Source organism: Thrips palmi, unplaced genomic scaffold (genome assembly GCF_012932325.1).
Source record: "Thrips palmi isolate BJ-2018 unplaced genomic scaffold, TpBJ-2018v1 HiC_scaffold_18, whole genome shotgun sequence".
Lineage (NCBI taxonomy): Eukaryota > Metazoa > Arthropoda > Insecta > Thysanoptera > Thripidae > Thrips > Thrips palmi.
In genome coordinates this window covers 9,253,990-9,521,438 of record NW_023144627.1, presented here as the reverse complement: position 1 = coordinate 9,521,438, position 267,449 = coordinate 9,253,990, and the positions used below count along the sequence as shown (strand labels likewise).

The 267,449-nt window shown below is 54.3% G+C and overlaps 26 protein-coding genes across 39 annotated transcripts in view; 15 read left to right on the top strand and 11 right to left on the bottom strand.

Moving 5' to 3' along the window:
* The window catches only part of LOC117644689 (fork head domain-containing protein FD4-like), a 66,111-nt gene extending 55,082 nt beyond the window's left edge, over nt 1-11,029 (top strand). Inside the window, exon 6 of the mRNA XM_034384301.1 lies at nt 10,907-11,029. Coding sequence (XP_034240192.1) covers nt 10,907-11,029 — 123 coding nt within the window. The remainder of the gene's footprint in view (nt 1-10,906) is intronic.
* Nucleotides 11,030-13,636: 2,607 nt separating this feature from the next.
* Nucleotides 13,637-18,625, bottom strand: LOC117644688 (fork head domain-containing protein FD4-like; the record flags this gene model as incomplete). Its single annotated transcript, XM_034384300.1, has 2 exons — nt 18,505-18,625; nt 13,637-14,117 (listed from the first exon to the last, which is right to left on the bottom strand). A coding segment is annotated over exon 2 (387 nt), but the record flags the coding sequence as incomplete, so codon positions are not given.
* An 18,577-nt stretch (nt 18,626-37,202) lies between these two features.
* On the top strand, nt 37,203-49,300 carry LOC117644525 (organic cation transporter protein-like). Its single transcript, XM_034384067.1, has 8 exons — nt 37,203-37,426; nt 42,747-42,951; nt 43,618-43,729; nt 44,808-45,066; nt 46,193-46,512; nt 48,003-48,297; nt 48,502-48,823; nt 48,920-49,300. Coding segments are annotated over exons 1-8 (1,596 nt in total). The 5' UTR covers nt 37,203-37,425; the 3' UTR covers nt 49,002-49,300.
* A 61-nt stretch (nt 49,301-49,361) lies between these two features.
* Nucleotides 49,362-52,019, bottom strand: LOC117644527 (legumain-like). Its single transcript, XM_034384070.1, has 12 exons — nt 51,863-52,019; nt 51,554-51,773; nt 51,392-51,489; nt 51,221-51,302; nt 51,056-51,141; nt 50,832-50,970; nt 50,682-50,751; nt 50,476-50,594; nt 50,176-50,358; nt 49,985-50,098; nt 49,728-49,901; nt 49,362-49,649 (listed from the first exon to the last, which is right to left on the bottom strand). Exons 2-12 carry the CDS (start codon nt 51,725-51,727, stop codon nt 49,518-49,520), a joined length of 1,371 nt encoding a protein of 456 aa, XP_034239961.1. The 5' UTR covers nt 51,728-51,773; nt 51,863-52,019; the 3' UTR covers nt 49,362-49,517.
* A 3-nt stretch (nt 52,020-52,022) lies between these two features.
* LOC117644529 (elongator complex protein 4) lies at nt 52,023-53,960 on the top strand. Its single transcript, XM_034384071.1, has 7 exons — nt 52,023-52,270; nt 52,404-52,439; nt 52,539-52,654; nt 52,729-52,981; nt 53,085-53,362; nt 53,454-53,669; nt 53,756-53,960. The coding sequence occupies exons 1-7, from the start codon at nt 52,123-52,125 to the stop codon at nt 53,870-53,872; spliced, it is 1,164 nt and encodes a 387-aa protein (XP_034239962.1). The 5' UTR covers nt 52,023-52,122; the 3' UTR covers nt 53,873-53,960.
* A 112-nt stretch (nt 53,961-54,072) lies between these two features.
* On the bottom strand, nt 54,073-56,810 carry LOC117644526. Its single transcript, XM_034384068.1, has 7 exons — nt 56,667-56,810; nt 55,961-56,244; nt 55,200-55,875; nt 55,012-55,123; nt 54,842-54,933; nt 54,416-54,754; nt 54,073-54,335 (listed from the first exon to the last, which is right to left on the bottom strand). Exons 2-7 carry the CDS (start codon nt 56,236-56,238, stop codon nt 54,252-54,254), a joined length of 1,581 nt encoding a protein of 526 aa, XP_034239959.1. The 5' UTR covers nt 56,239-56,244; nt 56,667-56,810; the 3' UTR covers nt 54,073-54,251.
* Nucleotides 56,811-59,439: 2,629 nt separating this feature from the next.
* LOC117644588 lies at nt 59,440-67,279 on the top strand. The gene is made up of 10 exons (XM_034384165.1): nt 59,440-60,124; nt 62,744-62,983; nt 63,218-63,400; nt 63,854-64,066; nt 64,672-64,931; nt 65,701-65,926; nt 66,217-66,352; nt 66,489-66,720; nt 66,917-67,156; nt 67,230-67,279. Exons 1-9 carry the CDS (start codon nt 60,068-60,070, stop codon nt 67,128-67,130), a joined length of 1,761 nt encoding a protein of 586 aa, XP_034240056.1. The 5' UTR covers nt 59,440-60,067; the 3' UTR covers nt 67,131-67,156; nt 67,230-67,279.
* A 3,000-nt stretch (nt 67,280-70,279) lies between these two features.
* LOC117645032 lies at nt 70,280-71,532 on the top strand. Its single transcript, XM_034384914.1, has one exon. It carries the CDS (start codon nt 70,280-70,282, stop codon nt 70,607-70,609), a length of 330 nt encoding a protein of 109 aa, XP_034240805.1. The 3' UTR covers nt 70,610-71,532.
* LOC117645031 (1-acyl-sn-glycerol-3-phosphate acyltransferase alpha-like) lies at nt 71,387-77,259 on the bottom strand. The gene is made up of 5 exons (XM_034384913.1): nt 76,742-77,259; nt 73,987-74,120; nt 73,527-73,708; nt 72,176-72,341; nt 71,387-71,954 (listed from the first exon to the last, which is right to left on the bottom strand). The coding sequence occupies exons 1-5, from the start codon at nt 76,918-76,920 to the stop codon at nt 71,803-71,805; spliced, it is 813 nt and encodes a 270-aa protein (XP_034240804.1). The 5' UTR covers nt 76,921-77,259; the 3' UTR covers nt 71,387-71,802.
* Nucleotides 77,260-78,171: 912 nt separating this feature from the next.
* Nucleotides 78,172-84,656, top strand: LOC117645304 (ubiquitin-protein ligase E3A). Of its 2 annotated transcripts, none has more exons than XM_034385375.1 (15): nt 78,172-78,404; nt 78,888-79,071; nt 79,156-79,399; nt 79,475-79,639; nt 79,735-79,970; nt 80,070-80,255; nt 80,336-80,539; nt 80,631-80,795; nt 80,881-81,228; nt 81,310-81,454; nt 81,542-81,747; nt 81,842-82,009; nt 82,100-82,255; nt 82,335-82,552; nt 82,634-84,656. In XM_034385375.1, the coding sequence occupies exons 1-15, from the start codon at nt 78,355-78,357 to the stop codon at nt 82,752-82,754; spliced, it is 2,796 nt and encodes a 931-aa protein (XP_034241266.1). In that variant the 5' UTR covers nt 78,172-78,354; the 3' UTR covers nt 82,755-84,656. The 2 variants fall into 2 exon arrangements, with proteins under 2 accessions (XP_034241266.1, XP_034241267.1); XM_034385376.1 differs by lacking the exon at nt 78,172-78,404 and adding an exon at nt 78,499-78,520.
* On the bottom strand, nt 84,435-86,179 carry LOC117645306 (coiled-coil domain-containing protein 124). Of its 2 annotated transcripts, none has more exons than XM_034385378.1 (5): nt 85,886-85,904; nt 85,554-85,749; nt 85,316-85,456; nt 85,078-85,226; nt 84,435-84,996 (listed from the first exon to the last, which is right to left on the bottom strand). In XM_034385378.1, exons 2-5 carry the CDS (start codon nt 85,710-85,712, stop codon nt 84,807-84,809), a joined length of 639 nt encoding a protein of 212 aa, XP_034241269.1. In that variant the 5' UTR covers nt 85,713-85,749; nt 85,886-85,904; the 3' UTR covers nt 84,435-84,806. The 2 variants fall into 2 exon arrangements, with proteins under 2 accessions (XP_034241269.1, XP_034241268.1); XM_034385377.1 differs by lacking the exon at nt 85,886-85,904 and adding an exon at nt 86,026-86,179 and having other exon boundaries at nt 84,441-84,996.
* A 37-nt stretch (nt 86,180-86,216) lies between these two features.
* On the top strand, nt 86,217-92,853 carry LOC117645303 (dual serine/threonine and tyrosine protein kinase-like). The gene is made up of 15 exons (XM_034385374.1): nt 86,217-86,356; nt 86,979-87,116; nt 87,194-87,371; nt 87,455-87,599; nt 88,017-88,214; nt 88,305-88,569; nt 88,664-88,839; nt 88,922-89,153; nt 89,232-89,602; nt 89,680-89,892; nt 89,976-90,159; nt 90,244-90,400; nt 90,486-90,732; nt 90,814-91,063; nt 91,148-92,853. Exons 2-15 carry the CDS (start codon nt 86,993-86,995, stop codon nt 91,471-91,473), a joined length of 3,066 nt encoding a protein of 1,021 aa, XP_034241265.1. The 5' UTR covers nt 86,217-86,356; nt 86,979-86,992; the 3' UTR covers nt 91,474-92,853.
* On the bottom strand, nt 92,433-93,528 carry LOC117645307. 2 transcript variants are annotated; one of them, XM_034385379.1, is made up of 3 exons: nt 93,352-93,528; nt 93,073-93,225; nt 92,433-92,968 (listed from the first exon to the last, which is right to left on the bottom strand). In XM_034385379.1, the coding sequence occupies exons 2-3, from the start codon at nt 93,194-93,196 to the stop codon at nt 92,757-92,759; spliced, it is 336 nt and encodes a 111-aa protein (XP_034241270.1). In that variant the 5' UTR covers nt 93,197-93,225; nt 93,352-93,528; the 3' UTR covers nt 92,433-92,756. The 2 variants fall into 2 exon arrangements, with proteins under 2 accessions (XP_034241270.1, XP_034241271.1); XM_034385380.1 differs by having other exon boundaries at nt 93,073-93,197.
* Nucleotides 93,529-106,252: 12,724 nt separating this feature from the next.
* Nucleotides 106,253-126,050, top strand: LOC117645308 (septin-7). Its single transcript, XM_034385381.1, has 12 exons — nt 106,253-106,362; nt 113,336-113,900; nt 120,619-120,793; nt 120,937-121,104; nt 121,185-121,392; nt 121,500-121,752; nt 121,841-122,030; nt 122,124-122,289; nt 122,968-123,009; nt 123,965-124,100; nt 124,189-124,352; nt 125,517-126,050. The coding sequence occupies exons 2-12, from the start codon at nt 113,373-113,375 to the stop codon at nt 125,653-125,655; spliced, it is 2,169 nt and encodes a 722-aa protein (XP_034241272.1). The 5' UTR covers nt 106,253-106,362; nt 113,336-113,372; the 3' UTR covers nt 125,656-126,050.
* Nucleotides 126,051-129,160: 3,110 nt separating this feature from the next.
* On the top strand, nt 129,161-142,765 carry LOC117644884 (protein SSUH2 homolog). 4 transcript variants are annotated; one of them, XM_034384554.1, is made up of 8 exons: nt 129,161-129,306; nt 129,781-130,129; nt 139,986-140,087; nt 140,641-140,918; nt 141,183-141,431; nt 141,523-141,722; nt 141,807-142,014; nt 142,121-142,765. In XM_034384554.1, the coding sequence occupies exons 2-8, from the start codon at nt 130,003-130,005 to the stop codon at nt 142,265-142,267; spliced, it is 1,311 nt and encodes a 436-aa protein (XP_034240445.1). In that variant the 5' UTR covers nt 129,161-129,306; nt 129,781-130,002; the 3' UTR covers nt 142,268-142,765. The 4 variants fall into 4 exon arrangements, with proteins under 4 accessions (XP_034240445.1, XP_034240446.1, XP_034240448.1 ...); XM_034384555.1 differs by lacking the exon at nt 129,161-129,306 and adding an exon at nt 129,404-129,596; XM_034384557.1 differs by lacking the exons at nt 129,161-129,306; nt 129,781-130,129 and adding exons at nt 137,707-137,877; nt 139,410-139,546.
* Nucleotides 142,766-143,237: 472 nt separating this feature from the next.
* On the bottom strand, nt 143,238-144,717 carry LOC117644885 (thymidylate synthase). The gene is made up of 4 exons (XM_034384558.1): nt 144,293-144,717; nt 144,007-144,186; nt 143,587-143,933; nt 143,238-143,511 (listed from the first exon to the last, which is right to left on the bottom strand). Exons 1-4 carry the CDS (start codon nt 144,588-144,590, stop codon nt 143,302-143,304), a joined length of 1,035 nt encoding a protein of 344 aa, XP_034240449.1. The 5' UTR covers nt 144,591-144,717; the 3' UTR covers nt 143,238-143,301.
* Nucleotides 144,718-146,027: 1,310 nt separating this feature from the next.
* LOC117644687 (cytosolic carboxypeptidase 1-like) lies at nt 146,028-192,868 on the top strand. The gene is given in 20 exon segments (XM_034384299.1): nt 146,028-146,132; nt 153,910-154,072; nt 156,866-156,948; nt 157,017-157,086; nt 158,359-158,520; nt 163,796-163,927; nt 164,004-164,135; nt 164,203-164,346; nt 164,575-165,454; nt 165,767-165,883; nt 166,053-166,164; nt 166,229-166,408; nt 166,490-166,687; nt 166,892-167,029; nt 167,441-167,619; nt 191,011-191,098; nt 191,267-191,431; nt 191,845-192,021; nt 192,102-192,203; nt 192,857-192,868. Coding segments are annotated over 20 exon segments (3,339 nt in total).
* LOC117645016 (rutC family protein UK114) lies at nt 149,160-150,577 on the top strand. The gene is made up of 5 exons (XM_034384889.1): nt 149,160-149,406; nt 149,742-149,902; nt 150,123-150,191; nt 150,277-150,332; nt 150,419-150,577. Exons 1-5 carry the CDS (start codon nt 149,219-149,221, stop codon nt 150,476-150,478), a joined length of 534 nt encoding a protein of 177 aa, XP_034240780.1. The 5' UTR covers nt 149,160-149,218; the 3' UTR covers nt 150,479-150,577.
* On the bottom strand, nt 167,774-182,475 carry LOC117645015. Of its 2 annotated transcripts, none has more exons than XM_034384887.1 (5): nt 182,347-182,475; nt 171,789-171,971; nt 171,480-171,687; nt 171,023-171,175; nt 167,774-169,259 (listed from the first exon to the last, which is right to left on the bottom strand). In XM_034384887.1, the coding sequence occupies exons 1-5, from the start codon at nt 182,417-182,419 to the stop codon at nt 168,830-168,832; spliced, it is 1,047 nt and encodes a 348-aa protein (XP_034240778.1). In that variant the 5' UTR covers nt 182,420-182,475; the 3' UTR covers nt 167,774-168,829. The 2 variants fall into 2 exon arrangements, with proteins under 2 accessions (XP_034240778.1, XP_034240779.1); XM_034384888.1 differs by having other exon boundaries at nt 169,130-169,259; nt 171,015-171,175.
* LOC117645036 (mitochondrial uncoupling protein 2-like) lies at nt 192,806-203,880 on the bottom strand. 2 transcript variants are annotated; one of them, XM_034384921.1, is made up of 6 exons: nt 203,812-203,880; nt 195,186-195,429; nt 194,681-194,933; nt 194,201-194,422; nt 193,614-193,896; nt 192,806-193,363 (listed from the first exon to the last, which is right to left on the bottom strand). In XM_034384921.1, the coding sequence occupies exons 2-6, from the start codon at nt 195,300-195,302 to the stop codon at nt 193,255-193,257; spliced, it is 984 nt and encodes a 327-aa protein (XP_034240812.1). In that variant the 5' UTR covers nt 195,303-195,429; nt 203,812-203,880; the 3' UTR covers nt 192,806-193,254. The 2 variants fall into 2 exon arrangements, with proteins under 2 accessions (XP_034240812.1, XP_034240811.1); XM_034384920.1 differs by lacking the exon at nt 203,812-203,880 and adding an exon at nt 195,930-196,093.
* Nucleotides 203,881-206,682: 2,802 nt separating this feature from the next.
* Nucleotides 206,683-214,258, top strand: LOC117645135 (cytochrome P450 4C1-like). 2 transcript variants are annotated; one of them, XM_034385101.1, is made up of 12 exons: nt 206,683-206,736; nt 209,468-209,627; nt 209,714-209,820; nt 210,099-210,189; nt 210,255-210,434; nt 210,509-210,578; nt 210,658-210,784; nt 211,027-211,099; nt 211,180-211,289; nt 211,375-211,615; nt 213,367-213,546; nt 213,888-214,258. In XM_034385101.1, exons 1-12 carry the CDS (start codon nt 206,698-206,700, stop codon nt 214,055-214,057), a joined length of 1,548 nt encoding a protein of 515 aa, XP_034240992.1. In that variant the 5' UTR covers nt 206,683-206,697; the 3' UTR covers nt 214,058-214,258. The 2 variants fall into 2 exon arrangements, with proteins under 2 accessions (XP_034240992.1, XP_034240991.1); XM_034385100.1 differs by having other exon boundaries at nt 211,375-211,637; nt 213,328-213,546.
* Nucleotides 214,259-215,260: 1,002 nt separating this feature from the next.
* Nucleotides 215,261-220,024, top strand: LOC117645136 (cytochrome P450 4C1-like). 2 transcript variants are annotated; one of them, XM_034385103.1, is made up of 12 exons: nt 215,261-215,404; nt 216,717-216,879; nt 216,974-217,083; nt 217,156-217,246; nt 217,330-217,512; nt 217,592-217,661; nt 217,755-217,881; nt 218,092-218,164; nt 218,272-218,384; nt 218,500-218,740; nt 218,819-218,998; nt 219,296-220,024. In XM_034385103.1, exons 2-12 carry the CDS (start codon nt 216,717-216,719, stop codon nt 219,463-219,465), a joined length of 1,521 nt encoding a protein of 506 aa, XP_034240994.1. In that variant the 5' UTR covers nt 215,261-215,404; the 3' UTR covers nt 219,466-220,024. The 2 variants fall into 2 exon arrangements, with proteins under 2 accessions (XP_034240994.1, XP_034240993.1); XM_034385102.1 differs by lacking the exon at nt 215,261-215,404 and adding an exon at nt 216,512-216,646.
* Nucleotides 220,025-220,353: 329 nt separating this feature from the next.
* LOC117645137 lies at nt 220,354-223,682 on the top strand. 2 transcript variants are annotated; one of them, XM_034385105.1, is made up of 9 exons: nt 220,354-220,521; nt 221,425-221,491; nt 221,580-221,711; nt 221,813-222,010; nt 222,083-222,235; nt 222,314-222,376; nt 222,458-222,643; nt 222,731-222,920; nt 223,001-223,682. In XM_034385105.1, the coding sequence occupies exons 2-9, from the start codon at nt 221,426-221,428 to the stop codon at nt 223,390-223,392; spliced, it is 1,380 nt and encodes a 459-aa protein (XP_034240996.1). In that variant the 5' UTR covers nt 220,354-220,521; nt 221,425; the 3' UTR covers nt 223,393-223,682. The 2 variants fall into 2 exon arrangements, with proteins under 2 accessions (XP_034240996.1, XP_034240997.1); XM_034385106.1 differs by lacking the exon at nt 220,354-220,521 and adding an exon at nt 220,703-221,060.
* A 1,116-nt stretch (nt 223,683-224,798) lies between these two features.
* On the bottom strand, nt 224,799-226,820 carry LOC117645138 (the record flags this gene model as incomplete). Its single annotated transcript, XM_034385107.1, has 3 exons — nt 224,799-226,126; nt 226,201-226,393; nt 226,601-226,820. Coding segments are annotated over 3 exons (600 nt in total), but the record flags the coding sequence as incomplete, so codon positions are not given.
* A 926-nt stretch (nt 226,821-227,746) lies between these two features.
* On the top strand, nt 227,747-230,879 carry LOC117645134 (ufm1-specific protease 2). 3 transcript variants are annotated; one of them, XM_034385099.1, is made up of 11 exons: nt 227,747-227,929; nt 228,302-228,508; nt 228,573-228,809; nt 228,886-229,035; nt 229,114-229,207; nt 229,308-229,463; nt 229,543-229,647; nt 229,715-229,858; nt 229,938-230,064; nt 230,148-230,401; nt 230,515-230,729. In XM_034385099.1, exons 1-11 carry the CDS (start codon nt 227,885-227,887, stop codon nt 230,727-230,729), a joined length of 1,734 nt encoding a protein of 577 aa, XP_034240990.1. In that variant the 5' UTR covers nt 227,747-227,884. The 3 variants fall into 3 exon arrangements, with proteins under 3 accessions (XP_034240990.1, XP_034240988.1, XP_034240989.1); XM_034385097.1 differs by lacking the exon at nt 227,747-227,929 and adding an exon at nt 227,936-228,100 and having other exon boundaries at nt 230,515-230,879; XM_034385098.1 differs by lacking the exon at nt 227,747-227,929 and adding an exon at nt 227,936-228,100 and having other exon boundaries at nt 228,585-228,809.
* A 79-nt stretch (nt 230,880-230,958) lies between these two features.
* LOC117644686 (transcriptional enhancer factor TEF-1) lies at nt 230,959-238,713 on the bottom strand. The gene is made up of 10 exons (XM_034384297.1): nt 238,647-238,713; nt 237,965-238,207; nt 236,603-236,730; nt 235,883-235,969; nt 235,147-235,184; nt 234,878-235,058; nt 234,720-234,782; nt 234,446-234,612; nt 234,097-234,331; nt 230,959-233,972 (listed from the first exon to the last, which is right to left on the bottom strand). Exons 1-10 carry the CDS (start codon nt 238,711-238,713, stop codon nt 233,859-233,861), a joined length of 1,323 nt encoding a protein of 440 aa, XP_034240188.1. The 3' UTR covers nt 230,959-233,858.
* Between the last annotated feature and the right edge of the window lie 28,736 nt (nt 238,714-267,449).

Sequence of the window (267,449 nt, the reverse complement as noted above, 5' to 3'; positions counted from 1 at the left end):
CTTTTACTGCCCGTTTTAATTTACATTGGAATGACCCGGCCGGCTCGGGCAATACGACTTGAAAGCGTTTTCGGAAAACTGGGCCGAGGTGAGGCTGGGTTACATTTTGACGAGTCCCCGACAAACCATTTCTGGTGGATTCGTGTCGTTGCAGTTGCAGTTAACGTCGTTTAAGAAAACAGGTTTTCGAAGAAAATTCAACAGATTAATTTGTAGAGTGTAGCATTTTTTTTTTTCAGTGATTTTTTCCAACCGTTGACCTTCCTTAAACAAACCTGAGCAGATTTCGAAAAAAGTTTTCAGCTGTAGGCCTGCCAAAAAAACTCTGAGGGAAAGAGGCCACTTGTTAATTTAAGAATACCTGCGTTTTCCTCATTGACACGCTGTTCTGTTTGCGTTGCCGCCGATTGGACGAGCCAAGTCCCTCCCGACTGGAATTTCGAATTTCCCGGTTCCATTCCGCGCGTGTCCCTGGCACGTGTCGGACATGTTGAAATTCCTTGACTAATCCCCGGACATTGGCATCACATAAATAACGCATCGGCTGGCCTTCGCTTCGCGTTGCTTCGCGATGCTTCGCGTCTCGCGGTTCGTCCGGACATTCTTGCATTCTTTCCCCCAGACCCTTGCCGGACCTGGCCGCGCCGCCACCCACACTGCGAAAAGTCCCTTCGAACAAACAGGTCGGACACTGTAAAAACTGGATTTCAGCAGCCTATTTTGAGTAAGAATTGTGTTTTGGGTCTAGGATTTCTTGCATTCATGGAACTGTGTCATCACTTTCTGGGCGGCACAAATTGCGCTGCAAGGACGAAATTGAACCAACCGTCCAGGATTTCCACACCTGAATCGGAAACCCAAGGGGAAATAACTCCAGCCAAATTCGTACACTGAAATTTATCAAACTTGTACAATTCACTGAAATTCATTAAAATTCATCAAAATTCAATTGAAATTCATCGAATTTTGATAGAAATTTGACTGAAATTCTAAAATTCCGAAATTTCAAAACTGAAATTCAACTGAAATTCAACTGAAATTCATCGAAATTCGACTGAAGTTCATTGGAATTGTACACCAAAACTCACAGTGATTTCCCCTTGCGGAAACCAAACAAGCCCACTAGCATAACTTGCCGGCGAGGTTTTAAGCAAACAAGGACGTGACACGGCAGTGGCGCGTCCGGCCGGGGCACTAGAAGGACCGCTCGCTACTCAACACAGGTCCTTTATGGATGGACGGGTATGGAAATGTCGCACGGAGGATTGGACAGTAATCCGGTGCTTAGGCCCCAGTGACCACAGCTCCCGTAATCCGACAAGGCCGGCAAGGTGGCCTACACCGTCAGAAGGAGGGCGGCGCACAGTGGGCCAGAAGACCGGCGCAAGCGGCCAAAACTCTAGACGCGCGTTTCGAGCTCCAGAGTCGCTGAATGGGACTCGAACCGAACGTGTGACCCCACCAATGGATTGCTCCCCGAACGAGGAGTCCATTGGTGGGGTCACAAGCTCGGTTCGATTGGCGGGAATCGAAGACGACTGTGTGACCTTCCGGTCAGCGGTTGGAGCAACGAATGAAATTAATCAGCTTTTGGAGGTGGAAATGCGGCCCTCGGTGGTGCGGCATTGCTTGGGCTGCACCGTTGCTCTGCCTTCGCTCCGCCCCCATTTTTCATTCCCAATGCTTGATATGATTGCCGCCGCGCTACCACCGTTCCTCGAACCTTTCTCGGTTTGATGCGCCGACACGCATACACACCCACTGACACACACACACACTAACTCTCACACTCGAACACAGACAGTCAGATGAGAGGGACACAGCTCAGCCAATAACCCACCGTGACGCTCGGAGGGCTGCTGGGGCGGCTGCAGCACGCCGCAGCACCGTGTCTCAATGATTCTCCGTTTCCACTGTTTCTTTCGGTGTTACGATTCAATGACCGAAATGAATGAACGAATGCATCGAACAAAGCGAACAGGTGCTGCTGCCCCCGCTGGGCCCCGTCGCTCTGTCTCTGTCGCACTCACGGCGCTCTGCCTAAGGGTGCGAGAGAGACACCGTAATCGATGAACCGAATATGTGGGCGCAAGATGTCACTTTAGACATGGCCCTCTCAGTCGGCCTCGCGCGACAGAGTCAATTACGTTCTAATTTAGCTCGGGTATTTCCGGTTGGCACTGTAAAAAATTTGACGACACACTCCGCCGAGGGGGTATCAAATTTTCGAAAAACTTTTGTACCGACTAGTAAAGGCTATTGCTTTGCACAAATTTTAAATCGGGAATTTAGTTCAAACGGCAAAAATTTCTGAGTTGCTTAAATTTTTTGAAAAAATCCCACGGCTAAACACCAACGTTACGCGTTTTTACGGGGGCTGTTACAGGAATAGAAACCACTATTAACGCAAGGCGTGCCCCAATCGCCCCTCCGTTCGCGAGAAAGCTGTCTAATTCCCCAAAAGTTTTGCAAAGAGAGACGGAGCGAGAGGCCCCGGGGCTTCGATGAACACCGTCATGGTATTACACCGCTCCGAGTCCTCAGACTGGCCGGTTTTGAGTTGGTCAATTTTTTAGCCCAATCCCAACGGGGGGGGCAGCAGCCGATTCCGGGGTTTTTTGTGTTTTCTGGACGGCGGCCCCGAATGGCGCGGGAACAGACCGAAAAGCCCGGAATCAGTCCGCAAAGGGCGGGGCGCGGGCCCGTGTCGAATTATTTATATTTTTCGCCCCCCAACGCTGTCTCTCTCGCACCGATACGGGACGCCCCATGAGTGCGAGAGAGACGGAGCGAGAGGCCCCGGGGCCCGAGGACACCGTCGATGACGAAGTACACCGCTCCGCTGCCCCGTGGCTGCCCCGCCGGTTTGAGTTGGGTCGAATTGGCCATATTTATGCCCGTCCAGCAAAATCGGGGGTCCCGCAGCAGACCGATTCCGAGAGTCGTTTTCGTCGCTCTGTCTCTCCCGCACTCACGGGGCGCCCCGTATGGGCGCGAGAGAGACAGAGCGACGAGAACGCCTCTCGGAATCAGTCCGCTGACCAGACGTCCGCAGACGGGGCGACGCCTGTGTCGAATTATTTTTATATTTTTCGCCCCATTCCGTGACAGGGAGCAGCTTAGTGGACGTCGTAAACATAGGCCATCCTTACGGCTTTTCAGGGAAATGTTCGGGACGTCGCGCCGAAGGACGGCCAAGACCGGGTGACGCGACCCGCTGCCGTTTACGAGTGGATTAGGGAAACATTGAACTGCAGAGTCGTCGCTCTGTCTCTCTCGCACCCGTTACAACGCCCCAGGAGCGCGAGAGAGGCAGAGCGACGCGACGACTCTCGGACTGCTGCGCGGTCGAGGCCGGGACCCCACACGGACAGGCAAGCAGGGCAAGCGTCTCTCTGCACACTCTGTCTCTCTCGCACTCATGGGGTGTCTCATACAGGTGCGAGAGAGAGGGTGACGAAAACGACTTTCGAAATCAGTCTGCAACAGAGGGGACATGCGAAAAATTTCGCCGCCGACGGGTCGCGAACCACGGTCCCTGCAGTCGCAACCGAACACTCTTGCGAGCTCGGCCAACCGACTACAAAAGAAAAACACCCTCTACAATAAGTCTACGAAGCCTGCTTCGAAACTTCGATGTCAAAAGTGGCCTTCAGTGGCGATGAAACTCCCCTTGCTGGCTTTGAAACCTGGACACCGAAGAAAAAGAAGAGTTTCGTGGATTCGAACCCGCGACACGAACCTCAGCGCGGTATAACAACGTGCTCGGGCCGCCGAACACGCGAGCCCCGCGCTCGGCTTATTATAGTGGAGTGACAACAACAGAAAAAAAGTCCGGACTCTGATATTGAAAGCGGACCGTCGGGGTGTCGACGATAATTAACCAATTGCCTCATCAGTCGCAGCGAAAGGGCGGCCAGGCCAGCAGCGCTTTCGCTCTGTCTCTCTCGCACCGCCACGGCGCCCCGCGAGTGCGACGGAGACGGCGTCAGCCTCCGGGCGTCGACCGCCCCGCGGCCAGCCTGGGCTAGCCTGGCCCAGCCCGCACAGGACGCCTGCAAGACCGAGTCGCTCTGTCTCTCTCGCACCCCCGCGGTACCTGCGGCACGCCCCGTGAGAGCGAGAGAGACAGGAAGCTCGGGGCGCCCTGCAGGACGAGCAAGACGCCTTGATGACAGTGCGATGGCTATCTCCACGATGACAACCAAACAGCCGGCGACATTCCCGGGAAAAAGGGCCTTGATGAAGACATAGCTCGTGGAGGGGAGGGGCACTGGTGGGGGAGGGACGCGCAGTGGGCCAGAAGACCGGTGGGGGCGGTCGAAACCCCGGACGCGTTTTGATCTTAGAGTCGCTGAATGGGACTCGAACCGAACGTGTGACACCACCAATGGATTCCTCGTTCGGAGAGCATTCTATTGGTGGGGTCACACGCTCAGTTCGAGTCCCATTTAGCGACTTTGGAGCTCGAAACGCATCGAGAGTTTTGGCCGCCTGCGCCGGCTTCTGGCCCACTGTGCGGGACACCCTCAACACACTCCGCGAGGCGCGTGATCCAATCCTCCGGATCAGCCTCAAAACCGCACCGCTGGCGCGCCCTGCCGGCCCTCTCTGTCTCTCTCGCACTCGCGTCGCCTCCCGTCAGCGTGCGAGAGAGACAGAGCGACGGGCACCGCCTTCTAATCACGCGCTGTGTGTGTCAGTCTCCGTTCCAATTTCTGACGGATTTACAAGGCTGTAACAGCGACAGCGGCCGCGTCCGAAACCAAGTCTAATTATTAGTGTGCCTGCGCCGGGACGCCGTGTGGGGAGAGGCCGTCGCGGCAGATGTGTGGAGCCTGCACTGTAAGCGACTGCAGGTGTGGATGATAGCCACGGGCAGCCAGGGGCGGCGCGCAGAGAACGACCCCCGAGGGGCGTCGAAATGACGTCAGAAAATGCAGATAGAAATTATTGGACTCCTCCGTGGTGACTGCTACACGGTAAAAAGGGTTCCTGGTTTTCCTGGAACCCCCCTGGAAATAACCTAATGTCTTTACCGTAGGCTTCCTGGGAAAACCAGGTACCGGGCTCGAATAAAAAAAAAACGAGATAGAACCTTTCAGTGTCCAACCGTCGAAATGGATTATCAAAACGCGAAATTATTTGTTAATTTCATCTCTTTCTGTGAATTAATTTTTGGCGCGATTTGTGGAAAGGCGGGGCTGTTTCACAGGCCACTGGCGCCGGCTTCCCTGCGCTCCACCAAACGACCGGTCGCCCGGACGGCGCGCCGCAAGCGCGCGAGCGGCTTTGGATATGAGAATTTTTGCGTGCGTTCCAACTGGACAAGCGCCAGCCCTGCGCGCCAGCCGCGCGCGGAGAGAGTGAAGCTGTCTCTCTTGCACCCTGACGGAGCGCGCCGTGGGTGCGAGAGAGACAGAGCGAAGAAACTCTAGTCTGAATCGCTCGGCTGGTGCACGCGCTCGAAATTAGCACATCGGCCGCTACGTGCGGCTCCGCGAGCCTAACTACTATTTTTCGCCGTAATCAGGCATCGGAGACTTCAACGCGCGGCACGCCCAAAAACAACTGGAAAAGTTGTTTGGAAATGAAATTAGAAACGCGAATGCCGTCGCTTGGACTCGGACCGAACGTGTGACCCCACCAATGGATTCCTCGTTCGGAGAGCAATCCATTGGTGGGGTCACACGTTCGATTCGAGTCCTGCTTAGCGACTCTGGAGCTCAAAACGCGTCTGGAGTTTTGGCCGGCTGCGCCGGTCTTCTGGCCCACTGTGCGACGGCCCCGGTTGGGTAATTACAGTGCAGGCAGTGCGATTTCTCCACCACCGAATTTCTCATAGTGGCGGGGCGCCACTGCCGCTTCCGGCGGCCGCTAAATAAGTTTACAAATGTTGCACAGTGGCGCGGCGCAGTCGCGCTCAAATTGCCTCCGTCTCTCTCGCACCGCCGCGGGGCGCCCCGTGAGTGCGAGAGAGACGGAGCGGTTCCCTCGGCGGGGGCGTGGCGCCACGGTGGTGCACGGTGGTGGGCGCGCTAGGCCGATGGGCCGAACCCTCCGGGCCTCCGGGCCCTCCGGTACAGCGTGGCGGCGCGCTGTGTGCAGTGTGTCACGCGAACTCGAAACATAACCGAATTACTCCAGTGCCGTGCCCGGCCTGGCCCGGCCCCGCCTGGCCACCCCGCGCGCCGCCACCCTACAACGTCGTATCTCCGTCTCGCTCTCGCCGGGATGGCGGCTTCTGCTGCGGGACTTCCAGTGGCGTGGCCGAAGTAGACGTAGCGCCCCGCGTAGCCCACCCCTCGACGCGGAACTGCCCCAGGGAGTTCCCTCCCCCAACCCCTCCCCCTCCACGTGAATATTCCGAACTGTTGCCGCTCTATTTCAACAGAGAAGTAATATTCTTTTGTATTTTTGCACGTGTGACCCCGCCAAAGGATTCCTCGTTCGGAGAGCAATCAGTTGGTGGGGTCACACGTTCGGTTCGAGACCCATTTAGCGACTCTGGAGCTCAAAACGCGTCTGGAGGTTGGGCCGCCTCCACCGGTCTTCTGGCCCACTGTGCGGCGTCAAGGCTGGCCGTTGGAATGCATCGCGTCGACTCCTCAGCAGCGACTGAGATATCTCCCGGCGTCGCATAACTCATTGACACACAGCGTGCCCGCTGTCACGGCGGGAATAAAACAAATGAGCGATTTCCAATTGAATAGATTTGGTTCGACTTTGTGTCCGCGGCCCGGCGCCTAGGGCCCACCCCATCTGTGCTTAATGAGATTCTTAAAGAGTTCCTTCGGCTCGGCCGCTCTGCCGCTCGGCCATGCCCTGTGTCGGGGAGGTGTCGTGTTTATGACCGCCCCCGGCAAGGGGCCCCGCCAGCCCCGCCGAGCCCCACGCGCGCACCGGATGGCCGCAGTCCATCCCGGTCGACTCCATCACCTCCCTGACCATGTCCAGCTCGACCACAGAGGGGCCGTCCTGCGATCAGCGGATGATGCAGCGAGGGAAACACACAGTGGATTTGCCAGAAGACCGTCGGAGGCGGATAAAACTCGAGACGCGTTTGCAGCTCCAGGGTCGCTAAATGCGGGACTCGAACCGCACGTGTGAACCCACCAATGGATTGCTCTCCGAACGAGGAATCCATTGGTAGGGTCACACGTTCGGTTCGAGCACCAGAGCTCGAGACAGATCGACTTTCAGGAAGTGCAAGTGCAGGGCCCTCGACGTCAAGAGTGGAATCTCAGTTTAAATTGAAGCGGCCAGGCGGGAATGGCGCCGCACCGCGCGTATGAGGGGCGGTTAATTGGGCAGAGGGGAGGGGGGAGGGGGAGGGGTGTCAGCGCGGTTTGGGCGCGGGTCTGGCCGGGGGGAGCGGCGCACGAGCGCGCCGAAAACCGACGCACGAAAAGCCCGTCATGGCCCTGACGTGCGGCCCGCCCCCGCGCCGCCCCCGCGCCGTCCACGCCAAACAACATTTTGGGACGAATATTGGAAAGGGCCATAAATAAATATGGAGGGTGTTAAAATAGTCGATGGGGTGTGTCTCTCGCACCCACACGGCACGCACTGTGAGTGCGAGAGAGACAGAGCGAGCACCGTTCGGACACCCTGGCCGCCGAAAGTCCGCCACCCCTTCGAGACCCTCCCCGTCCGCCAGCGTCGGTGTCTCTCTCGCACCCTTGCGGGACGCCCCGTGAGTGCGAGAGAGACAGCGCGACGAACCCACTGTTGTGACGTGGGCCTGCCGCCAAAACTAAACTTTGAACAGTGGCGCGGCGGCGGAAACTCGCATCAGCGGGGCGCGCGACGTGCCGCTTCCTGGACGAGGAGAGCGCCGTCCTGCAGACCGAACCCGAGGGTCGTCGCTCTGTCTCTCTCGCACTCATGCGGCGTCCCGTACAGGTGCGAGAGAGACAGAGCGACTGTGGGTTCGCGACAAGGCGTCCGCAAATATCGAGTCGCCAAAACCCCATTCTTACGTATTCGTATTTTTTTCCTGTCCACGCGGGGAATTATGAGACAGCGAAGAATCCCGCGGAGAAGTCACACGCCGCTGAATGCTGCATGTGACTATGGCCGCGACGGGGACGTCGCGAAGGGGAGAGGCGACCTTGGAGTCAAACCGCGGCCCGGCCCGCCCCGCCCCACCCCGCCCCGCCACCGCTCTACCAACAACGCACTCGTCTGCTCAATATTCCATGGCGCCGACTTGGCAACCGGACGACGCCGAGGGTGGCCCCGCGGTGGCCCCGCGGTGGCTCGTCGGCTGTGAATCCTTTATGCTTCGAGGCCCCACCCGCTCCACCCCTTCCACCCCGTGACCCTGGCGCACAGTGGGCCAGAAGACCGATGGAGGCGGCCAAAATCCCGGACGCGTTTTGAGCTCCAGAGTCGCTAGACAGGACACGAACCGAACGTGTGACCCCACCAATGGATTCCTCGTGCGGAGAGCAATTTATTGGTGGGGTCTCACGTTCGGTTCGAGTCTCATTTAGCGACTCTGGCGCTCAAAACGCGCCACTGTTCGGTGCCGATACCCCCGACAACGCCGTCGCGCGCAAACGGGAGCGAGGAGTATCGACGAAACGGCCGGAGATTAATTGAGAAGGGTACACTGTAGAGGGATGGCGAGATGGAAAGGGGTGGTGATGGATAGCGTGATGCAGCAGTAACCCTCTCGTCGCTCTGTCTCTCTCGCACTCGTTGGGCGTGCCGCACGGGGGCGAGAGAGACAGAGCGACGAAGGGGCGCTTCGGACGCAGGCGGCAGCATCAGCACAAGCCAGTCTGATACCCCTTTCATGTTCTTTTTTTACGACGAATTTTTTGTTTCTTTTCTTCTTTGATGTCAAATCCGATAATGCCCTTCTGCGTCGACCCGAGAAGCTTCGAGTAAAGTTGACATAGCGCGGCCCAAAAAGAACACATTTTTTCACGTCCAGCGTCGCTAAGCAGGACTCGAACCAGACTCTCCGAACGAGCAATCCATTGGTGGGGTCACACGCTCGGTTCGAGTCCCATTTAGCGACTCTGCAGCTCAAAACGCGTCTAGAGTTTTGTTCGCCTCCACCGGTCTTCTGGCAAATCCACTGTGCAGGGCCACGCCGCCATGCCGTTTGAGGCCGTGCTTTACGAGTCCCGCGTCGCCGACATCAGAATCCCGAATCATCATCCGTCTCTGTCGCACTCACAGGGACGTTCCCCGGGGTGCGAAAGAGACACAGCACTATGCGCGTGTCGCGACGGGGTGCTCGCGCAAACCGCCTTGCGACAGCCCACTGCCAATAATAATGCCGCCTCGGAATTGAAACCAAAGGTGTAAAAAGGTGTAAAAAGAGGTGTGCTATACGAGCGCGATACAACATAAAAGCGCTCTTGTGTTTCGCAATGCCATTTATAATGGAATCGATGTCGCACCACTGCACTGCTTGACCCTGACACGGAACAGTGCCGCCACGCTTCTTGCCGACGGGCAAACAACAACAACAACAAGGAAAAACGAAATAGCGGTGTTGGGCCCGCGGAAAAATAAAGTCATGAATTTCTGTTTAAGATTTGGGAGCCGCTGCGCGCGCTAGCCTGTCATCACATAGTGGGCGTTTCTGGTTGGCTGCGCTCTCGCTCTACCCACGCCTCCCCCCCCTCCCCCGAGGGAAGCACGTGGGAAGCGCGGGAGGGCACTAAACTGTGGCCTAAAACACGAGTTGCCTCCGCCCGAAAATATGGGAAGCCGCGGCGCGCAGTGGGCCAGAAGGCCGGTGGAGGCGGTCAAAATCCCGGACGCGTTTTGAGCTCCAGAGTCGCTGAATGGGGCTCGAACCGAACGTGTGACCCCACCAATGGATTGCTCTCCGAACGAGGAATCCATTGGTGGGGTCACACGTTCGGTTCGAGTCCTGTTTAGCGACTCTGAAGCTCAAAACGCGTCTAGGGTTTGGGCCGCCTCCGCCGGTCTTCTGGCCCACTGCGCGGCGGCGAGATGGGCTGCCGAGCGCTTTGCTCTGGTCTCGAACGGCTGCCCACCCGGGCACACGCCCCGCCCCGACAACAACAGCAGCAAGGCGGCCAGCAACAACAACACGAAGCGTTAAATGGGCTGCCTACCTTGCGGCGCTGGTCAGCGCCAGGCGTGGCCAGGCGTCCTCGCTGCAACGGGCCGCGCAGGACTCAATATCTTGCCAGTGGCGTGGTATTTTACAAAGACATCGATCGGGCATAAGGTTCATCAACATGAAGATTTTCACTATCCGTTTTTTTTAAGCACTGCAAATATTTCTTGCGTGCTCCGATTTCTTTTGGCAGTTGTTTCCAGAGCGTGAATAATCCCTCGTCGTGCTCGCCCGCCGTTTACCTCCATTCTTTCCTCTCTTTTGCAAAAGCAGCGGCGTTTCTACGGAGGAAGCGCATCCCGTTTTCTAAACGCGCCATCACCACTACACCGGCAAAGAGCAGTGTAGTGGCCTTCATCAAAGCGGAGAAAGCCGCCGAATCCGAGTGCGTGAGAAATTTCTCGGAAAAAAGAAAACAATTATTTTGTCACTGCTCAACATCAGGCACGACCGTCGCCCTTCATTTTCACGACTCACGAAAAAAGTCGCTCGGGCCTCCCGCTTCGCCCTCCGCGGCCGTTTGGATGACCCACTTTCCAGCGGCCATAAAGTCTCCCACAGTGCAATTTGTGCTGTCCAAATCAAGATGGAATGTGATAGACTCCATTAGAATGCGTCGGATTCCGAGATAGAAGGGGAAAAGTAAGAAGCCGGCCCGCTGCGAGTTCATTATTTTGTTTCTTCGCGGGTTCCGGAGTGAAAAGTGTGTTCTTTTTCTTGTTGTTGATAGTGTTTATGAAAGTGAAATGTGGGGCAATAATCGACTTTTCTTATCATATCTGTTTTATTCCACAGTCTATTTATGACCGAGACAATAATCCCAACAACACCATTTGGTTGTTCATTAAAATAATAAATACAAACAAAGAAAAATCACAACAAAAACAAAGTACAGCCTCACCAAAATTAGCCTCTTAATAGTGGATTATCAGGTAACATGGTTCAATAGGAAGATCCCCGTCGCGTAGTCGCAACGATGTCTATGTTAAGGCCACAAGCGCACGCAATCACTTGCTATGTGTTATCTGAAAGTATTTTCATCTTCATTTACAAAAGTACAGTTTATCATAAGCTCAATTACATATTTTGTCTGCACTGAAAGTGCCACACGGGTTATCACAAGCTTAATACTTAGTTGTAACAGCCAACGACATCAATGATTCAAACTCGTAACAGAAGATAGCCAAAGCGGCACAAAAACGGTTACTGTCCAGACAGTTAAAAACAATTTTACAATATCTTGGCTCAACTGAAAAAAATGAAAAGGGTAATCCCAGCGGTGGAACAAAACAAAGCACATCGTGCCTACAGACATTCAGCTCAAAAGGAACATATTGGCCCACCAGTGGGGGGTTCTAAACGAGTATCGTATACTGATAAAAAAGGAACTATCCGTACGTCTGCCAAAACAGGGGCAACGTGAACTCTTGTCGACAGACTAAACAATCAAGGACCCGGAAACGTGTGTTCGTCCGTTTTTACCCCCAAGTCCGGAGCTAGGGTTCAAACACTGATTTGATTTTTATTTATTTTTTTGTTCTGTTTGGTCTAGATACTAAGGAAAAAGCGCAAATTGACAATATTTTTTTTGCCATTGCTCTTCAGGAAGTAGCGCTTCCTCGGAAGTAGCGCCAAACCATGCTTGAAATTGAGTTCCCTGGCCGCGCTGACACGCCGAGGGCACGCCAAGCCACGCCACGCCACGACCACGTCCCGTGAAACTCGAAAAGCCCTGATAAATGCCCGTCGCGACACGACAGTGTCTGACGCTCCGCGACACTAAAGACAAAAGAATGGGGAATGCACCGCGCTCCGTCCCTCTCGCTCCCTCGCGGCACGCCCCTCGAGTGCGAGAGAGACAGAGGCCCTCCCCCTTGTGCGATGAGAATAATGAAATAATGCAGCTTTCGAACCGCTTTCGACTGGGCGGGAACAATGCGCAGCCAGGCCAGCCAACGGCCAGCACACTGGAGGAGTTCTAGTTTTTGACGGTCTCGCCCTGCTGGGCACCCAGGGCTTCGAGTGGTTCGACTCACTGTTAAAATTAAATTGGACGCAGTGATTAATCATTCGCAGACTGGGTTTCACAGTGTAGGAAAAGTAGCACTAAATTTCTCATAGTAGCGTCACCCAGCGTTGTTTATCCCGCCGAGGCCGTCGCGGTGGGCAAAACGGGCAAAAGCACAAAATGGCGGCAAAGCGGCGACGTCCGCTCCTCTGTCTCTCTCGCACCCCGACGGGACGACCCGTGAGTGCGACAGAGACAGAGCGAGGCCGAGATCGGACCGCCGCGATCGGCCGCCCAGTGTCCACAGTGTGTCCGCAGTGTCCACACACATGTCATGGCGGGCGGCCGTTCGCGCCGCCCGGCCGGCCTATCGGATTGGCGGGTAATGACGTCACTTCGGAGGCAGTCGGCGGCCGTCCCCGTGGGACTCGGCCGGGGGGACGCCTCCGAAACGGCGTCCCGGCCGGCTAACGCGACAGAGACGCAGCGTCGGCACCGCCAGGGCACCGCGCCGCGCGGCTGCAATTTATGGGCTGAAAATGTCGCCAACGACCGGCGGGCGGCTCGGGCACCGCCGGGTGGGTCGCGCTGTCGCGACTCGCGCGCTGTGTTTGCTCGCGCAATGCGGTTACCGCTATCGCGATGCCGCGTGGCTGCAGTCAGGAGGGGCAGCCAGGGGTGTTTGTCCATGCACACGCCTCGCCAAAGTCAAGGAAAAGTCCACGGGTCCGAGAATGTCGTTGTCCACGAGAAGAGTCGACGACGCCGTCCGGGTCTTCTGGCCCGCGAGGCCCGCGAGGTCCGTGACGACGCCCCCGCGGCTAGTGCCGCTCCAGGGGCGAGCAGGACGACTCGTCCACGACGTCGACGTGCGGCGTGGCGGGCGGCGTGGCGGGGGGCTCCGGGTCGGTGATCTCCTGGACGCGCGGCAGCAGCGCGTGGTGGTCGCGGACGGCGTCCATGACGGCGTCCCTCGGGTCGTCCCTGACGGGCACCCGCATGGGGCCGAAGGGGAAGGGCAGCAGCGGGTGCGGCTTGACGAGCCCCAGGCCGAAGCCGTGCACGGCGGGCAGGTGCTTGTCGTCCCCGAGGAACGAGGGCGCGGGCGGCATGAGCAGCCCCGCGGTGGCCAGCGCCGCGGCGTAGATGGCGGCGGCGGCGGGGTGCACCAGGTACTGGTGGTGGTGAGGGTGGTGGGGGGCGGCGGGGTGGCCGCCGAACAGCGACGGGAACTGCGGCGTGAACATGGGCGGCGGCGCGGGCGGCGCGGGCGGGCAGAAGGGCGGCGGCACGCGCGGCGCGGACAGCAAGGGGTGCTGGAAGGCCGCGCGCTCCGGCCGGTCGGGCTGCGGCGCCGACGCCGCGGTCGCCGGCTCCCCGATGATCCTCTCGATGCTGAAGGAGTTCTTCCTGGGCGGCGGCTCGGACAGCGACGCCCCCACGCGGAGGTTCAGGTTGAGGTCCGGCGAGCAGGACGGCCTCGGCGACCTCGGCGTGGTGCTGCCCGGGCTGCTGGGGTGGTGCTGCAGCGCCGCCAGCTCACGCTCCAGGGCCTCCTTGTCCACCTTGGGCAGCTTGAAGCGCTTCCGGCGCCGCAGGAAACTGCCGTTCTCGAACATGTCGAGCGCCTTGGGGTGCAGCGTCCAGTAGGCGCCCTTGCCGGGCCGGTCGGGCCTGCGCGGCACCTTGATGAAGCAGTCGTTGAAGCTGAGGTTGTGGCGCAGCGAGTTCTGCCAGCGCTGCGTGTTGCGCCGGTAGTACGGGAAGCGCGTCGTGATGAAGCGGTAGATCTCGCTCAGCGGCAGCATCTTGTCCGGCGAGCTCCAGATGGCCATGGCCGTCAGCGAGATGTACGAGTAGGGAGGCTTCTGGTCGCCGTACGACTCGCGGGAAGGGCGCGGCATGGCGCCGGCACCGTCCCCGTCACGTGTCGTCCTCCGGGTCGGCCTCCGGGTCCGGGTCCCTCGGGCGCCTCGGCCCCGGCCCCATCACGGCATCCTGCAACACCAACCACAAACATCACACAGTGGGCCAGAAGACCGGCGGCGGCGGCCAAAACTCTAGACGCGTTTTCTGCTCCAGAGTCGCTAAACGGGACTCGAACCGACCGTGTGACCCCACCAATGGATTCCTCCTTCAGGGAGCAATCCGTTGGAGAGAGAGAGAGAGAGAGAGAGAGAGAGAGAGAGAGAGAGAGAGACGGGGGTGCACAGTGGCGGGTACACGAATGTGCACTACATGGCGGGGCAGGGAGTCGGTTTTGTCGCTCTCTCCCGCGCCGGTCGCCCCGCGAGTGCGAGAGAGACAGAGTCTTTGGCGGGCGCGGCGCGGCTCGGCGTGTGTCCAATCGGGTTGACATCCCCGCACGCCGCGCACGCCCGTGTTGCCGCTGCGTGTGACTAAAGTCGAATGCCGGTCAAATGGGACCGTGTTTGTGCACAGCGCTGCACACCAAATTGCGGGCAATTGAATTCAGTGAATCATCCCCCGGTGGAGTCACCCTTGGAGTCACCCTTCGTGGCGACGCCCAGCCACGCCGCTCTGACGGACAGCCGAGACGCAGCGCGACGGAAAGGACGCCGCAGTCAGATTTGAATTAAAGTCCCATTTGACGCGGGAACAGTTCCGTAACAGGGAGTTAGTTCCCCAAAGCCTCTGCTCCAAAGTCAATGAGCAGACTTTGTGAAACGACATACCAGCTATGTCTCATGACTCTTTGCAGGACCCCATTTTAATTAAATTTGTAGTATTTGCATTATTTAAAAGTTTTGTTTATGTGCTGGTGACTTACGATCATCCACCGGAAAAAAATTAATAAAAATAACTTAAGCAACAAATTTGCGAATTAAATATTTTTTTCCCCTTAGTGCGTCCCAGCACGTGTCCGAGCGTGTGAAATTCCGTTTCTGTCAACAGCGTCCTGCCCCCGCGGCGTGGCGGTGCCTTTTCTCGCTCCGTCGCTGTCGCACTCGCGAGGCGTCCCGCGAGGGTGCGAGAGAGACGGAGTGTTTGGCGGCCGCAACAGCCGCAGGTCGACACCTCAGCAAAGGGAGCCGACCCTGATCGCTGCGGCCAGTCGCTCTGTCTCTCTCGCACTCATGGGGCGGCCCGAGAGGGTGCGAGAGAGACTTGCCGCCAGGCCGCAGGCCACCGCAGCGAATAGCCAACGCTTTGACCAGAAAACCACACAAAACGATTGTGCATACGAACAAGTAGGGTGCGGCTACTGGCCTCACCTGTCTGTCTGTCTGTCTGTCCGTCTGCCTGTCTGTCTGTCCATCTCTCTGATGTAAACTTCTGCCGCTCCGTGCATGCGTCGATCCATTTATCTTTCTGTATCAATACGGACACATCCGTCCATTCTAGTCTGAGGAAGAACGGGGAAAACTGACTTTCCACGTGTGGGGGTCTGTCAAAAGGGGCTCGTGTTTTGACTCGAGTCGAACCTACGACGGTGCTGTCCCCACGAAGGGCAAGCCACTGGCACCCTCATGTGTCTCATTTGAGTTCTGGGTGATGTGAGCCTCGAAACGCGTCCAAGAAAGAGACTGCCAAAAACTGGCGTGTCTTCAGGGGGCCCGCCATGACGGGGTGCACTGTGAAATTGCGGCTGCCTTGCCGTCGGCGGCCGTCGGCCTGCACGTGCGTGGTCCCCATGGTTACGGCACGGTGGTGGTTGTCGCGTCGTTAAAACACGACATCCATTCAACTCACAGTGCCGTGCCACGCCCTGGCCATGCCTCACGCTGATTGGCCGGCCGAAGGAATTAATCATCAGCCCGGTCGTCCGCGAAACTGCATAGCCAGTCCTTTGTTGTTATTAGTGTCCCCAACCAAACATGCAAAGCCACCAACAACCACTCCCCTTCCCCTTCCCCTCCCCCGCCGCCATAAGGGGTTAATTCAGCTCGCGGGGAGGCATTCACTTCCAGTGGCGGCCCGACTTTCGAGATATCGAACGCCGTAACGAGTGTAACTATAGCACCGCCGGCTGACGACTGTCGTGGGTTCGACTCCCGCCCGAAAAACCGACACGCCTTTCACCGTTTTCGTTTCTTTTTGCTTCTTTTTTTCCTTTTTCATAATTTCCCGATGCTGCGTGTTTGTTTCGCCACTAGGCTGCTAATTACGATGCCGGGCTCGATTAGTGAAAGAAAGGCCCGACAAGGCAACAAAGGGTTGCTCTCTCTCTCTCCCTCTCTCTCTCTCTCTCTCTCTCTCTCTCTCTCTCTCTTTCTCTCTCTCTCTCTCTTTCTCTCTCTTCCTCTGCATCTGGCGGTGGCATCCGGCAGCGCGCGCGCCAAAACGCCGAAACACCAAAACGCCATCGGCGGCCAAGAACAAAAGCAGCGAGTCGCGGCCGATCTGTCCGCCGAGGAGGACGAAAATAAAGGAGCGCAACTGTCGAGGAGTCGAAGAAAGTTGCGGTGTTTTTTGTTTTTTTGAGGGCGACTGTACTGTACAGCGCACGAGTCGCTTTTGCGGTTCCTCAAATTGAATGCCGGCGCTGCAGGGCGAGGCCGGCGGGGCGCCCTGCGAGTGCGAGAGAGACAGAGAGTACGGCGTTGCCTCCCCTACTGTTTCCCTATTACGGGCGTAAATGCGGCAGCCATTGGTATTAGCAGTGCAGGAAGCGAGAGCTTTGCCGACAATTGGAGGAACAATGCGGGGGGTCGTTACGACGCCCTTTCTCCCGGCAAACGGCCGAACGCGCTGCGCCGCCTTTGAGTCGCGGTAGCCGCAGTCGTAAGGACGTCTGATTCCGGTTATTGAGAACCCGGGTTCGAAAACTGACTTTAAAAAATATTTCCCGCCAAAATTGTTAGCTTATCGATGTGTTCTGTCTCTCTCGCACGCATGCTGCAGTCCATGTGGGTGCGAGAGAGGCAGAGCGAGTCGGTACGGTTGTGAAAGACAAAACCCAATCCCACTGCCGGTGTGTGCCGACGACGCCCGCAGGCCGCAGCGGTCGGGGGGCCTTCGGGCCTTCAGCTTCAATGCCCGGGCTGTAACTTCGATTTCAATCCGATGGGACTGCGTTCGAATCCCGCCGGGGGCCGCGGCATTTCCCCCCTCTCTTTGTTCCACTCATTAGCCGTGCCGCCGCGTGACAGAGAGAGACGGAGAGAGACAGAGCGGGGCGGCGAGGCTCAAGGCTTGACCCCTGATCCGGCCGCACGGCTCGGCACGGCTCGGCACGGCCCATCAGGGGCCTAATGGGGAACCACACTGTGTGGTGCCCCCGTGGGGCCGCCAGCCCTGCCCTGCCTTGCCGTGCCGCCCGCCGGGCCCCGGGGCGTGTCGTGTCAAAGAGGCGGTTGCCTTCAGGAGCGCTATGGCGCTGTGGTTGCAGGGCCCAGTGGGGCCCAGCAGGGCCGCGGACCCGCAGGGACCGTCCCCGAAGTCTTGCTTTAATGTTTTCAAAAAGAGTGCCAAAATTTTTCAACAAAACAGGAAAAATCTAAAAAAAAAAATTGTTTTTTTTTTTTTTTAAAATTTTTTTTAATGTTGCCTCCTTTCGCTGTCATCTTAACGGAGGCAGCTCGTTTGGCGTGTCGGCCGGCACGCCACGGCACGCCGCGGCACGCCCACGTTGCGCTGAGGGTCAGCTCGGCAGCACACTGGCTGGGTAATTGCATGCTAATGAATGGATCATGATCAAACACGAGGGACAGCGCGGGCACGCCCTTGCAGTGTGGCGGCAACACTCGCGGGAAATGCAAACTGACGTCGGCACGTGCCTGCCGATTCGCGCTTTTTCAATTTGGCAAAGGTTACTCCATTTTAACTCCGAAATGGCACAGACGTTTGACGAGACATCGAACATGGAGCCAAAGCCAAGGATCCTCATGGGATTCTCGAAATAGCATGTAAAGATGACGAATTACGAATACAAGTAAGGATACTAAATTTCACCTTAATGTTGAGCCCACGCCAAAAAAAAAATATTCAATTTTACCTTTGAAAAATTGCGAAACGGGAAGGAAATTTGGCCTTAAAATGGCAATGGCATATGAAACGATGTCGCGCGTAAGATAAAAGGATACTGAATTATCTCAAAATGGCAACCAATATGTCGCACGCCAGTCACTGTGTCGTGATCCAACTTGTCACCATCTTGACTTTCACCGCGTCCCAACACTTGCTCCATTGGCTGCTGCTGCACTGTCAACACCAAAGCTACGCCCACCCACCACCGGCCGAGCCACCATGACACTCCCCACTTCGACGTCACTAACCGCAGTCTGAATTTCGACCGACACTTTTGACACTTTGGTGACCCGACACGTGGTGTTCCATTCAGAGCCTCGGACAACGGACAGCACAGCCGGTAGGTCGCCGCCGTCGACGCCACACACACAAGCACACTCACTCACACACTTACGCGGTGGCACAGTGACGGAAGCGCGGTCCAGGGGCGGTACGTCCCCACAACGTCCCCACAGTGTCCCCACAACGTCCCCACAGCGTCGACTCGGATTGACACTACTTGACACCGCTCGCTGGCGTTGCCGCTCGACGCGGACTGAGGCGGCAGGCCGGGCGGGCAGGCCGGGCGGGCCGGGCCTCACTCCGCGATGTGCCCGTCAAGGAGGGGAGCCACGCCGCCCCGGCGCGCCGCTCTGCTCCGGGAGGGACTCTGGGGTGGGGAACGAAAAAATCGCGGCACTGAAAGAGGAAACAAGAGAAAAACTGGGCGGCCGCGCGCACTCAAATGAAATTCATATCCCGGTGTGTGTGTGTGTGTGTGAGACACTGTGAGTGTGTTTGGGTGCGCGCTCTGTCTCGCTCGCTCGCCCCGCTGGTTCGGCCGGCCGCCGCGGGGAGCGCCACTGCCGAGGAGCGCTCCGCCCCGCCGCGCTCCCATTGGCTGCCGCGGCGCGGGGGGCGGGGCCTGCGCCGCCGCCGCCATCTTGGCGCGCGGCGCGCGAGCCAGCAGAGCAAGCAGAGCAAGCAGAGCCACCCCGGCGGAGGGGCGGCGGCGGCGTTGGCGCCGAGGGGGCGATGCGCCCGGCGGGGACCGTCGCTGTCTCTCTCGCACCCAGAAGGAACGCCCCGAGGGTGCGAGAGAGACAGACTCTCCGTCGAGACTGTGGCATCACCACGGGGGTCACACGAACAAACAAGGACGCGCTGTTGTCGCCAAAGTCAGACAAACATTCGTTCGCGTGGTGCACTCTTGTTGTCAGGGTCGCCAACCTCAGCTGGACTACGACTGTGCACCGAAAATCAATGGCTCCAAAGAACAAAGTCAGATTTCCAAAATGTGTCGCCATCCCTCACCTCCTCTCACCTGTCGTAGAGATGTAAAGAGGCAAGGAGGGAGGGGTGGAGGTAACGTCACAATTTTGAGATCGGACTTTGGTCTTAGGAGGCATTGAAATGTTGGATCTATGAAAACCGAAAAAGTCTTAGAACTCTTCGGTCTCGTGAGAACCGATGTGAGAGCCCCTCCCTAGAACAGCTGTTGCTAGACCACTGTATGGCAAAATTCCGATCACTTTTTACAGTGAGGTGTTCCGGCCTGGCCTTGTGAAGTGGCGCCGATTGGAGCGTGTTGCGAACGACCTCATCGACACTTGCTTCCCGTCCGACGAGGCATCCATCCTCGAACGAACGCGCTGAAGTGCGTGGGAGTGTGGGAATGCATTGCCATGGCACGAGCGAGGCTATTCGTCCGCCTCGTCTGTGCTGCACTGTGTTTCGTAGTTTCACACGTTTCCAGAAAGCAGGCGCTTTTCAGGCACTGCCTCCTCCGCAGCCGCGGCCGTTTTCACACATTTCATCGCCACTTCCCGCAGACTGATTCGTCGCTCTGTCTCTCTCGCACTCACGGGGCGAGCCGTAAAGGTGCGAGAGAGACGGAGCGTCTGCCGTACAGTGAGAGCATCCCTCACGAGGATGATGATGGCGGTCCGACTATCTCACGAAACTTTCGTGTTTATTGCAGTGTGGCGCGTCCAGCCTCCAAAAAGCAGGGAATTCCAAGCCGCCTACACTGGCACCTGTTAGTTGTGACTGAAGAGGTGCCCAGAATTCATGACAACGTTTATTAGAAGACAAAAAACCAAACGAACGCCGCTTGAGAGAAGACGCATGGGTTCCTTTCCCGGCAGTCAAATTTAAACACGAAGAGCAAAATGCACACTGTTTGCGTGTTTTATTTTTATTGTTTTTTCTGTTTTTTTTTGTTTTGTGTGGTGTTTTTCCCTTGTAGTTAAAGGGCCCATTTTTAATGGCTTTACAATCAGTAAAAACAATTTTTTGACACGGAAAATGGAAATTGCATGCCACCGAGGCGGCGGCGGCATTCCCCCGTTTCACCGGCGAGCAGTCAAAGTAGTACCTCCTGCCCTTCTCTTGTCAGAGAGAGAGAGAGGTGCCCGAAGGTCGCCCATTTTCAAACGGGTAATGCCTGGCATTGCGGTGCTCTACCGTCCTGCGCCTCCACTGTTCGCCCCTTTTGAGGACTTCCAGTGTGCGTGCCTCCGGCACTGCCAACCCTTTCCCACGCACACGTTTTGAAAACTACCGCCGCCGTCTGAGTCAGTGGATCGGACGCTTGGAAGACTTGGAAGCTGGCTGTTTTGAACGTGCATCGGAGCACGTACACTGTGCATGCCAGGCAATAACAGTGTTCCAGGCTCCTGAAGGAGTCTAGGGTGGCCGACTGCGACGTTGGCAGGCTGGGAAACGCGGGTTGCCAACTTTCCCGCGTGGTCGAGCCGACTGCGGAAGGGTAGGTTAGACACTGGTTAGCCACTGCGACGAAAACAAGCCCGTTTTAGGTTTCATTAATCAAGTGCAACCCCTTCTCCGTCGGAGGGGAGGCGAAATGGGGAGTCGCTGGGACAGAATCACGTACGTCAGACGTCACAGCAGCGGCAGATACGATGGTTTTACCAGTGGAGGACAGCGAAAGCCAAATGACTTCAACAAATGTCGCCCGCGCCGCCTGTCGCCGCGGCCACCGGTGACGTGGTCTGTCTGTCTCTGTCGCACTCATGGGGCTCGCCGTTGAGGAGCGAGAGAGACAGAGCGACGAATGGGGCGGCAGGTTGACAAATGGACGCGGTTTGCCGATAGGCGCGCTACCAGTGTACGCACTCTGCACACATTTCAGCCGCCTCGTTGGGCCGCCGTGACTGCAGGCTCTCTCTCTCTCTCTCTCTCGCACTCACGGGCGTCCCCTCGGGGTGCGGTAGAGACAACGACGACACTCTTCTTGTCTTACACTGTCGGAAATTTCGCTGTCATTTTCCTCCCAGCTGCACAGTGGGCCAGAAGACCGGTGGAGGCGCTCTAAATCCTGGACACCTCCACCGTTCTTCTGGCCCACTGTGCGGTGGGCAGGTTTGGGTTTTGCCGGCTGCATCTCGATGGTTTTGCAGTGCAGTGGAGCCACTCGCGGCGTAAAATCGATCTCGTGCCGCGAGATCACCGCGATCGGGAAGTGAAATTAAGGCCGGTCGATCGTAATGATGATGGAACTGTTTGTCACATGATTCACGGCGGCGCCATGTGAGGCCAGCGGTCTCTCTCGCTCCCGCACGGCACGGCCCGTGAGTGCGAGAGAGACAGAACGACCGTGCTGCACGCTGCAGCACGCGAGGCATCGTCAAAAAGTGTGCCCGTTGTGCCCCGCGCGCTGCACGGAACGAGATGAACCTCTTTGCCTTGAGTTTGTCAGGCACTGTGTCTCTCACACCTGTCCGGAGTGGCTTATGAGTGTGAGAGAGACGACTCTCCAGTGTGCTGCTACTGTCGGGCCGAAAAACATCAAGGGCTGATGAAAAGGGTGATCGGGCGGCGAGCACGGGACGTCGAGACGTCAGATGGATGAAGAGAGAGAGACCCTAGTCCCGCATCCCGGCCAGCCACAGGCCAGCCTGCATGTCGGCACCGTTGTAGTCCGCTCCGGCGCGCGATGATGACAAATTGATTTGTTTCTCTTTCTGCCGGCTGGCACGCCGACTTCCCCCACGGCTACCTTCCAGAGCACGCCGCACAGTGCGCCAGAAGACCGGTGGAGGCGGCCAAAATCCCGAACGCGTTTTGAGCTCCAGAGTCGTTAAATGGGACTCGAACCGAACGTGTGACCCCACCAATGGATTGCTCTCCGCACGAGGAATCCATTGGTGGGGTCACACGTTCGGTTCGAGTCCTGTTCAGCGACTCTGGAGCTCAAAACGCGTCTAGAGTTTTGGCCGCCTCCACCGGTCTTCTGGCCCGCGGTGGGCCCCACGCTGCTCCCGTCGGCAAGATGAAAAGGCAGCCACCTGCGTAGCGCAGCGCCGCGCAGCGCTGTGTCATTATTAAATATCGAAATTTCACGACGCGACGATTGAATGCGTGAATAGAGCGACGGGGCGCGTCCATTCGGGGCCCAAATCCAACAGGTGGGAGACAAAGAGTGTCTCTGGAGTGGGCGAAGAGGTGTGCGTGTGTGTGCGTGTGTGCGTGTGTGTGTGTGTGTGTGTGTGTGTGTGTGTGTGTGTGTGTGTGTGTACGTGTGTGTGTGTGCGTGTGTGTGCGTGTGCCCGCCGTGAAAAATGAGTGTGTTGGGTACACGGAGTGCTGAGTGCCGCGTTGACGACTGGTAGGCGTTCATAATGGCGATGACTGTTTCTATTCCGACGGATGGGCGCGGCCCCAGCGGCCCGAGGGGGAGGGGGAGGAGAGGACCACGACGACAAAGAGGCAGAGCGGGACGTCCACCAAGGGCCAAAGGGAGGATGGACCGAAGATCAGGACGCCGTCGACCAGGACGCCGTCGACCAGGACGCCGTCGACCAGGGACGCCGTCGACCAGGACGCCGTCGACCAGGACGCCGTCGACCAGGGACGCCGTCGACCAGGACGCCGTCGAGCAGGACGCCGTCGACCAGGACGCCGTCGACCAGGACGCCGTCGACCAGGACGCCGTCGACCAGGACGCCGTCGACCAGGACGCCGTCGACGAAGTGGAGAACGATGGCGCGCGAGATGGAGAAGTGCGCGGGGCTGCAGACGGAGTGCTGCTCGCCGCTGTTCACCGCCGGTTCGTCGGCGGGAAGGCCCTCGGCTCACGTAACGCAAGCGGAAACCGAGAGGAGTGGGCGAATAAAGAATAACGAAAACGCGCCGACACGCGAGAAAATGAACAATCTGCACATCGTGTGTGTCGGTCGGTCCCTGCACGCACACTCGCAGAGAGAGAGAGAGAGAGAGCCCACACGTGCAAAAGGGTACTGAGGCCTGCAAAAACTACACACTCGGCGGTGGCGGCGGTCTGGGCAGCACCAAGGCAGCCAGGGGTGGGCCCTTAGTCGCTTTATGCTGCAGCGTGGAGCTCTAAAGCCCCAAAGGTAAAGCAGGTGGCGGCCACAGACGCTGCGGCAGGAAATCCTGGGCGGATCAAATCAGTGAGGAGGGGGTGGGGTAGCTGTGTGTGTGTGTGTGTGTGTGTGTGTGTGTGTGTGTGTGTGTGTGTGTGTGTGTGTGTGTGATGAGCACGGGCAATAAATCATGGGTCGGATTGAGTTGCCGAAGTGTCTCCGTGAGTGCGAGAGAGACGGACACACGCGTGTTTTGATCGAGGCGCGGCGAGGCACGGCCCATGGCGACTCATTGGATTGAGTCACACACCGTGTGGCCCAGCCGGATTGTTTCTAAGGAAAATAATGTCCTCACGCACACACAGACACCGACACACACGGACGCCGACACGGTACGGAGAAGAGGATCAGGCGATTGGGTTAGGATGATAAGGAGACATAAGCTGGAGAGTCGTCTGTCTGAATTTGTTCCATCGCCATTGTCCGGGCTCGGGCTGGCCAGGGCAGACAGGCAGAAAAATCTGCCGGGGCCTTCGGGTTTGGGACCAGTCACGTCACAAAGTTGGTCAAAGGGTGACTGAATCTCCGAAAGTAGCCGTTTTCGCTGACTTGGGCGGCCAATGCGTCCGATCTAGTTGCGGCAAGCGGCCTACCTCGACGCCCTGGTATTCTTAAGACCCCACACTTTCATGCCCTGTATCGGGAAGACGTTGACCACAACGATTTTGGCTTTGACCGCAACGATTTTCCGACCAAGTTGGTCAAAAAGTGGTCGAATCTCGGAAATTTGCTGCTTTTGCTGACTTTGGGTGGCCACTGTGTCCAATCTAGTCGCCTTAAAAGGCCTCCCTCGACGTCATAGTATTCTTAAGACCCTACTCTTTCATGCCCTGTATCGGGAAGACGTTGACCACAACGATTTTGGCTTTGACCGCAACGATTTTCCGACCAAGTTGGTCAAAAAGTGGTCGAATCTCGGAAATTCGCTGCTTTTGCTGACTTTGGGTGGCCACTGTGTCCAATCTAGTCGCCTTAAAAGGCCTCCCTCGACGTCCTAGTAATCTTAAGACCCCACTCTTTCATGCCCTGTATCGGGAAGACGTTGACCACAACGATTTTGGCTTTGACCGCAACGATTTCGGAAATTTGCTGATTTTGCTGACTTTAGGCGGCTACTGTGTCCAACGTAGTTGCCGTAAAAGGCCTCCCTCGACGCCCTAGTATTCTTAAGATCCTACTCTTCTATGCCCAGTATCGGGAAGGCTATTGACCGCAACTAGTTTAGGAGCGGTAGCCTCACAAAGTTGGTCATGAAGGGTAAAAACATAATGCTGATCGGGGGCCTTTTTGCGTTCTTATCAACTGGGGCCTTTTGGGGGCCAGTCCAAGGCTGCCATAGTCAACGGTAGTCTGTCACTCAGGCACGCTTCTTAAGTTCCACATTTTTTTAAAAAATTCGCGCCAAAAACACACACACACCAAAAAAGAGAAGTGAGGCTGTTTGCACAAGCGCCGCGAAGATCCCGCCAAGGCTGAGGCAGTGCTACCAACGTACATCACTTTGTTTTCACAAAACACCGCGTGGTTGGCAGACTGACGAGAGGCATCGCTCAGCCCCACGGTCGCGGTGATGGTGATGGAATGCGGCGTCGTGACCGAGCCTGGACGCCTCGGACTCGACGTTGTTTGCCTGCTGCAACGTCGGCGACGGTGGCGAATGGACCTAACGATGTGCACAAGGGTTACGCAAAGTCGGACTCGGCCGCCGCACAGTGGATTTGCCAGAAGACCGGTGGAGGCGGCCAAAACTCCAGACGCGTTTTGAGCTCCAGAGTCGCTCCACCCACAGTCCCAAGAACTGTCTGAGCCAATCCGCACCATTCTATCAGCCAGCTACACTGTATAAGTTACACAATCGGGACACTAAACTGTACACACACCCCTCGGCGTGGGTGACGGGGTGGATTCGGGGCTTCCCGGGCGGGCTAGGCCAGGCCGTTGCGACACGACGCAGTGCAATCATTGACCCGGACACACCCCCGAGGCACCGAGGCGTCACTGACGTCAGCGAGCGCAACAAGGATCTCCGCCACGCTACGACTCGCAGTGTGTGCTCTCGTGGCGCGCCGAGTGATTGACCCACATGCTTATCGGTGCACTGCACTGCGCGCTGTCTCTCTCGCACTCATGGCGCGTCCCGTGCGGTGCGAGAGAGACAGCGCGACGAAGCGTCCTTCGGAGCGCCGCCTGCTCGCGTCAATGGAGCTTTGCCGCCCCTATCTCCGCGGGCCGAATTCGAAACCGCGCTGTCTGTCTCTCTCGCACTCATGGGGGCGCCCCGTGAGAGCGAGAGAGACAGAGAGAGCGAGACGGGGTGTGTCTCTGACGTCAGCGGGGGTGTGCTCGCCGCACCAGCCAATGGTGGCCGGGGGTGTGGCGCACCGTGACCTTGCAGTGGCGCGGACCGCGGGGCGTCCTCTGAGTCAGCGCGTCGGGCCTGCACTGATAAAGGGCTCAGCCGGGGAATTCCACGGACAACCGCCAGGGCTTTGTACAGTCGCGCAAACTTACCCCAATTTCTCGGTGCCCCACCCTGCGCGCAGTGGGCCAGAAGACCGGTGGAGGCGGCCGAAACTCCAGACGCGTTTTGAGCTCCAGAGTCCCTAAACAGGACTCGAACCGAACGTGTGACCCCACCAATGGATTCCTCGTTCGGAGAGCAATCCATTGGTGGGGTCACACGTTCGGTTCGAATCCCACTTGGCGACTCTGGAGCTCAAAACGCGTCTAGAGTTTTGCCTCCACCGGTCTTCTGGCCCACTGTGCAGCGCGTGGAAATCTTCCTTCTTTTCCCGGCAGAGTAAACGGCGGTGCTCCGCGCTCCGCTGGAAGAGTGGAACGAGTGGAACTGACACAAATCGGAGCAATGTTCTCGATATTGCTATACGTGGCCGTGCCTGTGTGCCGCTCGCTCGCTCGCGCCGCGTTTCGTTGTATTACAGGGCAGCGGCGGCCGCTCCGGCGAGGCTGCCGAGCGGCTCAGTCGCGTCGTCGCTCTGTCTCTCTCGCACTCAAGGGGCTCCCCGTGAAGGTGCGAGAGAGACAGAGCTATGTCCTGAACCGCTCGGCCGGCCTGGCCGCTTACAGTGGAGAGGAGGGCAATTGTTTAGTAAGCAAAGCGATTGCCGTCCTGCCGGCCTGGGCTGCTGCACTGCACAGGTGTATGTGTGTACGTGCGGCAAAGGGAAGGGGAGGTTCCTCTTAGGCCCGGCGTCCTTTGCGCTCGCCGCGCTGCCCCGCACTCGTCCCGAAAAGGGATCATCTCGTTTTTTTTATCCCATTCGCCGTTATTATCTGGGAGAAAGCCACTTCGCGGCGCGCCGCCCCGGATAGGCGATATGCCAATAGGACACAGTGGGCCAGAAGACCGGTGGAGGCGGCCGAAACTCCAGGCGCGTTTCGAGCTCCGCAGAGTCGCTAAGCAGGACTCGAACCGAACGTGTGACCCCACCAATGGATAGCTCTCCGAACGAGGAATCAATTGGTGGGGTCACACGTTCGGTTCGAGTCCTGTTTAACCAGAGTCGCTAAATGGGACTCGAATCGAACGTGTGACCCCACCAATGGATTCCTCGTTCGGAGAGTAATCCATTGATGGGGTCACACGTTAGGTTCGAGTCCCATTTAACGACGCTGGAGCTCAAAACGCGCCTGGCGTTTTGGCTGCCTCCACCGGTCTTCTGGCCCACTGTGCAATGGCGGGTCGACTTTCTTTCAACAGTGTGCTGTCTGAATATTCAGATTGGCCCGACTACCTTGCAGTGCAGAAACAAGCCTAGAGTGCCTGCTAGAGTCCCCAGTCGCTACGCAAATGGGCGAATGGCGAAGGCGCAAAGAACAAACCGGAAACACGGCGCCAAGCGGCCGAGGGCGGCCGGGGGCCAATGGGGGAAGGGCGGGGCGGGGCGGGCAGCCAATCGGAGGCGGCGGCGCCGGCCAGGCCAACATCCGTGGGCTCTTTTTTGCCACCCCGAGCACAGCTAATTAAAAGTCAACATAAAATATGCATAAGCCATCAATGGGCCGGAAGAGGCACGGCGTGTTTTGCGCGCGGCGGAACCGCTGCTATCTCTGTCTCTCTCGCACTGCAGCGTCGCGGCGCCGCGGCGATGGCTGGAATGGCTGCCTTTTCTATTTCCACAGCGGACTGATTCCGAGAGTCGTCGCTCTGTCTCTCTCGCACCGATGCGGCGCGCCCCGTGAGTGCGAGAGAGACAGAGCGACGAAAACGTCGCTCCGTCAACCTTTTAGCGGCAGGAATGCCAACTGTTCGGGCCGCTCCGGCCGCCGGAACGAAAACATTGAAACAAAAACTTGTTGCGGCGACGAGTGCGCCATCTTCCAGTGTCGCAGCGGTACGATTCCCAGTGGGAGGCCCTTCTCTCTGTCTCTCTCGCACTCAAGAGGCTCGCCCGCATGGGTGCGAGAGAGACAGAGCGACTTCCCTCTCGGCGCGCCCCTTCACACATTGTCTCCCGCTATTTACATTCTAATCGCTTTTCCGCTCCGGTAATGCGTTTTGTTTTAGTTTTTTTTTTTTCGTTGGAATTGGTAGGCCTGGTGACACGTGTCGGGGGATGCCTGTGTGTGGTTGGCAGCAGCGTCTCCAGGATGATGGATCCGGCCGTGGGCGGGGACAGTCCCTGTCTCTCTCGCACCCACACGGCACGCCCGCCACGCCCGGCACGCCCCACGAGTGCGAGAGAGACAGAGCGACGCGCACGCCCTCCCGCAGGGCCCCGCAGGGCCCCGCAGGGCCGCATCAGGAGAGCCTTCCATAAACGTCTTCCACCGAAGGAGACCGCTCAACCGCGGCATTCAAAAAATATTCAAAACGGAAAAATGAAAGAATACGCATTGGAAGACTTTCGACTGGCGGGGAGCCCCTGCCAACAGCGAGATAGGCCACCCCCAGCCACGCCCGTGTGACGGGCGGCCTAGCGCCTGGCCTGGCGCCCGCGGAGCCGAGGGTAGGCCACCACGCCGGGCACACTGGTGGAGGGCGCTGCCTACACTGCAGTCCGCAGGCGGTGGGGCACAGTGCAGTGCAGCCCTTCGAGAGTTCCTGCGCCAATCCTTTCTGGACTTGTCAAATAAGATCTGGCTAGCAGAACACCCGTGAGGTGAGGCCTGAGGCCGACGTCCGACCGTTGACGAAAACCAAAGTCCACCGAACCCACACGCAGAAATTGACTTGCATTCCGTGCCGGGCGTGGCCGGCGGACTGCCTCTGGACAGTGCATTCTGTCTCTCTCGCACTCATGGGGCGAGCGTATGGGTGCGAGAGAGACAGAGAAGTCCTCTTCGGAATGAGCCCGCAGGGGGGCTTGACGGCTGCTGGAACAATGCACAGAGAGAGAGAGAGAGAGAGAGAGAGAGGGGAGAGAGAGAGAGAGAGAGAGAGAGAGAGAGAGGGAGAGGAGAGAGAGAGAGAGAGAGAGAGAGAGAGAGACGCACGCAGTCTTTAGACACCACTTTAGGACACGCTGCGTCCACGCGGCGTGCTGCAGGCTGCAGGCACAGATTACGGTAATCGCTGAATATTGTCTGTACGCGTGGACTATTGTTGTGGACCGAGGCGGCCTCCGTCTCTCTCCCACCCACGGAGAGTGCCGTAGGGGTGCGAGAGAGAGAGAGAGAGAGAGAGCCAGAGCCTGCCGCCAGGCCGGCACCGGCGAGGGCTGAGCAATACTCCGTGCGGGATTGTTGGTCGGCGGCCGCCTCGCCGCGGCTTCCACTTTGAAAAGGGTTCGAATTTTTCTATTAGCTCAAATTACGGCGTGCACGGGCCGAGCCGAGGCGAGCTCTTCTCGTGGGGGTACACTGCACACAGCAGGCCGCCAGAGGTAATGCTTGCCGAGTCCGCCCTGTTCTACCATCCCACAGTGGGCCGATGACCCCACCAATGGTTCGCTCTCCGAACGAGGAATCCATTGGTGGGGACACACGTTCGCTTCGAGTCCCGTTCAGCGACTCTGGAGCTCAAAACGCGTCCGGAGTTTTGGCCGCCTCCACCGGTCTTCTGGCCCACTGTGCGCTGCATCGGGGTCGGCCGCCCGTTGGTGCGACGGAGAGCGCTACTAGAGCAGCGCTACATCGACAGAGAGCGGTGCGCTCCATACACATCTACGGTTGGCGGCGAACAAATTGAATTTTGCGGCCCGCCTCGCGGCGAGGATTCCTCCAGGTGAATGCGAATCCATCGAGTCGCTCTGTCTCTCTCGCACTCATGGGGCGTGCCGGAAGGGTGCGAGAGAGACAGAGCGATTAATCTGAATCGCTCGTTTGAATGGAGAACGGCTTTTGCAGTGCGAGGGGAACATAGAAGCACTCTCAGGTCTTTTTCTCAAACATCCGCTTACAATGATTGATTTGTCAAAAACATGGTGACTCTTACACCTACACGGAAAGCCCCATGAGTGCGAGAGAGACAGAGCGACGATGTCGGGACGCTTCCTGGAGAAAGGAACGCGTCGTGCTTGCACGTCCCCGTCAACGCCGCCCGCACGGCGCACGCGTGGCGCACGCGTCCCACTGCATTTCATCACCATTCCAAATGGATTGGCCGCGAGAAATTGCAAGCAGAGCGAGTAGAGCGCTGGCGCAGGGAAGGGAAGGGGACATTGTTCGAACAATGCAGTGCACTGCACTGCACTCATTACTTCGGTTGCCTGCTTACCAGGGGAGGCAGCGCGGCGGCGCCACAGTGTGCCAGAAGACCGGTGGAGGCGGCCAAAACCCTGGACGCGTTTTGAGCGCCAGAGTCGCTGAACGGGACTCGAACCAAACGTGTGACCCCACCAATGGATTGCTCTCCGAACGAGGAATCCATTGGTGGGGTCACACGCACCATCAGGACCGCGATCAGGACGGAGCGAAGCCAGGAGATTGGAAGTAGGAAGAACTCGCGTCCCTGTGGCCGCGAGGCTGCGAGGCTGCGACACGTGTGCGAGGGGAGGGGGCATAATGTCTGTGTGTGGAGCGAGATGGAAGGGGCAGGGAGTCTCGCATGGAGTAGTGAGCCGGTTAAAATCGGAGCACGTCTTGCGCCGCGCCGCCCCGCCGGCCCCGCCCGCCCTGCCCCACAGCGAGGCGAGGCGGTACCCCCACATCACCAATTGCTGCACGGTCTTCGAGTGGAGTGGAGTGGTGCAGGCGCGGGCCTAAATGTCAACCCCCACCCACTCGCACGCACACGACAACCCCTTCCCTCCCAACTCTCTCACTCGCTCACTTTGCATATTCGCCGCAGACTGATTCCGAGAGTCGTTTCCGTCGCGCTGTCTCTACCGCACTTATAAGGGACGCCCCATGAGTGCGAGAGAGACAGAGCGACGGAAACGGCTAGGCTGTCGGAATCAGTCTGCCTTCCTGGCAGCTCGCAGCACGGATGGATCTTCCTGACGCGGATGGCGAGGTTTTCCTGCAAACGGCGTGGTTATGCTCATTGCGTGCTGACCTCGCACTGTGTACGTTTAACACATCCGGGACCGGCTGCGTCTAAACCTGCAGGTCATAGACCCAAAGTTAAAACTTTTGATCTACTCGTCCCGAAACTCTGCATTCGTCGCACTACAAGTGGTTCATAGCATCGTCCTGCTCCGTAGTAAAACAGAGTGATGAATCGACTGTACGAATGCCTTATCTGACGAGTCGGTCCCCCGCACTGGGAGCGAGGGCTGCAGCCCCAGCGAGGCCAAAGCGCGAGAGCCTGCCAGTGGGGTGGTTCCAAGGTCACCGATCTGCCGTTTAAAGCGGACGCACTCGGGCAGGGGAATCACCGAAATTTTTGGCGCAGGCGCCCGATATTTGAGTCGGCGCTAAATACCGGTGTAGGAGCGATACGCCGGGCAGATAAAAGCCGCAGCCATTAGGCGACAAAGTTGGCGATTAGGACTTCCCCGCTGCGGCCCTGCGGCACAGCACTGTACTCATCGGTCCAGTACAGTGGACCCGCCCACAGTGGGCCAGAAGACCGCAGGCGGCCCAAACCCCGGACGCGTCTTGAGCTCCAGAGTCGCTAAATGGGACTCGGAACGAACGTGTGACCCCACCAATGGATTGCTCTCCGAACGAGGAATCCATTGGTGGGGTCGACACGTTCGGTTCGAGTCCCGCTCGAGCCCATCTTTTTCCACGTGAGCACGCCCAGCAGGCAGTGCCTACTGGCCATTGCCTACTAGGCGACCGCAAACACAAAGCGTGCCGCGTCGGCAGCCGATCTTGGAGCTCCCTGATCGATAGCCGGATCGAGCCATCACCTCCGAGGGGGAGGGGGAGAGAGAGAGAGAGAGAGAGAGAGAGAGAGAGAGAGAGAGAGAGAGAGAGAGAGAGAGAGAGCGGCACGCGCGGGGCGGGGCGCTGGCCGGCCACCATCTTGCTCCGCTCCAGACCGCTCGTCGCCGACGCTGCCTATTTTTTACCCTCTTTTTCAATTACGTCTGCGCATGGTCTGCGCGCGCGCCGAGAGAGAGAGAGAGAGAGAGAGAGAGAGAGAGAGAGAGAGAGAGAGAGAGAGAGACGGGGACGGTACCGCCCCTCTAATCTGCGGGGCACCGGCGGCATTCAGACCGACAGCTATTTTGATTCGAAAAGAGTAATTGAGCCTCGAGAGCGTCGTACAGTCGTGCGCGAGGTCCGTGATTCCCTGACAATCCAGAGCCGCAGCCCTGCCAGCCCTGCCAGTCGCTCTGTCTCTCTCGCACCCATTCGGGACGCCCCGCGAGTGCGAGGGAGACAGAGCGACGAAAACGACTCTCGGAATCAGTCTGCAGCATGAGCCGGCCGGCATGTGGGTCGCTCGTATATTCTAATTCCATTGTGGTCGACACACACACACACACACACACACAGACACACACAGACACACACAGAGTACGGGTCCTGGCCTAAATGGAAGTGCATAGCGCGCTCCACGCGCTCTATGCAAAACTGATCTGCAACAAGGAAACTATAGACGGAGGTGCATGGAGAAACGTGAGGGTTACCGTGCCCCTCCGTGTCGCTCTACCCTCTCTCGCACTGTAAACTATGCGCGGGTATGCAGTCGGCGTGTCTCCGATTTTACTCACTGTAAAATTTACGAAAGTGTTTGGAGCGTATGTTGGGCCTGCGCAAACTGCTGAGGTTGCACAGTCGGCCAGAAGACCGGTCGACCTGCCTCAACAGGCAGGCTGGAGTTGGACACTGTTGGGAATTTCGGTCTACTTTTCAGCCCGATTCTCGAACGTGGACCCAAAATAAGACTAGACTGTCCCATTACGACTCCGACCGACGGCAGACGCCGGGTCCCGAAATTAACTTCACGGATTTTAAAACAAGTCGAGGGGCCTCTCACCAGCCGCTCTATTCTCCCGCAGCAGTTCATTGGTTTATTACGCTCCCAGTTGGATTGAGGGGGGAGGGGGCGTGATTTGGGCCCTGGCGGCGCGAACAGTCTACGGACGCGGCGACTGGGTGGTCCGGTGCACTGTTGGACAACAGTCATACCGACCGCGTCGAATCAGCGAACCTAGATACAGCCTCGACGGAATGGCAACGCCACGCCAACGCCATGCACAAGAGCAAGCGACACACCCACCAACGGCAGGGTTCCCAACCCACAGTGGGTCTCGAACCGAACGTGTGACCCCACCAATGGATTCCTCGTTCGGAGAGCAATCCATTGGTGGGGTCACGCGTTCGGTTCGTGTCCTGTTTAGCGACTCTGGAGCTCAAAACGCGTCCAGAGTTTTGGCCGCCTCCCAGTGCAGGGCGCGCCTCTTGCCTTTTGGCACAGTGTCGTGGCGGAGAAGACCTTCTCCAATCGCAACAGTGCTCTGCTCCAAAACAAAGGGCTGGCTGCCGAGCCGTGCCGAGCCGGTCTGACAGTGAAGAATGGCGGCAATTCCGAACGAATAGCCCCGTCTCTCTCACACCCCCGCGCGACGCCCCGTGAGTGCGAGAGAGACAGCGCGACGAGTCAGTCTTCTTGTCACTCCGGCCGCTCCTCCGCGGCCGCCACGAAAACAACCCGAATTATTGTTGTCACGGTTCGAATGGGATTGTTCTGCCTCCGCTATGAAAACGTCACATCCATCTACATCAGTCAGGAAGAAGCGGGGCGGTGTGCTCTCGGTGCGTTGACTCCAAAATTGACCAGTCTGAAACAAAAGTGCGACGTGGATTTGGCACGGCCGGCGGTACCGCTCTGCCGCTTCACTACGGCGGCCTGGGCCAGTGGGCCAGAAGACCGGTGTAGGCGGACAAAACTCTAGACGTTTTGAGCTCCAGAGTCGCTAAATGGGACTTGAACCGAACGTGTGACCCCACCAATGGACTCCTCGTTCGGAGAGCAATCCATTGGTGGGGTCATACGTTCGGTTCGAGTCCCATTTAGCGACTCTGGGGCTCAAAACGCGTCGACAGCAGCACTGGCAGCGACTCAGCCCGACGCTGAACGGCATGCCCCTCGTGGATAGGCCACCCATTCGACGCTCCACTGGAGGCGGCGCGTGGCGGCCGGAGCCCCGTGCAGGTAGGCCACCCTCCCACCGCGGTCCAGCGCTCGCGGCGCCCGAGCTGCAGGCCACCCATTGGACGCCTACCCGGCCACTGTAGCGTCTCAAACACTCCGCTGTGGAGACGGTGGCCTACACTGCGCCTGTGGTCTGCGCAGGGGCGAGGTGGGCCACCGTCTCCACAGCGGAGTGTTGCGGGACGGGACGCTGGCCTACCTCGCAGGCGCTAAGGCCACGACGAGCTGGCGGTAGAGGCGGCCAAAACTCTAGACGCGTTTTGAGCTCCAGAGTCGCTAAGTGGTACTCGAACCGAACGTGTGACCCCACCAATGGATTCCTCGTTCGAAGAGCAATCCATTGGTGGGGTCACACGTTCGGTTCGAGTCCCATTGAGCGACTCTGCAGCGCGTACGGGATTTTGGCATCCTCCACCGGTCTTCTGGCCCACTGTCCGAAGGAAGTCAATACATCGCCTGTAGAGTGGCGTTGACCACTTGAAAGGCCCTGTTTCGCTTTCCGCACACCACGTCACACTGATTATCGGCGCGTGGAGTCTACCTGTTAAAAAGGTGCTTGTGCTTATCTGCTCCTCTCTGCGGGAATCCCCCGACGGCGAAGACGAGTGCCTCACCTGTGTGTCACTTGGACGACATTCCGTCCGTGATCTGCTCCAGGCCGCCACCGCGCGGTCTACGCGAAGCACGCCGCGAAGCACACCAAGCAAGGCGGTCTGTTTATCTGAGGATTCATCCCTCGTGACGCTGCGAGGGAATACGCTGCGAGGGAATACGCTGTCGGCCGCTCCGAAGGATGATCGTTCGCCCATCTCGCTCGCACCCCTAGGCCGCGCCGTGGCGACGCGCACCCCGCGAGAGAGACGGGGCGGCGAGGCGGCCCTTTGACGGCCGCTGATAAGGGCGGACTGTATATATTGAAGCGCCGGCAGGTCAGCCAGTCAGTCAGTCACCTGGGTACCACACTCGTCCCCGGCCAGATCCAGAGTCACTCACTAGTCAGTCACCAGTCAGAGTCAGTGTCAGTGACCAGCCGGTGTCCGTCACCAGTCAGAGTCAGTCACCAGTCAGAGCCAGTCACCAGTCAGTGCCAGAGTCAGTCGCCAGTCAGGCCAGTGTCAGTCACCAGCCGGAGTCAGTCACCAGTCAGAGCCAGTCGCCGGTGAGAGCCAGCCGCCGCCATGCACCCCTCGCTCTTGCTGGCGTTGACCGCCGTCCTCGTGGTGGTGCAGACGGCCGTCGCGCAGCCCTGCGCGCTCAGCGCGCGCGCTAAGGCGTTCCTGGACCTGGCCTCGCAACGCAAGGACGGCGTGCGCACCCTGGGCCCCAACCACTGGAAGAAGGAGCTGGGGCTGGACCACGACGAGGTCGGCGTCTGCGAGTGGCGGATGCAGCCCCACGTCGTGCACCGCCACCACGTCCTCATGATCGTGTGCAAGGAGCGCTCCAACGACTGCCGCCCGCTGTACGAGACCCTGGAGCCCGACCGCGTCCACGGCGACCACCACGGCGAGGTCCGCGTCGAGTCGGGGTGCATCTACGTGCCGGCCAGCGCGAGGGACGCCAGCCAGGACAAGTAGACCTGGCGGGTGGGTTCACCTCTACAAGTCGTCGCGTTTTCACTCTCAGAAACCTCACCAGCTATTTTGAGCCTCGCCGCGTGATTTTACAAAGTGTTTTCAGCTTTTCCCCGCCCTAAAAAATCGTTGCGAACAAATTTCGCTAACAAACTTTGAACCTTTCGCATGCTCAAAATAGTTCGTGAGGTTTTCTCACTGTGTTGGACTTTTTCCATTGTGCGTCATTTAGCGTTAGGCGGTAGATATTTTGCCCTCCAACTCGTCAACTCATACTCTACTCAGTCGCGTGATACAGATGTAGTATGTGAGTGCAGAAAGATATGTGCTTTGCTTGTGATGTTAAATGGAGGTTGGAGGTGGGGGTAGCATCCGTTTATTGTGATAATACTTACAAGTCGGGAGACACACGAGTCCCACGGTCCCACTTCAACTTGAAGGCTGATAAAAATACGACCACTCGCCGTATGGAGTATTAACGGAAAAGTATAATGATTTGTATTGATAAGAGTGTTACTGCTCTGATACTCTCAATGGAAGAAAGTTTCGATGAAGTGCGCCATTTTAGGATAGTGATTGTGGTAATCAGTATTTAAATGAACAAGTCATTTGTTCTTGTCTTTACTTTGATTCCAATTTATTGATCATGGTGAGGTTGGAAACATGTTTTGTGATTAATGTATACGGTCTACCAAAGAATCTACGTTGTGTAGAACTAATGGTGAAAAATGTGTCTCGGTGATACTTTCCAAAGATTCGTTATAGTTGTGATTGCTTATTAAGTCAAAGTCGTTATCGGCTAGTTTGCTCAATATTCAGAGCACCTAATGAAAAGTTCAAACCTTATAGTATTTATGCCACGCATATTATGTAGCGTAAAGTATTTAACGAAACTGATTTTGTTTTTATTTAATTTTAATGCGTATGATTTGTTGCCTTTGGCAACATGCATGTCTGAATCAAATAAATTGTTTTTATTTATTGCATCGCACGCTCTTTCAATTGGAGACTCCTATCCAGTCGTTCACACAAAATGTTATGTACAATTTTGTACGAGACATCACAGCTTTTTGTGCACGCGAACTTTTCGGACAAATTTTGTACGAAAAACTGCACGTATTTCCCCCAGTTTTGCACAAAATCGCGTCCAAATTTGTACGGAAATTTCGTGTGCACAAAAGACTGTGATGTCTTGTACAAAATTTTTACAAAAACATTATGTGTGTTTGCGACCTGATCTCAAAAGCTCCGACCTGGTCTCAAAAGGTGCGACTCTGAGCTTATGACCGGCTATGCGTAGGCGCGACATGGCCCCCAAAGGAAGCCGCTGCCCCCCCCCCCCCTTCCTCCCCCTCCTCTCCGTTCGCTCTGGACCTGACCCGCGTAACAGGCGGTCTGCGGTTGTGGCTGTGTGCGCTCCTCCACTGCAAGCAGGCTGCAAGGTCCGGCCTGGCCCGGCCGGCCGTGTCCAGCGAGGGCAGAGACGCGCCGCCGGTTCGCCGGTTCAAGATCGGGGCGCTGTCCTTGTCCAATGCGGCGAGGAGGTGGGGGCTGCGCTGCGAGCGGGAGGGAGAGAGAGGGGGGCGGGGACCGGGGCAGCAGGGCAGCAGACTCAAGCAGACTCCGGCGGCGTGTGCAGTCGGCAGCAGTCCGGCCGGCTAAACACACACGCGCCCTCGCCGCCCTGCGCCGCCCCGCGTCGCCGCCGTTCAAAGCCAATCCTCGCGCCTCCGCCGTCGTCGTCGGCGTCCTGGTCTCCCTCGTCGTCGGCGTCCTGGTCTTCCCTCGCCGTCCTCAACGTCTTGGTCCTACGACGCGCAGCCCCTCCGCCAGGCAACAGTGAGTACGGCCTACGGCGTAGCGGGCGTAGCTCTGCAGACTGATTCCGAGAGTCGCTTTCGTCGCTCTGTCTCTCTCGCACGTATAGGAGACGGGCTACGAGCGCGAGGGAGACAGAGTGACGAAAACGACTCTCGGAACCAGTGTGCTGGCCGAGACGGAGCCCGAGACGCGGCGGATTCGAACGCCCGGCAGACGACACGGCGCTGTCAGTAAACAAGCCGTCAGCTGGCGTTTGGCCGGTGGCAGTCTGTCTCTGTCGCACTCGACTCAAAGGGTGGGGCGTCCCGCAGTCCCGCAGGGCACGTCAGAGAGAGAGAGAGAGAGAGACACTCACACAGCGACGAAATGCTTTTCGAAATGGGTCTGCCTGAGCGGTTTGTGTGTGTGGTGCGATCCGGCGCCGCCCGACAGGTGTCTCTGTCGCACTCGTTAGGCATCCCCGTCACGGTGCGAGAGACAGGCGCCGGGTCACTTCGGGTCACGCCCTGCAGTGCGGGCTGCGGCTCACGCGACCGATCAAACCGAACTCGGAAGCCAGCCCTCGCTCTGTCTCTGTCGCACTCGCGGGGCGTGCCGGCGTAGCGTTGCGGTGCGAGAGAGACAGAGCGACTGGGCGTCGCTTGTCGTTGCTCGTCATACGGGTCGGGAAGTCGGAGGGCCACCGGGTTTGGATTCACTAACCTGCAGGCTGAACGGTTGTGACCCCACCAATGGATTGCTCTCCGAACGAGGAATCCATTGGTGGGGTCACACGTTCGGTTCGAGTCCTGTTTCGCGACTCTGGAGCTCAAAACGCGTCTAGAGTTTTGGCCGCCTCCAACCGTCTTCTGGCCCTTCTGGCACGCACTCTACAAAAAATGTCCTGTCAACGCCGTTAATTTATTACCAATGTTTGCTGTTATGCAATTCACGGCGTTTGCTGTGAACTAGTTCACGGCGTTCACTGTGATCTCGGTCACAGTGTTCACTGTGATCTGGCCACAGTAAACGCCGTGAATTGGAGCCTGATTGGCAGTACTTCGGTGCTCAGCGGCGTCAAACTCACAGTGTTTACTGGGGACCAGATCACAGTGAACACCGTGAACAAGATCACAGCGAATCCCGTGAGCAGATCACAGTAAACGCTGTGAATTGACCTACAGTAAAAACTGGTAATAAATTAACGGCATTTACAGGACATTTTTGGTAGAGTGCGGCGTGAGCGATTTGGAGCGACCACAGTAAGGGAGTGCCCTACGATTCTTCAATGAGGCGCAGTCAAAGAGAAGCAAACCTGATTTGACGTCACTTCCTTTACAGTGTGGCTCTCCCGGCGGCCTCCGGTCTGCCTCCGGTCTGCCAGTCAGTCGGTCAGAGGGTTCGGAAGGTCACCGGGTTGGCGGGTTGCCGGCTCGGGGTTTCGCGCCACTCCGCCAAATGGCACGCCACGCGAGCCACGCGAGCCGCAAACGCGAGCAACGATTGCCTTGCGAACCGCTAGCAGATCGTTGCCCTTGCGTCGAATCCGCGCTCATGGGCTTCTCTCTTCCTCTCTCTCTCTCTCTCTCTCTCTCTCTCTCTCTCTCTCTCTCTGTTTCTCTCTGTCTCCCTCTCCCCTTCCGCGCTCGCGACGCGCATCTTGAACTGCCTTCGATGTCCGCCAAAAGCCCTGGCCGTGATCGTCCGTCTCTCTCGCACCCCTGCGGGCCCACTAGGGCCGCCCCGTGAGTGCGAGAGAGACAGAGCGACGGCCTGGCCGCCACTTCCGTTCGTCTCGGCCGAGAGGAAGACGCACCGCCTCGTTCAATGCGTGTGCAGCGGACGCATGGCGGACGCAGCGAGGCACGCCACTGCCAACTCCGCCAAACTTGCTCCGACTTTTGAACAGTGACCATTAAAAGCTTTGGACCGACTACGTTTTAAAATTCGACCATTTGCCAGGATTATGTAAGGCGAACACCGTGTACGCGAACATTGGGTCACCCATCGACAAAGCGGTTCCGGGTCCTGTAGCAGGACTGCCCCGCCAAATGGGCGATTAATTGCTATTTGCTTTACGTGACACTCTGTGTGTGTGTGTGTGTGTGTGTGTGTGTGTGTGTCCCTCCAGGATGCGGTCGTAAATACTAGTGTCGTGACGACGCCGCGAAGCTCGTCCTATACCGACAAAGTGTCCCCAACATAGCAATCGCACTATACGTAACACCTCTCCGCACCACGATCGGCGTTTTGCTTGGCTTCCTTTAAATGTCCCCCACCCTCCGCTCACATTGGTTCTCGGCTTTAATTCACGGAATGTGCTGAATGGCGGACGAGCGTGCTCGTTTCGATTAAGATCGTCTTGGACACGCATTTCCCTACTCCCTGGAAATCCACGGCACTGCAGCGCACAAGGTGGTCAAAATCCCCGACGCGTTTTGAGCTCCAGAGTCGCTAAATGGGACTCGAACCGAACGTGTGACCCCACCAATGGATTCCTCGTTCGGAGAGCAATCCAATGGTGGGGTCGCCATACCGGTCACCAAGAAGAAAAGAGCTTTCATCGGGCAAAATACCGAAACAACGACGCTAATAAGGCATTGTCTCGTACTGTTACGCGAAAAGAGCGCCTCGAGCCACGTTTATGCTCGGTGACGCTTTCTGCGGGTTGTCGTACACACACACGCACACACACACACACACACACACACACGTGCGCGTGCCGGCAAGGCCGGGCAAGGCCGTCCGCTGCTGCCACGGCCAGGGCCCCGACAGGACGCCCCGTTCGGCGGACGCGCAGGTCGTGTGCTTTGCTGCAGGATACACAGAGCGGTCCTTCTTTTTGCCTCCGGGTCGCTGTCGCGCCGGACAAGTTTCTGCTCCTCCGGCTGCTCCCGAAGAGCACTTGAATTTTTCTCGGAACAAAGAAAAGAGTGAAATGGGTTCAAGTGGGGATCTATATAGCGGTCCTGCACTCTGAAATTTTCGCTAGCCTTAAGGCTGTGCAGGCAGGCATCATGCTGAGGAGGTTTTTTTGTGAAGGGAAAAGCTCAGTAGTGATGAAGTCGCTCATTGGAGGGCATGGTTGCGGGTTCGCGTCCCGGCGCGGCCCAAACGTTTTTCCCTTTTTTTTCTTAGCACGCGATTCCACTAGGTGTGTCATCACAGCCCGGTCCAAAAACCGGTCCGTAGAAAACGGTTCGCGAAATTCCAACAACCACGTGTCTGTAGACTCATTCCCAACGGCGTTTCGTCGCCCCGGCCAGACGCCCCACGAGAGCGAGAGAGACAGAGCGATGTCCAACCGGGAAAGCTGCGGGTGTTCTTAAGTCGCGCTCAGAACCAGAGCTCTGCATGGAGATCGCCCTCGTCAGAGTCAGCCAGAAGGGCCAACAGGACTCGAACCGAACGTGTGACCTCACCAATGGATTCCTCGTTCGGAGAGCAATCCATTGGTGGGGTCACACGTTCGGTTCGAGTCCCATTCAGCGACGCTCTGGAGCTCAAAACGCGTCCGGAATTTTGAGCGCCTCCACCGGTCTTCTGGCAAATCCACTGTGCGGCAACCTTGCTGGGGCATTCCCTTCCGCGAAGATGCCCTCCGAAAACCCTCCACGGCCGACTGGTTCGCGAAGCGGGAAATAAATTTCGAATTGCATCCTCGTTGGAAGGCCTGCACCGACTGCAGTGGTTCCGGTGGCTCTTCCGACGCCGGATGCAGTCTGGACCCGCGCCTGCCTGCGTCTCCCGCGGCGCAATGTTTTGCCTCCCTCTCTCTCGCACACGCACCCCGACGGGGCACTCCGTGGGAGAGAGAGAGAGAGAGCGTCGAGTCTTCAACCTGTTGGCCCTGGCGTCGCGCCCGCCACGGGGTCACCGCCCGAGACGCGTCAAATCGGAATTTCGACTAGAGCTTCGGAACCCGTGCCGGGACTTGCTGCATAAATTATCGCAAATGCCCGCTGTGAAACCCGAGTGGTTTTTGTTCCGTTTGTTGTTTTTCTTTTTTTCTGAGGCGGGGCTGGCGAAATACAGAATAGAGAGGTTCAATGAAAAGCTGAGGCTGGGCGTCAATTGGGGAAAGGTCTGACTACTACTAGGTTAACGGGGGATTACCTGTTATAAATAGCACGAACATGAGCGAACTCACGCAATCGGCCACTTATGCACACAGGCCTCTACACCCCGTTTACACACACACACACACACACACACACACGCACGCGCGCGCACACACACACACACTGGAACGAACGAAAGCGAGGGTCAGTGGCTGGCAGCAAGTACGCGACGCCAGGACGGTGACCTTGCCGCGGCGATGCGTTGGCTGACTGTGTGTGTGTGTGTGTGAGAGTGCGTACGTGCGCGCGTGCCTACGCCTTCCTCCACGCGGGCACAGCATGTCGAGGAAGAGGATGTCCCAGTTTGTCGCCTGGCCCTCTGAGCCTTCCCCGCCACGCGGCCGAACGCGGCCGAACGCCCGACCAACCGAGGGTAGGCAGACCCGCCGCGCAGCGCTGCGCAACGGGCCGGGTTTTGGCCGCCTCCATTACCATTAAGGGCTAGACCACACATGATCGTATGACCCCCACTGTGCGAGGGAGACGAAAAGCGCTCTGTCTCTCTCGCACCCCAGCGGACCCAGCAGACGAGTGCGAGAGAGACAGAGCGACAAGGCCCGCCCGGTTCGTGTCGGCCCGGCTCCTCCCTCGTCTGCCCGCGGACCGATCGCTCTGTCTCTCTCGCACCTGTACTGCACGGTCCTCGGGTGCGAGAGAGACAGAGCGACGAAAACGACTCTCAGCCTGCTGGCTGCCTTGCACCAGTGCGATGCGGAAAATTCTGCGGACGGCGTTGACGAAAACATAAATTTGGGCGGCTGGACTCGGCAGGGCACGGCAGGCAGTCGTTTCCTCCGCCAAATGACCAGTTGGCTCGCCGAAGACGGCCACGCCGAGACAAGTGCGTGATTGCGGGCCGAGCCGGGCCGAGCCTTGTCGCCTGCTGTCAGAGGGCTGGCTCCGAGGACCGCTTTCGTCGCTCTGTCTCTCTCGCACCCCTACAGACCGCCACCCAAGAGTGCGAGAGAGACAGAGCGACGAGAGCAGTCTTCGGCAGTGGCCGCGTCGGAGAGTGTCAAGCAAGGCGTCAAGCGGACAGGCCGTCCAGAGATTCGCTCTGTCTCTCTCGCACCTCTACGTACCGCCCCACTGTCCTCATGAGTGCGAGAGAGACAGAGCGACGAAAGCAGTCCTCGGAATCGCTCGTCATGGCAGGAGGAACCGTGGCGATGTCCAAGTATTCTGTTCCTGCACGCGAAAAAGACCGGTGTTTTTTTTAACATTGTGCTTGCTTCCAGTGGGCCTGGCCGACAGGCGGGCGTCCCTCAAGGCCGATGCCCTGCAGTCCACCATCGGCGACTTCGGGCGATGGCAGCTCGGCATCGCGCTGGCCGTGGCCATGTCGGGGCTGCCCGGCGCCTGGTTCAAGATCGGCATCGTCTTCCTGGCCCCGCCCGTCGACTACTGGTGCACCAGCCCGCTGCCGAGCCCCGACCCGCACAAGTAAGGCCGAGAGACGCGTGCAGAGCTCCGGAACCGCTGAATGGTGCTCGAGCCGCCCACCAATGGATTGCTGGAGTTTTCGCGACTGGCGGCCAGTGTGTGGGAGGATTTATCTGTTTGGCGTGGCCATTCAAAGTGCAGCGGTGCGGGGCCCCTCGCGGTCCTCCTACGGGCTTCTTATCTCTGACAACGAGCTCTCGAATGATGTTGGCGAGATCCGTGGTAGCGCGCGATAGGTCGAGAGTGGCAACGTGAAAAGATGGTGGGGGACGGCTTACTTCATTGACTCACACCGTCTGTCTCGAGTCTCGGTTCGAGTAATCCAGCCCTTCCGGGGGCTGGGCTGTTGCCAGCGCGGGGCGGCCGGGGGGGGGGGGGGGGGGGGGGCAATCGACGAGACGTGCCGCCATTCGGCGATATCTCTCTGCCATTGCACAAGTGCAGCAATCGCCATTTGAATGAACTTCCAATGCACCTAACGATTTATGTGAATCAAGGCCCGAAGTGATCTAGATGTACTTCATGCAATTTTAGCCTACGGATAGTTCATTATGATGTGGCTAATTAATAAAAACCAAAGTGAATTTTTAGTTTGAACAAAACTCTTTTTTCAATTCGCTACAAAATTGACCGGGAAAGCGAGAGTAAAATAGTTTGATTTTGCAGTGGCACGGCGCGGTACAAGTGTGTCGTCCCGGGTCCCGGCGAGGGCGGCACGCTTCCGTGTGACACTTGGGAGTACGACCGGAGCATCTTCAGGGAGACCATCATCACGGAGGTGAGGCCTTCTCATGAAACTACTTGAAAAATAAAACTGGCACAGTGGGCCACATCAGTGAAAGCGGTCAAAATCCCGGACGCGTTTTGAGCTCCAGAGTCGCTAAATCGGACTCGAACCGAGCGTGTGACCCCACCAATGGATTGGTCTCCGAACGAGGAATCCATTTGTGGGGTCACACGTTCGGTTCGAGTCCCATTTAGCGACTCTGGAGCTCAAAACGCGTCTAGAGTTTTGTCCGCCTCCACCGGTGCGGCCGGAGCGCCTGCGGCGTAGGCAACCCAGCCGACGGGCGTGCGCGGCGGCCAACGCGTTGCCTACCTCGCAGGGGCCTCACGGCCTCCACTGTCAGAAGGGCTTCCGACCTCAACCTGCCCGCTAGGCCGGCCCTTCATAGCAACGCCCAAGCATTCCCCGTCAGGCAGGCTGAGGTTGGCCGCCCTTTCAACAACTTTTCGTTTGCCAGTGTGGCGGGCAACACCACACTGCAGTGTAAGCCACGGCTTTTACAATCGGCGCTCATTTTGCGCCGGGCGCGTGTTTGTTTTTGTCGCGGAGGCTGGCCGCCCGGCCGCTTGTTTGGCCGTCATAGTTGACACCTGGCCCCGGAATTTTAACAGCGAATTGTGTTCGCGTCCTACTTCGTGCCGTGCCGCGCCGTGCCGCGCCGTGCCGCCGCGCCGTGACGTGTGATAGCCGTTTCCGTGGCGAACACGGCCGCGTGGCCGATGCGGCGTGTCACGCCGCGTCACGGCGCCAATGTGTCACGCGTCACGTTCGACGCGTTAGCAGCGTGACGCGGTGTGACGATCTAACAGGACGGAGCACAGTGGGCCAGAAGACCGGTGGAGGCGGCCAAAACTCTAGACGCGTTTTGAGCTCCAGAGTCGCTAAACACGACTCGACCTGAACGTGTGACCCCACCAATGGATTCCTCGTTCGCAGAGCAATCCATTGGTGGGGTCACACGTTCGGTTCGAGTCCTGCTTAGCGACTCTGGAGCTCAAAACGCGTCCGGGGTTTTGGCCGCCTGCAACTCCACTGTGCGAAGAGCCTGACGCTGATGCTCTCCTTTCAGTGGAACCTGGTGTGCGGGCGCGCGCAGCTCGCCAACGTGGTGCAGATGCTGTTCATGTTCGGCTTCCTGGTGGGCTGCACCCTGGGCGGCCTGGTGGCCGACAAGTACGGCCGCAAGCCCCCCCTGCTGGCCGGCTCCGTGGTGCAGCTCCTGACGGGCGTGGGGTGCGCCCTGGTGCCCTGGTTCAGCGTGTACCTGGTGCTGCGCTTCCTCAGCGCCGTGGCCGTGGGCGCCATCACCGTCACCGGCTTCGTCCTCAGTGAGTTCTCTGTCTCTCTCGCACTCGCAGGGAACCCTTCCACTGTTACAGTGCAGGACCGATAACCGGCGTCCGCGTCTGTGTCGGTAAGGATGAAACGGAGTCGAAAATAGCACTGCGCTCGCGAAGGGATATAAAAAGACGAGTGTCGGAATCGGAGGTTGGAGGAAGCATCCTTGTCACTGTCTCCATCTCGTCGCGGAGTGCCCCGCGGGTGCGAGAGAGACAGAACGACGAGGCGCTGCGCGGAATCAGTCTCCTGCATTCCTTCTCTCCGCTATCCGGCAGACGCTCCCTCCTGATAAAAGGAAGTCCCGTTAATAATAGTCGGCGCGCGCGTCGCTCTGCTATTCTTGGAGCAGTTGGCATAAAAAGGCATAAAGTGTCGAGCCTGTCTGCGGGGCGAGCCCCCGATCGCTAAGCCAACGTCTTTGGTAGACAGCCAGGGGTTGGCAACCCTTTCGACAAAGTGCACAGTGGCAGCATTGTTTTGGAGGGATCCGTGGAGTCTTTTCCCGCGACTTGCCGGGCCGGCGATAGTGATTGGCGGCGCCTGGGCTGCCTGCTTGCTTGCCTGCCTGCCTGTCCGTCCGTCCGTCCGTCCGCCGTAACGCCCGCCACTCCCAACCCAATCGAATTACCGTGGCGTGGCAAAGCTGTGTTGACGGCCCGGTCGGTCCAAGTTCAAGTTCACCGCCGGCCGCTGGGTTTGCCCTTGCCCCTTGCCCGCCCTTGCCCTCCACGCACGTTTCAGGCGGAGTATGCAAGCATGCTTCAACCTATGTACCACAGTGAGCCAGAGGACCGGGGGAGGCGGCCGAAATTCTCGACGCGTTTGGAGCTCCAGAGTCGCTAAAAAGGGACTCGAACCGAACGTGTGACCCCACCAATGGATTGCTCTCCGAACACGCTCGGTTCGAGTCCCAGCGACTCTAAGAGCTCAAAACGCATCTAGAGTTTTGGCCGCCTCCACCGGTCTTCTGGCCCAATGTGTGCCCGTTCTTGAGTGTAAAGGACCCCAATGCACGAAACCAAAAACAAAAATCGGAAATGAAAGTGGCCGTTTGCGGATTTGGAGTCTGTGACAGCGTGTGTACAGTGCAGTGACACGGGGTCCCCTTTCCAGTGATCGAGATAATCGGCGGCCGCTGGAGGACGCCGGTCAACACTCTGGGCGCCCTGCCCTTCAGCGTGGGCCACTGCATGCTGGCGGGGCTGGCGTTTCTGCTGCGCGACTGGAGGGACCTGCAGCTCGCCGTCAGCCTCCCAGTGGCGCTCCAGCTCGCCTACATCTGGGTCGTGCCCGAGTCGCCGCGCTGGCTGCTCGCCGTGGGCCGCGACGCCGACGCCGTGGACGTGCTGCGGAAGGGAGCCAGGGCCAACCGCATCGAGGTGGCCGACTGGGACAAGGTGCTGGCCGCCTGCAAGGAGGGCCAGAAGAAGGAGGTGAGTCCTGTCTCATGCCCCTCTATCTCTCTATTTCTCCGACTCTCTCTGTCTCTGACTCGCTGTCTCTCTATTTATCTGTCTCTCTATTTATCTGTCTCTCTATTTATCTGTCTCTCTATTTATCTGTCTCTCTATTTATCTGTCTCTCTATTTATCTGTCTCTCTATATATCTGTCTCTCTATATATCTGTCTCTCTATTTATCTGTCTCTCTATTTTTCTATCTCTTTATTTTTCTATCTCTCTATTTTTCTATCTCTCTATTATTCTATCTCTCTATTTTTCTATCTCTCTATTTTTCTATCTCTCTATTTTTCTACCTCTCTATTTTTCTATCTCTCTATCTTCTTGGAGTTTACTGCCCTACGTCAGCCCAATTCGAGCCCATACCAGACTGTCTCTCCGCCACTGTCGGTGGGATGTCTGTGTCGCGAGTGAGATAGGCGATAGATTGGCTTCTAGTGAACGGGGTGTATGACTCACGTACTCTCGCTCCGTCCAACTACATATCCCAAGTGCACATAATTTTTTTGCGGATAACTGTTTTTTAATAGGTGTGGCGCCTTGCATCCTTGCGTCCTAACACAGTTTAGTTTAAAATTACTGTACATTATTAAAGCAGTAAAGCCAAGGCAAAAAAAAAAACATAAAATTTATCACTCAAGTTTTTTTTAACCCTCATTGTTTTGTCACTTCCCGCACCAAACTGCGGACTTGCAGTGCAGTGGACGTACACAGGCATTGAACCTGTTGCACCCACACCGTGATAAGGCGAGGGGCCGCCAGGCCGTGACTGTCTAGGTGGCTCCCAAGCGGGGAAGCACCACGAGTGGTGTCCTTCCGCGGGGCGATCCCGCATTCTCTATCTCTCTCGCACTCGTGGGGCGTCCCGTGCAGGCCGTCGGTCTATCTCTCTCGCACTCACGGGGCGTCCCGTGCAGGCCGTCGGTCTATCTCTCTCGCACTCACGGGGCGTCCCGTGCAGGCCGTCGGTCTATCTCTCTCGCACTCCGCGGACTTGGACCTTGGACCGCTTGTACTTTGGCGTTGGGCAGGACCGGTGCAGTCGGTGCGGCGGGACTCAAAGACGAGACTCGTTGTTTTCATTTTGGTTTTACAACCGGATGGACTCCACACTCCACGCGCGTGGATGCACGATGCACGATCGAGCCCTCGTGGCCGCGTCGTGGAAAGGTGACCAATAGTCTCTTAATCTATGCCGCAACGTGTCACCCTCGCTAAAAAAACTTATTTTATTCCTATATTTTTTAGATTGTTTCAATTTTTTAAATATTTTTATATATATTTTTTTCGGGGGGGGAGGTAATTTTAAACGCATGTCTCATTGCTAACATCACCATGAGATCCTTGACGGGACGACTCATGCGGAAGGTCCACGATTTTCCCAAACCCAACTGCGGCGTTCATTTTTTAAATTATTTTTTTTTTAAGTAGTGTGGGTCCGGTTTGACAGTGTGCTGTCCGCAGGAGGGCCCCGGCGGCGTGTCCGCGCTGTTCCGCACGCCCGTGATGCGTCGCTGCACGCTGGTGATGTACGCCAACTGGGCGGCGTGCGGCCTGGTGTTCTACGGCCTGGTGCAGTACATGGGCCAGGTGGCGGGCAACATCTTCCTCAACGGCTTCCTGTCCGGCGTGCTGGAGCTGCCCGGCATGGTCATCTGCTGCGTGGCGCTCATCAAGTGGGGGCGCCGCAAGACGCTGCTGTTCGCGCAGGCCTTCACCGGCGTGTCGTGCCTCGCCATCATGCTGGTGCCGCTGCTGGGTAGGTAGCACCACAGTGCAGTGGGCAAGGCGGCCAAAACTCCAGACGCGTTTCGAGCGCCAGAGTCGCTAAATGGGACTCGAACCGAACGTGTGACCCCACCAATGGATTGCTCTCCGAACGAGGAATCCATTGGTGAGGTCACACGTTCGGTTCGAGTGCTGTTTAGCGACTCTGGAGCTCAAAACGCGTCTCACGCTTCAGGGCTGCCCGACTGGGTGACGGTGGCGCTGGCGTCGTGCGGCGTCACGGGGATCTCCATCGCCTTCCCCTGCGTCTACATCTACGCCGCCGAGCTGTTCCCGACAGTGGTGCGGAACATCGGGGTGGGCTCGTCGTCCACCATCGCCAGGGTGGGCTCGGGGCTGGCGCCCTTCGTGGCCACGCTCAACTCCGTGTCGCCCTCGCTGCCGCCGGCCATCTTCGGCCTCATGCCCCTGCTGGCCGGCTTGCTGGTCTTCATGCTGCCGGAAACACTGCACAGGGAACTCCCGGACACAATCGCGGACGTGGAGAGCTGGAACTGGTGAGTGCGTTTGTTGAATTGATTTTTTAAAAAAATGTCTTGCCGCCGCTCCTCATCGTTTTATCCTTCTTTAACTTTGTTTGGAAATATTTTCAGCAAAATAGGCAAAACGAAGGAAGGCTTGCCACCCATCCCTGAAGGAACTGAAAATCCCGCTTTTACTCAAGATCCGTCATAGTTTACATTCCGGTGCTCAATGGAAGAAAAAAGTGTGAACAAGAATATTGATGGGTGGAGTGGGATTTCTCAGAGGTGTATCCATACCATTAGGAATGCTAAGACATTCCTGATGTTGCTGAGAGAGAATGAGTAGTATTTGACTGTGATACTTTAGAACTTTTAATTACTTCATAATCCTTTTTAAATTTTATTTTAAATGTAATTTTTTTTAACTTTTACTGTAAGGGGTAAACAGAATCCTTGTAAACCAAATCGTCTCACTAATAATAAAACACATCTTGGTGATATACATATGAACTTAGTCTAGACTATGCATTTTCACTATCAGCATCTTCAAGACAACAGAATTATTTGTAGGTAGATTTCTGCAATACACGTTGATTGATTTTATTCAATAAATTTAAATTGTTGTACAAATGTAAAATGGTACAAATTTTGGTGTTCATTTCCCATCATTCCTAACACTCTGTAGCTTGATTTTGTGAAGCTTGACTAGAAAATGATCGCAGCCAGATCAATGGATTCCTGTCAACTGCCTTTCTGGCACACAAATGGCATCCATAGCTCTCAGAGCAGAGTTAATGGCAACCCAAGGAGCAGAGCAAATATTTATAAACACTTTCATTTTTGACAGTGCATGAGGATTCTGTAATAAAGGACACAATGTCAATAAAATTACAAATTTGATTTTAAGATCCTGCAGCTCAAAATTAGCAATTATTACCTCAGATATCTTGAAGCATTTCGATGAAAAATATTTGACCAAAGTTTCATAGCATTCTAATTTTGATGATGTTAGTTTTTGGTCTGACCCAAGTAGGTAGGCTGTTTTTTCCTCATTACCATGTGCAATTTGAGATGCAATGTCAGCCACAGCAACATCAAGGAAACGACGCATCTGAAATAAAAATGCCATAAGCAATGTTTCAAATTTTTTTTGGTTTCTTGCTGAAGGCCCCTCAAAAAGAAAAATTGGCTTACTTTTTGCATGCGATGAATTTTAAATTGCAGGTATCTTTTAGTTTTCCGATCAACAGCTGCTTCATACTGGTGTTTAAGAATTGCCAAGGGAACATCTCTACTGGAAATAGCATCCTGACAAAAATAATAATAATTAGATTCCACAGTTGAAGGGGAAGGGGATGGCTTTCTAAGCTGAAGCAGGAACTCACATTTATGGGAGGTAGACGGTCATTTTCACCATTGAGGGATGAAAAGCGTCCTTGATACCCCTGAAAGTATGCCACCGGTAGGGCCCCGACATCAAGGTCCCCATACTCTTCCACATGACTGGAGTTTGTTTCAGTACGAACGAGTTCAAATTGATGATGGAGAGTTTCTTTGGCAAGATTTTCCTATAAATAAGATACAAATGTGGATCAATATATTTGATAAACTTTCCTTAAGAATACCACCTAGCAAGAATTTCAAGAGAAGCGTGATCTCTCATGAAAGCACAAGTGAAAAATTACTTTGTCAGAATCTTCCATCCACTTCACACTGAAAACATCTCCCAGGTATGTGCCCCTCAATTTGTCATAATAGCAAGCGTAGGAGCTTTCCCTAGGATCCGCAGCAGTCATGACAAATACTAAAAAAAAAAAAAAAAATCATAAATACAAGAGAGAACAATTATCAAACAGCAGCGACAGGTCAGCGCATGCAAGTAGCCACATACTATCTGTAGTATCGGGAAGAATGTCATCGAACATGGATCCAGATTCACATGCTTCAACATAAAGCACCATCTAAAATGAGTAAAGACAGCAAAAAATGAAATAAAAAGTTCATTAAATTAATTAAAAATTTGAAATTTGTACCCTCAAACCTTGCTAAAGCGGTTCTCTGCCACCATTCCTTCCAATGTTTTCTCTAAAAGTTTGGCATGCAATTCATCATTTGGAAAACAAAGAAATCCTGGTGCTCCATGGTCCACAAAGTTAATAAATATGTGATCCTTAGGGCCACTGAGGGAAAAAATGTAAATGAAATCATAGAAGTCTCCTGGCATACCTGTAAATTATGTATCAAAATTTCCTCATAAGAATTTACCTGGCTATAGCTCTTCCTGTACCAATGCCTTCCAGAGCATTGCTTTGACCAGTCAAGACTTTCAGGAAGTTTGTAGAATTGACATCCTAAAAGCAAATGACATAAGTGATAGAGCTGCAAATTATTCAAAATGTAAAAATTCTAAAATGTTTTAAGGAAACCTACATCACCAGAGTAATCTATCGGAACCCCCTTGTACACATTTGGTCCACCAGGACGGTTGATAATCACATTGGGTGTCGGATTCCTTCAAATTAAAAGAAACGTAAAATAAGTTAGTGGCTTTCTTACAAAGATGTGCAATCCGGGCAGACTTCTGACACACGCTAAACTCACTCAGAAGATGATGCAACATCATCATACATCATAACAATAATGTTCTCATCTGGAATCCCATTTTTGTGGAGAATCTGATATGCATGGCATACATCGGCCTAAGAACAGGAGAGAAAGGAATTAATCCACGGTAATTATCGAAATGCTTCATGTAAAAATTACCTGATGACGGTAGTTGTAGTATCCATTTGATCCAGCAACAAGAAGTGCCCAAATTTTACCACCATTTGGTAAAATACCCCCTTTAGGAAGCTCTGGAATACCCTTAACAAAAATTGCTGACACGTTTGATGCCAAGAGCACAGTGGCAAGTGCCCAGAATGAATGATTCATCATTTCCAATGGCAACTGAAGACTTCACGGCATGAATTAATTACGAAACCTGTAGTCGAAAATCATAGATTCACAAAACATATTAATTGGACTAAAAGGTCAATATGAAATACAGAAAAATCAGGATATTGAAATTACGTTGGAACGTTGAAGTGGAGCCACAGTCACAAGTGGTCTAACAAAGGAAATGTTTTCCTCTGCTCGCGTGATTCCAAAGGTCAATCAGTATCATCCTGCTTTCAATATAATGTCGATGTCAGCTTCTTCATCTCGTCATCCGTCAAAACACGCCGCTTGACAAGACAAAACAACCACAACCAAAACAAAGCAGAAGCTGTCAGCGTGCGAATACCGAAGTTAGTTAACTGACTATTGGCACTACCGCAATTTAAGCAACAATGGCCTCCCTAACCTCCGAGGGAAACATCACAAGTTTTCAAAAGAAAGGAAGAAATCGGATTCCTTACATTCAAGGAACCCGTCAATCCGTCCAGAATGCTCAAATTCTTGCTTCAAGTGGGGTGCCGTCGCTTGACCATGTTTTGGGTATGTCTCGAACCTCCAGCAGACTTCCGTCTTAACCTCTCACTCATATGGCTCATGTTTTCACTCAGAGACTTCATATTTAGTGTTCCTTTTATGTGCTGTTAGTTCTTATTTTTATTATATATTTTTTCAGGAAATGGACTTCCTGTAGGCACCATTCTCCTCATAGGTTTGTCATGTACTTTTCATCACTTCTGTTCTTGGTTTTGAAAACTTGAGCTTTTATATTTACATTGTTTTTGTTTTGATTTTTCTTTACATGTTTCAGAGGAAGACGTTTTTGGTACTTTTGCTAAGCTTATGTTGAAATACTTTCTCGCTGAAGGAGCTGCTTGTGATCATCCTCTCTTCTTGGCGAGCCGTGACATTGTGCCAAAATCTCTTGTAAGTGTTCACATTCAAATTCACCGTCTAATTTCTTTTGTAATATTTTTTTTTTACTGGTTTGATGGTTTTAGATGAAGGACCTACCTCTTCCTATCAAATCTGATTCTGGCTCCGGGTCTTCTCAAGGCGCGAAAGTTGAGGATCCCATGACAATAGCATGGCGATACCAGAATATGCGACAGGTGCAATCTGCACCTGGTTCATCCAACAGCGGCACTCAGCTTGGCCACAACTTTGATCTCACCCAAACCATCTCACCTGAGGATTTAGATAGCTGTGATTTCACTTTGTGGTCTGGTCCTGAGGAAAATGATCTTCCTGTAGGTAAGACTACAACACAAATAAAATTATTCATAAATTATATGAATCCCATCTATTTTATGTTGTAACAACTGATGTTTATAATTTCTGCTTTGCTTATTTCTAGGGGGTTTTATCAATCCTGATTACGGCTTTCTTTTGTCACGAATTCAAAAGCATTTATTAGATGGCCAATTTGGTGTGCAAGATGAGCCCAGCAAACACAGTATATTGCGCCTTGCGATTCATTCCCTTGGATCACCCTTGTGGGTCAATTCTTCATGTGGTCAGTCCTTGGATGCTACCATCAAAAAAGATCTTCCGAGGTTTCTACTCTGCCTGCGATCTTTGTTGCGAGAGTCGTATGCTTTAGCTATGGTAACAGTTCCATGCCACTTATTTCAGGTAATTTTTATTCCAAGTCTTCTTTGGATCTAATTACGTTAGAGAAATCAAAATTGGTTTTGTTTATTCATGTTTATGGTGAAAATTACAGGATCCTGCTATCCAAAGACTCTGTGAGTACCAGAGTGACATGGCCTTGAAGTTTGAGTCCTTTGCAGGATCCTCATATGAAACTAATCCAGTATTCAAAGAATATCATGGTCTTCTCCATGTACGCAAACTAGGTCCAATCAACACTCTGGCAACCCCTGTACCAGAGAGTTTAGACCTTGCATTCAAACTTAGGCGAAGAAAATTTGTTATTGAGGTATGTATGTATGGAGGTAATTGCATGTGTAATGTAATTTATGTTGTTGAATGCTAGCCTAATGTTTGTTTGTGTTTTCATTGCAGAAATTGCACTTGCCTCCTGAACTTCAAGAATCGGCTCAACGAGAACAAGATGATATTTTGTCCGGGAATAAATCTTTCAGTTGTTCTTCAAATCAGAGCAGTAAATTGGATTTCTGAATATTTCTTTTAAGTGAGGCAAGGATCAAGGTTTTACCTTCATGTATCATAATTTTCACTTTTCCTTAATAAAACAGTTGTTATTGAATTGGTTTTTGTGGACTCAAGGCATTCATTCAATAGATTTTAATTTCACCAATTGTTGCTTCAGTTTTAAAACTGAACTTGAAGAAGGCCACAGGGTCTTAGAGACAAACACATTAAGGCAGAGAATTTTTATTCCATTGTTTACAAATTCTTCTTCAAGTTAGGAATACATGGTCTAAAACAACTACCAAGTTTCTTGGTAAGCGTCAACGAACAAGTGGGTAACAGGGCTGGCAGAGATGCCAGTAGAAACTTTAACAGTAATGATACTTAACATAAGATTAAAAACTATCTAAGCTTTTTGTTTCTTTCCCCCTTTCTGGACTTTGTCATTCCATTTTCTTTTGGGAGCTGTCTTAGCTGGTGGCTGTTGTCCCTAAAACAAGACAACACAATTAGACAATTTAAAAAAAAAATCAACCAGGCATATCAATGAGACAATGACCATGCACTTACTTTCTTGGGGCTGGGTGCTTTTGGAGCAGGAGTAGCTTCCTCCTCTGAGCTCTCTTCTTCCTCTTCATCCTCCTCATCATCTTCATCCTCGCCCTCATCGTCTTCATCCCCTTCCTCAGAATCTCCCTCTTCCTCCTCAGCATCTACATCTTCCTCTTCCTCCTCACCACTCTCGTCCTCCGCCTCTTCCTCGTCTACTTCTTCATCTGACTCTTCCTCCTCATCATTGCTCTTGACCTCAGTTATTGGAATCTTGGAAACTGAGTCAACTACAGTATATGAATTGTTATTTATTAAAACTGGGGAGGCTTTGAGGGCATTATCAAGGTCAGTTTTAGACTGCAACAAAAATAAATGTGTCAAAAGAATAATTCAACATTAAATAAAAATAAAATTAAGAAGTAAGATTCAAAGAAAAAAACTTACCCTAAACTTAATAACATGAACATCATTTCTGATTGGATGGGCAACAATTTTAGAAGAACCAAAAACTGCCTTCAATTGTTCGGGCTTCAATCCTGGAATAAGATAATCAATATGAAAGACAAGTTACACAGGTGGCAACTTAAAAACACAATATCAGGAAGTCAACATACTGAAATTCGGGTCTGCAATAAACACTGAAAGCTCTGGTTGGATCACAACTTGGTGAAGACCATCATAAGCTGTTCCATTTAGTTCCAGGGCTTTGGAATAACTTTCTTCATCCTGAAACCACAAGTATAGAATCAAATTTTACTGAAGATAAGAAGGGTAACACAACAATAGCAAGAGCAGGACTTACTGAAAAGTACACATATGCTAAGTTGGGTTGTTTATCGACATAGTTTGTTTTGAAATCTTTCAGTACTTTGTCAACTGCAGCAATTGGAGAGACTGTTGCAAAGAGCTGACCCAAACTCACAACATTAGCTTTGGTCTTGCCAACCTTCGGATTCAATTTTAAAGCTTTAAGCACAGAGTCAGAGTCTCCAAAGGTAATAAGTGCCTCCAAAGCAGCGTCAGGTTTGCAATTGATTAAACGAATAACTTGAAGGTTTCCACAAGACTCAAACAAAGAGTACAATGTTTCCTCTGTTACTTCTGTTGCTACTGGCTTCTGGGTGAAAACTCTAACACAATTCTCAAGATGGCCAGGGTAAGCAAAACTTCTGTTAATAAGCAAGTGACGGTCTCGGAAAACTAGTCCATGCAGCTTGTCTGCCACCTGAGATATATTCTTCGGAGTCTCTGTTTCACAAACAGCGGTCACTGATCTAGACGTATCAGATGGCAATTTGTAAAGAATTCTCTTGACCGAAACTTTGGTATTTTCCACTATGAAGGCGCGTAGTGCATTGAAATCTTGAATTGAAATTGTTGGCAGATTTGTTATTTCAAATAAACACCGGAAGTTGTTATACTGGGAATCTAGTCCTTTACGAATGTATGGCTCCACAAACTGAACTTGAGGATGAATCCTGAAAAGCGAAAACAGAGAAAAACACGATAAGAAAATACAACATGCGAATCCAAGTAACACTCAGCGACTGAAATGATACGTACTTGGTGCTGGAAGCACCCCGCCCTCTTCCGCCACCCCTGAACGGAGCTTGTCCTTTGTCGCCACCCCTGAATGAAGCCCTGCCGCCCCTGAAGGGACCGCTTTGTCCACGGAAGGGCCTCCCTTGTCCTTGGTGCGGGCCGCCTCGGGCACCGCCTCGGCCCCTGAAGGGACTGCCTCCAGCGCCCCTGCCTCTGAAGCCGCCCCTGCCGCCGCCACTGCCGCGCGGGCCCCCCCGTCCCCGGAACCCGTTGGCGCCGTTCACTGGAGCAGACTCCATGTCTCACTGCGAAAGGGGCAAAAGTAAACACCGAGTTAGTAAACAGGCGGTCGGAAGTGGCGCCGACACGGGAGACACACTCGAAACGCGGAAATGAAAAGAGTCCCGCCCGTTCCACGTGCGAAGTGGGGTTAAGGTTCCACACAGGTAAAGCAAAGCCCCACTAAAGCTTTGAGAAGCATGTGGAACGCAAACACGAGTGGAGACATACACCGACAGAGACTAAGACGCAAGAGACACGGCCCAAAGACGAGTTGAGTCTCATCAAACGGGAGGGAAATGGCCAAGCAGACAGCCCGCGCCGCATGGACATGCAGTGCTAACCGCTACACTCCAAATTGTCCGATAAAACTCAACAATAGCGTCATGGCAGGATAAGAGGAACCATAGCAACGGCATATCTTCAGCACAAAATTAAAAGAACCTACCTGCGAAGTAAATAAACAAAATGTGACGGGCCTAGAGGCTTGAAGAATGTCAACACAAGTCGGAGCGAACGAGCGAGCGAGCGCGCACCGGATCGAGATGGAACCGGAAAGAAGGGTGGGAGCTGGCTGTGGTACCGACGCGTGCTGGCCAGGGTTTCTGAGGGGCCCGGGCAGAGAACGGCATGGCACGGCGCCCAGAGCGCACAGGAAGTCGGGGTTTCAAACAAACGGATTTAAGGGTCTTTCCAGAAGGGTCGTCGGTTTTTTTGGGATTCGCTAAAGTTTACCTGAACGCAGCAGTTTTCCCCAGGAAGCATTAGGAGACCCCACACCATCATTTTCCCTTAATTCTGAATCATTTGCTGGGAAAATGGCAAAAACTGCAGTTTCCGCGATGGTTTTGACGGACCCTGGATGCTGCGGAGCAGCGGGCCGCTCACACAAGCAGGCACAGCGACAGAGGTGGACGCCATGCCGAGTATGTCGAGTGCACGGAACCACGCTCGGCTTGGCGTGGTTGTCTCTCTCTCATTTCCAGGGGGGAGAGCGGCCCGTTGCACAGCGCTGCGCGGCGGGTCTGCCTGCCCTCGGTAGGTCGGGCGTTCCAACTTGCCGGCCGCTCCGCTCTATGCGTTGACGCTCGCACTTCTGGCCTGGTTCCGTGCAGCGCTCTCGTGGCTCTGTCTGGGCCAAACCACACGAAACCCTCGATTTATGATTGGCCGCTTCCGGACCTTCGCCACGTTCTCCTTGTTTTCGGAGGCGGCCCGGAAGCTCCGGCGGAACACCGCGTCCAGGGACTTCCTCCTGTCGCTCTGTCTCTCTCGCATTCACGGGGAGTCCCGTGGGGGTGCGAGAGAGGGAGAGAGAGAGAGAGAGAGAGAGAGAGAGAGAGAGAGAGAGAGAGAGAGAGAGAGAGAGGATCCCGGCCGGAAGTGGGGTATGAAGGGCAAGGCGCGGCCATCAGACTGCCGCGTCGTTAAACGAAGCACGGAGTACTGAGCACGAAGCACACGCAGGTTCAATGTTCCGCGAAAGTAAAGGAAGTTGCCGCGGATTCGAACCCGCGACTCGGTCGCAGCAGCGCAGCCACCGTGGCAGCCTTTCCTCCCGGTGCACCGCGGTGGCGCCACGTGTGTTTGTCCGCTCGGTCCGTTCGGCCGGCCGCGGGCTGCAGACGGATTCCGAGAGCCGTCGCTCTGTCTCTCTCGCACTCATGGGGCGTCCCGTGTAGGTGCGAGAGGGACAGAGCGACGACTCTCGGAACCAGTGTGCAGCAAGAGTGCAAGTGCTGTCCCTGCACTGCAAACCTAACTGTCTACTAAGTACACACTTACAAATGCATGCTTGCAAGTACACACTTACAAACGCATGCTTGGCCAAGTACACATTTACAAATGCATGCTTGCAAGTACACACTTACAAACGCATGCTTGACGCCATATAACTCCATGCGTCAAGCATGCGTTTGTAAGTGTGTACTTGCAAGCATGCATTTGTAAGTGTGTACTTGGCCAAGCATGCGTTTGTAAGTGTGTACTTGCAAGCATGCATTTGTAAGTGTGTACTTAGTAGACAGTTAGGTTTGCAGTGTGTTTGCTGCCGGCGCTTGCCGTTTCTCGCGCTCTGCCGCTCTGCCGCTCTGCCGCTCTGCCCAGCGCGTCAAAGGGGCGCGAGAGAGACAGAGCGGCGCGTTTGTGACGACTGTCTCTTTCACTTTCCATTCACGCCCCCCTCCCTCGCACCGACGAGGCGACTTCCTGACCCGTGTGTTCGGCCTGTTCGGCGCGGCCCAGCGTGCCCAGCCTGGCCGGCCGACCGTGACGCCCGCCAGGCCGAGAGGCGTCGCTCTGTCTCTCTCGCACCTAGGCGGCACGCCCCATGAGTGCGAGAGAGACAGCCACGACTTTCAGAATCGGCCTGCAGCGTAACTGGACATAGACAGCGCTGCAGCGCACCGCGGAAAGCGCGCAACAGCGACGAAAGCCCGCGCAGTTTGAGCCGGGCCGAGTGTTGCCACACTGGCAGGCAAACATCCCCACGACGCACCAGTGTCGAAAGGGTTGCCAACCTCAGCCTGCCTACAAGGCAACGGCTTCTCGGAAGCACAGCCCGGATAGTACTGCCTAGCAGGCAGGCTGAGGTTGGCAACCCTTTCCACACGGGTGCATCGTGGGGATGCTGGCAACCCTGCCTTTAGCGCGCGTAGTGACCCTGTATTTGGTGTTTGGCGCCTTCGCGGCCCCCTACTCGCACGCAGCCGCTCGGCGCGGGTCACTTTTGCTTTCCTCCGTGAAGGGAGGCGCGATTACGGTGTAGGGCCTGTCCGGCACGGCGGGCCGCATGGCGCGTCACGGCCGTGGCACCTCAGGCGGCACCGGCCGGCACTTTCTGCGCCAAAACGGACCCCTTTCTTCCCCGCAGCGGCATATCAGTGGCGGTTTCGAAGCCTGATTCGTCGCTCTGTCTCTCTCGCACTCATGGGGCGCGCCGTAGGCGTGCGAGAGAGACAGCGCGACGCCATGGCGCCGCAGGGCATCCACCTGTGTGTCGCGCGGGGAGTGCTGCGGGGGAGTGTGGAGCCCGCCGCATGCAGGGCGCGCTTCGCCGCTCTGTCTCTCTCGCACCCGTACGGGACGCCCCATGAGTGCCCATGAGTGCGAGAGAGACAGAGCGACGACTCTCGGTCTGCCGGAGCGCTGGAGCGGCGCGCCGCCATCCAGGCCGCCATCCAGGCCGTCATTCAGTCCGACGACCGCGCGGCGCGCGGACCTCTACGCGGACCGAGCAGCGCGCGAGCAGCCACCGGACGCGGACACGCAGCCACACTGTGGGACTCCGGCCGCGAGGACTTGATCCACCAAAAAAGCCGCCATCACCGCCGCCGTGCGAGATAGAAGGCATAGAAGAAGCGACCGCTGCCGCCGGATAGAGGCTAGCGAGGAATTGAACTCCGGATAGAAGAAGCCGCGGGCCCCGCCGGCGGATGCACATCAGAGACTTTACGGCGTTTCGCCTGATTGGCGAGGAGGTCCTTCCCTCTCTGTCGCTCTCATGCGGCGCATGCGGCGCCCCGTGTAGGTGCGAGAGAGACAGAGCGACAAAACCGGGCGCGGCCGGAAGGTGCCTCCGTGACCCAGTGAGTGCACTGTGAGTGCCGCCCGGTCACGTGACGCGCGGGGCGGCGCGGCGGTGTGCCTCCAGCGGGAGTGGGAGTGTGCAGTTCAGTCGTGCAGCATCTCGACGCGGCTAGGCGCGGCATGGCGCCAGTCCCCACAGTGCAGCGGCATTCTTGGCGGGGGCCGCGGAGGCGCCACGCGCGGTGACGAGGACAGTGTCGCGAGTGACGTTCAGTGAGTGAGAGAGTGACGAGTGTAGGCGTCCACCGAGTGCCCCGCAAGATGGCCAACCTGTGCGCGGGGAAGGCCGTGATGGTCATCAGCAACGCGTTGTTCCTGGTGAGTACGAATGAGGCATCGTCAGAGAGTCCCTCGGGCGTGGAGTATCGAAGACGCGTTTCTTTGGTGACGGACAGGGCCCACCGCTGCGGGGTATCGCCGGGGTCACGTAGTCTCTGATAGTAGCTGGTTTCTCTGTCTCTCTCCCGGCGCCATCAGTCAAACCAGCAGGCTGATTCCCCACGGCGTCGCTCTGTCTCTCTCGCACCCACGCGGGACGCCCCACGAGTGCGAGAGAGACAGGGCGACGCGAACCGAGACGCCGAGGCGCGACACGTAATCAGTGGGCCCCCGACCGATTTGCGCACTTTAACGCAAGGGGGGCTGACTCCTATAATACTTCGTACACAGACCTATAATACTTCGTACACAGACCTATAATACTTGTATAATACCTATAATACTATAATCCATAATACCAAAAAATGCCGCACATTTAGTGCAGTTTCGGGTTCAAAATGAGAAAGTTTTGTAAAATTGTGGTGAACAGGCGTTCAGCGATTTTTAGACGGATCGTTAGAGTAAGAAAATGGTGCTAAGGCTGATGACAAGGTGCTGAGGCTCTTAAAGATGCGCGGTAGTATTTTGAGGCTCAGGAGCGCAAGCCGGAATCCTTGTTTTCAACTAACTTGCGTATTTCGGAAACCTTTGGTACACGGAAAACCACTTAAAACGACACAATTATCTAAATAAAATGTTCGGAATAGTACCTATAATACTCTATAATACCTATAATATATAATACTTCGTACACGGTTCGGGAGAGTCAGCCCCCCTTGCTTTAACGCGCTTGGCGAAATGCTAAACGCAACCAGTGTCGCAGCCGAACGGGTTCTGTGACGCCTCAGCCGCCTCAGTCAAACTGCTCGCAAATTGCACCTCTCGGCGCCAAAACAACGCGACAACTGCACTGCAAGACAGCTCTTGGGTGTCGTCATTGCAAGTGTATGCGTTCATTCCAACTTGGCGGCTTGGTCGATGTCTGGACACGGCCTGCGTGTCAATCCACTCCGCGGTCTCTGATTTGGAAGTCGATGACATCCCGACCGACAACAAGAGCAGCAACAACAACATCAAATTGAGCTTGGACTCGGCAATCAGTTCGACAAGGCTGGACATATCGGTACACCCATGCACGCGGCAGGGCGTGGCGGGGTGCGGCGGGGCGGGGCGGGGCCGGGCGGGGCGGGGTGGGGCGGAAGCGACGTCAACCAAGTGTAACATGGGAAACGCACGAACCATGCCTCCATCCTGCGCGTCGCGTCCCCCCTCTCATTTCCACAAAAACAACATCATCAACAACATTGTCATCATCATGCACTAATTTTTGAGATCACATTTGTTTTTTTTCGGCGTATCGAAGGGGTTGCCAACCTCAGCCGGCCTGAACCCGGATGCTTGCCTAGCAGGCAGGCTGAGGTTGGCAACCCTTCCGACGCACCGGTGCATCATGGGAGATTTTGCCTACTTGTGGCAACACTGGACGTCCGCCGTCCGTCGTGGGCGCTTAATTGGCCCAGACACGATAGCCTGCGTCTGCCTGCGTCTGCCTGCGCCTACACTGTTCACTGTTATCACTCCGGAATGCGGTGCCATTTGACCCCGGATCGGGCTGCCGTAGGCTGGCGGGTCATCGATTCCTCGACCTCGTGTTCGCGCGCGGGAACGGATTATTAACGACAAAAACAACCAAGACTCACTCATTTTTCCGATAACTCTTGATAGAATTCGTTGAACGTATTTAGTTTTATTTTCACGGCCCGTCTCGGTTCCGCGGTCAAATGTCCGTGACATTCGAACGCCGCGCTATCGGCGGAAGCGTTATCAGCCCGTGAGGGCACGAGGTGGATTTGTGTTGATGATGTTGTTTTTGTTGTTGTTTTCTGCCGCCGCCGCTTGACGCCGCTTGACGCGACGGGGACGCAAAACGGAAACAATGACGAACAATGCGTGACGGGCCGCTACACTTGAAACGTCCTACGAGTGTAGTGTGCAATTTGGCGGTCGGTCGTTCTTCCGGTCGCTGGATTTTTCATCCCGGCGGCGAGAGGGAAAGCCCGGTGGCGCTCCGGTAGGGCGGGGCAGGGCAGCTTCCACTTGGCCGATCAGCAACGCAAAACAGCAGACAATCAAGCACCTTTTCTTGACCCGCCGCCGTTCGCTGCGCCTGGCGACGTTTTTTCTTTCGCCGTCTCGCCTTTTTTTTGGCGGAGGCTTCGCGGCAAAGCGGGGCCGCTTAGCCGCGACTTCGTGATTGGACCGGTTATTTTTTTTTGCCGTCGCGATGAAAGTACACTCTGCAGCCGAATGGCGTGGAGTGGCAACGCGGAGACTTTGTGTTCATCCTATCGCTGTGACGTATCAGTGCATGCACGGGTGGCTGTCGCAGACCATGTTTCACGTTGGGTACAGTGTGGTGGGCAAAATCAACACGTTTTGAATTATACGCATATAAGCGAGTCGGGCAACCCACGGTTGCCAAAAAGTTCCCTCCATGCACCGGTGTCGAAAGGGCTGCCAACCTCTGCCCGCTTAACCTCACCTAACCTCACCTAACCTAACCTAACCTAACCTAACCTAACCTAACCTAACCGAACTTGGTGCTGCTTGCTGCTGCAGGTGTCGGGGCTGGCCGCGGTGGCGCTGGGCGCGCTGCTGCTGTCCGACGCGCCGCGCGTGCTCATGAGTCGCCTCATCCTGGCTGCCGGCGTGTCCGGCGCCAACGCGACGCTGCTGCCGCCGCAGCCGCTGCTCTACTACGTGTGCCTGGCCGTGATGGCGCTGGGGCTGGTCGTCTGCGCCGTGGCCGTGCTGGGCTGCTGGGCCTCCTGCCTGCACTCGTACTGCATCCTGGGCACGGTGAGTGCCACAGTGGGCCAGAAGGCCGGTGGAGGCGGCCAAAACTCTAGACGCGTTTTGGGCTCCAGAGTCGCTAAATGGGGCGCGAACCGAACGTGTGACCCCACCAATGGATTGCTCTCCGAACGAGGAATCCATTGATGGGGTCACAGGTCGGTTCGAGTCCCATTTAGCGACTCTGGAGCTCAAAACGCGTCCAGAGTTTCGAGCACTCGTTCACCCTCCGCGTTGCAGTACCTGTTCCTGCTGACGCTGCTGCTGCTGGGCGAGCTGGCCGTCGGCGCCCTGGCCGCGCTCGGCCCGCAGTTCCTGGGCCTGGCCGTGGAGCACCCCAGGCTGACGGACGCTCTGCAGCGCGGCTACGGCGTGCCCGGCAGGGAGCAGTTCACCGCCGCCTTCGACCTGGCCCAAGTGACGGTAGGTGGAGGCCCTTTCGGGAGGCAGCCGCGCCCCATCTCAAAAAATGAGCCACTTTCGCTGACTTTGGGCGGCCACCGCGTCCAAACTAGCTGCGGCCGAAGTCCTCCCTCAACGTCACGGCACTCTTTAGACCCCAGTGTATCATGCCTCGTGCCGGCAACGCCCTGACTGCAGCTAGATTGGGAGCAAGAGCCTTGCGAAGTTGGTCAAAGGTGATTAAACATCGGAAAGCAGCTGTTTTGGGGCGACCACTGGGTCCAATCTAGCTGTGTTCAAAGTCCTCCCGCAACGTCACAGCACTCTACGGACGCTATTCTATCATGGACCGCCTCGTGGAAGCCTTATTCAAAAATAGTTTGGGAGCACCAGCCTCGCAAAGTTGCTCCAATCGTCTTGGAATGAGAGTAAAACTTGAAAACCAAGTCCGCCTACACTGATCTTTGGTTCCAGCTGCGGTGCTGCGGCGTGGTGGGCGGCTCGGACTACCACTCGTCGTGGTGGCACCTCCGCGAGCTGGGGCAGCGCGACCTGCTGGTGCCGCTGTCGTGCTGCTCGCTGGACAACGTCAGGGACCCCGACAGTTTCCTCGACCCCAGGCCCACCAACCTGACGCTGTGCCAGTCGCTGCAGCAGGACGTGGCCAGGCCCTTCCGACACATGGAGGTTGGTAGCACTGGGCAGAGACAAAATTCTGGACGCGTTTTGAGCGCCAGAGTCGTTAAACAGGACTGTAACCGAACGTGTGACCCCACGGACTGCTCTCCGAACGAGGAATCCATTGTTGGGGTCACACGTCCGGTTCGAGTCCCATTCAGCGACTCCGGCGCTCAATACGCGTCCGGAATTTTGACCGCCTCCACCGGTCTTCTGACCCACTGTGGGACGGGCCCGGACACCCCACCGCACCTGGGTACTGTTTCGTCCTCTAGGTACAGTGGAGGCACCTCGCCGTGCCTTGCGTAACCGTCGAACAGCCGCCGGCGATGGCGGTGCTGATCTGAAACTTGACCTGGGCACAATGCGCCAATCTCAAGGCCGCCGGCCGGCTAGCCCTGATTATGAGAACCGCCGCCGAAACAAAAACGCGCCGTCCAAAGTCCATTTCCACAATCGATTTTCGCTCCCAGATTAATACCGTCCGCCGCAAAAATGGGTGCTACAAAGAATGCACCAATGTCGAAATGGGGGTCAACCTAGTGACGGCAGGCTGAGGTTGTCAACCCTTCGGACACTGGTGCATCGTGGTGATGTTGACTTTGCCGTTGCAGGGCTGCGGCTACAAGATCGGCCTGTGGCTGGGCGAGCAAGTGCGCCTGCTGGCGTCGGCGGGCGGCGCCCTGGTGCTGGTGCAGCTGGTGGCCCTGCTGTCCGCCATCCTGGTGTGCGTGCAGCTGCCCAGGTGCCGCCAGAAGCACCGCGAGCAGCAGCTGCAGCTGCAGGAGCAGCAGGACATGCAGCTGCGGATGACGCCGCGCAGCGAGAACGGCTTCCTGGACTATGACCACACCGCCGACAAGTACGCCAGCGGGTGAGTAGAGGCAGTTCACAAGGACTCGAACCGAACGTGTGACCCCACCAATGGATTCCTCGTTCGGAGAGCAGTCCATTGGTGGGGTCACACGTTCGGTTCGAGTCCCATTTAGCGACTCTGGAGCTCAAAACGCGTCCGGGATTTTGGCCGCCTCCGCCGGTCTTCTGGCCCACCGTGCGGCGGCGGCGCGTTTTTTCCTGTTTCCAGTGCAGTGATCGGCGGGTCCGGCGCGAATAGCACAGTGGCGCCGTGACAGGTCCCTACAATGCTAATAGCTCGCGGCGTTTGCGGCGTTGACCGGAAGAGGGCGTTCCGGTCTGCGAGCCAGCCGCGCCGCCAGCACACTGATTCCGAGAGTCGTTTTCGTCGCTCTGTCTCTCTCGCACCTGTGCGGGACGCCCCACGAGTGCGAGAGAGACAGAGAGACGAAAAGGACTCTCGGAATCAGTCTGCAGGGAGCGCCGGGGAGTGCCGGAGAGTGCTGGCCCGCCGCTCCCACAGCCGAGAGCGACAAAGCTTGACGCCGCGTTTGGCGCCAGTGCGGCCAGTGCAGCCACACCCGCCACGGCAAATGAGCCGCGAAGCCATCATCGTCGCCGTCTGATTAATTTCGATCAGCCCAACTTCCCTGCTTTGGACTTCCCCTGTTTTGCAGTGGCTGCGCCGCGGTGGTTGGCAACCCTACTTGACTCGGGCCTTGTTCTGCAGTGGCTGCGCCGCGGAGGTTGGCAACCCTACTCTGACACGGCACTTCCCTGTTTTGCAGTGGCGACACGCCCCCGGCCGAGAACAACAACACCCTGCTGACGCGCGTCCCCGGCACGCTGGCCGAGCTGCCGCCCTTCGGGGCCTTCGGGCCCTACAAGCAGCGCTTCCAGAGCCTCGTCGGGCCCCCCGTGGGGCACCCCATGGCCCTGGGGCCGCCGGGGAGGATCGACATGGTGGACGCGTCCGTATACCACCTGCCCATGCCCACCGAGATCACGCCCGTGGTGAGCACCTGTTGGCACGACAGTCTGCAAGCCAACTGGTGGCACACAGTGGACCGGCGGCAAAAACTCTAGACGCGTTTTGAGCTCCAGAGTCGCTAAGTGGGACTCGAACCGAACGTGTGACCCCACCAATGGATTGCTCTCCGAACGAGGAATACATTGGTGGGGTCACACGTTCGGTTCGAGACCCATTTGGCGACATTGGAGCTCAAAACGCGTCCGGGATTTTCGCCACCTCCACCGGTCTTCTGGCCCACTGTGCGGCAGACCTAACGCTTCCTCTGCCGCAGATGGGCCCGCTGCACATGGGCGCCGGGTCCCCCGTGCAGGGCAGCAAGTACGTGACCGAGGAGGTGGTGTACCAGCAGAGCGACGGCGCCGTCAAGTACAGCCTGCCGCCGCGCCGCAGCTACCAGCCGGACGCCGGTGAGTCACGTCGGCCACGTCGAGCCGAGCTATCTTGGACGACCTTGCCCTCCACCTCCGCGGCCGCCGTGTCCGCGGGCCTCGCCGGGCCTCGCCAAGCCTCGCGCCTCACCGCGGGGATTTTCTGCGATTACAGTGAAGCCGCCCAAACCTCCGCCTAAGCCGACCACGCTACCGTACGACATGTGCAACTGCGACCTGCAGAAGTTTTACCAGTCGTGCTACACGCCTGGCGGCCAGGGCTACGCGGACACCATGACGAGGACGTCCATGGCGCTGGAGCCCAGCCCGTACCAGTACATGGAGGAGCTGCGGGCGAGCCCCTACCAGCAGGCGCTGGCTTACCACGGCAAGCGCGCCAGCACCAGGTGGGCCAGAAGACCGGCGCAGGCGGCCGAAACTCCAGACGCGTTTTGAGCTCCAGAGTCGCTGAACAGGACTCGGGCCGGCCGTGTGACCCCACCAATGGATTCCTCGTTCGGAGAGCAGTCTATTGGTGGGGTCACACGGTCGGTTCGAAGCCCAGACAGCCGACAACAGGTCGTGAACGCCGCCGTCTTGCAGGCCCAAGCCGGACGCGGCGCCCAAGCAGGCCGACGGCGAGCCCCCGCAGCCCCACCGGCCGCAAGGGGAGGCACGGCCCCAGGGCCCCCAGGGGGAGGCCCAGCCCCCGGCCAGCCCGGCCACCGGATCGGCAGTGGGGCCGTCAGGCACGAACCGGAGTCGACGGAGACAGCACGCCGAGCGAGAGAGACAGCTGCTGCAGGAGGTGGCGTGAAGATGGCCCCCGGCGGCTGCAAAAGAGTGAGCAGACGACTTGAGAAGTCGAGGCGTTTGTCGCACGGTGGAGTGGAGTAACGTGGATCTGTCTCGGCAGGGTGATTCTGAGAGAGGCTCCGGCCAAACCGGGGCCCAGCAGGAGCAGCCGAGGCAGCCGCCGGGGCCCCGCCCCCGCGCCGCCGCCGCGCCCCGCCCGCCGGCCCGCGCCCCAGCCGCCAGCAGCGCTCCAGGCCCAGACGCCCCCGCGCCCCGCGCCGCCGCGGCCGCCCCTGCCCGCCGACGGGGTGGTCGTGGTGGCCTCGCCGGCCTCGCCGCAGGGCACGGCGCCGGGGCCGCAGCACAGCCAGCACAGCCGCAACCGCAGCATGGGGGAAACGCTGGTGACCGACCACCTGTACCCGCCGCCGGGGAGCGTCCTCCGCAGCATCGCCCGCAACGCGCGTGGAGGACAGCAGCCCGCCAACTTCGGGGTACGTCGGGTCTACATCGTTTGTCCGACCGACGTTTGTCCGACCTGCCGAAATTTGTCCGACCTCCTTTTCCCTTAAATTTTTGTCCGACCGACGTTTGTCCGACCGACGTTTGTCCGATCGACGTTAGTCCGATCACTTTTCAGGGAAGAGGGAGGGGGAGAGTGGAAATATTCCACGACGTCAGTGACTGATTGGTCGTCAGGATGGACAAGTAAAATCAACACTATAAAGAAAATTTCAGCGAAAGAGGGCACCCCGGCGAACCGGCCCTCTTCCCCGCTGGCTTGGTGGACCAGTGGTTCCCCCATCTCATCACAGGAGCAACCTCAGAGTTAAACCGCAGTGGCCCCGTCATTGGTCACGTCATCTGTGATGTGGAGGAGTCCTCTCATAGTAGGCCAGGCTGCCACCTTTCCCAGTAGTCGGGTTTCGTTCCCGGCCCCCTTCCCACTCAGGGGCCATGCTACTGGTACTCAGGAGTCTGCGTCACCCTGCCCAGCAGCGGAACCACTGGGCTATGAGAGGCACACTGGACGCCGGCCGATTTTGTATACTTGAACCGCCTTCTTGCGATGCAAGCTTGGTCAAAATATTCGATATCGTACTAGGTATCAAACCCCGGATCCCGCAGTTGCGAACCGACGCCTCTGCGCTCTCGGCCACCGAGGCCCATGTGTGACGCTGTGCGAAGGGGAGCCTTTGAAGCCGCTGGTCCGAACCGTATAGTCAGACAAAAAGAGCGGGACGCTGGTATTCGATCGCTCGATCCGCGTGTAGGATTGAAATATCTCTACACGTTCGGCCACCGCGGCTCACCTGGGGAGCCGAGTGGCGCGACGGATCCAAACCGGATCGGAAAGTCACTCCCAAAATGTAAAGAATTGTCGGGAGTCGAACCCTAGCCCCTGCAGGTGCGGGTCGACGCCTCTGCGCGCTCAGCCGCCACTGATTCTGGAACGTGAGTCACATAGGGTCCCACTGTTGGCTCCACACTGTGGCATCCCGAGGAAATCATGATCACGCGCAGGGGCTAGGGTTCGACTCCCAGCAATTCTTTACATTATAGGAGTGGCTTTTCCGAAGCGGTTTGGACCCGTTGCGCCACACCGCTCCCCCGGTGAGCCGCGGTGGCCGAACGTGTAGAGATGTTTCAATCCTACACGCGGATCGAGCGATCGTATACCAGCATTCCACTTTTTTTTGTCTGACTACACGGTTCGGACCAGCGGCTTCAAAGGCTCTCCTTCGCACATCGTCACACATGGGCCTCGGTGGCCGAGAGCGCAGAGGCGGCGGTTCCTGCGGGATCGGGGGTTCGATACCCAGTACAGTAGCGAATATTTTGACCAAAGCTTGCATCGCTAGCTAGGGTTCGACTCCCAACAATTCTTTACATTTTGGGAGTGGCTTTCCGATCCGGTTTGGATCCGTCGCGCCACTCGGCTCCCCCGGTGAGCCGCGGTGGCCGAACGTGTAGAGATGTTTCAATCCTACACGCGGATCGAGCGATCGAATACCCGCGTCCCGCTCTTTTTGTCTGACTATACGGTTCGGACCAGCGGCTTCAAAGGCTCCCCTTCGCACAGTGTCACACATGGGCCTCGGTGGCCGAGAGCGCAGAGGCGTCGGTTCGCAACTGCGGGGTCCGGGGTTCGATACCTAGTACGATATCGAATATTTTGACCAAACTTGCATCGCAAGAAGGCGGTTCAAGTATACAAAATCGGCCGGCGTCCAGTGTGCCTCTCATAGCCCAGTGGTTCCGCTGCTGGGCAGGGTGACGCAGACTCCTGAGTACCAGTAGCATGGCCCCTGAGTGGGAAGGGGGCCGGGAACGAAACCCGACTACTGGGAAAGGTGGCAGCCTGGCCTACTATGAGAGGACTCCTCCACATCACAGATGACGTGACCAATGACGGGGCCACTGCGGTTTAACTCTGAGGTTGCTCCTGTGATGAGATGGGGGAACCACTGGCTCACCAAGCCAGCGGGGAAGAGGGCCGGTTCGCCGGGGTGCCCTCTTTCGCTGAAATTTTCTTTATAGTGTTGATTTTACTTCTGTTACTCTGAATACATTTTGTGTTAAAATGTCTTTGGATTGTCCTGCATCCAGTCTTGATTGACATAGAGAGTGAGCCGCGGGTGTTTAGATCAATTGAGCGCCGCCGAGTTGCTCTCTAGCTGCAGCCTGACCGAGTGGCGGTGTAAGTGGGTCGGACAAAACGGAGGTCGGACAAAATTTTCAGCCGATTCACGGGCAAGTGAAATTTGGACAGGTCGTACAAAGGTCGGACAAATGATGTGCACCGTGGCCGCCCCCTTTGTCCATCCTGACGACCAATCTGTCACTGACGTCGTGGAATATTTCTACTCTTCCCCTCCCTCTTTCCTGAAAAGTGATCGGACAAACGTCGGTCGGACAAACGTCGATCGGAAAAAAATTTAAGGGCAAAGGAGGTCGGACAAATTTTGGCAGGTCGGACAAACGTCGGTCGGACAAACGATGTACACCGGGTACCGGCTCCCTTCGTCATGACGTCACTCTGCCTGTGTTGCACTTGGTCCTCATCCAATCCGCTTCTTGGCCCTGCAGACCGCTCGCCCCGCCCGCACGCTGGCCGGCCCCGCCACGCCGACGCGGTCCTCGGCGCGGCCCGTGGCGGTCATCCCGTCCATGCAGACGCTGGGCGACGCCAGCCTCCGCGCGCGCACGCCGTTCGGCGGCAGGATGGTGGACAGCTACGGGCACCGCGGCCGCAAGCCCAGCGGCCCTGGCGGCGCGGGCACGGCCAACCGCAACCCGCTGTCGCAGGGCTTCTACGTCGGCGAGGTGCACTACAGCGCGCCGCGCAAGCGCACCCGCACCCTGTACCAGCGCCGCGTCGCGCCCGCCGCCGACAACGGCCCCGCCAGCGCGGACGACGCCGGGGACACGGGGACGCCGACGGCCCAGCAGCAGGCCGCCGACAAGTCCGCGTGGAGCAACCAGAGCATCATGTGGTGAAGGAGGAGATGAGAGGGCGCGCTCAAAAGGCACTTCTCTGGAGCCGGGAGCCCCTGCAGCGCAGGCCGTCCCGTCGAGCGCGCGTGCACGGCGCATTGCCTACCCCGGCGCCGGCAGGCGCTCACCTCACGCCACTCGGGCCGTATTGAGGACCGCTCTTCGATTCGAGTGTTTTGCCTTTGAGGACGCTGTGACTTGCGCTGTGACGCTCTCGTTCGTATGTAGTGCACTCGAACAGGTGATCGGCCCACTGCCTTCGAACTTGGAGCGCACCCCAGGACGCCTTTCCACCACGGCCTCGCACTGTAAGGGGCGCGCCGTGAGTGCGAGAGAGACGGAGAAGCGGCCCGCTGGATTGCGCGTGATGGCCCGTAATGGTGGCAGAGACGGCGGCTTGGAAACGAGGCTGCAGGCCGAGTCCGAACGGCGTCCTCGTCGCTCCGTCTCGCTCGCACTCGCGGGGCGTCCCGCACGGTGCCTCACGGGTGCGAGAGAGACAGAGCGACGCGGCGCCGAGCCGCTCCGCCGCACGCGTGTCGCAAGGCGGCGCTGCGCCTGCGCCGTGGTTGCGAGAAAGCAAAAGCACCTGCCGCAAAAGCAGTCGGTCTAGGCGGCGATCGCTAGTCGACTTGTACAAACACTCTGACTGTGCCATCGCATTTCAGATACTCCAGTGGCATTTCGGGAGGTCCGTTCCCACAGCTTGACCAAAGCGTCGGTTTTAAAATGTGCCGGAAGCAACACACTGCCGTCGTCAACTAATTGGCAACTCGTTTGTTTTTTGATCTCCATTTATTAAGAAAAGGAAAGCACATTTGTATATCTAAGTCTAGACTAGTCGCATAGTATCTAATTTACAAGTATGTATCATAAAAGGCGCAGTGAAAATTACAATAGTAATAATAAAGAGGGAGAAAAAAAAATGGCAATTGTCCGCCAAAAGGCTTCATGATTCTTAAAAACGAAGTACAGCAACACCTACAGTCTTTATCAATAATAGTAGTTAATTAAAAGAAGAATCGATGCAGTAGGATGCACAGCACGACTACAACACTTTCACTTTTTGTCACAATGTCCGTCATTAGAGGTTCTTCAACAAAATCAAAACAACAACAACAACTTGGAGTGACTCAATAAACAACAACACACACGCACACACACACACGCACACACACAAAATAGAAAAAGTCAATTCAGTTTAGGTTCTTCCCTTCCTGTGCGGCGGCGCTGATGCGAGAGAACTCTTCGCTCATCAGCTTGTGGCTTTGATCCATGAGATCGTTCACGTCTGACACAGACATGCCCTCCGTCGAAATCGGCGGCATCACCGAGATAATGATGTTGCCTGTAAAAAACAAGAGTGCCAAAACGTTAAAATTTGACTGAAACTTAAGTTATCATAGATCTTCATTACCACAAGAATGAGAAATGGTGAATCCAGTGAAATTATAATTGACTCAAATTTTAGAACACTACAGTTTTAAAATTTTAGACCACGATAATTTGGCTCAATTTACATCCTAAAGCGGTACGGAGAGTGCCCTGAAAAAATAATGAGGAACCCACCGTTGTCAAACTTGCGCTGCTTCTCGTCCATGAAGTAGTACTGCGAGTACACGATGGGCAGGATGGGGATCTGGCCGCCGATGGCCACGTGGAAGGCGCCCTTCTTGAAGGAGTGGATCTCCCCCGTGTTGCGGCGGGTGCCCTCAGGGAACATCCACAGCTTGAGCTGGAACGGAGAGAAGAGAATGCTGTTAGTCCGTGTTCGACGCAGCCGAGGCGCAGCAGGCGGGGTCGCTCGTTCAATATTTGCCCCCCAATCGGCGAGGCTATGGCCCCCGTTGTTGACTTTCACTAAACATCTTGACAAATCCAACACGCGAGCGCGGCAAGCGTCGCTGGCCGGCTCGCGTGTGCACGACGCCACTTGGCACCTTGGACAGCCAGCCGCTCCTCAGCGTTTTTTTTCCCAAGCCAATTTGTTCCATCGCCCACCGTCCAGCATACAGAATGCAAATTAAACGTACAGTGCCGGGTCGGGTCAAGTACGGCGGCAGGCACAGTCGCTAGTTAGCGCCACTCTCTGCTCGCGTGCTTGCCGTGCCTGCGCGCCACGCCACGGCTACGCGCGCTGCGCTCGTTCGATATCTCGAATCGCGTGATGACGGCCCACGTCGGGACGGCCGGGACTACCGGACCGCATCATGCATGGCCAAGTAATCGCACTGCCCCGCGCCGCCCGTCTCAAGTCCAACTGCCCGCCGCACCACGCCGTGCACGTGCTTGGAATGCAGCCCGCCGCGCAGTGGGGGCCAGAGGACCGGAGGAGGCGGTCAAAATTTTAGACGCGTTTTGAGCTCCAGAGTAGCTGAAAAGCACTCGAACCGAACGTGTGACCCCACCAATGGATTGCTCTCCGAACGAGGAATCCATTGGTGGGGTCACACGTTCGGTTCGAATCCTTTTCAGCGACTCTGGGGCTCAAATCGCGTGTAGAGTTTTGGCCGCCAGCGCCGGTCTTCTGGCCCACTGTGCACCGTCTTCGACGGAGATACGTCATGAATTAATCGGCTGAGTCCGTACCGAACTGGCCGACGGACGATCACGCCACCCGCCCCCCTAGCGGCCCAGAAGAGCCCCTAACAAAACACATCTCCTCATGTCCTCATGAATGCCATATGATGGCATGCCAGCATTTCTATGGTCTTTTTCACAATCAGGCGTCAATAGCTTTTTCCTACGGCTACGAGCACTTCGGGAAGTGCAGACTGACTTTCATCCATCATAGGACCCGGGATGGTCGCGTGCTGAGCGCCCCTAGTTTAAAATTTAAACCGCGCGGCTGGCTCATGTAAATTCGAACTGATTCGAACGGGCTCGTCTGCATTGCTCGGTGACTTATTGGTGTACTCACGTCATCGCGCTTCAGCTTGCCGGACACTTTGTTGATGGCCTCGCGGGACTTCTCCGAGTTGAGTCGGTCGATGAAGATGACGCCGCCCAGCCAGAGGCCCAGGCCGAAGGGCCCGGCGTACAGCACCTCCTTCTTGGACACGATCGTGCATCTCTTGAGCGCGCCCCACAATTTGTTCATCCCTGCAACACCCAATCATTTCAACCACTTCCAAAAGAACCAAAATTTCAAAATTTTCAGAAACAAAATTTTTTTAAATGATAAAACAATTAAAATTTGGAAAAACATAAAATTTTATTTAAAAAAATTAAAAAATTTGATCTTGTTTAAAAAAGTTTTTTTACTTTTAAATTTTTTAAGGGATTTGAAAAATGACTTGTTTTTAATCAACGCTGACAAGTAAAATTTTTAATTTTTCTGAAACTTTTTCAAAAATTTTAAAATAAAAACAGGCACGCACCTGTGCCGTCAATGGCATGCTGGTGGTTCGCCACGATGACACACGCGCCCAGGTTCTCCAGGTTGTGCAGGCCGCGAATGTTGTACCTGACGCCCACGATCCAGTCGAAGTGCTTGCAGATGGCGCTCCAGGCTCTGCAAAAAGACAAACGAGACAAAAAAGGGTTAATCATTCACCGCGATGGAAACCTGGCGGCCCGTCGTTCACCTCCACGACCTTGACCGTGGCGGCGAGGCCCGGCCGGTCCTTAGGCAAATCACACACGCGCTACTGTACCAAACTTTCGTCGCGTTTTGCGCTTTTTGCCCCCCCGTCTAGCTTCTTTCACTTCGCACACGACACGACGGGACGCGGCGTGAGTGAGAGAGAGACGGCGCGACCAACGATCGGATAAGTGGATGATCCAGTGTAGAGGAACCAGTTCCTCCCGCGCTATGCGATGCCGTCCCGTCAATGGTCGCGTAAGATTGCTGTCTCCCTCACATGTGAGTGAGTGCGAGAGAGTCGAAGCGACGCTCGCTCTTTCCGGGAAACCGCGCGGTTCATGAATAACCCAGCCGGTGACATGCACCCGAGACAAAGCAGCCCACCGGAAGGGCATTAGTGGCAACACTTCGTCAAGCCGTGCGGACACAAAGCACCAATTTGGAAGATGTCTCAACACTCCAGGTACAACAACCGTCAAAAAGTCGAAACTGCTTCGGACTGAAAGTGAAGGAAAAAGAGGGGCGCACAAGCTGTGCCTGGCTGACTCCACAGGTGTCGTTGGCACTGACGAGTGCAGTGAGGATCAGTTTTATTTTAGAACCGCGTTCTTCCGTTTGGAAGCGTCTATAAGCGGCAAACGCTGCACCTAAGTGGCTCCACTGCCGGCTGCTCCAATTGGCTCCTCGACACAGTCGCTGCGACGTCGCGGACAGTGCCTGGCGGGAGGGGCGGGGGACAGGGGGGAGGGCTTCCCTTCCGGATTCGCAAATCAAGCGCTGGAACAGGTGCATCGTGGGAACTTTCGCCTACTTGTGTGGCAACACTGATTCAAATTCGACCGTCGTACTCGTTTTCTCGCAGGGTCAACACTCCACGCGCAGGTTCGTTGAGGTTGGGCATGAGTACGTTCGGTTCGTCCCCCTCGCCGGACGGCCGCTCAAACTTGATCCCCGTCGTGCCCCCCGGGGGCGTCCGAAGCCCCCACGACCTCGTCCTGTCCTTGTCGCAGGGAGTGACCGGCCGACCGGCCCGGGAAGGCCGCTGCTCCCTCCAGTTCTTGCCGTTCACCCCGAAGCACAGTGGGATTTGCCAGAAGACCGGCGGAGGCGGTCAAAACCCCGGACGTGTTCTGAGCTCGTGTCGCTAAGCAGGACTCGAATCGTGCGTGTGACCCCACCAATGGATTCCTCGTTCGGAGAGCAGTCCATTGGTGGGGTCACACGTTCGGTTCGAGCCCCACTTAGCGAGTCTGGAGCTCAAAACGCGTCTAGAGTTTTGGCCGCCTCCACTAGTCTTCTGGCCCACTGTGCGACAGAGACCAAGCGCCTCTTCGAAATGAGTCTGCTTGCTTCGCAGGCTTCCGCAGGCGAGGCAGAGGCTCCCCGGTCGAGCATTGACCCCGGCCGCCTCAGGCTCAGCAGAGTCGGTTTCGTCGCCCTGTCTCTCTCGCACCTATACGGCACGCCCCATGAGTGCGAGAGAGACAGGGCGACAAAAACGACTGCTGGCTGGGCTTCTCAAAGTCAACCGACGGGACGGATGAACGAGAAGGGGAAGGGCAAGAAGAAGGGACGACGACGACAAACCCGTCGAGTTCCGAGTTCGTCACAGCGTCGATAACGCACTGTTTGCGTATCCACAGCGATTAGACGAGGGGCTGTCATTGCTCCTAATCCGTAGGACGAGTTGCTACGTATTCAAAACTTTAACGAAAATGAATAAATAAAATGGAGCTGAATGACATTAAGACAAAATTTAAGAAAACATTGATCAGTATTAAATTGCAGTTCAGTAAAGAAATTTAACTGAGTTTGGCACTCCTCACCCTTGTCAGGCTTGTCAGGCTCTAAAAGGGACAAGGGCAATACCTGCAGCATCTCCCTACTGCACAAAATCGTTTCCTCTCGACCTTTCGATTCAAATTTAGTTCTCCAAATAATACTCGGAGGCAAATTAAAATTTTAAAGAGGGCCTTGCGACTTTGCGCTCAAGCGTATTCACATTTGCGCTCTTGCATAGGATTAACTTTGAGGTTATGTCAGCTGGGGTCAACAGTCTGCACAAAAAAAGGAAACTCGGAATTGGGCGCGGTGCGGTCGATAGCTGTCAGATTGCATTGCATTAGCACAGCAAAAAAAGGAGAGGGTCGGGCAAAATTTCCGGCTCGCAAGGCGTAGTCATAACACCCAGGGTCTAGGCGAACTGCGCAAAAAACTAGGCGCGAACCGACGAATTTGGATCAATGAGCGCTCCAGGGACACGGTCTACGCCGTGTCGGAGAGGTTATGGCCTCAATGTAAACACCAGTCCTGGACGTAGTCCTGGCTCCAGCAGACAGTGGGCCAGCCTGCCAGCCACTTAGCTGCCGGGCAGGACACCCTGCGAACCTGCTCCGGCCCCACCAGCTGATCGTAGTAAAGCAGTGTAGTGGCGGCCCAAGCGGCGGTCGAGGTACCCGCCTCGCGCAGCTCGCGCACTGGGGCAAAAAGTGGGGCAAAACACGAAACAGGACGCGCAGCGCGGCGGGTATCGAACCCGCGACCCTTACACTAAGTTCCGTGGGTGGCGCGGCCGCAGCGCCATGAAGGGGATGAAGAGCAGCCCGGTGACGGTGATGCCCAGGTACCACCCCGTCAGCTTGGCGTAGTACCGCACGGTCCTGCTCAGCGCGAACACCACGGGCACCGCGATGCCCAGGCCCACGCCCGCGTACAGCAGGATCGTCATTTTGGCGGTGCAGGAGAGCGGCTGGAGGTCCTGGCCAGTCGCTGGAGCGAAAGCAGCAAAAGCCCTTCAGGCCTTGGCCCTGGGCGCTTCGAGCTGGCGGCGCCCGCCGGATCAATAGCCACCCGCTTGGCGGTCAGGCGATTTTCAACCCGGAGCTGCACGCCGGGGAAAGGGGCACATAGCACTGCACACGAGGACGGTCGCACTGAACCGCAGAGGGGCTTATCTCGCTCAACACCAGGCCGACGGAGGCCAGCGCGACACGCAGCGCCACGAAGCGCACCAAGCGACGTCCCGAGCGAGTGCCGAGTCCGGACAGACTGAGCAGTCAGCCAGCCAGTCGGGCTTCTGCTTTCTGCTCCGCGCGCTCGGCTCGGCTCGGCGCCGCTCGACTGGACTCGGCTGAGCTCGGCCGCTCGGCTCGCAGCGCAGCATAGGGATGGAAAGACCGCGTCCGGATAATCCGGTTATCCGGATGCAGCCTTCTAATATCCGGATAGGTTGCGACCGGATACTTGATTTCGAAAAAAATAAGGGAAAAAGACGATATTTTACCGATATCCGCCTATTATCCGGATTTCGACCTCGGATAACCGGATAGGTTAAGACCGGATATTACTTTCAAATCTGACCGCTTTGCAGATATCCGGACTTTCATTTCAGCTTTCCATCCCTAGCGCAGCAGCGCGCCGCCCCGCGCCGCCCCCCACGCTCACGCTCCCTCATCACGCCCACGCATGATCACGCTCACCACGCTCACGCTCCAGTGTCCGGACAGGGAAGCGTCGCTGGAGGAAACGAAGCGAGACAAGTCTGGACAAAAATAACCTTGGGGCTCAAATACTAGATCCATAGCAGTACATGATGTTCGGGACTAAAGGAATGTAAGAGAGAAATACAGCGTTCCTGTGAATTATGCGTGATAGCCGAATTGATTTCCGAACGATTTGGATAGATCGCCTCACATCGCCGAGACCGCGCGAGGCGCGACCAACGGCGCAGTTTGTGCCAAAAATATCTAGGCGCTCTGCAGGACGGCAACTCACAGTCCGAAAATGGTTGATACGACGTCGTGTATTTGGCCATGGTTAAACCCTCAAGTTCTAATTTTTTGCTCTTTAAGATGGCTTTAAACTAGATTTTTGAGAAAGGACTACACGCGCTCGAAGGGTCGGGCTTTCAAGTCGTGGTCTTTTTTTGCGAGGTTGGTACAACGACGGGCTTCGGCCGCTGTGTTGTTTCGTTCCGCTCAACTTCAACAAGGCCGTGAAACAAATCGATAGCGATAACTTTGTTGAAAGCTCGTTGTTTTTCTTTCTCTTTATTAGCAAAAATAGAAAATATAGGAAAGGATTATTCGGGATTTTGTGCCCGCCATCAAGTGACCTGATAAACCATTGAAATTGTAGCAAAGTTGTCTATTTAGTTTATTCTATGAGCTCTAAGGAAGAAAATTCGAGATCGGGTGGCGACGAAACTCCAAGGTGAGTCTTGTCATGGTGCTGACTGTGATGTTGGGGTATTTGTTTGTGTTCTGTTGAGGCCTTTCGCTTGCCGGGTTCGGCTCTTGTCGCTTCGTCCAAGTCATTTGTAACGTTTCGTGAGTATGTGAGCAACTGACAGAGTATTTGACACGCGCTGCACGGGCTGCATCATGTTGCAAGTAATGTCAATATAACCTCAAACCTAGATTCTTGTTCCTGTGTTTTGATTCTGCATTTTCCGCTTTCTAACATCCAACGGTGCCCGGCTGCACGTTTTAACAGTCCTTCACGTCTGTGAGACTATTTTCGCAAATTCTTCTCTCGCTAAGAATTCTAGAGGATTCCTCAATGCCAGATAAATGTTGCTGTTTGTGACTTGCACTGTTTCATTCAAAGTGCCATTCATTTTATTTTTATAATATATATTTTAATTTAAATCACTCTCATGTGACAACATTTCAAGGCCCTGTTATGTATTTGCAGTTCCTCTGGTGTTACGTCGTCATATGGAAGCCAATCTTCAAGTAAATCAGTGGCCTTCACTGAAGAATCTGACACTATGAAACGAGCAGCAGCCAAAAAGCTTATTGAAAGATATTTCTATCAATTACTTGATGGGTGTGGAAATGCCAACTGTGATAATGTACACTGTGCATCCAGTGGAAAGGTATCATAAGCATATGATTGTTTATAAAAACTCAATATTTGATAGTTTTTGACATCTTTGTTGACCCCTGTGATTTTATTTCAGTCAAAGGCATTGACCCCAAATCAAGCTGCCGCCCAAGCTATACAACTATTTTCCCAAGAAGCTCGGCTTTGCGATGCCCAGCCTTCCAAAGTGGCCCGAACATCTGACAGTGATGCAGTTGATGGCCAAGTCAGATCAACGACTGAAGACGCATCTCAGTGCTCCAGCACTTCTCATAGCACGCCATCAGCCACACCGGGTCACTCAGGGGTGCCCAAGTTTGAAGTTTCATCACTACATGAAGGTAACCCTTTTCTTTTATCTGTATTAATCATCTTATCCTAACACCGGATTTCATTTATTGTATTGTTTTGTGCAGACAAACCTGTGCCATACATAACTGAAGAAAAGCTATTAAAAATTTTGGAAACCTGCAAGAAAGAGAGCTCATACTCACTTCTAATCAGAACTTTAGGAGAAGTATTTTCCAATGCAGACTCCCTTTTTCATAGCTTTGTCAAGCGGATCCCTGAATCTCCTTTGGGTAAGTCCAACCGCTTTCTGCATTTTGATCAGAGTTCACTCTTCATTCTCACCAGTTCAATTCTTTTTAACACTTCGTTTGTTCTATTCTTGCAGAGGCACTTTTGGACAAGGCTCCTCCGGGTGATCTTCGCCTTTTAAAGAAGGAAGATGTTCGAACATTGGAAGGTGATCAAGATAAGGATGAAGACTGTCAAGAAGAGGCAATGCGAGCTCAAACAGCTATGGCACTAGGTCACTGTTCAAGACCAATGGGTGCAGATATTGGAGTATGGGACACCTATGTAGATCTGCCAGCTTTGAGAAGAGCATATGCGGCTTTATTTGATCAAGTTAGTGAATTTATTTTTATTATGGGATAATTTGAGGTTTAGTCACTCTTCGTGTCTTGATTTGACACTGATTTTTACTTTCTTATTTTCTACCACTAGGTTCCTGGATCTATTTTAGAAAGTGTTCTTGTTCTCGCTCTCACGACATTGGCTGCCAGCATGGAAATCTCACGTCAGTTTGCACCAGCTAGTATGTGTGAGGGTGCTAGACTCCACTGTTTTGTCATTGTTTTGGAGCTGCCTGTCTTGGGAACCTCTGAGTATCTTGAAGTTGCTCTTCCAGCTGTAAGTGGCTGCTTTATTGAAGAATGATGTTTTAAAGCCAATATCTTAAGATCTTAACATAACATATATGCCGGTTCCAGATTTGTAAAGAAGTGGTCAAAATGCCTGTGTACACCCAAGGTAGACTAGCTCGTATCTGGGCAAAACATTGCAAAGGACGCCTGAAAGAACTTTTGGTTTCACTTCAACAGCTTATTACGCTGAAAGTAATCTCAAGTACTTTCTCCCGTGATCACTCTGTTCAAGATGAGGAGACTATTGTTGCACCTACAAAACTTATGAAGGTATTAAAAGTGTCTTTTTACTTTTTGATGCTTATTTCATGTGTTGTTTTTGATTCTGACCCTTGGTTTACTTTGGCGCTTTGCTTTACAGATCTTGTATTATGCTAGTATTTTGGCTGGAGAACTGGATCCTCCTGAATTGAGGAATGAGGACCCTGCAATATTAACAGATGACCCTCTTTTAGGGGTTGGTTATTCTGGAAGTAAAACTTCACCCTTAACTCAGTATGAAGACCCACTTGCTAAGGAATTGCAGGTATGTGCAGAACAGGAGGCCTAAACTCTTTTTAAATTGACACATGCATTATTAGATTACCATTGCAACTGATTTTTTTCCACAGATAAATGTACTGGATAGCAGGAAGCCTTTTATACCATTTACTGACTTTTACAATGAGCCACTCAGTGAGGCAGTGGAAATGGACAAGGATTTTGCTCATTTTAAGAGTGAAAGTGATGGCTTTCATCCATCTCACACCCACTGTCCAGGAGCTAAATTCAGTTTCATGTGGTACTCTTTTATTTTAACTCCAGCAACTAAAACTCTGGGCTTGTATTATGATAATAGGATCAGAATGTACAGTGAAAGAAGAATGAGTATTTACCACTCTTTCACTGGTCAGCCGGTTAATCCATTTCTGAGGCTGAAAGTCAGACGAGATCACATTATCGATGATGCTCTGGTCGAAGTAAGCTATACACAAATTACTTCATACCAGTGTTAAAGGAAAACTAGAACAAAACCTATTGTTTGTTTATTTTTTTTCCAGCTTGAAATGGTGGCTATGGAAAATCCCAAAGATCTTAAAAAGCAGCTTGTCGTTGAGTTTGAAGGGGAACAAGGTATCGATGAGGGTGGTGTTTCCAAAGAATTCTTCCAGCTGATTGTTGAGGAGATTTTCAATCCTGACTATGGTATGTGCCATCCAAAAGTTTCATTATCAATTGTGCTTGATCCTTGTAATTTTTTCTTTTCATGATCTTTCTTATTTTTTCTTTTAGGAATGTTTACATTTAACCAAGAAACCCAAACGGTTTGGTTTAATCCAACATCATTTGAAAGTGATGCGCAGTTCTCCCTCATTGGTGTTGTTCTTGGTTTAGCTATCTATAATAATGTGATACTAGATGTTCACTTTCCTATGGTAGTGTACAAAAAACTTATGGGGAAAAAATCTACTTTTTATGACTTAGAAGACTGGAATAATGTAAGTATCAATATCTAAACAATTTTTAAGTCGAAAAAAATTATTTTATTCTGTAGATGTTTGCATAACTTTGTTTGAAACTTTTCTTTTCCAGACCCTGTACAAAGGATTAAATGAGTTGTTGGAGTATGAAGGGGATGATATGGAGGAAACATTTTCACAGACTTTTAGAGTGTGTTATCAAGATGTTTTTGGTTCAGTATTGCATCATGACCTTAAGGAAGGTGGTGAACATATCTCAGTTAACAAACAAAACAGGCGGGCAAGTTATTTCTCTTAATATCTTTACAAGATAAAAAAAAGTTAACTTTTAAAACTCTGTTAATTTTACTTTTCCCTCTCTTGTCTTTAGGAGTTTGTTGATCTGTATGCTGACTTCTTACTTAACAAGTCTGTTGAGAAACAGTTCAGAGCTTTCCGAAGGGGTTTCCATATGGTGACCGATGAATCGCCCTTACATTTGCTGTTTAGGCCTGAAGAGATAGAACAGCTTGTGTGTGGCAGCAAGGTGCGAATATACACTAACACTCAGCAGATGATGAACTGCATTTTTTAGACCCTCTTTCATTTAAATTTAAATTTTCCAGAACTTCGACTTTAATGAACTTGAGGAAGCAACTGAATATGATGGTGGTTACACAGCCTCATCTCCAGTCATACAACAATTTTGGGAAATTGTGCACAGAATGCCGCTGGAAAGCAAAAGAAAGTTGCTGCAGTTCACTACTGGTAGTGACAGAGTTCCTGTTGGTGGTCTGTCCAAGTTAAAATTGATCATATCAAGAAATGGACCCGATTCAGATAGGTGAATATATTTGACTATGTTTTTTAGAGGTGATTCTTTATTTATTGTTTCATTGGTAACATGTGTCCCCTTCAATTTCAGGTTACCTACTGCACACACATGTTTCAATGTCTTACTTTTGCCGGAGTATGAAAGCAAAGAGAAGCTGATTGACCGATTAGAAAAGGCCATAAACTATTCCAAAGGCTTTGGCATGTTGTGATAAACTGTAGAATTGTGCTGACTGCTGTTAACTAAGCCTCTTTGGCATCTTAAAGTGTGATAAAACATCAGGAAATGTCCCGGTCTAGGACTGAATTATTCTATTGGTACTTTCCTGTGTCATGAGCTTGTGAATATTTGTGCTCTGTGTTCATGGTGACTTGTTCACAATGGTGATTTGATTGCTATATATATCGAGTTTTTATGCACTTTTTGGAGTGCCATTTTGTGGTATATTAGTAATTTATTTTACCTGCCATTAACCATACCAAATTATGTAGACTCTTGGGGCATTTTTCTTGTGTTCTTGAAATGCTGTGTCCTGCTTCCTCCTGTTTCCCTATGTCCCATTTACTTAAAGACTTTTGGTGTCATAATGAATTACAGCTCTTAACCTGAATTGAAGGATGCGTAGAAAAATCATCAACCCATGGGCTCCAAGAATCCGGGACTATTTTCTGTATATTTATGTGGCTACCTGCCTTAGGTGACAACTACTTTCCTGATTTTTGTAAAGTGATGGCATTGCGATTTCAGTTGTGTTTTTTTAAACAGCCTAGCATCTTTCTTCTCTACTGCTTGGAAACAGAAATATTGCATGAAGACTGTATACGTGTTTCACCCTCATGTGCTATTTGTAAAGTTGAAAATTTTCTAGTTTACAAATTTGTTTGTAAATCTTGTGATATTTACTTCGCAGACTATCATCATTTATATTTTGCTCAACCTTTCATGATTTTGCATTATCATTGCCACAGATTAATGTTTCATCGATTTGAAATTTATTTATTTTCTTGGGAGTGAATGTTGGTGCTCCCAACAAAACAGCCTAATATTTAGACCTCCCTCCTCATTCTACTCAACTGCTTTTTTTCTTCTTTTTATAACTTTATATTCTAATATTTAAATATTCTTTGAAATTTGGCACTCTTCTATCATATTTTGATACTTGAATTTTCTTTGTGCATTTTGTGTTTTTGCCTTTGCATTGAGTGCCAACCTAGTAGCAGTGTTGATTTCTGGAGTTTCTTTGAAACTGATCATTTATTTGGATGCCTTGTCATGCAGGAAGTGATCATGTGTTGAACCTTTGTTCTATACCTCTTCCTTCAACGCCCTGTCTAGCACTTGTTGTTTCAACTACGTGTTATAGGACGACCAAGAGCCCTCCTATTTTTAATTTTGCATCTGTTTGAAGTAAAACCAAAGTAGTCTGTAGGCACAATGCACACTTATTGTTTCTTGTAAATCGACATGTACTCTGTTTGGCACTGCTCTAACCAACCGTCCCTCACACATTTTAGATAACTAGTGTTTCTGTTCTATAGTCGCTTTTGCCATGTTTACAATAATATGACTTACAGCATGCATGGGCTATGTGTAACATGATGTAGAGGTGCGTTAAGTCTGTAACATAAATGTTGTATTTATAGCAAGTTTCACTAGTTACTCCTTTCATTACTTCCTGACCTCTTTTTTTCGTAAAAAAAATATCTTGTTTTGTAATATTATTATTGTTTTGTGAAAAATCAAAGATTTTATGTGGTTTTCATGCTTGTTAATCAAATTATTCTGGTTTTCCCCACTGTATTTGTAGGAGGAAGGCTTCTTTTACTTTGTTTGTTGTCTGTGTCCTGTTGAAATGAATGTGAAGGAGCAAAGGTTAGCATTCAGGCTTTTACAGATATTTATCTTGATTGCTGTAAGAATTTATCAGCTTTTATTTTCCTTCACAGTTGTTAGCATGCACTTGCAGTTATTATTTTCAAAAATGACTTTTTTTAAAGATCACAAACTGATGAATTTTTTCCTTAACTCGAAGGCCAATTAATTTAAAACTGAGTTTTTGTACCACTGTGAGGTATTGTACAAAGGCTGAAATATATAAGAGAACATCACAAAACTCATTGTGTTTTGTAAAGTTTTTACATTTTCTCCTCAGCCATATCACATCATGCGTGTCACCAATGTTAAACAGAAGTTATCACAACCACTGAGCACACAAAAAGCAACTTAAAATTACAACAAAATGTACATGGTTTCAGACAGACAATTATGCTAGTCTCTGGTTTACTGGGTTTTCAGGTGACTTCATCCATTCCTTTCGTAAAATTTGTTTCAACTGAGACAGTCGCAAGGTTGGGTTTTCAGCCTTGATCCTGGGCATGTTTGCTTCTTCAAATGCTGCAAATGCTGCTTTCATACGCTTTTCAGGATGTTTATCCAATTCAGACTCTTTTATACTGTAAAAAAATTGAAGTGTTACATTTTACCAACCATGGACACATCAGTAATTCGTCTCGCAAAGACATTGGGAAACCCACCTAAGCACAGAAATGGCCTCCTCAACTGTTCTTGCTTCTTCTCCATCCACTTGCAGCCTATTGATGTTTTCAGGAAGAGGCTGAGTAATATGAGTTTCTATTTCTTGTTTAGTAGGCTGAGCGACTTGAGCCCGTCGTTCAGTTTCCATCTGAATAAGACAAGAACAACGGCATGAGACACTTGGAAGTTGAACCAGATGTTTCATTCTAGTGCATCCTTCACTTTGAAAAACATTACCTGAATTTGTAATCTTGTTACTTTGCTCAGGGGTTGTTTCCCAGCTGTGCTAAGTTTAATGGAATTCATTTCTTGTTCAAGGAGAGCCTTGGCCTCAGCTTTCTTCTGAAGGGCTTCATTCTTCTTTCTCTCTTGATCTTCCTGGACCAATAAAAATCCCAAAACACATATGAGCATACATATTTAATCATGGGACTAAATGTATAGCCGCATGCAGTAATACAAACTGAGATCATACCTTTCGTTGATTTTTGCGACCAGCTATTTTATCGTCATCTCTCCAGTATTCGTCTTCGGCAGCTTTCTGCTTTTTGGTAACTTCTTCCTTTTTCTTCTCTTCCTTACGAGCTTTGGCTGCTACAGCTTTGCTATTCTCACCAGCAAATTTCTTCGGCATTGCAAAATTTTAATTGTGATCCCTGATATGATGTAGCCTGGAAAGCAATAACATTTTTAAAGGGCAAAGCAATGCTGCGTGATCAACTCAAAAAGAAAACACACAGACATAAGACAAAGACTTCACGAATAAATGGGTGGGTAATGAAAGGAGGCAAAACTACTAGCAATTACTTGAGAGGGTGTCAGTCCCAATCCTGAAAATGTCTACCCAGCTTTTTTGGGGTCCCAAAAGGCATTGATACAGGGAACAACAAAGTAACCTAACCCAGACCAAGTTTAAAATCAATCATGTACTTCCACGATTCACTTACTTAGAAAGATGCCAGAAATTAAACTAAAGTCTACGAAGCAAGTGCACAATGCACTTGCACTTCCTTGCAAGAAAGTAAAATGTGCAAAACGCCTTCGCGAGAAAAACACACTATACTCTGGTGGTGGGGCGAGTTGAGGTGGCAAGGGACGGGGGGAAGGAGGAGAGGAAGGGGAGGGGATGGTACCGAGGCGTATATACCATGGTATATACGTTCGTTTTGTTCGCTGTCTGCATTTGAAACTTTTTATTCTGTCAGATTTTTTTTGCCGTTACGATTGTTAAGAGAAAAGCCCCATGTAAGCCCGACTTCTTTCAGGAACAATCTTATGGTGAGTATTTTGCCAATTAATTGTTATTGCGAAAATAAATGCATGTGACAAGAAAGAAAGTGTCAAGGTTAGTTTACAGGACTGTAGGCCTTTCGTCCCTTGTCAGATGTGGCCTATGTCATGTCTGTACCACTTGCTAGTGTTTCGGAGTGACGTTTGACTTTGATCTTCTGATCTGACACCGTGACCCCATGTGCCACAGAGTATTTGACAGAATATTCAAAAGCTTTCTCTTGCCCATTGTTTCTGGTCTTTTACATGTTAGTGGGGCTTGCAGCCTGGGCTGTATGTTGTTGTTTTTTTAAGCTTTCTTTCCAATAAAACTTTGAAAGATGTCGGCCAGTAGTTGTTACTTGTATGTCCTAATTCTGTCAATCTTGTAGCTCCATTAATCAACTGTTGTCATTTTTAAATTGATGAATCAATCATATGTTTTGATGTGGTCCGTTTCACTTGACAATGAATTTTCCTTATCTGACACCATTCTTCTGATTTATAGACGTTGTTTTTTTCTGAAACGAGCTCTCTTTTATTTTTTTCCAGTTAACTGACACATATTTACAGCTTGGTTTGTTCGTCTATGTCCATACTGTCTCTAAGACATTTCATTTTGTGTTCTCAGCTGCTACCTCTACAATGGCTTCTAATCTCCCTCATGAGTTTCGGAAATTCATGCGAAGCTCTCAACTCCTGGGACGTATCTTGAGTGAGACAAGTCGGTCCTTGAAGGAAATTGATGATGCTGGATTTTTTCAAGGAGGTTTGACAAACATTTATTTAAATTTCTGTGAATTATGCTGGCATCTGTCTCTAATATTTCTTTTCTATTAATTTCAGAGGAAGTAGAGCAAGAGTTGTTGGAAGTTGGAACCACCCATCAGCTGGAACAACTGTCTCGTTTTCTAGAGGGTCGTCCAGTTCTGGTAGTATTGGGTCAGTCATGTGAGGCTAGAGCACACTTTGTGAATGCTCTACTGGAAACAAATTTACTTCCAACTTCTGGAGGAAACTGGAGGTATGTTTATCGCAGCATTTTATGAACTTTAATGTTTTGCCTTTATTGCTTTCTGTTTTCTAAATAATAATGATTTTTTGTAGGTGGGCACGAATACTATTTGGCCGAGTAGGTCATGTCGCACTTACAGTTGGACTAGAGTTTGAAGTGGTCGAAAAGCTTCAAGCTCATGAGAAGCCATGGAGCACAGTTCCAGAAGAAGATCTGTTACGGCCCTCTGAGGAAGATGTTAGTTTAGACCTAATTCAGCGGTTCTCAACCTTGGGGTCGCGGTAAAATGTTGTGGAGTCGCGGCGAGGTGGCTGCGATCGCCTGGGGTCTGGGTCGCGGGGGTTTCCCGGCTGGCCTGCAGGCCGAGCACTGCCGGGAACATAGATTCGCGGAAACTGGAAAACCCACTGCCTGTTTGTCGCTGCACGAATGTTTGAAGGCCCGCATGCGCCGTGAGCAAGCGGGAAAATCCTTCTCAGAAGTGTAGGGAAGGGAGGGGGTGCTCGTGATGGGTCGGAAAATTTTTGGCTGCAAATCAGGGGTTGCGAGCCAAAAAAGGTTGAGAACCGCTGACCTAATTTAAAGCTTGTCATTATCTACATATCTTTTGTTTTTCTTAACAACTTTTCTCCTTTGTTTTATCTAATCTTGAAGATGGCTGTGGAGCACTTAGCTGTTGTGGAGGTGCAAATTTGCCACCCAATAGTTCGAGATGGAACAACGATTTTGGTTGTTCCAAGTTTGGACCATGCACAACCAGACGAGAGAGCTAGCCTCTCTCACATGCTGCAGTGTGACTCTGTTTTACCTTTGTTGGTCTATGCTATGGATCAACCCTCTTTAAGCCAAAACGTAAGTGACATGCTATAATAATAATAATAATAATAATAATAATAGTGAAGATTGAACCAAATTTTAACTAACCGACTTTTCTTACTACAGGATGTAGCTGAGCTTCATGAGCTGAAGCAGTTATTGCCTGACAGTCCCATATTTTTCACGATGGTCTCTGCAACCGTTGATTCAGGCAGTGTGGCTCCATCAAGTGATACGGCGTTAGAGCTCACTGAGTCTGAACAACACGAATTGCAGCATCAACAGGGTGCTCTTCCGCCACGAACACAAGAGGCAAAAGACAGGAAAGACGGTCGACCATGGAGAAAGGACTCTAAAACAGAAGCGTTAGCTCAGCAACTTGAGAGTTTAAGTAAGTTTTTGAAATAATTCCTTGTATAAAATTGGAAATTGTTCTAATCCTTGAAAATCGTTTTAATTGTTTCCTGGTTACTTTGTGTGCAAAGGCTTCCTGACATCTGAAGAGGCATGTGGCCCGACCCCCAAAAATGGTTTGCGTGGTGAACGTTTCAATCGAAAATCTTGCCTTGTTAGTGGGTTGGATCACCTTGAAGTTTTAAATCTGTTCGTCAGAGGAGTGCTGAGGTCCCACCTTGTGACTGTAGCAATGCATTTGAATCAGGTATGAATCCTTGCTTCTGGCTGAAGCCAGCACTATCTCTCAGGCTGTACTTACATCATTACTTTGTCCTGTCTCTCTGCAGGTTCATTGTGCTATACTTCGTAGATTTATATTATGTGCATTTGACAAAGCTCGTGAAATCCAAATAACCCCTCGCCGCATGAGGTATGCTTTGGAAAAAGAGACAGAGCTGTATCGTGCTCTTGTAGCCATGGCCAGTGAAAAGCAAGCCGAGGTGACTGATCTCATTGCAAGTACTTTGGAAAGTATGCAGTCAGAGCTGGTGGAAGAAGCTGCACAGTATCAGTACAGAGGTTGGCCAAACTTATTTATGTTTATCTTGGGCATTTTCTGTGTTTCACAGCAACTCATTGTTTATCCTTTTTTATTAGGAGCAAGTCTTTCATCAGCTGGTGAAAGCGGACCAGAGGGTACTCCAAGAGCAGTGCGCTTAGCAGCAACTGAAATCCAGCAACTTGTTCTCTCCCGTCTATCCCATGCTGTGGCTACAAGACTTGTTTGCTCAATGGATTGTCTTCAGGATTCTGTAGTGGGAACGCTCATAAGAACCCTTTGCAGTCTTGAAAGAACGGAGCGTTCTGAAACTGGAGAAGTGGCAGACATAGCAGAGCCTGAGCTTTTTGTGTCACAAGATTGTAAAGAAACATCTGAAAGTTGGGATTTCTCCAGTTGCACTGAATCTCAAGGGTTGGTTGTATCTAGTAATCAAGGACCTCAACTCGCCAGTGATGCCTTGAAACAAGTATGAGCAGTGATACAAGTTTTTGAGTTCATGCTGTTTAGTCCTCCAAGTAACACTTCCACCTCTTTTGTTTTAAGATCTTGAGCGCTGCATACTCTGTACAACTTTCTACATCAACATCTTCCTCTTTACTTCATGGATTTCTGGAAAGGCTGAGACAACTTCTACACAGTGTCCAGCTGCCATGGAGTGCACCTCCACGTCTTGATGCTGCATGGAGACGAAGAGTAGCCACCGAAATGTTGGAGAGTTTGAGCCCCCAGCGACTAGCCAAGTCAATCTCTTCTCAGGTTAGTAAATGTGTGCACAGTGCCTTGTTACTAAAGCTAGGGAGTGTGATATCAAAGTGCATTCTTCCCCCTTCAAATTTTAGTTTAGAGATCGAGTGCGACTGTCGCACGAAGCATTCCTAGCTGCCTTAAGGTCACTCGCCAATCATTACACTGGGCATTTAGAAAAGACTGAGGAACAGAGAATTGCTATTCGCGGACACCATGCCCCTAGACTAGCAAGATTGGCACTTGAAACCACATCTATTGCTGATATGGTCCGATATGGTTGGTATTGCGGTTCTTAGATCTTACATAATGTAATTTAAATTCATAACCTCCACTTATTTTCTTCTTTTTTATTCATGTAAGGTATGCCTCAACTGGGAAAGGAAATTGGTCGAGGTCAATACGGTGTTGTATTTTCATGTGAATCTTGGGGTGGAGCTGGTCCATGTGCTGTAAAATCTGTTGTTCCACCTGATGACAAGCACTGGAATGATTTAGCTATGGAATTTTATTACACAAGGTAACAAAAAGAACCTGTATCTGGGTATTACAGCTAACTTAAAACAAGCGGTAAGTCTAATTGTCTCACTTAAATGTTATTTAAGGACTGTCCCGGAGCACCCTCGAATCGTGCGACTCAGAGGATCAGTTGTTGATCATAGCTATGGAGGAGGCTGTTCACCTGCAGTTCTACTTGTGATGGATCGCTTGACAAGAGATTTGTATTCAGGCTTACGCTCGGGCTTACCATGGCTAACACGCCTTCGAATAGCTATTGATGTTGTGGAGGGTATCAGATTCTTGCATTCTCAAGGATTGGTGCACAGAGATGTTAAATTAAAGAATGTCCTAGTAAGTTGTGCACTTTGCCTCAAACAATAATTTCTTGGTCCCATATTTTCATTTTTTTAACAAGTCTCTCTTTGTCTTTAGCTGGATTGTGATAATCGAGCCAAACTTACTGACCTGGGATTCTGTATTCCGGAAGCAATGATGTCTGGTAGCATTGTTGGCACTCCAGTCCATATGGCTCCAGAAATGCATTCTGGCCATTATGATTCTAGTGTTGATGTGTATGCATTTGGAATTTTACTATGGTACATCTGTGCCGGCAGTGTCAAACTGCCATCATCTTTTGAGCAATTTCTCAACAAAGAGCAACTGTGGACATACGTCCGTAGGGGTATGTGAAACTCTACGACAATTAAGCCTTAACTGCAAGTATGTAAAAACGACTTACTCTTTGGGCACTCTCGTTTGTTTGTAGGAACCCGTCCCGAGAAGTTGGCTCAGTTTGACGAGGACTGCTGGCAGTTGATGGAAGAGTGCTGGTCTGGGGACCCTGCTGCTAGGCCACTTCTCGGCTATGTCCAGCCTCAATTAGAGAAAATAATGGAAAGATATTGCGGCCAGAATGGCCACTCTCATGAACATTTGGACGGAGCTGAGACTCCGGGAACCAGCCAAGTGAACGGGAATGAAGGGTTGGCCCTGCCCTTCACTGGGAACGACCACTGCTCCACCCCAGCCACACCAATGCCGGGGCCCGTCCCTTCGTCCACTGACTTTTGGCAGCATGTGAGGGAAGTATAGTGAGCCGAGTGGTTTTGGATGTTGTGATAGGAATCTCAATTATTTCAACTCAGTGTACTTAGTTCCGATTGTTTTTATTCCTTTTATGTATTTTTAGTCATCCAATTTTCAGTGAACCTGCTTGTTCTGTAAGTTAGTCATTAAAATCCCATTTTACTCAGAATAAACTCATTCTACATCTACATTTTCAATCTGCGGATTATGATCCACACTGTAGGTAGCATTCCCATGTTAATGTGGCCTTAACTTTTTTTTTTTTTTTTTGAATTGCTATGATCTGATAAAATATTCTGACTAATGCACAGTAAGTTACTCATATACATTAAAGGGAAATAAACCTTTAATTTGTAGCTGAGTTTTAATGATTTTTGTGACCATTTGTTTAAACTCAGAAGAAATTTTATTGTGACAATCAACTTCCAGGAAAAAGGTGACAATAAAATGTAACGCTCCTTTTTATCCCATTTCTTCTCTTATGTGATATTGGTTTGTAAAACTAAGATATTTGTATGTGAGAAACCTGTAGAGGTTTATAATTTTACTGACTGACTATTGTTCTTTAACTCTTGTAGAAGTCGTGCATTTTTATTTTGAACCAAATGTCTTCCTTCCTTATTTCATATTGTTATATCCTTTTGTGGTAGTTACTCCTTGTTGCTGTCCATTGTATACTGACATCACAGGAATGGAGCAAGTTTCATCATGGTGTTGGAAAGTCACCTGTTTACCTTCCCTAGTCTCTCTTTTGATGCTACCACAATAATTTTTGTAGCATATTTTACTTTTTAATTACTATTAGTTCTTTGTTGTTTATTTATACATATGCTTATGGCTTAGGAGTAGGTGTACATGTTATTATTTTGTACTTGTTGATTTTAAGACTGATTCGCGCATTTTGCATTAAATTAGATTACCCTGTCATAAGTAGGAATTGGATGAATTAGACAAGTAAGGAAAAATGAAGCAAACCCCTGTTCAGTCAGTTTATTTTACACCGCATGAGACATCAATATGTAAATCACATTCACTCATGTTGCTTCTTGTATTTCACTCTGTTTTGATCCTTAACACTATTCAGTATTTTGTTTTCTGTTGAGGAAAAAGTCCAGTTATGTGCATCAAGGTCCATACTATTTTAAAACAGTTATGTTTTCCCTTGTACTCTAATAAAGCATATTTTTTTTACTGAAGAACTTTGTTACAATATTTAATAGTTTAAATTTTCCTAATGTGTTTTGCTAGCTACAGTCATTGCCAAGAACAAATTTGAAAATGTCACAATGTTACTTCAAGTCTGCAATTGCTCCTTCATTACTATCAGGTTGAACTGGATTGCGCATAGATTCTCTGTGCGCCTTTAAGATTAAATTACACTCTTGTGACATCTCTTTTGAAACTATGTATCCGACCACAGATCCAATGCCACCTGATACAACAATACTGTATTTATTATAAATTGGAAACTTTTTGAGAATGAAGTATGATGCTGATGTGGCTGCAAACAGAAGACAAAATTCAGAAATTTGAGAATCTAATAATGGCAAAGGACACACAACGGCATTGTTCTTTTACGAATTCTTTCACAAACATGATTTGTACCTATGGACAGAGCTGCCAGGCCAGCAGCATACGATCTGTAACAGCATTCCTTGTATTTTTTTATTCGTAGATTCAATGAAAGTTGGTCAATTGGAGGTTCTGTGGGTTTTGCGGATTGGTCCATTCTAGATTCCAAAAAATAAAATGGATCGACTGTAAAAATTGATCATATTAATGAAGAACCATAGGGTTATGGAATTGGTAAAGTGCTTGACAAAGGCCAAAATTAGAAAACATCAAAAGAAAAAGACAACATCATTGAGACGATTCGATACTCACCAGTTAGCTGTCAGTTCAAATGTTATCCTCTGCGAGATAAATTCGCTTTACATAACCAAAACAAACATTCTCAAATCGTCTGCTGCTGTCTGCCAATAACGCTGCACGGTGCTGCTCCCTAGCGGAGCGGCTGCAAACTACAAAGTGAAGGGGGCTACGGTCCGATCCGTTTCCGGCAAGAAGCTCGAATTTCGAATCTCAAATTCACTCCGTGGATTGTTGCAGGGACTACATTGCTGAAAGATAACGCAGTGAGGTGGGACCAAATTGAGAAGTAGCTCAGCAACGCACCGCGTTTCCAGTTGAGTAAAACAAAGTTTGTCACTTGCAGACTCTAGCAGACAGCTCCGCGTTTTTGACACCCCCTCCCCTCAGTCCCCGCACCACGGTAATGGCAACGTACGGACCGAAATGACTAAAAAACATTCGGTCTTGGAATGCTTCTAATCTGAGAAAAATATTAAAAATATTGACAATGTGTGAGATTATTCCGTTTTTGTGTGGAATTTCGTCTCTCAGTTTCGTCATCGAGGATGAGACATCGGTAGCTGCTTTGTGCCGCCGTGTTGGCAACCGCGGTTGAGTCAGTCTGAAAGGATTATTTGACTTTGCGTGTTGTGGGCCGTTGGTCGCTGTTGGCGTGCGTTTTCTCGCGATCTGTTTGGAAACCGTTCTCGCCTGGTGATTAAAAATGCAAAGAAGCGGTAAGTGTTCCCCGGCAGGACGCGGTCCGTCGCTGTATTGTCAGTGCTGGCGCATGCTGGCGTGTGGAGTGCCCGAGTCACAACCCGGCGTATAGGCTTCCTCAAGCCCGTCCTGGTCCTGGACTCGGTGGCGCCAATCGCCTTCACTGTAAATTTGGGCATGTTGTCGACACGGGTGGCTCCCTGTCGGCATCGGGGGGGTTTTGGGCAACGAGGCGCGAATTTACCGGCTCCGGTTTCAGCCACCACCGAGTGCGTTTGTTGTTGGGAGTGGCGAGAGAGGTTAGCGGGCCCCCTGCCTTTGTCCAGAACCCCCCCCCTCTCCCCCAACCCCGTACGTCACATACCTGACCTGTCACAGCTTTAGGGTGTGGGCCGGGGTCTACCTGCTGCCACAGGCCCCAGGTCTCGGGCATGCAGTGACTAGGTGTTTGAAACCGTTGCGCAGTACTTTTGTTGTTTGGGGCGGAGTGCCTAAGGCGTCAGTCCAGCTGGTAAAATAGTTTGCGACAAATGTCATGTTGGTAGTTTCATCGCAGCTGACTCAACTTGTATATCGCATTCCTAGTTTGTTTGCAGTTGCACTGCCCATGTGGAAGTCTCTTGTCCTTTTAGCTCTTTGAGTGTCGATGACTTGGGCTTTGCACCATGGCACAGGTTTACAGTTGAATTTTCGAGGGTCTTTGGTGTGTTGATCGTCACACTGCAAGCCTTAGATGTAGTTTAAAATTAGGAGTCTGGTGGTTTTTTTTTAGTGAGTTGAAACAACTACACCCTTAATACCCTCTTGCCTTCTGTCATTCTCACTGCTTTGAGTTCCTTTTCTTGAAATAGTGTCAATTATTTGAGCGCAAACTTATTTTGTGAAATGGTTACAGTTCTCTGAGGCGCTGTCTCAACTTTCCCCTCGGAATGCAGACCCACCCCTCCATCAGTTCGAGTCGTTCCAGGTCGTTCTTTGAACCTGCACCGTCTTGACTTCACCTCTGTGCGTGGGGTAGTTACCGGGCGCGCGGAGTATTTCCGGACCGCACAGTGGGCCAGAAGACCAGTGGAGCGGCCAAAATTCTAGACGCGTTTTGAGCTCCAGGGTCGCGAAATGGGACACCAACCGAACGTGTGACCCCACCAATGGATTCCTCGTTCGGAGAGCTATCCATTGGCGGGGTCACACGTTCGATTTGAGGCCCATTTAGCGACTCTGGAGCTCAAAACGCGTCCAGAATTTTGGCCGCTCCACCGGCCTTCTGGCCCACTGTGGACCGGGGAATGCCTGCAGGCTGATTCCGAACAGAGCCGTCCCTCGCACCCCCACGGAACAACGTCCCAGTGAGTGCGAGAGAGGCAGAGCGACGAACGCAACGCCTGTTCAGGACGAGCCTGCCGTGGCGTGCCGGCCTGCCTGCCTGTTTACCGTGTAAACACTCCTCTCGCTCGCCCTGTTTGTTTACCCGTTCGAGTTGAACGTGGAACACCCCGTCGGGCCCCGCGAAGCCGCGACGCCGCGAAGCAACACGCGGAACACGCAAGGGGGCGTTCCCTCTAGAGTCCCTCTGGCTTTCCCGAGCCGTCACTTGTTTCAAACGGAATGCAACCAAAGCGCCGAGAGAAAAGTAACCCAAATTCGGAACAGGCCAGACCTTTCTGGTCTACTGTGGGCCAGAAGACCGGCGGAGGTGGCTGAAACTCTCGACGCGTTTTGAGCTCCAGAGTCTCTGAAATGGTCTCGAACCGAACGTGTGATCCCCCCATCGTTCGGAGAGCAATCCATTGGTGGGGTCACACGTTTGGTTCGAGTCCTGTTCAGCGACTCTGGAGCTCAAAACGCGTCTATCGTTTCGGCCGCCTCCGCCGGTCTTCTGGCCCACTGTGCAGTCGTGTCAAGACGTCTCGATTAGGGTTGCCGACCGAATGGCGCTGGGGGTGGCAGCGCTAGCAACGGCCAGTCATCGCGAAGGTCGTGTTGCCGTTTCCGGGCCCTTCCGGCCGCCCTTGTGCCTGCACTGCAAGGGGTAGCGCGGCCGGCTATTCCCGGCCCAGTGAAAGTGGCACTTGGGGGGCGTGAGTGGCGCATCGCGCTTCGCGCATCGGACATGGGACGCGCAACAAGCGAGCGGTCTCCTCGCTCTGTCTCTCTCGCACCCCTGCGGTGCCCTGGGGGACGCCCCGTGAGTGCGAGAGAGAGAGGCGCCGTCCATTAGTGATGACGGTCTTAATTATTGCGTGACCAGTGAACGTGATCCCCCTCCCTTTCCTGTGCGAGCGAGGGAGAAGGAGAGCCGGCCCCGTGCACCATTGATTGGGACTTCCGCACAAGCCACTATTAGGTGATCAGACGTGTAATTATGAAACGTCAAAAAAATTTAAGTTTTCTTTTAGCTTTGTAAATTTTTGTTACATTTGAATTTTAATACAATTTTTAGCTTTTTTCAAAAAATTTAAATCAAGTGACTTTTTCTTAAAAAAATACCTAACACTTTTTTTTTTACTTTTTAAAAAGATTTCTGACACTTTTTAATTTTTTAATTTTGTAACTTTCTGCACTTTTAAAAATATAATGACTTGAATTTTGGTGTGGCGCTATGGAGGTGGTGAGGCGGGGATAACCTGATCCAGGATGGGGATGGATAAACGTCGCCCGTGTTAGGGCTAAGATGGGGGGGGGTGGGGGGCGGTTTGCGCGCCGCTGCCCAGTGGACAGGGCGGCGCTCTGTCTCTCTCGCACCCCATACGAAACGCCCCATGAGTGCGAGAGAGAGAGAAAGAGATGCGAACTGCTGGTCAGTGGTGCACTCCAGCGCGATTGACCGAAATACCCCGCGGAAGCGCTGCCGTGGCGCCGGAGCGCGGCAGGGGTGGGGTTGTGGGGTTTGCGGGGCCCTGGGCCACCCTGGGCACGGTCAAGTAGCGCCCCGGCGCGGTGCCCCGGGCATGGCCAGCCTGGCCAGCCTGGCCTCTACGAGACTCCAGGGGTCCTCCGGGCCCGCCGCTTGCTGGAGGCTTGCTGGAGGCTTGCTGGAGGCAAGCGCGCGGCCATGGCGCCGAACCCGGCATCGATTCCCAACCCACTGCACCCCGCCCCTCCGCACCTCGCCCCGCCGCACCCCGCCGCACCCCGCCGCACCCCGCCGCACCCCGCCGCACCCCGCCACGACGCCCACCCCACCCCGTCCGCGGGCGGGCCGCGTGTCGCTCCCTCTCACTCTCTCCCTCCCTCTCTCTGGCCCTGGCGGTGCGGTACGGGTGCGCTGTGCTGTGCGCTGTGCGGCGGGGCGGTGAACGGACGGTACCAATCCACGCACGGCGGCCCGGCCTCGTCGAGTCCTGCCGCCCCGCCCCACCCCGCCCCGCCACCCCTTCGCTGGCCGCCACCCCCGGCGTGGGGCACCCTCCCCTCGCCAGGCTGCTGGAGTGCGCGGCGTCCCCCGCCCCGCCCCGCCCCGCCCCAAACCGCGTAGGCGCGGTGCGCGGGCTGCGCGCTGCACGCTGCCAGTTGGTGGCGAGCCCCTTGCCCGCGCTGGTCGGCTGGTTGGGTCGCAGACTCACTCGCAGAGGCCGGCGTCGAGGGATGCACAAGCTCGCCGACGGCATCTGTTGTTTGTGTGAGTGGACGTGACACGCCGCGACCCCCGGCACTGCCCCGGCACCCAGTACACTGCCCCCTACCCGGTAGGCACCTCGTTGCACGCTGTAGCTGTGTGTGTGTGTGTCTGTGTGAGTAGCGGTAGCTTGGACATCGACCCGCCGCCCCCGCCCCGCCCCACGCGGCCCCCCGGGGCCTTTATTTATTTGGACGCGCTGCGCCGCCCCGGGCCGTTGCGCCCTGGGATTGCGAGGGATTGGCGCTGGCGGCCTGGATGACGCCCTTCTCGTCGGCGGCTGGGCACGGCTGGGCCGCAGTGCGCCAAAGGCGCCAAGCAGCCGAACCAAAGCCAGCCCCGGGCCAAGCGGCGAGGCGGCGAGGCGATGGGGTTAGGGGGCGGAGCTCCAACGCCTACAGCGCGACGCGGCGGGGGCGGAGGCCGCTCTTCCTTGTTGGCGCAAGTCGGGGCTGTTTTCGGGGACGATTGCCACGGGTGTCGCACAGTGGGCCAGAAGACCGGTGGAGACGGCCGAAATTCTGGGCGCGTTTTGAGCTCCAGAGTCGCTAAATGGGACTGGAACCGAACGTGTGACCCCACCAATGGATTCCTCGTTCGGAGAGCAATCCATTGGTGGGGTCACACGTCCGGTTCGAGGCCTGTAAAGCGACTCAGGAGCTCAAAACGCGTCCGTGATTTTTACCGCCTTCACCGGTCTTCTGGCCCACTGTGTGTCGGCACTACTAGTTAGTATCAGAATACCTTTATCACCCGGGAGTCAAAATTACGAGTCAAAATGACACTTTGATACCCCGTAGTGAAGGACCCTAAAAAAGGCGATTTGTTTCCGCCTCCCCTTTTTTTTTTGGGGGGGGGGTTGATAAAGCGAGTTCCTCGGGGGCCGCCGAGGCGTCAACATGTGTGGGTCCGTGTCGCTCTCGACCCACAAAAACGCCCTCGCCCTTGCCTGATTTGGGGCTCGCTGCAGGCATCTGCGCTGTGTTTTACGTCGCTCGAGCCTGCTCCAGCCGCCGGCAGGGCCGTCCTTGCCTGGGGCGACGCTCGGAGCAGGCACCGGTGCTGCGTTTTGCGTCGACGCACCGGGGCCGTGCGTGGCCGAGCCGCGCCGTGGTCGGGGCCGGCCTGTCCACTGTCGTCGCGCGTGGGTCAAGTTCAGTGTCACAAGTGCTACCAGTGCGGTTCGTGCAAGCTACCACCGCCTAAAGGATACTGCGCTCCGAGGGACAACGCGGGGACCGGCAGCTGGACCGGCGGGGGGGGCCCGGCCCCGGACCCGCCGGGAGGTTTGATGCACCGCGGCCAATCTCGCGCCTCACCTGTGCACTGTACCCAGGACGGCCCTACTGACCGACAAATCGGCGCTGGCCCCTCCTCCCTCGGCCTGCACGTAGCGACACGAGGGAGCGAGGTCCGGCCCGGGTCCTCGGCCACGGGGCCTGGGTGCTGGCCCCCGCTCGGCGCTCTGAGGAGAGCCGTGCGGCCGGGCTGGCCTGTGGGCAGTGCTAGTGCCACGTCTATGTCGTTGTTATCGGGGCGTGCACCCCGCCGGGCCCACCTGACCGCTACACCGGCGCGGAACCAACCCTCCCTGGATTGCACGTTAGCACGACGGGACGGGCGACTTCCGGCTGGCCGCGGCCATGGGGCCTGAGTGCCGGCCCACCGCTCGGCCCTCCGAGGAGAGCCACGCGGCCGGGCTGGCCTGTGGGCAGTGCTAGTGCCACGTCTATGTCGTTGTTGTCGGGGCGTGCACCCCGCCGGGCCCACCTGACCGCTACACCGGCGCGGAACCAACCCTCCCTGGATTGCACGCTGGCCGAGGGGACGGGTGAATTCCGGCTGGCCGCGGCCATGGGGCCTGAGTGCCGGCCCACCGCCTGCCCCTTACGGGGGGTGACCGGGCGGACCGGCCAGCGGGTGGTACCCCTTTCTACGTCTTCTGACCTCGACCCGCTGGTGCCCGGGTGTCAGACCTACTACGGTCACCTCGTCGCGGTCGGCACTCGGCCGACGTGACCGGGCCGGCCGGAACCCGTCTGCACACCCTGGCCCAGGATGGCCCGCGACGCGCCAGGGCGGCCGCCCCGCTCACGGGCCGGGCCGCGGTCAGGCGATCATGTGTGCTAATAGGGCGGGCGTCGCGTAGGGAGGGGCGTTTCCCGCCCCGCGCGGGGCCTTCCGCTTCGTCCGCAGCCGGTTCCCATATCGCAGCCGCCCCCTCCCCCCCCCCCAAAGGTTGTCGTTTTGGTCGGCGTCTTTTCAGCTCGCAAGCGACGCAGCGCTGCTCGTCTCTGAGTCGATACTGCCGCGGTTGGTGAGGTCAAGGCGGGCCGGCGGCCGCCGCCGCCGGTCGACCGGCCACCGTCACCCTCCTTCCCGCGCGGCGGAGCGCGCCGGGCCGGGCCGGCCCATCAGGGCGGTCCGCTGAAGGGCGCCTGCACGTGTGCCCCAGCCTGCTGTCAGCGCCCACCCACCCTAACATCTGCTGAGTCTCCGCTGAGTCCCCGCACTTGTCGCACTACAGCGCCGTCGCCAGCCCGCCTACATCGCATCGTTTCGCGGAACGAGACCGCCGCCCAGGCCCTCCCCCTACCTGCTACTCCGCCCGCCCCCGAGCGCGGTCGTCGTGCTCGCTCCCTACAGCCCGTCCCTCACGTTCCCAGCGAAGGCAGCCGCTCCGGTCGGTGATTTTACAGCTTTCTGATGGCAACCCCTTCCGCTGCTTTGTGTCTACGCCGCCGAGGACACCTTTGCCTAGCCGGTTTGCCGTGGTTTATGCCTCCAGCCGGCGCGCCGCCCACAGCCCAGCCGCGCGGGGCCCAACGCACCGTCGGGTACGCACCCTTGCGTCCCCCTTCTCTTCGGCGTGGCCCTCGCGACCGCACCAGGCGCCTGCGTCCCTCAGCCAAATCTACACACTTGCCACTCCGGCATCGGCAAGTGTCCGTGTGTATCGGGCGCGACACGTGGGTGTCGGCGGCTTCGCGGAAGAGGCCCTCCTGCTGCACGGGGCCACATGGGGGTCGCCCCCCCCCTTCCCCCCCGGTCGCTGCGTAGCTCTGCGTTGTGTTGGGTCCCGCCCCCGACCACGCCCCTCGGGGGGCTGACAACATGCGCGTGAAACCTGACCCCGCCCTGGTTCTGGTCCAGAGGTGTCGCCTCGACAGCAGCGAGTCATAAAATCGGCGGATTGACACGCCTCGCCGTGGGATATTAGTCAGCTGGCCGTGCCATGGTCACCGCGAGGCCCGCCGGGAAGCCGCGAGGACGCCCAAGGAGCGGCGTGTGGACGCGGCCGAGGACACCATTGCGACCCTCCCCATCGCCAACTTGGAGCCACAGCAACGGACCGACGCCTGGACCGCCGTCACCACCGCCCTGCCGCCCTGAGCCGTCTTCCACGAGCAGCGGCGCGACGCGGCGAAGGCGCGGGTGCTGGACAACGCGCGCCGGCAAGAGGGACATCGTCTCCACCCTGCCTCCGCCAGCTACAGTCGCCTTCCCCTTCCCCCCTTCCCCCGGTTGGCAGTCGTATACTGTCGTCTCCTTTTTCAGCCTCTTCATTTCTTTCTAGCTCGCTCCCTTGGGAGCGCATCACCTCGGCAACAAACTCTTGAGATGCGTGATGTCTGTGTTATGTACACGTGCCTAGCGCAGACTGACCCCATGCTCCCCAGTAGGGCAGCGGGCACTACGACTATGCAGAAATCCTACCGCATCTGAGGTTGCGGAGAGGCCGCGCGAGGTCGGAGTGCCTTGCTGACTCGAACCGCTAAAGGTCTGCATAGGCCTAACAGCGCTGATGATGATGATGATGATGGTTGATAAAGCCTATTAGGGGTGCAGGATGTTGTTCCCACCCCCATGCGCTAATGAGTAGCACTTCATGACTCCAGCACTGTATCACGGCGTGGTGGTGGGGGTTGTTTTGGCGGCCAGGTGCGGCCAGGGCCTTGTCGGCGGCGTGGTGCCCCCACTGTCAAGCCTGATTACGCTGCAAGGGCTGCAAGCAAGCAAAGCAGGAGGGTCCTCGTGTGTCTTGCCGCGCCGCGCCTTGCGGGGACACACAGGGACCACCTGCAAGTGCTGCCTGCAGGCCGTAGCTCTGTCTCTCTCGCGCCCCTACCCCTGGAGTGCGAGTGCGAGAGAGACAGAGATAGAGGCGCCGCTTCGGCCCTCCCCTTGCGTGCACGCCGCGCGTGCTTCCCGCCCGCCCCGCAGACGATGTCGTCTCTCTCGCACTCATGGGGCGTCGCGTAGAGGTGCGAGTGAGACGGAATGCGTCTGCTGTCGCCGGCCGCCGAGAAGAAGTCCCTCAGGTTGGCCGCTGCACAGTGGGCCAGAAGACCGGTGGAGGCGGCCGAAACTTTAACCGCGTTTTGAGCTCCAGAGTCGCTAAATGGGACTAGAACCGAACGTGTGACCCCACCAATGGATTGCTCTCCGAACGAGGAATCCATTGGTGGGGTCACTCGTTCGGTTCGAGTCCTGTTTAGCGACTACGGAGATCAAAACGTGGTTAGAGTTATGGCCGCCTCCACCGGTCTTCTGGCCCACTGTGCGCTGCCCGGTCCCGCCTCTCTTCTCACAGTGTAGTCGCGTGGGTGGGGTGGGGGTGCAAAGAGCACAAAAAGCGCGGTTATCGTTGTTGTCGATGTCGTTTGGCTAAGTGCGTTGTTATCTGGGCTGGCTTCCGCCCGTTGCCTGCCGGCCTGCCAGTGTGCCGGTGCCGGGGAAGACCGCCTCAGTGTCCAGTGCGTCCAGCGAGGCTCGGACAGTGTGGGCGCCACCTAACGGCGCGTCGCGGAACCACAGCCTGGCGAAAGAGAGAGGGAGAAATGGCGGGGGAGACGCGAGGGGACGGGTCCGCTCTGGAAATAGGTAACGCGATTTTCACGAGGTCGTTATCGGAATTTTAGTACTGGTCACCTTGCGTGCTGGAGACTGATTCCAAACACTGCCTTCGTCGCCCGCACTCACTCTCACAGTGGAGTGGAGAAAGAGAGCATTGTTGGCATATTTTGCACTTTGGCCACCACCCTTGCAGTGTACTCGTTGAACCCCTTTCCTGCTTGTCATTCGCCCGTGCTAATATAAAATTCCCATCCCAAATTTTTTTCGCTGCCTTTTTTTTTCTGTGATTATTACACGTGGTTTAGCAGTGTAGGCGCGACGGGCCGCGCGGACACGGCTGTCTGCGCGTGGGATCTCTCTATGCGCCGTTGTTGTTGTGATTTGTGCGTCGCGATTGCCAAAGAGCTGCAGCCAGCGCGTCTAGCGCGTTGCCCCGGACGACGGTGCGCCGACGGCGGGGCGGGCTGCGTCGCCCTCTCCGTCTGTCTCTCTCACTCACTCTCGCGCTGTTTTCCATTTCTGTCCCCATCGCTCCCGGCCGGGGCGTTCCGGACGCGGAGCGCTAAACGCCGCGGCGTCGCGGCCCCCGTCACCGTCATGCAGTTGTGTTGTGTGCACGGCGGTGCACTGCAGTGTGGACGCGGGTCTCACGGGTCTTGGTGTGCTTCTCTCTGTTCCCGCTGCCGCTGCTGCCGCTGCCCATCCACCACGGCGCCATGGCCTCTGCCTCCGCCCCGCCGCCCTCGCTGCCTTTGGAACGGGAAATCTGGACAGCGGTGAGTACCATTCACGGTCACGGCGTTGTTCGCGACGGCGCCGTCAGCAAGTCGGTAAGCGGAAGAAAAGAAAAAGCAACACAACGGAGAATGTTGTCATGTGCTTGACGGCCTCCTCCAGTGTGTCGGCGGCAGGCCGACGGTGGTGGATTTTCAGGTTGCGAAGCTAAATGGTTCCCGGATCGGTCTTGCTTCTGCAACCCTCATCGTTGATTTTCTCTCGACTTGGTGAAAATCTAGTGTCCGAGGTTCAAGATTGCCTTCTGTGTCGTATGAAATTTTTTCCAGTGCATTGTAGCCCCGCGCTGGCTTTGCTGCCTGTAGTACGTACAGACGGCCTGATACTGTATCGGCGTGTTGTTCTTTGTCAGCACACTGCCATCTGCGCGGAGCCTCGCGGGGCACCGCGGACCCGCTGACTCTGCCGTATTGAGCGTCGCGATCTCAACGCCTCCGAGTCCGTCGCGAGCCTCCCCGCTCTCCAGAAGAGCGCCGCTGTTTGAATTTTCCCGCCAAACCAACTGACTGTCGGCGCCACGCCCACCCCGACTCCGCTTCCTCGCTCTGTCTCTCTCGCGCTCATGGAGTGCGCCTTAGGGGAGCAAGGGAGACAGCGACAAGTGCGGCGCGCAGCGGAATCGGACTGGCCCACTGTGCGGCGACGGGGATGCTCCCTCCCCCTCCCCCCGCGTCTCCCCGGAGAACGGAGAGAGGAAGAGAGAGCGCGGACCAACGCAGCGCGCAGTCGCGTCGTCATGGCGACGGAGGGTGTGGCGCTGCTTGCGCTGCTGTGTGCGCTGGGGTGGGGGTGGCCGATTGAACGCCTGGGCCTGGCCCGGCTTGGGAGGGGGAGGGGAGGGCGTGAAGTGTTTGGGGCACTTGAGCGCACTTGAGACGGTTGACGGATTTCCAGGACTCTTGAACGCCGCGACCAATTCAGTGTGGAGTTTGTTGAAAGTCCAGCCTTTTTAACACTGAACGGACCCCAGTGTGTCCAGTTTGCTGGCATCACTGCTGCCTCATTAGATGTCAATCTACCGCGATGCGCCTTTGCCTACCTCTGCCAAGCAAAGCCCGGGCTTCGCTCCGGAGAAGTTGCCCAGTGGGCGGGCTGAGGTTGGCAACCCTTTCGACGCTGGTGCGTCGTGGGAATTTCGGCCTCATTGTGTGGCTACACCACTGGCCAGCGTGGGCGGTCTCTCTCGGTTGGGGTAGCGACAACGCACCGCACTGGTTTGGAATGCAGTGTGGGTGCTCTAATCGTGCGAAGGAATGATCGCCGTCGCCTTTAAATCGCCGAAATATCAAGACACGTGCGTGCCCCGCGGCTCCCTGGGGCGGTTCGTCGCTCCGTCTCTCTCGCACCCGCAGGCCCGCGCCATGCGCCGTGCGAGTGCGAGAGAGACGGACGGCGTGGCCGTGGATTGGCGACGCGTGCTCTATCGCGGCGCCGCTATCTCGCACTGCACTGCAGCGCGCCGCGGGCAGGTCGCCGGGCGCGCGTTTCGGCGCCGCCGGCACACTGATTCCGTCGCTCTGTCTCTCTCGCACCGCTCGGGACGCCCCACGAGTGCGAGAGAGAACAACATGGCATGCAGTCATAACAAGATCCGCGCCGTGCCGAAGTGCCGCCCGGTCGCACCCCTGCAGGGCCCTGGAGAGGCAAGGGGTAGCTACCGCCGGCTACAGCCGCCCCCGCGCGGGGTATCGCCGAGGCGTGACGTCAGTGACTCCACGACGCCCCCCGCCGCCCCCGCCGCGTAGCCGAGTCCCCGGAGGGATGACCGCCTTGCCCGCACCTGTGCGGTGTAGGTATCACGGACGGGCGCCCTGCCTCGCCCTGCCTGGGGGTTGTTTGGCCGCACCGGACTACCCCCTCCCCGCCAGAGTGTTGCAATGCGTCAGTGTCGGGGGGGGGGGGGGGGGGGGCTGCAACGGCCGGAAGTGGACCTGGGGAGGAACGAAGGCTCTTGGTGCACGCTCACGGTGTCGTGTTCCTGGTCGACCCGGTCGCCGGCGTGGTGGTGCTGGCGCTGGCGGGGTCGGCACGCCATCCGGAACAGTCCGGAACCGCTGTGGTTAGAATTCGGGGGGCGGCGGTGATGGATCGGGGCGTTCTCGGCGGTCACGAGGCCCCGTCGACGCCGTCGTCGGTGCCGCCTTGTGCAGCGCGGCGCTTAGCGACGCCCCCGCCGGATTAGCGGGCAGGTGCAAGGGCCCGTCTGCGGGCCTCTGTCTCTCTCGCACTCGTGGGCCGCCTCGTGCGGGTGCGAGAGAGACGGAGCGACGGTCGGAGGTCCGCGTCGACGGTCCGGGCTTTCCAGGCGCGCTGCTCTTGATTTACGCCCGGCCCCCGTGCCGTGCCGGGGAAAATGCTGAAAATGATGCCGCAATCACGCTGCCGAGAAGGCAAAGTAAGGGCCGCTGGAGGCGTTCGTGTTTCGTGACGGCGGGGCGCTTTTTCGCTATTTTTGGAGCCGTAGGTCGCGGCTAGGGGCCAAGGGAAGAGACTCGGCGGCCTGGAGGTCGACGGGGACGTCGGCAGTGTACCGACGGCGTCCTTGAATCAAAGCCACCCCTTTCCGTGCGCGCTGCGCTGCGCGTCTGTCCGGTGCATCGCGGGGCGGGGCGGGGCGGGGCCGGTTATGAGTCAGTCTCTCTCCCTTCCCCGACGCCGCCGTACCGCCCCGCCGCCGCGGCTTCCCTCCTCTCTCTCTCTCGGGCCGGCCGCCGCGCTGGCAGCCAGGCGGCAAGCCCGAGCAGCCAGCCCGCCCGCCAGGGGCAGCCAGGGGCGGGGGGAGAGCCCAGCCCGCGCGTCGAGCCGAGCACGCCGACGAGCGCAAGCGCGCAGCCGCGCCACGGCGGGAGCGGCCGAGCCGAGCCGGCCAACACCAACATCTGTACGGCTGTGCCTGGCTGTGCCGCGCCGCCACGCCACGCCACGCTCCCAGTCACTCAGTGCGTGTCTGTAGTCCGTGCCGCGCGGACGGCGTCGCCCAGCACCGCGTAGTGCTGCATCGTGTGTGCGTGACGTTATGCCCAGTGTCGCGTCGCGAGTGACAAGAGGCTAAGAAGGTGTGTGTGTGTGTGTCGGTTGCTTCGCGTCCAGAGTGTCCAGGACGGCGTCCAGGGCCTGGACTCCAGGCTGGGTGGTCCAGGACGGTGTCCTGCCGGCTCCACGGCGGCCCCTGAGGCCCTGCTCGCTGGCCGGCGGTCCTCGCTCAACATATGGGCCCCGCAGAGGGGGTGGGGGCGGCAAGCCGCAACAGGGGGCGGGCCTAGAAGAGAAGGGTTGGGTTCGGGTTGGGTCTGGTGGTTAAGGGAAAGGGTTTTACAGTGAAGGGCGCAAGGGTGCCTACCCACAAGGCGTCCGGCTGAATCATTTAGCAGGCTGGCCACCCTTTACCTCTCCGTGACGTGCCTCGCGGCGTCGTGGACCCCAACGCGAGCCCCAAAAGTGACCCGGCCGGTTTCGGGTGCTTCGAGTGCTGGCCGTGCTGGCCGCAGTCCGCCCGCTTGACGTGGCCAAGGCCGAGGGCGCCGAGGGCGAGGGGGTTGTGGGGCCCGGATGGGGTGTGACGCGGTGCGCCACGGCCTGACACCTGTCGCCCGCCACCCCCTGGAGGCCCCCCGGCTGTGCCCCCGCCGCCCCCGCCCCGCGAGGACTTGGAGGACTTCTCCAGCCAGCAGTGACATGCCCGCCCGCCTCGCTAGTGCCCCGGCCTCGGCCGCCTCACTGGGCAAATTGGATGCGAGCCGACGGCCTGGAAGGTCCTGGAAGGCTGCAAGTGGAGCGGGCTGCCTACTCGGCCAGGGTGGCTGCGGACACTGTCGGCAGATTGTGCCCCGGTCGCTGAATGGTACTCGAACCGAACGTGTGACCCCACTAATGGACTGCTCTCCGAACGAGGAATCCATTGGTGGGGTCACACGTTCGGTTCGAGTCCTGTTCAGTGACTGTGGAGCTCAAAACGCGTCCGGGATTTTGACCGCCTCCACTGTGCGGCGGACGCTGCCCGAGGTTCAACGCAGTTGTTGGGGTGCTTTGGAACACAGGCGCGCAGTGCGCGGGCCTGGGCTGGCGGGGCTGGCGGTGGAGGCCCTGGGGAGCGCGGACAGACACATGGCAGGGAGGGTTGGGGCAGACGGGGCTGACGGGGCGGGCGGCGGCAGTGCCTCCCCCGCTACGGCGCCGCGGGGCCGCGCGCCTCGCCCTCCGGCTCACAGTGTACGCGCTCACAGTGTACACCCTACGCACTGCGCGCTGCGCGGCCCGCCTTTTCGGGGGTCCGCGTTGTCGGAGGGTGCTGCGCGTCGCTGCGCGCTCTCCTGCAATATCGATTGACTTCTTGGAGGCCGTCTCCGAGGAGGACGGTGCCCCGGAGGCAGCCCAGCCGCCAGGCCCGCCAGGGATGTTCGGGGGTGTTGCGCTCGGCGCCTCCTAATGGCCTCGTGTCCCGGGGTCCCGGGTTCGAATCCCGGGGCGAAGGCTCCTTTTCGGGCTGTTTTACGGTCACTTTGTTTCCAACGGCCCGGCCGCTCCGACGGCCTGCCGTGGCCTGCCCGCCGCGTTTACGTCTGTTTATAGTTTTAGTGCGGCGAGCCAGCCGTTGACCCGCGGCACCGCTGCGCTTGCACCACCGACAAATAACGCCATCAGCTGACCGACTCCGTCTCTCTCGCACTCGCGGCGCGTCCCCTTTGGGCCCTATGGGTGCGAGAGAGACAGAGCGACGAAAACGGACTCTCGGAGTGCAGCTCAAAGACCGTCCTTGTGTCGGAGGCGGCGGTCTCGGGGGACGATCGTCGGGGAGCTATCGCTTTACACGCTGTGTGCGTTATCCCGCCTGTCTGTCTGCCTGTCTGTCCGTCCGAGATCTGGTTAGTGTAGTGTACGGCTCGGTCAATCTGGCGGCCGGACGCGCTGGGCCAGCCAGTCGGCCAGCCAGTCGGTACAGTACACGCGTTCAATGACTCTTTGTCCCATCTTGGGATGCGCTTGGCTCCGCCCCGCCCCGCCCCGCCCCGCCCCGCCCCCGCGCCGACGTACGCGGAGGGCGTAAGTTAGTCGGAGCCCTGTGGAGCGAAGGTAATGGGGAATACAGTGTGGGCGTCGCTGTCGGAGTCCGTCGTCCGCGGAGAGGGCCTTCTCGGCGTGGTGGCGGCGCGGCTCGCCCCGCCGCGCGGAGGGCGTGTTGGGAATGGATGAGAAATGCATCATGGGCTCGGCCGCTCCGAGCGCGCCACGCTCATTTCGAACCGCGCCGTCGCCGTGGGTGCGAGAGAGACGGACTGCGCTTCCCGGAGGCGATGAAGCTGATGGTTATCGGCGTGCCTCGCGCCGCGCGTCGGAAGTGCACGAAGTGCAGCAGGACGTGCTAGAGGCCCTCCTTGTGGTGCTGGCGGTGCGGACCAGGACCGCAGCTTGGCCGCGCTGCGACACCGTCTGTGTTATTTTTAGCCTCCAGCCGCCCCCTTCCCCTCCCCGCCGTGTGGTGTGGTGCCCCCTGGCCGCCTCTCCGTGTGCCCTACAAGGTTTGGCGCACTGGCCGTTTTATTAAAGACACTGCACTGGAATGTCCCTAGAGGAGCTGGAGTGTCTATCGGCCGCTGGTCGCTCCAGAGGGGCGTGCGTTCCGTTCCAGGCAGTTCCAGGACCGGCTGGAAAGGGATCGCCGTGGGACTGGAGGGCTGGGGCGCCGCTCCAGCGTGGGCTGCACTGGAAGGGCCTGGAGGCGGCGGCCGCGACACAGTGGATACGCGTCTAGAATTTTTGCTGCCTCCGCCGAAGATGGACGATCGGAGGAGGCTCCACGAAAATGGGTGGCAAACTCGACCGAACCTCACCAAGCTGCGCGACTCGGATTGATTGTCGTCCGACGTCAGTGGCTTGGATGAAGCGTCGGCTCTCTCCGAGCCCCTCCGAGCCCCTCCGGGGTCGCGGGTCGCGGTCCGAGCGTCGTCGCCGTCACCTTATGTGACGGACGGGCTCTCCTCTCTGCCAGGGGCCGCCCTTGTAAGGGGCGAGGGCGGCTGCGTCGCTAGTGGCCGTCCAGCAGACGGAGAGTCGTCTTCGTGGCTCTTCCTCTCTCGCACCTAAACGGTACGCCCTTCGAGTACGAGAGAGACAGAGCGACGAAATCGACTCTCGGAATCGGTCTGCAGGGTGGCGTCCGAATGGTTCCAGCCTGGCGGGGCGTCGCCGTGCGCTGCTGAGTGTAGCGGTTTCGCACGCGCGTGCGAGAGAGACAGAGACGGCGGCGGCGCTGCGAGTGCGAGAGAGACAGACTGAGGGAAAGGCGCGAGCCGCGGCGTACTCGCGTGGCCGCGACGCGGCAAAAGGGAATGCAGGGTTAATTATCGCCTGGGCACGATGGAGAGTCAGTCGTTGAGGCGAGGCAGTCACACTCCGCTTGTCCGAGCCGTCAGACCCGCTGTCGCTCCAAACTAGAAATGTTTTGAAACACGAATTTGGCGGCAAAAAAATTGAAATTTTCGCTTGTATTCAATTTTGCCAACTTTATCCAAGGTTTACCGTTGGCACGCTGGATTCCCTGGCCCGGGCGGCTGGCCGTGCTTTGCCCGACGGCGCGCTTGGCCGTGCCACAGGCCGTGCCGGGCTGTACTTTACTGTACTGTATTGGTCGGCCTGTGGAAGTAATCAGTGATCTCCGCCGGCATCTTCCCTTCTCTATATTTTTATTTTCTTTCTTCCTCGCGTTCCTTTTGTGGAGCGCGCGGCCCGCCGCGCCGTCCGGCCGTCTGGCCTGGAAGTCTGAGAGTCTGGTAGGCCTGCCCATGGCCTGCCCATGGCCTGCCTGCCCGCGGCGGTACGAGGAGGAAGCGACATGGAGCGGGCCGTCGACGTCGTCGACGTGGCCGTCGCACATCGCACAGTGGGCCAGAAGACCGGCGGAGGCGGCCAAAGCCCTAGACGCGTTTCGAGCTCCAGAGTCGCTAAATGGGGCTCGAACCGAACGTGTGACCCCACCAATGGACTCCTCGTTCGGAGAGCAGTCCATTGGTGGGGTCACACGTTCGGTTCGAGTCCTGCTCAGCGACTCTGGAGCTCAAAACGCATCTAGGGCTTTGGCCGCCTCCGCCGGTCTTCCGGCCCACTGTGCGTCGCTGTCCTGCGCGGCCCGCACACTTTAATTGTCGCTGGAAGGGTTTCGGAACGGAAAGCGTGTCGACCCGTGCAGTAACGACTGCGTGTCGGAATTGAATCCCCTGTCTCTCTCGCTCGCGCTAATAGCGCTGACGATGAGAGATTGGCAAGAAGCAGCCCTCCGATCGCAAGTCGCTGGCCGCGTCACGCTGTTCCTGGAACCGAACGTGTGAACGTGCTCCAGAGTCGCTAAATGGGACTCGAACCGAACGTGTGACCCCACCAATGGATTGCTCTCCGAACGAGGAGTCCATTGGTGGGGTCACACGTTCGGTTCGAGTCCCATTCAGCGACTCTGGAGCTCAAAACGCGTCCGGGGTTCCGATCGCGGCCCGCTGCGGCGCGGCACGTGTTCGGTGGGCACTCCGTGGCGGTGCGCTGTTTCATGGGCCGCGCGCCGCACCGAGGCGCCGAGCTGTATTTTTAGTGGTCATAAGTCGGTCATGATTTATTCGAGGGCGGGGCGGGGCGGGGCGGGGTGAAAGCCCATTTGTTGTTGTTGGTCGCGCGGGGTCCTACGGTGAACGGCGCTGGGGCCGTCTTGGTGTGTGTGCGCGCGCCGTGCGGGAACGGTTGGGAAATCGGTGCCTTTCCCAGCCCCTCACCGCTGGCCCACCCATTGACAACTTCCACCACAAAGGAACTGTCTCCAAGTCGCCCTTCTCCTTGGCCTAAACCCATGGAAATTCTATTTTAAAAATATGGAGTGCTCGGTTATTACTACGCAGCACGTGGCCGTGCCCCCCCCCCCCTCCTCACCGGAAATGACCCCGCCGTGCCACGCGTCGCCACCACACTGCGCGTGCCTGCATGTCACGCTACGGTGCACGCTGCACCTTGCTGGTATGCATTAGCTGCGCCGCGCCGCGTGTGTGTTGTTTTTAGTTTCGGAAAAGTGGGGGGGGGGGCACTGGACACTGCGAGTCTGCCATAGCTTTCCCGCACGTTCGGTCTCGGCTAAGCTCACGGGTTCGAACGCTGCCGGCTGGTGGTAGTAAATCAATTTAATGATAAGAAAATTGAATTGAAAATTAATCATTTTTGTGGTGTACCGTGCCTTCCTCGGCGTCGGCCCTGCTCCTTTCTCCAGTGCGTCGTCGGCAGGGGCCGTTTTTCCGCTCCGGGATTGCCCGTCCGTTCGTCTGTCTGTCTGTCTGTCTGTCCGTCTGTGCGTCCTTCCTCTCAATTACGAAGCGACCAATTGGACTGGCATCAGGTGCGCAGGCGACAGTGTAGGGACCTCCGCACACGCCCTGTAGAGACCGAGAGAGAGAGAGAGAGAGAAAACTCTGTCTCTCTTTCCCTCCCTCGCGCCGAGCAGTTCCGCCGGCGCCCGATCTGATTTCTGGAATTGCGTTTCCGGGCGTTGGGGCGCGCGCACTCGATGCGACGTGGCTGCTCTCAAAGTTGTGGAAGTTGTTGACGGCTGGCTGGCTGGCTGGATGGCTGGCTGGCTGGCTGCTGCCTGGCTGGCTGGCTGGCTGGCTGACTGACTGACTGGCTGACTGGCTGGCTGGCTGGCTGGCTGACTGACTGACTGACTGGCTGACTGACTGGCTGACTGGCTGGCTGGCTGACTGACTGACTGGCTGGCTGGCTGGCTGGCTGACTGACTGACTGGCTGACTGACTGGCTGGCTGGCTGGCTGACTGACTGGCTGACTGGCTGGCTGGCTGACTGACTGACTGGCTGGCTGACTGGCTGACTGGCTGGCTGGCTGGCTGGCTGGTCGACGCGCTCCGTTTGGACAGGCGGGCTTGCAGTGCGGTGTACTGTACTGTACTTACTGCAGACGCTCTGTCCCTCTCTCCTCTCTCTCGCACGCCCGCCGCCCGAGAGGGTGCGAGCGAGACGGAGACGGCCTGTCGTCGTCAAAATAAAGCGGATTGCGGACGGAGTGACGGAAAGGGGGACTCTCTCTTCGCGTGTGCCTTCGGAGCCTTTGCCCGTCCAGCGAGACCAACGACACTTCGGTCGGTTCCCGTCCGCCGCACCGCGAGGCACTGCACTGCGATGCAGTTTTGCTTTGCTTCCTCCGGGGAAACGAGGCTGCGGCAAAAAAAAGGTGGACATTGATGACAAATTTCGAGACGCTTTTTTTGTCGTTTGCTCGCCGCTCGAGTAGCGCCAAGTCGTTGCGGAAAGCGGGCGGCAGCGGCAGGAAATTGCCGAGGAAAGTGAGGCAGGCAGAGAAAATTGAATTTAATTATTTTTTTTTGGTGCGTCTATCTTATTTCTTGCCGTGCTCGACTGTCCGCGCTCTGCAGCCGCCAGGCCGGCTGTACGCAGTCGGCCGCGGGGCGTCTTATTGTCCGGGCTTATCGGTGTGTGCAGTGCCGGCACGCCGGGGGTCGGGGTTCGACTCCCGGCGGCTGCCACTTTGTTTTCGCCGCCGCTCAGTGGGTCAGAAGACCGGTGGAGGCGGCCAAAACTCTAGACGCGTTTTGAGCTCCAGAGTCGCTAAATAGGGCTCCAACCGAACGAGTGACCCCATCAATGGATTCCTCGTTCGGAGAGCAATCCATTGGTGGGGTCACACGTTCGGTTCGAGTCCCATTTAGCGACTCTGGAGCTCAAAACGCGTCTAGGGTTTTGTCCGCCGGCGCCGGTGCTGTCGCCGCTGTCGCGCTTAGCGGATGCCTCGCAACCCTTGTGCCTGGTGGCCCTTGTGGGGCAACGTCTACTTTTACGGGGGATTTATTTCGGTCGCCCTCTGGGGCTTGGCGCCGTGGCGTGGCGGCCAGGATGCCGTTGCGTCGCTCGGCTCGGCGCCTTCCTGTGGGCCGTTTGTTTGGGCCGCCATCCTGGACACCCTGGACGTGAAGCAACCCGAGGGACAGGCGGGAGCAGCCCGGGCTGACCGTCCTCGTCTCTGTGCAGTAAGGAGTAGCACCTCGACGGCGTCCTCCTCGCCACCATGAGCGGAGTCAACGGCTTGAACGGGCACGCCGCCAACGGCTCGTCGGCCAACGGCCTGTCCACCAACGGCACGGCCAACGGCGCCTCGGCCACCAACGGCAGCGCCGCGACCTCGGCGACGGCGTCCCCGCTGGCCACCCTCAAGGCGCGCGCCAGCATCGGCGCGTCGGCGGCCTCGCCCGGCTCCTACATGTACACCAGCTCGTCCAGCCTGCTCAAGGGCACGTCGGCCAAGCCCGTGCCGCCGCCCACGCTGCCCAAGTACACCAGCACGACGGCCATCACGTCCTCCATGACGGCCTCCAACAGCCTGGCGGGCGTCGGCGCCTCGTCGGCCAGCTCCACGTACCGCCTGGCCAGCCTGGACCGCCTCGCGCAGCGCCAGCGCCTCTTCGAGACCACCACGGCGGCCGGCGGACCGCAGGGCCCGCCCCCCAACGCGCCGCCCCCGGTGCCCACCACCGTGCCCGGCTCGGGGGCCGCGGGGGCGGCGGGGGCCGCTCAGACCCCGTCCAACGGCGACCTGGTGAGTAGCGCGCCGCGGAGAACGCCTTGCACTGTAGGCAAGCCCGCGACTCGCGGCCGTGTTGCGGGGCGGCCCAGCCTCTCCGCCACAGGGGCTGGCCCGGGCTGCTACTGGCTGGCCGGCCCTGCCCTGCGTCCCGCGCTCGGACTGAATGGCAGCCTTTGACGAAACGCCCCACGCGAGCAAGGCCACGGCGCCGCCGACACAGGGGCCTTTCTTCTCGGCCCGTCCTCGTCTTCGCCCTGGACGCCATTCTGTGGAGCGATTCCCATTGCGTCGCTCTGTCTCTCTCGCACCCACAGGCACGCCCCTTGAGTGCGAGAGTGACAGAGCGACGCTGGCGGCCGCGTTCCTCCGGGCGCTTCTCGGCCTTGGCTGCCCGTTTTCGTCCACAGTGTGGTGGCCGATGGCCCGGAGCGGCTTGCCGTTGATCGCTGTCTCTCTCGCACCCGTTGGGCCGTTCTAGTGCACTACTGCGTGCACTGCGTGCTTGGCTCCCCGGTCAGGTAGGCGCCGCACCGTGCCGCACCTCGTCGCGTTGCGGTGCTCCGCCACTGCTACCTTGCTGTCCGCCCGCGAAAACAACAACAACAAGAAAGCCGCGGGAACGCGCAGCCCTGATTGGCTTTTACACGTTAGCACTCCTCTCCCGATAGGAGCCCTATTGTTTTCGGTCTGGCACTTTTCAAAAAGTATTTTGAAGAAGAATCTGTGGGGGTTGAAAAATGCACGCTCCCTGTGATGTTGGAAAATAGTCTGCAGTGCTTTGTCCAAGAGAGTTGTTGCTGTTCGGTGTGGTGATCTCGGAGATAGATGTTGCTGGAAATGGCGCGGGCCCGGCTGCCCCGTCCGCTCTGACTGCTCGCAGTGCGGATTGAGACAAATGAGTGCTGCAGGCTGCACATTCCGTTCCAGCCCTGCCAAGCCCTGCCAACGGGTGCTTCTGCAGACCGAGAGTCGTCGCCCCGTCTCTCTCGCACTCGCGGGGCGTGCCGTGTGGGTGCGAGAGAGACAGAGAGAGTGCTGCTGGCGGGCGTCGTGGGTGTTCTTTTCGCCACCGTCATGGCCTGCTCGGCGTGCTGGTGCCGCTGCCCGGCGGTGGCCAATTAGACCCTTGACGATGTTCTCCCGGCCGGTGTCCGGGACTCTGGTCTATTTATTTCGAGGTGTTTTATTCGGTCGCTGGAATGAGTCTGGTTCGATTGTTGTTGTTGCTGGTGGTGGTCTTGTTGGCGGCGAGGCACAATGGCCGGCCGGGTCGCGTCGCCGTCGCCGTCCTGTTGAATTACCTGCCCGACGGGGTCCTCGACGAGGTCCTTGCTCTTGGGGGGCGTGGTGCGCGCCGTGCTACAGGCTCGCCCACTCCAAGGCCTCCTCCCTGAGCCCAAGGCCCCAAGGCCGCGCAGTGGGCCAGAAGGCCGGCGAGGCGGTCAAAACCCCGGACGCGTTTTGAGCTCCAGAGTCGCTAAATAGGACTCGAACCGAACGTGTGACCCCACCAATGGATTCCTCGTTCGGAGAGCAATCCATTGGTGGGGTCACACGTTCGGTTCGAGTCCTGTTCAGCGACTCTGGAGCTCTGCACGCGTCCAGAGTTTCGGCCGCCTCCACCGGTCCTCTGGCCCACTGTGGGCCGGAAGGGCGAGCCGGAGATGCGTCGGCCCGGTCCGGAGACGAGACGCACTCGGCCGCGCGTCGGCACTGCACGGCACTGCACTGCACTTCGACGGCCACGTCGCGTCGCTCCGCCCGCCGCGCGCCGCCCGCACCGGAACCGTGTTCTGCTTGCTCCGCCGGATTGACAAGTCGCAGCGCGTGCGTCCGGCCGTCCGGTGCGGCCAGCACACTACACTGACTCCGAGAGTCGCCTTCGTCGCGCTGTCTCTCTCGCACCTACACGGGACGCCCCATGAGTGCGAGAGAGACAGAGCGACGAGTCTCGGAATCAGTCTGCAGTGGCGTGCCATGGCATGCTTGGCGGCCCTCCGGATGCGTGGGCGACGCTGCGCGTCCGCGTCGCGACACTGCATAGACAGAGTCCTAGGCCTCGGCGCGGGGTAGCGCCGCCCGCTGCGTGACTTGGCGTGCGGCCAGCGCGCTACCCCTCGTCGACGGGGACCCTCGCCGTGTGTCGCTGGAGACCTTTCGGCCGATTGCTTCGGCCCTTGCTGGAAGTCGGTCGCCTTTCCCCACAGCTGCCGCCGACTGCCGCTCCGTGCCGCTCCGAGGTCGTTTCCGGCCCTCGCCGCAAATCACAAAACGAGAACAGAAAAATTCATAGCGTCTACACTGGATCTTTTGTCTTCCTAAAAAACTTAATAATCCACGCCATGCATGCACGCCGCTCGTAACTTCTCCCCCCGTCTACGAAGACACGGCACCATAATCTCTGGAAAAGTTGCGTTATTTGTGGTTGGCTGGTCCCTTGAGGACCTGGATGGCGGTGGGGGGAGGACGTGCCTGTGTGTGTTGTTTCTCGACAGTAAAGAATGTGTTTCTCTGTGTTGCAGGTGAGTGGCGTTAGTGTCGGAGGAGCAGTGAGTAGCTGGGCTGGCCGGGCCAGTAGAACGTCATTCCAGGTCGGATTTTTCACCCTTTTTTTAACAAGTTACATTAAACGGGAACGAGAGAGTTGAGGATGGTCGTGTTTCCGCTGCAGCCGTTCGACTCGCTGCGAGCTTTGATTAAAGTTCCTTTCTTGCTTTGTATAGAAACACGTTAAATTTAGAAAGCGGTTCCCGCTGCTTCTGTGTACCTTTGGGGCTTGTCTACATATCTGGAGGTTCATCTCTCGGATGGATGGAGGTTTCCCGACGCGTTTTCGCGCTGCCTTGGCCTGGCGGTTTTCTCACGGCGTACGCGCGGTAGTACAGTGTAGTAATGGGTTTATCTCGGCGAGATTATTATTATTGTTGTTGTTGTTTGAGGCTCCCGGCATGTCGGCCACGTAATTGCAAGCAAGGCTAGACCAATTCGTACATGTTTTCCTTGGCGATGGGCAGAGCGAGGCACAGTGGGCCAGAAGACCGGTGGAGGCCGGCAAAACTCTAGACGCGTTTTGAGCTCCAGAGTCGCTAAACGGGACTCAAACCAAACGTGTGACCCCACCAATGGATTGCTCTCCGAACGAGGAATCCATCGGTGGGGTCGTATGTTCGGTTCGAGCCCCATTCAGCGACTCTGGAGCTCAGAACGCGTCTAGAGTTTTGCCGGCCCGCGTCGGTGTTCTGGCCCACTGTGGGATAGCCGCGGTGCGCGCGGTGCGGTCGGAGCGCGGCAACTTTTAAAATGAGATGCCGGGTAAGGTACGGGGGCGTGTATAGCAGTGCACTTACCACGCGAACGGGGCGCAAAATTGAAAATTGTCTGATAGGTAGCAGCTGGCTGTACGGTGGTTGTCTTTCTCTCTCGCTCTTTCCGGTCAGTGCCAGCGAGTGTTCTCTTTCTGAATGGGCGCTCTGTTCGGTAAGCGAAGGCAGCAGCAGCGCGCTAACGCTCCACATGTGGGGGGTCTGCCTGCGCGCGCAACCGGCCTGCAGTTTTCTACTTCGCGAAAAAAAAATTAAAAAATAAATTGGGTGACTTTATTGCGCCTGGCCTTTCCCGCTTTACTTTTATCGCTGCGTGAGGCCCTGCAATGGCCCTGCAAGCGCCCTTTTGCAGGTTGTTAGCTCCCTTGGCCCTCCGCCCAGTGGCCCCGCGACGCCCCGCGACGCCCCGCGACCTACGCGGTCCAAAAGGGCCCCCTTGCCGCCCTTTTGGGGCCCCTTTGGCCCCTACCCTCTTTTTGGACGGCCGTGCACGCCCGTGGGCGTAGCCAAGGCGTGGCCACTGCATCCCGGCTCGAACCGAACGCGTGACCCCGCCAATGGATTCCTCGTTCGGAGAGCCATCCATTGGTGGGGTCACACGTTCCGTTCGAGTCCCACTAAGCGACTCTGGAGCTCAAAACGCGTCCACAGTTTTTGCCGCCTCCACCGGTCTTGTGGCAAACCCACTGTGGGCTGTGGGTGTGAAGCGCTGATAAGTGGGGCTCTGCTGCGCCACTGTACACACTGTGGTGCACACAGTGGCGGAACTAGTTTTTGGCCTGGCCGTGCCCAAGGCTGTGCCAAGGTCGCCTGGGGGCTGGCGGGGCTGAGCTCTCCACTGGAGGGCGGGCCGGCGCGGGTCTAGCTGTCATGGCACGGTGGCGGCGGCCGTTGCCCGCCCCGTCGCCGTCCCTGTGGTGTGGTGGTCCCCGTCAGTCGTCGCTCGTCCTTCCCCCCGCGCGGTGCGGAGCGCGGAGCCGCGGAGCACGCCGAGGGTCGACGACGCCGAGGGTCGCGGTCGTCGCGGTGCTCCGAGGTACGCCGTCGTGTCGCCGCCGAGCGCAGACGCGCCTGTCGATGTTGGAGGCCGCCGTCGGGACGACAGGTGCAGGCTGTTCGTGTTGCGGCCGATAGCTCCGCCCCGAGCCGCCCTTCTTCGCTCCGTCTCTCTCGCTCTCACGGGGCGCCCTGTGTAGGTGCGAGTGAGACAGAGCGACTGTGACCGCCCTGCGCCCGCATTCGGCTGCCTGGCTGGTTGGCTGCTGGCCCAGTGCGATAGTGCTCCAGTTGTGCCAACTTGTGGCTGTGATAGGCCTGCGCCTGCACCGGGTCAACCGTTGCGCTGCGCCCTGCCTGCGCTTGACAGCCCGGTGCACAGTGGGCCGGAAGACCGGCGGAGGCGGCCGAAACTCCAGACGCGTGCAGAGCTCCAGAGTCGCTAAATGGGACTCGAATCGAACGTATGACCCCACCAATGGATTCCTCGTTCAGAGAGCAATCCATTGGTGGGGTCACACGTTCGGTTTCGAGTCCCATTCAGCGACTCTGCAGCTCGAAACGCGTAGATTCACGCTTAACAGCGTTGCAGTCAGTATTTAATTTTGCTGCTCGTGGTTCGCGTGGCAGCTCGCGCCGTCTCTGCTGGAGCCCCTCGGGGGTCTGGGGGCCTCGGGGCCTCGGGGGGCGCCGAGGCGTGCCTTCCTTGCGTGACCGTCAAATTGTCCCGTGATTTGTCGCCACGGCGTGGTGCGAGTCGCGCGCAGGCTCGCCGGACGGGGAGCGAAGCTAGTTTCATTTTACGGCCACACCTCCATTTAAAAAAAAAAACTTTTTAAAAAAAAATTTTTGTCCGACTTCATTTTCTTTGTTATAAAATTTTTGTTTGTTTATCTTTTATGATGATTGTGTTTAATTGATTTCTTTTTTTGCCCGCGCCTTGCTTCCGCCTTGCCCCGCACTCACTTTGCTGCACTGGACTCTGGCTAATGACTGTGGCCTTTCCTCGCGCGCCGAGTGAAATGGCGAAATGGCAGTGTCGTGGTGTCCGTTTCGCGAGTCGAGCCGGTGTCGGCGACGCTGGAGATTTAACCTTCTGCGATGCGGGCTTAGAGGCGGGGGGATTCATTCCTCTCTCTCTCTCTAATTGATAGTGTGTGCCCCTCCCTCCCAGGCGAGGCCCTGTCCCTCCTTATCCAGACGAGAGGCTGCCGTGAATTAGGATTGATTCCGAGAGTGCCCGTCGCTCGCCCGGCCCGCCGGACGGCCGGCCGCTGTAGTGACTTCCTACTTAGCCGCCCTGCCCTGCCCCGCCCCGCCCCGCCTCGCTGATGACTAGAGCGGCTTACCGGGGCTCACCCCTTCGGCCTGTCGGGTCGGGTCGGGCCGACGCGTCCCAGAGCGGTTACAGTGTAGCGGCCGAGGTTCCCGACCTCTACCTTGGCCCGTCCGTCCCTTCAAACGCCCAATGATTTTACGGGCACGTCGCTTGCGGCCGGTCCCCAGCCGCGGGGCTGCAGACTGATTCCGAGAGTCGTTTTGGTCGCTCTGTCTCTCTCGCACCTGTACGGGACGAAGCGTGAGTGCGAGAGAGACAGCGACGAAGCCGGCTCTCGGAAATCGGTCTGCGGGCGCTAACTCGCGCTTTCCTGTGTGCGTGCCTGGCGGGGTCCTGGCGGCGGGGGCCTCCCCCTCTAGTTGGTTGCTACTTGCCGCGCGAGGGCCCCGCCGAGGTACCCGTGTCGTCTCCGCGTGTCGTCCACGGCCATGGCCTCGGTCGCCTCCTTGCCGTCGTGCTCCGGGTCTTGGCCGCGGTCCGGCGCGGCGCACTCCGTCGGCAGGTGGCGGCGCCTGTCGTCGCGCGTCCGCCGCGCGTGGCGGGCCGGCCGCCTGGCCAGGAGGGCGTCGTCGGGGTGCTTGGGGCCGTCCGCGCACTCCGACGACGACGAGCCGGACACCCCGCCGTACGCGTACGCGCCCTCGCCCTATTCGTTGCGGACCTCGCCGTCGGGCACCCCGTCGCCGCGCGCGCACCGCGGCTCGCCTCCGTCGACGTCCCCGTCGAGCTCCCCGAGCTTGTCGCCCACCCTGGGCCGGCGCCTGCACGTCGGCACCATCCGCACGGAGCCCTCCATCCAGGAGGAGCTCCAGGTCTTCGTGAGTGCGCGCTGCGCGGGCTGGGCCAGAAGACCGCTGGAGGCGGTCAAAATCCCGGACGCGTTTCTAGGCCCAGACTCGCTAAATGGGACTCGAACCGAACGTGTGACCCCACCAATGGATTGCTCCCCGAACGAGGAATCCGTTGGTGGGGTCACACGTTCGGTTCGAGGTGGGCGTTTGGGTCCCCATCCCCGTGCTGTCAGACAGTGGCTGAGACAGTGAGACTAACGGCGTCCTCCTGTTTGTTGCAGCTTCAGAGCAAGCGAGAGCAGTTTTTCAAGAACGAAGCGCCGTCCACCCCCACCATGCCCGGCCCCACCCCCGGCGCAGGGTCCGCCCCCTCCGTGCCGCCGCCCACCGCCCCCGCCCCCTCCGCCATCAAGGAGGCCCTGGCCAAGCGGGCGGCCGAGCGAGGTAGGCTCAATGGTAATGTGTCACCCTTTTTTATTTTTTGTCATTGACCTTTGTTTTGGTTTTGTCGCACTCTCCACCGTTTTGCTTGCCAACCACCGGTCGATTGTGTGCGTCGTGGTGGCTGTTTTACTGACCCCTCTATTTCGTTGATTCAGGTGACTCGATTAACAATGAAGATAACAAGGAACGTTACAACAAAGAAAACAAAGCCCCAGAACGAAAGACAAAGGAACTTGACGGATACGTTGGTTTCGCTAACTTGCCAAATCAAGTCTATAGAAAAGCTGTGAAAAAGGGCTTTGACTTCACTCTTATGGTTGTTGGTGGGTATCTTTTGAAACTTTTCTTCATGTGGCGCATTAAAGTGTACTCTTGGAGTGAGCATTTGCCTTTAATTTCTCAGGTGAATCGGGTTTGGGCAAGTCAACGCTCATCAACTCAATGTTCCTGTCTGATATCTATTCCAATGAACACCCTGGTCCATCATTGAGGGTCAAGAAAACGGTTGCAGTCGAAACCAGCAAATGTCTTCTAAAGGAAAACAATGTGAATCTTTCATTAACTGTTGTTGATACTCCGGGCTTTGGTGACGCTGTTGACAACAGCAACTGGTAAGCAGCAGTCCATAAATTTATGTGAATTGACCAAATCATTAAGAGCTGTGTTTAAACCATTTGAACTGTCTTCACTCATCAGTATCTTGTTTTTTTTATTTCAGTTGGGCTCCCATAGTGGACTACATTGAATCGAAGTATGAAGAATATTTGAATGCTGAATCTCGAGTTAATCGCAAAATACTCTCAGATAGCAGAGTGCATTGCTGTCTGTATTTTATTGCTCCATCAGGACATGGGTTGAAGCCCCTTGATGTTGAGTTCATGCAGCGGCTACACGATAAAGTCAACATTATCCCAGTTATTGCAAAGGCTGATACAATGATTCCAGATGAATGCAATCTTTTCAAAAAACAGGTGTGTTTGTTATATGAAATGTGTGGCCTTAGCATATCTTGGGATGTCTTCAAGATGGAACCTTGACCATGTTGTTTTTCTTTTACAGATTCTCAATGAAATTGCACAACACAAAATAAAAATTTATGAATTTCCTGACACTGAAGACGAAGAGGAAGTAAAACAACACAAAGGACTGAAAGATCGTGTGCCATTTGCTGTCGTGGGCTCAAACACTGTCATTGAAGTTGATGGAAAGAAATTAAGAGGACGCAAGTATCCGTGGGGTATTGCAGAAGGTGAGAGAATTTTTAGCCTGTCCTTAGCATTTGTTCCTGGGAAAAGCATAGTCTGTTAGAGTGGCTGTATTAATCTTTTCCAATGTTTTCCAGTTGAAAACCTGGAGCACTGTGATTTTATTGCACTGAGAAATATGCTGATTCGGACACATCTACAAGATCTCAAAGAAGTTACCAACAGCGTCCACTATGAGAACTATCGCTGCCGGAAACTGGCTGGCCTTGGGACTGATGGCAAACCAGGAAGAATATCGAACAAGTAAGTTGAATGAAAGATGAGAAAATGATTTTTGCTGTGAAGGTGAAAAGTGTGTGGTGACAATTTGGCCATTGATACAATATGTGAGACATCAGAAGTGTCGGTCCCAGTAGGTCTCTCTGCGTTGTAGTTGTTGCTCACAATCATATCCCAGCCTACTTTATACAGAGATGTGTGGTATTTTGTTTGGTTACCAAGTTTAGATACCAGGTCTAAAACCTAACTGGATTTCTTACATCTTTCCACATCACCTCCTCCCCCTAGATTTCATTATTTGCCATTTCATTGAATTAATAGGACCTTTCCCATTCTACTGAATCAGTTAAAATCAGTGCATGGTTCATTCTCTGTAAGGACAAGTTATTCTCATATTAATGCTTATGAGCTTTGGGAGCCTTAGTGGGGAATGGATTATTTGCATGTTAACACACTTCTTTCGAGCTGCCAATGGAACTCAATGTTTCCATAATCTGGACACAAAGCTCTAACTCAACTATTGCTAATCATTGGCCTGATCTTCTTCACTGGCGAAGGAGTATGGCTCACAATGTGTGGCTCTTGTCTCACGCATGTCGTCTCCATCTTAACTGCACTCCATCTAAACAAGACTACTTTTCATGAAACCAGTTTTGACATCTTCAATGAACTGGTCAATACTAAAACACATTTTTTTCTCAGTGTGGCCACTCAAGGAGTTATGAACAGTTTCATGACAGTCTGGTAAGTGTTGATAATGTCCTTAGGTGGCTCGGAATGTGGTTGTGTTTGCTCTGCACTGAGAAGTGTGTTGCCAATTCAACAATTTAGTTCTTTATTTTTCCTAATAGCACAAGAACATAGTCTAGCTACATTGTCAAATTTCCATGCTCTATTCAGTTTATTTTTTAACCAAATTCTCTTAACTCTTTTTTGTTTAGTTCTTTAGGTTTAAACCTAACATTCCAAAGTTACAAATTGGTAGTGTTGTTTTTAGACTTTTCTCTATTGTGTAAATACACTTCTCAGGAATTTTGCTTCTCTGAGCGTTCCATTCTATGAAACCGTGGACTTGTTCCTGCTTGCGCTTGTCCCCTTTTTCGTCTCCTAGATGCATTGTCTCACTGTCTGCTGCTCTCTCTTTTCGGTAGCTGTAAGATATCACATCATCCACTCACTTTTCATCAATTGTTGGTTGCAACATCCTAAATATTCTCACTTCCATCTCATCGTTGATACCATTTCAATCAACACACTTTTTCACACGCATAGGGTTCATGCATTCTGAGAAGGTATGCAGTGTAACCCTTCACCCGTCCTGGGAATATTACAAAGTCAAAGTTACACTGTGGCCTCTATTATTTTTACTAGTTATTTCACTCACCAGTCAAGTGTACAATACCTCACAGAACCTCACTTGTCAGTGCACAGGTGCACTGGTAATGTTATACACATGTGAGCATCCTAGGAGAAAGTGTCTATGCTATTTTATTTATTCTTTCAGCTTCAAAATATCTCCTTGATTCCCGTCTATATACATTTGCATTTTAACAACATGCTGACTATTCTGTCAAGAGAAGCATGTACAGGCATGCTTCAAAGCATTACCAATAAAACTTGCATGATTATTTTCTTCCAGTCCTGTTTTCCTGTGGGAAAGTGTCCTCTCTGTAACTCGCTGTGCTAATTTGTTATCCAGGAACCCTCTGGCTCAGATGGAAGAGGAAAAGAGAGATCATGATGCCAAGATGAAGAAAATGGAGACCGAAATGGAGCAAGTCTTCGAAATGAAGGTCAAGGAAAAGAAACAAAAGCTCCGGGACTCTGAAGCAGATGTGAGTAGTGCTTCTCTAGGTCTTTGTGCCTCCTTGTTCATATTTTTGTAAAATTTTCTGGTATTTATTGAATTTTGTTTGTTCTCAGCTCCAACGCCGCCATGAGCAAATGCGAAAGTCCCTGGAACAGCAGCTTCGAGACCTTGAAGAGAAGCGAACAGCCTTCGACAAGGAGAAGCAGTCCTGGGAACAGCAGAACGGCGTCACCTTACAGGAGCTGCGTCGGCGGTCATTAGAAGCCAACAGCAAAGAGTAAGTCTTATCCTTTTTATTTCTGTCTCTCTCTTTCTCTTTACCGAAAGTGTTTTTTGTAGACACATTTATCGCAGACAGGTGTTAAGCATGGTTGGTCTTGCATGGTGGTCAATGTGGTTAAATTTGCTCCGTTACCAGTTTAGAAAAAAAAAATTCTGCATTCAGTATCTTGTATATGTTTACGTAGTCACCTCCCTTATGTTGATTGGGTATGGTATGGTTTGGGTTTTGCCTGTGGTCAGTACGTTGTTCTTTTTCTGCAGACAGTCTATCAAGCACAGACCCTTCTTTCTGCTGCCGCTGCCTTCAGAATCTTCCACAGATTCTGATGATGACTTTTGAAGTTTGAAACTAGGGTTTATCCAGCCAAAGAAAACATTTTCAGTATTTAGATGTTCTGTACTGAGTGATGTTGAAACTATTGCTTTTAGCACAACTTGGAAAATATGGTCTACTTTTTCTTTATCTCCATTTCACTTCAATTTTTTTTTTAGCGGCTATGTTTTTAATTATAGTCACATTAAATATTGAAGAAATCTAACAGTGTTATACACTCAATTTTTCTCATGACCCCTAAGTGGAGTGGAAGCTTTCAAATGATCCACACTTTTGGGGTTTTTTACCCCACATTTAATTATGAGTTGATGGCACTTGTGGGCTGGCCTGTATATGATGAAATTCCCTAGGGAATTCTATTTATTAAGCTGACCTTTGATCTTTGAACTTTAAATGTCATCAGTTCCTGTGCAAGGTCTGGATGTGGCTGCAGCTACAGGTAGTCACTGTGGAGGGGGCTTGGCTTTTAAATCTGCTTCCTCTGCAAGTTATTTTTGATGCTTGGGTCCTTCATATTTTTTTCCGTGTTATTATATTACAGTTTCACGTTCTTTTCACAACCAGAGCACCATCTTTTCTTGAACTCGATTTTTAGGCGATAAGCATTGTAGGTTCCTCCCAAATAATTTCAAAGGGGTCATTTTTAAATTCTTCACAATTGGTCATCACGTTGACGTTGTGCATGTGCTGCCTGTATGTGTATGTCTGAATGTTGTCGCCCACTCCACCCCTTGTTTCGCCATCCCGCCACCCTTCCTACTCCTCTTGTAGTGTGCGTAGCTGCGTAGCGTTGTGGGTCATGTCGCCCTCATGTCATGTCCACAGGAATGACATGTGCTCTGCCGACGACCTTATGGCCCTGCCCTCAAAACCCAGCAAGGGCGGTCCGAACGCCCCGCGCAGACGTCACTCCTTCCATCACCGCAACATGGCCGCTAATGCTAGCGAGTGCAAGCAGCAGTGACATGTGGACATGCTTTCTCTTGTGCCTTTCATGGTTCACTCTTATCGTTTTATTTTATTTTTTTGGTTCATGTTTCGTTCATTTGTTTATTTCATTGACCTTTGTGTTGTATGAGGTTCCCCACTTCATTGAGGGATCTAGTAATTAGCAACAGTATTTATTATTATTTGTGCTTGCGATTTTTGTAGTGTTTCATGTATGTGTTCAGCATCTAGTGCCTATGTATGACTGTAACATTATTTTTTGTTATCTTTGTGGCCATATCTTAATTTCTTTTAGTAATTTTTAATTTTCCTAATTGTAAATGAACTGTTGGTATTATTTTACTTCCTAAGTGCTTGTTCTGTGTGCACTGCAATGGCTTTGCCAATTAATTTTACTGAGGCTGATCTGATGTGGCTTGTATGCTTTTTCAGGTCGACCAACTCCATGTTGCAGTTTATTCGTAAAGCTATGTAAAGCCTGTAAGCATTTGATTGCTCCTTCCACAGAAGAACTTCTTCTGTGCCTTCCTGCTTAACATTGCTCCAGAAATTCGTGAGATGATTGTTTGCTTTTTCACTCTGATGTGTAATATGGACCTTTTAAATTTTGATTAAGACAACCTTTATGTTCACATTCCGCTCAGCCTGTGTGCCTGCTTAGAAAAATTGTGTGTTTTTATGAAATGCCACTGTATGATTATGTTTTGTTGCCTAGAGGCAGAGCTGTTTTACTATTTCTTCAATGTGTTAGACCATTTAAATTTTTCACGACTTTTACGAAGTTAGTAAATATTTGCATGGTACACGACCCAGAGTAACTTAGGTCTTGAGACCAGGGCACCTTTCCCTGTGTCATTCTTAATTTTTATAGTTTATAGATTTGGCTTTTTAACTTGTCTTACCTTATATGGAAGTTTGTGAGTTTTATCCCAGTATATTATAAAGACTGACACAGTGAAGTCAATTCATTTGTTGTAAGGCTACATTTAGTTTTAAAATGTGCACAACAATAGTGCATGGTTCTCAAATAATTCTTGTACATATTATTTTTAAAGGAATTGAATCTAATCCATCTCTGTGATTATAGTAAAATAAAACTTTATTCAATAAAATTGACATTGAATGAAAATCGATGCTACGCATTTGTGGGTGATACATGTTCCATCATGCTTTCTACACATGCTTTCATTTGTGCACATCAATTGTTTGTTTATAATGAATGATGCATGAAGGGTTTTTGACGTGGCCTACCAAAGATCAACCCTACCTTGCTTATCATCGGAATACTCTACCAACCAATCTGTAAATAGATCAAGCAGAAAGGAGGGTGCTCCAGGTTTTTTGAAAAGGTACCAAATCTGTATATGCTTTTGGTGATGGGTGTTCTCGGTAGCGACTCGATACAGTAGCAATGTTCCTTTGTTTGTTTCTTGTACAGAGGTAAATTTTTGAAATTTTTTTCACAGGTCCAGACATGGTTAGTCTGGGGCCAACATTTGATAAATTATCTACAGGAATCAAGTTATTGCTGAGATTTATTGTTCAGTACAACTTACAGTTAATATAAATGTACCTTATCACTTCACAATTAAAAACCTACACTAACTTCAGTTCACTTGATTCGCAATAAAATTTCAAAATTGACCTCTTTAATGTTAAATTTTTTGTGCCATGGTTTCTAAACATTCTCTGTTTCTGTTACAGGATGGTGGATGGAAAAGAAAAGAAGAACAAAAAGAAGGGGCTCTTTTAAAACTGTTATTATTGGACCAGATAAATCTTTAAAATTTCAGCTGTATGCTTGTGGACAAAATTTGTGTTGATCACAAATTGATTTGTAAATATTGATTCTTTTATCCATTTACTTAGCCTTCTTCATTTATGACATTTCTTTTAGAAATTTGTTTTTCTTGTGATGTTGATAAGTTTTGCCCACAACCATGCATCTTTTGATTTTGTGTCAGTGCTCACCTAGCCATAATTCTGTGGAAAGCTATGTACAAAGATATCTTGTTGGTTTATTTATTCTTTTATAATTTCTTCTTAGCTGTTAAGAAATAGAGTAGATGTTTTATGTTGACCGAGAGTTTGTATATAGTATAGCTAAAAAGAAGAAATACTTTACACTCAACAGTGCAATGTGGCGAATCGATCAATGATTATTTGCTTGATGTGACAAGCACTTTTAAACCAAAGGAAGAGAGTATTTTTAAAACTTAACTGAAACCCTCTATCTTAATCAATTCTATTCCTCAACACTGCCGTTATAATTTTTTTCTCCCCCACATGTTTTTAACTCACGAACTGAATTACCAAATTTATTTTGCCTTGTTTGGACTCTCTTGTTCATTTCAGGACCCTGTGTATTATTTACTTTTGAAGTTCCTTGTGTAGAACTTCACTATGCAATCATTTGATGCCATCACACACTAGAATTAAATTTCCCTCACAAATGTTTAAATGTTGATAACTTTATGCCAATGTTGCTGTAGTGTCATGTTTGTATTTCGAAACCTCTGACTATGTGATTCTTTTTACCTTCCTATTCCATTCAGTTAATCATGTTACCTTCTTAAACCTGCACCACTAGAAACAATTAAATTAATTAATGTTTGATGAAAGACCTGAAGATCAGTATAAGGTGCCAATGTTAGAAAGACATCTTGTGACTTTTTTTTCTCAGGTGTGTTAAGACAAGGTCTTTCTGTTTGTAAAGTTGGTATAAGTATCTCAATTGTGATGTTTATACTCTGTCATTATTGCTAGTGTCTCCCGTGTTAATATGCTGGAGTAAGTTATTACAGATAAAGACCTATTAATTCAATCAAAATTTTTCATTTGCTCTAGACTTGTCTGAGCACTAGTTTTCCCAAGTGAGAGTGCTCATTCCTATAGGCCCAAGTGTAGTTTTGATTTAGTATCTTGTATCTGTATGCATCAAATTTATTACTGAAGCTCATGAGTGGAAGAACTGAATGCTTTAAACCTAATCAACTGCATTGTTTACAAAATGTGCATTGTATAAAAAAACAATACTTTGTTCTGATACTCGTATTATCGTAAAAGAGAAGTAGATTTCATTATTATCATTTGTGTCATATTCATTGATTTAGGCAATAAAACAATTTTAATACAATACACGGTCGTTTTCGTTCAACCAAGCACTTACCCCTTCCCACCATTATGTACCCTAGATACAACTGGGGAAGATTCCTTCGAAACAACTGTCGATGTCCTTTTGAATTTCGCGCCCATTGCGGTCTCTCTTATCACGTGCTTCCTCCAAGTCACCGTTCACTTGACGCTACTATGAGAAATTCAGTGATGTTTAAACATCATTCGAATCTTCAAAATTCACTACTCAGCCCCAAATTTTAAGACAAATGGTCTTTCTGCTTGTAAATTTACGTTTTGCTCAATTGAATAAAAAAGCCTATTTCATTATCACTTTTATACGTAGATAATAAATGTCGGGGTAAGTCTGTGTATAGCGCGAAATTTGTCATACTGAGAGAACTGGATGACAAATTTCAAGGCACCCTCACGACAGTGAAGAAAAAGAGGAGGAAGATGATGTAAATAAACAAAAAGTAGGATGCGAGGGGTGAGGAACAAGTCTGATCGTGTTCGCAACAATGGAAAAGATTTGGACGGGCTGAATTCCGAGGTGAGATTTGATTCAAGTTAAAAAGTGTTCCCTGAAGGTGTCCTTCCCACTGTCGTATCGCTTCCTCCACATTGGCCTGGTCCTTGCGGCTTCGGTTGCTAGGGACTTCGCTTTCGTTCCTTGTGAGGTGTCCCTCTACTTAATTCATTCTGACTACAAGTTTGGAAAATGAACCTTCCCCTCACCGCCCCAGCGGTTTGCTTCAATGGGTAGCTCTGTTCTGTAAGAAGGCCTGTCTCCCGAGGTTGCTGTGCTACTGCCTGGCAAAGCACTCTCTGCTCGATCGTCAGGTTAGACGTCCTTTGCAAGTCCTTGGCTTGGGAATAAGGAGAATGCTTGTTTGCCGGCCATAGAGTTGGCAGACTACGAAGCCTCGTTTGTCTATTCGTCTGGGAAAATTGTCTCGCTTACCTTTGCGCAGTCGTTGCTGTGAGTGTCGATATGACCATTCCTTTGTTTTTTTTCTCTCGACAGGTGCCCCTGGTCATGCAGTCCTCACCCCTCCATCAAAACGACTTTACTGTCTGATCTCATGCGCTGCGAAGCATACCAGAGTAGAAGCATTTGTAACTTGCCATTGCTTTGTGTAACGCTCATGTCTTCCTGTTCAATGTGTAACTTTAACTGCCTATCGAAAGACTGACCCACCCACTGTGTTCAATATTAAGTACGGTAACGCACAAACTACTCGTCAACATGAAAGACTGCAACAAGAGTGAAGAGGAAGATCCGTTTCAACCAAGCGCCCCCATCTCAACGGGTACACTCCCCAGATGGGCACGACGACATCATCACCAACATCTACCCCACCACCATCATCACAGTGAGTACCACCAGAGCTGTTTTGCCTCCTCACAGCACTCGTCTTTAGTCTGTCAGGCCTTTTTTTTTTTTTTTTTTTTTGGTGTGTGGTATTGATGGGGCCATGTCTTTCCTCCCCTGTTGGTACAACCTGCAGGGCTGCTGTGTGTACTTTGTACTTTGTTGAACCCCCACTGCTCGATGACGGCATGACGACGGTCTGATGGAGCCCAGAGGCCCAGAGCAGGTTGTACAGTCCGCGCGCCAGCACCCTCGTCGCTCCGTCTCTCTCGCTCTCACGGGGCGCCCCCTACGGCCCGCAGGGGTGCGAGAGAGACGGAGGGACTGCTCGGTGGAGCCCATACGGCCTACGTCCCACCCCGAGCGAGCCTCCGCCGCTCCACCCACCACCCCAGCACTCCCCTCGAGTCTTGAGGGTCCTGCCCGCGCCCTGAGTCCTGTGGGGTGAAGGTCTGGGGCACCTGTGCGCGCTGTGCTGTGCTGTGCGCCTACACTCTCTGGCTTCGCGCCTCGCGGCTTCGCACCGCCGTCTAGAAGAACCCCGACGGCCCTGACACTCGTTACCTTACCAGTGGTGGGGCCGCGCTGCCGCGCTTGAAGCCTAAGCCCAAAGCCGTTCGCGGAGGGACTTCCCTCGGCCCGTCTTCCGTTCACTGTTAAACACCACGCGATTTAGGGACGCCCCCGGCCGACGCACTGCGCCTCATCGGCATGCCCCGCACGCCGCACCTTCGCTCTGTCTCACTCGCACTCACGGCCCGCCCCGCAGGGGTGCGAGAGAGACAGCGCTAGAGGGCTGAAACTGCACCCCCGATGCACCCTGCCAGTGCAATGGCGATATCGATCCCCGAATGCGTGTGGGTGCGTCCCTAAAGACCTCGCGTCGCACCCTGCGAGAGAGACGGAGCTACACTGTTGGAGTCTGCCGCGCGTGGCCGAGACGGCGCACCGCGAGGGGCACTAGAGGGGCACCGAGGCCCCCGATGGGGCCGCAGATACACCGCGGCTGATGCGTCGCCAGATGTGCAGCGGCAGTAGCCACCGCCCCTCTCTCTCGCACCCCCTAGGGACGACCCGTGAGTGTCAGCGGGACAGAACGACGGTTCAGCTTCAGCCAGCCTGCAGCCAGCAGCTCGGTCTTGGTGACGCAGAGCTGGTCACACTTCACGCACCTGCACTCCTACACTGTCTTTCATTTTTCGGCGCCTCTGAAGCCGTCAAGCAAGTACGAGAAAGAGCCCGACTGCGCTGATTTTCATTTCGACCCGCAAAATGGTTTGCTTGCTCGAGGGTTCCTTTTTGTGGAGCGATAACCCTGCCTGGCCGTGCCTGGCAAACACACACCCACACGTCCAGTCCATGGACTCCCGCGCACTCTCACACACGCACACACACGCCCTCGCCTGTTTATTCGCACTCGTTTCGCCCTGGCGGGCTGGCGGTGCCAAATTGCGTTTCGTGTGCAGCAGTCAATGAAAGGCTGTCCTCGTCGCACGCACGGCAACAGGCGGCGCGCGAGACAGAGACGGAACAAGCGGCGATTGTTGTTGGAAACCCTAGATACAGACTAAAGGCACTGGCGCTCTCTGTCGCTCTCGCGGCGGGTCACGGGATGGACAAGGATGGCGCTAGGGCTGCGTCCGAGACGGCCCCAGGGCGGCTCTCTCTGTCTCTCTCGCACCCTTACGGGCCGCCCCGTGAGTGAGTGAGTGAGTGAGAGAGAGAGAGAGAGAGAGAGAGAGAGAGAGAGGGAGTGGCGCCCTTTGTGGGTGTGGCGGTTCGTGCCGCCGTGCAATGCAAACAAACCAAACGCAGGCGGCCATTGAAGCCAGCAGGGAGGGACAACCAATGGGGACAACGCAGTGACGTCAAGCTGGGCCGTTCGAAAAGTACGCCCAGCACGCGGCGTCGAAAGTTTGTCTCCTGGCACGCCCCGCAACGTCCCGCAACCAGAGGCTCTTTCTGGGAGTCCATGTTGTCCTCGTCAGGATCGCACCCCATCCACGTGCAGTGTGGTCTCTCTCGCACTCAGGGGGCGTCGCGCAGGTGGCCGTAGGTGCCCCTATGGGTGCGAGAGAGACAGTGGGCCGGCGGGCCGTCATCGCGGCCGGTCGGTGGTCCTAGCGGGGCGTCGGAGCAGCCGGTGGCAACTACTAGGGCCGCCCCTGACTCTCGCAGCCGTTCGGGCCGCTGGACGGGGCGGCGCTGGCGTCGCGCCGTTTTGAGTTCTTAAAATCAAGACAGTTTTTATAGAAACCTTATTTAGACTCAAAGATGTATCGTTTCTGATAGAAAAAAGTACAAGGAATCGATTGGCATGCATGAAATTCGCCGAAAACGACCAAAAACTAATAATAATTGTAAATATACGTGAACAGAGCGACCCAAAAACACGCCGCGGCAACCTATTTTCAACTTTTTAGTGTATAAGAAAGCCTCGGATTGGTATACATGCTGCGAGGGAGTTGTTCCTCACATTGTAACGAACCATTACCGCTAGGTCCGATTTTTCGATATCAGCCTGGAAAATAATAAAACGGCCCTGAAATATGACGCCAAAATGGCGGCCGGAGCATGTACCATTTACAGGCCCAAAAATATAGAAGTAATCGTTCGATTTCGAAATCTATAACCGTCCTACGCCATGTGAAATTTTGTCTAGTTTCCGAATCTGTGCTCGGATTTGAGATACGTCAAAGGATTGCTGAGATCCAGATGGATCCAATTTTCATTGCAGAGGCCCGGCGGAAACCATCATTTTGGCAACATGTTGAATATTCGTCTTATATGTCTTGTCGTGTTGTCGAGACGACATATTAACATTCCGCAGTACTTACTGACCCTATTTTGATACTCTCGCAGTGACTAATACGCTAAACGTGTTTTATTCAACGATTATTCGGCTATTTTTCAAACAGTTTCCGACTGTGAAATTTTTCATACTTGGAGAGCAAAGGGCATAGGCTGCTGCCGATTTGCAACCATTTCAGTCTAATTAATAAGGTTTTCGCCTATATATCGGTGCGAGAGTATCAAAATAGGGTCAGTAAGTACTGCGGAATGTTAATATGTCGTCTCGACAACACGACAAGACATATAAGACGAATATTCAACATGTTGCCAAAATGATGGTTTCCGCCGGGCCTCTGCAATGAAAATTGGATCCATCTGGATCTCAGCAATCCTTTGACGTATCTCAAATCCGAGCACAGATTCGGAAACTAGACAAAATTTCACATGGCGTAGGACGGTTATAGATTTCGAAATCGAACGATTACTTCTATATTTTTGGGCCTGTAAATGGTACATGCTCCGGCCGCCATTTTGGCGTCATATTTCAGGGCCGTTTTATTATTTTCCAGGCTGATATCGAAAAATCGGACCTAGCGGTAATGGTTCGTTACAATGTGAGGAACAACTCCCTCGCAGCATGTATACCAATCCGAGGCTTTCTTATACACTAAAAAGTTGAAAATAGGTTGCCGCGGCGTGTTTTTGGGTCGCTCTGTTCACGTATATTTACAATTATTATTAGTTTTTGGTCGTTTTCGGCGAATTTCATGCATGCCAATCGATTCCTTGTACTTTTTTCTATCAGAAACGATACATCTTTGAGTCTAAATAAGGTTTCTATAAAAACTGTCTTGATTTTAAGAACTCAAAACGGCGCGACGCCAGCGCCGCCCCGTCCAGCGGCCCGAACGGCTGCGAGAGTCAGGGGCGGCCCTAGTAGTTGCCACCGGCTGGTCGGAGCGTGGCCGATGGGCCGATGCAGACACCGTGTGGCGGCCGTGGGGCCACCCTGCCTGCCACCGCGGCGGGGCGTGGTGGGCCTGGTGGGCCGGTGGCCTGCGTGCACCGCCGGCGCCGCCCCGCTCCATGCTCCGCCATGCTCTCAGTGCGCGCCCCGTCCACGCCGCGAGCAGACGACCTCCGCGAAGCACGCGAAGCGCCCAGCGGAGCGCGCGAGGCACGCGAAGGAAGCGGGAAGCCGCGCGGACGGCGCGGAGAGCCGAAAGCGCACTCCGCCGTGGAGCAGAGGACCACGACGGCGGACTAGGGTCCCCACCTCGGTTGGCGGCGAGTGTTGAGGTTGCCGTCAACGAGACCACCGAGGCCAGCGTCAACGAGGCCGTCCGAGGCCGCTGTCGACGAGGCCGCCGTCAAGAAGGCCGCCGTCAAGAAGGCCGCCGTCAAGAAGGCCGTCGTCAACGAGGTCGCCGTCAAGAAGGCCGCCGTCAAGGAGGCCGCCGTCAAGAGGGCCGCCGTCAAGGAGGCCGCCGTCAAGGAGGCCGCCGTCAACGAGGCCGCCGTCAAGGAGGTCGCCGTCAACGAGGCCGCCGTCGACGAGGTCGCCGTCAACGAGGCCGTGGCCGCGGCGCCGCTCTGGAGGACGCATGACGCCCGATGACGCGTCGCGGTCCGCGGCCCGGCGGCCAAGTGGAAGTGACAGCAGCAGGGCGTCGGCGGGGCGCCGGGGACCGCGCCGGGGACGGCCCGCGCGCACGCCGCGCACGTCAAGATGCCCGTCAGGACCAGGAACGCCGCGCGTCGCGCCCGCGGCAGGCACGCGGCCAGGACAGGCGGTGGGTGCTGCACGTGTGGCCAAGCAGATTTTAAAATATTACTTGTACAAAAACATCTTTGAAAACCCGATATGAGATCAAGTTAGTCGGTAAAATAGTGGAAGCAGTTTGGTTGATGCCGTGCGGAACGTCCCCCGTGGCGCCCAAGCTGCGCGCTAGCTAACGCTTTGCCCCGCGGTCCAGGAACTACCCCCTCGGCCCTCGGTTCGAAAGTGTCTTCCTTGTTTCCCGCAATCTCGCTTATGGATGGCCTCGCCTCGCCTCGCCTGGCCCTCGCGCCGGCTGCGTCTGAGCACCCCATTCATTGCCAGTGGTGTGGTGGCCGCGTCCCTCCCCTCGAGCCTCACGAGTTTGATCAAAAAGTGCGAATTTTTGGCGGGCGATTTTGAGGAACCCCTCAGCGCCGCCCTTAGCGAGGCCAGCCGTGCGTGGCAGATGGCGTCCTCGGCTTGGTTCGCAGTGTGCCGACTTGGATCGCCACAAATCTGTCACGATTTGCCATAAATCTGTTGACCGGTGCGTGACGATTCTTTGGGCCCTGCTGTCCTGCAGACTGATTCCGAGTGTCGTCGCTCTGTCTCTCTCGCACCTGTACGGAACGCCCCGTGAGTGTGAGAGAGACAGGGCGACGAAAGCGACTCTCGGAATCGGTCCTGTGGCCCGAGGCCCTGCCCGAAGGACATCCATCTTTTCGCATGTTTATTTATTCATTTTCCCTCGCGTGGCAGAAAGTTTTGTCGTTTGATCTGCATTACACACAACACTGTGTTGCTGGCCGGTGGTGGATCTGTGAGGCGTCAGGTCCCGCCCACTCCCATAAGCTGCCCCCGCACCCCCGGCCTCGTAAAGTGCCACAGTGGATGTTCTCATGTACCTCATTGCGCTCGCTTAGAACACCTCCGTGTTGAAGCACGGCCGAAAATGTCTACAGCACCCTGGAATTAATTGTGACAAAAACTGCTTTTTTTTTCGAAAATCTTTCTAAAGCTGTTGAAGACGTCTAATAGTTCCCTGTCTTGTTATCAACTTGGCTTGGTGTTATCACGATGATGGTTCTCGTCAGTGGTCCTTAATCAGACACGATTTTCGTAAATGGTCAAACGACACCAAGTTCAAGAGTTTTTTTTTTTATTTGAAAGTTTTTAACATATTATTTTGCAACGCAGATGTGAGGGAGCGGCGGGAACTTATTCATTTGATGGATCTGGCGCGGCCTTGGCGGCGAACCAGCCGCGTCTGCACTGCAATCTGCCATTTCCCTCTCGCCTCCCTCAAACCCTCAAATCCAAACCGACGCGAGGAGGCGGAGCACCGCGGCGGTTTGATTCGAATCTCGCCGTTCGTAACCTTACACACGCACGCACACTCACACACACATGTTCTCATAGACACACATGCACACACACACACGGGCACGTGGTGCACTCTGGTGGGCGCGCGGGGCGGGGCTGGGCGGGGCGGATGTAGCCGTTCAAGTGGTGATTGAGCTGAATATAGCACGGCCGGGCTGGCTAGCTGGCTGGCCTGCACATCCTAATTGGCTTGTTTTGGTTTGGCCTGCCTGGCTTGCCTGGCTTTGTTAGTCTGGCGCCGCCCGACCGGGGGGAAAGGGGGGGGGGGCTTCTGTTTGAACGGAAGTGCCGCGAACAGACGTCTATAAAACTGTCCGCGTTGTATGGACGGCCCGGTGGGGACGGTGGGGTGGGGTGACAACAATCCCCCCGCTGTCCCTTTGGCCAGCCTTGCCTTTGGCTAGACGTTGGCTTTGTGGCTCGGCGTGCAAAGTAAATAAATAGACTCTGGCCGAGTTGCAGTCACTGACCCAGTGCGGAGACGCCCCGCGCGGGGTATGCGCGGCGGCGGCGGCGTGGCGATACCCCGCGCCCCGAGGGACGCCACGACGGCGAGACCCCCGGGAGGGAAGTCCTTGGCGGCCTGCGGCCCTGCGCGTCGTTTGGGGTCCCTTTCGGGTGCAAAGGTCCTGGGCGGCCCTTGGTGGAGCGTGAGGGAGGCCCCGTGATCCATCAAAGACCCTCGGCTGCACTCTCAGGGGATCCCGGGTGCGCGGGGGTGCTTGTCGGAGGCCGCGGATCTTTGGCATGGCGTCGCAGCGTGGGCGATCCCCGTCGTCGGCCACCTCGCCGATGCGAGCGATAACCGCGCGAAATTCACCCTCGAGGCCATGGTCATCCCGGTGGTGCCCATGGTGGTATTTTTGGCGGTCAGGTTGGTCATCCTGGTGATGGTCATCGCGGTGGTCATCCTGGTGGTGGTCATCCTGGTGGTGGTCATCCTAGTGGTGGTCATCCTAGTGGTGGTCATCTTAGTGGTGGTCATCCTAGTTGTGGTCATCCTGGTGGTGGTCATCCTGGTGGTCATCCTGGCGAAGGTCATCCCGGTGGTTCCGGCCGTGACGCAGGTGTGGTTTCGCAGTGTGTCTGACAGCGCGCGAAGCCCGAACCGTCTGTCATCGTCCCCAGGAGGGGCGGTGGCGGGCAGTGGCGGCGCCAGGGCGGCGTGCGAAGAGGTCTGTCTGTCTGTCTGTCTGTCCGTCCGCCTCTCTGGCAGGGCCAACGCCGCTGCAGGTGCGACGAAGACAGACAGACGATCGCTTCGCGTGCTTCGCGGTTCGGAGTTCGCGCCCCTAGACAGTCGGGGCTTTTTGCTTTTTGCAAGGCGCTCTCGGAAAAGGACGGGCGCGTTTGTTTGGGGGGCGCTAATGTACAAATGCCTCCCCCCCCCACTCTCCCTCCCTCTCGCTCTCTTTGAGTCACTCCACACACACACACGGCCAAACTCACACTTACTCACTCGCACTTATACCCCTGCCTCGTACTCTCGCACTCACACACATGCAATCACACACACACACACACACACACACAGACACCCTCCCCCCGGATCCCCCCGCTGCCCCGGTAGACACCAAGGCCCTGCTCGCCCTGCTCTGCCTGTTGTGCTTTGTCAGGGGTTCAGTTTCCCATCGGTGTCCGCGGCGAGCTGAGCACCGCGCGTGTCGCTGTAGTTCCTTCGGCGTCGAGTCCGTGCTCCTCGTGGTGCTCCTCGTGGTCGTCGTGGTCCTCCTCGTCTTCGTCGCCGTGCCCAATGCGCTCCGGACACTTTCCCCGGTCGCCGGACCTGTGCCTCCTGGTGGCTGTCCTCGGTAGTCCTTGGTTCTAGGGTCGGGGTCGGGGCCCTTTTAGGGTGGTCCTGTTAGAGTCGAAGTCCTGTTGGGGTCGGAGCTCTGTGAGGGTTGGGGCCCTGTTAGGGTCGTGGTCCTGTGAGGGTCGGAGCTCCAGAGTCGCTAAATGGGGCTCGAACCGAACGTGTGACCCCACCAATGGATTCCTCGTTCGGAGAGCAATCCATTGTTGGGGTCACACGTTCGGTTCGAGCCCCAGTTAGCGACTCTGGAGCTCAAAACGCGTCTAGAGTTTTGGTCGCCTGCACCGGTCTTCTGGCCCACTGTGGCGGCTGGCGGGGTAGTCCGCGCTGCCGTCCATTTCCCGGATTGCCTCCTCGGCGCACAAAGGCGGCGTTGTGGCGCCCACAGTGTGCCCCACAGTGCGGCCGTTCCAGGCCCAAACGGAAGCCAGCAGACCGATTCCGAGATGCGTTGTCGTCGCTCTGTCTCTCTCGCACCCATACGGGACGCCGCAGAGTCCGAGAGAGACGGAGCGACGAAAGCGACTCTCGGGATCGGTCTTCGGGAAGTCTGCGAGGCGTGCGGGAGTCCTCGCGCCATGCATCGCGTCCCGTTTGAATGCACGCGGCCTTGCCGCCGCCACGCCATTGTCATGTTTTTATTCCTCCCGTTTCCTGGAGGCGTTTCGCGCGACCCGGTCGCAACTCGTCGCCCCGTGTGGGCAAACATTCCCACGACGCTCCGGCGGAGTGCAAAGGGTTGGCTGACCTTTTTGACAACGGTGCTTGGCGGCGATTTCCGCCCTTGTGGCAGCGCTGCCGGGATTTTGAGAGGCGCGCCGCGGCCCAGTCCGCCTGCGAACCCCAGGGTAGGCCAGCCCGCCGCACTGCGCTGCCGGGCGTGGGAGCCTACCCCGAGTCCAGCGGGCGTTCTAGCGCTCAGCGCGGCGGCAGGCGCGGAGTTTGATGTGCCTCTCTTTCGTTTTACGCGCTGCTTCAGGATGAGGCACTGGGCCGTGGAGAGTTGGCTCAAGGGCTGGGCCCTTGGCTCGGCCCTTGGCTCGGCCCGTTCAAGGTCCCCCAACGCTCCGCGAGTCAAGCGGAGGGCGAAAGGGCGAGGGAAGGCCCCTCGACCTAGTGGCGGGACGGGACGCCGTCCGAGACGCCGTCCTAGGGCTTCAGTCTCGATCAATATACTTCACTGCTGGGTGGACCGTGCCAAGGCGGAGACTCAGATTAGCGTAGTCATCTCCCAGACTCTGGGTCTCTCAGTGGGCCAGAAGACCGGAGGCCGAAATTCCAGCCGCGTTTTGAGCTCCAGAGTCGCTAAATGGGACTCGAACCGAACGTGTGACCCCACCAATGGATTGCTCTTCGAACGAGGAATCCATTGATGGGGTCACACGATCGGTTCGAGTCCCATTTAGCAACTCTGGGGCTCAAAACGCGTCCGGGGTTCCAACCGCCTCCACCGGTCTTCTGGCCCACTGCGCGTCTCTTGCTGCCAAACTGGCGTATAAAATACTGACGGGCTGGAGGGCTTTGCGGTAGGCCGATAGGCATTTAGACGGGGAGGGGACAGACTAGCTAGGCGAGCCAGGCCATGGCGCCCCCGAGGAACGTGCGTCGGCCCAGCCTGCTGACGAACGGGTCAGTGTACAACCGTCGCACCAGCATTCTGCATAGAGGTACCATGCAGACGCCCGCCTGCCCGACCCCACACTAACAATTCATTGCTATCATCGTTATTTTGTTAAATAATTTTTTGTGAGCATGTTTTTTGGAACGCCAGTCTGCTTGGAATGATCTGCGCCGCGGCTTCCCCGTGCACCTCCGCCTTTGTTTACTGTCTGCACCACCACACTGTGCGCTGTGTGCGTCGTACTGCCAGCCCCCCGCCAGACTCGGAGGCAGCCGCACTAGAAACAAAAATTACAGAACGACTTTGTCGGTATTCGAACCCCAACCCCGGTACCTTGCTCGACAGCAGGGCGGCTTGTTGTTACCTCGAGGCCCACACTGCTTTTACTTTTTTACTCACGCGAAATGCCCTGTAATAAAGTGCGAAGTGTTTCTCTCAGTCTGTGAAGCGCTCCACTCACGTTTCGTTCTCCGTTCTGTTGACAGCCCACACCGTCGAGTTCGACGACAACGATGCCTCTCCGTCCGCGCCGCCGCTCAACCTCATGGACCAGGTGTTCGGGTACGAGAGCGTGTCCTTCGACGCCGGTGAGTCTTGTCGTTTTGCGTCTGAATGTCGAAAAGAATAAAATAGAATGGACTTGGCAGTTTGTGTTTTGCGTTTATTTACAAGTGCATGCATCTGACCGAATCTAGGCGAAAGCTTGCTATGACGCGCGTTCGGGCTTCCGCTAGACTTCCCCAGGGCTCTCCGAAAGCCCTGGCCTTTGACGGCGCGTTGCGGGAATGCCCCCTCCCGGCGCCTCGCCTCATATCCCTTTGAAATGTTTGTTTTGGTTGGGATGCTGGTGTGGCCGTCCCGTCGGTGGCCGAAGTCGCCCCGCCAGTGTGCCGGCCAGAGGGCCAGAGGGGCGTAAAGTCCCTCATATTCAGTTCCGCTTCCCCCGCGATGGCCTCCGCGTCGTGATGGACGAATATAAAATCCAAGTATTGCTAGGGCCGCTTTATGGAGAGTGCGTGGCGCAAAGAGAAGGTCGATCGTAAACTGCAAGCTTTACTCTGCTACCAAAAAGAAATTATTTGGCTAGAAAAAAATTTTGGAAGTGCTTTTAACAGTGGTCGTTCCGTCTCCCTGTTGCAGTGAACGTGCCCCCTCCTGAGGACCCTCCACCCCGCAGCCCGGGTGAGTCCGGCTCCCCGGGGCCGTCCGGAGCGGGGCCTTCCGGCGATGGCGAGGACGCGGCCGCCAGGGAGGCCCGCGAGGCCAGGGAGGCGGCGCGGGGCCGCTGGGGGACCACCTTGTCGGAGCAGGAGGCCCGCACCGCGCTCCTGGCGCACGTCAAGAGGCACTGTTGTTACGGCGCCTCCGCCGCCCGCAACATGGCCATCACCGCCCTGGACCACGCCTCGGCGCTGCAGGTAACTCACTCGGCCCGCGTTTCAAAAACGTTTTCAAAAAAAATTTCTTGTACTGTATAGTGTGAAAAAAAATTCCAATCTTTTCAATTTATTTTTTTTTGCAATTTTTTTTTTTTTTCATTTTTTCCCAACTTTTTCAAATTTTTTTTCCAATCTTTTCAAAAACTTTTCCTAATCTTCTTGAAACATTTTCCCAATGCTTTCATTTTGTTTTTTTTTTTTTAAATTTCTGTTTTTAAATTTTTTTTGTTGTCTGGTTGTCAGTATTCGCTGGAGACGTTCACGGAGAGGCGCGAGACCGCCTGGTCCTTCAGCCCGTACCTCGGGGAGGAGGTGGACGGCGCCGACAACGGCCCCGCCCCGCTGCCGTGGCAGCTGGAGGTGCACCCCAGCCAGCCCTTCACCTCGGAAGTCAAGTGCCAGCCCGTGCCGCACACCTCGTCCGTCAAGCAGTGCCACCGCTGCAAGGGCAGCGGCTCCACGCTCTGCGTGGACTGCCACGGCAAGGGATGGGTGAGTAGCTGCAGTGCGGTGCTGGCTCACTCTTTGTTTCCTCGCTGCTGACCTGTTTTGTCACGTTTTTAAATTATTTTCATTTCACTAGGTACACTGCATTTCATGCCACGGGAATGGATACGACACTGATGCATCCGGATACAAAGAACGCTGCTTCTACTGCCATTCCTCGATTCACGGGCGGGGGCGACAGGACTGCGTCAAGTGCAGTGCCAAGGGGAAGATGACTTGTCCGACGTGCGAAGGAGGGGGACTGCTTCTGTGCTTTATTCAGCTCACTGTTACATGGTAAGCGAGTGAGATACAGGGTGCATGGGCTGATTAGCCGTTGATGACTTACAAGCAACTCTTATAAAATTATTTCTTTTCTAGGCGGGTGAATGTGTCGGAGCACATAGTGGACAGGATGTCTGTGCCAGAAGACCTTGTGCGGAATGTCACTGGAGCCATAGCATTTGTCGAAGAGGGCCCCAGAGTTCTGCCGATTGCACATTTTCCTGATGAAACCATCAATATGGCCTCTGCGCAGCTTTTGAGGGATCATGAACGAGATTTCAGCTCTCAACGTATTCTAGCACAGGTAAGCCAAGCTACTTTCAGAGTCACTTTTAAATTTTTTTTGCCAGTCCAGCTATAAAAAGAAATATTGTAAATCATTCACAACATGGTCTTCATTTTATTTTCAGCGTCACCAGGTGCAAGTTATACCTGTGACTGGGGCAACATATAAGTGGAAAAGCAGCAAAGGAGAGTTCTATGTTTATGGCAATGAACATAAAGTGTATGCTCCTGACTACCCACAAACCTGTTGTTGTGGATGTTCAATTTTATGATCATTGTGAAGATGTTCCCTCTTGCCATTATTATTATTATTATTATTTACACAAACTATTGTTGAAAGCAACCTGAAGTGTTTTCTAATTCATAATTTTCATTGTGATTGATTTGTTGTTTAAAATTAAGTTTCTAAATGTACTGTGAAAGTTATTTGATATGTAACGAAGTATCTGTCATACCAGAGAGAAAGAAAGAAAAAATGACCAGTCCAAAAAGGTTCAAGTGGGTCGGGTCAGCCTGTTATATTGAAGCTGTTTACTGATTCAGCTTTCCAAATTAGATTATATTTTTTTCAAACTTGTTCTTTACTTTATAGATATATTCTGAAACACAGTTACTATATTTGCTAATTGTTCACAGTTTGTTGTTCTGCTGGAAGCTTCTTTTGTGCTAGCTAATGTTCGTTTTCATTCTAAGCTACTGCTTTCACTGTTTTTCAATCAATTCCCAATTAAGTGCTTACTCTTAACAAATGTATGTGTTTCTCCCCTGTATTGATGTTTTCTTTTCTTCATCTACACCTATGTACTCTCCTATATGTACTATGGCAATCTTCATCTTATATATGTGTGTAATGCTGAAACATCACCTCCAGCCAGACATATTATTTCAACTCTGGTGTAAGACTGACTTTATGCATTCTGTGCTATGTGATGAGCTTTGTAGAATCCAGATGTATGTATATTTGTGATTATTTTGTATGTAATCAAATTTTTATTTTTCGTTGACCCTTTTTTGTGGTCAGTGCAAGAAATATTAAGTACAGCTGATCTCTCCCATAGTAAGCTCTAATGATTGTGCAATGGGTTACATATTATTATATGTAAGTGATAAAAATACTTCCATGACAACTGCTATTGAAGTGTTCAATCTCAAATTTTTATTTTACTCATGCTCTTTGCATGAATGTTGCTGTTAATCTGTAAAGAAAGAAAAAAATGCTTGATGTGAAAAATAAACACATGCTTATTTTAACACTTTGTTTATTGAAAAAATAAATCCCAATTCCCTTTACAGACTAATACATCTTTTAAACAGCCATAATCATTTCTATCTTAGGATGTGGGTTGTAGTCAATCACTTCAAAATCTTCATACTTGAAATCTTCAATACTTGAAACCTTCCTATTTATTCTGAGCTTGGGGAAGGTCCTGGGCTCTCGCTTTAACTGTTCTTCCAAAGCAGAGATGTGGTTCTTGTACACATGAGCATCACCCAATGTGTGAATGAAATCTCCAGGCTATAAGAATAGCAACATTGTAAGAAAGCAAAGAAATTCCAGTCATAAATTAAAATAGAAAATCACAAGTCTCACCTTTAAATTTGTTACATGAGCAATCATGTAAGTGAGGAGAGCATAACTTGCGATGTTGAAGGGCACTCCCAAACCCATGTCTGCTGATCGCTGGTATAACTGACACGACAGTTCGCCATTTGCCACATAAAACTGCACAAGACAATGACAGGGAGGAAGTGCCATCTTGGGAACATCAATAGGGTTCCATGCGCACATCAAAATTCTTCGGTCATCAGGCCGATTTTTTATTTTATCAATAACGTCTTTGAGTTGATCAACGCCTTGGTTGGTGTAGTCTGTGTGCATATCTACATATGGGGCTCCAAAGTGGCGCCACTGGAACCCATAAACAGGTCCCAAGTCACCTGAAAAACAAGAAATGAGGTTTAAAAATAAGCAGAATAAAAAATATCCCATGATACGCAACTTAAAATATACCTTCTTCTCGATCAGTAAAACCACAAGAGTCCAGGAACTGCCTTGAACTATTTCCATCCCAAATGTTGACTTTCTTTTCTTGAAGTTCTTTGGCATTAGTTGAACCCCGAATGAACCACAGAAGTTCTTCGGTAATACCTCGCATAAAAACTCTTTTGGTTGTCAAGAGGGGAAACGTGTCTGAAAAAACAAATGTCTCTGAGGGTCTTGCAGGGACAAGAAACCTTCCTGATTGATTCAGAAGACAAGAACAAGAAGCAATTAAATTATTGGACATGCAACTAACCATCTCTTAAAGAAAACCTCATTTGGGCTCCAAAAATAGAATGGGTGCCCACTCCAGTTCGGTCTCCTTTGACATTTCCTTTCTGAATAATGGTTTTGATGAGGTTCAGGTACTGATGCTCATCGTGTGTTGAGATACCATTAGTTCCATTTTCATGAATACCGTTCGAAGACATTCTGAACTGTTCAGGAAAACCGCAGAGAAACTCCTTAGACCGAGCAACCGGCTCACTTGCCTGATAACAACAACGGGTTTTCGCGCCCAAAACGATTTGCCTGAAAAATCTTTGAACCAGCATGTATCTAAGTTAAAGTGATTTCACTGTGAGATTGAAGAAAAAGAGACATCGTTCTTGGAAAAAAACGACGCAAAATTAATTACGTCTCAAAGGAAATAACTCCATGGACGTCATGGCCGTGCACTTTCAGGACGGTGGGGTGTTTCGTGATCTGAGGTTGGCAGCACCGAGTCAGGACTTTCGGATGAGAAATATTCTGATACGCACAATGAAATTTTTGTGAATTTTTATGAGGATCCCTCTCACAAAACATCAGCATGAGCCATGTTTGGCTGAGAGTAAACAAGAAGCAAAGAAATATCAAAATATGATATTAGGGCATGTGACTCGTTCTTTACTCAGGTTTAATTTGAAATTTTCATGTGAAAATTGACATTGTGTTGTAGACATGTGAAAGAGGTGGTGGTTGAGTATTTTGAATGTTGTGGTTGAATGAAAGATCTCAAGGGAGAATAAACTCCGCGATTGTGGCATTCGACTTCCCTACCATCGCGGGAATATCTTCCCAGAGACCTGTCCACAAAAAATGACCGAAGCGACCACTTTCCCGCGACTCGCCAGTTCAGTTGATATTTTCTCCACGAGATGTCACTGCCATCGCCATTTCTAACCATTCATTTGCTCCATTCCACACTAAAGTTTTTTTTTCTATTTGTACTTTTTCTCTTAATTTTACCTTCTATATACATAAAAAAAATCTTTTAATTTTTTAAAAAAGGTAAATTAGCTTGTCCGCCTCATATTGCAACTGACAGTTCTTCATTTCAAAAATTAGTGTGACTGTGTAGTGTACATGGCACAAAATGTCAATTTTCACTGAATATTTCGTGTTAAACAAAAAAAAACTTCTTTCAAATGTTTTTAATGAAGTCATGACCTTTCTAACCATACTATTAAGAAGTCTTAATGTTATTTATTTTGAAAGATCAACCTGATCACTAACTTATATCACACCAAAAACAATACTCGTTCTCCTCACCACCTCTACATTTTTTAGTACAGTGAGGTAAAGAACGAGTAAAAACGTGAGCTACGAGTAGCCAAAACCCCTGAAAGGATTTCGCTTCAAAGCCGAAGCTGACTACAGGTGACGACCCTTGCGTCAGTTCAATGTTTTCATACCCACCCGTCGCGCGACTGTCACCAAACGCGCGCGGGATTTGAATTCGGTGGGACGTGCGTTCCGTTCCGTTCGGGGCGGGGCGGTCCACCCTGCCGTTTCCGGGTTCCACTTCCGGTCGAACGGAACCGAAGGCGGAAGCGGAACTCGCCGATCTTGAACTTCCCCAAACCGCGCAGATCCTTTCGGTTGGCGATGCTGGCGCGTGACAACAAACGGGCCACCCTTGTTTTGGCCTTCTTTCCCAGTGGCGTGGTCGGGGTCATGCCGGCGGCTCGGCCTCGCTGGCCTCGCCCACCAGGACCGCCACGGCCGCGATGGAGTCCTTCGTCACGTACTTCCCGGGGACGTCCACCATCCTGTTCGGCCGGCCGTGGGAGCCTCAGCCGGCCGCCCTGACCAGCGGCCATGACAGCAGTCATGTAAGCAGCTGCACACTACCATTCGGGGGCACAGTGGACCAGAAGACCGACGGAGGCGGCCAAAACTCCTAGACGCGTTTTGAGCTCCAGAGTCGCTAAGCAGGACTCGAACCAAACGTGTGACCCCACCAATAGACTGCTCGTTCGGAGAGCAATCCATTGGTGGTGTCACACGTCCACTCCTGCGTAAATTTCATAAACTTCGCGGCTTGGCCGGGGCGCGAACCCGCCGCGAGTCAACGCACTGCGTGGAGTCCCTGCCGCGGTGCCGCGGTCGCCCGGCCGGCGTTCGGCAGGGATGTTATTTGCGGAGGGAGTGTTTGGGCGGGGCGGGGCGGGGTGGCTGCGGGGGTCGGCAGGACCACGACGGCGTGGCTCTTGGCCGCCACCTCTCCGCGGCCCGGCTGGCCCGGCCAGTCAGCTGTTCCGCTGTCAGTGGCGCGGACGCCCCCGCCGAGCTGGTACACTGTCGCACCGCCGCGCGTCGCGACGTCACCGACGGGGAGGACGAGGACAGCGTTGGCGCGGTGCCCCTCCGCTTCAAGACCCCGTCGTCTTCCCCGAGAGCCTCGGCCAGCTTCCCTGGGACTTCCCTGCCGAGTCCGCCATCCCTTCCCTGGCGCCGACTGACTAGCCCCCTGCTCACGGGGGTAGCCCCCCTCCCCCCCCCCTCGCGCTCCGCGGCCGCCACCCCTGGCGTGTTGCTCTATCGCCTCGCGGCCGCGCTGGTGAGCACACCGGCAGCGCCCCACCTCGCCGACCCCAGCGCGAGCTCCACGACGCGCTCGACGGCGTGCCGCAAGACGACCGCCACACCCACCGCCAGGCTCGACGGCGTCCTGGGCGCGCTAGGGGCCGCCGCCGCCGCCACTGCTGCACGGGGATGTGTTGAGACGAGACGCGCGGCAGGTATGTCGACACTGGGAGCACTCGGATGGTCGACGGGGACCTTCGGAGCATCGCGCGTGCCGGGCCGCGGAGGTCCATGCGAGTCACTTTCCAGTGGGGAAAAAAACACACGCACCTGCATACCAGAGAGGACGTCCTCTCTGCTAATCCTGCGGAAGTTGTCTTGAACCCGAACTGGAGCCGCCCTATGTTCCACGTTCGTGGCCAAACCCCGCCACCGCCACCACTTCGGTGTGGGGTCATTGAGCGAGCACCCTCCACTCAAGCGTCGTGTGTTGTTGGTGTGCCGGTCTGCACTGCACTGCAGTGCGCTACCGGAAACGAAGGCCTTCCGGCGCATGCAATGCAGAATGCGGTGCGCTGCTGGAGTCTCCAGACAGTGTGCAGTCGTTCTGGTGGGCAGTGTGGTGGCCGGTCCTGCAGTCTGTAGGACCCCAGGTTGGGTGTGGCATTGCTGCCGCACGATGCGCGCGTCGCGAGTGGTTCGAAACCGAAGTCATGATCCTCGTCAGGAAGAAGGGCTGCTCCACGTGTCTGCTGCAACGGGTACGGCGTGGCGGCACTTTCTCACGGCCACAGTGGGCCAGAAGACCGGTGGAGGCGGCCGAAACTCTGGACGCGTTTTGAGCTCCACAGTCACTGAATGGGACTCGAACCGAACGTGTGACCCCACCAATGGATTGCTCCCCGAACGAGGAATCCATTGGTGGGGTCACACGTTCGATTCGAGTCCTGTTTAGCGACTCTGGAGCCCCAAACGCGTCTAGAATTTTGGCCGCCTCCTGAGCGAGGGGACCACCCCTGCGGCGCACGCAAGCGCGAGCAGTTGCCTACCCAAGTGACCACTCGCAAGAAAACAAATTTAGATTATATTTTAATTTTTTTCCCTTTTTTTAAGTAAGTAGTATTGTGAGGAGTGCAGGCAGAGGGTACGTAGTCGAGCCCCTCGCTAAAGAGGCTTGTCATCTGTTGCGGGCTGTTTGTAGGGCGGCCCATCCACGGCTCCATCTAGTGGCAGTCGGACAGACAGACGGACAGACAGACAGGCTGGCGGTGAAAGGTGGCGGGTCGCAGGTGCAGTCCTCCCACGCCTGGCCGGGGCGTCAAGGGGTCCGCGGGGCGCGGGGCGTCGGCGCCACCGAGCTGACGATGATGTGTTACAGGGAGGCCCCGAGGCCCCGAGCCCCCCCCCCTCCTCGAACGACCCGATTCCAACCACTGTCCCATTTTCCAACCCTCCCCAACGGGTACCACGGAGGCGTTCGTTCTCAGCCGATGTCATGCAGTGCGGTAGTTGGAGGGCGAGTTTAACGATGCGTTTCCCCGGGGCCAGCCGACAGCCCCATCTCCGGTGCGTTTCCGACAAGAATAACTCAACCGGGTGAGAGCGGTCTCTGTCGCGACAGAGATGAAACGACTCTTGAGCTTGGGAGTCTGTCTGCAGTTCGCACCCTTGGCCAATGTTGCCACGAAGTGGTCGAAAATTTGCGGATGCACCGGTGTTGACTGCTTTGCCAACCTCAGCCGGTCTCCCTCGAGAAGTAGCGCTGAGGTTGGCAACCCTTTCGGCTGTGGTGCATCGCGGGAATTTTCGCCTAGTTGTGGCAGCACTGGCCGAAGCTGGGCCATCCGTCTTTGCCGCCTGTCGCGCTGCAAAGCACGGCGAAGCATGGCGAAGCGCTGCCGCAGCGCCTCGCGTGTCGGGCGAACCTTTTGCCAGCCGCTCCAAGTTTGCCAACTGCTTTCGCCAAAATCCGAGGAGAAAACGGCCTCGCCAGCCCTGTCACAACGGCCAGCGACACTTCTTCATCCCGCAGGAGCGACGTGGCGGCCCTGGGTTCAAACACCCATTCATTTTCGGTTTCGGGCTTCCGCGCTCGACCTCCACTCAACAAGCACCGAAAATCGGCCGTCCAGGCTTGGCCGCTAGAGCGACACGGCTAACGCGCCGCTGTTCGAATCGCCTAGTGTTGCCGCCACTGGCCTCTCCTGATAAGACAAGCCTGCCAACCCACACGGTTTGGGACGAAGACCCCAACGCGGAGGGTCCGAGCAGACACCGCTGAGTTTCTCCGGCTCTGCCGTTGGTTTTGGTCCGCCTGGTGGGAGATGCACTGGCGGGCTGCATTGTAGGCGCGCGAATCCGCCGCCGCGCCGGAAGGTTGGCTGCGCTGCCGATGACGGCACACTGGCAGACGACAGTGCACTTTCGGTCCGGCGATCACCAGCACCGCCAGCACGCACTCCGTCGCCAGCAGCCGGGACTGGAAGAACAGACCGCCGCGAGGACAAGCACAGACATGTCCAAGATCATCAAGAAGATCATCAAGACGCCGCTGGCCGCGGCGCCCGTCGCGCCGTACAAGTGAGTGTCGCGGTGACCTTGAGCAGCGCGCCGACGCACAGTGGGACAGAAGACCGGCGCCGGCGGCCAAAACTCAAGACGCGTTTTGAGCTCCAGAGTCGCTAAATAGGCCTCGAACCGAACGTGTGACCCCACCAATCGATTGCTCTCAGAACAGGGAATCCATTGGTGGGGTCACACGTTCGGTTCGAGTCCTGTTCAGCGACTCTGGAGCTCAAAACGCGCCTCCCGTTTTGGCCGCCTGCACCGGTCTTCTGGCCCACTGTGCGACGACGCGGGCCTAGTTTGCATGTGTTTACGTTCGGGCGCGCCTGACCAACCGTCTCTGTCCGCAGCCAGGCCGTGGTGGCCGGCAACACCGTGTACTGCTCCGGCATGCTGGGCGTCAACAAGGACACCATGCAGCTGGTGCCGGGCGGCACCGTGGCCCAGGCCAGGGAGGCCTTCATCAACCTGCGGCACGTCCTGGAGGCCTCGGGGTCCTCCTTCGAGAAAGGTGAGGGCTGGTTCTGGTTGAGATGACCCCCTCCTTTTGCCCCGAGATTAGATAACTCTCTGGAGCAAATGGAAGTTCGTTCGGGAAAGTAGCCGCTGCGCCGCGCTGCGCTATCTCTCGAACCCGTTGCCTTCCGTCTCTGTCTGGCGCGTCTCCTGTTTTCTCTGTTTGACTGTACTTGAAGCGCTCCAATGGGCTAATCGCTGTCTCTGTCTTACAGTGGTGAAGATGACGGTGCTGCTTCAGAACCTGGACGACTTCAAGGACGTCAACGAGGTCTACAAGGAGTGTGAGTACATCGCTAGAACGCGCTGGGTACAGTCATTGCTGCAAGTGTACACGTAATAACAAACTTATGTAATTTTTGCTTGCAGTTTTTAAGCAGCCATACCCAGCCCGCACTGCCTACCAAGTCGCCAGACTGCCCATGGTGAGTTGTTGGAACCGTTCAGCAGCGCACTTGTTTGAACTCAGTTTCCATAAACTCGAGAAAAATGTGTTCTTTTATTTTTTCAGAACGCCGCCATTGAAATGGAAGCAGTCGCCCTCGTCGGGGAAGTCCAGATTGTCGAATAAACCAAATCGCCTGTAAATTTCATCATTTTTGCCTGTGTTATAGATGTTTGTCATCATATTTTTTCCAAAATTGTAAAATAAATACTTTTATATTTTTTCCTTGGTTGTTTTTTTTTGTGCTGATCCATTGTCGGCTAGGAAGAGGAAATGAGAGGGAAGGAATGACAGGGTGAGCGATGAGGTGAGTGGCCGAAGGGGTGGGGTAGGGGTGCGGGGCGGGGCCGAAACACAGTGGGGCAGAAGATCGGTAGAGGCGGCCAAAACTCGAGGCGCGTTTTGAGCTCCAGAGTCGCTGAATGGGACTCGAACCGAGCGTGTGACCCCACCAATGGACTCCTCGTTCGGAGAGCAATCTATTGGTGGGGTAACACGCTCGGTTTGAGTCCCATTTGGCCGAGTTGAAGGGGGTAATCCAGGGCCAACGCACCTTAAACTCCGATCTTATTTTTGGGGTGTGTCGTCATGAAGCGGCAGCCAAAGCAAAACAAATTACGCGAAGGAGGCGGCACAAACTGGCAAGCCAAAGCCAAAAGAACCGCGCGACGTGTCGGGGCGTGTGAAGAGCCCCGAGGCCCGAAGTGCGCCAGCCGACACCAAGCAAGCCGAGCGCCATTGCCAGCGGAAGCGAAACGCTTTACGTAGTCAGTTGGCAGCTCTGTTAATAACCAACCGCCTGCGCGGGGAGCGCGACCGAAAGCCCCCGAGGACTGCCACTTTATTTCAAACGCTGACACTAAACCTCTCGCTGCTCTGCTTCGGTTCGGTTTCGCTTTGATGGCTTTGGCAGGGCGTCCCGTCTCTGCCCCCCGGCCGGCTCGCGACTGGCTGTACTTTCCCGAAAACAGAAAAGAAAAGATAAACATGCCAATCACCGAAATAAACAAAGCTTTGCTTGGAAACAGTGTTCGCCGGCATTGTGAAGGGAGCGAGAATCATTCGCGGATTGAAACACACGGAGTGTTGTCGCAAGCAGGCTAAACTTCCCCCACGATGCACCAGTGTCGGAAGGGTTGCCTGTCTACTAGGGAGGCTGAGGTTGGCAACCCTTTCGAGTCCCGTTTAGCGACTCTGGAGCTCAAAACGCGTCTAGAGTTCTGGTCGCCTCCACCGGTCTTCTGGCCCACTGTGCGCCGGCTTCGCCAATCATCCCCGCCGATCGCAGCATCGCAGCCGTTGATCCGACGCGCTGCAGGCCACGCAGGCCGCCGTTTAGTCTGCCTTTCGGCCGGCCCGGGCCTGCAGACTCGTTCCGAGAGTCGTCGCTCCGTCTCTCTCGCACTCACTGGACGTCACACTGTAGGTGCGGGAGAGACGGAGCTCTCGGAATGAGTGTGCTTCTGGCTGACCCTGCCTTGGCGGCGGGCCAGCGCGGGCGACCCGGCGCGGACCGCGTCGGGGAACACAAAGTTCTGCAAAGGCCCTCTGCTTCCGAGGAGCGGCGGGAAATTAGAAGCCACTTCCCAGATTCCCAGGCAACCTGTTCGGATACCGACCGCCTACAGCATTTTCAGTGTCCTCCGTTGAATCCTTTGCAATCCGTACTTTTCATCATCGGTAAAAAAAATTTCTGAAAATTTTTGATTTTTTTTTTTTTTTTTTTAATTTTGATGCCAACCTCCGCGCCCTTGGTGCTTTCTCGTGCCGTGCTAACGCGAGGACGGGGCGATAATACCACCATGTTCCGCTTGAGGTGGCCAGAGGCGCCAGAAGCCAAGACCACCGCGAACTTCGCTGTAATGAAGATGAGAAAGCCAACACGTGTTTGGCACTAGGCGGGAAGAGGGTCCTTGCGGGGAACGCCCAAAACTCCCGCGCCAAAATTATGAAAAAAATCTCATTCAACGAACGTTAATGAAAGCAGATGATACTCGTCTGGTTTTCTTATAGGGGGTAGTATGCAAGCTCAATCCAAAGATAGTATTTAAAATTGTGTATGAAACAAGACCAATTGAATACACAGGCCCGAGCAAGCTAGCCGGTGTTGGTAGCCATGCCGAGCTATGGCATGTGGCATTGTTGCGCGATATTCCGCGCCGTGTCAGGCGGGGAGGGATTGTCAATGTACCATTGTTGACGCCCGGTGCCGCTGGCGCTGTACCGCGGAGGGATTGTCGAATTCCGCGCAGGCTGCGCCTCACCGCCAGCCGGCCAGACACACCAGCCCGCCCCGGCAGCCAGCCCCTATTATATTGTTAGGATACGCGCTTGGTTTCTGCACTCGAGAGTAAAAGCACGCTGACACCTTCATGTGTATAGTAGTTTTAAGTGTGTTTCAAGTGTGAAGGTATCATCTGCTAAAAAGGGCGAGTTGTGCCGGTTTCACGTAAATAAACGACCGCCTCTGCCAAAATGTTGGAGTTGGGCCGGGGTCGCCGGGGCGGTGCGGCGGAGCGTTTCGCGGGCTTTTCGCGCGTCTTCTCGGCCCTGGCATCCCTGGCGTCCCTGGCGTCCCTGCATAGTGGGCCAGAAGACCGGTGGAGGCGGCCAAAATCCCGGACGCGTTTTGAGCTCCAGAGTCGCTAAATGGGACTCGAGCCGAGGTCTAGCCTCTCAAGTTCAAGTTCAAGTGTTGCGAATAGCCTGGCGGGTAGGCAACCCTGGGGCGTCCGGGGCCACCGCATTGCCTACCCGCCAGGCGGCCCCAGAGGCAGGGAATGTCGCGTGAGCTCCGTGACCAAAACGGGGCATGTCGGTTCCAGCCGATGTGGAACTCGAAGGCGAGGGCGGTACCCATTTGCCGCAAGTTTGACGCCTGTCTCTGTCGCTCTCGGTGGCCGTGGCGGGGCGGGGCGCCAGGGGGCCCCACTTGGCGTGCAGGTGCGAGAGAGACAGGCGCTGGAGGAAGTTGGGGGCTGCGGGTTGCGGGCGTGAGGGTCGGTTAGTTGTTGGTAATGCGGCGCCCATGCCGTGCCCGTACAGTGCCCATGCAGAGCTCTCGATCCGCGTGATGGCGTGCACCGCCTGCCCGGACTGCAGACTGATTCCGAGAGTCGCGCTGTCTCTCTCGCACACGTGGGGCGAGCCCAACAGGTGCGAGGGAGACAGCGCGACGAAAACGACTCTCAGTCCGCTGCCTGCAGTATCACAGTAACACTACAAGTGCAAACTTTGACCCGCTCCGGGCGCTCCGGTGGGACGCGCACGCCGATGGCTATTTCAGGAAACCGAGCGAACCGAGACGGCGGAGACGGCTTGACTCCGGGAAATGGTATTCATCCAGCCGCGTCGTTTAGTTTGACAAGACTGCAAAATGCTAAAAAAAAAAATCAACACAAAATTGTAAAAAAATCTTTTAAAAAGTTGCAAACAAAAATCTTAAGAAGTCTGCAAACCAATTTTTTTTTCACTCACAAAAAAAATAGTTTTTAAAAAATTTACGCTTTTTTTAATTTTCAAGTTTTAAAAATTGTACGCTTTTTTTCATTCTGAAGGAGCGACTCAAGATGGCGGACGAGGGCCTGTCCGAGGCGCTGCTGGACCGGCTGGGGGCGCTGGCGGCCGAGAGGGAGAACCGCGACTACCGCGACAAGGACAGCAACGTGGAGAACCTGCGCAGCGTCGCCGCCAAGCTGCACGCCAGGGCCACCACGCAGGGTGAGTAAAACAGTGGAAAAAAATAGGCCTGCACCGGGAGTCGAACTCGGGTCCTCCGTGCTGTCAGGCGAGTGCGCTACCAACTACGCCACGGAGATTGAGTAAGCAACAACGTCCGTCGCGGCGCGTGGCCGCACGCGGCGTCGTCGGGCGTGTCGCCCCATGGGGCGCAGCCGGCGCAGCTGTCCTAGACCCTGACCCTGGCCGGAGGGGGGGGGGGGGGGAGTGGGCGTCGGCGCAGCTAAGTGCATCGCGACGACCCGGCCAGCGCGCCGCCATGGCCAAGGGCCTAAATGCAGGGGGAGGGGGCACTTGGCCCATCGCTGCGGACGAGCCAGACCGCGCCAGACGAGGACAGCGTGTCGCTGAATGGCCGAACGGCCCGTGCGTGCGCCGCCCGATAAGTTCAATCGAGATCTCGAAGCCACCCCCAAAGTCACGGCCCGCCACTGCTGCCAACTTGCAGACGCTTAACTCTCGCTGCGGAGTCGTTTTCGTCGCGCTGTCTCTCTCGCACCCTTAGGCATCCCCTGTGGGTGCGAGAGAGACAGAGCGACAGTCTGCTGCCGCGTTCCCTGGTGGGCGGCGCTGCAATTACTCGAATTAAACGCCGCAATGTTGGCAGCGCAACAATGTAAACACGGGCATAACTTCTGCGACCCGTGACCGCACTGGTCGGACTCACGCGCCAAGCGGACTGCGCTGCCCCGCTCGCCTTGCAGTGCGGGAGGCTGCACGACTGCGGATTCGCGAGTCGGCCGTCCCCGTCGCAGGGGTGCGAGAGAGACAGAGCGACGGGCTGCTGGCCTCCCGCCACCACGCCGCTTGACGAAACCGACGAAACCCCCGGGGCTCTCGAGGAACACCCCGGGCAGCGCCGGGCCCGGGTTCGAGTCCCGGCCGGGCCGGCCTCGTTGGCGTTTGGAGGGCCTCGCGTGCGTGCGCGTCGTGCCGATAGCGACGTGCCAATAACGGGCGGCGTTGCGTGCGAATAGTCATCACGGCACGCCGGAGGGGGGGGGGGAGGGGGAGGTGAAAGTTTCTTGACGCAGAGCTCTTGGCGCATCCTCCCCCTCAGCCGAGGCGGCGCGACTTTTGCTTGGGGCAGGTTTGCCACCCTGGCAGGCAGAACCCCACGATGCACCGAAAGGGTTGCCAACCTCAGCTCAGTGGTAGGCAGGCTGAGGTTGGCAACCCTGGCACTGGTGCATCGTGGGGGTCTGCCTACTTGGCTGGCAGGGAAGGGCGGTACTGTTTTCTTATTTTTTTTCTTGCAAGGTGGCGGTGCTGAAGTTTTTGCAAGGCTGCACTTCGCGCACGGAAGGAAAGCAACCCCCTTCACCTTTCTGCTGCCGCTGCCGGTCGGCCGACCCGCGGAAATTGAATTAAACTGGGATTAGACTCGCCCCGGCACTGGGAAAGTTAACAAGAATGGGAAAGTCAGTATAAATCGGTAAAAAAGAGAAAAACAATTTTCTTTTCATTTCAACTTTTGGACGCAATAGACTTAATTTACAAAGAAGAGGAGATAGTTTTTTTTTCAGTTTTTAACAACACTCAAAGCAAAATATTTTTTTAAAAAAAATATTTTTTGTTTGTTTTGAGTTAGGAGGGCGTGATTGCATCGAGGGCGTTGAGGTGGATCGACTGTCGACCTCTCGATCGGAAGGAATCGAGCTAATCGGGTTTCGACCCGCCGGCCCCTAAGCCCTCTGTTGCCCCACTGGTGGCGGTGACCTGCCCTAGACTGGCTGCCTTTGTACCCAAGGGGAAAATATGGGGCGTTCACTAATGACGTAACGTGTGTGTGTGTGTGGTGTGTGTGTGTGTGTGTGTGTGTGTGTGAGTGAGCCAGCCCTGGAGTGGGCGCTGTGGGGCGTTGCTGCAGTAGTCGGGGGGCGGTAGGCGGTAGTAGGGTGTCTGCAGGAACGGCTGTCTGCTCGCCCGCGCCACAGCACACCGCACGCCACCACAGTCTGCCTGTCTGTCTGTCTGTCCGTCCGTCCGTCCATCCGCCGCCCCCGCTTGTCACGTGATCGATGCAGTGCGAAGATCATTACTCACCGTGAACGCGACAGGTGCGCTAAATACGGCACGAGGAATTGAAACGAGGCTCCATCAAAAGGCCATGAAAAGGAGCGGCAACGAAAGCAAAACGCAAGCCTGTGGAAGGCAGTCTGCCGTTTCAACGGCTTAAAAGGAGATATTGAAATTTTGGTTTTTAAGTCCGGGCTACCCTTATACTGACCTGGACACTTTTCCGAATAATTTCCGCAGCAAGAACTCTTTTTTTTTTTGGTACCGCTTTTTGCTTTGTTGTTGTTTGTGCCATTGGCGTGCCTTTGGCGAGTCACCACGTGGGCACCCCTTGCGGTGCCTTGCAGCACAAGCGATGTTCCGAACAGCGCTCCGTCTCTCTCACGCCCCTGCGGGCCGCCCCGTGAGTGCGAGAGAGACGGAGCGACGAAGGCGCAGTTCGGGATCGGACGGGCTGCGCAGGGCGGGACGCGCGTTGACAGATGGGTTTCCTGACCACGCGGCAGGCAGTGTCTCTCTCGCACTCGCGTCTTGGCGCGGCTTGGCCGCGGTCCAGGCGGCGGTACCCCACGCGCAGAGACGCAAGGGGTAGCGCCGAAAGTACCCGACTAATTGGTCAGGAAGTGCTATGGCCCAGCGCGAGAGAGAACTCAGATTTATTTGTATTTATCGCTGGCGACCATTTTTCATTTTTCCCCGCGTGTTGTCTGTCTGGTGACGTGACCTTTTTGTTTTTTGTTTTTTTGTTCTGTTCAGATAAAACATGCAAGGAACGGACACTCTCGCTCATGAGGGCTCGACGACCTTCGCTCATTTCGGACGTCGTATCTTTAATTGAGGTAAACCATCATAAAAACGAGAATAAAATTTAAGTTTAAAAATTATCTTTGCTGTTTCTCTTTTTTAGAGTACCCGAGATGCGCCATCCCTGGCTAGCCTGGTCGGCATTCTTAAGGAGAGCGTCGCCTGTGACTACCGTAAGTAAAGCTACTTTGCCAAAAAAAAGAGACTTTTTAACGGCGTTCCAAGGGGGCCATCAGGGAAGACACCCTCGTGTTCGTGTCGCGCGTCCTGATTGGCTCGCCGTGGCGTGACCTGACCAATCAGGAGCGAGGAAAGCGGATTCCGCATCCAAGCGAAAGCCCAAGGACGCGGGTTCAAACACCCGTTGTGTGTTGCCGTTTTGCCACACCCGATGACGTCATCATGACGCTCCGTTTCAATTCCTGTCGGCCTGGAAACGTTTCGGCGCCAATAAGACAGAGTGCAGGGTGTCTGTGAGAGAGAGAGAGAGAGAGAGACGGATAGCGACGCCCCCGCGACCCGCAAGGCACCCTGACCTGCTGGAAGACAGTCTTTTGTGCCTTTTGTTCGGAGCGACAAAAGACGAATCCGTCTCTGTCCGCCAAACCTAGGAGCTAATTTGATCGCTCTGATGCAACCCCCTCGGTGGGGTGTCTGGGGGTGCAGCCCGTCTGCCGCGGGCCTCGGGGGCGGCACACTGCCACGGCAGTGCTGCATTTGTTTTCCGCAAACGCTATAAAACAAAACAAAGTAAAATGCGCCGGTTGTTGAACCCGCGCCCAGCTCACTCCCGACAGATTGCGTGATTCACCAAGCAGACACTCCCCCACCCCCTCTCCTTTCCAATCAGGGCTCGGCCGCACGGCAGCCGATAGCCCCTTAACTCCCACGAACAGGCCAAGACCGCGACCAACTGAAAAAAAAAAAAACACGGCAGGATCGGGTATTCGAACCCGCATCTGCAGAGTGAAAAATCGACGTCGCTGACCACGCGGCCGCGGCTGATCGCAAGGTGGTGGGGTTGTTCGTGGCTGAGCGCCTGCGAAGTGTGGGGTAGGCCAGCCCGCAGCGCAGCCGTGCTCGACGGGCGGGCCTCCAAGGATTCCAAGGCTTCCAAGGCCACGACGCCGCCGCGGCCAGCACGGCCGGGGTGTCGCGGCGACACAGCCACCTCCTCGGCGGTGCAAGGGAAGGGGAGGAGGGGAAACTTGTCGACGCCCCCTTATGCGCGACTCATACGACGCCCAAACTTTGGGCATCACGCACTTGTTCGTGTCCAGGAGGCGCGGCGGCGTGGCGCGGCGTGGCAGGGTGCGCCTGAAGTGGGTCAACGTGTTGTTCGGGGAGGAAGGATTGATTTCCGGTTCCGGTTGTTTCTGGGCTACGCAAGCCAAGCACGCACTCCTGTTTTAAAAATAAATTTGAAATGTTTTTTCTTTTTTCAGGAGGCCAGCGCGTAGCCGCCGTGTCGCAGTTGGTGGGCTGCAACTCGTCCACGGCCACCGCGCTGCTCCGCGTGCTGGCCACGCTGTCCCCCAAGGAGGTGCACGCGGCCGAGACCCTGGTGTCCGACCTCGTCTGGCTGCTGTACAGGATCGCCCTGCGAGGTACGTCACGCCGGTGGGGACGAGGCACAGTAGGCCAGAAGACAGGTGGAGGCGGCCAAAACACTAGACGCGATTTGAGCTCCAGAGTAGCTAAATGGGACTCGAACCGAACGTGTGACCCCACCAATGGATTGCTCTCCGAACGAGGAATCCATTGGTGGGGTCACACGCTGGTTAGTTTCGAGTCCTGTTTAGAGACTCTGAAGCTCAAAACGCGTTGAGAGTTTTTGCCGCCTCCACCGGTCTTTTTGCCCGCTGCAGATCGCGGACGCGCCGGGCCGAGGGTTCAAAGCAAGGAACAAAGACACATTTTTTTTTCGTAGTTTTATTTCTTATTTTCGAGTATCATCAGGCAGGGAACTCTAGGCGAGTGGCAGCGCTCAGAAGAAGCCGGGGGTGCCGTAGGAGGTGGACGGGGCCACCACGTGCGGGGCCGAGGCGAAGGCGGGGGCGGAGTAGCCGACGGAGGGGGCGGCGGCGAAGGCGGGGGCGGAGTAGCTGACGGAGGGGGCGGCGGCGAAGGCGGGGGCGGAGTAGCCGACGGAGGGGGCGAAGGCGGGGGCGGAGTAGCCGACGGAGGGGGCGAAGCCGACGCCTGCGCTATGACCGAAGCCGCCGCCGAAGCCAGCGCTGGGGGCGAAGCCCACCCCGCCGCCGAAGCCGCCACCGGGGGCGAAGGCAGGCTGGCCGGCCGACGGGTACTGGGGCTTGGCCTGGGCCACGGCGGCCAGCACCACGAGGACGAAGGCAACCTGCAGCACCGAGTTGGAAGTGGAATCACGAGGTCTGGGAGTCTGCAGCCCGGTGAGCCGGCTGCTGTCTGAACTCAAAGCAAGAGGTACTCACGGTGGGGTTCATGGTGGCGTCGGTGGTGTTGTTGGGGGTGTGGTGCTGGCTGGAGCTGCTGGACCCAAAGTGTGGCCCTCTGCATCCTCGCAGACTGCTTTATACTTGTCTCCAGCAGACTGATTCCGACTGGGAGGCCTCTCTCTCGCACTCACGCAGCGCGCCATCCCGGTGCGCGGAGTCATTATAGACACGCAGCGTTTAAATAATAAAAAGGGTCTTATATACACGCAGCGTGTATATTTATATACATCTTTTTTCCGCAGCGTGTCTCCAAGGCCCATTTTTATTATTTACACGCAGGAAAGTTTTGCTGCGTGAAAATAATTTTTTGGCTTTTTTTAAAACGCTGCGTGTCTCCAAGGCACCAAAAAATTTATTGGCACGCAGGATTGTAAAAAGTCTCCCTTACAGAAAAATACAGTACGCTTTTACCCCCAAAACGTACGCTTTTGGTACGCGTGGACTAGGTCGCTTTTAGTCCCCCCGACGAGGGGACTAGTCCGTTTCCCTGGCCCAAATGTACCAAAAACCGCCCTCAAAGCGTCCTAGTCCGCCCCGGGACCGGTACGCTTTTAGTTCGCTTTCGGTGACGGGGGGACTTACGCTTTTTCCCCGTCCGATTCCGAGAGTCAAAAGAGAGGGCCGACACTGGGGGAGGGGCTGGCATTTTCTTTTGAGGGCGTCGGGGCTGATGGTAGTCGAACCCCTGGCCTTCGGTGATGTGGACTCCTCTGGATCCTCGGTGTCGACGTCGCTGCCCACTGCGCTAACCTGAAACACGAGGACTGGGCCCGCAGGCGAGCCTCTTCACTGGCTCAGCGCGGCTCGGCGCCCAGCGCTCCGCTCGCTCTCAGTCTTCGCTCTCTGGAGGGCGCCAGAATAAAGATAAAAGATGCGGTTTTCGACGCGGATATCATGATTAGATACTTCGTCACAAGCGACAAGAGTGCTACGGGAAAAATTTTTTAATTTTACCCCCAGTTAAAAGGGTTTTACCCGAAGAAAACTACACGAGCTGAAAATTTCATATCGGCACTGTGTCATTGTTTTTTTACCAAAGCTGAATCTATTTAGTGACTAGATTGGCGACGTGGCATTAGTATCTTACTGGCAGATTGTTATCAGGCAGCATTTTAAAAATGTCGGATTACTTTTACCATTTTTAAACTACGGTAGAGACATAGGCTACGTAGTTCAAAGGGGGCCCCCAAAATCCCCTTGGCAAACTCTTCGCACAGGGTACCGGGGGGGAAGTAGAATGTGCGGCCTCTAAGACGACGGCAGTGCGTGTGGCCCTCGGAGGCGCACTGGGGCGCTAAAGGTTCGCGTTCGTGAGGACTGGGTCGCTTTTGGTCACCGGCAGAGCGCACCAGTACGCTAATAGTACCCGTCCAGGGCGGACTGGGGCGTGATGAGGCTGCGTTTCGGTACTCCGAGCGAACTAGTCCGCTCTGCCGGTGACAAAAGCGACCTAGTCCCTTCGCACGCGAACCTTTAGCGAACTAGTACGCCTCCGACGGGGCCCAAAGACGCGTCCTATTCACGCCCCGTCCCGGCAAAGGGACCCTTCGCGAACCAGTCCTCCTTGTTTCGATACCAAAAGCGTACTAGTCTCACCCCCGCGCACCAAAAGCGACCTAGTCGACAGGGGAGCGACCTAAAAGCGTCCCGAAAACGACCCAAAAACGTACTGAATTTTTCTGTACGGGCTTCCGACCGGGGACTGAGTCCGGCATGGCGGCTTGGTGGATGAGTAGGTCCGTGCTTGTACGGGAATTTTTTGGCCCGGGTTCGAGACTTCGTCTTTTTCTCAAAAAAATTCTGCGTGTCAATAATGAAAACCAGTGTTGTTTCAACGCTGCGTGTTTATAATAAATTCACATGTTATTTACACGCAGCGTGTCTGCAAGACCCAGTTTTATTATTTACACGCAGAAATTTTTTGAGAAAAAGGCGAAGTCTCGAACCAGGGCCAAAAAATTCCCGTACAAGCACGGACCTACTCATCTACCAAGCCGCCATGCCGGACTCAGTCGCCGGTCGGAAGACTTTTTACAATCCTGCGTGCCAATAATTGTTTGGTGTCTTGGAGACACGCAGCGTTTAAATAAAAGCCAAAATATTATTTGCACGCAGCAAAACTTTTCCTGCGTGTAAATAATAAAACTCGAATTGCAGACACGCTGCGTGTAAATAACTTGTGAATTTATTATAAACACGCAGCGTTGAAACAACACCGGTTTTCATTATTGACACGCAGAAATTTTTTGAGAAAAAGACGAAGTCTCGAACCCGGGCCAAAAAGTTCCCGTGCAAGCACGGACCCACTCACCCACCAAGCCGCCATGCCGGACTCAGTCGCCGGTCGGAAGACTTTTTACAATCCTGCGTGCCAATAATTTTTTGGTGCCTTGGAGACACGCAGCGTTTAAATAAAAGCCAAAATATTATTCGCACGCAGGAACATTTTGTCCCACATGGCCACCGTCGGTGGACGTCTGAGGGGAAAAATTCTGCGTGTCAATAATTTTTTTTCTGTTATGTGCACGCTGCGTGTACATAAAGTCCAATTTTATTATTTAAACGCTGCGTGTATATAATATTAGTCCCCGGTGCGAGAGAGACAGGGCGACGGCCACACTGTGCGGAATCAGTCTCCAGGTCGCTTCCACCGGCTGATGGGCCGAGTGACCGCAGTGCGGCCCAGCCGCCTTTCCGGTGTAGGGAGCGACCAGCTGACCAGTCGCCATGCATCGCCAGCCCACCAGCTGGGCGGCCTGGGCCCCGGCCTGGGCCCCGGCCTGGGCCCCGGCCTGGGCGACGCTCGGTTTAGGCTGTTTCAAAGGCCACCAACACCAGGTGGACGATTCTCACTTTCTTTTGCGCACTCTATTGACAGTAACCAGGTACTATAGCCTACCACAATAATACCTGGTATTTTTTTCTTTATGCAAACAATGTACTGCACAAAATTTAGGATTTTTTTTTGTCAATAAGTAACTATTAAAAAAGCAGATAATACGAACAAAAGTGAAAAGTACATATTACTGTTGCACAAAAAAAAACCAGAGTTACTATCGACGAAATGTCAATACCTCGTACTAAAAGTCAAAAATTTGTCTGCAAGTGCGCTTTTTGCGTACAGCTATTTTTGGCAAGAGCAGGTGTCCAACTCGATGTTTTACAGACGATAGTTTTTGTGTGTCTCTTGTGTCTCACTGCTGTAGGCCAAAGCTATGCCAAGCAATTACTACACATTGACCGTGCTACTCACACTGGAACTCTGGAATAAAAAAAAGTCATAGAACTTGACAAGTTCCCTCACCCTTTTCGAAACTGTTTTCCAAGGGTCGGGATGTTTTTGCGAAGGAAATGATTTAGGGGAAAAGAAGAGATACGATCTTCGATGCCCAGCCAAAGACATGGCCTCCAAGGTTTTCCACGGCAAATGATGTTCGCCATTAGGGCTGAGGGAGGAGGCGGCATCCGATCAAAACTCTCCCACTTCGCCAAATTCGCTTACTTCGATGCCCGACCAATTTAAACGGGCTGCAGCTGCCTCCCCACATTGCGGTCAGGGCGGCAAATCGCGCCGAGTATAAAGCAGTCCGCGCGGAGGCAGAGCGGCACACTTGGGTCCATCAGCTCCATCCAGCACCACATCCCTCCACCACCACCGCCACCATGAACCCCACCGTGAGTATACCTCTTGCTTCGGTCTGCAGTCCCCCAGCTCTCGTGTTTTCACCTCCAACTCGGTGCTGCAGGTTGCCTTCGTCATCGTGGTGCTGGCCGCCGTGGCCCAGGCCAAGCCCAAGCCCCAGTACCCGGCAGCTGGACAGCCTGCCTTCGCCGCCGCCCCCTCCGTGGCCTACTCTGCCCCCGCCTTCGCTGCCGCTCCGTCCGTGGCCTACTCTGCCCCCGCCTTCGCCGCCGCCCCCTCCGTGGCCTACTCGGCCCCTGCTTTCGCTGCCGCTCCCTCTGTGGCCTACTCCGCCCCCGCCTTCGCCGCGGCCCCCTCCGTGGCCTACTCTGCCCCCGCGTTCGCCGCAGCCCCCTCTGTCGCCTACTCGGCCCCCGCCTTCGCCGCCGCCCCCTCCGTGGCCTACTCCGCCCCCGCCTTCGCCTCCGCCCCCGTCGTGACGCCCGCCACCTCGTACGGCACCCCTGGCTTCTTCTGAGCGCGTAGCGAGCTACCATCTACCATCATGTTCTAGTCCAACGTCGCTAGTACCTGCAACGCCCTGCTGATGAGACCTGAAAAATAAAATACTATCCCACAATATGATTTTTATTTCCGATGCCTCGTACAAAAGTAGTCTGCTCCTAAAATATGGGGCACGAAAACCGAGACAGGAGGACGACCTCCAAAACGACGGTTTAAAGGTTAAAGATGACTCAGTGTTGTGCCGCTTGATTGCCGCAGACGCCAAGTTCTCGACCAAGGTGCGCTCCGCCAGCGCGTCCAAGGTGCTGCACGTGGTGCTCCGGACGCAGGCCAGCGGCGGCAAGCTGCTGCTCCCCGCGCTGCACATCTTCCAGATCGTCACCAAGAACCGTGAGAACTAAATCAAAATTTACAAGAAAAAAGGTGGGGAAAGTTGGGATTTGAACCAGTGACGTTGCCCTTGCAGCGGCGGTGTGCTCGGTGCTGGCGCGCGACGGCGTGGCGCCCACCCTGGAGAAGCTCCTGAGCGCCGCGGGGGTGCTCCCCAGCCCCAGGCTGCGTCTCATCCTGATGGTCGTCGCCAACCTGTGTCGCACACGTAAGCGCCGCAACTTCAGTGCACTCTAAAAAAAAACACACATTTTTTAATTAAAAATTTTTGGCAGGGTCGTTCCTGTCCCGCCTGTGCCGCGGCCCCCTGCTGCCGCTGCTGCTGCGCCCCATGACCCGCTGGGACAGCTTCGCCGGCCGCGTGCGGATGCGGATCTGCCAGTGCATCCTCGTGGCCCTGCAGCAGGCCGTCGGCTCAAGTACTTGGAAAGCAACCAGTTTCCCCGCGCTTTGAGCTCCAGAGTCGCTGGATGGGACTCGAACCGAGCGTGTGACCCCAGCAATGGATTGCTCTCCGAACGAGCAGTCCATTCGTGGGGTCACATGCTCGATTCGAGCCCCATTTAGCGACTCTGGAGCTCAAAACGCGTTTTGGATTTCGGCCGCCTCCACCGGTCTTCCGGCAAGTCCACTGCTTTGTTCCGCAGAGGCGGGGCGCAAGGCGCTGGTGGCGGGGAGCGGCGGCGGCACCGCGGCGCTGCAACGGTTCTGCCGCCTGTGCCCCGAGGAGAAGGCGTACGACGCGATGGTGTCCAGGGTGTGCGGCGTCCTGCAGCAGCTCGCCGAGCGCAAGGGGCTGCCCGTGCCGACGTGGGTGGGGCCCGCCACCTTCCAGTACACCCCGGCAGACCACCCAGGCGAGTTGGATTCCCGCTTTGTTTCTGATTTGGGAGTTTGTTTTGGTTGACCGTGGCGGTCTCCGCTCGCAGAAGCCGACGGCGGCCTCAGCGACGACAGCGGCGACGAGGCGGACGACGCGGACGACGTGGACGATGAGGACGACGACGACGGCGAGGCGGACCTGGACGAGGAGGACGGCGCGGCCGTGCGCCAGGACGTGTCGTCGGCGCCGTCGTCGCGCCGCTCCTCGCACCGCGGCTCCGTCCCCGAGGACGCCGTCCAGGACGCCGGCCAGGAGGCGCAGCAGCCCGACTCGCCGCACCGCCGCGACTCCCAGGACCTCGTCGTCTCGTACGCGTCCTTCTGCCGCGAGCTGCTGGACCCCGTGCCGCGCGCCACGGACCAGCCCTCTGCTGCAGGTTCGAATCCCACTCCACTCTGATCCCGAGAGTCGTTTTCGGCACCCTGATACACTTATGTGGCGCCTCTCTCTCTCGCAGCGTGCTCCGAGCTGGCTGTGCTGCACGGCGTGTGCGCTACACTGCCGCCGCGCCGCGCCTACTGCGCCGTGGCGTCCAGGGTGCGCGCCGTGGTGAAGGCCGCCAAGGTCGCCTACCCCGACATGGTGGGCGGCGGCTGCACCGGCCAGCTGCAGCCCCTCAGCGCCAGGGACCGCCGAGTGTGCAGGTCGGTCGCTCTGTCTCCCTCGCACCCACGGGGGACAGTGGCGTGCGCAGAAATTTTGAAAGGGGGGGGGGTCGGGCCATGCTTTTTGCCTACTTACAGGGGGAAAGTACCGCAATTTGCCTACCTTCCAGGCGACTGTCTAGTGGCCAAAGGGGGGGGGGTCATGACCCCCCTGACCCCCCCCTGCGCACGCCACTGACGGGGGACGGATCCATGTTTCCACTTTAGAGATATCGATACATCCTTCTGGACAGTCCTGTCTTTGCCCGTTATGACACTGCGTTGCACTGCGTTGCTTTGCGTCTTATGCAGGGCCAAGTTGCTCCAGTGCGTGGACCGGGTGCTGCAGCCGGGACAGCTGTGGAACATCGTCGCCTACGACCTGGACAGACTGATGGCCGAGCAGCAGGTCAAGGAGGGCCCCGGCGCGTGAGTGTTGAACCCTTTGGCCGCCCGGCGGGCAGTCCGCGGGCGCGCTGCGGAGCACGAAGGGATGCCTGCCTCCCAGGCGCCCTCCGTTCAATTACCATTACCATTAAGGGCTAGACCACATATGATCGTACCGGGCCTTGCCTTGACTTGCTCGACTTTGTCGCAGGCGATTGCTGAAGAACGAAGACGAGAACCGGCTGGGGTGTCGCCAGATGCCCGCCAACGGCTTGCGCTTCGAGTCACGCTTCGAGAGCGGCAACCTCAGGAAAGCCGTGCAGGTACACTGGTGATTTTATCGGCTGATTCACTGCCAAATGCCCTCTCTAAAAGCCTTTTGCTTAGATCGGGCCTCGCGAGTACGACCTGATCCTGTCGTCGGACGTCAACTCCACCAAGCACCACCAGTGGTTCTACTTCGAAGTGTCCAACATGGACGCGGACGCGGCCTACGTCTTCAACATCGTCAACAACGAGAAGGCCAACAGCCAGTTCAACTTCGGCATGCAGCCCGTCGTGTACTCTGTACGTCCACCAGCCTCTCTGCGTCCGCAGTTTTTAACGTGCTTTAAATAGGTTGTTATTAAAGTTCCTGCGGACACTTAGGTGCGGGAGGCGACGCTGGGGCGTCCTGGCTGGACCCACATGGGCAGCGACATCTGCTACTACCGCAACAGCTACCAGCGGCCCGACGGCCGGCGCGGACGGCTCTACCACACCACCACCTTCAGCATCAAGTTCCCCCACGCCTGGGACGTGTGCTACGTGGCCTACCACTACCCGTACACCTACACGCAGCTACTGGTCGGTTTAGTGGATGTGTCAGATTACTTTTTGAAAAAGGGAAAAAAAAAGGCTCTGTTTTGTACATTTAAAAATTTTGATTGCTCCAGCCTTTTTTAAATCTAAAGTTTTAAAAAATGACTTTGCATTTACATTTTTAAATTTTGGTTGGTAGAGCACTTTTTTTCTGAAAAAGAATGAAATTTTGACTTTTTTTTGTCCCAGATGCAAGTGGTCCGGTGGTCGCGCAGCGCCGGCGACGACGTGCTGTTTCGCGCCGAGTCCCTGTGCCGCACCCTGAACGGGAACGAGGTGCCTGTCCTCACCGTCACCGCCAAGGACACCAAGCAGAACCCCGTCCAGGTGCGGGGCTCTTTAGCGGATGATGACAGCGCACGGAAACAGATAACGAAATAAATACCGAGTCAGCTTGCTCGCTCTATGTCCGGCAAAAAATAAATACAGGACGTCGAAATTTTGTATCATCTGCCTTTCTTCAAAATTTATCAAACTACTTTTTTTAAATTTTGTATTATCTGCTTTTCTTTTAAATTTATCAAACTAGCTTTTTTTTGTACGTATCATCTGCTTTTCTTTAAAATTTACCAAACTAACTGTTTTTTTTTTTTTGAAATTTTGTATCATTTGCTTTCCTTTAAAATTTATCAAACTAACTTTTTTTTTCGAAAGTTCGTATCATCTGCGTTCTTTTCAAATTATCAAATTGACCTTTTTTTTAAAAAAAAAAAAAATGATTTCATGGTGTGGTTACAGGGCCGCTCCCTGCTGTTCCTTTCGGCGCGCGTGCACCCTGGCGAGAGCAACTCGTCGCACGTGATCCAGGGCACCCTGGACACCCTGCTGGCGCCCACCGCCCTGGGCCGCGCCCTGCGCGCCTCGTACGTCATCAAGGTGGTGCCCATGCTCAACGTGGAGGGCGTCGTCAACGGCTGGTAAGTCCAAAAAAAAAGAAAAAAAAGGTTACCGATTTTTGCTGTAAATTCCGTTTAGGGCAGCGGTTTCCAATCTTTTCGAGGTCGCGGCCTGACTTTTCGGAACCTTATGTGATATTTTTAAAGGTAGGAGAAGGAGGGAATTAAAACAACATTCAGGAAATGTCATGTATTTTTTTAAAAAAAATTATCTTAATCTTACGCAGACAGAGTTGATTTGCAAATGCAGAGCTTACAATTAAAGTCGCTTCGATCTCGTAACCAAGAAGGTCTCTGTCCATTGGCCTCTCGCGAAACTCTTAGGTAGTCTTAAAAGAGAAGTTAGTCTATTATTTATTTATTTCGAATCTAAATAATCCCTAGTCGATGGATATCACAAGTTACAACCCGCCAGCCCCCGCGGAGGGGCGGCGGTCTCGGGAGAAGCAGCTCGGTCGAAGGACAGCCCATGGCGACTTCCGTCGCAGAATCTTATTTTCGTTGCTGGACAAGAAGGCCGCGTCTGCCGTCGGCCCTTGCAGCGAGTGGGGAACGGGTGCCACGACGGCTGTCCCGTGCGGAGCGCGGAGCCTTACAGTGATAAAAATCATAGAGAAAAGGGGAGAGAACATCGAGTCAGTCTTTAGGGCCTGTCACGTGACACCAGGAAATCCTTAAACAGTTAAACGAGTCACCGTGCGTGCCGGTCATCACTGCGGTCAACAATCGTCGCTACAAATACACTAAAAAAAATATGAAAAAAAGGGAAATGACGTTGTTTTTGTTTTTTCTGAAATGTGAGATCAGCAGAGACGACGAGCACGTGGTTCGCCGGCCGTGTCCGAGACGCGACGCGCGGCGTGGCGAGACGGCGTGACACGAGCGTGACACGAGCGTGACACAGCGTGACGCGGCGCGGCGTGGCGTCCGAGGAACACGAGCGTGCCAGAGTCGCGTTTCGTCCAGTTTTTTTGTTGTTTTCCTCCTCGTTTTCAGGGCACTTGTGTGTGTTCCTGTGGGAACTGCCTTCGGAAGGCCGCAGTCTTGCGCCCGGGGCCTGCTGTGCTAATTAGCGGCCTTCCAGGCGATCGGCCGGAAAGTTACTAGATTTCGAGTTGGAGCCGAAAGTTGCGTGAGCTATTTTTTCGATTTTCTGGAATCCTTGAGGAGGGTGCGACTGGCTGGCGCGCCGGTGTTCCTGGGGCATAGGCCGAGTCCTTCACCGAGTGCCTCAGTTGGCGCCGCCGCCGCTCACGCGCCGCGGCACGGGGATCTCGAGCTTGATGTTGGCGGGCCAGCCCCAGCCGAGGCCGGGCCCGGCGGCGGGGCCTGCGGTGGGGCCTCCGGGCGCGGCGGGCTGCTCCAGGAACTTGCCGCGGGCGCGGCCGGAGGCGGCGGGGACGTCGGTGGGCTGCGGCGGCGCGTCGGTGCCGGCCAGGACGCTGTTGTCGGGCTGGCTCTCGTCGACGGCGTCCTCGGCGGCCTCGGCCGCGGCGGGCGGCACGGTGGCCGCGTCGTCGTCGGCCGGCGCCTCCTCGGCGGGCACCTCGTTGCCGGCCTCGTGGTCCAGCAGGACGGCCTCGGTGGTGGACGTGGTGGGCGCGATGGTGGTCGTTGTGGTGGTCGTGCTGACGGGCAGGGGGCGGTCCTTGCTGTTCCGGCTGCAACACACGCCCGCGTGTCCCGCACACGCATCACTCACTCAAGGGTTGCATTGCAAGGGTGGCAAGCTGCACAGTGGGCCACAAGGCCGGCGGAGGCGGCCAAAAGACGCGTTTTGAGCTCCAGAGTCGCTTACCAGGGCTCGAACAGAACGTGTGACCCCACCAATGGATTCCTCGTTCGGAGAGCAATCCATTGGTGGGGTCACACAATCGGTTCGAGTCCTGTTTAGCGACTCTGGACCTCAAATCGCGTCCGGGATTTTGAACACCTCCACCAGGTCTTCTGGCCCACTGTGCGTTGGTCTTGGATTAATTGACACCAGAGCGTGAGGTTAGATGTTTTGTTGAAAGCGTTAAAGAAGGGAGACTTTCTGTACTTTCGCTGTCTAAATGTGGCGTTACCGATCGTTACAAAGGTCATCCAGACGACTTCCTTCAAGAATTGGATTTACTTATTTCGTTGTCCTCTGCACAACCCGTCCGCGAGAAAAAGACAAAGAGTGCCCTACACTGCACGCGGCCCCCTTCCCAGTGTCCCAGCGGCTCACCCGCGTGGAAAATGGATTCTCGCGTCGAACGGTGACTGATGCCGACGATTGCCTGTTAAAGCTTGGCAAAGGCTCCTGAGGCCGCGGCCGGCCGTTCCAGAGGGAGTCTTATTGTTTCGGCCGCGACCTTGCGCGCGGGACCTTGGTCTAGTGTGGCCACACGGCGCCGAGCGGGGCCGCGCCGCGGCCGTCCCGGCAGATGGGAACCGCGCCGGGGCCGGGTGGGAACTCTATAGAGACGCATCTTCCCACCAAAGTGTGCACTTTGTGCCGACTTAATGTCCCCAATCCCATCTCAGCACGGATGCGTTGGTTTTACAGTGAGGGGACACGCCTTGACACACGCGAGGCACCGGGCAAACCGCCACCCGCGTCTCTCTTTCCTATCAACTCTCAATTTCTACTTTATGAAAACAACTGTTTAAAACTGCTGTCCCCACGAAATTTTTTTTTAGCTCCGCGTTGTTGGCTAGCCTGGCGGTTCGCCGGGCCTTCCGCGTTGATTCGCGCAGTTCCACTCCACTTTAAGACATCTCGATATTGTTTATTTTCCCCGAACTCCCTCGTCATGTAATGTAACGAGGTCGTGCGCTACCCCGCCTCCTCCTTCCTCGATTCCGAAATCCCCGCATCATTTTTGCAGTGCAGGAAATGACGTCCTTTGGCGGTTCTGCGTGGACGCGCGTCCGAAATGTTTCGACGAAAATAATTTCTCGCACCGAGTCGTACTCGAACCCGGGTCGTTTTGGACCGCCTGGGGGGTCGACGGCCGAGACGAATGCACCCAAGGGACGCGCTCACCCGGCTCATTCGATTGTCATTTTTCACACCGAGATCGTTCTGACAGTCATTAGGAAGGTGAGGTGATTAATTAAGATTTAATTTTGACCGCTCGTGTCGTTATGGAAGCGATAACCCAAAGCCCGACCAGGCACTTGGCAGCTCACAGTGAAGACCGGTGGAGGCGGCCAAAACGCTAGACGCGTTTTGAGCAACAGGACTCGAAACGAGCGTGTGACCCCACCAATGGATTCCTCGTTCGGAGAGCAATCCATTGGTGGGGTCACACGTTCGGTTCGAGGCCTATTTAGCGACTCTGGAGCTCAAATAACGCGTCTAGAGTTTTGTCCGCCTCCGCCGGTCTTCTGGCAAATCCAGTGTGCGGCCGAGCCCCACCCCAGTGCTGAGTAACGTAGAGTCGCACCTGCTTACCCCTGTGAGGAGGACACGGGGATGGAGCCGTAGTTGTAGTAGTAGCAGCGCGTCTGCTCGCAGATGAAGTCCTTGACGCTCGTGCAGTCGTCCACGGCCCAGTGCAGGTCGGGGGCCTTGAGGGCCACGCAGCCGCTGCTGGGGCCGCTCTTGCTGCGAGAGGCGAAGAGGCAAAAAGCGAATTAGCGACCGGATTGTAGAGAGTCATTGCCGGGATGGGGCGGCCTCATCCGATTAAGAAAACTATTTTTAAAAAGTCTTTAAAAGCCCTTCCATTTTTCAAAAACTTGGAAAACTTTCAAATCTATTTAGAAAATTTGAAAAAAACATTTTTAAAAACTTAAATTTTTTTCAACAAAAACTTTAAAAGCTTTAAAAAAAGTAGGAAAAAAATTGAAGTGTAATTTTTTTTTGCCGAACAAAAAGTACTGTTTTGGCCGGATTGAACCACATGTACCTCTGGCGGGCGGAGCCGTGGCGTCGCAGGAGGGGCGCGGGCTGCTCACTGGTCATGACGACGGCGTCCTGGGGCTGGGCGGCCGCCTCGTCGGCGGGCACGTTCATCAGGTCGAAGGTGGCGTTGAAGGGCAGCCCCGTGCTCATCCACAGGAACATGTCGGTGCCCAGGCGGTTGCCGGACGTCCAGAAGTCGTACTGGTTGTAGCCTGCGGGGATCAATCGTTTAATTTTTGGTTACTTTAGTCACTTTGCAAAACAAATTTAAAAAAAAAAGAAAAAAAAGACGATGTTTTGATTGATGACTGACCGGCGTTCCGGAGGTACTGCGTGATGGAGTCCGACTTCTCCTTGGACTCGAAGGAGGTGAGCTGCAGGCCCAGCGAGCGGCAGTACTGGTAGGCCAGGAAGTAGTTGAGCTCGGGCGAGTAGGGGTTCATGCGGCTCACGAAGTACTGCACGCCGTCCAGCTGGATCGTCGTGATTCGCTGGCCTGGAATCGGAAGCCGAGGAGGCGGTGGTCAGTTTGGGTTTGGGGCCTCGCAGTGGGCCAGAAGACCGGTGGAGGCGGCCGAAACTTCAGACTCGTTTTCACCTCCAGAGACGCTAAATGGGACTCGAACCGAACGTGTGACCCCACCAATGGATTGCTCTCCGGACGAGGAATCCATTGGTGGGGTCACACGTTCGATTCGAGTCCTATTTAGCGACTCTGGAGCTCAAAACGCGTCCAGAGCTTTAGTCCACCGGCGCCGGTCTTCTGACCCACTGTGCTCTGGCGGGCCTCTGGTGCCATGCCCGGTCCATATAAAAAGGCAAAACACACCCAAACGAAAAAAAAAATTAAAATGTCCCGCGTGCGTGTGGGTATTCGAACCCACGCCCGCGCTTGGGCCGTTGTTGTTCTGGCCGTGGGCGTGGCCGGTGATATCATCGGAGAAAGGAGCGAGAGGGTTACGGGGATGACGCAGTATCACTTTCTCGCCGTCACTGTCAAGGCTGAGGCCGACCAGGAGGGGAGAGGGGGGGGCTGCGTCATGTCCCCACGCACGTTGTAGGTCACACACACACACACACACACACACACACACACACACACACACACACACACACACCCTCCTAGCACGACTCTCTCTCGTACACACACACAGAGTCGTAAGTGAATCGGAATTGTTATCACAGCGGCCAATCACGTGACAGGGCGCGGCCCGCCTCTTCTTCAATAGACGTCCGTCATCTTCTTGATCGGCACCACGTGGCGGTGCCAGCAGTCGAGGGTTCGACGCCCACCAACTTCTGTTCAATTTTTTAGGGGGGGGAAGGTGTCTGCTTAGGAGGCAGACGAGGACAAATCCTTTGGACTCTACTGGTGCATCTGCTTAATTTTTGCCTACTTATGTGGCCACACTGGTCTGGGGGTAGCGGTGCGCCCGTCTGTGTGTGTGTGTGTGTGTGTGTGTGTGTGTGTGTGTGTGTGTGAGAGAGAGAGAGAGAGAGAGAGAGGCTGCAACAGCACGTGTGTGGTGCAGGCGGTGCCGCTCCGTCCCCATGACGTGTGTGCGAACTCTGCACCGCGTCGGAGAATCCCTGCCTCAGACGGTTCAATTGTCTGCCTGCTCGTTTTTCTGTGTCTGAGTGCCTGGAGCTGGCCGTGTCTGTGTGAGTCTGTGCGGGAGAGAGAGAGAGAGAGAGAGAGAGAGAGAGAGAGAGAGAGAGAGAGAGAGAGAGAGAGAGAGAGAGAGAGAGAGAGAGAGAGAGAGAGAGAGAGAGAGAGAGAGAGAGAGAGTGAATGTGTGTGTCGGGGCCCGGCCGCCACGGAGCGCGCCTGCCTTCGGAGCGATGATGCTCTACAGCTAATTCTGTCTGTTCCCACGTCGCCTCGGCAAAAAAAACAACAATAAAAACAATAAAAGGTAATCGGCAATTTAGCAATTTGAGTCGCGCGGCGAGGATGCCGCGACAAGACGGGCAAGCCCGAGCAAGCACGCCGACGAGGTCCGACGCATGCCCGACGCGCCTTGACGCGAGCGCGTCTCGCCCGCAGCCCGCAGTCTCGCCCTTTGCCGCGTTCCTCCCGCATTCCCCTGCCCTACGCCTCGCGGCCCGGCAGGCCGGAAGGCCGGTGGAGGCGGCCAAAGGACGCGTTTTGAGCTCCAGAGTCGCTAAATGGGACTCGAACCGAACGTGTGACCCCACCTATGGACTCCTCGTTCGGAGAGCAATCCATTGGTGGGGTCACACGTTCGGTTCGAGTCCCATTTAGCGACTCTGGAGCTCGAAACGCGTCTTGGCCACCTCGTGCACCGTGGGAATTTTTGCCACTGCCTGTGAGGGGTGGACCCACCGCCTTGTGACCTCTACCACCGCGTCCGTCCCGTCCACGCCGCCGCCCGCCGAGTCGGCCATAGGCAACCTGCCGCGCGGGCGTGCTTTGCGTGCCCGCCTCTGTCTCTGGCGAGCCCCGCGAGTCCGACAGAGACGGCCGTCCGCGTCGGCCGTGGCCTTGGCCGCCGCGCTGCAACCCGGCAGCCTGCTGCTAGCCTGCTGCAGCGCCACGCCGCGCCGAGTTCAGTGCTCCCCGGGCAAGGCAGAGCAACGCAGAGCAACGCAGAGCAACGCAGAGCAAGGCAGAGCAAGGCAGAGCAACGCAGAGCAACGCAGAGCAACGCAGAGCAACGCAGAGCAACGCAGAGCAAGGCGGTGCAGGCCGTGAAAAAACTAATCCTGCGCTGTAAAAAAGTAGTCCCGCGATCCGATTGCTGTGCCGCTGTGCCGCTGCGATTCCAGCGCCTTTCCGAGAAGGCGGTGGTCGGCCGGCCGGTGCATCACCCGTCGGCACAAGGCGGTGGCAAGGCGGTGGCTTGTTTCTGCACGGGACTCTGTTTGGCTCCCGGAGTTGGCGATAGCGCGCTGCCAACCTGACTCCGGGAGTCGTCGCTCTGTCTCTCTCGCACCCACACGGGACCGACGGCACGCCCCATGAGTGCGAGAGAGACAGAGCGACTGGCGCCCTTATCCGCGGCAGGCGCCGAGCAGACGCCCTCGTGCCAACGCGACGCGACGCGAGCCGACGCCAAATTCCAGGCTTTAGGAGCCGAGCGCCGCGCCGCGCCAACGACCAGCGGATAAGAAGGGTATAACGAGAAGCTCAAATGGAAGCGTTCGGGCACTCTGCGTGTCGCGGTTTGCACACAGCAGTGCGTAGGGCTCGTCAAAATATTTTAATTTCAAATCCAATTTTGCACCAAAATTTTGTTCTTTGGTTTTGCAAGCGCACTAAGTCGACACGTCAAATCATTTTAATTTAATCATAGAAGCAGGCTTTAAAGTCGAATTTTGACTTGAAATTTCTCTTACAAAGAAAAAAGGACGGAAAATTGGAGAAGGCGAGAGAGTGAAGGATGATTTCAAATTGAATTGACAAAGAATTTCCCTTGAAAAAGAGTGGCAGAAAATGGGGATACAACTGTAAAATGAGTGAGTTCCGAGAGGGCGTTGAGAGGGTGCAAGAGGTTCGTCTGGACGGCCTGCACGGCGGGACCCCTGCCCCGCCTTGGAGTTGTTGACCCCCTTTGTCCCATTAGGTCTGCCTGGGCTCTGCCTGGGCTCGTCTCTGCGCGTGCGCGTTGCAGTGTACCGACCTATCTCGCACGGCCGGCCCACATGACTTACGCCCTTCTGTGCACCACTCCGTGTGCACCACAGCGTGCGTAAGCCCTTCGTGCGCAGTCGTCCTTTTTTCGCGTACAGAGTGGCGCGGCGCGGCGGGGCTCGGACGTCGCCTATTCAGCGTCGTGTTCGGACAAGGGCTCCGCCGCCGCACAGTGGGCCAGAAGACCGGTGGAGGCGGACAATACTCCAGACGCGTTTTAAGCTCCAGAGTCGCTAAATGGGACTCGAACCGAACGTGTGACCCCACCAATGGATTGCTCTCCGAACGAGGAATCCATTGGTGGGGTCACACGTTCGGTACGAGTCCTGCTTAGCGACTCTGGAGCTCAAAACGCGTCTAGAGTTTTGTCCGCCTCTACCGGTCTTCTGGCCCACTGTGCGCCGCCGGCCGCGAACATAGCAGCACACATTTCTTCGAAGCGTCCAGCGTCCAGGCGCGCGGCGGTGGCGGCGAAGAGGTGAGAGAAGGGGAGGGGCGGGGCCCGTCAGGGACCTTTGACATTGAGTTGCACGCAGTCGTGTGGACGGCGCGGAGGGCGGGGGGTCGTTTACCCCGCGGTGTGTGTGTGTGTGTGTGTGTGTGTGTGTGTGTGTGTGTGACGCGTGCATCGACGCATAAATGCCGACGGCATCGAGATGGTCTTGTCCACCACCACACTGGGCAGGGCGGGCGGTGCGTCGCTGCGCTTTTGGCGTGTCATGCAGTGTGTGCGCCGCGCGCCGCCATGAGGTCACGACCGACGAAATGGAAACCGACCAAATCACTTCTAGTACTCCGAATCGAACTTGATCGAGATGGTGTTGTTGTTGTTGTTGTTCCTGCTCGTCCGAGGGCCCCGCGTTGCTGCCCCTGACCGGAAGCGGGGAAGCAGTGCGTTCCGCGGGGTGGTTTTTACGCGCCGCCGCATAAGTCGCATGCGGGTTTTCCTTGCAGTTGCTTTTGCTTTTCCGTTCCAGTCTGTGCGTGCATTTGCAGCAGCGCACAGTGGGCCAGAAGACCGGTGGCGGCGGCCGAAACGCAAGAAAACGTTTTGAGCTCCAGAGTCGCTAAATGGGACTCGAACCGAACGTGTGACCCCACCAATCGATTCCTCGTTCGGAGAGCAATCCATCGGTGGGGTCACACGATCGGTTCGAGTCCCATTTAGTGACTCTGGAGCTCGAAACGCGTCTGGAGTTTTGGCCGCCGCCACCGGTCTTCTGGCCCACTGTGGGGCGCGGCCGTCGCTTGGCCCGACAGTGGCGTGGCTGGCAGTGTAGGCCCTTGCATCCGTCTGAGTCATCAGTCGCGGCATTGACATTGACAGGGCCGGCGTCACGTCGTCGGAGGGGGAGGGGGAAGGGGGTCACATCCTCCCCTGCACTGTACAGTACAGTACGCACTCGCGCACGGTTTTTCCAGCCGGTGCTGTCGGGACGAGGGTTCGACTCCCGGCTCCGGCCAACGGTTTTTTTTTCCAGTGGGGGGTGGGCCGCTGCCTACTCTGGGTCGCTTTGAGACCCGAGGGCCCGGCTGGGCGCTGCGCGCTACGCGAGGAGGTGGCTATGGCCCCCGCCGGTCCCCGAGTTCATTTGCATGTCCCGCGTGGAGTCAAGTTAACGCCACTTAGGCCCACCGGAAGTCCGTTGACACGCGCGTGACGCGTGCGGCGACCGTTTAACCGCAGAGGGCTTTGGGGGGGGGGGGGGGGGGAGGCACGGGCAAAGGGCCAGGGCGACATAAAGAGTGTGAATTTGCGACCGCGCCGACCAGTGCACTGTAGTGGCCGCGTCGCGGCGTCGCACTAAACCGCATTCTACTGTCAGCGTCGTGGGTCGTGGCCCTAGAGGGCCTGGCCACGCCTGGCCGGCAGAGGGTGCCGCCCGGTGCCGCCGCCGCGTCGTGACAAAAAAGAAAGAAATTTCATTCAAGTCTCCACCGACCCTCTGCTGTTTTATCACGGCCTCACGAACAGAAGTTACTTTGAATTGAGAAAGAAGCCGTTTTTGTTGGTCTTTTCCGCTGGAATTCGTATTTCGCACACACCCCGCGACTCACGCCGTGAAAACTTACGAGCGATCCCCAGCCTGGGTGAGCTCGACCCGTCTAGAAGCCGCAAAAGGAAAGAAAACGAACAAAAAGGGGGTAGACGTCGTGAGACCAGCGCTCGGTTTTATATTTTAATACGAATATTAGAGCGTTTACGATCCAGTCGTGAAGCGCGTGCCACTTGGCGCGCCGCGTCTCCGCGTGCTGGGCGCGGTGGGTGGCCGAGCGGGGCTGGAGGGGAAGACCGGCACACTGTGGGCACACCCACACGCCATGGCGCGCCACCCGCTGTGGCAGAGGCAGGGCGTAGGGCCGCCTGGCTGAAAGGGCCACCGTGCGTTTGGAAGCAGCAAAATTTAAAAGAAAAAAAAAACTGGTGCAGTACACTGCGTGCATCAAAATGTTTTTGCAAAGGTACATGTTTTTTGCTATCGATTATAGCATGCCTTGTCTCAACAAATCCCCCTTTCGTTCCGACGCCCCCTCCATCTCCGAGTCCCTCTCCCTCTCTCTAATAGCCGGCCTGGGCCTCTCCTTATTAGAGGTCTCCGTCGTCCTGGAATGCTGCTATTTTTAGCGCCAGACACGCGAGTGCACGCGAGTGAGCCTGTCTGCCCCGAGGACTGCCCTGCCATGCCCTGCCCTGCCACGCCGGCCTGCCCAGGCCTGGACGTCCGACTGGGACTTCCCTTTGTCTTCCAGAGTCGCTAAATGGGACTCGAACCGAGCGTGTGACCCCACCAATGGATTGCTCTCCGAACGAGGAATCCATTGGTGGGGTCACACGATCGGTTCGAGCCCCATTTGGCGACTCTGGAGCTCAAAACGCGTCTGGAGTTTTGGCCGGCCCCTCCGGTCTTCTGGCCCACTGTGCGCCAAGCCAAGTGTGAAGCTTATTGGTGCCGGGGAAACCGAGGGGAACCGAAGCACCCCGCCGGTCGGCCGACGCCGCCCGCCTTGCCAAGTTCGCCGCGAGGGGCGGAGCCACGCTCGGAGCCATGAGGACGAGGTCAAGCACCTCCGGGCGGTCATGTGCTGCCCAGGGCATAGGTCCATGGCCTAGGGCCCCTAGGGGGCACCGGGCGGGCACCGGGCAGGCACCGGGCAGGGATCGCCAAGTGAGATAGTACCTTGGTTCCCCGTACCATGATGGCAGCCCAGCGCCCCGGCAATGCCGACACCGTGTCAGATGAGTGAGACGAAGAGAGGCAGTTGCGAGGGTCTGGGCGGGGCGGGGCGGGGCGGGCCAGCGGAGGGGGAATCATCCATCGGAAAGAACACGTTCGGGACCAAAACTAGTCAACGAAGGTTCACCAATTATTTTCTCGATTTTTTTTTTAAATTTAGAATCTGGCTTTCTTGTACCTGTTCCATGCATTTTTTTTTCTCCGCAATTTTTTTTCTAAATAGGCAGCAACTTTTTGCCCACTTTTTATTGAATAACCCTCGCTCCAGGACGGCTCCGCGCTCCGCCTCGGCCGGCTGCCCGTCCGGTGACTCCAGCTCGACGCCAGCCTCGTATCGCCGGCGCATCATCACTTAGCGAAAGATTAAAAGAAAAAACCGGTTGCCGCAAACATACATTTTTAAAAAGTGTGTAAAAATGTTCCGCCAGGCCGAGCAAAACTGGCTGCAAGCGGCGTGCGCGTGTGCATGCGTTTGTGTGTGTGTGTGTGTGTGTGAGAGAGAGAGAGAGAGAGAGAGAGAAGGAGAGAGAGAGGGGGGAGAGAGAGAGAGAGAGAGAGAGAGAGAGAGAGTCAGCGAACTCTTGGCGAGACCAAAGCGCGTCTTGTCAGTGGGCCCTTCCTTATGTGCAGGACCCGTGCGCACAGGGCATGCCCTTGCACAGGGGCCGCGCCGCGCTTGGCCGCGACAGAAGACGCATATTGTATTTAAATCTGAGAATTAATAGTCAAGCCGGTGCGGCATTCATATGAATTCTTCTAGCGATGCCCTTCCGAGAAGCTGAGTCCCTTTTGTCCGCGCGGCCCGCGCGTTAATGGCTGGCGTACATCCGGCCACGCTCCAAATGGACAACATTTGTCGTAAACTGTCTGAAATTTACGCAATTTTCCGTCTTCTTGATTGATTAATTTTCAGAACGAAAATGATTGTAAACTAACCTAACTTTCAGCTCGAACTTTAACGCTGTCGTAGGGAGTCAGTCAGTGTCCACGAGTCGCTTAAGTCTGTGACATTCTCACGCAGGCCCTTAGCCGAAGTCCTAAGTAACAACAACAACAACAAACGGAGTTGTCATGCATTCCTAGATTTAGGCCGGGCAGCGGGTATGAATGCCCTGCTTCGCCTGCCTGACACGGCGGGCCTAAGGCAGCGACGACACTGGAAAAGGCGCGCCGCGTTTCGGCAGGCACCAGCGTCGAGGTCTCCCATTGCCCCATCCCGACCCATCCGCCCTCCCGCGCGCTCAAGTCTCCCAACCAGTGGCGCCAACAAAAAAAATTTTCTTTTGATTTCGTTTTTTGACAGTGGCTCGGTTGCGTGTCCGGCGGACGGGCCGCTCGGGGGGCCGCTACTGGCCGGGCCGGCCGGCGAGGACACTTGCCAATTTGGAAGCCTCGGCTTCCTTCCGGTGTGCCAAAGGCGGGCCAGAGCCGGGCCTAAGGGTTCAAAGACACCCGCGACACGTGCAACCGCACCTGGGCTGTGCACGTGTGGGCGGGACACTCCTTGGTACCGGGACGCGACGAGAGGATGGGGTGGGGGAACGATTTTCATATTTTTCTTTAGAGTGGCTACCGGTGCACTACCTTAAGACGAATGTTATCGTTCTGTATATCAGTACTAGCCAGGGGAAGGCCTTCGGCCTCGATGCTGAGCTGGATTCTGCTGGAGATGGAAATGCATTTTCATCAGTAGTAAATTTGGATGTGTTTATTTTGAAAATGAGCCTCTTTTCTTTTTGGGGGGTGATAGCCAGGAAGTATGCTTTTGCGCGAAGGATTGTGATTCGGCAATGGTTGGTTTCTCCTTGAATCGACGGAAGGCTATTTAATAATCTAAAACTAAATGTTCCAACCAATCCTAAACTAACCTAACGGGCTCGTGACAGATCTTACTCTACTCGTGACAGATCTTACCCTACTCTCGACAGATTTTATTCTCAAACTAAATGGTCCAACCAAACCTAACCTAACGGGCTCGTGACAGATTTTTCTCTACTCGTGACAGATCTTTCCCTACTCTCGACCGATCTTATTCTCAAACTAAATGATCCAACCAATCCTAACCTAACCTAACGGGCTCGTGACAGATCTTACTCTACTCGTGACAGATCTTACCCTACTCTCGACAGATCTTATTCTCAAACTAAATGGTCCAACCAATCCTAACCTAACCTAACGGGCTCGTGACAGATCTTTCTCTACTCGTGACAGATCTGTCCCTACTCTCGACCGATCTTATTCTCAAACTAAATGGTCCAACCAATCCTAACCTAACCTAACGGGCTCGTGACAGATCTTCCTCTATTCGCGAAAGATCATACCCTACTCGCGACAGATCTTATTCTCAAACTAAATGGCCTATGAAGCTTGGCGTACGACTATGGAGCTTGGACTATAGAATATGGACTATGGAGCTTAGACTTTGGAGCTTGGACTATGGAGCTTGAACTATAGAGTTTGGACTATGGAGCTTGGACTATGGAGCTTGGACTATGGAGCTTGGACTATAGAGCTTGGACTATGGAGCTTCGACTATGTATACGCATATGAATATAGTAAAAATAAACAGAGGAAGATACCTCTTGTAAACTAAAGGTATCAGGGGGGGGGTCGGACAAATGAGCTATTCAAAATCCCAAACAGGGTGCTTCGCTTCGCTCAGCAATTACTGACCCATAAAATTTATCTGAGTGGAAAAATAATTTAACACTGTGTATGAAGAATAATTTTAAATTTTTGATACATTTTTTGCCAATACTTCTGTATGGTACTTTTATTTTAAGGGGGCGGAGGGTAAGAACGCTGCTTATTCTGTGGGTGCCTCTGGCTTGCCTCTGGCTTGCCTCTGACTGCGGGACTGCGGGCGGAGATCATCTCGAAGTTATTGATTTTCCGACCCTCGCGCTGTGTTTACGCACTGTCTGCAATTTCGCTGAGTTAGTACTGCCGGCGGCCGGGGCCGTGGTACGTACCTTCAGTACCATCGGCACCATCGGTACCGAAGGGGTGAGGGTCCCGAAGGATCCGTCCGTCCCCCAGGGCTCTGTCTCTCTCTGTTTCGCTCGGATGCCTCGCAGGCGGCCCAAAGGCCTCAGCCTATCCCAACCGGTTCCATCCCGGCTTACCTCATGTACGCATAGGCGCATAATATGCACACAATAATCGCAGACTGCGCGCGTGTGTGTGTGTGTGTGTGTGTGTGTGTGTGTGTGTGTGTGTGTGCATGCCATATGCAACCCAGCCGCGACAGCGAACATCGGACATTGGCTTGGCGTCCGACCGCGTCCGACTCGTCCGACACATGCATAAGGCATGCCTCGGTCTTGCCCAGGGCTTGCCCAGGGCTTGCCCGCGGCGGATGCAAACCAACCTCTTTCCTCTCTCATTGGTCCTTTCGTCCGACTGTACCGCCAGTTTTAGAAAGGGGTTGGGAGCCAATGCTAAAGCACTAGGCACAATTTTGTTTTTGAGATTTTTAGAACGCAGAGACAGGACGCGAAGATAGGGCCTCACACTGTTAAGTTCAAGGTTTAACCTAACAAAACAATCCAGTGTTTTTTACGTGAATTTTTTTAAAATTTAAATGGAAGTTTAGTTGGCTCTACTTGCGAGGCAGGTGTTCAATCGCTACTTTTGAGTCCCAGCAGAAATCACGTTTTGACAGTGTACCGACGTCAGTGACCTTTGCGTGCCTTGCCATTGATTCAATGCAGCCTGATGCCTAGCCTGATGTCTCTCGCATCGCATGAGAAAGTGAGACTGACGCTCTGCACGACAAAGACACCACGCGAGTCAAACTCCCTTTCATTTCCCCGCGCTGTCGCCGCCCTTCAAGTTCAAGTCCAACGGATTCCTTCGTTCGGAGAGTAATCCATTGGTGGGGTCACGCGTTCGGTTCGAGTCCCATTCAGCGACTCTGGAGCTCTGCCCGCGTCTGGAGTTTTGTCCGCCTCCACCGGTCTTCTGGCTGTGAGACTCACCGTGTACCAGCGCCAGCGTGCCGAGGGCGCTGAGGGCGACGATGGCGCACACGATGCTGCTGCTCCTGGCCATGGCGATGCAGTGCGTTGCGGTGCGTGCGTCCGTCGTGCTGGGCTTCTGGTCGCGGACTGACTGACGCTGAGGCCGGCCGGCACGGACGCCCGCGGCCTGCCGGAGGCCGGGGGGCGCAGCACACGGCGCAGGAGCGCAGCGGGGGGAGGGGGGGGGGCACCTCTCCACGGTCCTCCCAGGCCCTCCCAGGTCCTCCCCCTGCCGCTAGGGCCGTCAAGCAGTGTGCCTCCACCTCTCTGCGTGGACGGCCCCTTGGGAGCCCAAAATTTGCGTCAAACTCTGCGACTTTGGACTGAGGAAAAGGAGACAACAACAAGATCGTTTTCAGTTTGACGTGTCGCTTTTCAAATTCCCATCTAGAATGAAGGGAGGACAGAGGTAAACATTGGACTTTTTTTGTTGTCATGCTTTCGGGACTCATTCATGCTGCAAAGCTCTACCTGGAATTTTGTCATTTTGACGACAGAGACTACGTTTGTGGGCGCTACGCACCCAGTGTGTGCGCACGTGTCGGGATGTCGGGCTGCTGGAGAGAGAGAGAGAGAGAGAGAGAGAGAGAGAGAGAGAGAGAGAGAGAGAGAGGCGTCCTGGAGCGCAGGTGTGCCCTTATCTAATCTTGTTTGCGCGCTTAGCGACGGCCCCCGGCGCGCAATGCTGCGTCGCGCTGCGTCTCGTCCCGTCGATCCCCCGGGAAAAGTCACGTGAGCGGCACGTCGGCACGTCTGATTCCCAGAAACGCCACAAACGGCTAGCCGGGGCCGCCGGGGCCGCGGGGCCCCAGAGGGGGTTACGAGGTCAGAGCCTTTGACATTGGCTTGGGTGGGTGGAGTAAAAAAAACTTTAAAAAATCGGGCAAGAGGGACGAGCCTTCCTGTGCGAAACTCCTACCTGTTGGCGAATCCGGACTGGCTGCACCTGTCCGAGCCGTACCCCTTGAGCCTGCCTTGAGCCCCGGGACGGTCCTGGGACGGTCCTGGGACACAAAAGGGCTGACTGGGCTGCGAAATCTGGACTATGGGTCGGGACGTGTCCTTTTCCTCGTAGAGGAGGGTGTGTCCCAGGGGGGCCTGGCTAGGCCCGGCACCCACCTGCTCAGGTAGCCCGCGTGGCGCAAGGGCCCGCAAAGGCCCGCAAGGGTGCACCCGGTGGGGCTCAATGAATGGCACGGTAGACCAATGGCAGGTTGCAAACAGAGAAAAACTATTCTACTTTTTTTATTTGAAAAAAAAAAAAACATAGATAAATAGACGCGGGCAGTGTACTCTCCTGTGATTGACCTCTGTAAAAACAAGCCGGCTCGCAAGCGCAGCAGCGCTGCCGCGCAGCCCAACAGGAACAAGAGTGCTGATCGTTAATCTATTATCCAATTAGAAACATTGGCATCAAAACGGCGAGGGCTAGCTCCTTCTGACCCCGCCCGCCCCGCCAGCCCCGCCAGCCCCGCCAGCCCCGGCAGCAACGCAACACGTAGCCTATGAAGAAGCAGCCAGTAATGTGAGATCGGAATCCGTGCCTCTGAAAGGGAGAGGGGGACTACTGCTGGGTAAATGGCCGGAGCGCACTCACACCGACTCACTCGCACTGCAGACTGAGAGTCTGTCTCTCTCGCACCCGTCAGAACGCCCCATGGGTGCGAGAGAGACAGACTCTCGGAGCCAGCCTGCAGTCCGGCCGCTCGCACTGCTGCTCGCTCTGCAAGGGAAGTAAAGGTATCGCATGTCGATGGGGCCTTAATAGAGGTGACTAGGATCCCATCATATCGAGCTGCTGCAGCACTGCAGGCATTCCAGCGGTGGCTTGGGTTACACACAGACCGGACTCCATACTGGTAACTGCGTCTCGCTGGCCGCGTGGGCAGGCGCGTTGGTTTTGGCACCCAAAGGCCCGGGTTCAAATCTGCCTGTGCAGAACTTTTTTACTGTTGCGATTTGGTGGAGGATCATCTTCGGTTCCGACCCCTTGGGGGTTCGGCGTGCGAAGCTTCTTTCGGTTCGGAGAACGAGGCCTGACATGAGCTGTCGGTGTGGGGAGCACGGATGAGTCGACCCTCAAGGTCAGGATGCATCTTGTTTTGGGCGACTCTCCCTTTCGGACTTTCCTTTCCCCTTCGGTCCCTTCGGACCCCACCCTTCATTATCCGCCCTTTTTCCTTATTCCATTCTGCCTCATAAAGTTTTTACTCGGCTCCAAGGTGCTTGCCCGGCTTTTTTTTTTCCGGCCGGCCGGATAAAAAGGCGGCCGAGGTGCGCGTCGTCGCGCGTCGCGTCCCGGCCTCGGCGACGCCTCGGCGTTGTTGACGAGCTCGCCGACTCACAGTGGGCCAGAAGACCGGCGGCCGAAATCCCGGACGCGTTGTCATCTCCAGAGTCACTGAGCAGGACTCAAGGGCACAGGCACCGGAGTTTGAATTTCGGGTCACGAGTCCGAATCTGGGACCTGGACGACACTTTTAAACTGCTACCCTGAATATTAGGGTCGTCCAAGAAGAAATGGACTGACCCCTGCAAAAATTTACTTACTTAACCCACTAGGGCGGCGGAGGAGTGGCAAAGTGGAGCTTGGGTGATCTACCAACGCAGCAACGTGCGGAGCGCGAGGCGCGCGCTGGCGAAGACCACCAGCGCCCTCTGGTGGTGGAGCCGCGAAAGAGCGGCAGCCGCACGTCGCACAGTGGGCCAGAAGACCGGCGGAGGCGGCCGAAATCCCGGACGCGTTTTGAGCTCCAGAGTCGCTAAATGGGTCTCGAACCGAACGTGTGACTCCACCAATGGATTGCTCTCCGGGCAAGGAATCCATTGGTGGGGTCACACGTTCGGTTGGAGTCCCATTCAGCGACTCTGGAGCTCAAAACGCGTCCGGGACTGACCGCCTCCACCGGTCTTCTGGCCCACTGTGCGGGGTCTCCGACTCGGATTTTCGTTTTCCCGCCAACGTGTTGTTGTGGGGCAAGGGCAAGGTGCACCAACCTGATGGGGTAATGGGGTGCGTATTACCCAGCAGGCCCACCGAGTAATGCATGGGTAGGTGGGGTAATGCCGCGGTGCGGGGTGGAGGCTTCGGAGCGCAGTCTTGTCTCGAGTCAGACGAACGGACTTGACTTGGGCAGCAAGGCAGCGACCTTTCTGGGAACCGCGCGCGGCGCAGTTCGCAACGTTCGCAACCAGAGCGGACTTGGCGGTTGGGAAGGAAACGCGGATTCCGTTCAAAGCACCATCCGCGTTGAGCGTTACTACCAGCGTGCAAGTCTCCGGCAAAAAATAGAGAATTAACCCCCGAAAAGTCCAGCATGAAGGTCTCACTGTGTCGTCGAGTCCTTCTTCCAATCCTTTCGCTGTCAACTCTCGTTCGTCGATACTGCCGGAGGATTTCCCCGTGACGCGTGCGTGCGTGCGTTGGCGGCGAGGGTGGCTTCTGGCGTGCGTGTGCGAGAGAGAGAGAGAGAGAGAGAGAGAGAGAGAGAGAGAGAGAGAGAGAGAGAGAGAGAGAGAGAGACCGCGCCAATCTCGATATCTCGATCCAAAGCGCGGCGCAGTTGGCGCCCTTTCCGGTGCGCGCCGTTGTTGTTGTTGTTGTTGTTGTTGTTGTTGATGTTGTTGATGTTGTTTTGCGGGCCTGGCCGTGCCCCTGGCCGAAAGGTCCGAGAGGGAGGCGGAGGCGGGTAAGCCTTGCCCTGCACTGCCCTGCACTGCCCTGCACTGCCCTGCACTGCCCTGCACTGCCCTGCACTGCCCTGCACTGCCCTGCAGCCTCCAGGGCGGTAATGTCAGCCTTCACTCCGTCCTTGGCAAGCCCGGCCAGCAAGCTGCGAGTGAGTCACGCTTCTAGGAAGGCGCCCAGTGTGTTTACGTAAATCACAGTCATGCCCGAACCGCCTCCTCGTCGTTGCCGATTTCACTCGGCGGAATAAGAATAAAAACGGAGTATCGGCGGCGGCCGGACCGGGCGATACCCCGCGCGGTTGAGTGACTTTTATAGTGCGGCAGCGTGATGGGCCGTGCGCGGCCACGGGCGGCCTCCTTGCGCGGGGTATCGCCGTTTCAGATAGTCGCGTAGTTATGCCTGATATCGCAGCGTGGGTCCTGGCCGCCCTGGCAATCCTGGCCATCACGGCGTCCTGCCGCGAACGGACGCGCGGACGCGCACGGCCGGCCGGGAGGGACGGGGTTAAAGGCCTGGGCCTCCATGGCCGTGGCCGGGCACGGCGGCACGCCACGGGCTGTGTCCGAGAGTCCGAGGCGGGTGGCGGCTGCGGATGTGTCCAGTCCATTTAGGCCCGGGATGACTGGTGCACGATCTGGCAGGCCCGGCCTGCGGACTCACTCCGAGAGTCGGCCTGCCCCTCTCGCACCCACACGGGACGCCCCGGGAGTGCGAGAGAGACAGAGCGACGAAAGCGACTCTCGGAATGAGTCTGGTGTGGCGCTGCGGCCCGCCCGGCCCGGGCCCGCCTTGCTGCCGGTCAGATAATTTGGTTCGCTTGAACCACGTTACCGCGTTATCGCGCTGCTTAATCGGGCGAGCTATTCGTCCGGCCGGCGCAGTCTCCGTCTCTCTCGCACCCGTGACGCGTTCCGCGAGTGTGCGAGAGAGACGGAGTGGCCAAAGAGGTGCCGGCCGGTGCCCAACGACGAGCGCTAGAGCACTCGAAAAAAAGAGGTTCGGTTATCTCCGCGGGGTCTCTCTCCAGTCGGCGCATCACACTACACTGTGTGACGAGTGTGATGGAAGGCCCCTGATTGCCTCACCCTGAACGTGGAACTGCCAGAGTCAGTGTTGCAACATGAGCGGGCCAAAATTCCCACGGTGCACCAGTGCCGGAAGGGTTGCCAACCTCAGCCTAAACCGCGTCTAGAGTTTTGGCCGCCTCCACCGGTCTTCTGGCCCACTGTGCACTGGCAGTGAATCCGTGGCCCTCGACCTTTGCCTGCGCTGCCTGCCCTGCCTTTGGCGCCCGGCCGCTCCATCAGGCGCCCCTAATGCGTCCGTTGGCTCCCCTGCGGTCTCGTCCAGAGAGGCGCTCCGTCTCTCTCGCACCCCTGCGGCGCGCCCCATGGGTGCCCGTGAGTGCGACGGAGACGGAGCGACGTTGGGAGGCAGTGGCCCTGGCCGAGGCCCTGGCCCTGGCGGGGCGCTTTGCCAAGGGCATTAGTGCACCGCCGTCGTAGCTCCGTCTCTCTCGCACCCCCGCGGCCGCGCGTCGCGCCCCGTGAGTGCGAGAGAGACGGAGCGACGGGATTTACCTGGCCCCGCGATAACTCGAGCTGGCGGGGCGGCGCGGCACGCACGTAGGCCCCAGTAGCGGGGTGGCGTTCGAACCGATCAGTACCGGTCCGTCCCGCCCCGGCCGGCAGACACTCGGAATCAGTCTGCCGGGCGCTTCGATATTGGAACGCAGCCGCTACTTGCCTGTTGCCTTGTTGCGTCCACATTCAATATCGTGCCAAAGAAGAGGCTCATATCACAGCGGCTCTTGTTCTGAAATCGATGAGTATTGGTTTTCGGGCTGGAGGGTGCGTTCTTGAAGCACTGGACGCGGATGGCCTTACCGATGCGCCGCACAGTGGGCCAGAGCCAGAAGACCGGCGGAGGCGGTCGAAATCCCAGACGCGTTTTTAGCTCTAGAGTCGTTGAGGGACTCGAACCGAACGTGTGACCCCACCAATGGGTTGCTCTCCAAACGAGGAATCCATTGGTGGGGTCACACGTTCGGTTCGAGACCCATTTAGCGACTCTGGAGCTCAAAACGCGTCCGGGATTTCGGCTGCCTCCACCGGTCTTCTGGAGGGCTTCTCCCGAACAGAAAAGCGAATGAACCGGAAATATGAACAAGTGAACGAACGCAACACGGAGAACGACCGGACTCGCGAAGGGCGGCACGATCTAGCGGAATCGGGCGAATCGTCGAGTGAAGTGAACAGCGGGCTAACTCATTCGTCGCGAGCAAACGGGCGAACCACGGTTAAATGAGTGATCGCGAACATCCAGCGAGCGAAAGTCCATCGTTCATCCTCTTCCGATCACGGACTGTATTCCTTCATCGTTGATAACCATAGCGACCATTCCTTCACCCTGCCCGTTCGTTCGCTCTGTCTGTTCATTCCCTGCGTTCGCTCAGTTTGCTCGCGGTGTCCCGGCCGTTCGAACATCGCGCCATCACGCGCTCCCTTGTTCACTCATCCGGTGTATCGTTCACCGGAGCCGTTCCCTCGCTGGCTGATTCGCTCGGATTCCGGTTCACTGGCGAACACCGTTCGGGAGAAGCCCTCCTGGGCCACTGTGCGACGTGCGGCTGCCGCTGCTTCGCGGCTCCACCACCGGAGGGCGCTGGCAGTCCTTGCCTGCGCGCGCCTCGCGCTCCGCAGATACGTTGCTGCTTTGATAGATGCCCCCAACTCCACGCCACCATATCCCCCAGCCCAACCCCCCCGTTGGATATAGTAAGTAAATTTTTGAAGGGGTCAGTCCATTTCTTCTTGGACGACTCTAATAATCGTAACCAGAACAGTGGCGCAAATTCGGACGCTTGACCCGGAAGTAAATCTTCGGTGCCTAAACGCGCGGCCACGCCGGCTCAAACGAATTCCGATGGCGCGGGGCGTGTACACTGTACACGGTGTACACGGTCTACACGCACTCACGGCAAATAAGCGAAAGGGTTTTGACGACGCTACTAAAGTCGTGCCTTGGCCGCGCTGCGTGGTCCTCAATGGTCCTCAATGGAACTTCTTCCCCCGCGAATAACTCTGGGATGTTTTACTGCGCGTTGTCCTGGGAGGCTGATTCCGAGGGCGAGGTCCCGTCGGCCTGTCTCTCTCGCACCTCTACGGGACGCCCCATGAGTGCGAGAGAGACAGAGAGAATCCCCCTCCCCCCCTTCGGAATCATCCTGCTGCCGAGGTTCGCATCCATAAAGGGCATAAGCCTCTGGGTCCTGGCGGGTCCTGCACACTGACAGTCGTTTTCGTCGCTCTGTCTCTCTCGCTCTCATGGGGCGTTCTTCGGGGTGCGAGAGAGACAGAACGACGAGGACGACTCTCGGACTCAGTCTGCTGGACCCTTCCCGGGCCTACCTGGCTCACCCCGCACCCGGAGCCACCCAATCGCCAAACTGAGGATTCTTTCCAAAGCGCAAATATTTTTTTAAGGATTATTTTTAACCTTATGAACGAAAGCTGAGTCTATTTTTACAAACATGGGAACCGCCTTCCGTCTGGTGACTGTTTTTGGGCTTTGAACAGCGAACTGCGCGGCCGTCCGCTCGGAGACTCCGCCACATACTCACGCCAGAAAAAAAAACAAAAACAAGGAAAAGAAGGAAAACACGGACTGCACCGCGAGCGAGAAGAAGTGACTGACGTACTGCCGTTCTGGCGCGCCGGGGGCCTCTCCCTCCCCCTCCCTCCCCGCTGGAAATGCATTACATCGTGACAAACAATGCAAAATGAACATGAAGCGGCGCGGCACCGCCAGCACACTGCCAGCTCCGCCGCGACACGGCGGCAGGAGGGACCAGGAGGGACCAGGAGGGACGGAGAGGGAAGATCCCTATGGCAGATTATCGCGGGGACATGCCCGGGCCCTCCATGAGTCCATGAGCCTCGCCATGAGCCTCGCCATGAGGCATGCCGTGTTTAGTTTACTAGATAAGCTCTGTCTCTCTCTCTCCCTCGCGCATTCCTTCGAACCCTCCGCCATTAATTATTTTTGCCAGTGTAGAATCTACGCCAACCAATCATTTCGACGCTCCTCTATTTTGGCGCATAGGGGCGGCGCGGCCGGGCAGCCTGGCTTGTCGCGGTGCTGGTCCTGCAGACCGATTCCGAGGGTCGCTTTCGTCGCTCTGTCTCTCTCGCACTCAGGGGGCGTCCAGTGTGGGTGCGAGGGAGACAGAGCGACGAAAACGACTCTCGGAATCAGCCTGCAGCACAGCGCGGCGTAACGTAGCGTCCTCCCTGTTCTTGTTTGCGAGCTTGGAGGCTTGGAACACGGGCTGCACAGTGGGCCGGAAGACCGGCGCAGGCGGCCAAAACTCTAGACGCGTTTTGAGCGCCAGAGTCGCTAAACAGGACTCGTACCGAACGTGTGACCCCACCAATGGATTGCTCTCCGAACGAGGAATCCATCGGTGGGGTCACACGTTCGGTTCGTGTCACGTTTAGCGACTCTCTGAAGCTCTGCACGCATCCATAGTTTTGGCCGCCTCCACCGGTCTTCTGGCCCACTGTGGGCTGCTGGCCCTGCCGGCTGGTCAGGTCCACCGGGCCCAAAGAAGCAGCAGAAGCAGCGATACAAAGAAACGCGCAACGCGCGCTGCCAAGATTTATGGATACCTGTACTCTTTTATTGCTGGGATGATATAATTAAAGGTGTGCACGCCACGCCGCGCCACGCCACGCCACGCCGCGTCTGAGTAGAGGCTGCAGGGCTCAAAGTACCAGCCGACCTCCAATTTATTCCCAGTCAAGATTTTTCGCCCGTCTGCCGCGCTGTTTTCTTGTAGTTTCCCTGGAGTTCCCCTTTTGTTGTTGTTTCTGCCGGCCATGACTTGATCGTGGGTTCGAGTACTGACCGGTGCTTCGTTTTGGCCGCAGCCACCGCTGTGGACTCACCAGCGACGACCTCAACCGGAAGTGGAGCAAGCCGGACCCCAAGCTGCACCCCTCCATCTACCACACCAAGGTAAAGGACCCGGGTTCGCGCCCCGCCGGGGTCGATCCGTTTCGGACGGTCACCTGCCTCCTCCGGCTGCGTGTCGCGACGGCGACCTCATGGTCGGGTGGCCACCCTATGACGTGTCAATGGCCACGGCCGGGTGGCCACTCTAGACTTGTCCTTGTGCCCCTGCAGGGGCTGCTGGAGTACCTAGTGCGCGTGCTGCGCCGTCCGCCCTACGTCTACATGGACTTCCACGGCCACTCCCGCAAGAAGAACGTGTTCGTGTACGGCTGCTCCAGGGCGGACTCGTGGTCCGCCGCGGACCGCGCGCACCCCGACAGCCCCGCCGAGTACGCGGTGAGTGCGAGTGGCAACCCTAGCGGAGGTGGCGGCCTGGCGGACACCGCCCGGCGAGTAGGCAACCCATCGCACGCCCGGGAGACCCGCCTGGTGGGTAGGCCACCCATTCGACACACTCCGCCCGAGTACCAGCTTGACTTGACTTGGAACCTGCTGAGGTTAGGTTAGGTTAGGTTAGGTTAGGTTAGGTTAGGTTAGGTTAGGTTAGGTTAGGTTAGGTTAGGTTAGGTTAGGTTAGGTCAGGTTAGGTTGGGTTGGGTTAGGTTAAGTTGCCTACCTATGCGGCGCAGGCACAAATACTCCCAGTTTTTCGCCAGAAAGAAACCCTTTAGGGCCTAAATGGCACCCAAATTAGTGTCAGAAGTCATAACTGAAACGAAATATGCGTCGGGCTTGTGTTCGTCGGGCAGGTGCTGCCGCAGCTGCTGTCCCTGGTGGCGCCCGCCTTCAGCCTGTCGTCGTGCAGCTTCCGCGTGGAGCGCGGCCGCGAGGCCACCGCCAGGGTGACGGTGTGGAGGGAGCTGGGGGTGCCGCGCGCCTACACCCTGGAGGCGTCGTACTGCGGCTGTGACCAGGGCCCCTACCAGGTAGTACATTTTTTAATTATTTTTTTTTCAACTGAAAACCCTTGGTGACTGTGACCTTTGTGCTGCGGCGTGTTCGGCAGGGCTACCAACTGAGCAGCGCGCACCTTCGCGAGGTCGGCGCCAACCTGTGCCAGGCGCTGGCCAGCCTGCCCGACGAGACGGAGCGACAGCGGCGGCTGCAGGCCGGCGGGGCCTCGGCCTCGGCCGCCACGACGGCGACCTCCAGCACGGCGGCGGCCTCGGCGGCCTCGGCACCGGGGGCGCCGTCCATGGGGCAGGCCGCCATCCCCGTGCTGGCCGCCGTCAAGCTCAGCGCGGGGCTCATGTCCTCGGCGCGGCTCGGCACCGGCAGCACCGCCGTCACGGCCTCGGCGTCGTGAGGGCGGCCGAGACCACCAGCCTGCCGCACGGCGTAGTGTGCCTCGAGGAGAAACGAACCGTCAAAAATGACTTGCTTATCAGTTTGCTCAGAATGAATGTAGTTGAGATGTCCGTGGAACGTGTTTTTAGCTGTTATTCGTGCACCCCGTGCTCCTCATTCTCAGTTAGCTACTACTTTCTTTTTCGCTCCATTTAACATGCACCTCGTAGCATGCGCTCATTGGTCAAAATTGGAGCAAGTGTCAGTCAACAAATCACAGTTTTTGAAGGGTCTGAACTTGTGACGCGTGAACCATATTTTACAAAGTGTGCAGTATCGCATTTTGTGACATTCTGTATGCTGCCTGCCTCAAATGTAGTGCTCATTCTCGACTAAAGGTATATTTTTGTAATAAAACAATTATTTAAAATTCATTCTTTATTCGTCATTTTTTTATACCAATTTACAATACAGGTACACATTTAGGCTTGGCCCCATCCATTACAGACTAGCAATCGAGGCAAGCTGTCATAAAACACTTAAGATTTGAATGTACAACACATATCTTACATCATTAAAATTTCTAAGAAAATTGCGATGCATCACAAACGAAATAAACTTATAAAAAGTACGTAAATTTAACATTAAAATAGAGCAAGTTCTTTGTAACAAAGTATCTTCGACCAGCGAAGAAGTCATAGCCTAACAGAGTATACACATTTTTACAATCAAATATCAGTCAATATAATACACTTACAATCTAGATCTAAGCTAGTCAATAATAAATAAGGTAAAACAGTCGAGTCGAAGGCGAAATAATCCTTCACGGTTAAAGCTTACACACACATACATCTCCGCACCCCTTGTCATGACTAGAATTCCTCCACTGCCCTCCACTTCTTGACGACCCCCTTGAGCTGCTCGTAGGTGATCCACATGGCGATGTTCCAGGACACCAGTCGGCAGAAGGACGGCGTGAACCTGCAACAGCAACATACCAAATAATGCATAAGCAAATCCACATGACCCAAAAAATTAAAAAAAATAATAAATTGAGGAGGCTGGTGGCAACCAGACAAATAAGTTTATATGGGGGGATCCATGCGACAAAATAAAAATTTAGGACGATGGTAGGTACGGCAAATAAACAGGGGAAGTACCACCAAAAAAGTCGGAGTCAAAAAATTGAGAAGGCTGGTATTTGAACCCCGGACCGCGACTCGCGACTCACCCTTTGTAAAACGCCGCCATGCCCTCGTTGGCCGCCATGCGCGTGGCCACCTCCAGGGCGTTGCGGTACTCGCCGGGCTTGGCGTTCATGTAGCGGGTCTTGACCACGTCCACGGGGGACGCCACCACGGTGGCGCAGAAGCCGGCGATGACGGCCGAGGTGAAGTGCAGGGGAATGCCGTCGTGCATCACGCCGTTCAGCAGCAGCGCGTCCTTCACCACGTCGTAGCACACGATCTCCGACACGTTCACGATGGAGTTGCGGACCACGTTGGGGGCCAGGCCTGCGAGCAGATACAGAAACAGTCAGTTTCCCGGTAATTCCTGGAGGTTCAAGTGCACTGGGCGCACAGTGGGTCAGAAGATCGGTGGGGGCGGTCGAAGTACCGGACGCGTTTTGAGCTCCAGAGTCGCCAAACAGGACTCGAACCAAACGTGCGACCCCACCAATGGATTCGTCCTCCGGAGAGCAATTCATTGATGGGGTCACACGTTCGGTTCGAGTCCCATTCAGCGACTCTGGAGCTCAAAACGCGTCCGGGACTCCGACCGCGTCCAGCGGTCTTCTGGCGGTGGTTTGTCGCTCACCTCGCCACAGCCCGAAGAAGCCCTCCGAGCCGGCGATGGAGCGGTAGGCGGCCAGCGTCGACGGGTAGGGCTTGGTGCCGGGGGGCGCGGCCTGGAAGCGCACCTTGACGACGTCGGTGGGCTGCGCGAACAGCACGGCCATGCCGCCGGTGGTGAGTCCCGCCAGCACCCTGCTCAGCACGTTCATGCTGGGCACGTCCGTGGCGCGCTTGGTCCTGTTGCCTGCCAAACAATAAACAACAATCAGTCAAATTGGTTTCATTCCTCCGCGCGGCCCAGTGCCACCATAGCGTCGTCTCGCGTGGCGTCGGGTAAGAGTGAGAGAGACAGTACGATTGGATGCATTGGAGCGGATGCATGGCGCTGGGCGCCCCGGCGCGTCACAGGATGCGCCACTTGGACTGCACCACTTGGCGCAAGGTCGCGGACGTCGGGCACGAGTGCGACAGAGACAGAGCGACGAACGACTGGCCGACTTACCGTCGATGAGGCCCTGGTAGAAGTTCTTGGTGGTCTCGTACAGGCCGAGGCGCACCGACACGAAGGCGCACTGGCGCTGCAGCCCGGCGCTCAGCCCGTTGTATAGCGAGCGCACACCCTCCTGGCGGACGATGGTCGACATGGTGCCCAGCAGGCCCTCGTACTGCGCCGCGGCCTGCATGGTCACGGGCAGGTGCAGGTGCCCGCCGACGCCCGCCAGCTGCACCATGGTGGTAGCCGGCACGCCCTGGATCTGGAGGCGAGGCAGGCCGTCAGTCACAACAAACAGGGAGCGCACAGTGGGCCAGAAGACCGGTGGAGGCGGCCGAAACCCCAGACGCGTTTTGAGCTCCAGAGTCGTTAAATGGGACTCGAACCGTGCGTGTGACCCCACCAATGGATTGCTCTCCGGACGAGGAATCCATTGGTGGGGTCACACGTTCGGTTCGAGTCCCATTTAGCGACTCTCGTCCAAAACGCGTCGCGAACACTGGAGTGGACTCACCTGCAGACGGACTTTGGCGGTGTCCAGCGGGAAGGTGGCGAAGTCGGCCAGGCAGCCGGCGGTGGCCGCGGTGGCCACGTTGAACAGGCCGTCGACGAGGGCGGAGGAGTCGGCCATCGTGTTTGGGGTTCGCGTCAACAAGCTCTAGCACACTTCACTGGCCACCGTGTCGTCCTGCTGGGAGTCCTGGGCGAGCGCAGCACGATGTCGTGAGGGTCTCCCGTTCGGCGCGTCCACAGCGAGTCTGCAAGCAGGCCAAGCAGACACAGGTCATGGTTAGAGTCCTAAAGGCCCCTTGGGGAGAACCGTCAACTTGAAAAGTGTTACGTTTTATTTCTCATATATCCGAAATTTTATGCGCGATTCCTCATATACTGACGATCAAAATGGCGTCGCTTTGCTTTGATGTTGTGTCGTCTGCTCCGGGCCTCGTGAGGTCAACAGACTTGACAGCGCTTGCAATAGGCCTAGAAACTTCCTCACCTCTTTAAATTAGTTCATTGAAGATCCCTTGAATGTCGGAGATAAATAGTGAAGCCATTTTGAGGCTCACTGCTGAATTTTTAAAATCCCCGCCGGAAGCGGAAGCGCTCGGCGGACATTTTGATCGTCAGTATGAGCACCAAATCGGTCAGAAGTCAGTAACGCAGTTGACGGTTCTCCCCAAAGGGCATTAAGGACTCTAGTCATGGTCAAGCACACGCTGGGCAAGTCCAACACGGGCAGGTGGCGAAGTCTCCGCACCTTCTGGGGGCACATTCAACAGGGGGTCGTCGTCGGTTGCAGTGTCGAAGTCGCAGTGGGTGAGGGTCTCGATGGAGCGGTCCAGATAGCCGGACGGTCAGACAAGAGAGCTCGGAGCGCCAAAACACGACTGAAGCTGAAGGCCGGCGCGCCGGGAGATGTCAACCCACCGGCACGCCCCCTCCCCTCCGTCCCCTCCCCTCCAGCCCCGCCACCCGGCTGGGCCACGCCGGCCCTCTCTCTCGCACTCGCTGACTTTCCCACCCGGCCAGACAGAGACGGAGACTTCCCTTCACCCCCTCCCTCCCCTCCCCAGACCAATCAGCTGATGGGCACGTGATCGCGGCGGGGCGAGAGGGGCGGGGTGGAAAGGGGAGGCGCCCTCCCTCTCCGTCGCACGCCGCCGCCAGCCCAGTGTGCGAGAGAGAGGGAGAGAGAGGCCGGTGCGTGTTCCCGCCAGGTGCCCTGCATGCAACCCGCCATGCAACAGTCAAGGGGTGCACCGACCCGCGCAGGGCACTGCGACAAATTTCGCCCAAAACCTCGATGGCGCCATGTTGAAGGCGGACGCTCCCAGACTCCCAGACACAATACCGGCACAGCCAAGACGAGCCAGCTGACTGTAGAGTGATCGTTCCCTTCTCATCGCCGCTCAGGGTTGATATGAAGTACCCAGTGCGTCAGGGGCGACAGCGGTCATGGTTCAGGGCCGCAGAGCGCAGGGCCCAGGGCTCGGGGTTTGGCCCGTGGAAACGTCCCTGGCTCCTGCCGTCACGGCGTCACGGCAGCGCAAAGATCGTCAACGGGTGGATCGCGATGGATCGTGCTCCCGAACGTCGGTTCGGGTCGGTTCCGAACCAAACCGGAGCGCCGGTTTTGGCCCAAACCGTTGACCAGCTTCGAGTCCCGGCGGCGCTATAATTTTTTTTCGCGATTTCAGAGCTGCAACCGCAACTAACATTTCACGGCACACATAAATACCGTGGAGATTCCTTTTCAAGAACCTGAAGGGTACCAGAGACCGACAAAAATGCAGGCTTCTGGCGGGACTCGAAGCTGGGCCAGTCGCCGGCCGGCCCACGCCCGCCAGGGCTTGGCTCCGGACCGACCCGGGCCGACGTTGGCGAGCACGATCCAACGCGATCCACCCGTTGACGATCTTTGCGGCAGCGGGTGGAAACTCTATTGCCGAAAAAGACATGCAAAGGTTTTTTGTGCACCTTAGATCTCGGAACCCAGAGGTGGTAGGTGAAATCCGAGGTCATATTTGGAATCCTCAGAAAATTTCACTCGGCGTAGGGTATGTTTAGAGCGGGAGGTCAAGGAAATGGTCGGTCATTTTGCAAAGAGAAAAAGAAAAAAAGGAGAAAAAACGTTGTGGGACCATGATCGAAACGTTGCATTGTTTTGTGGTAACACTTAATGCAAGAGAACGGGACCTCGTAGGTAAATTCTGAGGTCATTTTCTAAATCCTGAGGAAATTTCCTGTGCATTACGCTGCCTGGGAGTGGTCAACACACCAAAATAACAGAAAACCGTTGCCGTGAAACTGTGAGAGGGTATGCAGCGATTGTATTGCATAAAATTACAAAACAGTCTGCCGTTGACTGCGTGTTCTAAAGGGTACAGGCCCTCCTTCTTTGAAACTTATAGGTGGAATGCACACACGAAAGCACGCTGAATTCATATCTGTACTCAGAATTTGAATTGGCCATACCGTTGTCTCACATTAAGCATGACCAAATAGCTATTTTCGGGATAAAGCGTAAATTTCGATCCTGGTCCCAGAGCGTTTTTCACCTGTTTTTTTACTTTCTCATGGCAAAATGACTGACCATTTCCTTTGCCCCTGGCACTAAACATGTCCTACGCCGAGTGAAATTTTATGAGGATTCCAAATATGACCTCGGATTTCACCTGCCACCTCTGGGTTCCGAGATCTAAGCTGCACAAAAAACCTTTGCATGCCGTTTTTGGCAACAGAGTTTCCACCCGCTGGTCACGGCCTTGCCTGGCCGCGCCCTTCGCAGTGGCCTGGTCCCTTCCCGCCCTTCCCCGCCGCCCTGCGTAAGACGAAACACGCTCCACACTAAACTTTCCCGCTGCGTAAAACTTTCCGTCCGTCTGGAAGTTTCTGCACTGCATGGCGGGAACCCGGGCTGCAGCCGCCAGCCACCCCGGCCCGCCAGACCGCCCCTCCGGTGGGATGGCCGACGGCGGGAGCCCCGAGACCACCGCGTCACACTGTGTGGCCAGAAGACCGGTGGAGGCGGTCAAAAGTCTGGACGCGTTTTTGAGCGCCAGAGTCGCTAAATGGGACTCGAACCGAACGCGTGACCCCACCAATGGATTCCTCTCCGAACGAGCAATCCATTGGTGGGGTCACACGCTCGGTTCGAGTCCCGTTTAGCGACTCTGGAGCTCAAAACGCTTCTGGAGCTTTGGCCGCCTCCACCGGTCTTCTGGCAAATCCACTGTGCGCTCGGCCAGCCCCAGAAGGCTCTCGTCCTGAAGCCCTCGACGGCGAGCCTTGATTTCCGCCCGGAAGTGCCGCCCGGATTTACCCCCAGCGCGCGGCGCGGTTGAATCGCGCGCCGAGAGACGCCGCCTCCGATTGGCCCGCGCTGGGGCTTCCCTCGCGCGGCGGGCCAATCACAGCACAGCTAGCAGACGGGGGCGTCCAGGAGTTACGTAACGGCGGGAATCTCGACAACTTAGTTCCGCGTCGCGCCTGGGGGGAAAGTCGCCCGTTTTCTCGGTGTTGACAGTGTAGTGCCTCACAGTGCAGCGCACCGGCGCGCTTCCCGCCCCGCCCGTTTGTTTGCAGTGTGTCAGCCCGTGCGGCGACCCACCCCAAGCCCAAGACCGTGGAGACAAACCCCAACGGTGCGCCGCCCCACCTCCCTTCACCGCAGCGGCGGAATCTTCCACCACGCGCGCGCAGGCGTGCGCGGCGTGATCGCCAGCGCCTCCAACACGACCAGCGCCGCCCAGCGCCGTCCGGGAGCACGCCAACCCCCACCCTTAGCCTCGAGACGGCGGGGTACTTGAGGTGGGACGGTGGGACAGAAGCAAGGATCAGGTGTCATTGTCTTGAGTGGAAAGTGGAAAGGCAAGGCGTGGAATCGCCACTGTAGGCGCCACTAGGGGGGGGGGGGGGGGGGGGGCGGTTGAAGGGGGGGGGAGCAGGCGCAGCAGAGCAACAACCCGAAATGGAGAAGGGCACCAATCATTCCAAGTAGTGGATGATCGGTTTTATGGACCGCGATTCGATAGACCGCCGCCGCGGTGGCGTTCCGGAGGCGTTCCGGAGGCGTTCCGGAGGCGTTCCGGAGGCGTTCCGGTGGCGTCCGCCCGCGTCCGCTTCACCCCTCCCCGTGTTCGATGTTTGCCCAGACGGCGGTTCAGTGTGGTATCGATGGACTACCTGCTGTAGATTACGTCCGGGCCAGATTAACCAGTGCCGCCTATCAGGCGGCGAGGGTTGCCTTGTGTCTGGTCAGTCTGGCCGTCTGGCCCGGCGAGAGTGCAGGCACACCAAAAAGGGGGCCGAAAATGAAAATAAAAAAGAGCATCAGAGACTAACTTTTACATTAAAATACATTTACAACAAGTGTCTTTTAAAAATAATTTTTGCACTGTTTACGGGTTATTTTTACCAATTTTTAGTAAAAATTTAAAGTTTTGGTAGTGTGTTTGTGTGTTTTGGGGTGTGGGAACCCCATTCCACTCGAAGCCCCGAATCGCCCACCGGCACTCTGCACACACACACTGTCAATGAGCATGGCCCCCCCCCCCCCCCCCCCCAAGTCTCGTGGCCCTCGCGGCCGCCTGCTAATGAGAGCGAGAGAGAGGGCCGACCCCAGACGCCCCAGACGGCGTTATGTCACCGCGGCCCACCTCGTGGACCGCGTGGACCGCGTGGACCTCGTGGCGGTACACTGGGATGGGGCAGTGGAGGCCCTCCCTTATCGGACCGGCTGCAGAGACTGAGAGTCGTTTTCGTCGCTGTGTCTCTCTCGCACCCAGGCGGTGCGCCCTGTGAGCGCGAGAGAGACGGAGCGACGAATCAGTCCGCTGGAGGCTGCGGCTGAAGCTGAGTCAGTATCCAAAACAAAGCGCCATCGCCGCATCGAACCACAACACAGGAAAAGCCCGGCGCAGCCGAGGGCGCGCGGAATACTTTTAAAATCCGCGGCGCATCGTTGGTCTGACAAATCTTCCAGCACTGCACCTGTCGCTCCGTCTCTCTCGCACTCATGGAGCGTGCCGTAAGGGTGCGAGAGAGACAGCGAGGGCTGGCCTCGTTTCCGAACTGCATTCGCGCAGGCGGGCACGGCGGGCACGGTGGCACGGTGTACAACGAAGGACAGCCGGCTTGGCCGCCGCCCGTCGCCGAGTGCCCTGGGCAAACAAACGCGCGTCCGGCCGGCCGGCGCTTGGGCCGGCGGGGTCGCGGGGGTCGCCGCAGGTTAGGTTAGTCCGACTGTACACTGCGACGGCCTTGGCCGCACGCGCCGTCGTGGCCGTCGGGGCCGTCGCCATGCCGCAGCCGTGTCGCAGCCCTTTTGCCCTTCGGGGGCAGGTGGGCGTTCGGGTTCACCTCGCTCGCATGCTCGCCTGGTCGGCGCGCCTGTTGCGTAGGCAGCCACGCATCGCGGGGCGGGGCGCGGCGCACAGTGGGCCAGAAGACCGGTGGAGGCGGCCAAAACTCCAGACGCGTTTCGAGCTCCAGAGTCGCTGAATGGGACTCGAACCGAGCGTGTGACCCCGCCAATGGATTCCTCGTTCGGAGAGCAACCCATCGGTGGGGTCACACGTTCGGTTCGAGTCCCATTTAGCGACCCTGGAGCTCAAAAGGCGTCTAGAGTTTTGGCCGCCTCCACCGGTCTTCTGGCCCACTGTGGGGCGGGGTGAGATAGCGGCCGGTGCGACTGGTGCGACTGGTGCGACGCGACGCCGAGCCCCGGCTTGCTTATCTCGCGTGAATGCTGGCGATAAATTATTGAACCTTGTTCAAAAGGCGGCAGCCTGGCTGGCAGAGCGGGCAGCGCTGGCGGCCTATCGGGGACACGGACCGGTGTGGCCTGCACTGCAGCCTGCAGCCCGGCCTGCAGGGGGCTGACAGCCTTATGGGACGGCCTGCAGACCGAGAGTCGTTTTCGTCGCTCTGTCCCTCTCGCACTCGTGGAGCGGCCCGCACAGGTGCGAGAGAGACAGAGCGACGAAAACGACCCTCGGAATCTGTCGGAAGGTACCGCCACTGTCAGAAGTGAGCCCTGGCGCGCAGGGGGTTCGCGATTTCGACTGAGAGTGATTCCAAATTCCAAGTCCTTGCCCTTCATTGACTGAGCGCTCTGTACCGCCACCCCGCGGAGTGAGCCCTGGCCAGTTCGACGGCGGACTTTACTTTGGCTCGGGCTGGAGCTGCTAGTGAAACCCAGTCCGCGTTCTAATCCTCCCTTCCTGGCCTTTCTGGCGCCAGGCGCCGCTAATGCAGGCTCCGCTTGGAACTGGCTTCGGCCGGCTTGAGTTAGAGCGACATCCCGGCCGCACAGTGGGCCAGAAGACCGGTGGAGGCGGTCAAAACCCCGGACGCGTTTTCGAGCTCCAGCGTCACTACATGGGACTCGAACCGAACGTGTGACCCCACCAATGGATTGCTCGCTCGGAGAGCAATCCATTGGTGGGGTCACACGTTCAGTTCGAGTCGCATTCGGCGAACAACGTGCGGCGCACTGTAAGCTGCACGCCGCAAAGCAGTACAAAGGCTAAACGCCGATAACCGGACGTATCTAGACGCGGCTGGCGCAGCACCGCAGCCGGCGCGTGGCGGGACCGCGACTGCCGTCTCGGGGGCGGCGCGCGCGGTTCAAGTGTAGAGGCACCGTTTATAAAAATAATTATAAGCCTCTCGTTTTATCGGCCGGCAGGTCCAAGAGTTCGAGCGGCGGCCGCTGCCCTGCCGCTGCCCTGCCGCTGCCCCGGATAGCACAGCACGGCCAATTAGCGAGGGAGACGGAGCGACGAAAGCAAAGCGGAGGGAAAGGCGTCATCGGACGGGGGCGCCGATTCGCGAGCCGGACTTGTGCGTCCGAATCCATGAGTGAATCGTGACGTCATCGAGCAGCGAGTGCGGCCAGACTTGCCTATGGCAACCACTGTTGTAACAGTGTCGCCGCAGCGCTATGGTGGCAACAATGCCGAGCAGCCGAGCAGCGAGGGAAGTCCCAGGGAAGGCCAGGGAAGGCCCGGAGTCGCTATGAACATTGTTGCCAACACTTTGCTGCATTTTCCCTTCCATCTCCTCCAGCTCGACTCCAAAATCAATGTACGTACAGAGTAAAAGAAGAAAAATCCGAAGGTGTTTTTCGAAAGCGGACAGACGGACCGACGGACGGAAGCGACGGATGGACAGACAGAAAGACAGTCAGACAGACAGACAGACAGACAGACAGACAGACAGACAGACAGACAGCGCACTCAGCTGCGTCTGAATCGAAGAGGATCGGAGTCCAGGGCCGCCGAGCCGGCCGAGCCGCGCAAGCGTCACGGTGACTCTCTTCCCGTCAAAGCCAGAAACAACGACACAACGACACCACCGCAGTTAAAACAAGAGTGTCCTGTCCGTCCGCGTGGCAGACGCAGCGCGGTTCGAAAAATAAATTACTTATTCGGAGAGACGAGGAAATGACGAGCTGCCCTTGTTTTGGCGGGCCGTGCGGCGTCCTCGTCCTCGTGGGAGGTCTTCCCCGGAGCACAGTGGGCCAGAAGACCGGCGGAGGCGGCCACAACTCCACACGCGTTGTGAGCTCCAGAGTCGCTAAATGGGACTCGAACCGAACGTGTGACCCCACGAATGGATTCCTCGTTCGGAGAGCAATCCATTGGTGGGGTCACACGTCCGGTTCGAGTCCCGTTTAGCGACTCTGGAGCTCAAAACGCGTCCAGAATTTTGACCGCCTCCACCGGTCCTCTGGCCCTTCTGGCCCACTGTCCAAACTAGTGTTCTAAAGGGTAGGAATATTCCCGGGAATTAAGGGAATTCCCGGGAACGTTCCCGGGCACTATCAGACCCAAAAAATGGGAAATTCCCGGGAATTTTTAAAACATGGCCAAAAATAGCTAGTTTTTGCACGAAAAATGTAGAAAGTGCAAGGTATCAAGTAATAATCATGAATCACTTGAGTGTATTTGCAGTTTTCTTTCAGAAGAGAACAAAACAAAAAGTTTTGTAATAAAAATTAAAAAAATTCGTATTAAAAATTTTAATTTTCATCAAATGTGATGGATTTCATATGAAGCAACGTTCCCGGCCAAGTGGGAATATTCCCGGGAATTCCCGGGAAGTCTCGGGAATGTTCCCCTGAATGATTGTTCCCGGGAATTTTCGAACACTAGTCCAAACTACACCCGAGGCTTCAGCTTGAATTCCTCTATAAAACACTTTAAAGCGCCCAAAATGAGCCTTTTTCTTTCACTGAGTGCCTCTTGTCACAACCACGCGTGTCGGAGAGAAAGAGTCAGAGTCCCGCTGCAGCGATAAGCAACAGACTCGAGTACGAGTCTTCATGGTTCCTGCGTGTCCTGCGTGCGGCCTGCAGTGATTGTCACTCGGGTCACTCCCAAGTACCAACGTGATCAACAAGCAGAAATTAAGTCGTCAACAAAAAACGGAACAAAAGTTGGGGTGACTCACACATACCAAATATGTTTCGAACTGACAACACAAAACTGCCGAACAAAGAAGTCGAAAAGCTTGAACGGTGACACTCGAAAGTGCCTCGCGCTTGCGCACTGGCGAGGAACGGTGGTTGGCCAACGAGGGGGGCCTGGCCTGGCCGGCCTGGCTGGCCTGAATGTATAAGTCCCCGTACTCACCCCGAGTCGTGTTTGTTGTGAACTGGCCGGCGGTTCTCACAGTGACTGACCATCGTCGCCATGGTCGCCACGCCGTTGCATCGCATCGGATCGAACGAACAATCCCCTACTCTCTCACTCCCTCACCCCTTCCCCCCCCCCTCCTCCTTAGGACAACTCTCTCGTTCGCACCTTGGACCCGCGCGCTGCTGCAGCGGTGGCGGCGGTAGCGTCGCCTCTCTTCCGCCCTCCTCAGGTAAGGAGGGGACGGGGCAGAAGGGTTCTCCACGACAAAATGAAAACACACTTAAACAAAATCGGACACGTAAGACGTGTCTTTCGAATTTTCGTGTATGCATATCACCCTAGATTTCGCCAGGCCTTAGGTAAGTCTGTCTGAGTATGCTGATCCGAGTGTCATTCGACCAAGGCATGACCGCCACTGTGTTCTGTGCCTTGAAGTTGTCTGTCTGCTGTTTATGGTGCAGGATCAGGATCAGGCAGGACCACCAGGGCGCTCTGGATTAGCAGGTGATTACTACAAAGTAACCGTTCGTGGCGGTAGCCGTCGCGGGTGCGACATAGAGAGAGAGAGAGAGAGAGAGAGAGAGAGAGAGAGAGAAAGAGAGAGAGAGAGAGAGAGAGAGAGAGAGAAGAGAGAGAGAGAGAGAGAGAGAGAGAGAGAGAGAGAGAGAGAGAGAGAGAGAGAGAGAGAGAGAGAGAGCAATCGAATGCGCATGGCTGTCTCGTTCTCTATTCGCTGGCTCCAAAGCATCCTATCTCAAACTGTCCTCGTTTCGGTTTCACACAGCACGACAAACCCCACGTGGTAGGCAACCCAACCCACTCGCCGACTAGAGAGCGTCCAGCCCCTGCCGGGTACGCAACCCACCTCACTCGCCGCGGACTGCGTGGGCCCCTGTGGACAGGCAACCCATGCTACTCGCCAGAAGGCGCAAGGTGCGCCTGCACCGTAGGCAACCCATTTTACAGGCTGGCAGCTGGAGCAGCCGCCCGGCGCTAGGCAACCCCTCCCTCTCCTCTCCGCCCGGCCGAAACGAGACTCGGAGCTCGGATGAGAAGCGCGCGCCGCTGCGCCGTGACTGGGCATTTGTGCGGGAACAGCAATTCATGCCTGTGAGACGCCGCGTGACTGTTCACTATTTTGAACGCTAAATTGAGAGACCAGAGACCGCCAGAACGTCGCACAGTGGGCCAGAAGACCGGCGGAGGCGGCCAAAACTCTAGACGCGTTTTGAGCTCCAGAGTCGCTAGATGGGACTCGAACCGACCATGTGACCCCACCGATGGGTTGCTCTACGAACGAGGAATCCATTGGTGGGGTCACACGCTCGGTTCGAGTCCCATTTAGCGACTCTGGAGCTCAAAACGCGTTGCTATTTGTCGTTGCTCGATTGTTGCTGGCGTTTGCGCCCATTGTATCACGCTCGCCATGCTGTGCGGTTTGCCAGGCTTGCCAGGTTTCCCAGACGCCCCTTCACTTCCGCAGTGTGCTCGCAGTGTGCTCGCAGCGCCTCGCGTGCGCGCGGTGAACGCCCTGAGGCTTGGCGACAGAGCGGTACGCGCGGTACGCCCGCCGATACGAGTACTACTATCTACGCATCGCAAAAACAAACACCAAAAAAAGGAAACAAAAATACTCAAGGTTTTTTCATTCGTTTCGGTGATAGTCAAAGGGGTCCCCATGCCAACATTTTCTGCCGATGGATCCCAGACCGTTACACCTGAGGCCATCATCTGCACGCATCACGCGTACACTGTTAAATTTTTGTCACGACTTTTTTTAACAGTGTAAGTTACTTCAGCCGTTTTCAAGTTACGGTGTGGTCTATGACCCGGGGGAAAGTGGTCCGGGGCAGCCCACACATTTGTGTTTTTATTTTCCAGTGGTGGTCCCCGGCGACTCTAAACAGCGCGCGGGATTCGCACACTGCCGTTGGCAGATGCCGCACGCTAAAACCCGGCATTTGGCCCAATCACGACTAGCGCCATACCACGGCAGTGCACAGAGGGCCAGAAGACCGGTGGAGGCGGGCAAAACTCTAGACGCGTCTTGAGCTCCAGAGTCGCTAAATGGGCCTCGAACCGAACGTGTGACCCCACCAATGGATTGCTCTCCGAACGAGGAATCCATTGGTGGGGTCACACGTTCGGTTCGAGTCCCGCATTTAGCGACTCTGGAGCTCAAAACGCGTCTAGAGTTTTGTCCGCCTCCACCGGTCTACTGGCCCACTGTGCAGTACCAACCGCGGCCCCGCGGCCCGCTAGAGAGAGACTGAGGGAGACCGGCAGGTCGATTCTGGTCGATTCCGAGGAGTCGTTTCTCTGCCGTCTCTGTCGCACTCGTGGGCGTGCCGGCGTGCCCACGGGGAGCGAGAGAGACAGAGCGAGGAGACGGTTGCGAAATGACAGGGTGGCAGTGGGGCTTCGCCTGGCTTCGCGGCGACCTTCGCAAGTCCTTGCTGGACACACGTGGAGTGCGGGGCCGGGGGGCGGTGGGGGGCGGTGGGGGGCGGGGCCGGGGGCGATGACGGGGGCGGCGTGCGAAACGGCCTGGCCGCCCGCCTCCCCCACCCCGCCCCTCGCCGGCCAGACGGCTGGCCAGACGTCCGGCCAGACGGGGGCGGGGGGCGGGCTGGGGCTGGCGGTTACGGCGTTTCGCACGCCGCCCGGGCGTACAGTGTGGTGGTGTTTGGGCGCGCCAGTAGACCAGCGGCACAGCGGCAAAGCGGCAGGCTGCACGGCCGGGCAGCAGCCACTGGCAGCCACAGCGTGCAGAGCAGTGCAGAGCCGGGTCGCGTTCAGTGCGTTCAGTCCAATCTAGCAGACGACAGTAAGTGCGAAACGTGCGCGAGGCCCTGCCAGCGGGTGTGAACGCCAATCTGAATGTGTTTTGAATTTGAATGTGGATGTGTGCGAACTTCGGCAAGTGCGCAGTGTGATTTGTATACAACATGACTAAGTGAAGATGCCACCGTACTGCTAACTGGATTTTCTTGTTTGTGACGGTTGTGTTTTCGCAGTTTCACACGGTTTTGTGCTCTCGTAAACCGGCTGGGTTTACGGCGTGTCCCGTCTAGTCTGGACAGAGAACTAGCGGCAACTAGGTTCACGTTCCACGGCAGTTTATGTATTTTCTCTTTGACTGAGATTGAGTGTGACTTTACGAGCCGCCACCTTTTATTGGTGTGTTATTTTTTCCTAATTTCTGCCGGCACGGTTGCAGGCATCTGTCTTGACACCGGTACTGGTTTATCTAATCTCATCGGGGTCCAAAAGAGTCCACGATGACAACACTGACATGTTAATTTTGCGGACGCACTGTAAGACAGTGTTTTGTTTTCGATTTGTAACTACGTATGGAAGTCCCACAACTTTTCCCGCCATTTTCATAGGCGGAGGGTAGGGTGGGGGAAAAGGGGAGGGGATTGACAGTTCTACTGAGTCATCGTCGCGGTGACAAGTGACCAGCTGTGACACCGGCACGCCACGGCACGCCACGGCACGCCACGGCATGGCACATTCGGGTGACTGGCCCATTGCGTGCATACCGATCGACACTCTAAATGTCTTACGAAGAAATTTCCCATAATACGAAGGAAATGGCGCAAGCATAATACGAAGGTGGTTTTTCTTCGTATTACGAAGGTTTTTCTTTGTATCTTACAATGAAAAAGCTAAAAAGATTCGTATTACGAAGGAATATCGCTTCGTATTATGCTTGCGCCGATTTCACTGTAACATACGAATAACATAGGTCAAATTTCATTGTAAGACATTTAGAGTGGAGAGCTCGTGGTGCCCTCTGGTTCGTTTTTGGGTCACGGACTCGGCCCTGGGACGCGCGCTACCACGCCAGGCCAGGCAACCCACCGACATGATATTGTTTTTTTTTTGGTCCAGACCGACTCCAGTCGGGTCTAAATTTAGCTGCGTCTTCGGGCGTGCCAATGTCGTCTTGCGCGGGGTGCTATCATCGTGTTTATTTCGTTCCTGTCTGGTTTGGTTATCCTTTGTTGCGAGCCTGGGGCTGTTGCGTCATCGGCGGAGGTACCTGAGCTTGTGTTGGTGGGGCCGTCACTCCAGGGCCTGCAGCAGGCCGGCGTGTCGTCTGGGGAAGTACACTGCAGCAGACTGACAGTCTGTCTCTCTCGCACTCATGGGGTGTCCCGTATTGGTGCGAGAGAGACAGCTGACTTGACCCGACGGCCTTGCCCGGCCTTGCCGTGGCACGCGAGGCGCACGAAGCATCGAGCGTGACGAGGACGACCAGTGTCTCTCTCGCTCTTTTGTGCATACCGCTGGATTAATTGGATGCACGACTTAGTTGCCGATCGAGGGTCTTCCCCCGAAGCTGCGTTCGTGATAAGAACTAGGTGCAAAGAAGTCGAGGCGGCTGATGGGGGCTATTTGTGAAGCGCTGGCTGCTTTTTCGATGGACAAACAATGTGTAGAGTGGGAGCACTGTAAAAATGTTGGGTGTTGAGTGGTTAATTTTCTCATAATAATTGCTGGAAACACCGTTTGCAAATTCTCTTTGGCAAACCAAGGTGGGACACAGGGACTCGCCAAAATAGTAAATTTGGTTTAAAATGGACGGAAATGAAATTCATCAGGACCGCGTTTTTACAAGTTTACAAGATTTTAACAGTGTGGTATGTGTATAATCTCTCGTCTAGAGAATAATCTTGCTGATAGGCAGAGAATCAGTGGCGATGGCTCAAGTACTCGAGCACTTTGATCCATCATGCCGCCGCCAAAGTTCAAGAGGCTGCTCATTGCGGCCCACAAAAAAATAAAATGTGATTAATTACTTGGAAAAATGCGGAAAAATGGCACGGGCATGCTGCAGGGCAGCTTGTGGTCTTCGCCAAGCTCCCAAACGCCAACAACAAGCTGGGTTCAAGCCGCACGGCCATGATGCCCAAGTCAATCGCTTCCACCCAAACCTGTTTGGCTCTTCAAGCTCCAAGAAAATGGAGCGTTTCAGCTTCGCCTAACGAATGTGTGCACTTAGAAACAACAGTCAGCTGACTAGCAGCCTAGCTCGGCTGCGATAGGATCGCTGGTATTGTTTTCGTGAGGAGGGGGAGACCAAGGGGAAGACCATGCGCAGTGCCACTAACGTGCGCGCTCAAATGTATTTTTTCGTGGCCAAAATTGTCGTCCGCTGGTGAGTACACTGTCGACGTGACACTCACGCAGAGCTATTAGGCAGTCCTAACCACTGAGGAGAATCGGGTATACAGGTCCCCGGGGGCTTTGGCCGTCAGACGCTCGCACGAGGACACCAATTACCACTACGATGGCCGTGTGAAATTCTGTCCGTCTCGTTCGTGACTCAGCCCCGCCATCCAATCTTTTTATTGACTAAATTGAGTAAAATTCGTTGACCCGAATCCAGGGCTCCTTGGGCCTTGCCGCGCGGCGGGGCGCCCAAAGCAGCGCTGCATCGGCCGCCCCGCCGCGGCCTTGAGATAGCGGTTCGACCTTGACGACCTTGACTTTGACCCCGCGAGTGCGGCTGCGCTTTCGGACCGTTTAATGACTGTCGATGTTTTAGATGACCTGTTGGCTCAACATGACGTGCAAAAAATTGTAAAAAAAAAATATGCAGTTGTAGCCGGTATTTGAACCTTCGACCGTGTTGTCGCAGACGATGGACTCCCTGGTGCTGGCCCTGGTGCTGGTGGTGGTGGCCATCGCCGCGCACTACCTGAAGCGGCGGAAGCTCATCATCGCCATGGACAAGATCCCCGGGCCGCCCGCCTACCCCATCATCGGCAACGTCATGGACCTGTACAACGCCAACTTCAGTAAGGCGCTGGGACCTTGGCTGGGACTCGCTGGCGGAGGAGACTCGCTGGGCTGTTGGAATTATTGTTTGGGTTGCTGTTTCTAGACATGACTGCCGCGGTCAAGAAGTGGACGGACGCGCACGGCGACCTGTTCCGCATTTGGATGGGCGCCCATGCCTTCGTGGTGCTCAGCAAGCCCGAGGACTTGGAGGTGAGGCACAGTGGGCCAGAAGACCGCAGGAGGCGGTCAAATCTCTCGACGCATGCAGAGCTCCAGAGTCGCTAAGCAGGACTCGAACCGAACGTTTGACGCCCCACCGTTCGGAGAGCAATCCATTGGGTGGGTCGCACGTTCGGTTCGAGTCCCATTTAGCGACTCCGGAGCTCAAAACGCGTCTGGAAATTTTGCCGCCAGGCTGAAAATGCAAGCTTTGTTGGTCAATCGGCATTTTTACTGACGATAATATGTTTTGTTTTTTATTCTTTTAGATCCTCTTGAGTAGTACAAAACACATCGAGAAGGCCGAGATGTACGGTCAGTTGGTGCCGTGGATTGGGACCGGTCTGCTCACCAGCACAGGTATGCCAAATAATTGTTTTCTCTTATTTGTGTTGTTGTTTTTGTTATTGTCTTACCATCCGCAGGTAAAAAGTGGCACACCAGGAGGAAGCTGATAACGCCCACCTTCCATTTTAGGATTTTGGATCAGTTTATGGAGGTGTTCAACAGGAACGGCAACATCATGGTTCAAAAGATGTTGGCTGCCAAGCAGACCATCAACGTCCACTCCCTCATCACCTTGTGTACGCTGGACATCATCTGTGGTAAATGTTCAATAATTTGCCTGATTTGAGCCAGTTTGAATTCTAGACTGATTTGAAAATATTGTTTGTGAAAGAAACCGCCATGGGAACCAAAGTGGAGGCACAGAACGATTCAACATCGCCCTACGTCAAGGCAGTTCACAAGTGAGGATCGAAACTACGACGAATAATCGATAATGTGTGGTCGAAGCGATGACTGACTTGTTTTAATTTGTTGCTGCAGTGCGGTGGTCTCGTTCCACCACCGGACCATGAAGCCCTGGCTGCAGCCCGACGCCATCTTCTACGCGTCCACGGACGGCAGGACCTTCAACAAGGCCCTCCAGGTGCTGCACAAGTACACCCAGGAGGTACGGAACCGTCGAACTGGCGGCACGCGTCGCCCCGCGCCGCCGCCAAAACCTTCCCGCGATGCAGCAGCGTCGAAAGGGTTGCCAACCTCAGCCTGCCAGCGAGGTCACTTCCGCAGAGCAAAACCCATTGCCAAGTAGGCAGGCCGAGGTTGGCAACCCTTTCAACACTGCTGCATCTTGCCGAATTTTTTCCTACGTCATGTGACAATGCTGCAACCTAAGCATCGAATTGCCGGCAGGTGATCGAAAGCAGGCGGCGAGAGCGAGAGTCCCGACGCAAGAACTCGGTACACAACGCTGACGACGATTTAGGTGAGAGGCGAGGCACCGGCAGCGCAGCGCGCTTCAAGTCGGCCGACCGTTTAACAGAACTTGCGTTGTTTCGAAACCAGGAATGAAGAAACGCGAAGCCCTCCTCGACCAGCTGCTGGACGCCAACGAATCGGCCGCCAACCTCGCCGACAGCGACATCCAGGAGGAGGTGGACACGTTCATGTTCGAGGTGGGGCTTGAATGATTCCTCGATGGGAAAAAAAAAATGGGTTGCGACGCACTGGTATTTGAACCTGCGACCTCGGCGTCCACAGGGCCACGACACCACCGCCGCCGCCATCTCCTTCCTGCTGTACTGCGTGGCCGCCAACCCCGACGTGCAGCAGAAGCTGGCGGACGAGATGCACGAGATCTTCGGTGACTCCGACCGGCCCGCCACCTCCCAGGACGTCCAGAACATGAAGTACGCCGAGCGCGTCGTCAAGGAGACGCTCCGGCTCTACCCCAGCGTGCCGCTGTTCGCGCGCTTCATGAGGGAGGACCTGGAGATCTCGGGTGGGTGTCTGTCTGCCCGTGTGGCTGGCTCACGGGAGGCCTGACCCACTGTGCGGCCCCCTCCGTGCGGCCGCCCGCTGGGTTGCCTACCCGCCTGACTTGCTTAACCAGCCGGTGGCAACTACTAGGGCCGCCCGTGACCCTCGCAGCCGTTCGGGCCGCTGGACGGGGCGGCGCTGGCGTCGCGCCGTTTTGAGTTCTTAAAATCAAGACAGCTTTTATAGAAACCTTATTTAGACTAAAAGATGTATCGTTTCTGATAGAAAAAAGTACAAGGAATCGATTGGCATGCATGAAATTCGCCGAAAACGACCAAAAACTAATAATAATTGTAAATATACGTGAACAGAGCGACCCAAAAACGCGCCGCGGCAACCTATTTTCAACTTTTTAGTGTATAAGAAGGCCTCGGATTGGTATACATGCTGCGAGGAAGTTGTTCCTCACATTGTAACGAACCATTACCGCTAGGTCCGATTTTTCGATATCAGCCTGGAAAATAATAAAACGGCCCTGAAATATGACGCCAAAATGGCGGCCGGAGCATGTACCATTTACAGGCCCAAAAATATAGAAGTAATCGTTCGATTTCGAAATCTATAACCGTCCTACGCCATGTGAAATTTTGTCTAGTTTCCGAATCTGTGCTCGGATTTGAGATACGTCAAAGGATTGCTGAGATCCAGATGGATCCAATTTTCATTGCAGAGGCCCGGCGGAAACCATCAATTTGGTAACATGTTGAATATTCGTCTTATATGTCTTGTCGTGTTGTCGAGACGACATATTAACATTCCGCAGTACTTACTGACCCTATTTTGATACTCTCGCACCGATATATAGGCGAAAACCTTATTAATTAGACTGAAATGGTTGCAAATCGGCAGCAGCCTATGCCCTTGGCTCTCCAAGTATGAAAAATTTCACAGTCGGAAGCTGTTTGAAAAATAGCCGAATAATCGTTGAATAAAACACGTTTAGCGTATTAGTCACTCCGAGAGTATCAAAATAGGGTCAGTAAGTACTGCGGAATGTTAATATGTCGTCTCGACAACACGACAAGACATATAAGACGAATATTCAACATGTTACCAAAATGATGGTTTCCGCCGGGCCTCTGCAATGAAAATTGGATCCATCTGGATCTCAGCAATCCTTTGACGTATCTCAAATCCGAGCACAGATTCGGAAACTAGACAAAATTTCACATGGCGTAGGACGGTTATAGATTTCGAAATCGAACGATTACTTCTATATTTTTGGGCCTGTAAATGGTACATGCTCCGGCCGCCATTTTGGCGTCATATTTCAGGGCCGTTTTATTATTTTCCAGGCTGATATCGAAAAATCGGACCTAGCGGTAATGGTTCGTTACAATGTGAGGAACAACTTCCTCGCAGCATGTATACCAATCCGAGGCCTTCTTATACACTAAAAAGTTGAAAATAGGTTGCCGCGGCGCGTTTTTGGGTCGCTCTGTTCACGTATATTTACAATTATTATTAGTTTTTGGTCGTTTTCGGCGAATTTCATGCATGCCAATCGATTCCTTGTACTTTTTTCTATCAGAAACGATACATCTTTTAGTCTAAATAAGGTTTCTATAAAAGCTGTCTTGATTTTAGGAACTCAAAACGGCGCGACGCCAGCGCCGCCCCGTCCAGCGGCCCGAACGGCTGCGAGGGTCACGGGCGGCCCTAGTAGTTGCCACCGGCTGGCTTAACTTGCTTTGCCGCCGTCTCTGTTCCCAGGAGGCTACGTGATCCCCGCCGGCGCCAACGTCACCATCAGCTGCTTCCAGATGGGCCGCAACGGCAACGTGTGGCCCGACCCGGAGAAGTTCGACCCGGACAGGTTCCTGGCCGAGAACATCGCCACCCGCCACCCCTACTCCTACGTGCCTTTCTCGGCCGGCCCGAGGAACTGCATCGGTGAGACGCAGCTCTCGAATGAAACAAAGTCTTTGGGCATAAATTCCCGCTTCGCACCAGTGTCTAAGGGGTCGCCAAGCCTGTCAGCCAGACTAAAGGCCGGCGCCGGCAGCCAAAACTCTAGACGCGTTTTAACGGCGCTAGTCCCACTTAGTGACACTGGAGCTCAAAACGCGTCCGAGATTTTGACCGTCTTTACTGGTCTTCTGGCTCACTGTGTGACATAGACTGAGGTTGGCAACCCGTTCGTCACTGGTCCATCGTGGGAACTTTTGCCAACTTTCGTCGCGACGCTGCCCCCCGTTTTCGCGCAGCCACTAAGTGCTCCTCTGGTGTTGCAGGCCAAAAGTTCGCCATGATGGAGATGAAGTCCACCCTGAGCAAGGTGGTGCGGCACTGCAAGCTGAGCCTGCCCGCGCCCAACTACAGCCCCCGCGTCGAGGGCCAAGTCATCCTCAAGGCGCCCGAGGGCGTCATGCTCAACGTGTCGCCGCGCGCGGCGGCCGCCTGAAGCAACGCACACTTGCAGTAATTTATTGAAGAGATTTTTAAATGAGTGATCGAGCATTTTTTTTATTGCGCCCCGCCCCGAATTATGTCCCCCATTTTAACATGATTTTTTAAAAAAAGAAGCGAGATTTGACCGGTTGCCGGTTGTTTACAAGTTGATGTTAAGGAGTAAAATTTGTAATAAATTTGTATGAAAAGAGAACTGGGTGAGCTTATTCACTGCCTTGGAGCAAATTTGATTTGCAATTGTATGGCCGGCGTGCGAAGAGCGCAGGAGACGGAAACTTAGTGAGCCGGAACTGCAGTTTTCTAGGCTGAGAGCTCCGAAACGCATCCTAATGCATCATTAGTACGAAACAACAACAAAAACAATAACAACGTTAGAAACACAGATTGTTTTTCTTGCGGCTGAAGGGCACGGGGAAAATCCTCCTCACTCAGGCTCAAAAGGTAGAATGCCGAACAAACACGCTGTTGGCGACGTCCGATGTCAAAGGCCGCACTCTCATCGCATCGAGTCCATCAAGTGCAGTTCGGCGCTGAAACTGTCGAGATGGCACCACCTGTTCTCTTGCGCTGCACACCTGGGCGGCAAGCATTTGAGGTTCCACTGACCAGCAGACTGATTCCGAGATCCGTCGCTCTGTCTCTCTCACACCAACACAGGACACCCAATAAGTGCGAGAGAGACAGAGCGACGAAAAGGACCCTCAGTCCGGTGGCCTTTAGCAAAAACGAGCCCTGCGTCACACCGAATTGTTTTATCCGAGCGTGCGTAGGCGTCCTATCTCAAGACGTCTCGAGCTATGCATGGTGCAAACATGTTCGACACCAATTGTGTTCGGGCAACTTCAAGTGCCGAGGGTCGGGCGCGAGGGGCAACTGACAATGCTCCTGGGATCACACCGAGGTAGAAAGACTGAGACGGTTTTCAAACCCGAGGAAGGCAAACGTAAACATTGAACAGGACAGCCGAAAACAAACGGCCAGTTTTTCGGGGGAAATGTTCGGGGCGCTACTGCGCTACCGCTCTTGTTCCACATGTCGAAAACCGCGTAGGAACCACCCCATCACTCCAGCGTGACGCCACTTCCAGCGAGCCACGCGCCTGGAGTCCTGGAGCGCCCAGCTGGCGAGGGTCGTGGGTCGCGGTTCTCTCACTCCCACTACCAAGCTCGCATAAATGCCCGCGAAAACAGAGGTGGCCGGTAGCAGCGTTAAGTAGGCTTCTGCCTCAGTCGGGACTTATCAGCCGCGACAGCGTCCGGTCCGGAGCACGCGAGGCGCCCCGTCTAACCACCACCTTGTTCCGGAGGGGTTTGCACACCGCCCTTCGCTCCAATTTCCTGTGAGTTTTCACCAGATTCCGTTTGATAGCAGCCAGTGCTATCTTCCGCTCCCACACTTGACTCACCAGATATTCCCCAAATCTTAGTAGTTGGACTCCGTGGACTCCGTGTCCACTGACGTGCACAAGGTAGGGGAGGGGTTGGCGAAGGAACCCAAAAGGCTCTCAAGGGAAGGTCGAACCGCCCCGAGGAGGCTGCACGCCATTGTCCGTGTCTCCGAGATTCTTAGGTCCACTCTGTTTGACCTCATCCGAGCTCGTCCAGACGTCCAGAGTCCTCTCTTAAGCTCCGATCGATATGCCAAGATGACGCTATTCGGCTCTCACTAAAGTTGCCGCGAAAAATGACACCGTTTCCCCGAAGTCATCCTCGAAGTGCTTGAAACGCACGTAAAGTGCCAAAGGCACCACGCGCCACCGTCCTGATTGGGTGCGTTATCGCACAGAGACCGTTTGCAGACGCAGATTACACTGCTAAATCAGATATTGTGTCCGGATTGACGCAAATGCGACAACTCGGTCCGAGAAGAGTCACTTGAGTGTTGCCGGGATGGCGACGGACCCTGGGCAGAGTTCGGGGGCGGTCGCGTATGTTTTCCCCAGGGACCATGTGTGCTTCCTGGGAGCCCCTGGATTTCCTTGGACCTCCCTGGGTTTTACTGTGCTTCCCTGGGTTGTACTGGACTGCCCTGAAATTTTCTAGGATTAATTCCTTCAGAGAATGTAGAGAATTCTAGCGGCTTGTCTCGGAACTCTGAACTGGTGGTCGAGTCGCGTGCTTTATGCCCGAATCTAGCAAGAAGGCGTTTTTAAGCAGTGCCAGCAGGACCTAACATTGCAACCGTTGGAGAACAGACACTCAGGACCACAAACAGGAAAAAGGGTCCGAAGCGGACAGTCTCATCTAGGTGCGCGTGGATGCTGGCTGACGCCAGCGGGCTCGAGTCCCCGGACCAGCAGTTGATAGGCAGCAGGCTGATTCCGAACCGTACTCCCTTTGCTCTCTCTCTCTCTCTCTTCTCTCTCTCCGCACTCGTGGGGCGTCCTTTACAGGTGCGAGAGAGACGCTCGGAATCGGCTCGCCAGCGATAAGGGGGCCTGCTTGAGTGATTTCCCCCTGATGCCTGTATAAACGGCAGCACCGCCCGCCACCTGTCACTTCGTAACTTGCGGCTGTCGCGAGCGGTGAACTGAAAGCAAGCTGAGCAAGCTGATCCTAGTCTTCGTGCAACGAACAACGCGGTAAATGGCGGGCCAGTGACTTCTTCGCAGTGCTTCGTGGACTGGACTTTGAACCTCCCCTGTTTTGCAGATGGATCCCGTAATGCTGGGGTTGGTGCTGATGGCGCTGGCGTTTGCGGCGAACCTCTTCAACCGGAGACTCAAATGGACGAAAGCCGTCAACCTGATACCAGGGCCCCCCGCCATGCCCATCCTGGGCAACTCCTGGGACTTGCTGTGGACGTTCAAAGCTAGTAAGTTCAAGGCTTAGTTTTTGCAAAAAAAAATTAAAAAAAAATAAAATAGCGAAGCAAGGACCATTGCCTTCACCTCCTATTTTAATTGCAGACCAGACGCAGGCTTTCGACTTCTGGACCAAAACATACGGAGACATCTTCCGAGTGTGGATCGGACATAACAATGCTATCGTAATACTTAGCAAGCCAGAGGATATTGAGGTAATTAAAACATCGACGCCTTCAGTCATACATTCTCAAGGAACAAATGAAATAATGTATTTTTCGTCACAGATTCTGCTCAGCAGCAATAAGCACATAGAGAAGTCTCGGGCCTATCGTCAGATCGAAACCTGGATCGGACAGGGACTTCTTACCAGCAGAGGTACGCTGAGCAAAAGACAGTTGTAAGGCCTCAATTGCGGTACAAAATACGATAAAAAATAATTTTAAATTATGTTTATGTAGGTCAAAAGTGGCACTCGAGGAGGAAAATGATCACACCAACATTCCACTTCCGAATTTTGGACCAATTTGTGGAGGTATTTAACAGAAACAGTCATATTTTGGTTGACAAATTGCTGTCTACAAATGGAAAGACTATCCCTATCCACTCCTTCGTCGCTCTGTGTACCCTGGACATCATTTGTGGTAAGCGTTACGGCAAAATGTATTCTTCTATGCTGTCAGATTTGGCACACGTGTTTCAACTCTTTATATGTCTGTTCAGAAACGGCCATGGGAACCAACGTAGATGCCCAAAAGAACTCCACGTCCTCCTACGTTACTGCTGTCAACGAGTGAGTTTTTTTCCATTCATCACGGTAAATGAGGCCCCACGGCATGCATGTGCACATGAGCTTACCTGAGAAAAATCTTCTTCGAATTTCCAGTGCCACCGTATCATTCCACAACCGCAGTATGAAGCCGTGGCTGAGCAGAGAAGTGATGTTCAACGCCTCGGCAGACGGGAAGACCTTCAACGCCGCTCTCAAAATCCTGCACAAATACACGAGAGAGGTGAGTTGGCTTGGCGATAGCGAAAGCACATAGGGGCGAAAATCGTTTCCTGTGCGCACTTTTTTTTACACGCTTCGCGCAAAAATCACTTGGGAATGAGAAACAACGGCGCGCGGCGCAAGGTGGCGAGGAAGGCCCAAGATCCCCCCCCCCCCCGTTTTCCGCGTGCGTATCCAGCGCATGGTACAATGAATTCCTTACTATGTGCAGGTCATCGAAAACCGACGCCGAGAGCGAGATGCACGACGCAGGAGCAGTCTGTCCGTCTCGGAAAAGGACCTAGGTGCGTTCTTGTCATGTCATGGCTAGTTGCATCGGCAGATCATGACAGTTCTGAGAATGCTATGGGTCGCGCGTGACAGCTAGTGACCGAAGTGTTTTCTGTTTCAGGCTTTAAGAAGCGGACAGCATTCTTGGACCAGCTCCTACAGGCCAAGGACCCCGAGGGGATACCTCTGCGTGACAGTGACATCCAGGAGGAAGTAGACACCTTCATGTTTGAGGTGAGCACAGGGCCCTAAATGAAAACAAAACAATGACAGGCTTGGCATGAAACGCCTCTGTGACTCGCCCAGAAACATTTGTCCAAATATTAATTCAAGGTCCGATTTTCTGCAGGGCCATGACACAACGGCGGCTGCATTATCTTTCATCTTCTACAACGTCGCCGCCAACCCGAAAGTCCAAGAGAGCCTTGTCGAGGAGATGGATCAGATCTTTGGTGACTCAGACCGCGCGGCTACGTCTCAGGATCTACAGACCATGAAGTACACGGAGAGGGTGATCAAGGAGACCCTTCGCATGTACCCCAGCGTCCCCCTGTTTGCCCGCGCCATCAAGGAGGACCTCCCTGTCACAGGTGCGAGGCTTTCTATTGGGCGGGAACGCCCTTTTCCAACACACTTCGGCCTCTCACCATGCCTCTTTATCATTCCAGGAGGCTACGTGATCCCTGCCGGCTCCAACGTCACCATCAGCTGCTTCCAGATGGGCCGCAACCCAGACGTTTGGCCCGAACCGGAGAAGTTCGATCCCGACCGTTTCTTGCCAGAAAACACCGCCCGCAGACATCCGTACGCCTACGTGCCCTTCTCGGCCGGGCCCAGGAACTGTATAGGTAAGAGCCACCTCCTGAGATCTTTCTTTGAGGTCCCTTTGCTCCTTCCTTCTGCTTGGTTCCGAGCACTATGATTCCGTCGCTGTCTCTCTCGCACCCATAGTTCCACAAGATAAACAATTCTCGGAATCAGTTTGCTGTCGGTTTTTTAGTTTACCTTGCTCCTAGGCTTTGTTTCATCGGAAATTTAAATTTAGCCAAAAGCGAGCCAAGAGGAAGCCGGAAAGAAGGAAGCTGAGAGAAACAAGTATCCATCTGGATAACTCGACATACAATAATGACTGGCTCAATTTTCAGGACAAAAGTTCGCCATGCTGGAGATGAAGTCGACAGTGTCGAGGGTAATAAGGCGCTGCACTCTGAGCCTCCCCAGTCCCGGATACAAGCTCGAAGTGCAGGGCCGGCTCATCCTCAAGTCCACGGACGGCGTACTGCTCAAGGTCTCGCCAAGAACTACCCAGTCATGATCCTCTGCCTCTCTAGTATTCCGATTGGACGCCCAGTCGGGCCACCTAGTTGAACCCTGTAATCTCTGAAGAAACCGTCTTTTGAATGATGCCCTGCACTTGTGGTGGAGGTTGCGGTAGCAAGAAGGGGAGGGGGGATGGCTCTCTATGTATGAGGTGGGGGTGGGGGGTTTCATCGTCATCTTATTGTGAATTTCCATCTCCTACCAATATTATGTTGTTTCTTTGCAACACCCGGTATCTGCTATTTTTAACTGAGTACAAGCCAAGAATGAACTGCACCAGCCATGGCAACAATGTGCAGCCTGACAACAATGTGGCTGCCATAACACTCTTAGTTTCGCACACAGAAAGGCTGGTTAGATAATTTACAGTGGATTACTGAACTGTATCCCGTGGTTCTGATTCATCCACTTCTTCTTCTTCTTCTTCTTCTTCTTCTGCTTATCTCTAGCTGTGGCTATATGCAAAGTAAGATATTTTTATATTTAAGACTTAGTTAAGAAACATGTAAATTATATTTTGTACTGAAAAAATAAAAGCCAATGTGATATTTGAATGATTGAAATTTATTACTAAGTTAACCTAACCTAACCTAACCTGTGTCCCGGAACTACATTTGCGTGCCTCGCCGCAGTGTAGCCGCAGAGGTGGCGCTGCCTGGGGGCGAACTTCCGGCACTGCCGCCCCATTTCCAAACCGCTGGACTGAGTGAAAAGTCGTCGGTAGAACAAAACATTTTGATCTTGAACAGAAAAATACCTCAACACTGTATCTAACGGTATCTTGAGTTTCGTTTTGGCTGAGTGATACGGCTCGGCTCACCCCCCACCACCCCCCCGCCACCCCCACCACTCCCCGATGCGACGGTGCTGCCTTTTCAGCAGCGGCCAGTGGCGGAACTCAGCTGTAGCTAAGTGTTACAGCTTGGTAAGCTAAGCTAAGATCCGCGGTGAATCATCTTACGAAGGAAACGGGCTTATCTCCCTCTCCATGGCTCCAGTGCTGGATTGCTAGATCCATCGCTAGTAGACCGTCCATCAACAAAACAGCCAGGTATGAATTTCAGGCGTTAATTCTCTTTTAGAGACGTGAAAATGAATTCGTGACTTACACTGCTGTTGAATTTTAAGTCTTTTGAGGAAACATTTTCCTTTCTGATAGCTGCTTGAGAACTTCTTTGCCTTACGATGCTCAGCTTATTTTCGATTGAACGAGTTTCACGGTCGCAATTTTCTGGATAGCGCCTATGATGTTGCTTTGTTATTGTTTTGAATGAATTCCTCTGGAAGCATTTTTAACTTTCGTGATAATTTTGCTCGATTAAGAAGGCTTGAAGTAGTTAACTAGGGTTATGAATTGAATTTCGCGATTTTTTGGAATAATCCGTTATCTGGCCATGTTGCCTTTAACTGTGATGAAAGGAAGGTGTACGGGGGTTGAGGTTATAAATTTGGGGGAAGTCGAAGATGAGATTATCGGTCCTTTGTTCCATAAAGCGATTGAGTTCAAATAGGGTTGTCTCGCTTTTTAATGCAGCCAACACAAGTCGGTATTTATTGCAATCTTTCGAAAGACGTCCGTCTTTAGGACAGGTACATCAGAAAAAATACTTTATTTGTATTTTCAGGTTAGGTGCACTTCATTGTCTATTATTTACACTAAGCCATCTGATAGAATTTACATTCGTTTCGCCTATGTTACTTGTTTGAAAGGCAACTATCACCTTTTCATGTTGGGACACTTTTGAGTGATTCTTCATAACCATTTGTCATCCTTAAGTTATTCTTCTAAAAAAGTTCCAAAGGGTTGGGGAAAAAAATTATCCTTCCTCCCCCTCTTCTTAATTTTTTTTTGGCTGACTTTTCAAATTTCCATTCATTTTCTCGCTCTTTATTATTATGTCAATGTTATCTTGGTTATCTTTATTGCTCATATTTGTCTGCTTCTAAATTTCAGAATGGTAATATATCTTCCATTGCTCTTTGCGGAGGGACGGCCTACGAGTTTGGAAAAAATCACCATTGTAAGATTAAATTTATTCTACATACGTTCCCTTTCATGGCATCCTTTAAAAATTTCCTCTTTATCATTTATGTATTTCTTTTCCCCAGAACCAACTGGAAAAATTTATCCCTTTTATGCTTTCGTGTTGCCCTGATGTCTCAAATGGACCTCCACTTTGGTGGTTAAGTGCTGTGCCCTACAATGCTCCCCTTACCAAGGTTCCTGGTATAACACCTCAGGTAATTTTGTGTCATATCTCATTAATCTATAAAATAACATTGATCTAACCAATGCCATCGCCTTTGAAAAACACAGCCTTATTCTTTGTTTCTTCTTTCAGCGATGGTTAAGTTTACTTAAACAACTTGTATGCAGGTGCTATGAATTTCATAAATGTGAGCACCTCCTGAGGTTTTGTGCAAGGCTCTGCCAGTTGCCTCCAGACCGACTTCATTTTAAAGAAACTACAGGTGGCTTCATCAGCATCATTAATAAGGCCAACAATAAGCTTATTGTTACCTTTAAAAAGAGGAACAAAGTAAGTGCATTGTGGTTAGCACCCATACTTTACTAGTATTCTGTTTACTCACACAACTATTATGCTTTGCAGATTTATGATCAGAAGAGCTATCAGGCCACCAGTCCATTTAAAAGCCTGCTTCCCGTCAAATGGAACAACCAACCACCAAGAGAGCAACCCATTGAAGATATTTATCTTTGTAACTATTGTGATTGCGAGTTCACAAGTGGGAAAGATGCTATTGTAAGTCTCAGCTATGTATGAAGGTTTTGTCTCATCATTATAATTTGTCACCAAACTACACTTTCAAATGATTTATAGGCTCATGAAGTTGTTTGTGAGGGCAAGGGAGAGGAAGACACCCGAAATGAGGCCTTAGACCAGGTAAACTTCTTCATTTTTTCATGAGTTTATTTCATTGTAGATGTTGTTTTCAACTGTGTAACTTATATTCAATGATTGCAGACTGCTGTTATGAGGTACTTTGGACTTGCTCCTTCAAGAGCATCACCAAAGAAATTATCATCAGCAACCAAACGTGGAACTTCTGTAAAATTGACAGGCAGAAGCTACATGCAGATCCCTTTCTCCTCTCCTCTTGGGATCAAAATGGGGGCTAATGTTGCCAAGCTTAGCAATGAAATGAAAGTAGTAAGTAGATGGTTGTCATATCATTACCAATTATTCTTTTTAGATTTAAGTATGGTTTTTAATTTGAATGTTTCTAATGTTCTTTAGGAATACTCAAATAAAATTGAATTGAATTGCTGTATGAAAAACACAAGCAGTAACAATGCCAATCAAACAAGAAGACCAAGAAGGATAATGGCTGCTCCTCGTTCTAGGAAATTTAAGAATGAATTTTGGTCCCACACCTACTGCTTTAACAAAGCTCAGAAAAGGGAACAGTTAATGACTCTGAAAACTGGTGAGAAATATTAGAAGTAATGAATAATAATATTTAAAAACTGTGTAACTGTTGATTTTTATCAATTTTTCTTCTTCCAGGGCTTAATAAACGTGCCCGGCACTTACTTAAAAAGTGTAAAAGAGTTGCTGTTCTAGTTGAGCGTCTTCCTCTCCTAGACCCGTTGGCAATCCATGCAGCAGCATCTTTATCCCACCAATATCCAATCAGTACAAATAATGATATCAAAGAAGATGAAGCAAAAGCTATTTGTATAGATCTGACTGATTCAGATGATGAGAACTTGAAAGAAAATTGTGGTGTTAGTTCCTCTGATGTTTTTTTAAATAGTTCAAACCACAAAAGACCACCTCTGCATGAATGGAGCATGACACCTACTAGTATTAGACAGAGTTCAGAGTCAGTCAGTGCACCTATATCAAGTTTTACATCTTTGACAACTTCTTCACTTTTGCCCATTCCTTCCTTATAATAAGTAGTGCATTCAAGTTATTGATGTACTGTTCATTAAGTTGCGAGGCATTTTTGTTGATGTGTAAATCCTTCATGTTTATAGTGTGCAGCATAGAATGATTGTTTTTAGTCCCCCCCTCTTTTTTTCTATAACTTTGCAAGAAATACAATTAAGTATATATTGAAATGATTGATTTGTTACACTAAATATCTCTATTATTAATTGATGTTATTGCTATCGATGTTTCTCTTTGTACTCGTCAGGTTTATTTTAGCATTTGTTCATTAAAGACCTGTACTGCCATTTTATCAAGTTTTTCAATTCTAAGGTGATTTCCTTAAGTTAGTATTATTCAGAAAAGTGGAAGGCATTTGAAGTGTGTTCTAGTTCTATCGTTTCCTGAAAATTAAAGCAACTAATCAGTATTTGCTTGGATGGCAGCTGGAATGGTTGGTTCTGTTATTTGCCATTTTATATGTATGTTTGAGCCTTAGAAACTGCATGTTTCAGACAATTTTTTTTTTTTGGTTAACCTTTTTGTAGATTGCTAATGAGTGCTTTAATTATGTAAATATTCACTCATCGGGCTCTCTACCACAAAATTTTGAGTACTTTTTATTATTTATATTTTTGTGTATGAGCCAACAGAAATCATGTCTCTTCAGTGTTAGGTTTGTTGCTTAGCCATGACTAATTAGTATCTGGCACTGATGGAGGATCTGCATGTTAATATACAGCTAATCAGTTATGATTTGCCATGATTAGCTCTATGATATGTGTCTTTTATTATTTCCTTTACAGACTTCCATTTCATTATCAACTTCCACCCTCCTATTTTAAAATTAGCTTGTTCCCTTAATGAGCAGTGTGGTAGGACCAGTGTCTCAATTAGCGGTCTTTCTTGCTTTTTCATTAAATGTTTTGTTGAAGAGTAAGTGTAAAATGCCTCTTCTCCAGTGATTTTTTTTCTTTTTTTAAAAAATTTGTTATTTTGTGGTATTAAGACTTAGTATTACTCCTTTTTAATGGTTGGAAAACAGACTTGTGTAGCGTTAGCACATTAGGCCTGGAATAGGATCTACTATGTAGGTAATTAGCCACTGTGCATGATGCACATCACGTTTAATGATCTATTATTTTTACGACAACTCTTTGTTCATCAATTTTTAACACTATGTTGTGTTCAAATGCCAATTAGAGTCAGTACCTATTTTGGCAAGTGCCTGTGATCTGATTAATTCAACTGTCTTATGTTTCTAGTGTACATAGAATACTTGATCCATTTTGGAAGTGAACTGAAATAAAATATATATTGTGTTTTCTTATAAAAAAAGTGACAAACAAACACTGATTATTATCCCCTGATCCAAATATCACCAGGCAACTCAACACATGCATCTGACCTGCTTACGAAAATACATAGGTAAAGTTCAACTGAATCAACTCTTTATTCCTCACAGGGAGGATAAGATAAGATAAGCATTGTAATACATCCTTCACCATATAATCTATATTGCACAATTTGTATCAGATTTATACACAAGTTTTTCTTAGTCCCCCATAAATTTAACAAAAGGCAGATAGATTTGAAGACAGAAAATTAATACAGGGATCAAAGTACAGATACAACACATTTGACCAGAGGAAATGTAAGTGCAGTTTGATGGTGAAGCAACCAACACGAGACACATAGACGTGGTGACATAACAAAACTGTGATGAAGCAAATGGACTAGAAAGTAGAGATCCGCGACATGCGGTCCGCCATTGACACACTGTTGGTACATAAAATTAAAGAAGCAAAGTTTGAAGCAACTTTTCTTACAGAAACAGTTGAATTGACATTCGTTATAATCGGCCCTGATTTAAGGTTTAATGGGCTATGGCAGTGAGATTGAGTTGCGACATTCAGAGACCAGAGCATCACCCACCCTCTCTCTCTCTCTTGGCCTTTCTCCACACACGCACACACACAGACACAATCAAAAGAAGTGGGGAGATGGTCCTTCAAAAAATTGAATTTGAACACAAAACAGTGCTATGCAAAAACATAAAACTCATAAAAGGCACGTTCACAATGATATAAATACATAATGGCTTTCACGGATTTGAAAACAAACATTTGATTGGTTCCCCAATTACACAAAAACACACACAGACACACACACATACCAATTAAAAATGTAAAATGGGGAGAAAGAAAAGAAGGGCAGAAAATCCAGATGTTGATTCTTTCCTGTTGAGCTTAAGATTTCCCATGGTTCAAAACAAAATTAACAATGTAAAACAGAGCTAATTTAGCACTTGATAAAACATATTTGCCAATGAAATTACCCATAGAAAAATTAAAGTTAATGTACAAATAATAAATAAACTTGATTGAGCTAATAAAGCTATTGGTGACTTCACAACTATATTTCAGACAGGACAGTAAGCTGCATGAAAAAAAGAAAAGATATGCTGAACTGAAACAAGTGAAAATGTGAAAAGAAAACGAAGAAAATGAACCAAAAGTGGCAATGTATCACTTCAGAAAACAAATAACTTGAACATAAGTCTTGATGGATCACATTTTCATGACAGAAATGCTTACTTCAACCTCTAAATTACCTTCATACGAAAAGATTTCAGCCTGAGATGAGTCAAATACAAAAGCATCATCCTTATGTATCACAGAATTTTCATGAAGTGCTCTTACTGTTGTAGAATACGAAGATGTTCTTGCCATTTTCCCTCGAGTCTTCATCGTCATCCTGAAACCCAGAGAGAGAGAGATTAGCAATTTAATTCTACCCCAGGCACAAAGTTAACAGACTTTCACACTTACTTATATTCAAAGCGATCAGCATCTTCCTGCTGGCCAAATAATCTTACAACACCATAAAAGTTAGGGTATTTATCAAATCTTTCTATTTTCTTGATCTCAACAAGAAAGTTATAGCCTAGACAGGTTTGTAAACTGCTCCAATACAAGGGAGAAGCCTTCCTCCAGCTTTTCAATACTATGACAGCATTTGGACCTGGAACAAAAATCAGCAATTAGGGATAAAGGGGACTTGAAGTAATAGTTCAGATTTTCAGGGGCTGTTTGCACCACACATACAATTTTGATGTCACTAAAACCCTGTTAGAACAACCATGCATGCTGAGTTGAGAAGAAAACATGGTTTCAGCGACATCAGAGGTGATAGCAGCCCCTAAAATATGGTGGATGAAAGGAGGTATACCTGTCACACGGTTGACCGACCGATGGCCCTTGGCGATGTGGTCCACAGATTGACTAACTGAACCCCTCCACTGGCAGTTGTTGTCCCAAGCAACTGGACAGAGATACAGGTTGCATGCACTGGCATGCGCTGCAATGACATTAGCTGAGAGTTTCTCCTGGCAAATTGGGCAGACAATAATTTCATCAGAGGGGTTCTTTTCTAGTCTCCGAGAGCTGTTTTATTGGTCCGCGTTCGAGGTAGGCATGGTGTCTGTGGCGCACTTCGTTGATTGGCCTGTCTCGTCAGTCTTGTTGAAACCTTGGTACTCCGAGGCGTTGAACTTCTTAGCATGAGGGGGTTCCTGGCTTCTGCAGACGCACTTGAGCCCCTCGCTGTACCTGCGCGCACTGCACTGCAGCTGGACTCCGAAGCTCTGGATGAGGTGACAGAGCGAGATCTGCGACGTATGCCCTGCACCAAAATGAGGTTGACTCCGTCGGCAGGGTCGGAGGCATTCGGCGCAGGCAAAGGCACCTGCCTTGAACGCAACTGCCTCACTGCAGGCGCAGGCACACTGGTGGGCGTCAGGGGAAGGGGAAGGGCTTGCTGCAGGGCCAGCTGCAGGCCTGCGCCCGGAGGGGCTTTCTTCGAGGTGGCTCTCGTAGAGGCTCTCGTGGTGGGCCTAGGCCCGGAGCCGGAGCCGGAGGCGCGCCCACCGCGTCCACGCGCGGCCGCGGCCCGCGTTTGAGCCACCGTCCTGGTCCCGGCCGAGGAGGCCGAGGGCCCAGCATTCCTAACCTGCACGCAACAAGGAGAACAACAAACGTTATCCCAGCGAAGAACGAACGGGAAACGCAGCGACGGAATGGTCCTGCACTGCACTGCATGCCCTGCAATGGAGGGACAGCTCACCTGGCGAGGCATCTCGACTCTGACGAAGTTTCAGCGACTTTGGACCATTAATCTGGACGACACTGCTGAACCGTAACCAAAAACAAACTAACAATACCAATACCAATTTCTATTCTCAGTGTCTGGCCAACCCTCCGAACCGCAATCACGCTCTCTCCTCTCTTGTTTGTCCTCCCCTCCCTTCCCCTCCCCACTACCCCTTCTCCGCCCCTTTCTGCAGCGAGGCTATCTCTTCATGACTATGGGAAATATAACAGCTGTTACCACTGTTGCCGTTGTGCTTGTGCTGTACAGAGCAGTGTCAAGTGCATTGAATGAATTGTCAACATTATAGTCTGTTTGTTATTGTCCGTGCAGTCACTGACAGTGAACGCTCTCCTCTGAACGAAAATGCCAAGTGCACCCAAAGTTTTAATCGCTTGCGATGTCATAGCAGTGAGTATGACGAAGAAAAATTGGGAATCTTTGATCCACGACACTAGGTTGTCTGCTTCGTACACGTCATGCAGTGCAGTGAACCCAGCAAGAACTATCCTTAACTCACTGCAGGAAGTCATCAAATTTGATAGAACTACATCTCAGCCGTCTCTTCGACATAAATCATTTGTCCTGTCCATTCCGTCACTTAATGTCCTCGTCATAATTCTCTAATTATAACCTTAGCCACCATAGACATATGGTTCCTTGTAAACAAAACTTTCTAGTACTGTCGTGACATGTGTTTTCATGAACGCGCAATTGAATACACGTATTGAGTGTTGTCATCACCGAGTTAGTGTTAATTGGACTCCTTGTTGCTTGTTACAGAGACTTAAACAGCTAGACGATGGAGTTGTAGGAGGCTTGTTTGGACATTTTCACGATGGGACCTTGGTCGTCCAAGGTATTGGTATACAAACTGATTCCAATCCGTCAGTGTCAAGTTTCTTGAAGAATGTACCTTCAGAAGTAGAACTTTGCGGTGGGTTTACCACTGGGGACAAGGTTGAAGAGGCACAACATTGTTTTTCCCAAGTAAGTGACAATTTTAAAAATTGTTTACAAAAATTCAAGTTGTTTACAGAATGAGTTTTTAAAGTTTATTTTACAGAGTGAAGGCAAAGTCGCATTTCCTCTTCTTCTAAGTTGCGTGAAGAATGAATTGAAAGCCCATTTTCTACTAGATGGGTCTATTTCAGGAGTTAAATACTCTACAGCCACAAACGCTCAAATTGCCTCTGCCTTCATTTATTTTCGCACCAAGGCAGAATTTGTTATTGATGCAGAAACAACTCAACAAGGCATCAAAGTCGCACTTGCAAACTTCAGGCAAAAGGTCTTTTACTTTGATCTTATTGATCTTATTGAAGAAGTAGATTATATTATCATCTCCTACATTGCTTCATTTGCAGGTTTTATCTAATGATGTTGCCTTTCTCCTCCCATCAAACCGTTTGTTTCTGATGGGGGCAACGAGTCAAAAAGTTTCTGGGGTGCCTGGAATCACTGCTGATCACAAGATAAAAGATCTTCTTGATTCTGAACATGACAATAAAGAATATGTGAGTTTTACAAGCCATCGATCTACCCCTGCTACTCTTCTAGATTTCTTTTGCTCATATCTTGCTTTTCAAATCTAGGACATCTTACTGGCTCACATGCACCTTAAGGGGACTAAGGAACAGGGAAAAGAATATGTTCAAAGTATTGCTCCACTTCTCCGACATGTGAGACGTGGGTATTTCATCAGATTGTTTTTGTATTTGCTTAACTTTTTTGCAGCAAAGGACTCTTGCATTCCCTTGTCATTGTTGGCTTCCCATAAATTTTTCAGGTTCTTTTGAAACGGCGAATATAGTAGTGAAAATAGATGTTCTGTCACAAGTTCATCGGAATGCTAAAGTAGGAAGTCTATGTAATGTTTTATCCAAATCCGTTCTATGTGGACTGAGGCTAGTTGAAGAAAGCTTATCACATCAAGTTTCTTCAGGTATCTATTCTTATTTTGCACTTTAATTTATTATGATAGTAATACACTGTGTCTAACATTTGGATCTTTTCTTTTCCAGACAAGCAAAACATTTCCAATCCTGAGATGTACCATTTCCTTCCAGTGCAATCCAGCCTCTTTATTTCAGCCATGTACCCCAAAAGTTCATCTGATGCCAATTTGAGTAAGTGCACTTCCGGAGTAACTTTAGTCTTTGTGTACATAGTAACCTAATGTGTTTCTTTCATCAGAGAGGCAGCGTGAACTTCTGCACCAAAGTTTTGGATATGCCCTTGACCAACCACTTTTCCGTCGGTCTCAATCTTATAAATTCCCAGAGGAGAGGGCTTCAGGGGGCCCCTTAACGAATCCTCATGAAGGATTGAATTCTGGAGGCAAGTGTCACTTCTGTCCCATCCCATCCCTCCCTCTTCCATTTTCTTCTTTTAAAGCTTTCTCTTCTTGGATTTCCAGTGAAAGAAGGACAGGCATCTGTTGTAAAGGGCTTGTACAGCTACCATCATTACATGCAGGACCGTTTCGATGATAATGGTTGGGGCTGTGCCTACCGCTCATTACAAACAATTGTGTCATGGTTTAGGTAGGATATCCATTGGTATTAGTCCAATCATACTGCTGTGTTTTGTGATGAAAATTAAGTGAAATTTACAATATTGTCGTCAGGTTGCAAGGATATACAGAAATTAATGTTCCCACTCATAAGCAAATCCAAGAATGTCTAGTGAAAATTGGTGATAAGCCATCCTCTTTCGTTGGTTCACGTAAATGGATTGGATCAACAGAAGTGAGCTTTGTGCTGGAGACTATGTTAGGTGTCACCAGCAAAATATTAACTGCTAGCACGGGTGAGGAGGTCGGAAGTTTAGGTTCTGAACTTGCTTACCATTTTCAAACACATGGCACACCGATTATGATAGGTAAGGAAGAAACCAAATGGACTCAATTAGTCATCTGTTGTTAAAATATTACATCGATAACTTATCTTTTTCTTGAGAATGAATATGAATGTGGAACCTTTTGTATGCTTCAGGTGGAGGAGTTCTTGCACACACAATTATAGGTGTGGACTTCAACCGCTCGACTGGGGAAATCAAATTTCTAATATTGGACCCGCACTACACAGGAGGAGAAGATATTGCAACCATTACAAGTAAAGGATGGGTAGGGTGGAAGGACAATAAGTTCTGGACAAAAAATGCTTTCTACAACTTGTGTCTCCCACTAAGACCCATAGGTGATATTTAAGTCACAAGAAATACGTGACCAAGTGGTTTTAAGCATCATTGCCAAATTTTGTGTGAACTGTCGGTCACCTCTGCTGCATTCTTGGCTTGCGTCAGCCTTCAATTTTTAATTTTTGTCAAGGAATAATCAAAATATATCATTTTTTAAAAAGTCTGAATTTTTACTGACCTGTTGGGGTGAGGATTTAGAGAATACCACTGGCGTTGTTGCCAATAATAAAGCAGCACAGTTTTACAAAGACATTCATTTTATCAAAAAGAACGAAAACAAAGCAATTGTAGCTGCTCTCTGTATAAAGAAAATGATGGCCAGTTTCAGGCCTTCATTACTATCAAACTTCCATTTTTTTAAAACCATTTTACAACTGCATATTTATTCAATAATTCAAAATATATATTATATATTTATATATATGGCAACATTTTGTTTCTGTATCCGAATTAAGCAACTTTGTACAAAATAGTGTTTAACACTTTCAGAGTGGTTCTATACAAATTGCAACTATGTCAATCAGGGTCATATAAAAAGTTCTCAATCTTATTAAATTACACTCCTTCGATGCATATACTTACACAGTGTCAGCAAGACATCACAACTAAATTTGTCTTCAAATGATGTCAGAGAAACAAGTTCTATCACAATAGATGATAAAAATTAAGGAGAAATGAATCAATGATCTTAAGAATGATTTGACGTAAGAATCAAACATAAGTTAAAATAATGTGGTCTAAAAAAAAAAAAAAAACGAAAAACACTATCACTGCATGCTAATACCTACTTTACATAATAGACCAACATTTCTCTTGATAAGTCTACACAAATAATACTTTCAGTTTAAATTACAATATTTATGTCTTTCAGGGACATTAAATTTATAGGAGAAAGATCACGACCAACGTACATATCAGACATGCAGAAATTTGTTAAGCAGTTTGGGGGCATTCACGTGGTCCACATACCAGCTTGCTAGGTTGCTAATGCAGGCTTTTGAAGCTAGCACAACAGTCATTCATCATAAATCAAATCATACAAAATCTATTTCTTTAAAGGAAAAGAATAGTTTGGAAAGAAACATTTACTAGATACTTATAATGTGTTGATTAAATTTTGTCCTTTGACTGCCAGTAATGTCTGGTGGTTAAAAAGCTAATGATTGCCTGCTGTTAAATGCCAGTTTACAAATTTAAATCAGAGGGAGAGCCAGAACAAACTTTCAAATCACAATAACTGGATATTAAACTCATAGATATGACCTGATATGGCAGTTAAGAGATATGGCCACAAGACAATTATTTATCCTTTCAACTGAATAGCACAAAAGAAAAAGGATCAGCAAAATGCTTTTTTTCCCCAACTGACGGTGCATCCAAGTGTTAAGTACAAGCAGTGATATGCTGCTATGATGATTCAAAACGCATAAGCATCCAAGCATCCACAAATAAATCACATATAGGGGGCAAAACACACTTATGAAAAAGAGTGAGAGAGATAAATCAGGAGGTAAAAGAAAACTATGATAATCATATCAAAGTTGCTATCAGGGGAAAGTATACGTCTTGAAACAAGTATATTCATGCACTCAGTTTTTCATGCTGTTTGGGATCAGTCTCTTACACAAAAACAACACATGTTTGAAGAAATTGTAATAAAAATCATTATAATGAAATTTAAAGAAAAACCACATTGGGTCTTGCGTGTGAATTCATGAAGCAAAAAACAAAGTAAGAATCAGCTTATTGTCAATTCATAACGTCTCAAGAGAAATTGAAACAAACCAAATTAACTTGTGCAGTCATCAGCCAACAAATTTAACTCTAGTAATTTGCTTTTACTTTGCTATTAAACGCAAATGCTCAAATTAGAAAGCAAAAAGTTTAGGTACAATATGAGCAGACCAATCCAATCAACACATACAATTCCAGAAAAACTTGAGTGAGAAACCTAGTGTTCCATCAAAGACATTTGTGAAAAGAAGAAGAGGGCAGGACAGGACGGCCGCACACAGCTAGAGAAAGTAGTCAAATAGCAGTTTTGCCCACTCAGCCACAAACACACACAAAATGGAACAAATTGTTATGACAGGATATTAATGTTAAGGTCTACCTTTACAATCTTCACAGAAGATAAATTGATAAATATAGAGTTTTGTTCATTACTTTCTTTCATACACAATAGTGATGCTATATAATATCTAAAAAGAAACAATCTGATACAACTAACTTATCCAAACCGCAACATTTGGAAAAAAAATTTGGCTTAGACAATAAAGTTTCTCACAGTCTATTCATGTGAAAATCTCTTAAAATATGACATTTTTAACTCACCCTGAATGCGTAGTTTTGACTAAAGGAGAGATCAAAAGATTGCAGGGTCCCTATGAGGCAGCACATGACCACTAGCAGACAAGTCATATGCAAATCTTTCCATAAAGAGAAAGTTTGGACATGTACAAAATTGACACACTCCACTGTTTCACTCATCAGTGTTTCACTGACATGAAACATTCCTGTAACCGATTCCCACTCTGTCAAAGATTCCATAAACAAAATTTATATAACATAGATATAGGCTTTAAACAAAATAAACTCCATACATAGAAAAAAAGCTGCCTTAAAGTTTGTAGGAAAGCCAATTTCCTATAACAACAAAATAAAGAAAAGTCTCTTATCAACAAAGAAGACAGAAAAAAAATCAAGTTTCATGCCAATAAAAACTAACGAGTGTGATACATGAGCTGCCTTGTGTAAAGTCGCCATACTGCCCAGCATGTCATTGCTATAATTTTAATTACCTGTTACTCATAAGTATTTACAACATGAATACACACAATATTTAATAAAAACCATTGAGGGACATAGAAACATGAAATCTTTACTGGATAAAGGGTCTTTGAAGAAAGTACAGTAAACATTCACATACAGGGCAATAGGGCGCATCTCGCTCACCATATTCTTTACATCTGCTAGATTAATAAAAAAAAAGACACAATACAATATACTCAGACCATTTCAAAGTAGGTGAAAATTAGGCACTGCTGGAGAGCAAGTAAATGAATGGTCAATGTGCATGGCATCACATGACGTTATAAAGGTCCAGTCAATTTATCATACAACACTTCTACCAAGCTGGTTAATCCTTGACAAGCCTGTAGATGTGATGTTGTGCACCATGTTCAGATGTTGAAACTTCGAAGACATATGCTATACACAATAATGTTTCTTGTGTTTCACGATTTGTAACCACCTAAGATGAAAGCAAACCAATTTTTCAGTTCTGGCATAATGACTAAGCAACATCAAAGAAGCCTCCAGAATATGGCATGCAGCAGAATGGACAGGTATCCTCTCTGATAGCAAGTATTTCTTACCTGAAGAATGGTGAAATTTTCAAGCACACTGTTCATCATGTACTTTTCAGGGAGATGTTTTAATTTATGAATGAAATTTATCATGTACTCGCACATTGGCGAGCGAGGGATACGGTAGACAAATCTTCCATTCTCAAACCTTGCGTACTCTGTTTCTAATTTCTCCACAACTTGTTTGCCAAAAGAGCACACTTTTGTCGAGCACGTTATTGTCATGTTCTCAGTGCTCTCGTACCTGTACATAAAGAAACACCAAAAATGAAAAGAGGTGCAGAAGACACAGTACATTGCTTTTAAGTGGGAAAAGGAAGAATAAATTCTTGTGGTATGGAATTTCAGATATACTTACATACTAGAAACACCATAAAATGCTTCAGATACTTCTGTTATGTTTGTATTGAGATCAGCCCAAAATTTGACAAGGAAGAAAGCATTTTGTGGACCTTTGTCATACAATTCTTTTAATCCTCCCTTCTTCTCAGGGAATTTATCATAAATTTGACGAACGTCTACTCTCTGCAAACAAAATCAAGTCAAAAATAAGTAACACAAAACCGAGGGTCAAAAGAGATTGCAGCTTCAACCTCTTTAGTAATTGAATTTGTGGAAATGACGAGTCATACCTCTAATTGTGGATCTGAATAAGTAACCGTGCCACCTATGTGTACAAACAGGTGCGTATGGACCTGCAATAGGAAATAAAGTGCATTACAATACAGATAATTCTTTGCAGATTGGTTGAGATATATGAAGATAAATTATGGGAGATTGAGGCCGTTACATTGTCTGCGTCTCGTTGTTGTTCCATGAAGGCTGAAAATTCTACAAGCCTCAGTTTGTGGGTAGCGATGGCTCTTCCCTCCCAGGCTGGTGGTGGTGCAGCTTGCAGGGCCATGTCAGGGGATGACACAGCAGCAGCTGGCTTCCCAGCGGCATATGCTGACTGACTGAACGGCTTGACACTGCAGGGAAAATAAAATAAAACAAAAGTCAGTGTCACGTAAGGCCCTATATTACCAAAGTAATGTTACTCCATGGAAAAAAACTTACTCTTGGGAAGTCCCAGGTTGAAGGCCGGGTTGCCAGAACTGAACAACAAAGACAAGGGAATGAGAACGAAATTCAGTTCATGGAGAATGTTCAAGAAAATCAACTAAACAATGGATCAGTATGATATTCAAGTTTGGTTGAACAGATTTCATCATCAGGAGTAATTGAAGACAGAATGACAAACAAATCCATCAATAATGTTAAGGCTAGATTTTAAAAAACTTGAAAGAAACATTGAAGGAACCGAAAAAGAGGTCAATTAAGGGGCTGTCACATTAATAACACTATGGAGAGAGACAGTAGGCATATTGTAATATGTAAGTGACCCATAAAAGAAATTTGCAAAATGGCCCTCTCCAAAACCACAAATACACCTTCACATAGATCTTAACAAAGATGCAATAGGTGAACAAAATATTACTTGGACATGTACAAGGTTATATCATTCTAAGGAAGATGCTAAGGAATAAATTGAAGGTAGGGAATAAGAAACAAAAAACTACATGCAGCTAACAGTTTGCAGCAATCAACAAGCAGATCTTAGAATATGCCATTTGTGAACGGTCATGTTCAAAGCATGGAAGCTTGCTATGTGACAACACTGCTTGGCAAGTTATGCCCTCATGTGGTTCCTCCTGCTGTTCACCTGATCAACTAATCAAATCCATCTTGCTGTTTCTCATACAACCAGATGAATACATTGTGAAACATCTCCAATAAATATACACATATATACCTTTGCAAGAAGCGCGCTGTGCTGTGCAGTGCTGTTTGAATCTGCATCGTCAGTGGCTAGATCACTTGAGATGCCTAGTCTCGGGGGCTGATAACAAAATGCATTCAAGCTATTTAGATATGATGATCATGGCAATAATAGCCCTAAAACCCTAAACTCCAAATTTAAGGCCTTCTCCACTTCAATTGCAGGATTCAGGATGAAGCAAACCCAATGGAAAAAATTATGGTTGGTTAAAAGAAGGTGATGTCCAGCAAAGATATTTGAGATTCAAACAAGTTTTCTATAAATCGAAAAGAGAATATAGATAGAACTTGTAGACTTGTTTTCTACTGTATTCTGGGCAATCCAGAAATATATAGGCTTGCTTCTAACAGAAGAGCAAACTTCCAAATACAGATAATGAAAGAAAGACGATATTGCATGAACTGAAGAAATGTGTACGCAAGCATGTATGCAGCATACACTGTGCTTTGATTGTAAGGTGAGTACATGCTTTTACATGCTTATCAGCACTCACACATACCAAATCAAAAAAAAAAAAAAAAAAGAAACAAACAAAAAATGGAGATGGGGAAACAAACAACTAATTGGATTGAAATGAAATAAATCTACTATGCCTACGCATGTACCACAAGAAAAGGGAACAATACTATATGAGACAAAAAAAGAAAAGAAAAAACAAAAGAAAATGAATGATACATAGGAAATACTCACTACCTTTAGCTTAGCTTGGAGCTCCCGGAGTTTACGCCGAGCGAGCACTTGGATGTGTGAGCTAACTTGCTTGCGTGTTCTTGTCTTCCCTGTTCTCAACTTGATATATCTTGCTATAAGCTCGTTCCGTCCTGAAACATTATACAAAACCGCATAAGAACCAGCACAAAAAACAGTTTCAGGGGAATGTTCAAGATACTTGCAATCAAAGTGTTAACTAGTCACAAAAATAACTCAAACGCAAAAGCCACACCAACGACAATAACCTTCTGAAATAAGAACTCCCCGATAAATTGAATTCTGTCTTCTAGCCAAGTCTAACAGTTGCAAGGAGTGAGTGATTAACCGACGCCAAAATAATGGAAATGAGTCAGAGAAACAAGCGAAATACAGAGAGGGGCTGGGGGGAGGGGGGAGGGGGTAGCGAAGTGAGCAACAACGAAAGGCAAGGCCGGGGTGAAGTACAGAAAGCGCGGGGTTTATTGCAGTCGAAGAATGCGAGCGGAAAAGAGGGAAGTGCGGTCAAAGGAGTCAGGGGAAGGGAGGGGGGAAGGGGTGAGGGGGGAGACAGTTGACAGGGATAGTGCAACCTGGGAAAAGGGTGGAAGGTAGCGCAGGGAAGGACAGGACAGGGCCGACGGCAACGCCGAGAGTAACAGAGCTTTTTGAAAATAAGTTCCCCTTCCCCCTTCCCCCCGGCGAAAGGTCTTTGACGGTACAGCACTCTATCTGCCTCTGCCGGCGGTGCTGGCTTGCTGGCTTGCCGGCGCAGGCGGGAAGTCACCCTTCCACAGCTGGGCTACGGCGGGCTGCCGGGCTACCCACCCTCCCAGCCGGCCGGGCCCGGCGGGGGTGGGCGGGGGTGGGCGGGGGTGGGCGGGGACCGAACTATGCCAAGAATGTGCAATTAGGGCAACCAAGGGAGCGCTCGCTCTACGCTCTCCGCTGGGGGCGAGGCGGCCGGAGCGGCTAGGCGGCGCAGCGCGCAGCGGACCGGGGAGAGAGAGAGAGAGAGAGAGAGAGAGAGAGAGAGAGAGAGAGAGAGAGAGAGAGAGAGAGAGAGAGAGAGAGAGACAGACCGACGAGCGCCGCTGCCTCCCCCATCCTGTGCGCGTAGCCGCGGAGCCGCGTACAGTAGACTGATTCCGAGAGTCGCTCTGTCTCTCTCGCACCTGTAGCGCATGCCCCGTGAGTGCGAGAGAGACAGAGCGACTCTCGGAATCAGTCTGCAGCACCACCACGGCGTTCATCGCGAACGGGCACATCATCAGGAGGCCTTGCTCAACACACACTCACTGCCTTCCGCTGGGAGCGGCACGCACACACGAAAAACAGAAGGGGCTGGGATTCGAACCCTCGACTTACCGTACATCTTGCCCTCGTCGGACAGGATGATCTTGCGGCGGCCGCACGGCGGGTAGATGGCCAGCGCCTCCTGGAAGGACTGCTCGATGTCGGGCGACCAGACGCCCTCCGCGTCGGCCGCCGCCAAGTCCTTGTCGTCATCGCAGTCCCCGACGTCCAGGTCCAGGCCCTTGTCGGCGTCCCCGGGCCCGGACAGCGGCGTCCACGGCGAGGCAATCGTGTTGGCCTGGGCCCGGCACCGCGCTGGGGGCCGAGCTCACCTGCCGAACCAACAACAACAAACGCCATTAGGGAAAGCTGTCTCACTCGCACCCGGCCACTCGCTTTCTAGGATCCAGCACCGCACTGCACTGCCGGACACTTTTCGAGACGCGAACCGAACGTGTGACCCCACCAATGGACTCCTCGTTCGGAGAGCAATCCATTGGTGGGGTCACACGTTCGGTTCGAGTCCTCACTGTAAAAAATGTTGCAAATTTTTGAAACCCATTGGCATGCTAAATTTTGCCACCCAATGTACAAAGACTCCAGTTGCACCCAGTGGGTTGCAGAAGGCCACTGTACCAGCCCACTTGATGAAATACATCGACCCGTTGGACAGCGAAATTTGCTATTGTGTTGTCGAAAATCCGTACATCTGAGACGAAATTCATGATTTGGGTGATTTGGGCTCTGAGCTCACCCACATGTTCAAATTTAGTATCTTGTGGGTTGAAAAAGTTGCCGTCCACGTGAGAGAATTTACACATGTGGAGATTCTCGGATGGCCCACCATGCCCACCTGTAGAAAAGTTAACATTGTGGTTAAGCTGAGTTCCTCAACTTGCCCACAAATGCAAATCATCCATCGAGGGCGCCGCTAACGGCAGACGGTCTCGAGCCGGCTGGGTCAAGTAGCCTCCGCCGAGCGTCTTCGACTAGCTAGCGTGGTGGCGCAGTGGTCAGAGGGGTTGGGTCCTGAGTGGAGATTGCAGGTTCGATGCCCATGCACCTCGTGATTTTTCTGAGGTCAGCCCGCATTTTACCTCCAACCGGGATCTATACACGTGGGCAAGTTGGGGAGCGTCTTGCGGCCAAGATGCAAAATTTATGCACCTTGGGCAGCGGGAGGGCCTACTGTTGCCCACGTGAGAAATTCACTATTTGGGTAAGAACGGTTCCCTTATACACCCATTGGGCAACAAAATTTTGGCGCCAGTGGGTTACTGAATTTCGCAACCCTTTGGGCTGTGAAATTCGTGATCGAAGGGTGGGTGCAGGGGCGTTTCACCACCCAAGTAGCAAAAATTTGCAACTTTTTTTTTACAGTGCTCGTTAGCGACTCTGGAGCTCAAAACGCGTCAAGAGTTTCAGCCGCTGGCCCACTGAGGGGCGCCATTGCCTGCCATTGGAGACCGGCAAGGCCCCTACACCGCAAACCGTCACGCTCGTCTCCGATGGCTAATGAGAGGCTGGAGGCTGTCACGTGATTTGCGGACGGCCCCGAACTGCACTGATTGGGTGTGACGTCATGGAGGTGCGCGAGTGAGTCACGGCCCTCGCGGCCCGCAGCTCGCGGCTCTCGCGGCGCTAGGAACGCCTGACTCAACCGCCCCGCCCCGCCACGGGCCGCACGCGCGGAACAATCTCGCTGCTATCCAGCTCGTTGCAGTGCAGTGCCGCGCCTTGCCTTGCTTGCCGGCCACGGGAAATCCTCTCTGGAAGGGTACTGGGTCACGCCGCGGTCACCGCCCACGCCTACACACTGTGTAGTACACACGCACACTTGACATCACCGACAACGGACCGATGGACTTCCCTCCCGACTGACCGCCCTAGAGCAACGATACAAATCGCGGTTATCGATTTTCGCGCCCTTTCGGAGACGCTATGCCCCATCCCGCTTCCGTTAGGCCTATCTTGACGCCGGCGACTCGACCCGCTCTCGCTCTTCGTTGGCGAGAGATAACAACCAGACCGCAGTGTTGTGGTTGAGATACCGGACGCACGTATATGTACAGATTCCACGTGTTTTGGGGTGGGCAGTGGGGGGGTTGAACCCGGACCACTTCGAGTGGGCGTCCGCGCGGCGAATGCAGACGCACGACCACTCCGCCACTCGCACTTCTAGCAGTGCTGCAGCAGTAGCACGCTGGCGGCGGTTCAAGTGAATGGCAGGAGAAGGGGCCGCAGACCGAGAGTCGTTCTCGTCGCTCTGTCTCTCTCGCACTCGCAGGGCGTGCCGTACAGGTGCGAGAGAGAGAGAGAGAGAGACCCTCCGAGTCAGCGCGCTGGACGGCAGGCTGGCTGGACTCGCTGACCGATCGCCGCGAGGTCCAAGGAGAACAACCCCAGCGGGAGCGGGCCGGTCCACTGTCTCTCTCGCACTCACGGGGCGTGCCGCAGGGGTGCGAGAGAGACACGGCGACCAACGGGACGCGCATAATGCACAGCACGTGCGCAAGCGCACAGCAACAGCTGACCATAGCGATCCGACTGCCAACAACAACGACTTAAAACCAGCTTTAGTTGTTGTTGGTTTTGGCGCCAAAAACACTGGCGCGCTGTAAAGGCGGCGAGTGATGGCGGTTAAGACGCGGCCGTTCGCGTGGTTTTACGCCAAAATGATCATAATAAAACGGGGCGGGGCGGGGCGTAAATTTGCCTGCAGATGAAAAGGCTGCGTTTCGAACGGCCAAGGTCAACGAGCTGCACAATGTAAAAATAGCCCGAGGCGTTTTCGGAGCGCGGCAGCGCAGCGGCGACACGCTGCAAAAAGGAAGATGCTTTTAAATCAGACACTGCGTTGCTGCTCCAGAGTCGCTAAAAAGTGTGACCCCACCAATGGATTGCTCTCGGAACGAGCAATCCATTGGGGGTCACATGTTCGTTTCGAACCTCATTCAGCGACTCTGGAGCTCAAAACGCGTCTCGAGTTTTGGCCGCCTCCACCGGTCTTCTGGCCCACTGTGCGCCGGGCGTGCGCCCCGTGCACTCAGTCGAGTCAGTGCAGTGCAATATACTCGGAGTGCGGCTGTTCCCACACCAACTCGCCACCCACGTAACCGGCGCAAAATAGGCCCCTTTACGATGCAGTAAAGTGCACGGCTTCGGGGACGTCGCTTGCGTCGCTTCGGGGCGGCAAGGGAAGCGATAATGCTTGGCCCGCGAATAACCCGAGCAGAAATCGTCTCAATAACACGCTGCACCCTGCGAGGAACCGCCGCACAGTGGGCCAGAAGACCGGTGGAGGCGGCCAAAACCCTAGCCGCGTTTGGAGCCCCAGAGTCGCAAACCAGGACTCGAATCGAACTTGTGACCCCACCAATGGGTCACACGTTCGGATCGAGTCTTGTTTAGCGACTCTGAAGCTCAAAACGCGTCTAGAGTTTCGGCCGCCTCTGTGTGCACCCCTAGTGCAGCCGAAGTGCAGCAGCTGCACTGCAAAATGCCCACACTTACACTGTGCTTGCTGTACTACTCCATTCATTAGCCTAGGCATCAACTTTATGACCAGTGTCCGTCCGTCGTCTGCGCGCCCTTGGCACTGGACGGGCGGACGGCACCGCTCTCTGTCTGTCTGTCCGTCCGTCCGTCCGACGACACACTGGCAAGGCGCCAGCGTCCAGCGTCTCCAGATCAAAGGGACCGACCCGGGCAGCTGAGCGGTGAGCCAAGGGGTTGTTCAATAATTAGGCCAGGTCTGTCATGGGGCCCTCCCTCCGTACCCGTAGGGCCGTAAGGGTCGTCGCACCCAACCTTTGTGTACAAGTTCTACCCGCAGCCAGGCAGGCAGCCAGGCAGGCAGCCAGGCAGCAAGACCCGCCGCCGTCAAAGAGTCAACTCCCGTTGATTTTGCCGAGGCGACGAACCCGTGCTCCCTGTCCCGTCTCTCTCTCTCTCTCTCTCTTTCCCTCTCTCCGCCTCTCCCTTTCTTCCTCGCACGCCTAAAATAAGAAGACGATCGGGAGGCTGCGAGCTAGAAGAAGAAGAAGAAGAAGAAGAAGAGGGAGAATGAGAAGAAGAAGGAGGAGAAGTAGTGTAGGAACAGGTTGAGTAGCGGCAGGTGTGCTCGGACGACGTGGCAACGTGGGCCGAGCTTGGCGGAGCTCACACGGCCCGGCCCCTCCACTGCCCCTACAGTGCCCCTCCCCTGGTCCAGGGAGTCCGGGGGCCCTGGATGACTGCACCGGCCGGGCCGGCTCCTGGAGGCTCGCTGGACAGGCGGCTGGGGCCGACCAACACACGCACACACGCGCACACGCACACATGCAAGATGAATCATTTCCGATCGCAACGGTGCCGGCCGCTCCTGGCTGCAGGCTGGCCGCCAAGGAGGTCCTGGAGCCTATTCCTGGAGCGTCTGCCGGCGTCTGCCCTGCAGACTGATAGACGCGTTTTGAGCTCCAGGGTCGCTAAATGGGACTCGAACCGAACGTGTTACCCCACCAATGGACTGCTCTCCGAACCCATTGGTGGGGTCACACGTTCGGTTCGAGTCCTGTTTAGCGACTCTGGAGCTAAAAACGCGCCTGGAGTTGAGGCCGCCTCCACCGGTCTTCTGGCCCACTGTGCGGCGGCGGTCGCAAATGACCGCCGAAAAACGGCGACCGGAAGCGGCGAGCTCCTCTCCTGACGGTGTAGGCGTCGTCGCGGGCGTGTGCATGGCGACGGAGTGTGTTCCCAACGAGGGCTAAGCTCCTCGGAATATGGACCGTCACGTACGGGGCCGGCACCGCCACCACACCGCCACCACCGAGGCCGGCCGGCACGACCAAACGCGACCATCAAAAACCAAAACACCGCCCATTTTTCACATTGCTTCGCATCTCAATAAACGTTTTGCCTGTTGTTGTTGTTTTTTTGGAGAGGGTGCTTTTGCTGGCGGGCGAGTCAAGTCAGTGCCGCCAAAAAGGAGGCGCCTGGTTGGCCGGGGCGACGCCAGGTGACTGATGACGAAAGTCGCTCTGTCTCTCTCGCACTCATGGGGCGGCCCCCATGGGTGCGAGGCAGACAGAGCGACGCAACTCTCGGATGAGTCTGCGGGGTCGGCTAGGGCGATGCGGCCTTCGGGCCCCTTAGGCCTTGCCTAGGCCCCTTCGGGCGGACGGCGCGGCGTGGCGGCAGAGGTCGCCGTGGAGGCGGCTTGGCTTGGCTTGGCTGGGGCTTCGTGGAACCGCGTCTCCACTAGAAACCGGCGACCCCGCTGCGTCGCACCGTCGCGCCGCGTCGCGCTTCCGAGAGCCGTCTGTCTCTCTCGCACTCATGGGGCGTCCCGTGTAGGTGCGAGAGAGACAGAGCGACGACTCTCGGAATCAGTCGGCGGCACGCCACGGCGCGGTGAAGCGTCCGCGAATGCAGGGCCTGCTCCTCGAAACCAACAGCGACGGCACCACCAGTGACTTCCCTGCTCACAGTGGGCCAGAAGACCGGTGGAGGCGGCCAAAACTCTAGACGCGTTTTGAGCTGCAGAGTCGCTAAGCAGGACTCGAACCGAACGTGTGACCCCACCAATGGATTCCTCGTTCGGAGAGCAATGCATTGGTGGGGTCACACGTTCGGTTCGAGTCCTGTTTAGCGACTCTGGAGCTCAAAACGCGTCTAGAGTTTCGGCCGCCTCCACCGGTCTTCTGGCCCACTGTGCGAGGCACCCGCGGGCACTGCACGGGTACCGGGTGCTATCACTAGTCGCAGTGGCGCCCGGTGAATGCCAGCGGACGAGGAGGAGGAGGAAGGGGAGGCGGCGCAAAAAAGGGGTCTGGCCGCGCGGAGGCTTGAGGCCTCAGCCTTCTCGCCGAGCGGCGAGGCACATAAAGCCTTTGTCCAGCCGGCGGCGTGGCCGGCAGCCTTCGCGGACCGCCACTGCGAAAGAACGAAGGAACGACCGCGCCGGAAGTGCCAAGCACCGCTCTGGAACCGAAACAGGCCTCTGGAGAGGGGGGGGGGCGTGGCGGTCATGATGCCTCACCAGTCCGACTGGCCGGGCATTTACATACAGAAGAAACGACACGGTGCGGTGCCGACCGATCAGACACTCGCCTCGCCCCCTGTAGTGAGTGGCCCTGAAAGAGAGAGAGAGAGAGAGAGAGAGAGAGAGAGAGAGAGAGAGAGAGAGAGAGAGAGAGAGAGAGAGAGAGAGAGAGAGAGAGAGAGAGAGAGGGAAGGGCGTACTCCCTGTGGAGTCCACGCTGGACTTCCCTGGAAATCTCCCCCTGCAATCTCCCAGCAAAGAGGTCGAGGAGTTTCCGTGCAGTCCCCTAGAGTAGTTCTGTACTCCTAAAAGTTCCCTGGAATACTCCTCCAGCTCTTCGACAGTCCCCTTTGAATCCCCCCCCCACCTCTCTCCCGCTCTCTTCCCTAATTTTTCCCCCACTTCACCTCTGAGTCGATCTTTTTAAAGACACAGCTTCTCGGAAAGGCATTTCCGACTCGCGAACTGACTCACTCGCTACCAGAGAGAGAGAGCGCGAGAGAGGGGAAGAGAGGCGCGAAGGGAAAAGAAAACAAGAGAATTAAATTTCAACTGCCAAAAGTAAATAAATTGGTTAGTTTTCGAAGTTGTCTCCAATTGGGCGGCCGTCAGGGCGATGTAACTGCCTCGCGCAGCACCCCATAGCATCCCTCGCGCGGCCCTCTCCGCCCCCTTCGTCATCACGGCTCGCCAAATTGGGTTTACACGGTTTACACGGTTTGCACCCTCTTTGCACCGCGCGTCTCGCGTCGCGCCTCTTTGGCTGGAGCCCTTTTGTCCGAAGCGCGGAAGTGCACTGCCAGAAAATTTAGGAAAAAGGGTGGGGAGATCGAACGACGGAGAAAAACGGAACCAACAATTCCAGTGCCACTTGAACAGCAACACTCCTCTGGGCGAAGTTCGTAAAGATGAAGTGGCCGGGGTTCGACAAGCACATCGTCGAGGGGAAATACTTTTCGTGCGCTGTGTTTTGCGAAAAAGAAAAACACGTCAGAAAAATGCCTGTAAAAAAAAAAAAAAGAGATTGCCGCCGTTTCTGGAGATGCAGCAGGCGGTGCAGCCAGCCAGCCAGGCAGCCAGGTGCACTTTTTTTTTCAATTTTCTTTCCTCCCCTTCTTTTCCGCGAGGTTAGTGGCGCTCCTCCCTGCACTTGCGTCTTTCTGCAGCAACTTCATCTCGTCCCCTCGCTCCGTCTCTCTCTCTCTCTCTCTCTCTCTCTCTCTCTCTCTCTCTCTCTCTCTCTTTCTCTCTCTCTCTCTCTCTCTCTCGCCGAGCCAGACGCCACGGCGCCCGCTCGTTAGTGCGTCATTGACACGAGCGTTAAAATAAAAATCCGCTTTTTCCATCTCTCTCTCTCTCTCTCTGCCACGTCCCTTCGCGATCCAAATGACATTCGTCACCAGAAAACCAGCAGACCCAACACAAGCAAAAATTTAAAAAAAAAAAAAAAAGAATTTCTATCTAAAACTTAAATTTTAATAAATGTTATGGAAGAACACCTTATGGCTGAAAACGATGACATCCTTATGGTCGCCAAAGCTCAAATATGCGACTCAAACCCTCTTAACAGGGTTCGTGCCTAAAAAGGTTAAAAATAATTCAAACTTCGAATTTTGAAGCAGAAAAGTACTTTTGTGGAAAAACTTGCCAGACAGCTCGGAAACCAAAAAAAACTGCAGGCGAAGAAAGTTGAAGTGAAAACGAAATGGTGTCGAACGCGTGCTGCACTGCACAAGGTGACGTCGGGGTGACGTGCACACTAGTAACGGGGCGCCGGGCGGCAGACTCACTCCGAGAGTCGTCGCTCCGTCTCTCTCGCACTCATGGGGCGTTCCATGTAGGTGCGAGAGAGACAGAGCGACGCCTCTCGGAATCAGTGTGCTGGGCCCCGCGGTGCCGCGACACACAATTGGCCACTTCAAGAGTCGTCCGCGAGCCGAACAAAGGGATCAAAGACAATGCCAGCGCGGCCAGGGCAGGCCAGCCGCTAGCAGCGTATAGCAGCAGCGTAGCAGTCGCTAGCTGGTTCAGCAAACCCAAACCACAGGCACGCGCATGGCGCGGGGCGCCGCGGCACCGCGGACAGGGACCGAGCAGCGACGTGTCTCGGATCGCCGTGTCTGGAAAGGGCGCAGAAACAAAAAAAAACGCCAACAAAACTAAAAAAAACAAAGAAACTATATTTTTTTTTTGAAAAAAGGTCTTAGGTCAAGCGTATTCAAAGCAAAACTAAAATTTTTGAAATTTCTTTTGTCTTTGAAATTATTTTTTTTTAATTTGGCTTCTGTCACACTAAGCCCTTTCCTCCCCCGCTCCCTATCCGTCATCGCCACTGCGAGTAAAACTCGAGTTTTATAAGCAATAAAATGGCCCGCTCGCTGGACAAGCGTGGGGTGCGACTTGCGAGGCACGGCCTCTCCAGATTTTCCACAAAATTTGAATTTCACCGCGTTTTCCCCGCTCTTTTTTCCCGAGAAGGGCCCCTCGCCCCGCCGCGCTGCGGTCTGGAAGGGCTTGCGCCGCTTGCGTGGGCTTGCGGCGTGTCACACACTGGACACAGTCCTGCGCCGTGTCCTGTCCTTCCTGGCAGCCTTTATTGCTTTGTGCGAGAGCGGGCTGGACTGCGTCTCCATGGCGACCGGGGGCAACCCGGGACGAGGGTGCGCGGCGACGCGCTCCTTGGAGGCGACAAGACGCAGTTCACGCGAGAAAAACTTTTTCAAGGAGACGAAAATCTCGATAGTCAGCGAGTACACGTTACACTGCAAAATGAAAATGACACTTGAAATAAGGGCGTCCTACCTCGTATGCCTATAGTAATGCACCCCGACAGTGGGCCAGAAGACCGGTGGAGGCGGACAAAACTCTGGACGCGTTTTGAGCTCCAGAGTCGCTAAATGGGACTCGAACCGAACGTGTGACCCCACCAATGGATTTCTCGTTCGGAGAGCAACCCATTGGTGGGGGCACGTTCGGTTTGAGTCCCGTTCAGCGACTCTGGAGCTCAAAACGCGTCTAGAGTTTCGGCCGCCTCACCAGTCTTCCGGCCCACTGTGCACCCTGTCATGAACAGGCTGGCATTCCCGGCATAGTTTGCCGGAAAAGCGGGAAGCGCCTTTTCCGGTGGGCCGGAAAACAAAAGCCCCCTCGCTGCCTTGATGCAGTGCACCGCGCACGCAAGGCGCGCGCTCTCTCTCTCTCTCTCGCACCGCCCAGGGACGCGAGAGAGAGAGACGGACTGCGAAAACAAAGCCTTTCATCTTTTCCATCCCCTGGCCCTGGCTGCCCTGCCCTGGCGGGGCTGCCTCGCTGCCGCTCGCTCGAGGTGAACTTGACCGCACAAGATTGGGGCGACCGGCGTCCCTGCGGTCCCTGCGCAGTAGTGCCGTCTCTCTCGCACTCGGGGGAAGTCCCGACGGGGCGTGAGAGAGACACCGCGACACTGCCATGCCAGTGTACCCCGCGGCCGGACTTCCACACCCTGCCCACAGGCTGAAGCGCCAAGCGCCCGGAGAACGAGAGAGATGGAGGGAGAGCAACCCCCAGGATGCGTTGGGGAGAGGGAGAGAGAGACAGAGAGAGAGCCACCCCCGGGATGCGTTGTCCGAAGGGAGCGAAGGGAGGGGGTGATAAAATTGATGGCGCCTGAAATGGCCCCGCCCTGGGGATGGCGACGATGGCGAGGACGCGGTGACGAGCGGGAGGACGACGAGCAGGACGAGGACGCACAGTGGGCCAGAAGACCGGTGGAGGCGGCCAAAACTCTAGACGCGTTTTGAGCTCCAGAGTCGCTAAACAGGACTAGTACCGAACGTGTGACCCCACCAATGGATTGCTCTCCGAACGAGGAATCCATTGGTGGGGTCACACGTTCGGTTCGAGTCCCATTCAGCGAGTCTGGAACTCAAAACGCGCCGCACCAGATTCAACATTGCAAAATCGTTACGCGTCCAAAATTTAGACCACTGTAAGGACACGGAAGGGCCGAACGATTCCCCTTTTGAATTCCCCACCCCACCCCACCCCACCCCGCCCCGCCCCGCCCCAGGCCAGTTCAATTACCACCGCACTGGGGCCAACGCGGGCGGGTGCGAATCGACTGCAATTAATTCCAACCGATGAGGGATGTCTTCATCGACGGCGAGGGGAGGGGGCAGCGGAGCAGAAGGACAAGAAGAAGAAGAAGAAGAAGAAGAAGAAGAAGAAGAAGAAGAAGAAGAAGAAGAAGAAGAAGAAGAAGAAGAAGAAGAAGAAGAAGAAGAAGAAGAAGAAGAAGAAGAAGAAGAAGAAGAAGAAGAAGAAGGAGGAGGAGGAGGAGGAGAAGGGCGGCAGGAGTGCAGCTACACTGCACCGGTGCACCGCCCTTGCCTGCGTGGCCTGCAGACTGATTCCGAGAGTCGTTTTCGTCGCTCCGCCTCTCTCGCACCTGAACGGCACGCCCCTCGAGTGCGAGAGAGAGAGAGAGACAGAGCGGCGAAAGCGACTCTCGGAATCAGTCTGCTGCGTTGCCTGACCACTGGAATAAATCTCAGGCACTGTAAATCATTTCACACAATGGCAGTGGTGTGGAGCCCAGCCGCGGCCAGCCCGGCCAGCGCGCAAGCAGTGAGGGCGTGTGCAGACACCGCGCCTCGCCGCGTGCAAAGCGGCTTGCAGTTTCAAATTTCAGAAGTTTTAGGCGCCGCATGCACTAGTACTGGAGCGAAAAAGATGACCCTTTGGCCTGGCCTCTCACTGGAAAACGATAAAATTTTCCTTATCAGCACCGCAAATGAATTGCTCTCCGAGCGAGGAGTCCATTGGTGGTGTCTCACGTTCGGTTCGAGTCCCATTTAGCGACTCTGGAGCTCAAAACGCGTCTAGAGTTTTAGCCGCCTCCACCACTGTGAGGCCACTGCTCGTAAAAAGAGACATTTTCACGCACACCTTCTGAGCTCAGGCCCAGCAACGCTCTGATATTTGTCAGCAAGGAGTTTGGGGAAGTCCAACTGTAACCGTGCTCCGGTCCGTGTCCTCCACACACTACCCGGTTCAACCCCCGACCGCTCCTCCCCCCCCCTCCTCTCTCTCTCTCTCTTTGTCACACCCCAGGCCGTTCACTAGCGCCGACAATGAGTGTGTCACATGGTTTAATAACCGGCGGGTCGATTCCGAACCGCGGCGTCGTGTCGTCGTGCTGTCTCTCTCGCACGCACGGCCCGCAATGGGGGCGGCCTGCGGGTGCGAGAGAGACAGAGCGACGGGGCGCCGTCCGGACTCGGCCAGCGGGCCGATGGAATGCGGGGATGGAACCATGGACGCGGGGGAGGCGGCGCCATCAATGGAGCGACAGAGACGGAGAGGGGGAGGGGGTGGGAGAGAGAGAGAGAGAGAGAGAGAGAGAGAGAGAGAGAGAGAGAGAGAGAGAGAGAGAGAGAGAGAGAGAGAGAGTGAGTGAGAGAGGAGGGGGAGGTCACGGAGGACACCCGGCACTTCAATGCGAGCGTGGCTATTGAGCTCAAAATTGCCGCAACTTCATGAAAATTAATTAACGACCATAAATCTAGTGAAACATAATGCATTTTGTTGCGGTTTTTTTTCGGCCCGTTTCTCCACAGTGTAAAGCCTTACTACTCGCTTCGCTACCCCCTGCGCGAGGTACTCCAACGCTAACGTGGTGAACAAACACGGGGGGTATCGATGGGCTGGCTCGGACAGTGGAGCCACGTGCGCGGTGGGGCACAGTGGGCCCGGAGGCGGACAAAACCCTAGACGCGTTTTGAGCTCCGGAGTCGCTAAATGGGACTCGCACCGAACGTGTGACCCCAACAATGGATTCCTCGTTCGGAGAACAATCCATAGGTGGGGTCACACGTTGGGATCGAGTCCCATTTAGCGACTCCGGAGCTCAAAACGCGTCTTGAGTTTTGGCCGCCCCCACCGGTCTTCCGGGCCACTGTGCGGGGCCTGGGCTACCCGCCCCAAAGTCAACACAGTCGTACAGTAGTACACCGACACCCCTCCCCCCCCCCTCTCACTCGATGGCCCCCAAATTTTCAAACAAACCGCCTCGACTTCGGGGGCCCCGCCCCCCCCCTTTCGCAGAGGACACGGCGATAAGAATGAAATTTTGAAAAACAGCCCGGAAACAACGAGAGAGGGACGACGACGTGGCTTTGTTGATCGAGCTGATTGGGGGTGGTGTGCAGGACGCGGCGCCACCTGACACTTTGCACCCCGGGCCCGGCAGCCACAGCCAGCCACCCGGGGGCGCCCCCGAGCGACAATTACACTAATGGTGGTAGCATGACACGCCCCGCGGACAGCGCTCGGGTTCAAATACTGGGTCCCTCTCTCTCTTTTTCCGCGGACAGCGGACTCAGGTTCAAATACTGGCGCTCGCTCTCCCTCTCTCTCTCCCTCCCTCTCTCTGCCCTTCCCCCCCCCCCTCTCTCCCTCTCGCTTTCGGATTGGCAACCTTGAGGCACATGACGAACCCCCCCTCACCTTGTCCCCCGAGGAGAATGCCCAAAACCCGGGTTTGGGGCCCGCCGGAAGGGCCTAAAGCTATCGCGTCACTTCCGGTCCATCATCACAGTTTGCTGCTCACGCTGCTCCCAAAGCTCACCTAGTGCTGTAGACGACGCTCCGGCCCAGGCGAGCGTGCGAGCGTTCGCGCTGCTGACCGCCACACCTGGAACACACGAGACGCTAATAAGAACACAAGCAGCAGTGTGTGTGTTTGTTTCGCGCAGTTACAGGTGAGAGAGAGAGAGAGAGAGAGAGAGAGAGAGAGAGAGAGAGAGAGAGTGAGAGAGAGAGCGTGGTGCGCGTGCTCGGTTTCCTGGTAGCGGGCTATAAAAACGTACTGCGTGTAATGCACCAACGAAAACAAGGGCGGTGGGCAAGTTGAGCCATTCGGGCATTCGGGTAGCGTAGTATCAGATAACGCGAGAATGGCGTGGCGGCCCTGGGCAGCGCGGCAGGGGCGGCAGTACAAGACTGCGGTCTATACCTGTCCAATCAAGGGGGAAGAGAAGAGCCGTGTCTGGGGCGGGGCGGGGCGGGGCGGGGGGGGGCGGGGGGGGTTGTTTGGGCTACCGGGCCCTTTCCCCGCGACACCACCACTACAGCACGCACACACACACATACAAACACACGCACACACCCCAAAGCCCACCACCAGAAATGACTCAATAAAAACAAAGCAAGCAAAAAAAGCAGTAGTGAGGACTGAGGACAGAAAACAGGGATAGGAAAAAAAATCTGAATCGGACTCGAAGCTAACCACCACACGCACGCTAAGCCACGCTAGCTAGGCCTCCTTCATGTAAATTATAGGTCTCCCCCTAATCAATACGACAACAAATGGGCATCTTTATGAAACGACGAGAGGGAGCCCCCTCACAACAGCGCCAGCTCCCGTGGCCCCTTTTTTGTTTTCACAAATAATAAATAAAATAAAATAAAATAAAATAAAATAAAATAAAATAAAATAAAAAAAAAAAAATAAAATAAAGGGGAAGAAGAGGCAGAGGCTTCACTTCAGGATTTTCTCCTCACTGCAGACCCCTTGAAAATTTCCGGAGGTATAAGGAACTGCTTTTAAGCCAGGGGGAGGGGGGTTGAGAGAGAGAGAGAGAGAGAGAGAGAGAGAGAGAGAGAAAAGAGAGAGAGAGAGAGAGAGAGAGAAACCCTGCTGATTCCAATAAAGCATTTTTCTGAAATGCCCCCCCCCCCCCCCCCGGTGCTGTGTGTGGTTGGGGTCCCCAAAAAAGGGGCGCACCTGCACAATAAGGGGTATTGAAATGCACGCTTTTTTGTTTTTCAAAACCGGGCCCCAAACCCGGGAAAAAATTTTTTTTTCATCTATTTAATTTGCCTACGCCAAAACTGAGACCGGGCGAAAGGACCTAGGGGGCCAATTTTTTTTTAAAGGGTTTAATTTCGACACTGTTTTTCTAAATTTCCCAGAATTTTTGTGTTGTGGGTTCCCAGATCGACCGGTCTAGACCGAGCACCCCGGACTCGTTTTTGTCTCTTTCTACTTAGTACGGGGAGTAAAATGAGAGCTCGTGGGGTCCGATCGGACATGTTTGGGAAAATTAGTAACGTTGTTTTGGTGAAAAAAAAAGCCTTTTTTTAGCGTTTTAAAAGTTTGGAATTTTTTAGCTGTTTTGTGTCTGCACCAAACGAATCGTCCTGAACGTCATTTATAGAAAAAAGTTTTTCAGCTTTCGAATGCCGTATCGGGAAATGCTCTACGACCTTTCGTTAAGGAGATACAGGCGTTAAACGACTAACATGTCACTCAAAATGTCAATTTAATTAGTGATTTTTATCAGTGGAGTGCTTCCTTTTTCATTGCTACCTTAACAGTTTGTAAAGATTTCGCATACTTTGAGCTTTGGGGGTCACCCAAATGCGATAGCGAGGAGGCGGGGGTGGGGATCGAGGTGCGGTGGACGTGCACACTGTAGGTAGCTCGGCCCGGCGGCACAGGTGAGACTGCAGGTGGGGGGGAAAGCAGCCAGTGGTGGGGGGGTGTGGCTTCTCGGTAGCACACGTGCTGCGTCTCGCTCCGGTCCGGGCCCGCCGCGCGTGCGTTCAGTGTCAGCTGACAGTGTAGGCGTTGCCGTCAAAGGGCCAGTCGTCTTGATGTCCGCCATCAAGACGACTGGGCCCCCTTTGGGCGGCAACGCACACTTCCAGCTGACACTGAGCGGAGCGGACCGACGAGCGGACCGGAGCGAGACGCAGCACGTGTGCTACCGAGAAGCCAGCATCCCCCCACCACTGGCTGCTTTCCCCCCCACCTGCAGTCTCACCTGTGCCGCCTGTGCCGAGCTACCTACAGTGTGCACGTCCACCGCGCCTCGATCCCCACCCCCCCCTCCTCGCTATCGCAGTTGCTGACGCCCAGGCTCAAAGTATGCGAAATCTTTACAAACTGTTAAGGTAGCCCAAAGAAAAGGAAGCACTCCACTGATAAAAATCACTAATTAAATTGACATTTTGAGTGACATGTTATTCGTTTAACGCCTGTATCTCCTTAACGAAAGGTCGTAGAGCATTTCCCGATACGGCATTCGAAAGCTGAGACTTTTTTCTATAATATGACGTTCAGGACGATTCGTTTTGGGGCAGAAAACAAAACAGCTAAAAAATTCCAAACTTTTAAAACGCTAAAAAAAAGGGATTTTTTTCACCAAAACAACGTTACTAATTTTCCCAAACATGTCCGATCGGACCCCACGAGCTCTTTTTTTTTTCTCCCCCTACTAAGTAGAAAGAGACAAAAACGAGTCCGGGGTGCTCGGTCTAGACCGGTCGATCTGGGAACCCACAACACGAAAATTCTCGGAATTTAGCAAAACAGTGTCGAAATTGAACCTTAAAAAAACATTGGCGACCCCTAGGTCCTGTTCGACCGGTCTCAGTTTTGGGGTAGGCTAATTAAATAGATGAAAAAACAATTTTTCCCGGGTTGGGGCCCGGGATGAAAATCAAAAAAGCGTGCATTTCAATACCCCTTCCCCGCACAACCACGGGGACGCGCTGCGACGGTCGGGGCGGCCAAAAAGGGCGAGGGCGCGCGTATCTCCGGCCCCCCTCGCACCCAAACAGTGGGCCCGGAGGCGGACAAAACCCTAGACGCGTTTTGAGCTCCGGAGTCGCTAAATGGGACTCGCACCGAACGTGTGCCCCCAACAATGGATTCCTCGTTCGGAGAACAATCCATAGGTGGGGTCACACGTTGGGATCGAGTCCCATTTAGCGACTCCGGAGCTCAAAACGCGTCTTGAGTTTTGGCCGCCCCCACCGGTCTCCCGGCCCACTGTGCGGGGCCTGGGCTACCCGCCCCAAAGTCAACACAGTCGTACAGTAGTACACCGACACACTCCCTCCCCCTCTCACTCGATGGCCACCAATTTCAAACAAACCGCCTCGACTTCTGGGGCCCGCCCCGCCCCTTTCGCAGAGGACACGGCGATAAGAATGAAATATTGAAAAACAGCCCGGAAACAACGAGAGAGGGACGACGACGTGGCTTTGTTGATCGAGCTGATTGGGGGTGGTGTGCAGGACGCGGCGCCACCTGACACTTTGCACACCGGCCGGCAGCCAGGCAGCCAGCCAGCCGGGGCGCCCCCGAGCGACAATTACACTAATGGTGGTAGCATGACACGCCCCGCGGACAGCGCTCGGGTTCAAATACTGGGTCCCTCTCTCTCTTTTTCCGCGGACAGCGGACTCAGGTTCAAATACTGGCGCTCGCTCTCCCTCTCTCTCTCCCTCCCTCTCTCTGCCCTTACTCCCCCCCCTCTCTCCCTCTCGCTTTCGGATTGGCAACCTTGAGGCACATGACGAACCACCCCTCACCTTGTGCCCCGAGGAGAATGCCCGAAACCGGTTGGGCCGCCGGAAGGGCCTAAAGCTATCGCGTCACTTCCGGTCCATCATCACAGTTTGCTGCTCACGCTGCTCCCAAAGCTCACCTAGTGCTGTAGACGACGCTCCGGCCCAGGCGAGCGTGCGAGCGTTCGCGCTGCTGACCGCCACACCTGGAACACACGAGACGCTAAAAAGAACACAAGCAGCAGTGTGTGTGTTTGTTTCGCGCAGTTACAGGTGAGAGAGAGAGAGAGAGAGAGAGAGAGAGGGGAGAGAAAAGAGAGAGAGAGAGAGAGAGAGGGGGGGGTGGGGGGGGGCGCGTGCTGGGTTTTTCCTGGTAGCGGGCTATAAAAACGTACTGCGTGTAATGCACCAACGAAAACAAGGGCGGTGGGCAAGTTGAGCCATTCGGGCATTCGGGTAGCGTAGTATCAGATAACGCGAGAATGGCGTGGCGGCCCTGGGCAGCGCGGCAGGGGCGGCAGTACAAGACTGCGGTCTATACCTGTCCAATCAAGGGGGAAGAGAAGAGCCGTGTCTGGGGCGGGGCGGGGCGGGGCGGGGCGGGCGGTGTTTCGGGCTACCTGGCCTTCCCCGCGACACCACCACTACAGCACGCACACACACACATACAAACACACGCACACACACACAAAGCCACACCACCAGAAATGACTCAATAAAAACAAAGCAAGCAACAAACGCAGTAGTGAGGACTGAGGACAGAAAACAGGGATAGGAAAAATATCTGAATCGGACTCGAAGCTAACCACCACACGCACGCTAAGCCACGCTAGCTAGGCCTCCTTCATGTAAATTATAGGTCTGCCCCTAATCAATACGACAACAAATGGGCATCATTATGAAACGACGAGAGGGAGCGCCTCACAACAGCGCCAGCTCCCGTGGTCCCTTTTTGTTTTCACAAATAAAAAATAAAATAAAATAAAATAAAATAAAATAAAATAAAATAAAAGGGGAAGAAGAGGCAGAGGCTTCACTTCAGGATTTTCTCCTCACTGCAGAGCCATTGATAAACTCCGGAGGTATAAGGAACTGCTATCAGCCACGGGGAGAGGGGTTGAGAGAGAGAGAGAGAGAGAGAGAGAGAGAGAGAGAGAGAGAGAACCCTGCTGATTCCAATAAAGCATTTTCTGCAATGCCCCCCCCCCCCGCGTGCTGTGTGTGTGTGTGTGTCCCTCACAAAAGGGCGCACCTGCACAACCACTGCGACGCGCTGCGACGGTCGGGGCGGCCAAAAGGACGAGGGCGCGCGTATCTCCGTCCCTCTCGCACCCAAAGGGCTACCCTATATCCCCGTCTCTCTCGCACCCACGGGCCGCCGAGACGCGGCGCAGAACACCGTCCTCGTCAGAAATAAACTTGGAGCGCGGCGCCGCAGCCCGCCGAGCGGGTCGCTCTGTCTCTCTCGCACTCACGGAGCTGTGCCTGAGGGTGCGAGAGAGACAGACCGCTGCCCCCGCAGGCCGCAGGGCCGGCCTAGCCTGGCCTAGCCGACCCAGGATAGAGGAACTCCCTCGGGGTGCTTTATCAACTCGGCCATTCCCACCTTCGGACCTTCGGCGACCTCACTTTCGGGGTGGCCCCCTCTCTTTCCAATCGTTTTCCCTTCAGCGCCTTTCTCGATTTTCTTCGCCTTTCCCGCGGAAACCGCTCGCGATTTTCCGCGGAGTGCAGCGCAGAGACACCGCGGTACGTTCGAACAGCCTCGGACAAAGCGGTGGGGAGAGAGAGAGAGAAAGAGAGAGAGAGAGGCTCTCGCTTGATTTATTCTTGGAGTGGAGGGGAGGGGGTCGGGCCGGTCGGGGTATTGCACGGTGTGGAGTACATGTCAACGTGCACAGAGGAGCCGCCCCTAGCCGCCCCGCCACGCCGCCACAAGCAGTGCAGGCCCGTCGCTCTGTCTCTCTCGCACTCGCGGGGCGCTCCGTCGGGGTGCGACAGAGACAGAGTCGGCCTAGCCACGCCCAGCCACGCAGGTGCAGTGCGATATCACTTTTCTGCGCGCTTTTGCTCTGGACCTGCTCCAATTCGCTGGCGAGTGTCCCGAATGCGGGCGAACACGAACAGGCCGGCGTTATGGACACGCTGGCGCACGCTGGCAGTGCAGGCGACAGCCACGGCCGCACAGTGGGCCAGAAGACAGGTGGAGGCGGACGGACGAATGTTGCGCTCCAGAGTCGCTAAATGAGACTCAAACCGAGCGTGTGACCCCACCAATGGATTGCTCTCCGAACGAGGAATCCATTTGTGGGGTCACACGTTCGGTTCGAGTCCCATTTGGCGACTCTGGAGCTCAAAACGCGTCCTGAGTTTTGTCCGCCTCCCCCGCCTTCGGAGACATTCAAACAAACGGCCGTACTTACGGACGGCCCCCGCACGCCTCATCGGCCAGGGGCGGACAAGGGCGGCCCGGGGGGGGGGGGGGGACCGCAGTCCGGAGGCATCCACGCGGACACGATGACACGATGGACCGTGGCTCCGTCTCTCTCGCACCCACCACGAGGCGGAGGCGGCGGGCCGAGCCACCCCGAGCGAGGCAACGTCCACTATCGGCGGTCTTGCGTCTCTCTCTCTCTCTCTATCTATCTCTCTCTCTCTCTCTCTCTCTCTTCTCTCTCTCTCAACGACACCCTGCACGGCGTGCAAGTGCCTCTCACTCCGTTCGCCATTCGACACAACGGCTAACCTGGCAACAGGTACCCAGGAAAAAAAAATGTGAGAGCAGTATTTGATCATGGGGAACGCAATGGCCTCCCTTTACCCCCCAAATCCCCGCCTTCTCAGGTTTTTGTTTTCTTCCGAAACGAAAGGAAGGGAGTGGGAGGTCGCGGATGGATGCAATGGGATGTGCCGGCCGTGCGTGAGTGTGTGTGTGCGTGCGTGTCTGTGCACGTGTGTGTTGGCGCGAACTAGCCAAGCGTAAAATGGGTTATGTGTGTGAGTGTGTGTGTTTTTCAAGGTTTTCACCGAGTTTCGCGCGCGATCCGATCGGCCAGAGGCGTTGTGCGTGTTTCTAGCCACTGGCACCGAACACACACACGCACACACTAACACACGTCAGCGAGCTCAAGGCGCAAGCCACTTGCTGGTGAGCCAGAGCAGTGTAGGCCCGTGGACAGATTTGTTGCGACCATCAAAGGCAAAAGCAATCAGAGTCATGCTCTCTCTCTCTCTCTCTCTCTCAAGGTGTGTTGATAAGAGATGATCGTTAAGCAAACTCGTTTGGGCCCTCCGTGCCCCCTCCCCCTGCCCTCGGTACGGAGAGCACATCGTGGGAGAGAGAGAGAGAGAGAGAGAGAGAGAGAGACAACGAACTGGGCGTCCTCCTCTCGTTCGACAAGTCAAAAGGTGATAAACCGAGAGAAAGTCTACTAAAAACAAGCGGCGGCGCTCATCCCACGCTTTGGCAAATCGGCCCGTTTGAGTCGCGTTTTTAGTACCGCCGTCTGCAAGTCTGCGGAGCGGGGAAAGCCAATTCACTTTCAGGCAAAGAGTTTTGAAAAGTAAATTTTTTTGAAATTTTTTTTTGGCACTTAATTTTTAGCACTGAACAACAACCCCCTTCGCTCTCATTTTCAAAAAATTTCACCTTTCGGTTATTTTTTTTTATTTTTTTTGCGGTGTAAGCACGCACTTGTCTCCGCTCGGTCCGAGCTACTGCATGGGGCGGCACACTAGTAGTGGAAATGGTGCGGACAGCATTGTAGTGTGTGTAGGGGTGGGGGAGGGGGGAGGGAGGCGAGGACCGAGGGGTGGCGAAGGCGGCCCGCACCCTAGTGAGGGGATTTTCGCTTCCGACAATTTCATCGCCGATTTGCACTCCGATGAGCTCCGAACCACACTTCGGCTTCGGTTCGGGTCTCGTCACAACGGGTCGTCCGCTTCGCCTCGCACCCCTTCGGCCCCACCACGCCCCCCACCACACTGTTGCGCGACAGGTTTGCTTAACTCAAAGGGACTCGGCTCACAGCTCGTGACATACAAGTCACAGTTACGCCCGCTCGTCAAACGACGAGATGCAAAAGAAAATAAAAGGGGAAAAAAACGCGGGGGAAAAAGAAAAAGTGCACCCGTATTCGAACCCGCGACCGCGTGCACGGACTGCCAACGTCAGACAGACACTACACTGCAGTCAGTGCAGTCCCAGCAATTAGGCTGAACGGACTGACCTACTTAACGGAGCGTCGTTGTGACTGCAGGTGCGTGCGTGTGTGTGTGCACACACGTACGCACGTACACACGAGTTCGAAAAGGCAAAAGATGTGACCAGCTTTGCTGATTGATCCATGGCACTCTTTTACAGTGATAGGGCACCCCAACGGGGTAAAAGCAAAACAGCTTCATAATTTCAATATTTTTTTTGGAGGGTGGGTGTGTTTTTTTAACTTTAATTGTACTTGAAAGCAGCCAATATAGGTTCGCTACGCATGACAATCTCGAAAGCCTTGCCGTGTTCACTCACACACGCAGACACACACACGCACACACACACACGTTCACAGAGGCGCACCGAGGCTCTCGCACGCACACACACTCGTTATCCTTGCCGGCGCCGGCGAGTAAAAGGTGTTTTCATCCGCAGGTGCGGGCAGGCAGGTGCAGGCAGCTGCCGAGGTGGTCGTCCATAGCTCCATAGCCCACAGCGGGTCGCTAGCGGCCAGCCTCGCGGCCAGTCTCGCTCTGTCTCTCTCGCACCTGTGCGGGACGCCCCTTGAGGGCGAGAGAGACAGCGCGACGACTCTCGGAATCGGCCAGTACTGGTGTAGTGGTCGTCCGGGACGTGCCGCGGACATCTCGCGCGGTCTCGCACACACCTGTTTTCCCACTGTTCCAGACCACTCTGTCGAAAACCAAACACCCCTTTCGCCGGCGGGGCGCGGCTTCGAATCCCCGCCGCCGCCGAAAAGAAGATAAATCAATCCCCGGCTTAATGGAAGGCGGGAGACTGTGACGCATTCCACTTTTGCACGAAAGCGCGCGCATATCGAGTTACCGTGGCAACCGGGGGCGCGGCGCGGCGGGCCGGGGTCGGCTTCCAAAACAAGAAGACAACGGGGACTGGAGCGCGAATAAGATTCAATTTATCCGGCCGCGTTGTCTGGCTACGGACCCTGTCATCCGCGCACAATTTTCACACTGTAATTTTCCAAAAAAATCGAAAGAACAACCTAAAAGCCCATTTTTATCACTTGAAAAAAAATGGAAGTGTGCAGAATTGATTGTCCAGAATTTTTCTGCACGTATAAAAACCATTCGCGGAATCATTCCTCTGTCCACTTCCTCGCAAAAAAGGAAAAAAACAAACGAAAAATCTTTTTTGAGGCGGTTCCGATAGCGACCAACCTTTTGTGCGTCGAAAACCGATTTTCTTTTTTTTTGTTTCTTTTATTGAATCGGTTCGGAGCAGCCTGCTGTCGCTTCCTGCAACTTTTTTTTGTTCTTTTTTGCCGTCCGCGCACGCACAGGGGCCGTAATCGGCGCCGAATGTTGACATTTGAATCGTGTGCCAAATCGTGACACTCCGTGCCATTTGCGGCCGAAGCGCGTTCGGGAACGAAACGCTCGGACCCGAACTCCTTGCCGAACGACCCGAAGCCGTCGCGAAGCCGTCGCGACGCGCCGAGGAAGACATTTTTCGAATGCAGTTCGTGACAACGTGAAGACCAGGGCGAACGTGCCTCTGTCTGTCTGTCTGTCTGTCTGTCTGTCCGCCCGCCCCAAACCGAACCCCCGATTGGTTCAATCATGGTCCAAGGTGCGGCTCTCAGGGGAAAGAAAACCCACTCGGTCAAAAAGAACGTCCTGAGAAACTGATCCACTGTGCGCCACGCCTAACCTAACCTGCACAAAAACACCAGAAATGAAACGAGAGTACTTTCCTCCAAGTCGGCGAAGCAGGTGTGCGCTTAAAATTTTAATAGTTCCCCGTCGGTTTTTCTTTCGTCATGAATCCGAGCGTCATTTCCCAAGCTTATCCGCCCTCAAGTGCATCCGCCGCACTGGGCAGCCAGCGCACAGCCAGGCAGTGCGAGCGGTTCTCAGGCAACGCTTTTAATTTACCGTCGGAATAAGGCAAAAGACACACACACACACACACACGTAAGGGAAAACAAACGCTCCGTGTGCCAGGAACGCCCGGTATGCCGCGGGTATGCCGCGGGTATCCAGTGGTATGCGATCGGAATGCCTCGCAACGCACAGGGCCGTGTTGCGATGTGTATCAGTATGCCGGCGACGTTTTTCGGAACGCCAGAAAAGCCGGCCATACAGACAGCCAGCCGGACAGCCAGCCGGCCAGCCAGCCAGCCAGCCAGCGATAAAGGTGATACAATAAGATTTTTGACGGCGGCGGATTCGGTGGCCGAGCGCCTGCGAGGTGGGCCCGCCCGTCGAGCCCGCGTCCGGGGCGGGTGGCCTACCCGGCACGGCTCTCAGGACGGAACCTGCACTTGAGGGCGGGGACGGGGCCTGGTGCAGTGTACCTGCAGAGTGGTTTCCTTCCTCTTCAACCACGTCGTCGCGAATAAAAACAAAAATAAGCAACCGCAGCGGCAATCGGAATAGCAGAGATAACGTTAGGAAAAACGTGTCGGCGACTGCGCATGACAAACCAGCAGCAGCAGCAACAACAACAGTGTGACACCGCCGCCACCTCCACCACGCAACACAACAACAACAACAACAACAACAACAACAACAAGAACCGCCGCTGCTGCCGCGCCGCACGGCGACGGAGGGAGGAGTCAAGTTTAAGGAGGTCGTTGCTCTTGTCCGCCGGGTACTCCTCTGCGGAGCCCCGCCCCGCCCCACCTCGCCCCGCCACACCCCGCCCCGCCCCGCCTCGCCCCGCCCCGCAACACCCCCCCCCGCCCCGCCCCGCCCCGCGGCTCACATCGTCCGCACGACCGTGGCCTGACAGCGACACGACGTGACCGCCGGGACTTCCCTGCAGCTGCTGCTGCCGCCGCTGTCGCTCCGGTCTCGGGTTCGAATCCCCACACGACCCCTCCAACTTTTTCGCCAACTTTGATGTCCGCCGACGAGCGGGATAAAGTTTTTGACGGCTATTTTCAAAAAAGGTACGTCCTGCCGCGAAAGTTCAACTCCTCTCAGTAGGAACGGACACATGTGCACACGCACTATCGCAGTGTGTGTGTGTGTGTGTGTGTGCGTGCGTGCGTGTGTTTGAATTCGTCCGGAAGACAACACTTCTCGGCCAAGCAGACCCCGGCAGGCCCTGCGGCAGGCTAGTGCCAGGCTAGTGCCAGGCTAGTGCTGGCGTGTGCAAACAACGCACGGGAGGGGCTGCGTCTAGCAGCGTCGGCCCAGACGCAACCTTGACCAACCGAAAAAAAATAACCCTAACGCAGGAAAACGAAAAAAATCATGAAAAGGATAGAAAATTAAAGTTTTCCACAGAAAATAAGGGACCGGCGAAGAATAGCGGTCTCCTCTTCCATTCCAGTTTTTGTCCTTCAATCTTTCAACGATTTACGAAAATTAATCAATGTGGCGTGCAGCAGCGGCACTGTAATGACCGTTCTGATTCTGTTCTGTGACGGCGAAAGCCTGGGCGCCCATTAGAAAGAGATAGAAAGGAGTTTTTCCGTGCGCGCCATGACACGGTAAGTCTGGGCCGCTCTGTTCAACACACCGAGGGCCGTCACGAGCACCGCGCCCTGCGTCGGGGCTGTCTCTCTCGCACCCCTAGGGGAAGGGCCCGCGAGTGCGAGAGAGACAGAGCGACGCTGCGTGCGCGTGCAGCCAGCACACCGCCACCGAATCAAATAAAACCATCCTCGAAGCGAGAGAGAGAGAGAGGGAGAGAGAGAGAGAGAGAGAGAGAGAGAGAGAGAGAGAGAGAGAGAGAGAGAGAGAGAGAGAGAGAGAGAGAGAGACTGCTTTTTCACCTGCAGAGCGCAGCGCGACGCAGCGCCAGCGCTATTGTACTGACGACAAGGCGGGGCGGGGGGGGCGGGGCGGGGCGGGGCGGGGCGGGGTGGGGCCCCAGCTGGCTGGACTGTGTGCTGCAGCGAACGACCGGTGGAGCAGATCACTGGACTAGCGCCTGGAGTGACTCCAGTGGGGCCTGGAGTGGGCTGGAACACCCCGCCCCGCCCCGCCCCGCCCAGTCTGTAATGATGGGGGTCCGCGGACGCTCCGGAGGTACCAGCACGGCAGGGCCAGGCAGGGCTAGTCGGTAGTCCGGCCGGCCGCTGGGCCGGTAGCCACGGCCGGTAGCAGGCCCCGCCAGTGTGGTGGCAGGGAGCAGGACGACGCCCCGCGCCTACCAAAGTCGCTCTGTCTCTCTCGCACCTGTACGGGACGCTTATGAGTGCGAGAGAGACAGAGCGACGACTCTCGGAATCAGTCTGCGGCACTCGTTTCGCTGCCAGTGTGGATACAATCCGTGGCGGCGCGGCCGGCCATCCACCAGGTGATCAAACAAGCGGCCGCCTCGCCGCCTCGCGACTAGCCTCGCGTCAGGGAACTTGGGAGGAGGCGCTGCAGTGCGGGAGCCACGAGGACCATGTACAGTGGGCCAGAAGAGCGGTGGAGGCGGCCGAAAATCTAGACGCGTTTTGAGCTCCAGAGTCGCTAAATGGGACTCGAACCGAACGTGTGACCCCACCAATGGATTCCTCGTTCGGAGACCAATCCATTGGTGGGGTCACACGCTCGGTTCGAGTCCCATCTAGCGACTCTGGAGCTCAAAACGCGTCTAGATTTTCGGCCGCCTCCACCGCTCTTCCGGCCCACCGAGCCACGGGCAGCGCTGCGGCAAGCCGGCAGCTCCGGGCAAACACTCACACACTCACACACCTGAGCGCCGACAAAACAAAACTCTCGGGGGAGGAAAACCAACAAGGAAAGGAAGGCGACTTTATTTTTAGAAACGCTCTCGCTCTGTCTCTCTCGCTCGCGCTCTACTAAAACGGCGTAATGGGCGGCCACAGCCCAGCCACCCACGCAGTCCGCGACGAGGGCCTGCACACACACACACACACACACACACACACACACACTCTCTCTCTCTCTCTCTCTCTCTCACACACACACACACACACACACACACACACACACAAACGCACGCCCACGCGGTGCACGGCTCGCAGTGCAGTGGCAGCCTGGCAGACGACACCAGCACGGCGTCTCCAGTAGCAGACGACGCAGCAGCAGGCGACACCGCGACGCCGCCGCCTCGGCTAGCCTCGCGTCGGGGCGTCGGGGTGGCGTTTCAACCTGCGCGACGAGAAGGAGCAGGAGGAGTAGGAGGAGGGCGTCGAGCCTCGCGTCGAGCGCCACAACAACCAACGCCCCCGCGCCCCGCGCACAGTGGGCCAGAAGACCGGCGGAGGCGGCCAAAACTCTGGACGCGTGCAGAGCTCCAGAGTCGCTAAATGGGCCTCGGGCTTAACGCGTGACCCCACCAATGGATTCCTCATTCGGAGAGCAATCCAATGGTGGGGTCACACGTTCGGTTCGAGTCCTGTTTAGCGACTCTGGAGCTCAAAACGCGTCTGGAGTTTTGGCCGCCTCCACCGGTCTTCTGGCCCACTGTGCCGCGCCGCCGAGCACGGCCGAGTCACGGCTAAACCAGTCCGAGCCAGGCAAGGCAGGGCAAGCCAGGGCAAGCCTAGCCAGCCGGGCCCTTCCCTGCGGCCCTCTGGATTTATTGATCAGCGTGACATGGCGTGATACACGACACGGGACAGACCGGCCCTAGTGGCCCTTGGTTGGGCCTGCCCCGGCCTGCCCCGGACCGCCTGATCGTAGGATAGAACGCGGACGTGCCTATGGAGGCACTGCCTTCGGAGGGGCCCTTCACACCGCGGGACAAGTACCTCACTCAAATTCAAACTTCTAAAATTCATCTGAAATTTGCCAGAATTTATCAAAAACCCTCCTAAGTTTAACTCTTTCTGGGGTTGAAAATATACTCCCTGGACGCTGAAATTCAGTCTCTTAGCGAGAGAGCCTAAGCACCCCTAAACTTGAGAGGAAGAGATAAGAAAAGACCGAAATATAACGTATCGAGCGACTGCCCTCTCTCGCAGACCTCTACAACATCATCAGCAGCAACAACAACAACAACAACAACAACAACAACAACAACAACAACTGAGGTCCGGCCCGCCATGGTCCGATTGAGCGCTTGCGCAATCAACCGACAAATTAACACCTCACTTGCACTGTAAATGACCGCAGTGCTGCCAACAGAGAAAGGACACAGCCAACCAAACGCAACCAAACACCCAAAAATAAGAAAAAAAAACATTTTAAGACACAATTTTTGTGCTTTTTGCTGAGGTCAGGATTTGTCCAGTTGCTTTTCAATACCGCCCCAGTTTTCATCCTTCCTCGCACTGTTTTTATTCTATTTAGTTTTATACATTTTTTCTATTTATCTTGTATACTTTTTATCTTTTTCTTCTACTTTTTTTTTTTTTTTTTTTTTTTTTTGCAGAGTCGGACGACTCACATCCCGTTGTTCATAAGCGCGGAGCAACACGTACACGCTGATTACGGCGCCGCCTTCTCGGAAAACAGCTGACTAACAGCACCGCCTTTGACAAAAGCAAACGCGCCGCTCCCGGTCACGAGGCTGCCGACAGGCAGACAGACAGACGGACGGACAGGCGAACAGACAAACAGAGACAGGCGGTAGGGACGGTCCCCTCCAACAACGCGAACTCTCGCGAGGAAAAAGAGCAAATTTGACTGCATAAAAAAATGAGCGAACAGGACGCCTCGAACGTCGTTATTAAGTTATTATTAGCAGAAGCTTGGGCAGAAGGCTTCGCGGCTCAGTGCGAGGTTCGAGGCGCCTGCTGCACCGCGAGCAGGCCATCGAGAGCCTCGGCGCACAGTGGGCCAGAAGACCGGTGGAGGCGGCCAAAACTCCAGACCCGTTTTGAGCTCCAGAGTCGCTAAATGGGACTCGAACCGAACGTGTGACCCCACCAATGGATTGATCTCCGGACGAGGAGTCCATTGGTGGGGTCACACGTTCGGTTCGAGTCCCATTCAGCGACTCTGGAGCTCACAACGCGTCTGGAGTTTCGGCCGCCTCCACCGGTCTTCTGGCCCACTGTGCGTTGCCGAGGCTTTGGTGGCCACGAGCGATTGCGACGAGCCTTCTTCGCAAAGCTGGCTCGCCGCTAGCCGCTCCTGGTTTCGCTCACCGCCCCTGTAAGTTCCGAGCCACTACTAAAGTTTGGGCTCAACTCGGCGGGGCCAGGCCATCGCAAAACAAACGCGGCCGCGATGCTCCAAGTCCCAGCGAGACGAACGCGCCACTGTACAGTACGTCATTTTGTTTCGAGAGGGCGGCGCTTCCGTTTCATTTCACTTCTCCGCGGCACAAAAACCAAAACATCAGCCGGACGCGGCCAGTGTAGTTGCACACGTCGTCGTCGGTGTCCCCTCTCCCCCTCCTCCGAGCCGCACGGGTTGAAACAACGGTTTTCAACCCCCACCGCTGAAAAAAGGGGTGGGGTGCAGGTAGGGTAGTCCAGGTAAACAAGGCGGATGCAGCGCTCTCTCTCTCTCTCTCTCTCTCTCTCTCTCTCTCTCTCTCTCTCTCTCTCTCTCTCTCTCTCTCCCACTCTCTCTCGGCGGGCATGCAGTCCGCGCTGCCAGCGCCACGCGCGCCGCGTACAGTGTAGGGTGGCGCACGTGTCGCGGACAGGGGAGGGGAGGGGAGGGGGCGGTGGCTGGCCATCCATACCGGATCATCATTTCATTAGGTGGAGTGGATCGCAACCCCGCGACTGCGCCGCCACTGCACCGCCACCCCAACCCCAACCTGGCCGCGGTGCAGCTGCGCGGCCTGCATCACGAGCTGCAGAATGAGTCGCTCTCTTTCTCTCGCACCCATACGGGACGCGCCATGAGTGCGAGAGAGACAGGGCGTCATGAGCTGCATGCAACCGCCATCGGCCCATCGGCGTGCACCGCGACGACAGCCACCTTGGAGGTGTCCGATGAAACCCAGCCAGCGCCAGCCGCCCTGTCTCTCTCGCACCCGGCTTTCACGGTCGGATTCGGCTCGAGCCATCCATCTTGTTCAAACGCCGGGCCCGTCCGCTACTCGTCTGTCTGTCTGTCTTATGTCTGTCTGTCTGTCTGTCTTATGTCTGTCTGTCTGTCTTATGTCTGTCTGTCTGTCTGTCTGTCTGTCCGCTCGCTCCCACAACCTGTCACGTTGCCAAAAGCCGGTGGCGTCTGTCCCGGCAGCACATACGACCCCTTGCAATCAACACAGTAGCGCTGCACCATCAGCATAAAAACAACAAACTTTCAAACTTTTTAAATTTTTTTTTTTTGCTCTTACCCCGTGCGTGCACGTTGACTTCATGAAGTGCTGTGGGGCTCGGCCGTCCCGGCGTGGGGACGTGTTTGGCCTTGGGGCGGGCAGCCCGCGAGCCCCGCCCCGCCCCGCCCCGCCCCCCCCCCAGCGCGGTGCACTGGCCAGTGGCGGCCAGTGGCGGGCAGCGCGGCCGGCCTCAGCCCCGGCCGGTCGTGTGTCGTACGAAAACATCCCCGGAATGTTTCCGTTGAATTTCGAGAGCAAAGTCGCTCGGCTCGGCGGCCGCTTTGGCCGCTACAGTGTACGTGCAAGGCGGACGGGGCCCACAAAGTGGCCGACGACACCGCAAAAAAATTACGAAAAAAATTCATAAAATTCAAAAAAATTAAAAACAGGTCTTTTTTAACTGACCATGATTTTTGAGGCAAACAATAATCTGTCAGGTCAGCCAAAAAAAGAAACAGTACGTCTACGTCTTACACTTTTCTAGGCATGTTTTAAAGTGAAGGTATCATCTGCTAAGAGAAGGAAGGCGCTGATAAAACTCCATCTTCAGCTTGAATGTCGGCGAGTAGCGTGGGGTGAAATACGGCATTCAGTTTCCTCGACTCCTTTGTTTTTCCCCGAATTTCTACTTTTGGCTCTGCAGTCTTGCTATCGCGTCGCCGAGCCCGGGCCTGTTCGGGTAGCACTGGCTGAGGCAAGATTGCGGGCGGGGGAGAGGAGGAGAGAGAGGGAGAGAGAGAGAGAGGAGAGAGAGAGAGAGAGGAAAGAGAGAGAGAGAGAGGGGGGAGAGAGGGAGAGGGGGGGGGGGGGGAGAGGGG

What these genes read in the sequence shown, in the direction of transcription:
- LOC117645036 (XM_034384921.1), bottom strand. Translation starts at nt 195,302, where the DNA reads ATGGCCGACTCCTCCGCCCTCGTCGACGGCCTGTTCAACGTGGCCACC. An exon ending in CTACCAGGGCCTCATCGACG is followed by an intron (nt 194,423 to 194,680) that starts GTAAGTCGGCCA and finishes ATTGTTTGGCAG; the next exon opens with GCAACAGGACCAAGCGCGCC. An exon ending in CTTCTTCGGGCTGTGGCGAG is followed by an intron (nt 193,897 to 194,200) that starts GTGAGCGACAAA and finishes ATCTGCTCGCAG; the next exon opens with GCCTGGCCCCCAACGTGGTC.
- LOC117645308 (XM_034385381.1), top strand. Translation starts at nt 113,373, where the DNA reads ATGAGCGGAGTCAACGGCTTGAACGGGCACGCCGCCAACGGCTCGTCG. An exon ending in CGAGCGAGGTAGGCTCAATG is followed by an intron (nt 120,794 to 120,936) that starts GTAATGTGTCAC and finishes TCGTTGATTCAG; the next exon opens with GTGACTCGATTAACAATGAA. An exon ending in AACAGTTTCATGACAGTCTG is followed by an intron (nt 123,010 to 123,964) that starts GTAAGTGTTGAT and finishes TTTGTTATCCAG; the next exon opens with GAACCCTCTGGCTCAGATGG.
- LOC117644526 (XM_034384068.1), bottom strand. Translation starts at nt 56,238, where the DNA reads ATGGAGTCTGCTCCAGTGAACGGCGCCAACGGGTTCCGGGGACGGGGG. An exon ending in TTCATGTTATTAAGTTTAGG is followed by an intron (nt 54,755 to 54,841) that starts GTAAGTTTTTTT and finishes TTTTTGTTGCAG; the next exon opens with TCTAAAACTGACCTTGATAA. An exon ending in AAGCACCCAGCCCCAAGAAA is followed by an intron (nt 54,336 to 54,415) that starts GTAAGTGCATGG and finishes GTCTTGTTTTAG; the next exon opens with GGACAACAGCCACCAGCTAA.
- LOC117645306 (XM_034385377.1), bottom strand. Translation starts at nt 85,712, where the DNA reads ATGCCGAAGAAATTTGCTGGTGAGAATAGCAAAGCTGTAGCAGCCAAA. An exon ending in GTCGCAAAAATCAACGAAAG is followed by an intron (nt 85,457 to 85,553) that starts GTATGATCTCAG and finishes TTATTGGTCCAG; the next exon opens with GAAGATCAAGAGAGAAAGAA. An exon ending in TAACAAGATTACAAATTCAG is followed by an intron (nt 85,227 to 85,315) that starts GTAATGTTTTTC and finishes TGTCTTATTCAG; the next exon opens with ATGGAAACTGAACGACGGGC.
- LOC117645303 (XM_034385374.1), top strand. Translation starts at nt 86,993, where the DNA reads ATGGCTTCTAATCTCCCTCATGAGTTTCGGAAATTCATGCGAAGCTCT. An exon ending in CCAAGTCAATCTCTTCTCAG is followed by an intron (nt 89,893 to 89,975) that starts GTTAGTAAATGT and finishes TTCAAATTTTAG; the next exon opens with TTTAGAGATCGAGTGCGACT. An exon ending in GTGGACATACGTCCGTAGGG is followed by an intron (nt 91,064 to 91,147) that starts GTATGTGAAACT and finishes GTTTGTTTGTAG; the next exon opens with GAACCCGTCCCGAGAAGTTG.
- LOC117645137 (XM_034385105.1), top strand. Translation starts at nt 221,426, where the DNA reads ATGGTAATATATCTTCCATTGCTCTTTGCGGAGGGACGGCCTACGAGT. An exon ending in CAAGTGGGAAAGATGCTATT is followed by an intron (nt 222,236 to 222,313) that starts GTAAGTCTCAGC and finishes AATGATTTATAG; the next exon opens with GCTCATGAAGTTGTTTGTGA. An exon ending in GAAATGAGGCCTTAGACCAG is followed by an intron (nt 222,377 to 222,457) that starts GTAAACTTCTTC and finishes CAATGATTGCAG; the next exon opens with ACTGCTGTTATGAGGTACTT.
- LOC117644885 (XM_034384558.1), bottom strand. Translation starts at nt 144,590, where the DNA reads ATGCTGGTTCAAAGATTTTTCAGGCAAATCGTTTTGGGCGCGAAAACC. An exon ending in TTTTACTGATCGAGAAGAAG is followed by an intron (nt 143,934 to 144,006) that starts GTATATTTTAAG and finishes CTTGTTTTTCAG; the next exon opens with GTGACTTGGGACCTGTTTAT. An exon ending in CTCATGTAACAAATTTAAAG is followed by an intron (nt 143,512 to 143,586) that starts GTGAGACTTGTG and finishes CTATTCTTATAG; the next exon opens with CCTGGAGATTTCATTCACAC.
- LOC117644527 (XM_034384070.1), bottom strand. Translation starts at nt 51,727, where the DNA reads ATGATGAATCATTCATTCTGGGCACTTGCCACTGTGCTCTTGGCATCA. An exon ending in GGATGGAAGATTCTGACAAA is followed by an intron (nt 50,359 to 50,475) that starts GTAATTTTTCAC and finishes TCTTATTTATAG; the next exon opens with GAAAATCTTGCCAAAGAAAC. An exon ending in AAATTCATCGCATGCAAAAA is followed by an intron (nt 49,902 to 49,984) that starts GTAAGCCAATTT and finishes TTTTTATTTCAG; the next exon opens with ATGCGTCGTTTCCTTGATGT.
- LOC117644529 (XM_034384071.1), top strand. Translation starts at nt 52,123, where the DNA reads ATGGCCTCCCTAACCTCCGAGGGAAACATCACAAGTTTTCAAAAGAAA. An exon ending in GTCGCTTGACCATGTTTTGG is followed by an intron (nt 52,271 to 52,403) that starts GTATGTCTCGAA and finishes ATATTTTTTCAG; the next exon opens with GAAATGGACTTCCTGTAGGC. An exon ending in GGAAAATGATCTTCCTGTAG is followed by an intron (nt 52,982 to 53,084) that starts GTAAGACTACAA and finishes GCTTATTTCTAG; the next exon opens with GGGGTTTTATCAATCCTGAT.
- LOC117645016 (XM_034384889.1), top strand. Translation starts at nt 149,219, where the DNA reads ATGACGGCACACTGGCAGACGACAGTGCACTTTCGGTCCGGCGATCAC. An exon ending in GGGGTCCTCCTTCGAGAAAG is followed by an intron (nt 149,903 to 150,122) that starts GTGAGGGCTGGT and finishes TCTGTCTTACAG; the next exon opens with TGGTGAAGATGACGGTGCTG. An exon ending in AAGTCGCCAGACTGCCCATG is followed by an intron (nt 150,333 to 150,418) that starts GTGAGTTGTTGG and finishes TTATTTTTTCAG; the next exon opens with AACGCCGCCATTGAAATGGA.
- LOC117645307 (XM_034385379.1), bottom strand. Translation starts at nt 93,196, where the DNA reads ATGGACCAATCCGCAAAACCCACAGAACCTCCAATTGACCAACTTTCA. An exon ending in CCTGGCAGCTCTGTCCATAG is followed by an intron (nt 92,969 to 93,072) that starts GTACAAATCATG and finishes TTCTGTTTGCAG; the next exon opens with CCACATCAGCATCATACTTC.
- LOC117644686 (XM_034384297.1), bottom strand. Translation starts at nt 238,713, where the DNA reads ATGTGTAAATTCTCTCACGTGGACGGCAACTTTTTCAACCCACAAGAT. An exon ending in TACTAAATTTGAACATGTGG is followed by an intron (nt 238,208 to 238,646) that starts GTGAGCTCAGAG and finishes CTCGGCCCCCAG; the next exon opens with CGCGGTGCCGGGCCCAGGCC. An exon ending in AGCTCCAAGCTAAGCTAAAG is followed by an intron (nt 235,970 to 236,602) that starts GTAGTGAGTATT and finishes TTTTGTTATCAG; the next exon opens with CCCCCGAGACTAGGCATCTC.
- LOC117645015 (XM_034384887.1), bottom strand. Translation starts at nt 182,419, where the DNA reads ATGGCCAGGAGCAGCAGCATCGTGTGCGCCATCGTCGCCCTCAGCGCC. An exon ending in CACGCTGGCGCTGGTACACG is followed by an intron (nt 171,972 to 182,346) that starts GTGAGTCTCACA and finishes TTCCGATTCCAG; the next exon opens with GCCAGCGAATCACGACGATC. An exon ending in CACGGCTCCGCCCGCCAGAG is followed by an intron (nt 171,176 to 171,479) that starts GTACATGTGGTT and finishes CGCCTCTCGCAG; the next exon opens with CAAGAGCGGCCCCAGCAGCG.
- LOC117645136 (XM_034385103.1), top strand. Translation starts at nt 216,717, where the DNA reads ATGGATCCCGTAATGCTGGGGTTGGTGCTGATGGCGCTGGCGTTTGCG. An exon ending in GCAAGCCAGAGGATATTGAG is followed by an intron (nt 217,084 to 217,155) that starts GTAATTAAAACA and finishes TTTTCGTCACAG; the next exon opens with ATTCTGCTCAGCAGCAATAA. An exon ending in TAGACACCTTCATGTTTGAG is followed by an intron (nt 218,385 to 218,499) that starts GTGAGCACAGGG and finishes GATTTTCTGCAG; the next exon opens with GGCCATGACACAACGGCGGC.
- LOC117644525 (XM_034384067.1), top strand. An exon ending in CGTCACCGGCTTCGTCCTCA is followed by an intron (nt 45,067 to 46,192) that starts GTGAGTTCTCTG and finishes TCCCCTTTCCAG; the next exon opens with TGATCGAGATAATCGGCGGC. An exon ending in CATGCTGGTGCCGCTGCTGG is followed by an intron (nt 48,298 to 48,501) that starts GTAGGTAGCACC and finishes CTCACGCTTCAG; the next exon opens with GGCTGCCCGACTGGGTGACG.
- LOC117645304 (XM_034385375.1), top strand. Translation starts at nt 78,355, where the DNA reads ATGAGCTCTAAGGAAGAAAATTCGAGATCGGGTGGCGACGAAACTCCA. An exon ending in CACTTGCTAAGGAATTGCAG is followed by an intron (nt 80,796 to 80,880) that starts GTATGTGCAGAA and finishes TTTTTTCCACAG; the next exon opens with ATAAATGTACTGGATAGCAG. An exon ending in ACTTAGAAGACTGGAATAAT is followed by an intron (nt 81,748 to 81,841) that starts GTAAGTATCAAT and finishes TTTCTTTTCCAG; the next exon opens with ACCCTGTACAAAGGATTAAA.
- LOC117645032 (XM_034384914.1), top strand. Translation starts at nt 70,280, where the DNA reads ATGCAGACGCTGGGCGACGCCAGCCTCCGCGCGCGCACGCCGTTCGGC.
- LOC117645134 (XM_034385097.1), top strand. Translation starts at nt 227,936, where the DNA reads ATGACGAAGAAAAATTGGGAATCTTTGATCCACGACACTAGGTTGTCT. An exon ending in CACAACATTGTTTTTCCCAA is followed by an intron (nt 228,509 to 228,572) that starts GTAAGTGACAAT and finishes GAGTTTTTAAAG; the next exon opens with TTTATTTTACAGAGTGAAGG. An exon ending in ACAATTGTGTCATGGTTTAG is followed by an intron (nt 230,065 to 230,147) that starts GTAGGATATCCA and finishes TATTGTCGTCAG; the next exon opens with GTTGCAAGGATATACAGAAA.
- LOC117645135 (XM_034385100.1), top strand. Translation starts at nt 206,698, where the DNA reads ATGTGTTTTGAATTTGAATGTGGATGTGTGCGAACTTCG. An exon ending in CGGTCTGCTCACCAGCACAG is followed by an intron (nt 210,190 to 210,254) that starts GTATGCCAAATA and finishes TACCATCCGCAG; the next exon opens with GTAAAAAGTGGCACACCAGG. An exon ending in CGGCCCGAGGAACTGCATCG is followed by an intron (nt 213,547 to 213,887) that starts GTGAGACGCAGC and finishes CTGGTGTTGCAG; the next exon opens with GCCAAAAGTTCGCCATGATG.
- LOC117644884 (XM_034384554.1), top strand. Translation starts at nt 130,003, where the DNA reads ATGAAAGACTGCAACAAGAGTGAAGAGGAAGATCCGTTTCAACCAAGC. An exon ending in ACCACGCCTCGGCGCTGCAG is followed by an intron (nt 140,919 to 141,182) that starts GTAACTCACTCG and finishes TCTGGTTGTCAG; the next exon opens with TATTCGCTGGAGACGTTCAC. An exon ending in ATTCAGCTCACTGTTACATG is followed by an intron (nt 141,723 to 141,806) that starts GTAAGCGAGTGA and finishes TTTCTTTTCTAG; the next exon opens with GCGGGTGAATGTGTCGGAGC.
- LOC117644588 (XM_034384165.1), top strand. Translation starts at nt 60,068, where the DNA reads ATGGCCAACCTGTGCGCGGGGAAGGCCGTGATGGTCATCAGCAACGCG. An exon ending in TCGACCTGGCCCAAGTGACG is followed by an intron (nt 63,401 to 63,853) that starts GTAGGTGGAGGC and finishes CTTTGGTTCCAG; the next exon opens with CTGCGGTGCTGCGGCGTGGT. An exon ending in GCCGACAAGTACGCCAGCGG is followed by an intron (nt 64,932 to 65,700) that starts GTGAGTAGAGGC and finishes CCTGTTTTGCAG; the next exon opens with TGGCGACACGCCCCCGGCCG.
- LOC117645031 (XM_034384913.1), bottom strand. Translation starts at nt 76,920, where the DNA reads ATGACGATCCTGCTGTACGCGGGCGTGGGCCTGGGCATCGCGGTGCCC. An exon ending in GCAAGCTGAAGCGCGATGAC is followed by an intron (nt 72,342 to 73,526) that starts GTGAGTACACCA and finishes TCTCCGTTCCAG; the next exon opens with CTCAAGCTGTGGATGTTCCC. An exon ending in GCAGCGCAAGTTTGACAACG is followed by an intron (nt 71,955 to 72,175) that starts GTGGGTTCCTCA and finishes TGTTTTTTACAG; the next exon opens with GCAACATCATTATCTCGGTG.